This window comes from Vicugna pacos, chromosome 6 (assembly GCF_048564905.1).
Source record: "Vicugna pacos chromosome 6, VicPac4, whole genome shotgun sequence".
Lineage (NCBI taxonomy): Eukaryota > Metazoa > Chordata > Mammalia > Artiodactyla > Camelidae > Vicugna > Vicugna pacos.
The window spans coordinates 85,137,277-85,421,600 of NC_132992.1; the positions used below are offsets into that span (position 1 = coordinate 85,137,277).

The window sequence follows — 284,324 nt, forward strand, 5'->3', positions numbered from 1 at the left end:
TCATTGCATTTTCTAGTAACTTTTTATTGTACCGATGAAAGCATCTGTCCTCAATGAATCTAAAATTTTTAAATATTAAAAAAAAATCTTTCCCCCAGGTTCTTCTTTAGATAAGAAGTACTTTAGATGAGAGTTAGGAACCTCTTTTGTTTTAACTTTTTCATGTCTAAAACTCAATCTACGACATAGGAAGGACTTTGACTTCGTAATTCCAATCCAGTTAGCTTTGTGGGTCCTGCAGCCACATGCTCTTGGTTCCTAGCATCTCATTGTCCCTCAATCCATCTGGTGCTGCATGGCTTACAAAGTCAGTGGAACACAGGACAGAAACAGAAAAAGTCCCCATTTCATGGGTGGGGAAAATGATGTTCAGAGAGTATACACGCTGTGCGCTGTGAGGAGCGTCTCTTGGCTACAGCCCATGGGAGGCAGCCTTAACAGCCGCACCTCCTTCCATTGCCTGAGGCTGCTCGGACCAGAGGAAGGAGCAGGTGGCTGACTGAACCTGTCACCCCCTAGGAGCGTCTCTCCTGGTTAATTTCACATCTCAGTCTCTATCAGCTTGTTTTCAATGTTTTCTAAAGCTGGCTCTAGGCAATTCCAAGTCCACCACAGTCCTGGTGCAGGAGGTCTGATGGGCCACTGGTATGAGAAGCAGACTTTCTCCTGGGCTTCTGTCACCTGCCTTTGCTAGCTGGTGTCCCCCAGGCAGAGCCCAGGGGAGGAGGAGATTCTGACCTCTCTCCATCCCCACCAGTGAGCTCTCTTCTGAGGCTCAGTCTGCACTCTGTGCCTCTGAGTTCTCCCATCCCGTCTGCCTAGACTGTATCTTCACACCATGATACCCCCGGGGCTCTCATTGGCCTCAGTCATTCTACAGGCTTTAATACTGTGGATTCTGTCCTCCCTGGTAAACAAACTCACTCCTCTGCTTCTCCACTTCTTTGTTTCTTCATCTCTTCTCCTGGCTTTTCCTACACCTGCTCCTCGAATGAAAGCGTTTACCTACATTCCATCTTAGAGCCTTTCTTCTACCCAGTGGTTCTCAATCTTAACTGCCCACTGGAGTCATCTTGGGAGCTTTAAAACACACAGCCACCTGGGCCCCACCCTAGAGGTGATCATACTGGCCTCGGCCTCAGGGTTTAAAAGTTCCCAGATGATTCTAATGTGCATTCAAAGTTTCACTGATCCAGCTCAGCCCTCCCAGATAGAGCAATGATTAACACCGCCACTGCTGTCCCCCAAGATGGACGTTGCCAGCCACAAGGTTCTCAGTCTCCCCAGAGCCTCTTCTCACTTCTCACCTCCTGTTGGACTTTTCTGCCTCCTGAGTGCCTCAAAGTCAGTATGATCAAAAATAATCCAATTTTTTAAAGTGGGCAAACATTCACAGCAGTTTTTTTTTTCATAATACCCCAAAACTTGAAGCAACTCAACTATCCATCAATAGTTAGATGGAGTAAAGGTGAATAACTTACAGAAATGCTAAATAGTGGGGGAGAAGAGTCTTAAATGTTGAACTCCAGGTAATGATGGGAAGGCTCAAGGGTTTAGGGGTGAAGGAGTACTGAGGTTTGCAACTTTGCAATGCACTGAGAACATCAGAGGGATGGGTGGGTGATGGGCTGATGTGTGATGAAACAAGTTCAGTAGTGTTAATGGCAGGGTGTAGATGGTGGGCAGAGGGGTATTCACCGTACAGGGTTTTTTTCTGTATGTTTGAAATTTTTCACAATAAAATTTGGGGGGGAAAAAAACACCAAACTTTCCTCCCACCCCCAGTCTTCCTGCTTCTGCCCCCATCTCAGTAGTACCAGTATCTCACCAGTCATCAGCTACAAAATGTCAGCTCCTCCCACCACCTCTAGTGGCAGACGCAGTGATCTGTCTTCTCATTTTCTCCCTCGCAGTTGCTCTTGGAACCTCTTACTCCCTTTCTGGTCCGGCCACCACAGCCCCACTGTCAGTGCTCGCCTGGTCCAGGCCACAGGCTCCTGCCTCCACTCTCCCTCCCATCCCAATCCAGCCTCCACTCAGCAGCCAGAGGGATCTTTTAATGTAGAAATTGGATTTGTCCCTCTCCTGCTCAGGAGCATTTAATAATTCCCACTTGCCTCAATGGGTCATTTCAGACCTTCCACAAGCACAGAGGGATGATATTTCCCTCTTTATCTTGCGTGGCTCTGCCTATCCTCAGAGATGCAGTTTCCTCAGCTTGTGGTGGTTCCCCCACCCTTGTCCTGCAGAGGAGGGCCCACACTTCTTCTTTCAAGGTCTTCCTAGGCCTCGAGGCCAGAGTGAATCACCTGCTTCTCTTTTGTTTTGTTTTTTGTTATTGTTGCTTTTTAATGATCTTTTGCCTGTACGCTTGCTTCTATTATTCGACAATTATGCATTTGGAATTTTCTAGAAACATCTCAATTTGAAATATACTCACCCACGGCCCCCGCCAACCATTGAAGTTCACCAATTTTGGGGGTATCTAGACTACATCTTTCAGACCAGCCCCTGAAGCTAGAAAGAGCACAGAGCATTCTGTCACAGAGCACACTGATTCATTCAGTAAAAACGTATTAAGGCCTCCTCTGCACTGAGCATCAGGCCAGCTGCTGGTTGCCGAGATGAAAGGCTGACCTCCAATCACTTCAAGGAGCCCCCAAGTTCTGGGAGGGAGTGCGCTCAGGAGGCAGGACCCCAGAGAAGGAGCACCCAGTCAGCCTGGCCACCAGGGGAGACACCAACTCAAGCTGAGGCTTCATGGACAAGGAGAGTCGGGAGAGGTGAAGAGAAACAACACACACGGACGACGTGAGCCACGCAAAAGGGGACACGTTCAAATCACATCAAGTGTTTCATGATTTAAAAAGAGACAATGAATAACCTGGAAAAATATGACACAGAGATGTTCGAATATTTTGTGGACGAAAAGAACGTTGCCTGCCGTTTCGAACAACAACGACGGTTGCCTTCCATCAAGTCATCAAAGCGGCCAGAACCAGCCGCGAGGGTGCACCTGGAGGGGGGTGCAAGATGGGGAAAAGCAGGAATACTGGCCCTAGATGCTTGAGACGCGTTTCAAAGGAATCATTTCAGTGAGCCCAGACTCTTGCATCTTCCCTTATGTAGGAAAGTACTAAAATCATTAACTCGAGATTTTTGCGTGTGTGATTAGCAGTAATCTTTTGATGTTTAACCACATTTTTTTTCCCAGCAAAAGTTCCTATATATCCTAGCTCCTCCCTTACCTCTTTGAAACAGTTTCCCAGAGCTACCTGAGGGGCAAATTCCCAGGCTATAATTCTCAGCAAGGTTCTCAAATGAAACACAACTCCCAGCTTTTAGGTGGTTTTTTTTTTCAGTGGACAACTTCCAAGTAGCTCGAGCTGGAAGACTCACGGGACCTGTGGTAGGCAGCACGATGGCCCCCAAAGAGGTCCACAACCTAAGTCCCCAGAACCTGCGAATAGGGTGCCTTACACGGCAAAAGGGACTTCGTAGATGTGATTAAATTAAGGATCTTGAGATGGCAGGTAATGTAACCCAGCTGCCTGGCCCAATGCCTCCAATTTAGCAAACTCCTGGGAAAAGCTCTTATTGCAGGTGAAATGCAAACTCTGTATAACAACCAATAAGCCACTCCATCTACAGGTTTGACTCTTGTTCCCTCACAGCTTTCTCCCCGGGTGGTTTATCTCCCCAGGGCGTGGGAGGGCACGCACTTGACCTCTCAAACATTGAACCCAGGATTGGCAGCCAAGAGGATTTGGAGGGTTCAGTTCATCAAGAACCACACCTGTGGGGCAGGATGAAGGTTTCTCCCAGGCGGGGAGATGGCCTGCCTGCCTTCAGACTCAGCCCTGGGACCTGGGGGTGGGAGAGAGGGAGGGAGGGAGGTGGGGTGGGATGGCCTTGAGCTGCCTTTTGGGGGATTTCTGCCCTGGGAGGAAGAATATTTGAGATAAAAGCTGGGAGGAACAAGGGCCAAGGGCTTTTGTGACAAGGCCTCTCTTTGCCCAGACTTTAGTTTCTTCTCAACGAGGCACTGACTTTTGGGTTTCCATGCTTGTCTCTGCATTGTCCCATTTTACTTTGTTTTCCTAATTTATTTTTATTGAGGTAATGTTGGCTTATAACAATGTATAAGTTTCACGAGTACAATGTTATATTTCTACTTCTGTATACCCTACAGCATGCTGACCACCAAAAGTTTAGTTTCCATCCGTCACCATTAAGGTGACCCCCTTTACCCTTTTTGCCCTCCCTACCCCAGCCCCAGCCCTTCCCCCTCTGGTAACCACAACTCTGTTCTCTGTACCTATGTATTTGGTTTGGTTTGATTTGTTTCATTCATTAAAAAAACAAAATCCTATTTATAATCACAACAAAAAGAAAAAAATTCCTAAGAATAAATTTAACCAAGGAGGTGAAGGACCTGTACTCAGAAAACTGTGACACTGTTGAAAGAAACTGAAGACACAAATAAATGGAAAGATCTCCCGTGCTCATGGATTGGAAGAATTACCATTGTTAATGTCCGTGTTACTTAAAGCAATCTACAGATTCAATGTAGCAATCTACAGATTCAAAATCTCAACGATATTTTTCACAGAAATAGAACAAAAAATTCTAAAAGTTCTATGGAGCCCCAGAAGACTGCCAACGGCCAAAATAATCCTGAGAAAAAAGAATAAAGCTAGAGGTATCACACGCGCTGATTTCAAACTATATCACCAAACTATAGTAATCACAACAGTATGGTATTGGCAGCAAAAACAGACATACATGGACAATTAATTTATGACATAGGAGCAAAGAACATCTTCTTCAATAAATGTTCTTGGGAAAACACAGTCACATGCAAAAAAAAAAAAAGAAAGAAAGAAAGAAAGAAACTAGACCACTATGTCACACCATATACAGAAATCAGCTCAAAGTGGATTAAAGGCTTGAATGTAAGACCTGAACCCATAAAACCCCTAAAACAAAACAGGCAGTATGCTCTTTGGCATCTGTCTTAGCAATATCCTTCTAGACATGTATCCTCAGGCAAGGGAAACAAAAGCAAAAATAAACAAATGAGACTACATCAAGCTACAAATCTTCTGCACAGCAGAAGAAACCACCTTTTCATAAAATGAAAACATAGCCTTCCAAATGGGAGAAGATATTTGCAAATCGTGTATCCAATAAGGGGTTAATATCCAAAATACGTAAAGAAGTCATGCAACTCAACAACAAAAAACAACCCAATTTAAAGATGGGCAGAGTACCTGAATAGACATTTTTCCAAAGAAGATATATAGATGCCAACAGGCACATGAGAAAAGGATCAACATCACTGATTATTAGAGAAATGCAAAAGGCAAGAAAGGGAGGTGGATAGAGCCCAGTGGTAAAGTGTGTGCTTAGCATGCATGAGGTCCTGGGTTCAATGCCCAGTACCGCCATAAAAAAAAAAAAAAACTGACACAGAATGAAGAATTTAAATGGAAAAACAGCAACTTGGTGGGTGGTATAGCTTAGTGATAGAACACGTGCTTAGCACGCACAAGGTTCTGGGTTCAACCCCCAGTATCTTCTTTTAAATAAAGACAAGAAATAACAAGTGTCTGTGAAGATGTAGAGAAAAGTGAACCCCCATACACTATTGGTAGGAATGTAAATTGGTACAGTCACTGTGGAAAACAGTATGGAGATTCCTCAAAAAATCAAGAATAGAACTACCATGTAATCTAGCAATCCCACTTCTGGGTATTTATTCAAAGAATACAAAAACACTAATTCAAAAAGATATATGCACCTCTATGTTCATCACAGCATTATGTACAACAGCCAAGATATGGAGCTATGGGGATGTGTGTGTGTGTGTGTGTATAGAATATGTATATATATAATGAAATATATATATGGATATGTGTGTATATATATATATATATATATATATATATATATAAAATGGAATACTACTCAGGCATAAAAAAGATAGAATCTTATCATTTGTGACAACATAGATGGCTCTTGAGGGTATTATGCTCCATGAAATAAATCAAACAGGAAAAGACAAATACCATACAATTTCATTCATATATGGAATATTTTTTAAAAAAACCAACAGGCAGAATAAATGAACAAACCAAACCAAGCAACAACAAACACATAGATGCATTTTCTAATTTTAGCAAGAATCCCACTAAGTCAGTTTAGCCAGAATCCTCCATCCTCCACACTGATCACCCTCGATACCTGATCAGGTTCTTCATCCTTCACTGACCCCAAGTGATGTCTGATCACCCTGGCCTGCCTTCAGTAGGAATCCTGTTAGGTTGGTTTAGTCAGACCTACACTAACCCTTACCCTTACGTTTCTCCCTAGTAATTTTCCATCCACTGACCCTCACCCTGCTCCTTGGATATAAATTCCCACTTTTCTCTGTTATACTCAGCTTCAAGCTCAATCTCTTTTCCCAGCTGAGGGTCCACAGGGCCAGCGAGGCTCACTGTGAGGCTGAGCGGGCTAGAGGTGCTGTAACCAAGCTGGAGCCTTCCAGGTGTAGCGCTGAAAGTCCCATGTTCTGAGAAACCCTCAGCCCAAGCCAAACTAAGATGGTCGGTCACCCCAGGCCAGAGCCAGGTTTCTGGGCGTATGACCTGTGCATTTGCAGAGCCTACACTTAGAGGGTCTCACTTAGACGGGTCTTGTCCTTGGTTTAATGTTCTGCTGTCGCTGTCTTGAAATCTTCAATATTTTTCAGCAACAGGTCATACACTTCCATATGGCATTAGGTCCTGCAAATCATGAAGCTGGCCCTGCCCTAGACCAGGATCCCTGTGGGGATCACACACTGCAGTGCCAGCATCTGAGGCTTCTGGACCACAATCCTGAAAGGCAAGGGACAACACGCCTTCCTTTCTGGTCCTCGACATCACCTCGTCCATGGCAGCGTTAATTAATAGCAGCTGAACTGAGCCCAAACTTCCTTAAACACACCTCCTGGCATGCTTGTCAGAGGGAGAGCCCAGGGTGGAAGGCACTGCAGAGCCCACGGAGCTGGGCATCCATTCTGCACTTATAAAAATCAATAAAGGAAAAAAAAGTCAATGAAAGGAAACTGACACTTGTCACAAGGCTGCTACTCAACACACTGCTAGCCACCCCCATGTCATCTTCACAAGTAGCCATGAGGTAAGTATGCCTCCACCTATCTTCCAGAAAAAGAAACTTGGGCTCAGAGAGGCTAAGAAACTTGCACAAGGTCACACAGAGGGCAAGAGTGGAGCTGAGAGGGGAAGGGCACTGTGCGGTTCTGAAGCAGCCAGAGTGTCTGTGCCGCCAGCACCCAGCCCTCTGCACAGCAGCTCCTGAAGACAGGGAGTCCGCAGTGGGGAAGGTTCTTACCTGAGGTCCCAGGAGCCTCCTGCTGAGTGTACAACTGTCTGTGGTCGCTCACCCGGGATGACAGCAGAAGCCCAGGCTAGGACTGTGGCCAAGAAGACCAGTGTTGGGTCAGATTTCCTCTCAAACTGACCGGCTTGTTGCCACCCGATGATTTTTAATGAACCACTCTGGTTTTTCCCAGGAGGAAGAAACCTTGGGGACACCACACTTGATTTTCAGAGGAAGTAAATATCCTCAAAAGGGAGAAGTGAAATAGAGATAAATCACAGCCTCACTCCTACGTAGTGACAGAACATCTTTTTTGAAACTGAAAGTAAACTTACCCTATGACCCAGCAGTCCCACTCCTGGGCATATATCCAGAGGAAACTAATTCAGAAAGATACAAGTGCCCTAACGTTCATAGCAGCACCATCTACAATAGCCAAGACATGGAAGCAACCCTAAATGTCCATCGACAGGTGACTGGATAAAGAAGTTGTGGTGTATTTATACAGTGGAATACTACTAAGCCATAAAAGAATAAAATGATGCCATTTGCAGTGACAAGGATGGACCTGGAGATTATCATACTAAGTGAAGTAAGCCAGAAAGAGAAAGAAAAATACCGTATGATATCAGGAATCTGAAAAAAAATTGGCACAAATGAACTTACTTACAAAACAGAGACAGATTCACAGACATAGAAAACAAACTTACTTATTGTTACCAAGGCAGAAAGGGGTGCAGAGGGATAAGTTGAGAGTTTGGAATTTGTAGATATTATATGTAAAATAGATAAAACAACAAGATCCTACTGTATAGCACAGGGAACTGTACTGAGTATCTTATAATGGCCTATCATGAAAAAGAATATGAAAAGAAAAAATATATTTATGTAAGTGAATTATTATGCTGTACACCAGAAATTAATACATTATAAATCGACTAAACTTCAATTAAAAAAAACCATCTTTTTTGCAAAGCACGCTATACAGAGGAGTTAAGATACAGTCCTTGCCCTTGAGGCAAAAGACAAATGAGGAGGATTAGCTGCCATGAGCAACTACAGCACTGCTCAACGGTGGACACTTTCAGCTTTCCTAAGCAATAACTCGTTTTCCCCTCATCACTGTCTTGAGAGGTAAGTAGGGGTCTACCACTGGGCCTATCGCTGGGTGCTGACTCATGCCGCTATCTCCCCCTGCTAGGATGCCCTTCCCTTATTCCTACGTGTTGAAATCATCCTCCAGAAAACCTCCAAAGAACAGTAACTTAAACAGGGTAGGATTTGATTTCTCTCTCACACAGTAGAAGATGAAGGTGCTGAGTCCAGGCTGCTGTGGAACTCCACAGTGCCAGTGACCCAGCCTCTTTCTCTATTATGGCTTTGTCTTCCTCAGGATATAGCTTCTGCCTCATAACCCAAAATGGCTGCCTAGCTTCATCTTGACTGCAACCTCATGAGAGATCCTGATTCAGACTCAAACAGTTAAGCTGCTTCTGAATTCCTGACCCATGGAAACTATATATGATTTAAAAAAAAAAAGTTTATTGTTGTTTAAAGCTGTTAAATCTGGGGGTAATTTGTTATACATCAATGGATAACAAATATACCATACACACAGGTTTAGTCCATTTATTTAGCTGTCCTGAGCCCCCAGTCTGGACACACATGAATGAATCAGACATGGTTATTAAAGACTACCTATCAAAACATGAGGAGTTCCTGGGGGTGGAGCAGAAATCACATCATATTTGTCCTTGCCCTTGGAGCCCTTTCCCCACCTTGACACATAGTAGGGTTGCAGTACATGGCACACAGTAGGAGCTCTGCTTCCCAGAGAATAGCTTCCACCTCCTGGCTTGCCTTCTGGTAGATGAGCCAATTTAGAGATGATGAGCTGTTAATGCTCAATCATCTGGCTTCTCCTCAAACATGTGGATTTGTTTCTCCAAGGTCACTGTTTCAAAGCCTCTTTCCATTCCCTCACTCCACGGGCTGCCAAGAGGAAGGACATGCAAATCAGGCAAACGAGAGCTGTTCCTGAGCCAGCTGCCTCCCCCAGCCTGAGCCTGAGTCCTTCAAGGCCCACCAAGGACTGCCTCCTCCTTTAGTCCTTCCTGGTCCTCTTTTACTGAGGGGGAGGGAACGAAAATGATCTTCTTGAAAAATGACTCTTTCATGCCAAACTTTTGTGAACCATATTGTCAGAGCAACTTGAATTATACATATAACTCATGGCCTAGTTTTCTTAAATGATAAAATATGCAGTACTCTACTATAAATTCCAACTGATTCTCACAGAATGCTTTCACTGCTTTTTGTCAAACTCTTGTGTCTGTAACCAACCTATGGTTGCAACAGATGAATGACAAGAATATTGTAAATAACACAATTTTGTTTACACTCGTGGGTACAACCAAAGCAAAACCATAAAGATGTAAGTCAGAATTTCACTCATTCGTTGATGACATGAGTAACTTCTCTACAGAATCAGATAGTAATTTTTTGAAAACTGGAAGAATATTTGCTTAATTTTTTGTACTCTTCATAACATAACAACTAAAGATATGGCACATTTTTAGAATTACTTTTTTGAAGTATAATTGACACACAATAATTGTACGTGTTTAATGGGTGTATTTGATACCTCGATGTATGTAAATACGCATTAAGCCATCACCACAATCAAGATAATGAATATATCAATCAACCCCAAATGTTCACTCACTGGCCTTGTTTTCCTGGTCATTTCTATGCAGATGTCATTGACACTGCTGGTTATCTACCCAACATCCATTCTTTTCTTCCTTGCCAACAGAACCTTAATTCTGATCAGGTTTCAGCCTCTCTCCAGCATGATCTGGGGGAAGGTCACCTCCAAGCCCAGGACCAAGTGTGGACCTGAATTAACCTAGGCCAATTGGTATGTGATATTCTCCTGTAACTGGACCAGACATGTGACCTAAGTTGGCCAATCACACTACAAGGACTTCTGTTGCATGCTTAGGAGAAAGATTTTTCCCCCTCCCTTGCAGGATGCCCTTGCAAGGCATGATCTCAGTTGCCATTGGAAGCTGTCTTAGAACCATAGGAGAACCAGTTTAAGGTTGAAGTCAATGCTGAAAAGGTCCAAGCAGAAAGAGGGACCAAACCGGAGTGACTGATGGCAATGTTGGGTCCCTTTACTAGGCAGCATCTAACCTGGTGCCCAGTGAGCCCTGCCTCCTAGTTGTCATGCCTTTGCTTGATCCCCTCCCATTGAGTGTAGGGAGTACTTGTGACTTGTTTCTCACAGAATAGGACAATGTTGACGGGATGTCACTTCTGTGATTAGGTTATACAAGGCTGTAACTTCTGTCTTGCTAGCAGACTCTACTGCCTTCTCAGCTTGCACACTTTGATGAAATAAGTGGCCATGTTGGACATTTCCACATGGTAAGACATTGGAGATAGCCTCCAGCCAGCAAGAAACTGAGGCCCTTCAAGAAACTGAATCTGACCAACAACCATGTGAGTTTGGAAGCAGCACCTTCCCTAGCCGACCCTTCAGATGACACCCCAGCCCTGGCCAACAACTTGACTACAGGCTTGTGAGAGCCCTTGAAGCAGAGACAACCATCAAGGACTCCCAATTCAGAGAGATTGTGAGATAATAAATGTGCTGTGTTAAGCCAATAAATTAGGGGTAATTTGTTACAAAGCAATAGATAATTGATGCACTTCCCTATCTCTAGGCTTTGAGTTATATGGGACAATCCATTTCCTTTGTACTCAGTCCTCTTAAGGTCCTGGTTTTCCATCACTTAAACCCAAGAGCATCCTTTTATGGCATGTCTCATCCCACTAGCACAGAAACTCCTCAAGGACAGAACTTCCATGTCCCCCTAGAGCCTCACTGGTGTCATAACTCTGTAAACTGTATGGATCAAGGAATTCTTGGCCCTCATTTTAGCCCATCTTCTGACAGCACAACACAGGGACAATCCAAACAATGACACAAGACTCAGAAATAGATAAGACTTTCTCCTGGGTTACAAGTCATTTTTATTTAGCCAACAAGAGCTTATTAAGTGCCTGCTGTTTGCAGGCCCTCCACTGGATATTGGGGGGTTGGGGCGGAGAGAAAAAATTTTTTAAAGGGTGTAGTCCCTGCTCCTAGGGAGCCTGCAGTCATGCTAAGGATAGCAGAGGCATGAGAACATTAGAGTGTCTAGAAATATGTAACAAGTGCAGGTTAAGAGGGCACTTCAGTGGGAGCAGACAGGCTTCAGAGACAGATCTTGGAGTCAGATGAACAAATGCAGCTGACTGGGCAGCAGAGAGGTTCCCTGGGAAAGATTTTGGAAGGCTTCAGTTCTGCCACAGCGATGGATGGTGGGTGTGGGGGGTGGCGGGGGGAGCTGGCTGAGGGAAAACAGGACAACAGACAAGGAGCTGTGCAGTAATCCAGGTTGCGGGCTGCTTTAAAAGGTGTCTTTTTGGGGGTGTCTCCTCAGCTCACGAGCACCCCCTCTCTGAGATTGCCTACCCTTCACAGCCAAGGTGGGTCAATCAGATTCTCCCTCTCCAGAGAATGAGGAATTGCATTGCAGGATGCTGGTCAGTCTCTATACAGCTGTGAATGAGACATTGAAACCTGGGGGTTGTAGGTGGTCTGTCTGCAGAGAAGAGGGAAGAGAGACTGAGTCCTGCAGAGAGAGGACCATGCGGCAGCATCCCAGAGAAGGTGGCTAAAGATACCCTGCTGGGTTTTAGGAGAGAGACCCAGAGCCTGTCTGTCAGGGTCCCATCCCTTGGAGAACCCGGAGAATCCCTGCGCACCTCTGGGTTCCACCAGGCACACCTACGCCTGTGTCAGATTTATCTCCCTGCCACGTGGAGTCTCAGGGTGGATGCAGGTCTGGAGGGCCCAGGCAGGGCACAAGCCAGCACCCCAGCCAAGGTAACTGGGCCCTGAGAAATCCTTCTTTAGCTGGTATGTTTCAGAAATCTGAAACAGTCCTATAAAAAGCCAGATCCCCAGTTCCAGTTTTTTCTTTTTTCATTATAAGGCCTTGTATGCCCAGGTGCTCATTCCTGCTGGGCGTCTGATGGTGAGAACTGAGAAGAGGCTGCTGCTTTTCCAGAGCTTGGTTCCCAGGGCAGCCCGGCCCCTACCCAGTTGGTGCGACATTTCATTCCTGGCTGACCCTGAGGATACTGACTGATTTTGCAGTAGTTAAGCTCCACACCCCTCCCCCTACCCTTCCGAAAGATTTCTCCAAAGTAACAGGGATTGGAGATGTGGGAGCTTTGGGGGAGATCATAGAACGATAGCAAAGGCCACAGAAAGAGCTGTTTTCTGTAACTGTTGTTGCAAAACAAAATATCCCAAATAGCAACCATTTTATTATATTTCACAATTTTACCAGTCAGGAATTCAGGCAGGGCTTGTCCAGTGACTCTCCTGCTCCATGTGACATTGTGGTCACTGCATGATATTTAGCTAGCAGATGGGCTGGTCTGGAGGGCCCAAGACAGCTTCACTCACATGTCTGGTACCTGCGCTGACCTGCCCAAGATTCCCAGCCAAAAGCCCAGCAGGCTCGGAGTCTAGTTTGTCTGATTCCAGTTTTGCCCTCCTGCCCCTCGCCCACTCCAGCCCTCCTCTGCACCTCAGGAGGCTGACCCATAGGGACTCCACACCAGTGGGGACTGACCAGTAGGCTCCCAAACCTTCTAGCTTCCAGCTGGCTTTGGTAATTGGGGGGCCTATTGCCTGCTGGAGATCAGAGGGAGGGAGGAGATTCAGAGTATTTATTTTCCTGGCTGCGTCCCTGGACTGAGGGCCCTTGGTCCTCTCCCCTGGTGGGCTTGCTACAGACAGGACTCTCTGCTCCTGGGTCTGGTAACCACTCCCTGGCCTTAGCTTTGGGCTGAGGAAGGTATTAGGTCTGAGGGTTGCAGCACCCTCCCTTGTATTTCCCCACCACACATTTATTAAACATCTTTCAAATTATCCTACTTACAGGTGCCATTTATTTCCTGTGAGATCTGACTGATACATTTGCGCTTAGTCATAGCACAAATAATAGCTCATACTTACTGAGCCTTACTACATGCCAGGCCCTGTTCTAACTCCCCTACCTACATTAGCTCATGCAACATTCACAGAATCCTTATGAGGTAGTGCCTACTATTATTATCCCATCTCACAGATGAGGAAACCGAGGCACAGAGAGGTGCAGTAGCTTGCCTAAGGTTGCACAGCCACTAAGAGGCTGAGCTGGAAGCTGAACCCTGGCAGCCTGACACAAGTCCCTACTCTCACTGACTACTCTATATTGTAGGAAAAGTTCCTTTGAAAGAGCATCCTCTGTTTCCTCAAAGGCTCTCATCCAATTCAGAGCAAGGTTTGGGGGAGTTTTGAAAAACAAAACTATGCGATGAGATTTTTTTCTTCACTAATAGTCCCCAGAAACTCCGGCAAGGCTTGGAGTTGACCTCCTAAAGGTGACCCTCCCCTAAAAATGCCCATAATTCTCCCCCTCAGTCATCAGACTGAGTCTATTTGCTCTCCCCTGTGTGGAGGGAGGGGAAGGCTGAGAAGCATGGGGAGGTGAGAACCACTCAATGAGGCCCCCAGAGAGGCAAGCCAGACTGTACTATTTGGGGGCAATAGGTTGTCGGGTTTACCTCTTCATCCCTACAGCCCTGCCATAGCTGGCCATCCTCCAGACCTAGGGAAAAGTGGAAGACAGAGGGAGGGGCTGCAACCATGGACAGCCTGGACTCTTTGGATGAAAACTAGCAGAAACCTGACTCAGACTGTGCTTGAGCTTTTAAAAAAGGAAAAGAAAATACAAAGGACTGGATGTGTTCTTGTACCTAATGGTGCAGCTGGCTTTAAGTATATCAGAATCTAGGCCTCAAAGGATGTCACTAGGGCATAGTCTGTCTCTGCATTGCTTTCCTCCATCTTGGCTGTCTTCTTGAGTACATGGTGGCCCAGGTGGCTATTGGGCTGCCCCAAGTTTATACTCTCCCAGCTTAACGCTGGCTTGGGGTGGGGGCAAGACTGCTGGAATTCCCTGACATTGCCAACAAAATCTCAAGGAGGGACCTTATTGGCCCAACCTTGGTCACATGCTCATCACTGGGCCTGGTAAGGTGTAACTGGGAAAAGTGAGATTATCCACAGTTCAGATCGGCCTAGAAGGACCCGAAAGACTGTTTTAGGTGCCAGAGTTGGATAGATATTCTCCCTGAGGTCCAGAGAAGCCTGGGAGTAGCCTAATGACACTCTGGAGTGTCATCTCATTTATACTCATCACTTCTACAGATGAGCAAGCAGAGGTACAGAGGGCAAAGGGGCCTCCAGATGCTTTTACCAGAGCTCTGGACTTCAGTCTTCTCTGCACCTCAATCTGCTGCATGACTTTGGGCAAGTTACCTCTGCTCTTTAAGTTTCAGTTTCCTTATCTGGAAATAAAGGCGTTGGACAGGTGGGTCTCAACTGGGATGAGTTTGGCCCGCAGGGGCATTTGGCACTGTCTGGAGACATTTTTGGTTGTTACAAGGAGAGGGCATCTAGTGGATAGAGGCCATGGATGATGCTAAACATCCTACAAAGCACAGGACAGCTCCAACAGCAAACCATCATCTGGCCCCAAATACCAATAGTGCCAAGGCTGAGAAACCCTGCATTAGACAGAGGTCACCCTGTAGAGTCCTGTCCTGAGCAGTCACTGTGAAATGCTCTGAGGGCAGCCCTGGCTGAGGAGGCATTTTTGAGGGCCCGGGGATTTAGAAGAGAGGTCTTCAGACCCCACCAGAGTTGCTGTGGATGTGGTAATTTTGCAAGCTGACTGGCTTTCTCCCTTTGCTCTCATCTAGGTGTGGTACCCAGAATAGAGGAATTCGATGCCTAGCTTGTTGGATGAAAGACTTCCTTGCTAGATAGTGAGTTCACTGTCAGTGGCGGCATTCAAGAGGAGGCAGCGTACCCACCTAACAGAGATGTGGAGGAGGCGCCCTGCCTCTGGTCTGAGGTTGCAGCTGGGCTATTTTGAGGCTCTTTCAGGCAGGAGGTAAGGCGGGAAGAGTGCCCTGCATAGAGCTCTTGGCCTCCCCACCTGCCAGTCGGCAGGAGCAGGAGCTCCTTCCTTCCCACGCGACTCTTGGCCAAGTTGGAACTTAGCTAAGTTTTTCTCCCGGGTCTCCGGGAGCCGCCGGAGCGGCGGAGGCAGCACCCCTGCGCTGGGCGCCCGCTCCCGCAGCCTCGGCCCAACACCGCCTGCCGCCAAGCCCGGCCCCGGGGGCGCGGCCGCCGGGGCTTCCGTGTGCCCCAAAGGGGCTCCGGGCCTTAAGCCGCCGCTGAAAGGCTTTAGACAAAAAACTCTTGACCACCAAGGCCAGCCTCTTCCTGAAAGCCCCGCTCGCTCCGATACAGGAAGTAAGAGGGAGCGAGCGCCCCAGAGCGCGGCGGCGGGGGCGGCAGCGGCGGGGGCGGCGGCGGGGGCGGCGGCGGCGGCTTCCCGACTCGGCACGGGGCTGGCGGCAGTGCCCGCCCGGGCCCTTCCCCAGGGCAGCGCCAGGGGCATGCGGGCGCCTGGAGCCCGGCGGCCCGCGCCGCCCGGCGCCTGAGCCCCAGCGTTCACCGTCCCGGAGCTGCCGGCGGCATGATCCGACGGGCCGGGGCGCCCGCGCGCGCGGACCCCGCGGGGTAAGTCCGGGGCCGGCGCCCCTCCTCCCTCGGTGTCCCCGGGTCCCACTGGGCCCGCGTCCCTCCCGCTCCCTTGCCCCTCCCCGCCCCCGGGAGTGCTCGGAGCTCCCGGAGGAGCCCCAGACGCGGGACCTAGGGGTGTCGGGCTGAGACCGAACCCCTGGCCACGGCCAAGGCCAGTCCCCGGTTCTGCGCGGAAAGGAGCGGCCCTGATGCCTTTTCAGGACCTGGAGACTTGGCTAAACTTTTAAGCCCTGACGTCGCTCGCGGGAAAACCAGCCGGCACGTTTGCGGGCTAGGCGGGCGGGTGCCAGAACGGCGTCTCTACTGGTCAGAGCCCGCGCGGTGGGGTTGTGCGGACGCGCCCTCACCCCTCACCCGCCTCCCCTCCTCCCCAGGCCTCCCCGGTCCCCGGCTCCTGTCCCGCCTGAACTTTAGATGCAGTCACTCGCGGCCGGGACCCCGCCAGCCTCCCTCACCCGCTGCCCTGCCTGCGCCCTAGCGCGCGTCCTCGGGTCTGGGCTCTCCGCCGGGCATGGGGCGGGGGACCAGGGTCCCCGTATCTTTGGACACTTGCGGCCCAAAAGCTGACCAACCGACCTAGACCGAGGAAGCACAGGGTCCCCTCCCCCATCCTTCTAGTGGATCTAAGGACAGTGACCTTCGGACCGGCCTTTGCGAAGCCTGGGGCTTGGGGAGGGTCCAGAGCGCACGAGCTTCGCGTGGCCTTCGGGATCCCCCGGGAAGAAGGCGCAGCTTGGAATGCGTGAAGCCCGAACCGGTTTGGGAACTGGCTTTCGAGAGGGGTCTCTAGTGTCTGATTTTATGTCCCCCACCCCCACGTCGCAAACTCGGACTTCTGGACGTTGCTCAGAGCTGCGCTCCGCGGAGTAGATTCCCCCGCCCCGCCGAGTAGATTCCCCCGCCCCGCCCAGACCAGCCCAGCCCAGCCCAGCCGGCGTCCCGGGAAGATTCAGGGGGTTGAGGAGGCTTCAGTTCAGAGGCAGATTCCTGGGAAAGTCTCTTAGAACCTTTCTGGGTGCCAGTGTTGATGGGCGCCCCCGGGGAAGCCAGACCCGGCTTTTTGGTTTAAAAGTCCCGGGCTACTTCTGTGGTGGAAACCCAGCTGCTGTCTGGCCTAGCTCAGTGACCTCAGCTCCCAGGGCCTCAGTTCTCTGCTGTGTAAAACAGACGGTTGGGCTGATCTTGTGCAGTCCCAAATTGGGGGGCAGCTGGAGGTGACTGGCTCCCACTCTAGTGGGAGGGGTGGCCTAGTGGGACCTGTAAGCGCAACTGGATCTGAATGCCTCCTTCCTCCCCGCTCCCCGTTGCTGCCAGAGTTGGGAAGTTCTGCCTGGATGCTTTCCCTTGAAAATGGAAAGACAAATGCCATCCGCCTGGAGGAACTGGAAATTCTGTTGGGGAAGGGGCCCCCTCAGGGGCAAGTATCTACCACACCCAATATTGATGGGTGGAGCTAGAAGGAGTTTCCCAGGGAAGAAGGGGAGGTGAGGGGCCAGGGTCCTGATCTACTTTCCATATTTCCCCCAGGGATGACCTCACCTTACCCACTTCCTCTTGCCTTTCTTTGTTCATTACTGGGCCAGTTACTTAACCTCTCTGCACCTCAGTTTATCTATAAAATAAAGATAAGTAACTACCTCTTAGAGTTCTTTTGAAAATTAAATGAGATAATGCATAAAAATTTTTGCACATTATAGGGCAAACTTTTAATAGTTAGTAGTACTATTGTTATCATTTGTTGAGTGTAGCCCCTCTGCTTGTCAGCTGTTTAACCTTGGACAAGAGACCTGGCCTTTGCCTCATCTACAAATTGGGGTAATCATAACACCTACTTCATAGGATTGTTATGAGGATTGGATGACTTAATATTTAAGGTAATTATTTAAGTCAGTATCTAATATTAAGGGTTAATACACCAGTTCAAGCCTGCTTAAAACAGTGTCTGGCATATCCTTAGATGAATATTGGTTTGTTGCTAAAAAGATTGCTTTATTTAAGAGGACCTTTGGGGTTGGAAGATTTCCTAGATAATATCTCATGTAACCTTGCACCCAGTACAGGAGTCCCTTTAACAACATTCCTGAAAGGCACTTGTATCCCTCCAGTGATGGAGAGCTTGCCACCACTGTGGCAGTGTTTGTGACAAGCAGATACTTGAGAAAGGAATCCCTGAACCTGAGATGCCATCTTTCTCCCCCTAACTTCTACCATAAGAAACTGTTCAGAGGAGCCCAATCCTTCTCGACTCCTAAATACTAGAAGGCAGTTCTCAGACCCCTGCACCCTCTGTTCCCCAGGCTGCACATCTACTTGTGTTCCAGTGCGCGAAGGTAACGAGGAGCAATCATCTATGACCCGTCACCCCCAGACTGCCCTCAGAGGCCCCCCAGCCTGGGTCCTGAGTCCTCAGCTGAGCTCATCTCTCCACCTGGCTCCCAAAGCCCCCTCCTTCTTGCTGGCAAGAGATGGCTGTCCAGCCAGATGGGGAAATGTCTCCCACCCCACACTCAGGGGCTAGGATCGGATCACTTGGATGTCAGCCCCCTGGAATAGGAGTGTGAGGATCTTGGCAAGCAGGCTCTGTCTACCTGTTGAAAATCCCTGCTGGGGAGAAAGAAAATGCAGACTGCCCAGGGCTCTGGGCACAGACGCTTTCCCCCCTCCATTCATTCAAGGTTCGTTCAACAGACAGTACTTGCACTATTAGGTGGAGGTGGGGGCCCAGCCTTAAACCAAGCCCCTGCTGGCTTGCAGCTGACCTTCCTAGAAGAGGACGGAAAATCAAGGTTAGGGGTATTCTGGGGCTGTTCTGGAGCAGGTGGTCTGAGAAGGCCACTCCAAGAAGATGGTGTTTAGCTGAGGCCTGAAGGAAGTGGGGAGAGTGAGTCAAGTCCCTGGGGGCGGGGGGATGTGGTTGGTGAGGCCAGTGAGGCTGGAGCGGAGTGTGGGAGAAGAGGGCAGGAAAAGGCTAGTGGGGGCGGGGGGTAGACTTTGAAGCGTGCTCTGAGTTGGTAGGGGGGGCACAGGTGGGGTTTCCATGGAGCGATGGCCTGATTTAGATTTGGGCAGTAGTGAGGACAGACTGCAGGTGGAACAGAAGCAGAGAAACCTGCAGGGAGGCCCCTGTGGTGGCAGGGAAAGAGGACTGGGTCCAGGGTGGAGCGGGCAGTGGAGGCGGGAATAGTTGGAGCCACAGGATTAGCTGGTGGGTTGGAGGTGAGGTGGGGGACAGAGGCATCGAGATGACACTGGGGAATCTGTGACTGCCAAGTGGCTGGACACCGTACTGAGTGGCGGAGTTGCTGAGGACATGTGTTTGATAATTTGAGGGTCGGTTAATATTTTCCACTCTTGGAAAAAATGTGGCCATCACAGACCTCACCCAATCGCCTAATACGATGACAAGGAAACGGAGGCCCAGAAAGAGGAAGTGCCTTACCTAAGGCCACGGGAGCTGGGCCTGGAACTCGGGTCTCCAGAGCCTTGGGCCTGCAAGGGGCTGCCTGGGCCGGGCCCCAGGGTTGAGAAAGCCCTGGCTTTCTGCCTCCTGCCTGACATAATGATTACAGGGGTCCTGCTGAACCCCGTGAGGTGCCCCTCAAGCACTCCAGTCCCTAAGACAGGGGCTCTTCTGGGGTGGGTCCACCCAGAACAGGATCAGGTAATGAATTCAGGGTCCCGACCACTGCTCTGCTCACTGACCTGGGCTTTTTTGCCTTCAGGGACTAATGCTCCCAGGTGGTCCTGGCTGGAGCTCAGCTGGGATAGCCATCCCCTTCCAGACGTGAAAGAGATTCTGGCCCACAGGAGGCAAAAGACTGGGCATCAGCTTAAGCCTTCACTCCAGGCCCTGAGAAACCCCCATGTACCCCTGGGAAGCATGTAGGTAGGAGTGCAGGGAGCTGGGGTACGGGATCCTCTTGGGATCGGGGAGTCTCAGCACATTTGCCCATGGGCCCTCCTTCCCATCTCCCCTACTTGACAGGCCTGGGTCCCTATTTAGTGCTCTTTCCTGAGGCAGTAAGTGGTTAGATGTTTACAGTACAATGAGGAGACCTGCATTTTAATCCAGGAGGTCAGGAAATCAAAACAGAAACCAACCAGGAATGGGTGTGATATTTGAAGGGAGCACCCATCCCGGGCGCTTCGGTGCCCTCTCAGGCCTCCCGGGAGCTCCATTTCACAGACAGGAGCCTGAGCTGGCCTGCGGCGCCTCTCAGCCCCGGGCTGGAGCAGAGGGCAGGAAAGAATGAGTGACAGACAACCACAAACTCTGTCCTTCCAACCCCCTCACGGACTCCATCTGTCACGGCGAGGTTCTCTGTTGAGTGAGAGTCTCGACCACTAGCTTCTGTCATGCAGGCAGTGACAAATGAGCAGAACTGGGTGGGCAACAGTGAAGAGGGGAAGGCGAGGCCGGCTCGGAGTGGGGAAGTGTCTGGCAAAGGCTTAGAGGCCTTTACCAGCTCAGAGGTGTCTCCTTTTTTGAATACTCAAAAAACATTGCACAAACTACTTATTTGCCTAGTGATTGTAGAGAAGCCAAAAGCCCTTTGAAATATTATGTCACCTACTTAGATTATAAATTTCCAATTAAAAGGGATCAGAACCTTTAGTTCCATCTTTCTGTCCTGCACACAGTTGGCACCCACTAAGTGCTTGAAGACGGTGGTATACTGAACAGAATTCTAAAAATTGTCTGGCAGCTTTCTCTTTAGTGTCCTGAAGCACCTGAACTTGTGGAAGTGTTTGCAAGGCAGCCCAGACCTCCGGCATGGGGGTGGGGCCCAGAGCTGGCAGGTGAGGTGACCAACTCCTCTTCTACAGCAGGTGGTGAGCCCCAGGCCACCACATCCCATCCCCAGTCTGGACCAAGGAGCAGAGGATTTGAGCAGGGACCCCACTCTCTTCATTTTATCCTCCCCGGCTGTGTCCCTCACTTCTATGGGAAAGAGGCTGGAGAAGGTGAAGCTGGATCTGGATTACAAATAGATATGCATCCTCGGTCAAAAGAATGGGGTCAGCCACGTGGACAGGATCTGGGGGAAACCTGACTGGTCACAGGTCCCAAATGAAGGTCTGTGGTCCCCTGAGAAACTGGAACAATAAGGTGTTGTTATTGCGTGATGTGTGTGTGTGTGTTTGTGTGTGTGTGTGTGTGTGTGTGTGTGTGTGTGCCTATCAGCCAAGGTTGCCAAACTATCTTTTCTTGGGTAGAACTGTCCCTTATTCTGAGATTAGGTCTTTCTGATGTATTAAGCCTCCTTTCTTTTATAAAATGATTGGGCACGTTGATAGCGGTTGTTAACTTTTAATGTCTTTTTGGCAAAATTAAAAGTTGCTGAAGGAATGTCTGAGAAACCCTGCTCTTGCTGCTTCAGCAGAATTTATCCATTTTATGTCCCCTTCACCCCCTCTCCCGTCCCTGCCACACCTGGCAGTCAGAGTTGACCTAATTGTATTGTCCTTTGCCGATTCGGAAGATGCTTGGGGACTTGCATGCTGCAGGACATCAGTAGGGTTGGAGGAGATCTCTGGAGTCCCGTGCCTTCTGGTGATTTGGAGTTGTACTCCAGAGAGCAAGTGCCTTCCTCTCCCTGGGCCTCAGTTTCCCCATCTGAGAAATGAAGTCAATGATCTCTAAGGACCCCACTCAGTCTCACGCTCAGTGATTCCCCGAATTACTAGCCGACAGGCAGCAGAAGCTGGCATCCTGGAGCAATGTTGGAGTGCCGGGCGGAGATGAGGCAGCTCTTCTTCCCTCTGATAGAGCAGTCTAGAATGCACTTTCATAAGAAGCAAAGACCCAGAAAGAAGACTTCTGGGTCATCACCCTGACCGAGTGACTGGAAGAAAATGTTTTTTCATGCAGTGGGGTGATTTCTGAAAAACTAGTTTTGAAAAAAGTGCGTTGGTTTTGGGAGCCCACTTTGGGGAGGGGCTACTGGCTTCCTGGTAACACTTGCTCCCTGGACGGGGAATTGGGAAGGTGATGTTGCAGTGGCCTCTCTGAGTGTGACCGGATCCGTGAGTGGCACCTGCTCTGGCCGTTTGGTGTGGGAGCCGTGGAGATGCGGAGGAGGCAGCATGCAGCCTGGGGTTCTTGGCTGGGAAGGCTGCCCCTGGCAGAGTTTGAGAGGGACTAGGTCCAAGGGAAGTCCCAGTAAGGAAGGGATCAGGCAGGCCCCCGAGCTGCGGGGAGGGGCTCCCTGCCAGGCAGGCCAGGCCTCCCCACAGCACACCCAGTGCGGCCCCAGGACAGCCAGCCCATCCTTGTGCCGGGGGAGGGGGAGGGCAGATGACACAGTGTGTCTGCTCCCCTAGCCCCCAACCTGCCACACACACACACACACATACAAACACACAGTGTTATGCAGTGAAACCAGTCCCTTCCCTCTTGCCAGCATGGCCTTGAAGGAGAAGGGGTTGGGAGCCCTTCCCTGAGCCCTGGTGTCCACAGGGCAGTGGGAGGGCCCTACTGACTCCATGCTCGTGTGGCCCTCAGCCTCTGGCCTTTGATAGAAGAATCTGAAAGCCGCCACCATGGCCGCTGCCTGTCTCTCCCCACCTGCCCTGGAGGCCCCGCGCAGCCTCAGGCGCTCTCCTCTCCGGGGCTTGGGGCTCGGAGGAGGCTGCCCCCGTGGCTGGAACAGCTCTGGTGGCGGCAGAGCCCCTAGTCCCATCTCACCAGTAATCCCTGAGAGTACCCCTACCTGAATCTGTACATGTTTGAAAGAACCAACCAGCCTGCTAGGAAATATCAGTTCCCTTTTAGAAGAAACGGCCCAGGGAGCGAGCGGTTGTGGTCAAGGCCCGTCGCCGTCCTGTGTGCAGCAGCAGCAGTGCACACTCAGGCCACATCCTATGGGGTAATGGCACCAGCCCGAGGACAAGGCCCCCTGGTATCCTCTCTCCTGGGCCCAGTCACAGTGAGAGTTCCCCCAGATCCTGCGTCCACCTGCAAACCTGGTTTCCAGGGAGGTCGCGGTTTCAGGGGAAGGAGGCCAGGGCGGGGAGGGACTGCCCTGGAGGGGCTCTCTTAGGAGGCCCTTCCCCCCAAAACATGGCCCCCATTTCATCACTGACTCTGGGGTCTTTATCAAAGCCAAGAACTTCTTATTCCCTGGTTAGGAGTTGGTACTTCAAATGCCGCACAACATCTGACTCCTTGACTGACATTCAATACGAGGTGTCGGGGCTGATGAAAGAGCCTTTTTTCTGAAGACAGAAAGAGGAGAAGGGACCATGGAGGGGGACAGCCCAGGAGAAGGAGAGGAGATCGCAGAGGTAGCAAAGGTTTTCCCTGGGTTAGGTTATTCCCTGGATTATTAAATGTGCATCTTCACCCACTTCCAGGGACCAGAGAAATAAAGGACTATGCATCTAAAATTCACCACCTGACAATCTCTGGCTAATCCTCCGGCAAGCCCTCAAGAACGAAGACACTGGGGACCTTTTTCCCCAACCGCCATGGCCCCAGCCTCCTTAATCTCAATCAGTGTCAGAGATGGACACTGTACATTTCTCCAGGGATACTGCAGTACAAAGCAAGGACTTAACTTTCTACCAGTGGCACCTGGTGACAGCATTTATTATGCTTGCTTCCTTCCGTTCTTGACATTTTGACAGAGCATCTATCTAAAACATATTCAGGGGTTCTTTTCCCAGTGAATGTCTTCCTCATCCACCCTTACCTGTCCATCCATATACCTAGCTTTCCGTCTCTCCATCCATTTAGCCATCCATCAATCCTCCCATCCATGCACCCATCCATTTATCGAACATTTGTTGGACATCTAGGTGTCTCCAGTTTATCTACTGGGGAAATAAGAGAAATATGCACATAATTATAGTATAGAGGACTGTATTAAAAAGTCACGAGGCTCTAGTACACTTAGCTGTGGTGAGCAGGAAGGACTCCCTGGCAGAGGTGGCATCTGCATTGGGTCTTGAAGGATGAGTAGAATTTTAACAGCGGAAATCGGGCATATACAGGGAAGGATATCCTAGATAGGCAGAGCATGCAGTGGGGAAGTGGGAGAGGACAAGTTGTGTGTGGGAGCCTTGAAGAGCCTGGTCAGAGGACAGGGAAGAAGGGTTCTTTGTGTGATGGGCCTAGAGAGGGAATTGGGGCCCACTTGGATACTGGTGGGAGAGCTGGATTTTACTGTGGTGGTGAAGACCACGGGTCTGCTCTCCCACTTAGAGCTGGGCAACCCTGGATAAGTCTCTGCACCTATACTTGCCAGGATACCCTCCTCCTCGTCCTCTGCCTGGTGAGCAACCATCTCTGCCTCACAGGGTCGTTACATGAGAGGATGTTCTTAATTACTTGGGCCATGAGACCAGGTGGGGGCTGCTACCTCTGTGTGTGTGTGTGTGTGTGTGTGGTGTGTATATGCTACTGATTTTCAAAAAAAAATTTTATACATGAAAATGTTCACACAAAGACACATAAAAATAGTGAAATTTAAATCATCAAACACTTTCATCTCTTTAAGGCTACACCCAGTCCAAGCGCATGTTTGTTTATTTACATCTTTGGTGTACAGTTTTGATCTGTGTGTATATGTTAATTTGTGCTCCTCTTTTTTCACTGTTATTTCCTATACGTATTTCTACATGCCACACTGTGGTTGTATGTTGCCTATTTATCATCTTTGGTGGCCTTAATATTATGATCTTTTAAATGATTAGAGTTGGCATGGACTCGTGTCAAGTTTTTTCCAAGTCCCTTCTGTTTTAAATGAAGCTCCCGAAAACTTATATGGGTCTAGGGTTTGGGGACCATTTCCTTGAGCTCTATCACCATCTTGGAGTATTTGAGTTCAGGGGTGAAGCAAAACCTCTTGATTGGCCCCCTGAATTTTAGTTGGATGTAAATTTTAGCTAAACACTTCTCAGTTTCCTTGCAGCTAGACGTGGCCATGTGATCAAGTTCAGACAGTTAAATATGTGGGGAGTAAAATTTGCTTGGTGATTTCCTTAAAGAAAAGAGTCATACCTTTATTTTCCTCTTTCCTGTTGTCTGAAATATAGACATGATGGCTGGAGTTGAAGCAGCCGTCTTGGACTCTGAAGTAAACTTGAGAATGGAAGCTGAGTAGAGCAACAATATAATAAGGGTCTCAGACATATTGGTGCTTCATCTCAGCCCTGCACTACTTACCTAGACTTGTACACGGGAGAGGAATGCATATCAACCTTATTTAAATCACTGTTATTTTAGATTTTCTATCACAGACAAACTTAATCTTTACTAACACACAAAGAAATTTATCTCTTGTCACATAGCACCAGGTTATATTCCAGAAGTACGAAAGCTACTTTGCAGGGCGACCTGCAAGCCTTTATTTCTTAGTGGAGATGGGAAGGAGGAAGAAGAGGAGAAGGGAGAAGCAGTTTTGCATCGATTAAGCCTCTTATTTCAAGGATTACATTGCAAACAATTTTTTTTCATATTGAGTGTTTGTGAGTCTTAGATTTCACCGGACACTTCAGACTTGTTATTCTGGTTTAAGTTCTGACTCCCAAATTCTGTGCTTTGACAGGGCTAAGTGTTGCAGAGCAAGGCAGCCATGTCTCTTCCTTCAGCCTCAGTTTCCTCATCTGTGCTTTAGATGGAGAACTCTCCTAGGTTAACCCTCCCTGTGCTGACATTCTGAGATTTGTTCTCTCATCACACCAGCACAGGAAGGGCTGGGGCCTGCTCTAAACAGTGCCTGTATCCTTGCTGGCTGCCACCATTCATTCACTGACTCTTTATGGAGCATTTGCTGGGGGCCAGGCTAGGTTTGTGCTGACCACTGGCCACGAGGGCTCTTGAGTGTTCACCTGCTTGGCCTCAGGAAAGATTTGTCCTGAAATGGCCGGGCTGCCCTTCCCTTTTCCAGGGATAACAGAATCATTTGGAGCCTGCAAGACCCAGCTCTGAGCTGCCCTCCCACAGCCCAGAATCACCCCCAGGCAGGGGGAGGCCCTCAGGGCTTTGTCTGAGAGGCCCCATGTGTGACCTGGGATTGAGCTGGGTGGGCTGTCTTGAAAGGCTGGGTGAGTGCCTTTGAAGTGGTTTGAAAGACAGTCAGGGAGCTTCTTTCCACAGGCCAAAGCGGCCCCCATCCCTGGCTCTAGCGTCATCAGGCATCAGAACTCAATATTGCTCTGATGGCCCCCTAATGCAGACCCTGCTTATAGATGAGGCTCAGAGAGGGGACGTGATCACCCCAAAGCCACACAGCTGGACCCAGGCTCTTAACAAGGCTCTGTGCAGGCGCATAGGCTGCTCCTTTGTGTGAGGCCCTGGAGGTGGGGTGGGGGGGCAGGCACATCAGCCTTCCCTCCAGCGTGAGCTCTTTCCTCCCCCAGCGACTAAGCGCACATGCCCACCTCTACCTCCTGCGAAAAGCCTTCCAGGCTGACAAGCCTCCAGAACTGTTGCACACAGTCACTTACATTGTTCACTGCACAAAGGCACCTGCTGAGAGAGAAACAAAGAGGGACTAAAATTTCATTCCCTTGCCAAGCCCTGTGTGATGCTGGGTGTGTGTGCGGGGGTGGAGGGGGTTGCTCCTCCACGGGTCGCCCAGAGCATCTCTTCCTAATTTACACCGAGGCGGCACGTAGGTTTTCAGGGACCCGGGCCAGTGGAAGACCCATCAGCACCCTCAGAGCCTCGCTCCTCACGCCTGTCGAGGTGTATTCTCTGTCTGTGGCCCCGCTAGACTGTAAGCTCCCGAGGGCAGTGAGAGTGACTCCTCCAGGCAGGGTGTCACGGCCAGGTCAGTACTGTGTGGGCCACAGAGGGCTCGACTCAGCACTCGTCCTGAGCGAGAGTTGTAGGAGCTGGGGGGGACTGTCCCCAAGGCTTGGGAAATGTTTGTTGGATGAATATATGATGGGTTAATGCCAATGAGAGCAGTGAGGAGGGGCTGACCAGGGTAGAGGGCCTCTGGGAAATGGGAAGGGGCCCGCAGGGAGGCCTGCAACTTGTGGAAGGGGCTGTGGCCTGTGAAAGCCCCAGTGGCAGGGTGAGGGGGAGACTGGACAAGTCACTGCAGTCAACTCTGGGTGGGAGGCCCCGAGAGCAGAGGCCAGAGACACACCTGACCTCACCTCGGCTGCACTCTGCGGGGCCAGGGCCGGGTAGGGCACGGTGCGAGTAGTTGCCAAAGCCCCAGCTCCTCCCCAGCACACTGTCCTGGAGCCCCTCTCCAGCCTGCACAGTGCTGGTCCAGCAGCTCCCCGATGACTCATCCTTGCCCCAGGGATCCTCAGTCTTGTGGGGCCACAGGAGCCACAGGCAGTGCTGTGCCTGCAGGATGCGGGATGGCTCCCTGGAGTGCCGGGGTCCCCGGCTGGCTGAGGGGTGTCCTGCTCAGCCTAGGGTGCGTCTGGGAGAGCTTTGCTGGGGAGACGTGAGCCGAGCTGAGTGACGTCTGGGGGTTTCCCGGGTTCACGTGGTGTGTGGGGTGAACCAGCCTGGCCCTGTCGCAGGTGTTGCAGGCTCGATGTGTCTGGCGTTTGCACTCCGCGAGGATGGAGGGTGGCCTGTGCAGGAGAGGGGACCAGACAGCAGGGCCTCCTGGGCTGTATCCGTGGAGACTGAGGCAGGCTTGTTCCCCCACTTTTAAAGCTGGGCTGTGTGTTGGTTTCCTAGGGCTGCTTGACAAAACAACAAATCTGTTTTCGCAATTCTGGAGGCTAGCCGTCCGAAATCAAGGTAACAGCAGGGCTGGACTCCCTCTGAGACTCTGGGTGGAATCCTTCCTGCCTCTGTGCAGCTTCTGGTGCCCCGCTAACCCCCACGGTCCTTGGGGTCCCCTGGCCTGAAGCTGCATCACTCCAGTCTCTGCCTCCGTCGCCACAGGGCTGTCTCCTCCCTGGGGTCTGTCCCCTCATCTCTTCTTCTAAGGACACCAGTCACCTTGGATTAGCACCCCTGCTCCAGCGTGACCTCGTCTGAACTAATTCCATCGGCAACAACCCTATGTCCAAATAGGGTCACATTCTGAGGCGCTGAGGTCCTGGGGGTTAGGATTTTAACATATCTTTTAGGGGGACACAATTCAACCCATAACAATGTAAAATGTATACAGAGGAAGATCCACCCTTTTCAGTTTACTTTTCTACCCATTTTGGCAAATGGAGACGAGTCGGGCAACCGCCACTATGATCAGCATACAGACCAGTTCCGTCACCCTCCACGATCCCCTGTGCCCTTCTTTAGTCAGTCCTCCCCTCCCAAACCCTGCCATCACTCATCTCATCTCCATTCTTGAGTTCTGCTGTTTCCAGAACATCACGCGAACCCTGCCTTGTGAGTCTGGCTTCTTTCACTCGGCGGAAGGCATTGGAGACCCGTCTGTGTTGTGCATCTCAGTGTTGCGCTCCTTTTTATCGCTGAGACTGTTTCATTGCATGAATGTATCATGGTGTGTTTATTCATTCACCCCCTGTGGCACTTTTGGGCTGTTTCCAGTTTGGGGTGATTACAAATACAGCTGCTGCAAACATTTGCGTAGAAGGTGTGGGTTTTTGCGCGGAAATCACACGGGCCAGCTTGCATCAGGCTGCTGTGTGAAGAAGGGCATGGGGTTTGGGGAGGCAGCGCATGGGGAGACGGGAAGGAGGCTGCTATATGGGCCCAGCCCCACTACCCTCTACCTGCCCAGGGGAAGATGGCTGACCAGGCCCAGCGGGGCTGTCTGGACATGTGGACCTTGAGAGGTGAAACAGCACAACACAAGTAGTTAGAAGGGCAGGCCCTGGAGCAGTCAGTCAAGGTTCATGTTCCGCTCTCTGCCTCAGTTTCTTCTTCTGTAAAACAGGGGTACTAATAGTTCCACATTCATAGAGCTGTTGCTGTGTTACATGAGTTAACACGCAGAAGGAGCCTGAACAGAATCTGACACATAGTAGGTGTTCAAGAAATGGGAACCATGTTCTGTGGTCTTCGGAAGGGCCCCCGCTGCACACCGTCTTGTCCATTCCACTCGTCCCATGTCTGCCCTGACTTGCTGTAAGACCCTGAGCTGGCTCCTTGCCCTCTCTGACCACTGCTTCCTGCATTCACGTGGTTAAGGCGGCACCGAGCACCCCTGTGTGCCAGGCTCTGTACAGAGCAGCCTGCGGCAGCGTGCACACAGTAGGCGCTTCATTAAGACATGGCTGTGTGACCTGCTCATCACACTGTGGGGGGATGGGTGAGTGGCTCTCAGGACACAGGTTTTGGGGGCCGGCAGAGGCTCCCCTGCAGCTGCCACATGTATCATCTGCCCTGATACACTCTCTGTCTCCGACAGGAGCTAACCCAAGTGGCAGCCCCGCAGCCTCAGCAGCTACAGGGCGGTGTCAGGGACGCCTGGCCTGGGCTCCATGGCCAGAGGTGTGCTGGGTCCTAGTTCAGGTGCCACAGCAGCTCCTAGGGTCTGAAGGAACCCTCGCCATGACCAGCAGGTCCAGATTGGACTAACAAAGGGACATTTACAATGGTCAATCCTCACTATTCACAGGTTCTGTATTTGCAAATTAGCCTATTTGCTAAAATTTATTCGTAACCCCCAAATCATAGTGCTTTCGAAGTCATTTATGGACATGCATAGAGTGATGAAAAATCTGAATTTTCGAACACACACGTTCCCACCCGGGGCTGCATAAGATGTATCGGTCTTCTTGCGTCCGTTCTCATATTTTGAACAAGTGTCCTTGTCGTGGTCTCTTACTTGTTTTGAATTTTTACGCTATGTTTTGATGACTTCGCTGTTTAAAATGTCCCCCAAGCATAGTGCCGCAGTGCCGTCTGGTGTTCCCGATGGCAAGAAGGTCGTGATGAGGCTCACAGAGAAACGATGGGTGTTACAAAAGCTTTGCTCAGGCACACGTTACAGTGCTGTTGGCTGTGAGTTCAGTAGTGATGAATCAGTGACATTAAATAAGGGGTCTTTAAACAGAAAACAAGATATATCTTGATCAACTGATGAAAATGTTGTGACCAGTGGTGCAGAAAACCTACCCCTGTGTTTCCCGAGAAGCAATGGTTCCATTTCCGCTAAGTCTTCACGCAGCTTTGTAGAACATCACAACCACAGATACTGAGAACGGACTGTATCTACATCGTGTAGATAAATTGGCCCTGAATCTCTCCGCGGCACTGTCTGCACGTCCACTGTCAGCAGTTCATTCCTCCGGATTAAGAAGTACCTGACTTATGTAAAGTCTGTTTTTAAAATGCACAAGTCTTTGGGATAAGCCATCCCTTCTGTCCCTTGGTCCTCACTCCCTCCAGTGAAGTTCAAGACTTGGAAAGGACAGTTTCCAAGGAGGGGAGTGGTCAGTGGTACTATGTCACATTCTGTGATTCTCACAGAAGAGTCTTTGTAGGGAGCGGCATATCGATCAAGGCATAAAAATCAGGGATTCTTGGCCTTCATAGATTTGGTACTAATAATTGCAGTGATTATGGCTTGGGGTTTCCTTCAGGCCCCTTTGCTAAGAGCTGTTTCTCAGTGAATTGTCACAGCCCTGTGAGACTGGGTTGCAGTGCCCAATTTACAGGCCAGGAAACTGAGGCACAGCGGGTGACTCAGTGGAAGCTCTCAGCAAGTGGCAGAGCCCAGACCCGAATCCAAGTTTGCCCAAGTCCAGAACCTCTGTCCGTAGCCCCGGAACTCCCTGCCTCCCTGTGTTGCATCCCACGATTCCAGGACCCTGCTGCCTCCTCGAGATCCAGGTGTGCCTAGATCCCTGGGAGGATGCTACTGGAACGCCTGCAGCCTCCTGAGGCCCTACATGATGGAACAGGTGAAGAACCTCAGGGGTGCAGAAAGGGATGCCTGGCCCCACCATCCACATCCAGTCTCTCCCAGGTCATCCACTGACAAAGTCCCACCCCACAGCCCCTGTCCTTGGAGCGGCCCGGAGACACTTTCACTTGGGTGGGACGGAGTGTCCCCGTCCTGCCTCAGCACTGCTCCTTACTCTCTCCCCAACTTAGTGCCTCGCAGAGGCCCCTAAAGTTACTGAGCCAGTGGCCTTGGCCTCCTCCAGCCTCCCACTCTTGAAGACTCACCACCACTAACTTCCCTTATGCTGAGGTAGGAGGGACTGTGCGCCCTGTGAAGTCTGACGGGGGCAGGGGGGTGTGGATGGTCACAGGGAGCAAAACCCTAAACAAGGCTGCAGCCCTGAGGGTGGGATTTCAGGCAGGAGTCAGCACCCGCTTTGTCTGGTGAGGCAGGGGCTGCCAAGAAGCATCAGGACTGGTGAGCCTGGGTAGTACACATGACCCAGAAGAGGAAATGTGGTCACAACAACTGTGAGGTGGGTTACAGGGTGACTCAGTGTCGCCAGGGAGTGAAGGGATGTGGTGCTGCAGTAGTTTCCTGCAAGGTGCAGGCCGGAGTCCGGTGTCCACAGCCTGCGTCCTCGGGGAGCGGGCAGTGCCCATGGTGGGGGCAGCTTTCGGGGGTCAGCATCATCCCGGAGCCCTGGGCTGGCCCTGGGCCTGATTCCAGTTCTAGGTGAGACATGTCAAAGCACATGCCTCTTGCTCTGTGGTCATGTTTCACCCTTCTGGCAAGCCTGTGAAATAGTGGGAGGAGTACCCTTTTGCTTATTTCACTACTTAGAACAGAGGCTCAGAGAGGGAGGGAGGCTTGCCCAAGGACACACAGGAAGCCTGTAGCAGAGGTTGGAATAGACCTCGGCTCCCTTTGCAGGCCAAAGCATTTTCTGCACCGCTCAGAACTGTCCAGCATGAAGAGTGGCCACAGCGACCGCTGACTGAGCCGTTGTTAAGCTCCAGGTGCAGTTATCCATGTTGTCCTCACCACAGCCTTGTGGGGTCTGTGCAGTTCCCAGTCTCGTTTTACAGACCTTGAAAGGCCAGTCTCAGAGTGGAATTCAGTCAGGCCCCAGACGCTAAGGGCGAGGGAAAGAGAAATGCCAGCAGAGGTCCAGCAGGAGGGGCCTGAGCAAGGGTGTGGGGGGGCCCTCGTCTCCCCTTCTGGACTGAATCCTGTCCTCCATGGGGCTGCTGCCCCCTCCTCTCGCCTCCCCCTCCTCAGCTCCAGTGTCAGGCCGGGTTGGGGAGGGCTGTGATCTCCTTCCTGTTTCCCCCAGATGATGGGGAACCGCTGAGTAAGCAACAGGCAGGGCCAGAGGCCAGGGTCACAGTGGGACTCGTGGGCTGCCACGTGGTGTGGGCGCTCCTGGAAGGAGGGAGGCTGGCAGGGGCAAAGGAAGCACCTCCCCTGAGCCAGCTGGGCCTCCTGTTTCCCAGCCTGGTCCATCCTGGGAGGAGAAGGCAGCAGAAGGAAGGTGGACAAGGATTCTGGGAGCTCTGTAGGGGCCAGCCTGGGGAGGCCTGGGCTGGCATCCATGTGCAAAAGGGGCCTGAACCTGCTGTCAGCCTCATGGGGCAGCTCTGGAAAGAAGGGGGCCTTAAACACTGGAACAGATGACCAAGAGCACAACCTCCTTTCCCAAAGAATTTTCCAAATAGAGTAATGGCTAATGGTAATAACACTCAACATACATATAGTTTTCCTTTTTATCTTCTTTGTTTTTTTCTAATCAAAAGCGAATCCCATACCTAGGACATGAATTCACACACGCACTGAAATGGTGAAAATGATAGAAAAGTCTAGACCCACATTGTCCAATACAGTAGCCACAAGCCACATGTAGCATTTTTACAAATTAAATTAATTAAAATGAGGTCACGGTCACATCAGCCGCATTGGAAACATTCCATAGCCACAGGCAGCTAATGGTGACCATGCCGGGTTGTGCAGACGTAGGACATCTCCATCACAGCACGTAGTTCTTTTGGGCAGGTCTAAACTGCTAAACAAGCAGGTGTAAGCAAGCAGGAAACCCTGCTTGTTGAAAAATAAGTTTTGGAATCAGTTTGGTTCCTTTGGACCTGTTCTATGTGTTTACGCATGTCTGGGTATCCACCTTGCCCATACGCAATTCCATCTGATCTGCCCTGCTACTTGGCCGTATGAGTACAAGAATGATATTTCCCATTTTTTTCCAGAAGAGGAAACTGAGGCTCAGAGAAGGTAAATGGGCCACAAGTAACGGGAGGGCTGGAACAGATTTGTTCCCTAGGGACAGAGGCCCCTCCCTTGGTGTGTCCAGGGTGAATGGGGTGCAGCCAGCAGGGGCTGTGGTGATCATCTCAAATCCCTGCACATTCCACTCTACTGGATGTGAGGGAGAGACCCAGACAAGCAAACTGATCTTCCAGGAAGACTTCCTATTTCCCCTGAAATGTTTGCCCATTATTTTCTGATTTTCATAGTAATATACACTCAGTGTAAAATTTTGGAATGTGCAAAAAAAGTATAAAGAAGGAGAGAGAAATCACTTAATCTGAGGATTAACAACCACAACTGCACCAGTTTACACTCCTGCGGACAGAGCAGGAGCATTCCAGTTCCTCCACATCCCCAGTCATTGGTCACGTAGGTCTGCCGCATGATAACCATTCTCATGGGCCTTGTCGTTTTAATTCCAGATTCCCTGATTCCTCATGCTGTTGAGAATCTTTTCACATGCTTCTTGGCCACCGCCTCTGTGTGAAGTGCCAGCTGAAGCCTCTTGCCCATTTTTCTATTGGTTTTTGTTTGTCTTGTCTTTTCCTTATCAATGTGTAGAAGTTCAGTATATAATCTGGCTCTGAGCCCTTTGTTGGTTCTGTATGGTACAGATATCTTCTCCCACTCAGGGTTTAATTTTCACTCTCTTACTGGTGTCTTATTGAACACAAAGTCTTCATTTTAATGCAATCGAATGTAACAGTTTATCTAAGGTTGGCATGTGTGTGTGTATTGTTTAAGAAGTCTCTTCCAACAGATTATGAAGGTATTCTTTATTTTCTTCTAGAAGTTTTTTTGTTTTGTTTTTTACATGTAAGTCAGAACAGAGTCCTCCTGGAACTGATTTTTGTATAAGCTGTGGCCAAGGGATCATGTTTCTTTTTTTTTTTCCCACGTGAATACCCAGTTGTCTCAGCACATTTTGTTGCGAAGACTGTCCTTCCCTCAACGTTCTAGTGTGACCATACATACATCAAGTGACTGTGTGTGGGGTCTGTTTCTGGACTACTCTAGTCCATGACCTACATGTCTGTCCCTGCACCAGTACCATGCCTTCTTAATCACTGTAGCATCATCATAATTCTTGAGATCCAGCAGACCAAATCCTACCCACATCTTCACGTGTGTCTTGGATGTTCTTGTCCATTTGCATCACATATACCTTTTCACAGAACACCTTTGAGGTTCCAGTTAGGATTGTACTAGTTCTTTTTTGTTGTTGTTGTTGAAGTGTAGTCAGTTACAATGTGTCAATTTCTGGTGTACAGCACAGTGTCCCAGTCATGCATATATATACGTATGTTCACTTTTACATTCTTTTTCATTAAAGGTAATTACAAGGCATTGAATATAGTTCCCTGTGCTATACAGAAGAAATCTGTTTTTTTATCTATTTTTATATATAGTGGTTAACATTTGCAAATCTCAAACTCCCAAATTTATCCCTTCCCACCCCCTTTCCTCAGTAACCATAAGATTGTTTAGTATGCTTGTGAGTCTGTTTCTTCTGTAGGTGAGTTCATTGGTGTCCTCTTTTTTTCTTTTCTTTTTTTAAGAATTCCACATATGAGTGATATCGTATGGCATTTTTCTTTCTCTTTCTGGCCTCCTTCACTTAGAATGATGGTCTCCAGGTCCATCCATATTTCTTGCTGCAAATGGCATTATTTTATTCTTTTTTATCATTGAGTAGTATTCCATTGCATAAATACACCATAACTTCTTTATCCAGTCATCTGTTGATGGACATTTAGGTTGCTTCCATGTTTTGGCTATTGTATATAATGCTGCTATGAACATTGGGGAGGATTGCACTGATTCTTTCGTCAGTTTGTGCAGAATTTATACCTTGAGAGTATTAAGTCTTCCACATCATGGACAAGATCTACCCTCCATCTTTCTATATTGTATGTTTGTAATGCTAAATATTTAATTATACATGGTGTGTAGGAATCCATAGGATTTGGCAGAGTGGTTAAGAACATGGACCATAGACTCAGAGATGGCCAGGGTTCAAATCCCAGCCCTGCCACTTACTCATTCCATAGCCTTAGTGAATTGCTTAACTTCTCTGTGTCTAAGTTTCCCCCTCCATAAAATGGGAATGATGACCAGAGTTATCTTGTAGGGCTGTTTGAAAGGATTAACTTAGTTAATATATGCAAAGCAGTTAGAGCAATGCCTGGCACACAAAAGTCTCTGGAAACATTATTAACTTATTTTTGAGTAGGTTACACATTCACAGGATTCAAAGTAAAAATATATTTTAAAAAAAGACATACAGTGAAAAGATCTTCCCACCTTTGTCCTCAGTGTGCCCATTCCCATCCCTGCCTGATTACTTACTAGTTTCTTGTGTTTTCTTTCAGAGGACTTTATGCAAATACAAATAATTATTCTTTTTGTTTGTTTGTTTCAAACAAGCACAGTCTACATACTGTTCTGTTCTTTCCTTTTGTCACTTAACCACATACCCTGGAATCCTTTCCACGTCAGTACATAGAGATCTTCCTCACTCTTTTTTTTTTAACAGTTGCATAGTATTTACAGTTGCACAGTGTTCACTGATTTACCTGTCCATTTACCTGCCCCTTTATGATGGACATTTAGATTGTTCCCAGTCTTTTCTCTGTTACAGACAACGCCCCAGTGAATCCAATAAGTCTCTCTGTTCACACACTCATTAGAGTTAAGGGCAACTTAACTCTAGCTTTACAGGTATATTATCCCAGTGTTTCTATTAGGTTGAATATCTAAAATGTCTGTCTTTGTAGGTCAAAATTGGTTGAATGTTGCCAGTTTTATATAGTACTAATATTTCCTTAACCACTCAATCATTAAAAAAATTTTCATTGACCGAGAGAGGGTATAGCTCAGCGATAGAATGCGTGCCTAGAATGCACAGGGTCCTGGGTTCAATCCCCAGTACCTCCATTAAAAAATAAGTTAATTGATGAAACACCTAATTAACCCCCCAAATAATAAATTAATTAATTTTAAAAAATTTGTATTGAGCACCGTTTCCATGCTGGGCCTGGACACACCGTAGTAGATGTCACGGACACTGGAACAGAGCTTGGAGAGGGGAAGAGACGGGTCTGTGATAAGCAGGGTCGTTCACCATTGGATTGTTTCCAGTGTTTGATGACGTAAGTCACTTTGCAGTGAACATCTTTATCTGTTAGGTTTTATTTGCGTTTTTAAAATATCGCTTTGAGACAGATTCTAGGAGGGGCATGACCTACGCTCTGCAGTCGTCACCAAAACAAGAAAGCAGAGTTGAGTAGGTCTGCTTGTACAGAACTTAGCTCGGTTCCAAGTGGGAAATCCCCTCAAGGGGAACTTTTTTAAGTTACAAATTGTTTGATTTATTTTTCAAGCAGGTGGTGTAGTCACGTGGTTCAAATCTAAAAGCTACAAAAGGATGTGCAGTGAAGTGTCCACCTCCCATCCCTGTCTGTCAGTCCGCCAGCCCTCCCCCTCAGGGGACGTTGCTTTATCATCCTCCCCCGTCTCCTTGAGAGATGGCCTCAGCGCATCTCAACGTACGTGTATCGCAAAGGTGCATGGGCCTGCCCATTGCTCTTGGTGACCTGGGTTCTTGTGTCCCCGCAGCCTCCAGTTCAGTCTCAGCCAGGAAATTGGTCCCCCAAATCTTGTCTCCTCCAGTAACTATCTCCAGGTTCAGTGAAGTTTCCAAGGATTTTGGAGGATGGGGGAAGGGAGGGAATGTCTTTGCCCTTTCCCTGCAGATGACTATGAGTGTAAGTATTATGATGATAAGTCTAGAAAGGTACTGGTCCATTGTAGATGCTCTATAAGCACTTACTGGATGAATGAATGGATGAGAATAATGTCATTGAATGTTTCCCATATGCCGGGCACTATCCTGAATTCTCACAGTTCCATAAGGTAGTAATGCTTATATTTCCTATTTTAATTATGAGGAAATTGAGGCAAAGAGAGGTTTAGTCACTTGCTGAGGCCATCAAGCTGAGACTCTAGAGCAGGCTGTCTGGTTCCTGAGGCCTTGGTCAACAGATCACTCAAGGCCTAATTACACACAGTGCTGGGGACAGAGTGGGTACCATCTGCTATGAACTGGGTCTTGATGGGAGTGGACAGTTCTAGCCTAGGACTGGCCCTGGGGGAGGGGAGTCAGCAGGTTGAGCAGGCTGAGTCAGGTTAGGTTGGGTTCAAGGCACTGGATGGAATAGGGAAAGGGGCTGGGAGCTGGGAGCCAAAGAAGGTTATAGAGGGAGGGTGGAGGAACTCCATCCCAGTTCCCAGGAGGTCATGGTCATCCAAGGCTCTCGGGCACAGAGCGACCAAGGCTAGAGGCCAGGCAGAAGCAAGCCGTGAGCCAACAATCAGAGCATCTGACAAATGGGGTCTGGGAGCAGCCACTAGAAGGGCCTCAGTGCTGAAGCCGGGTGCCTCCTGTGTTCTTCACCTGGGTTCCAGCAGGTGGACAGTGGAGACCCAGCAGGCAGCCTGGAAGGCAGGGCTGGGAGCTGGGCAGTGCCTGATACACACCAAGCAGCAGAAAGCCTGCAGCGCACAGGTGTGGAAAGTTTGAAGGCCTTTGGCTAGACCCCTTGATGTGGGCTGTGATGTGCGAATTGAGACAGCCAGACCTGCTCTCAGCACTTCCGGGCTCCGGAAGACCTGCTTAAGCTGACTTCCCCTCTGGGAGGCTGTGGGCAGGGGCCCACCCAGCCCTGTCCCGGCTTCCCTGGGGCTGACCCACCGAGGGTCCGGTCTTAAGCGCACCCACCTCGTCTTGGAAGGCCTTTTGGTCTCTGGGTGAGGAGACACCCGGGAACTTTCTCACAACAGGATTCCAAGCACTGTCCTTGGAGCTGCAGGCGTCTGTGGGAACCTGCCAGGGCCTCATGCAGTTCCTTGGCCCGTGGAACTGGGCTGGAGGCACTTGCACATAATACATGTGAGAGATGCTGATTCTGAAACCGGCTGCTTCTCTTCTATCTCCACGTGACCTCTGTGGTCAGCTGGGAGCTGCATTTTTGGTCCTATGTCCACCAAAGGCTGGGCCAGAGGTGGAACCAGGCAGCAGCTGTAGCTCAGCTTCCACACGTCCAGGAAAAAGCATTTGGCGGAGAGGAAGCCCCAGAGAAGCTGGCCTGGCTGCTTGCCTTCTCTCAGGCTGTCTGCTGGGGCAGAGCCAGCCTGGCTTGGAAGAGAGCCTCCGTGTGGCACTGGGCCAAGGGTCAGCTGAGTCACGGAATCATGGAATGCATAGTGCTGAAAGGAACCTTAGTCCTAGGACTTGTCCATGCTCAGACAATGCATAGCCTATTACAGAGCCCGTGGCAGACATCACTAGAAGATCCCAGGCCTCTTTCTCTGCCCAGCCTTTAGCATAGCAGTCCAGGCAGCTGCTGCCCATCAACTAGGGTTCACAGGGAAGTCCAGCTGGCTTGCTATTCCAGATCTGGTCCCATCTTCTCATTTTACTTAGCTCAGTGCCATTTCCTTTATAGCATACCCATTGCCCTGATGAATACAGCCTTTGCATGTCCCTACTCATCTTATAAACTCATGTTATGTCACTTTGTGTCCACAATGCGATCCTGACCTCAGAATCCAAAAAAACTTCTCATAGTTCCCCAAGATTGTTGTATATGTAGCTGCAGAAAAGCTGATGCTGTCTTAGGTCGTGTTAATAGGAGTAGAGTATCTGGATTGTGGGAGGTGATGGTCATGCTCCTTTCTGAGTTGCTTAGGGCACACCTCGGGAATCCTTTCCCCACTTGAGACTCTGCATTTCAGAGGTACAAAGACAGAAGGATACTCAGCACACTCAGAAGAATACAAACAGTGTGATGAGGGAGCTCAAAACCACTCCATAACTTATGGTCAATTGATTTTCAACCAGGGGCAAAGAAAATTCAATGGGGAAAGAATAGTCTTTTCAACAAATGGTGCTGGAACATCAGGATATCCAAATGCAAAAAAAGGAGGGTGGACCTTAACCTACACCATACACAGAAATTAATTCAAAATGGAACAAAGACCTAAATGTAAAAGGTGAAACTATTAAACTCTAAGAAGAAAGTAAGGATAAATCTTCATCATCTTGAATTAGGAAATGGTTTCTTAGATATGACACCAAAAGTACAACCAACAAAAGAGGAAATAGATAAATTGGACTTCACCAAAGTTAAATACTTTTACGTTTCAGAGGACATCTTCACCTTTTCATCAAAAAAATTAAAAGACAATCCACACAATAGGAGAAAATATTTGCAAATCTTACACCTCATAAGGCACTTGTATCTAGAATATATAAACAACTTACGATTTAATAATAAAAAATCTAATTCTAAAACAGGCAAAGAATCTGAATAAACATTTTTCTAGAAAATAGATATGAGGTTAATAATTAAAAGATTCTCAACATAGATATATACTGGAGAAATGCAAATTGAAACCACAATGAGATATTCACTAAACTTATTGTGGTAATCATCTCATGATGTATGTAAGTCACATCATTATGCTGTACACCTTAAACCAGTATAGTGTTGTATATCAGTTATATCTCAAAAAAACTTGGGGAAAAAAACCCACTAGGATGGTGACAATTACAAGTATGGAGAATGTGGAAAAATTGGTACCTTCCTCCAGTGGGATTGCAAACTGACATAGCCATTTTGGAGAACAGCCTGGCAGTTCCTCACATGCTAAATATAGAGCGACAATACCACCCAATATTTCCATTCTTAGGTAAATAGAGAATTGAAATTTCAAGAGAATTGAGAACAATGTCTATACAAAAACTTGTACGTGAATATCAGCAACATTATTCATAATGACCAAAAAGTGGGAACAACCCAAATGTCCATCAACTGATGGACAAGTAAAATGTGGTGTATCCATCCTGGAAGATTACTTGGCAATAAAAAGAAGCGAAGCCCAGATGCAGTCTGTGAGCTGTGATAGCAGGGGTGTACCTTAAAAACAAGATGCCAAGTGAAAGAAACCAAACACAAAGGACCACATCTTGTGTGATTCCATATATATATAATACCCAGAAGTCAAGTCTATAAGGACATAAAGTAGATTAGTGGTGGCCATCGGCTGGGACATTGGGAGGAAATGGGTCGTGATGGCTAATGAGGACAGGGCTCCTTGTTGGGGTGGTGAAAATGCTCTAAAATTGATTGTAGTGATAGCTGCATAATTGTGATCATGCTAAAAACCACTGAATTGTAAGCCTTAAACTGTTATTAAAAAGCAAACCACTCTGTATGCAGATTCATAGAGACAATGTATGTATAATACTCAGCTCAGTGTCAGCCACAGGGAAATAGCTGGTAAATGTTACCTCTGGGTAGCCGTGTGGAAGAGTGGGGCTTCAAACTGGAGAAGAGGTGACCCTGTGCAGCAGTTAGGGAGTCAGGGTGGTGACGAGATGTGCCAGCTATAGTTGAAGGGCTGTGTTGGGGTGGGGTGTCCATATAAAGCTTAGATAAGGCAAGAAGAAGAAAAACTTCAGAAGAACAGATTTCATCTCAATAGAAATCGAAAATTGCTTCTCAGAATGGATTGCCCACTGAAGTAGTGAGCCCTTGGTCGTTAGAGGTCTTCAAACAGATACAACTAAGAATTGGGATAGTTCAGAGAGGACTCCAGTGTCTGGAACATCTGAGGTGGAGGACAGCCATAAAAGTCCAATGGTGTGCTGCAGCTGATAGGCTCATAAAGGCCTGTTGTCAAATATTCAGGAGTTTTAAGCTGGTTATTAAGCCATTCATAGCTTGTTATCAGCAATGGTGAGAGTGTTTACAATCATGGCAATCAGTCCTACAAATCAGGACTTTTTGTTTTGTCCTAGACAGGTGCTTTACTGGCACATCACTGATCCAAACCAACTGCTCCAACAGGTCTTTTGGTGTGCTTGTTACCCAGTGGAACTTGGATCTGCTTGCCTGTGTGCAGCAAAGCCAATCTACTGACACCAGGTTGTAGTGAAGGAAAGTACAGTGTTTATTGCAGGCATCAAGCAAAGAGAATGGGCAGCTTGTGCCCAAAAGACCCAAACTCCCCTGTTGCTTTCAGGGAAGGGTTTTTAAAGGCAACATTTCGGGTGAGGGTTGCAGCTCATGGACTTTCTTCTGATTGGTTGGGTGATGAGATAACATGGTGATGTTTTGGGAATCTTAATCATCAACCTTATGGTTCCTGCCAGTCTGGGGACTATAATGTGCTTGCGGTCAGCATGTAGTTATCATCCTTCACCTGGGTGGGGGAGTCCGTTTTTGCAGAACAACTCAAAAATATGCATCAGACAACATAATGTGTATGTGTAGTTGAACTGTAATAATTCTACCTAATAAAACTTAAAAAGAAAACAAAATGCATCAGATTGTTATATATATCCCTTGAGGAGGACCTGGGACTCTGTTTTGTCACGGAACTATTGTTTAAGCTACCTTTACTTTTCTTGCTTGAATGCTTCCCCATTGTTTCTGCATTCCTTTACTTCCTAATTAGTAACTGCTCTTTGGAACTCAGGGAAGGACTAGGAGACTAATGCATTTTTCTACAAACAAGAGATGGGGGACAAGGCAGGGCTTTTGTACCTGGGAAGGCCCCACAGTGTCCTACTCAGTTTCAATCCTCCCTTTTCTTTGATACACTTCAATCCTGAAGGAAACAGGGATGAAGCAAGAAAGGGAAACAAGTTTTGGATAGAGAGGTTAATCATAAACCAAGTTGGCTTTGAGGGGCTTGGTTTTGGGCTTCCCTACCCCCGAAGTTCCCAGGTCTTCCTCCCTCATTAGAGATAACTCCTTCCCTGCTCTGCCCCAGGGTCTAAAGAGTGGTGGCTTGCTCCATGAAGTGCCTTGAGCTCTCCATCTTGGAGTTACCACTTAATTGTCAGCTGTGGCTAGGTTCTTTCCTTATACTGTTCCATTTGATCCTCACATGACCTTTGAGGTAGGTGGTGTCAATAAAAAATTAATCAATAGTTGATCTAGAAAGAAATGGAAAATTTTATTTGAGCCGACCTAAGCGTTATAACCCAGGGACAGTCTTTCAGAAATCTCTAAAGGTCAAAGCATAGGTGTATAAGTTTTGGAGACAAAGGGCTATACTCCTATGATGTATTATTGACAGTTTACACAATCCAGATCTACACTACAAGGCGAGTCATGGATCACATGAGATTAAGAAGGAAGGTTATCTCCTAAGGAGTTGTGACCCTTGATGAGATTAAGAAGGAAGGTTATCTCCTAAGGTCTGGTTAATGCAAATGCACAACACACTCTTAAGGGAAGGGAGGGGGCCCAAACTGGCAAAGAAAATTTTTACATTTAAATTTTCTTGTCTTGCCACCAACTACGAATTCTCTTTCTTCGGTGGCATAGTCTCCCTGTTTAGAAGGAGGACACTGAGCCCAGGATGGGTGAGGGGCTCACCTTTGTTCATCACACCAGGGCCCCAGGAGGAGGAGTTCTCCCAGCCCAGATGCCTGCCGCCCCATCCCGCTGGCATCTTCATCTGCAGTCAGAACTCCAAGGTGTCACTCCCTCTGGCATCAGCTGCTGCTCCTTGGCCCAAGTCTTGTGGCTGCCACACTGGAGAGAAACAGCCCCAGTGACCTCTGGCTTCCGCTCTGATGACCTTGTGGCAGCTGTCAGAGGATTTTCCTAAAAGTCCCCTGGGGCCTGATTCTTTGGATGGACTCATCTTGATTACCTTTCAATGTGGGCCATCAGGCTCCAGAACTGACTTTTAAATGCCAAGAAAAAAAACAGCAGGGGCCACCCCAGGGGAAATTGCACTGGCAGAAGGAATAGGCTTAGGGTTCGGACACCCCTCCACTCTTTATCTCCTGGTCATGTCAGGTGCTCTGGGAACTTGGGAGAAGGTGTGTGCACGTGGGCTTTTTGTTTTGTTTTGTTTCTTAATTAAATATTTTAAGGGTAGAGAAATCTAGAGAAAAACCTAGCAGTGCCCTAGGTACCCCAAATTCAGCTTTGTTAAATCTTATCATTTTACCATATTTGCTTCAGATGTTTTAAAAATAAATAAATCCTGACAGAACTGGCTGAAGCCTCCTTCACACAGCTTCCTGATCCCAGTTGCTTCCAACCCTCGTAGAGGTCACCATTTTCCTGAATTTGGGGCGCATGGGTTTCCGCAGACAAGACACAGGGCTGTTGTGTACATTTGAACGCTTTATAGAAATGTTTTTTCATTACTTTCATAATTGGCTTATTTCACTCAACATTGGGTTTTTGGTTTGTTTGCTCTTAAAACTTGTTAACTTTTTCGTTTGTCGTGATTTCAGACTCCCAGAGGAGCTACAAGGCTGGTACAGTGAATTCCCAGTTTGGGGATTTGGCCGTGTAGCAGTTGGTTCCTACCTTTCGACAGCTGTGTGATCGTCCAGGGTGGACGAATCACAGCTTATTTATCATCGGTGGTTCCCACTTCCTCTCGCTGTAAATGCTTCTGCAGCGGCAGCTCTGTCAATTGTCTTCTTATACCTGTGCGTGTCCTGGGAGTGGGGCTGCTGGGGCCCCGGCTACAGCGCCCACTTCTCTTTTAGATTTTGACGATCGTTTTCAGAGCAGGTGCAACTGCTTTCATTCTCACGGGGCACTTTACCCCCTTGGTGATCCGGTGGCTTTTAGGGGGCTGTCACCTATCTCAGGCCATTTCTCGTGTTGCTGGTGTTCATAGGAGGAACAGGGCATGATCACGTGCGTGGTTACCCCGGCTGGAATAACGACCTGTCACATGCCAGATGCTGCTTGATGTACATCACATTTGGCAGGTATTCCCAGATCCATTGCACAGATGAGAAAACTGAGGCCCGTAGAGTTTAAATACCTTGCTCTGGGTCACACAGCAGCCAGGATGTGGCAGGGATTGGGACTGAGGCTGTATGAGTCCTAATTCTTCATCTTCGAGCTATGCAGAGTGTGCTAAATGACCGCCAAGTCTCTAATTGTGTTTGTAGTCAGAGGTGTCCCCTGAGAGACTGATGCCTCTCCCTGCAGCATCCCCGCTTCCTCCCACATGCCTGTCCCTGTTGTCTGGTCCTTCCCTCTCTGTGCAGAGGGAGTCATTTCATTGAGGAGCAGTCTTCATGGAGGAGAAGGGAAAGGATGGGATGTGGGGGCAGCAACGAGTGAGTGTCCCCCCTCACCCTGGAGGCTGGTTCTCGGGGCTTCCAGGGTCAGAGACAGGGAAAACTCCTCTCTGGGACTCTGGACAGTCCTGTCCCAGCTTGAGAAATAGGGGCCATTTCAAAAGAGAGGAAGGCTTTGGGCTTCCAGAAGCTCAGGGTGGGCACTGGAGGCCCACCAGCAATCCACTTACGGCTCTTAGAGGTTTACTCGTCTTGGGCACTCCAGAGATGATCATCACACACGGAGCGTCCTCTCTGTGCCTGCCAGCCTCATCTCATTTACTCCCGACACAAACCCTCTCAGCTGATTATACTTCCCATTTTACAGAAGAGGAACCTGGAGGTCAGCATGATAGGCATCTAAGCCCCTCAGCGAGTCAGTGCAGAGCTGGGATACCAGATGGGCTCAGGAGCTCCCCCCTGCATGCATTTAGGTAACAAGCAAATATGTTTTCACGTATTTATTTAAGATGATTTTTAATCATGTAAGTAATGCATAAGTAGCATAAAAATTTGAAACGCCTCCCTGCACTTCTCAGAAATAACCATCTTTAATGATGGCTAACGTAGCCTTCGGCAAGTCGTTTCCGTGTATATTTCTATTTATATGTCTTGATGTGTGTTTGTGCATATTCCAAATAGGATAACAAACATAATTAACCACTCTTTGCCAGGTACTGCAAGGATACATGTACAGGGGAAATTTTTAGAATTTCTCCAGGAACTACAATAGTGTAGAGGTTAGCAACACTGACTCTGGATCCAGATTGTTCAGGTTTGAATTCCAGCTCTGCCACTTCAGCTGTGTGACCCTGAGTGAGCTATTTAACCTCTCTGTGCCTCAGTGTCCTCATCTTTACATGGAACTATCAGGTACAGGGTAGGTGTATTCGTTTCCTAGGGCTGAACTTTGCAGCAATAGAAATGTATTTTCTCACAGTACTGGAGGCCAAAGGCTCAAGATCAAGGCATCAGCAGAGTTGGTTCCATCTGGAGGCTGAGAGACCATGTTCCAGGTCTCACTCCTAGCTTCCCATGGTGGTCATCAGTCCTTGGCGTCCTTGGCTTGGGGCATCATAACTTGACTCTCTTCCTCTGCCTTCACATGGCCTTCTTATGTCTCTCCATGTCTCCATAAGGACACCTCTCACTGAATTTACGGCCCACCCTAAATCCTGGATGATGTCATCCTTAACTTAATTACACCTACAAAGATCCTTTTTCCAAGTAAGGTCACAGTCACAGGTGCCAAGTGTTAGGATTTGGACATGTCTCTTTGGAGGACACGATGCAACCCACTAGAGTAGGTGTGAGGATGACTAAGTTAACGGAATGTGCCCACACAGTGGACACCGTGTGGTGCGGGCTACTTATGGATGAACAGACAAGTTGCTGCCCTGACTGGAGTTACCAGGGCCACTCCCACCCTGCCCCTCCATGTTGTCTGTGTCCTCATGCACCTTGTACACAGTGATGGGGCCATCTGTAACACTGCTGGGCACTGTGCCCGGAACCTGGCCTCTTTATCCCCATAGACTCCCTTAGTCTTGAAGCTAGGGGCCCCGCCTGCATGAGGTCAGGATCGTGGGTGGGACGGGGACGGCCTTTTCCTGGTCCTCTCCTTCCATCCCACACTCCCCCCGGGTTCCAGCCAAGTCTGCACAAGGGGGCCTCAGTTCTCTTTACAATGAGGCATCATTGGAACTTCTGAGCCTTTTCCCAGGGCCCACACAGCAGCCCAAAGCCAGTGCCCTTGTGAACTGGGAGTATTTGGTGCCTTCTTCCAAACAGGCAGCATCCAGCCAGGGCCCCACACCCAAGCGGACCCTACATCCAGTCACCCCCCTGGGGTGGCCTCTCCAGCCCAGAGCAGAGCTTTCCCCTCCTTCTCACACGGTTGACAGGCCGGTTACTGGGTGCAGGTACCACACCAGGGAGCGTGGCCACGCCACGCCACGTCACTCCTTCCTTTGGGGAACTGGTGAGAAAGTCCTCAGATAAGCCAGGATGCTGAGTCCAGGCCCAGGGTGCGGGTTTCCGGTGTCTGGCCACACTGCATCTGGGCAGCCTGGGTGTCCACGGACAGCTCGCCCTGAGAATCAGAAGGCCATTAGGACCACTGATTAGAGCTAATTGCTCTAGGCCCCATGAGCAAGCAGAAGGAAAACTAGTAATGAAATGATTGCTCTTTCCGGTGGAATTGCTTTAAAGTTCCTGAGCTCATTATTTTGCGCCAGTAGTGCCATTAATTACCTGGGGCCCCTGTGGCTGCCTTTGCAGGGACCTCGGCTGGAGCTTGGCTGGTGAGAGGGAGGACGTGGGTGTTGGGGTGACTGGCCGTGCTAGTGGATGACATATCTGAGGCTGTGTGGGCTTAGTGACAGTCCTGGCAGCTAGATCTGGTGTGGCCACGCTGCTTAGTAACAGTAATCACGGCAGTGAAACAGCCTGACATGGTGCCGCCTCAGGCCGTTTGCACCTCTGCCACCGTCCTTGAGCCCAGCAGTCCGGCCCAGAGCTCCAGCATTAGCACCAGCACGTAATAGTCGCAAGTGGGCACCCAGGGAGCACAGGTGACCCGAGGCCCAATGTCAGCAGGGACTCAGGGATTGGGGGACAACTGCCTGGCCCTATCCTCCTCTTTGGCCTGGTCAGAGCAAGTGCCCAGGTCACTGTCCCTTCAGGGCTCTGCTGCTCTGGTGACCTGATACAAGGCTCCAACCTGCCCCAGCCTCAGCTGCATCTTCTCTAACTTCTAGATCTTGCTGTGGCCTTTGACACTTATGGGTTCCTTTCCAAGCCTCAGATCCTGCCAAGTCACCACCTCGGGGGCCCTGAGCAAGCCCTTGTTACTTCCACACTGGCCCACTTGGAGGGAAAGGAGAACCCAGAAAGACTTGGACAATTCCTGGAAAGGAACATCTTGAGAGCCTTTGGCCTCCTGAGTGGTCTAGTCCGAGCAGCCAAGATAAGCCTCTGCAGGACTCACCTCCGGAAGGTTTCTGGAGTTGCCCCAGGTCTTGTGTGTCTTTCCACCATTATTAGCCGAGCTCAAGGTGGAAGAGGCATCCGCCAAGTTATCTGCTTCCTGCCCCCCCACAGAACGCCTTCTTTACTCACGCCATCCAGCCATGTGGTTCTCAGGCACTTGGACATGTGGGTAACCTCTGGGGCCTGATGTTGTCTTGGGTACAAGATGAGTGCAACATACAAATGTGTGCCCCAGTCTAAGCCCGTGTGCTGAGCCCTAAAATGAGGGCCGCAGAGCGGAAGAACGGTACTAGCTTCAACTAGCGGGGTGAAGAGACAGAAACGGTAGCTAACGTTTACTGAAGGACACGCACCGTGCCGAGTTCTTGACGGATGTCCCACTGAACTTTCACAATAACCCTGTGAGGTTGTTGTTTTTCTACAGGTGAATAAACTGAAGCCCAGGGAGGTAAAGTAACTGGCCAGAGATCACACAGCCAGGATTCAAACCTAGGGCTTGTGGTACATCAGGCAGGCCTCTTCTGAAAGGGCCTTAGAATAGAGAACTTTATCCCCAACACTTACCATAAAAAAATACTAAACATACAGAGGCGCTGAAAGAATTTTGCAGTATCTATATGCCAATGACTCACCCTTAATGTTTTTGTTTATTTGCTTTCCTACGCATCTATCTCTTCCTCTATCCGTCCATGAATCCGCCTTACTTTTTCTTACGCATTTCAAAGAAAGTTCTGGATAACCCCCAATGTGTTAGCATGCATATCATTAACTAGAGTTCGGTATTTATTTTTAGTTCTTTTTTATTGTTTTGGCGTAAAATTTACATATGATGAAACGTAAACACACATATCCAAGTGTACCATCTGTACGTCACATAAATAGCTTCATACAGTATGATTTTTTTTGCGTCTGCCTCCTTTTACTCAGCACAGTGTTTTTGAAGTCAATCCATGGGATTGCATGTATCAGTGGTTCCTCTTTATTGCTGACTGTTATTTCACTGTGTGATATACCACCGTCTGTTTGTCCTTCTCCTATCAATAGACGTCTGGACCAGTTTGGGGCTATTATGAATAGAGCTGATACGAGCATCTAAGTACAGGTCTTTTTGTGGATATACTCTTTCATTTCTCTTGGGTGCATACCTGGGAGTGGAATGGCTCAGACACAGGGTAGTTGTATATGCAGCTTTATAAAAAAAACTGCCTTTTTCCAAATGGTTGGACCAATTTACATTATCACCAGTAAAACCTGAGAGTTCTGGTTACTCCCCGTCCTTGCCAACATGAGATGTTATCAGTCTATTTAATTTTCCGTTCTGGTGGTTGTATCGTGGTATCTCATTGTGGTTTTAATTTGCATTTCCCTAATGACTAATGATGCTGAGCACTTTTCACCTGCTTCTTGACAGCCGTATGTCTTCTTCTTTGAGGCATCTTCAAATCTTTTGCCCCTTTTCAAAATGAATTTGGTTGTTCTCTGTTAGATGTATGCTTTGCAAATATTTTCTCCCAGCCTGTGATTTGAGTCTTTATTTTCTTCATGAGGTGTTTTCATGGACACAGGTTTAAATTTCAGTATGTCTACTTTATCCATCTTTTCTTTAACCGTTCTTGCTTTCTATGTCTGGTCCAATAGAATTTTGCCTACTCATTGGAGAGAAGGTTGGGAGGAAATAATGGAGAATATGAAGGAACTGTAGGGAGAGCAGCTGGAGCAGGCATGTCAGGTGGGCAAGCACGGGTTCTGCTAGGGTGATGGACCTCTGTAGGGGAGGCTGCGGGGGAAGGGTGTTCAGAAAGGGAATACAGTATTAGGGACTGACTGAATTCTTTAGGCAGTGGGAGCCATTGAAGGTTTTAGATTAGGGAAGGGACACGATCACAAGAGGAGAGATGGTACAGTTCCCGCGGTGCTGGAGCCTAGGGCAGTTTCTACTTGGTCACCCTGAAGGCAGCAGGATGAAGATGGGACTGCCAGGGGGCTGAGAGAGCAAAGTACGTTCATCTCTGTGGATCCTTAAAGACTCTTCGTGGGCCCAGTGGCCACACCCAGGCCCCACCAGGTCTTAATGGGCCTGTGTCTTCCTGCCGAGGAAACCCAGGGGCTGGTGTGGGCAAGCTGCCAGCTGGGAGCCCAGGGAAGGTGTTTATATACGAGGATTTAGAGCCAACTCTCCCAGTGGCTCCAGAAGCCTTACAGGGACTCCCACTGCACCTCCCTCTATCTCACCTCCCTCTATCTCACCTCCTCTTCCATCCCTGTCCTGGCTCCTGCCACCCCCAGGCTTCCTCGTGGTTCCTCCTGCATCAGGCGACTCAAGGCCTGCTGCTCCAGGCCTTTGCTGCCCTTGTGTCTGGAATCCCTTCCCTAGCTGTCTGTATCCAGATGTTTACTCAAAGTCATCTTTTCAATGAGGGCTTCTTTGGCCCCAGCCCTTTGCCTGCCTGGCCAGCACCCAGCACCACCTAACATCCCAGGACACACTTTCACCTTGTCTGTGGCCTGACTCCTCTCCCTGGAGATGAGGGGTTTTTTCTTTCTTTTTCTTTTTTTTTTTTTTTTTTTTTTACTGTTTTGTTCTCTGCTCTAAGCCAATGCCTAATGTAACATCTGGTGCTTGCAGGCCCTCAGAAAATATTCATAGTATGAGTGAATTCGAGGCAAACTTCCTCACTTCTTCCAAAGCCCATTTGATTGCAGTTGGCTCTAAGAGAGAAAATGGGGACCCTTGTCCCAAAAGCCTAGGTCCTACCTAGGTCACTCAGAAAATGAAGGAATCTCAGGTCACCCCTCCCCCGTTGTACAGATGCAGAAACTGAGACCCTAAGAGGGAACGGACTTGCCAACGGACTTAACTAAACTAACTGAGCCTAGTTAGTGGCAGAGAGGAAATAGGAGCCAATTGCTCACACTCCAGCTGCTGTTAGAGTCCCATTTGGCCCCTGGGGGAGGCCCTGGGCCAAGCGAGAAGGCTTAAGGATGGTTATAAAGGCTTTTGGTGCCAGAAGATATTTTTGTGTTTCCAAGTGGGGTTGGAGGAAACTAACAGGCCCAGAATGCTTCTCTTCTGGGTAATTCTTGCCTCTGCGGTTTTTACTGCTTCCCCAGAGGAGATGCTGGGCTGCACTTCAGGGCCTGGGAAGAGGTCACATCAGTATCAGCTGGGCCGCCCTGACTTTAAACTCCAAATGAGACCCAATTCCACAGCCTGTGTACGTCTGTGGTGCTGCCCTGCTGCCTCCCAGTCCCATGATGCCTGCAGTTCCACCTGGTGACCTGGAACACTCTTCTGTGTGGACCCAGAAGGGAAATTCTCAAGAACCCACAGCACATGCAGCATCCGGGAGAGGGAGGGCTTCTCGGAGGGCCTAGGAGTGGGGGCGTCAGAGGAGGGAACTTTTAGCAAAGTGATGTCGCCGTATCTCTCATCACCACACATGTTCCTAGTCTGGTTTCACTGCTGGACCTGTTTCATCCCACACTTCTCAGTCTCCCCACCACCCGGAGAACCTCCAGGACCACGCCTCTCCCCTTCAGGAAATGCTCCCTCATCAGGACTTCTGGGTCCTGCTGCCCTCTGACTCCAGCAAGTGGTTCCACTTTTCTGTGCCTTTAACGGAGCTCATCCTCCCCCAGGAGGCTCCTTACAGCAAACGCCAGCCTGATCTCTGGTGCCCCAGGGTGCAACATGGCAGGGACACAGGGCAAAAGAGAGGGACCAGCCACATCTTCCTGGCTTTATAACTACCTCTTCTGTCTCATTAAGGTTTTCACCCCTGAAGATACCCTGAGAGATACCATTCCTCAGGTGGAAGGCAGACAGACCACACAGCCCAGCAGAGTCAGGATGTGAGGCACCAAGATGCTGTTCCTCCTTTTCTGGAATCAAAACTCACCTGCCAGTGTGTGTAGGAGGTCAAGTAGAGTGAGCATGTTCGGGAGAGTCTGGACTCTCTTAAACTGGACCTCTACTTTGTCTTGTGATTCTCTGCTTTCCCCAGGGACCCTGACCTGTTACAGCGTCATCTTGGGGAACAGGGAGTGTAGACTGGGAGGGGCAGAAGGGAGCCTTCTGGAAATGTCTGCATCAGCACATCTAATAGAAATATAACGTAAGGCACATATATAGTTTTAAATTTTCTAGTAGCCACACTAGAAAAGTAAAAAGAAATAGGTGAAATTAATTTTAATAATGTTTTATTTATCTCAGTATATAAAAAAATTATCACTTCAATACACAGTGTAAATTATTATTAATGAACTACTTTATGGTCCTTTTCTTCATACCACGTCTTTGAAATCGTGTTTGTATTTTACACTTACAGCACGTCTCAGGTCAGACAACTCACTTTTAAGAACTCAGGTGGCTAGGGGCTATGGTATTGGACAGCTCTGCTCTCTATCTTGATCTGGGTGGTAGTTACACGGGTGTAGACATATGCAAAAATTTGTCTATCTGTATACTAAAGACTAGTGCGTTTCACTAGGTGTGAATTACACTTCAATTAAGAAAAATTATTTTAATCCTCTTTAGGGCTCTGCCCAAGTGCTGGCATTTTCCTGAGTCCACCCTGGGTTGGAATTAGCTACTTCCGTTGCAGTGTGCTCCTGTTACATTTATTGCAGTCTTGGGCTATAGCTGCTTGTTTCTGTGTATGTCTCACTCATTTTATTATAAGTGCCTTAAGGTGAAGATCATAGTTTGTTCATTTTTGAATTCCCCACAGGGCCACTGGCTACGTAGATGCTGAGTAAATAAGCATGGTTGAATTGAATCTCCGTTTGGTATAAACCCCTCTCCGGGCTGGTGGCAGGATAGCCTGATCATTTGATTCTGTTCTCAGTCCTATTCCAGATGTTGGCAAAGGAGAGGGACAGGAAGAGGAGGAGGAAGATGACATGGGGCCTCGTCTGCCAGTCACTCCAAAGAACTGCCTTCCTCGCCGGGGCATCAGCGTCCTGGAGAAGCTCGTCAAAACGTGCCCAGTGTGGCTGCAGCTGGGTCTGGGCCAGGCGGAGGCAGCCAGGATCCTGCACCGGGAGGCGGCCGGGGTGAGTCGGGGTCTCTCCACCTCGTGGCCAGGGGCGGGCAGCTCTGCAAGGAGCTACTCAACCTCCCTGGGAAGTAGCTGCCCTCTGGACAGCTGCCCATTTGCCCCTTTTTCTTATGTTTGCAGCTTTTCAACCAGGCTGTTTTTTCCAGAACTCCGGAGCCGGGGACCAGTGGGATGGCTGGTTTCTGCTTTGAGGAGCAGAGCTGGGAGTGTGTGGCTCGTGTGGGCTGTCCGAGCATTCGGGCACCTGAGAGGCAGGACTGAGCCTTGGAGAGCTCAGCCAGACATCTGGGGACTAGAGAGTATCAGAGCCAGAGGGACCTGAGAAATCATTTTACATCCCCTGATTTTACATGTGAAAATGAGGGGCTGTGTGATGGAATCAAAAGGTTTTTTGGAGTCAGGATCTGCGAGTTGGGAAATGGCTTAAATTTTCTGAACCTCACTTTTCTCATTAAAATGGGGCCATTGATAGTATTTTCCTCCCCGTAGTGTAAGCATTACCGAGGAAGCTAGATAGATAATGAAATATGAGTCAGAGCTCATCAAATGCCACCCACCAACCACCCATTTTCTCTTTTTTTTCCACCCATTTTCTCTCTTTTTTCCACCCATTTTCTCTTACATGCTACTTCCATTAAATTTTTAAAATTTTAATTTAAAAAGTGATACATATATGTATTTATTGTAAAAAAAATCAAGCTGGACAGAAGAGATAAAATAAGAAGTAAAGTGTCTGATAAAGGTCTTTCCCACCTCCTCTTTTTTTTTTAAATTTTATTTATTAACTAAAAAAATTTTTTTTGTTGTTTTTGGTGTAAGGTAATTAGTTTTATATTTTCATTTATTTCTTTGAATGGAGGTGCTGGGGATTGAACCCAGGACCTCATGCATGCTAAACATGTACTCTACCACTGAGCTCTACCCTCCCTCCTTGCCCACCAACTCTTTTTCACCTGATCTACTTACCAGAAGTCTTTTTTTGTGTTTTGTTTTAATTGAGATGAAATTCACATAACATAAAATTAGCTATTTTTAAGTGCACAATTTTGTACATTCACAAGATTATACAACCACCACCTCTGTCTAATTCCAAAACATTTCATCATTCCAAGATAAAACCCCACATCCGTTAACCAGTTACTCCCCATTTCTTCTTTTCCTGGCCACTGGCAAACAATCACCAGTCTGCTTCCAGAAGTCATTTCTGCTGGAAGTGTGTGGCATATCTGTTCATTATTTTTCCATGCAGACTTCCATGTCTGTAAGAGCTAGCATTCACCAAGAACTTACTGTGTTCCAGGCACTATCTAAGTTCTCCATGTGAATTAGCACAGTTTATCGTCACAGCAGCCCTCCAAGGTAGATGTTCCAATTATGCCCATTTTACAGAAGAGGTGACTGAGATACAAAGCTGACCTGCCAGGTGACACAGCAGACAAGTGCCCGAGCTAGCATTTGAACCGAGCTAGCATTTGAACCCAGGCAGTTGGGGAGCTTCCATGCTGTGTGGTACACGCACATTTTATGTGACACAAGTGGAATCACATCTTTTAGCAATTTTTGCTGTTCTCACCTTCAGTGTGGCGTGTCTTGCTACGCTGTGTCTGGGGAATAGTCCAAACTCCTAAACACAGGGGGCTCAAGTGGTTAGTGGACTCATCCACTTCGGACTAGATAAAATCCATCAAGTTGGCAATTGTACCTGAAAATTGGAATTACTAGAACTTATGGTGCCCCAGCAAAGTCCCACAGAGGCTCCTACCCCAGAGAGTAGGGACTGTAGAGGCCTGAAGGCCCAGGAGAACCCTGCTGAGGCTGAGGGAGACCTCCTCTGGGTACCGGGGCTGGAGTCCCGTGGGCCAGCCCAGCCCAACCTCAGCACCAGGATCAGCCTGGGAGAGGGTGCGAAGGAGGAAGCTAGGAGACCGTAGTCCTCAGGAGAGCAAGGCCTGTTGTTTCATTCCTCCCTACCTAAAGGCTTTCAGTTTTGTACTGATTGAGGGCTTCAGAGCAGATGATGAAACTACATAGAGAATAAAATCAGAGACTCACACCAGCAGGTGTTCCGGTCAGCAGTACCAGGCTGCAGCCCCAGCAGTCATCCACTCCCCTGTTAGGTTCTAGGGGACTCACTTCCCATCCTTCCCGGGAGGATGGAGCTGAAAAACAGGCCCAAGGGCAAGGCTGCGATGCAGACAGGTGGCCATTTTCCGGACCTTTCTTGGTCACCAGGAGAGGTGCGTCCAGACGTGCATGTAGAGGATGGTGGACCAGACAGCGAGGACCCATCCCGAGAGGGGGCAGGTGGGTGTCCAAGGCAGGCTGCGCCAGGTGTAAGTCGTGCCCACTTTGTCCAAGGGTTCAACCCTCTCTTCAAAAAGTTTAAGATAAGCCCAACTCAAAATAACAATCGTGGTTCCACGTGGCGAATGCTTCTTAATGCCAGGCCCTGTACCAAGTATTGTATGAATGTCATCTTGTTTAATCCTTAAAATAATCCTGTGAGGCAGACTGTCATTATCCTCATTTTACAGATGAAACAGGCTAAGAGGCGTGCCCTGGCTTGGGCTTCCCCAGAAGCAGACCCCTAGATGAGGATTTAAATTCAAGTGGTTTATTTGGGTGTTGACCCCAGGGGGCACTGGTAGGGGAAATAAGACAAGGAAGGGAGGGCAGCTAATAAAAGCTGTGTGTCCATGAAAATTGCTCCTGGGGGCACGTGGAGCTGACGCCCGCTGGGGCACTTTGGGAGCCGGTGTAGAACACCCATCTGAAGTCATCCCGCCCAGAGGGGTGAGGGAGTTGGTATCATCCACCAGCTCCTGACAGCCTTTGGTTCAAAGCTATGGGGGATGAGGATTCATGTTTCAGGACCTCCTCTCTGCCCTAAACAAGACAGGATCTGGCTCTGACCAGAACAGCCCATGGGCAAAGAGATGCCAAGCTGGCTGTTGGAAGCAGGACTGGAGTCCCCTCAAAAGATATGGCGGCAAGGCGAGTGGGCGGGGCACCAGCAGCACCTGCTGCTGGAGTGAGGTCACCTGCCCAGGGTCACACAGCTAGTGAGTTTACAGGGCTGGGATTTGATCCCAGCCCTAACTAAGCCAAAGCACACCCCGCTGTAAGTACTAAAGGTTAGTAGCAGGAGAGAAAAAGAAGTAATTTTTTGAGGTCAGCCGATACCAGACAGATTTAGGTATGAGGCATGTTTATAAAGAGGGGTGAACTATGATCTTACCACTGTCCTCTCAGAGGGTCTGGCGAGGGCCCCATGCACAGATGTGAATGGTAAGGCAGAGGGTAGGGTTTCTAAGTGCTGTGTGAAAGGCAGGACAGTGAGTAGCCTGGAGGAGGGAGGGGGCATGTCCAGGTGGGGTGATCCAGGCATACTTCTTAGAGGAGGCGGGTGGTGAGCTGGGCCATGCAGGATGGACAGGCAGGATTGGGATGAGGGAGCTAAGAGGGTCTTGGAGAGTCTGGGTGACGGAACAGCACAGGCTGAGCCCCAGGGGTGGGTGTGAGCTGGGCCGGGGGACATGAAGATGGAAGACAGCATGACTGGAGGCACGAGAGCAAACTGGAACCACGAGAGCAAACTGGAGTCACTGGAGGGCAGGACCACACTGCATTCATTGCCATGTGACACCGGCGTCTGGCTCAGGCCTGGGTTCAGAGCAAGTCTGGCTCTGCGTGTTCATGTGAACAAATGAATGAAGGACAGCAGGGAGGGTGGGGCTGGTTCTGGGGAGCTGGCCAAGCCGGGCCAGTTGCTCAGGGCCTCCCTGCAGTGAGAGGCAAAGGCCGCTAGGCTGTGTTTACTTTCCAGGTGAGCGCACGTCACACAAGGCTTTGAGCCTTAATCCCAGGCTCTGTGGCTGCAAGAGGCCCAGAAACCTCTTCAGAAGGTACAATCCAGGGGCAAAGTTTAAGAAACAGAAAGCTTCAGGCTGGGTCCTGAAGGGATACCCGTGTCCAGAGCCTTGAATCTGATCCTGGAAGTGAGACCATAGGCTACTGTTAAGACCGATGGACTGAAGGAGGTCAGCCAGGCCCTTCCCACTGTCACCCACTCACTGTCCCCTCCGGGCTGCAGGGGCTGGGGTAGCCCTGAGGACAGCAGAATTGGGGCAGATTCACCTTCTTCTCAGTTCTCTGCCCTCGTAGCCAGTATCCCACTCCTCTCCGTGAGCTTCTGTATTTTAAAGCAGAAGTAAAGCCCTAAAGCTCATGCTCTGATAAAAAAAGATTGGCTAACTTTTACCCAGAGCGCTCTTTGCATGATCTTACTGACTCTCACAGTGACTTCTGTCTGGCTGATGTTATCAGTGTCCCCATTTCCCCATAAGGAAAGGAAGGCACAGAGAAGTTAACTCACTTCCCTGAGGTCACACAGCTAATGAGCAGAGTCTGCATCGTGTGATCTTCAGGGATGCTGGGAAGGCCATTTGCCACATAGTATCACTCCCACAGTACTGGTGGTCTGAAATTCCACCAGTGCAATAGCTTTTAATAGTTTTTAAAGACATAGACACTGGGTAGCCCCCAGTCTGTGAGGGCTCAGAGGGTCTTCAGAGATCACCTGGACCTACCCCTCATGGCACCAAGGCAAAAGAGTGCTTCATGGTGTCTGGGGCATTGATCAGGAAACTGGAGATCCAGCCCCTTTGTCCCAAATATCTATATGACCTTGACCACATCCCACTCCGTCCACCACTCCCCGTCTCCTGCAACCTGCTTCTCTGATAAGGTGCTGGGAACATATTGGCCCCTTTTTGATGTGTGTATATCCAGAAGCAAGGTAATCAAAAGCCACCTTTATTCAATCTGTACCCAAACAGTGGGGTGTTGTTTTTTGCTTTTTTGTTCTTTAGTTTTATTTTAGACGTTTTCCATTTACAGAAAAGTTGCAAAGACAGTACAGAGAGTTCCCTCATATACTTCTCTCCCAGTTTCTCCGACTGTTAACATCTAACGTTTGTAGGGTACATTTGTCACAATCATGGACCAATATTGATACATTGGTAACAACTCACACCCACACGTACTCAGATTTCCTCAGCTTTTACCTAAATGTCTTTTTCTGTTCCAGGATCCCATCCAGGACACTGCGTCACATTTAGTCATCAGGCTTCTTAGGCTCCTCTTGGCTGCAAGTTTCTCAGACTTAATCTTTGTTTTTGACGACCTTGACAGTTTTGAGGAGTACTGGTCAGGTGTTTTGTAGAATGTCCCTCAATGGGGAATTGTCTGATGGTTAGGCAGGGGTTATAGGTTTTGGGGATCTTACTGGCAAAGTGCCATTCTCGTCACATCACTTCCAAGGCACATACCATCGACATGACTTACCACTGTGGACGTTGACTTTGATCATCTGTCAGGTTCCTCCCCTGTAAAAGTTACTCCTTCCCTCCTCCCCACTTCCACTCGGTCGTCTTTGGAAGGAAGTCACTGTGCACAGCCCACAATCAGGGAGTGGAGAGTCATGTTCTGCTCCTTAACGGTAGAGCACCTACGCAAATTATTTGAAATTCTTTGGCACAAGGGATTTGTCTCTTCTCCCCCATCAATTTATTTATTCAATCATTCACTTATATTGATATGGACTCATAGGTATTTATTTTATACTTTGAGTAAGAATCCAGTACTACTATTATTATTTTGTTGCTCATATTGTTCCAGCTCTGGCTGCCAGGAGCTCTTCCAGTTGGCTCCTGTGTCCCTTTGACATACACCCCCATCACTGTGTGTTTTGTTTGTTTCTTTGTTGGGGGGGGGCACTTCCTTACTTTCTTACACTACAAGATGCTCCAGATTGTCTTGTGTAGTTCTTGCCCCAGTCCTAGAATCAGACATTTCTCCAAGGAGCCCGTGTTCCTTTTATTGGAGAATAATATTAGAAACCAAGATCTGGGTGCTCTGTGTGTTCATTGCTACTGAAGTGCCATTGCTTCTAGGCCAAGAGGTGGTTTTTGGTGAAAGAAATCTCCTGTAAGATGGCTTTTTGTAGTGAAGGGTTAGCTCCAGAGTTGCAGTAACTTCAGTTGCGATGTGGACCAGCCATATCGGTGGTTCAAGGCATCTTCCCCTGGTGTGAGCCCAAGGAATACCAATTCTGTTCAATGTTAGTTTGGCAAAAACATTGGTGAAGCCACTTTCCTGCCCCTTCAGCATGCCAGGGCCAGGGAGGAAGATACAGTCAGCAGGTCTGCTGTGTGCCAAGTACCATCTCTCATCTTTCCAACAGCCCAGCAAAACAGGGCGCGGGCTCTATTTTATAAATGAGGAAACTCTGCCCTGATGTAAGGAGCCTGCCCTGAGAAATATGGCTACTAAGTGATGGAGCATGATTTGAACACACTAACTGCTTTCAAAGACTTAAAAAAAAAATGCTGTCTTTGCCTCATCCCCAGAAATGCTGATTTCTCTGGTTTAGAATGGGGCTCAGCTGTCAGCATATTTTCCAAGCTCCCTAGGTGTTTCTGATGTGCAGCCAGGTTCGAGAAACTCCACTCCATGCCGTGCTACAACCTCGTTAAAAGTAATGGAAAGGTGGACCACGTGTGTCCAGAGTGGGCTCCCGCCACCAGACCCCCGACCTCTGCGGGCACGGAAGCCCCTGCACTCGGGGTCTCTGGGAAGAACCCAGCCACTTCTGCTCCTGCCCTAAAGAGCGTGATTGGAAATTTTCCCCAGGCAACTGGAAAACAGTCCTAAAATAACAAAAGTGGAAAAGCAGACAGCTCTGGATTCTCCAGGCCAAAAAGGGAGAGCAAAAACAAAACCATTTATAGTGTATTTAGCTTTGGGTTTTTCTGTATTTATTTGGAGAGGCGGAGGGGAGTGCAGTGGCCGTATAATTCTCTCCCTAAGCACATTCTAGCCCAGCTGCGACTGAATTCAGTTGGTCTTTCCAAAACCCACACTGGCTGAAGGTGGACAGGGAGGGGCTCCTGTCCCGTTTGAACCTCCTGGATTGCAGTAAGTTATCCATGAAACTAACCCTTATGCAAGTCTCTTGGGGTCTGGGAAAGACCCCCAGCACGCTGATACTGGGAGAGAATCTTCTAGAAGAAAGGAATCCTGGACCCTTCAGCCCCCCTCCCTCACTAGACTGGAAAAGCCAGCTCAGAGAGGGGAAGTGACTTGTCAAAGGGCATAGCAAACGAGGGTCAGAACTGGGAGGGACGCCAAGTGTCCTGCCTCACAGCCCAGGGCTCTGACCCCTACTCCACTTTTGTTTCGGAAAATGGGGATGGGGGATCCTAGCTCTTCAAAGAAAACTGGACCCTCAGAGCAGACATGCCACCTGTCCGTTTGTACAACTGGTGAAGGAGGGTTCTTCTGCATTTGGTGAGTTCCTAGTCTAGTGTATTGGGGGAACTGACAAAAAGGGAAAAAATAAAGAGGGAACAGGAGCTGGCTGACTCAGCTGTCAGCTCAACAAGGCACTAGATGAGGCTTACTCCTTTAGGAGAGAGAGGTTGAGTGAGGATGCGGGGGTTCAGCAAGCTTTGTGGGTGGCCTGGTTAATCGGGAAAAGCTTTTGGGAGCAGTGGCTCATGGCAGGTCTCGCTGTGGGTATAAGTGTGAACTGCTCCATTCCTAATAACCCTAGGGAGCCCACAGGCAAGGGTCCCGGAGGTGGACAGAGGAGGGCCAGGACCTGGACTTGTCACCTCATGTTCTGTCACTGCTGACCTTGAGCGCATCCTTTCCCTCGGGGCTGAGCCTTGAAGTCTGGAGCTGCTCATGAGGATACCTTTCCATGCCCAGGGTGCCTGGTTCCGCACCATGTTGCCTTTCTGACTCCTGGGCCATCCCTGAACAGGGGGATAGGAATGCTGGCTCTGTAGAGCCGGGACTCCAAGGCGGGTAGGGGTGCTGGGGAAGGGAGGCACCATATATCCGGTGCTCGCTATATAGCAGGCACTCTCCTGGAGTCAGCTGGGCAATTCTTCCAGTAATCCTTTGAGGCGCTGGGTGGCCAGGAATGCTTGCAGCTTCAAGTGGTACCCAGCCTATGGTAGCTTGAGTCATAAGGTTACTGTTGTTTACCTAGTGAGAAATCCGAGGTCTGGGGTCCAGGGCTAATTTAGCAGTTCAGTGATGTCTTCAAGACCCAGATTCTTTCCTCCTTTCTGTTACCCGGTCTTTAAGGTGGCTTTTATCCTCAGGTTTGTCACCTCATGGTTACAAAATAATGGCTGCAGCTCCAACCATCTCATCCATTCAAAAGCAGGAGGTCATAGGCGAAAGGCTTTCTGCCCTTAGGTTCCGTCTTTTGATCAGGAAACAGATGTTTTTCCAGATACCTTGTTGGCCACCTCTGACTGTGAGGGAAGCTGGGGAGGGGGTGAGTGGCCAAAGGGAGCAGAATAGCCATGATGGGCTTTAACCGAACAGGATTCATCTCCTGAGGGAGGATGTGGCACCCAGGCCAGAACTGGGGTCGGTTAGCAAGGAGAGGGAGGGGACTGGTTCTCAGGGAGCTAGCTCTTATTGGCTGTCACAGGCAGGAACTATTGTGATCCCATTTTCCAGAGGAAGAAGCATCCCCAGAGAAGTCCTGCAGCTCAGCATGGCCAGCCAAGGACTGAATGTGAGTCTGGCTCCAGGGCCTGTGGGCTGAAGTCTTACACGGAAGGGCCCCGAGGCCAGTGGATCCAGACCTTCCCCTTTCCCTCTCTTTTTACCAGTCCTCTTCCCACACTGTTTTCTCGTCTGTGCAAGGGGTCAAATATTCTGCATCCCAGGGACAGAATTGCTGCAGGGTATCTAAAACCTCTAGCCAGGCACCTGGCATGGAACTCATATGTGCTCAGTTGGCACTCAGCAGGTTGACTGGGTTGGAGGACATGTACCATAGTGGTCACAACCCTGGCCTGAAGGTCATTGGCTCTGCATTCTTGTCCTGGATCTTCTTCCATCAACAAATGATGTGACCTCAGGATGTCTTTTTACATCTCTGGGTCTTGGTTTCTTTGGCTGTAGGGTGGCGAGCTGGGTGCATCACTGGCTTTCAGACTTCCCTACTAAGTTCTGCGGGCCCCGCAGCAGCACCTCACAGAAGGAGAGGGGTACCCAAAGGATGAAGCCCCACTTGTGTATACCCCATGGCTATATACCGTTAACCACTGTGGTGTAAGGAACCACTCCAAAATCCAGTGGCTTAAAACAGTCACCATTTGACTCTCATGATTCTGTGGGTCAGCAATGTAGGCTGGGTTCTGCTGAGTGGTTCTTCTGCCCGTCTCTCCTGGGGTCAGTCATGCAGCCGCAGTCATCTGGCAGCTTGAGTGGGACTAACTGGCCCCAGATGGCTCGCTTTCATTTCTGGCAGTTGGTGACAGCTAGCTGAGAGCTGGGTCTCACAACTCCTGCAGGCTTGCTCAGCCTTCTTCCTGTGACAGCTCTGGTCAGAAAAGGTGAGCGTGGAAACTGACATGCCTCTTAAAATCTAGGCTTGGGTCTCCACAGTGCCACTTCTGCTGCATTCTTTTGGTCAAAGCAAGTCCCAGTGCCACCCTCCCAGGTGCAGGAAAATAGATTGTACCTCTTGCTGGGTGGAGCTGCAAAGAATTTGTGGCCGTTTTTAATCTACCACATGAGCAAGTGGTCTTCGAGTCCATTTTCCTATCTCTTTGTTTGGCAAAAGATACATAATAAGGATCTTATTAAAAATTGTCATTTATTTTTCAAATGAGATTATGCATAGAAAGATCTTATCCTGTGGTTTAGTGCTCAGTAAATGGTAGCAGTCTATAATAATAATTAATATCATTAAGTGCATACTCTCTGCCAGACATTTTATATACATGATCACAATTTTCACAGCAACCCTGAAGAATAGATATTATTATTCTCAGGCTCAGGTGAGGAAATGGAGACCAGAGACATAAAAGTAACTTGCCCACAGACCCATGGCTGATAAAGAGTTGCTGGGGTCCCCCTGCAGCTCTAAAAAGCCAGCTGCAGGGGCTAGAAAGAGAAGTAAGTGGGCTTGGAGAATTTGCACATGGAATCCCCAGAGGTGCTGGAGGAGCTCTGGGTAGCACACGCAGCCCGTTAGCCCCCTGGGTACTCACCTGCAGCAACTGTCGTTGGCAGCATCTCCTTAGAGGATAAGCAGTGGACGTCTGGTGAAGGTGGGGACAAGGGGAGTAGGGCAGGTCACTCACATGTCCTTCTCCTGGCGCTGTCTTTGGGTGAACTCTGCCAGGTTTATGCACAGGAGACGTGCTGTAGTCTAGAATGCTTGGCGAGAGTCACCTCTCTGCATTTGTTCCTACAGTGAGCTGCACAGTGACAGTGTTTTTGAGGTGCTGCCTGTGGATGCTTCCTAAAATGCACTCTGTGACTAGCAGACAAGCTAAACCTCCCCAAAGGGAAACGCAAAACAGACCATCTTATTCCAGAAGACAGTGGCCAAGGCAGACCACTGACCAGGGTTCTGCCCACAGCGGACACCTCTCTGTGTCCCCTCCCCCTCTGCCATCGGAGCAGGAAGGGTCAGAGGACTCCGCTAGCTGCCCTCCCTGCCTCTCCCCCACTAACTCACCCCCACCCCCAGTGCCTTATCTTGAATTTTCTGGCAGGCGCCCCAGGGCTTGGCCACGGCAGAAGGAGGTGCTGCAGGAGGCTGTGTGGCCGTGTTGAAAGAGCGGACGTTAGGTGTTCAGAACTGGGGACCTGAGCCCAGCCTGGGGAACTTTCCACCCCCGTCTAAACCCCAGCCCCCAGTGAGTAGATAACACAACCATGATGGCAAGAGATAAGGAAAATGCTCTTGGTGACGCTCAGGTCTGCGTCTTGCTTCTGCACTTCCTGTTTGCATGGCCTTGGGTTTCTCTAACCTCTGTGCCCTGAGTCTGTATCCATCGTCCATCATCCACTTTGCCTCTTCTGTGACCTCTTTGAAAGACAACGCATTCCTGGGGTCAGGAGTTCAGGTCCAGGTGAACTCATCAGTTCAGTGATGCAGCAGCTCAGAGTAGGTGAGGCTGTGCTGGATCCCAGGCATTGTCCCTGAGCAGAGGGCGGAGAGCCATCTAGAGGTGAGTCCCCTAGGAGGGCGGCCTTCCAGGTGGAACATCAGAACCTCCCCACCCGCCGCTCACATTTCTGCCCCAGAAGCCTCTCTCCCACCTTCCTCTGTCCACTGGGTTCTCATGCTCTCTCCAGCCTTCCCTGCGGGAGGAGGCAGACTGGTGGACTCATACCTGAGTGCAGTTCGGTGACAGATGGATGCACTGTGTCACTACTCCCAAGGGGCGCACCCTCACATAGAGCAGAAGCTGAAGCTGAGAGACCGCCCTCTGTGGGCCGGGTACTGGGACAGCCCAGGGCTCAGGATCTTGAGTCGAAGGGCCTGAGCTCAGATCCCAGCTCCAGCACTTACTAGCCCTGTCGTTCCGGGCATTACCTGCATCTTCTTGGACTCAGTTTCCTCATCTATAAAACGGGGATAATACAGCAGCCCCTCTCCCAGCTTTAATATGAGAATTAAGTAAGATCATGGAATCTAATGAACTGCGGTTAAGACTTGGGCAGACCAGGGGAGCAATATGTGTTAGCTGCTACTAGTCAGTAGTAACAATATTATTATAATGTTTCATTAACAATTATAGTGACATTGTATTAATGGCTATAATAATACAGCAACATGATAATAATAATAGTAATCAATAACAGTGGCAGAGAATTTGTAGGACAGTGCGCCTTGAGGCGGAGGGGCAGGAACGCCATCTCTGTGCTCCACCAGAGCCTCCCACGCCTGGGGCCACGTCCTCAGGAGGCCCCGGTGGTCCTGCTCCCCAACCTTCTCTCAGCATCTTTGGTCAGACTTTTGGTCTTCCAAAGTCTAGCCCAGACCCTCTGAGCCTACATGGGAGTGGTTTAGACTCTGAGGTGGGGACAAGGGTGGAGGGAAGGGGAGACACTATGACTCAGTCCTTTTACAGGAAGTGAAAGTGTGACCCTTCCCCAGAGGAGGGTCCCCCCTCTCCCTCTTACCCAGGGGCAGCCATGCCCACAAGGCTGGGGAGATGCCAGAAGGTGTCCATCATTACCTGGAAGGAAGGATGAGCTTGGTGGAGCCAATGGAGACTAAGAAGAAGATTTTAAAACCACAGAGCTTGTGAAAGGAAGCAGGGGTCCCTCCCCATGATGGCTGTGGGGAGGGCACTGCCCCAGGGCTGCTGTGGGTCTGACAGTGGAGGAGTTACAGTCCCCTTAACTGAGCAGAACCATTGTCTGGAGCAGAAGTAAAAGTGAAGTGTCTATAAATACGCTGGCTCTGGTTTAAACTTCAAGTGATGCTTGGTTACTAGAGCAGAAATAGGCCCTTGGGGCCCGAAGCATCATTTCTGACTAGACTAAATCCACAGGAGAAAAAAGGGCAAGTCTCTCCCCGGGCAGGACTGTGGAAGAGAGAGGTCATGTGGCTTGGGGTCTCAAGCATGGACACCAGCACCCAGGGCTGACACCCAGCTCTGCTCCTCTCAGCTGTGAGGCCTGGGCCAGGCAGAGCCTCCAGGGTGAGCCCTGGGGGCCAAACCCGTACTGGTATTTACTCAGTCATCACACCAGCCCGAGGAGCCAGGTCCTGTCAAGGTCAGAGAGCCCTTCAGTTTCTTCATCTGTGAAGTGGGGATAACAGCAAATCTCACGTCACAGGGTTATTGAGACGACAAAGCAAGCCAATATATGCCAAGTATTCATAACCGTTCCTGTCCCAGGGAAAGCTGTACATTAGTTATTAGCTGTTTTTTATTTCTGTGGGTGGAAAAAATATCTATGATTATTTCTAACAGTCTTCCCCAGGGTATATGTGCTGGGCTGTGAGTTGAAATTCAACCCACGCATTTGTGGATCCCAGACCACAGCCTGTACCCGATTCAGCTGATTCTGGCCCCACTCCCCTCCCCCAGTGGACCAACATCTCAGGGGATGGGACACAGGAATCTGCGTTGATTTAGTTGACACTCCCTCAGTGGCAAATAAGAAACTGAGACTCAAGGAGCCGGGGGACATGGGCCAGGTGACACATGACTCTTGGGGCAGAACCCCTAGTTCTCCTGAGGGATGCTTGACCCCCATCCCACCTCTTTGTTTCTGGAACATTCCAGTGACTTCCATCTCACTGCTGTCTTTCTAACCCTCCGCCCCCACATCTTTGACTCATGGAGCTCCCCCTTCCTTGGTTGCAGACGTTCCTGATCCGCCGGGACAGCGGCCTGAAGCACCTGGTGCTCTGTGTCCACTTCCCTTCCCCGAATGAGAGCCCATCCGAAGTGCTTGAATACACCATCAAGGAAGAAAAATCGAGTAAGTACCACCTCCCCGTTCTGCCTCCGACCACACAGCAGCGGCAGATACTACGCTCTGTAACCACAGATACTCCTACCAGGCCAGCAGGGTTTAAAATTAGAAGAAGGGGGAAAGCCTTCATCCGCCGAAGGTATTTGGCCCGGGTTTGTTTTGAACTTGGTTTATCATTGAAAGTCAGTGTGAGTTTCCATTCACCCATGTCACAGCTCGTTTGCTTTGCTTCCCCAAGGCCGCTGTGGAGTTTCCTCTTGTTAGCTCATGCTGGAGAAAGGGAAGAAAAGGAGAGGAAATGTCTGGGCCCCTGGGTCCTAGTGACACCCCGGCACACACTCAAACCATGATCTTGGACAAGTAACCTAACCTCACCAAGCCTGTTTTCTCATCTGTCAAATGGATATAAGAGTTACTTCCTGTCTATCACAGGCCTTTGTGAGGGTCAAATGGGCAAGCATTTTGAAAGACCAAAATCGTGTGTGTACATAGGGCTGCCCGGAGCAGGCTTGGACCTCTGTGGAAAAATGTTTGGGGGCCCCCAGTCAAGGGTGGGTTTGTAGGCAATGAAAGGGTTTGGGCTTCCCCTTCCTCTCATGGGCTATGCCAGGTATTAAGAGCCAAAAAGTTTGCTAGACGAATCTGCAGAATATTCCAGGCCCCAGCTTAGGTCCTCTTACAAATGGATCCAGGGGTATGGGAAGCCTTTTACTCTTGGTGAGCAGGGGAGTGACAACAGTCAAAGAAGAGAAAACACTGAAGCATTTTATAAATATTATAAGTATATAATATCCGTACATAATATAATTATACATTTACACGATTAAATATTGTATAAATGTAATAAATATTTTAAAATAGCTATTAAATATTTTAGAGTGCTTGTTTCTCAAGAAACACTTGTGCCTGACACTGGGAAGTTGCAAAGATGAATAAGACAGAGTCCTGGCCTCAAGGGTCTCCCAGTCCAGTTGGAGGGTTGGGGACATGGTAGGTGGGAGGGGCACAGGCATCAGCCCTTGCTGTGCAGTGTGACAGGTGTGACTGCAAAGGGACCTCTGGCTAATGTGGACCATGGTGGGAAGGATTCCGGGAGGGTGTCAAAGAGGAGGGAACACAGGCTGAGTCCGGCAGGGTGAGAGTACTAGTTCAGTTAAAGGCTGATTTTTCAGCTCCAGAGGTGGAGGAAGAAGCAAGAGCAGGGGCAGCTTCTTGCCATAAGAAGGGCTTTCCAAAGAGACCCGGACTCACACTGAATGGGTGAAACAGAATTCACTTATTCGTGTCTTCAACAGATAGTTATTAAATGTCTGCTCCATGTCAGACGCTGTTCTACCACTGGGAACACAGCAGGGACCAAAGCACAGTCCCCGCCTCTGAGAGCTTCCGTTCTGGTGGAGGGAGGAGACAATAAACAAGTAAATAAGGTACCGTCCAATGGAGAGTCATGCTATGGAGAACATGTAAGCGGGCAGACTAGCCAGGCGGTGCAATAACAACAAAAAACATGAATGGCTTAAACCCGGAAGAGGCTAGTTTCCACCTTATGTACAAGATTCCTGGTCAGTGGGGAAGGCTCATTCAGGACCCTGCTGACGGAGGGTCTGCCACTGTGAGCACCCAGCCTCCAGTTTCCTGGGGTTGACACCATGCCAATAGGCGGGAAGGGAAAAGAGCGGAGGAGGGCTTGTGGGTGGGTTTTACCCCCAAGGCCTGGAAGTGGGTGTGTCCCTTGTGCTCACATCCCATTGGCTCTTAACTCAGTCACATGGCCACACTCAACTGCAAGGGAGATTGGGAAATGTGGTCCAGACGCATGTCCAGGCAGGTGCAGAGGGCCTGGATCTTGGGGAACTACTCGGAGTCTGCTCTCTGGGTAAGGAGTATGGAGTGTAGGGGATGGTCAATTTATATAGCAAACCTTAATGACGCCTGTCCTACAACAGCCAGCAGAGAAGAAAATGTAGGGAATCTCAGAGAAGAAGGAGCGTATTCTAGTTTCCCCAGGCCAAATAAATAGCACCCTCTGATGACCACAGAAAGGGTGAGGTGGTTTGGGGCACCTGGGGCTGCACAGATCCTGGGTGGGCTTTTGGCCTCCTGGAAGGAAGGCAGCCGTGGACCCGTGTAGTCCTGCTTCTTATTGAGAGTAACCAGGCTTTCAGGGACTTGGCTGCCCAGTCCCCAAAATCCTTCAGAAACCCAGAAGCCCCAGCTGTGCTCTTGAATTTCAACATCAACATGGGGAAGGCGGCTGAAAGCGGGGAGTAGTGTTGTGCTGAGCCTATTACATGGCAACACGTGCTCTGAAAGCAGAAGGAAGGAGCCTTGCTTCAAGGGCAGGCTGAGCAGCAAGGCTTCCTGGAGGAAAAGGGAGTCGAGCTGGACCGACAGAACGTCTGGAAGCTCTGCTCTTCTTTGCCCCTGTGCTGCTTTCCCCACCTCCCTGCCCCATCTCCTGGGTCATCACTTCTAGGTCTTCCCAACCCAGTGACACCTCCCGGCAGCCCCAGATTTTTGGAACTTGGTCAGGAAGCACACACCAGACCTGCCCCATGGAACCGGCATGTCATGTCTGGTTGCGTGTCTCATATCTGATCAGGAGGCCAAGGAACAAACCAAGGCACTCAGGGATGGAGGAAGCTTCCTTCCCTCGTTCATGTCTTCCTCCCACGGTGGTGTGGTAGAATCTTATTTTCCATTTTTAATGAAAATTCAGTACTCACTTTAGCTGAAAAGAGCATCAAAACCCAAACCAAACATCCTTCATGCGACATAACTCTTCCACGTCACGATTTGTGCCCATTCACTGGGACTACGCAGACGCCGTCTATAAATGGGTATGTGTTTCATTTTACTCTTTCTTTATTTTACTCCACTGCTCTCCCAACCTCAGACCCTCTGCCCCCAAGGAAACCCAGACAACAGCAAAAAAGCAGCAGGTAATTTGTTTCTTTGCTGTATTGATTTGTAGCTTCAGCCTGTTCGCTGTCTTCCTGTTTGGGACCTGCCTCCTTGACGTAGCGTGCCATGCACAGATCGTGGAAGCCACACTGCCTGTGTCGGCATCCTTCCTCGGCCTTTGCCTACCTGGGTGACCTTGGGCACCTTGCTGAACCTCTCCAGACCTCCAGGACGGGGGTGATAACGGTGCCTCCCTCCTAGGGTGCTGGAAGGAGGCGTTAGTGTGTCTTCAGTGCTTAGGGTAGTCGCCAGAGCACAACGGAGGGTTCTAACTGTGTTTGTTACTATTATTGTTGTTGTTAGGCGTCCTGCATGATTAAGCCAAAAGGAGAAGTGGGACCCTCCACATAGGGTTCTAAGGCTCTGGCTAAGTCCCAGCCCAGCATATGGGGCCTGCCTCCTAGTCCCTCAGGGGAGGAGGGAGCCACCAACCTCATGAATCCTCCTATGGCCGTGGTGGCTGCAGCACGGCTGGGGTGGGTGGCCTGAGGAGGAAGTGGACAAGGGAAAGGCCCCAGGCCTGGAACTGGGACCTTTTGTTGGGGGTCCCCCCAACAGGACTGAGGCAAAGGAAGAGGGCGAGGGGATCCCCCAGAGCAGCTGGTCAGCCTCATCTGTGGCCCCACTCTGTTTGCTTTGAACAAGAAATACCAACTTGGACAACCTCCGTGCTTCTGTGTGCTGGGGTCATTCCTTGTTAAGAGTTTCTTTGCAGAACCTGGAACCAGTCAGCTCGGGCTAGTTATGCTGCGGTGACAAGCAGCCCTACTCTGCAGAGGCTTGTTCACACACAGTACCTAGGCACACAGTAATGCGAGTATTTCTCACGTCATGAGTCAGCTGAGGCGCTTTTCAAAAACATTTCACTCTGGGCTGAAAGGGCAGTGCCCACCTGAGGGCAGAGCGGAGGGAGAGAGATGGCCAAATTCCATGATGGCTCTGAAGGGTTCACTCAGAGGTGGCAGGTGTGTCTCTTCCCCTCACATCTCATTGGCCAAAACAGGTCTGATGACCAGGCCAGACCCAGTGGAATGGGACATATGATCCTCCCACCAGCATGTGACTAGCGGGGAGGGATAGTGACTGTTTTGAACAACGTTACCATCTCCTGTATCCCCACTTCCCCTCTGTGCTGCACTAAGGTGACAAGAAGGCTTTGCAGTGTCTGGGGCACCACTTAGCGTCATCAGGGACCCTCAGAGGCCAGATATGTGTGTGGCGGGTGAGGGCAGAGGACCAGCAGAAGAGACATTGGTGCAAGGAGTGTTGGAGATGAAAGAACAAGACCTGGGGTGGATGGAGCTGGGCCAGCTTCCGAGCTCAGCCTTGCCCCTTTGTGGCTGAGATTAACCACCTGGCAGGTAGACACTGGCTACTTTTTTATTTATCTACTCCCTTGAAGATGGTGACAATGACACATTCATGTGATGGCATTTTTCTGCTGGCGGCTAACTAACAGAAAACCAGTTGGTCTGGTCTCTAGAAGAGGAACCCTGAGACAGTGGCGGATGGTGTAGTCTGGCCTGTACAGGAAGTGACTGCCTGGTACTCAGTCTGAGCCACTTGCCCCGAGTTTCAGGGGCAACTCCACTTCACTCCCTGCCTATTCCCTGTACCAGGCTGACCCCTGGCTTTAGAAGAGCTGGCCCATGGAACTCAGTAGGATTTCTTCTTGCCCTGAGCAAATATCCCTCTCTTGGGACAGAGGTTTTAGGTGAACAAAGTAGTTGAATCAGACAGATACACTTGCACTTGGGAACATCTCATGCACAGACGTGATGAATGTTGTGGCTGATTGGCGCTGATGGTTATCACCACTAGACTGGGGGTACCTTTGAAACCAAGAGAAGGAGAAATTCTAGATGAGTCGTCCTGGATAGTAGAGATCTGTATGTATGGGATGTCAGAGTGTCACCCAGATTGTCTTTGAGGTCCACATTGGAGATTTGCCTTGGTGCTCCAAATTTGCATTCCTTTCACCAACTGACCCATTATTCTAGAGATTCAACCGTGTTTAGACCAAAATGTATTAAACCCATAGAAAGGAAAGGAATGATGATTGTTAAAGGCAGGGTTGGTATGGAGAAGGCGAGCTTTTGATATTTTATCGGGGAGGAAATATTGCGTCACGGTGAGTCTTGCACTCTGGTCAGTGCAAACCTCTTTTGAGAGCATGAGCTTTGGAAGGGCTGACGGTTCTAGGTTTCTGTTCTGTCCCTGTTATCTTCTGACATTGGACAAGTTACTAAACTTCTTTGCTTCAGTTTCCTCTCTGCAAAATGGGAACATCTGCAGCACAGCTGCTGGAGGACTGACGAGTGAACACACGTGGGGATGTGGGTCGTGTTGCCTGGCACATAGGGAGCACTCAGCATCGAAGCTGTGGGACGGTGACTTACAATAAGAATATATACTTGGTTTTCATTCCCATTCCTGGCACGGAGCACCTAAAAGAAATCCCTTGGGATTTCTTAAGTGATAAGAGCCCTAACTGTATCTTGACATTGATTACAAGCCCTTTCAACCCCACATGAGTTTATGTCAATGAGGTGACTTTTGGAAAGTGCCTAAGGATGGGGGCTGGTTGCCAGGAAACCAGCCGTGTTATGGGAGTGTTTGAACTTTTTGTCCCACCCCTCAACCTCTAGGAAGGGGAGAGGCGCTAGGGGTTGAGCTAATCACTGATGGCCAATGATTGGAACAATCGTGCTATGTAATGAAGCCTCCATAAAAACCCAAAGAGACTAGGTTCAGAGAGCTTCCTGGTTTTGTGAATGTGTGGAGACTGGGGAGACTGGTGCGCTCAGAGAGCTTGGAAGCCCCACACCCCTTCCCACACAGCCTTTCCTTATGGATCTCTTCCATCTAGCTGTTCGTGAGTTATATCTTTTATATAAACCAGTGATCTAGGGGGTGGATATTTGGCTCCGTGGTAGAGTTCATGCTTAGCCTGCATGAGGTGCTGGGTTCCATCCCCAGTACCTCCATTAAAAAAAACGATAAAATAATCCAGTGATCTAATGGGTAAAGAGGTTACCTGAGTTCTCTGACCCACTCTAGCAAATTAATTGAACCCAAGTCATTGGAGCGTCTGCTCTATAGCTGATTAGTCACAAACACAGGTGACAACCTGGACTCGTGATTGGCGTTTGAAGTGGGGGTGGGGGTCAGTGAGGAGGAGTCTTGTAGGACTGAGCCCTTAACCTGTGGGGTCTGATGCTGTCTCCTGGTAGACAATGTCAGAAATGAGTTAAATTGTAGGACACCCGGCTGGTGTTGGAGATTGCTTGGTGGTGTGGAAAAACCCAGACATTGGGGTTGATGTTAGCATGGGAGTAACTCTCTAACATCCTAGTGCTGTCTTCTGGACAAAAGAAGACATTTATGGGGAAAAGCTATCACAGTGCCTGAGTGTAGTAAGCACTCAGTAAACACTCACAGTTATAATTAGCAGTGGGTGTTGAGTAACATGCAACTCAGACCTCAAAACCATCACTTCCTGCAGCGCTCTGCTCTGCAGAACTTCTCTAAGAAGTTAATTCATTCGTCTTATCTCACATTGGTATTACCCGTGGAGGTTTGGCAGAAAACTAACCGCAGCTTGTCTCTTTCTGTTTTCAGTAATTCCCTTTTCAGCCTCCAAAAGTGGTGCTGGCCCAGGAAAAAAATACATCATTGGGTAATTTATGTCCAACTTACTGTAAAACTTGAGTGAAATTTTTTCTGTTTTTTTTAATAGATTTTTAATCATAGCGGTGCATATTTTTTTAGCCTTTCTTTTTAACTTAAATATTTTGTTTCAAGCTTTCTCTGTGTTAGTAAACATTGCAAAGACTTTGTACCCAGTTAACTATGTGGTGAATGGCTCCTGAAAGAAGATACTTATGAAGGCTCTGTTAGACATGGCCCCTGACATTGGACCAGTGCGGGAGACAGACGCACACATGCTTAACCAAAAATGCAAGTCAGACAGTCCTAAGTGCTAGAGTATAAGTGTGCACTTTGGGGGCCCCAGGAGTTTGTTTTGCCCTAAAGAAATGGAATACAGGGGGAGGTTCTGACAGTGGTGGGTGAAAGATCCAGAACACGTGGCCTTGGAGGCAAGAGAAAAGGGAAGATGAGGGAAGTGTGTTTGGGGGTGGAGGGTGTCATATTGGCACCAGGCCCGAGTGGGTGTACAGTGACTGCCACCTTCAGGGATTTTGCAGCTTCAAAAAACGTGTCTAAGGAAAAACAGTCCAATGCAAAGCTGACTGCTACTGCTGAGTACTTCTGAAGCACCTCCCAGACTTGCTTGGCTCTGGGAACCCCTGGGTGGCTTCATCCCAGGAAGAGTGACAGCGCCAGTGCAAGCCTGTGCAGAGCCATAATGAGTGTCAATGAATCGGGTTCCAATCCGGCTCCCCCAGTAATTTTCTATGTGACCTTAAGCAAGTCACTCACTGTCTCTGGGCCTCCTGGGAGAATGGACTCCTGACCTCACCTGCAAAGAGATGGACTCAAAATGCCTTGGAAGGATAAAGCCCCACACAGAGAGAAGGTGCTGTTCTTGGTTTGCCTGGCCCCAGACATCCCAAGCACCGGGATTAAAAATTCTCACCATAGAGGAAAATATACATTGTCCAGTGTTTCAGGCAGCCCAGCTGGCCTCACGGGAAGCCACAGCGTTATGCCTATTCCACCAGCTTCTCCTTTCTGCCCAGACTATTTAAGGAAGCAGCCAGAGGTGAGACCTTCTGGAAAGTCCTGTAGAAATGGACTGGTGACTTCTGCGAGTTTTTTTGTGTCCATCTCCCCTGATCTGTTAAGAATTAATGAATAGTTTGCGCTGCTTTTATTGTCCTAAGCCTGCCACATACATTCTGCTGTGCTCGTGCTCGTCTCGGCCTTGGTTTTCCTGGTGGAAACTTTAAGGGAACTTGCCACAGCGGAACTTCCCGCCTTGGGATGTTCGTTTAATGCAGTCATTGTTCCCAGGCCAAGGCTGCCCTGGGCAGCCCCCAGGTGAGACTCAGTTCCTCAATACTGGGCCCTACCCTTGAAATCTATTGTAGCCTTTGGCCCTCGGTTACTGGGGAAGCTCCCTGTGTACCAGGCCCTGTACTGGGCTCCTGTGTGTCAGGCCCTGTGATTCCCATGAGGCCGAGGTCATGGACTCTGAGTCCTGGTGGACACTCTTGTCTTCCATTCAGTTCCATTCCAGCACTGATGTCGGGCACCCGCTGTGTGCTAGGTGCAGGCATCCACAGCGCTCTGGGCTCCAGCCAGTTGTCCCAGGAGCACAGACTGGTCCTATCTCCGGAGCCGGGTTTCTGACACTCAGTACTCTTGCCTTTTGGAGCTGGATCATCCTTTGCTGTGGGGGCTGTCCTGTGTGCTGTTGTCTCCTGGGTCTCTGCCCACTCAATGTCAGTAGTACCCTTCCATGCCCCCAGCAACCTAAGATGCCTCCCGGCACTGCCAGATGTGCCCTGGGGGACAGATGTGTTCCTGGTTGAGGCTGTGCCATCCAGTGCTGCAGCCATGAGCCACATGAGATTCCTGAACACTACAGATGTGGGGAGTCTGAACTGAGATGTCTGTAAGTGTAAAATACACACCAGATTTTGAACACTTCATGTGAAAAGAAGACTATATGTCTCAGTCCTCTTTTTATCTTTATGGTTTGTTGAGATGATACTATTTTGGATATATTGGGTTAAATAGAATACATTGATAAGATTCATTTTATTTGTTTCTGTTTACTATTTCTAACGGGACTATGAGAAAATTTTAAATTGCACATGTGACCCTGTTGTCCAGTAGACAACAGGGTCTGGAGAGCCAACAGCCTGGCGTGCTGGGTGGGAGCAGGGGCTGCAGAGTCAGGCTCGCCTAAGGCCCCATCCTGGTACCGCTGCCCAGCTCTGTGACCTTTGGTGAGCCACTTAACCTCTCTGGGTCTCACAGCTCTCACAAGTGGCAGCCACTTTCTTCTAGACTACAGATCAAAGTTCCCAAACTCTGGGGTGGGATGAACTTTGTGAGATCCCAAAGTTGAGGCTGGGTTGTTTTCTGGGCTAGGGGGGATGTTTCGTGATGCATCCTTGGGTGGCACTCGGATGTCTTGTCATCAGGGTGGTGCCCTGGGCCACCTCCCTTTCCTCCTGTCCCTTCTGCTCCCAGAGAGAGCAGTGTGTTTCCATGATGGGTATGTGCCAAGAGTCCTCCTCACCCCTACAGTCTTAGCAGAGCAGCAGGTGATTGCCTCCCAGACTGGCAGCTCATGCCCTGTGGGTAGTTGAAGTCTCCAGGACAGTGGGCCTCTGCTGGGCACCTCTCCTCCACCTCTCCCTGCTCCTTCTCCCCAAACACCTCCCCGTCTGCTGGTGCTTTATTAAGTCTTCCCTGACACTTGGCAATTTGCTCTTCTGTCCAATGTCGCCCCTTCTGTTTTGGCATCTGAACCTATAAATAGTTCCCAGGCAAAGTCCCATCTACATTGTGACATTTCGTTCTGTATTGCTTCTCCTAGACTGAAATCCTCATCCACAAGGTTGCTATATATGGAAGAGCATCATCCAAGAAAAGGAATCTTTTATTACAGCTTGAACAGGGTGGTGGCAGTTGCTGCAGCTGCGACTGCCAGTGTGGGATCAGAGGGGACGCCCTCAATAACAGCTAGCTCCGTTAAGCGTCTGGTGTGATCCAGGCAAGGTCCTGGGTCTGGGAAAGAAGGAAGATGTCCCCTGCTTTCCAGGGGCTTCATCCTGGGCCAGAGTCAGGCCTGCAAACACATCACGATGTGATGCAATCATGCACTAAAGTGGAGTGTGTGCGCAGTGCCGGGGCCCAAGGGAGGAGAGCATAGTTCTGCCCAAGAAGGCTTCTCTGAGAGTAACACGGAGGCTGCCTGGTGAACAGAGCAAGAAACGGTAGTCCCTGGGAAGGAATCTCTGCTAGCTGACTGGTGAAGCAGACACACTGAGTGCATTTTGGTGTGAAGCACTGGGATGCCTTCCTCCCGCCCATGCCAACTCTGCTGAAAAAAAGGTGCCTAATATACCAGGCTCCCAGGCTGCTGGCACCTGGTCATGACTGTGGCCGTGTCCTCGGGCCAGTTACTTACACTCTCTGAGCCTCAGTTTCCTTGCCTGTAAAGTGAAGATAATGGAGTTGTCATGATGGTTAGAAGTACGGAGGCTAGCACACAGTAGGCACTTGGTAAATGATAGATGATATTATTATTGTTGTTTTTGTTAAAACTTTGAAAATGATAGCCCTCAGTTGCTGCAGCAACTGCCACCACACTAATCAGGAGGCTCAAATCTGTACAAAGCCCACATTGGGAAGTTGGAAGAACAGGGCAGAACAACAGCAGTCCAGGATCAGAATCTAGATTCCAGAGAGCATGAGGATCAGAATCTGGAAAACACCTAGAATAAGTAAGCATCCTCTTTCATAGAATGATGATATGCCTTCTCTGGGCCTCAGTTTCCCCATCTGCACAATGAGGGAGGTTGGACCAGAGCTGTCTCTGAGGGCCCTTTCATTCTGGCTTTCAGTGGTTCCTCATCCACTGGAAGGGACACTTGGGTGTGCTTGAGTCTCTAGTCTGAGCAAACTCTGAGTGCAGTAGAGAACTCAGTAAAAAGGCGTTGCTGTGCCTTTTTCATCCTAAAATTCTTAAGATGAAATCAAGAGGAGATTGCTCCTTATGCCAAGAATAACCGGCAAAGATAGCCATGGCTCACACCCATGGCTGCCGTGGACAGTTGCACAGCTTGTGCACTGACTAGAGGTGCCTGGTAGGTGAGTTGAATGAGGGATGAAATTCAGCTGGTGTTCTGCTTGTCAGGTTGTGCAGTTCAGTACAGGGCTGCATCCACCTGAAGGAGGAGGCACCTCTCTGCTCCCTTGTCAAGCCCCATAACGGGGCATTGGGAGCATTTGGAAGCAGGTACCCACCTGGACCATTGGTAACAGCCAGGGAGAGAGACGAGGAACTGTTCCTGGCACATTATCAAATCAGCATCCTCTTCCAGGTCCCTGAGCCCTAACTCGCTCCCCTGCCCTCCACTCCCCATCCCAGACCTTCCAGACCTCTGTGTTATAATAGAGGGTGCTATTCCTCACTCAGGGCCTCTCTGTGGGTACCACTCAGCCTCTGGACAGTGAGCTGGAGTGCCCTGGAGAGCCTCGGTTACCCTTACCTTCCCTTGGCAGTTAGACAAAGCAAGTTGCAGAGAATTGAAGGCTTTGGTCTCTGGGCATGTGATTGGTGGAACCGGGAAACCGCACCTGGCCAGTACTGTCCAGGTTTGGGCTTTGTCTGGAATGGGAGCAAGAATTTGCCCCGCCTAGGTGCTCCAGTCCTTGTAAGGCTGAGCAGCAAGTCTGCTCCGAGGACGTAGGCGACCTGCTGCCCACATGGGACTGTTTGTTCTGACTTCTGGCAGCTCTAACTTCAGTTGGAACCAGCACCTCCAGAAGCCCTGGTCTAGCAGAGCCCTTCCTTCAGGCAGGGGGAGACCTGTTCTCCCATTTCCCAGGTGACACGGTCGCACTGCAACCTCATCTTGAAGCAAGTGGGCGCCAGAGCTGGGCCTGGGACCACGGGGTCCCCTGGACTCCAGAGAAATCACTGCTGTCCCCACTTCTACCTCTGGGAACAGGGGAAGTAGTTTTCATGTGTTGCAGAAAATTGGGCCTGTTGATAGTAGCAAACAGTCCTTTTTTTTTTTTTTAACTGAAGTATAGTTGGTTTACAGTATTGCGTTAGTTTCTGACGTACAGCATAGTGATTCAGTTATGCATACATATGTATATTCTTTTTCATTATAGCTGTAGTCTATTATGGGCTACTGAGTATAGTTCCCTGAGCTATACAGGAGGGCCTTGTTTATGTATTCTGTATAGTAGCTTGTATCTGCTAATCCTAAACTCCTAATTTATCTTTCCCCGCTCTTTTCCCTTTTGTAACTGTAAGTTTGCAAATAGTCCTTTTTCCACTTCAGCCACAAACTGCCCAGCTGGTGGTTCCCGCAGCAAGCATGGTGTTGCCAGGCAGCAGTAGGTCCCGCCAGCCAGAAGGCAGCTGTGACCTCCCAAATGGGGAAGGAGCCAGGGGTGCGGGTTTTGGGAGGGATGGAAGAGTGGGCCTGGCCCCACCTGTCCAGCCCTGCAGGTGACCCTCCGTCCTACTCCCCAGCTGTGAACCACTCCCCAGCCTCTTGTCACACTGGCTTTTTATCCTCAGGGTCTGCGCGCCTGGCCTCTCCTGTCGGGAACCCAGCTTGGCCATCTAGTGCTTCTTTTAGAAAGTGGGATCCAGATCCTTTAGGATCTGTCTGCCAGCCCACTCAGAGTGATAGGTTTTGGGAAAGGTTGGGTCAACAGTGTCACACAAGGCTTTTGGGTGGGGCCCCTTTCCAGGCCCACCAGGTTCCCCCCAGCCAGGTATGATGGCTTTTTCTCTCCAAAAGTGAGCCTACTGAGAGGTCCAGGAATCCACCTCTCCTGCCAGCACTGGTCCCTCCTGCTTCCCTCTGGGGACGCTTTCCTCCTGGGGCAGTTCTCATCCCTGTCTGGTGCTCATTCCATAAACGCACACGCTGAGGCCTTGCTAGCGCAGGGTGTTTCTTCCTTAGGTAACATCAGTGAACGCCTCTCCCACCCCCATCCAACCAAACTGTCAGTCATCAAAACAGAGTGGGCTGGTTGGTTTGAATCTCTCCCCCAAGAAGGAGTTTCAGGTAGGTCCTGTGGCCAATATTGGCAGATTCCCTGTCACCCTGCTGACTGTGAGGCTTCCTCTCAATTTCTAAATCTGTTGCCCCTGATTCCTACAGAGTACGAGCACAATAAATATTTGTCAGTGAGTGAACATATAATGTCCCAGCTAAAGAGTGACCCTGACCCTGCCCTTCAAATGAGGGTCACAACCAGAAATTTATTAACAACGCCTGTCATCCACCAAAACGTGTTTGAACAGAGATCTCAGGTTAATAAGGCCGTCTGCCAACACGGAAGGCAAGTTTGCGTTTCTTGAACGCCCCATACACTTCACAATTTTAATAGCCTCAGGCAAGATGTTTCTCTCGTCCGCGTCACCACGTGACCATCTTTTCCTCATCAAAGCCCAGGGTCAGGCTTAGGTGAACAAATGCTCATCTTTCATTTGTTAGCAAGGACAAATCAGACCCTAAAGAAGGTACATGCCAATGCCATTCTCTGCTTACAGTGAACATGACATAAACGGGTTCTCACTTGTCAAATTCACCTTAGTCACTAGGAACGTGTGGTAATTAAAGCCAGGCGAGGCTGGAGTTTACCTTTGAACTCTCTAAGAAGAAAATGTCTGCTCAGGGACGTAATAGTGTCAATAAGATTGCAGAGGGGACTTTGGTCGAGTGAGAACAGGAACTGGTTCAAGGCCCACTGTACTTTAAGTATAACAACAGATACTACCAAACGCAAAGAAGAGTTGACCATTAATTGAAGCAGATTGGAAATATCTCTATTGAGTCATTTATGTAACACCAGTCGAGTACTCACTATTTTGCAGACAAACTTGGACAGCATTTATTTTTTCATTCTTAAAATAAATATTTGAAAGACCCTGTTGGAGGATAAAAGGACAAGTTCCAGCTGGGAGAAAATATTTGCAATTCATGCATCTGACAAAGAAGCTTTATATGTAGAGCTTTAAAGAACTCCCAAGACTCAACCTTAAAAACAAGTAACCCAAATAAAAATGAGCAAAGGATCCAAATAGACATTTTTCCAAAGAATGTATACAAATGGCCAACAAGCGCATGAATATATACTTGACATCACTAATCCTGAGGGAAATGCAAATCAAAACCTCAGTGACATACCAGTTTGCACCCACTAGGATGGTTCTAATCAAAAAGACAGAGAAAGTACTGGCAAAGGTGTGGAGAAACTTGAACCCTCATACATTGCTAGTGGGAATGTGAAATGGTGTGGTTGCTTTGAACAACAGTCTGGCAGTTTCTTAAACGTATAGAGTTACCACTAGATCCAGGAATTTCACTTCTAGATAAACGCTTAAGACAAATGAAAACATATGTCCACATAAAAATGTGTACACAAATGTTTAAAGCAGTATTTATTATTTGTAGTAGCCAAAAAGTGGAAGCAACCCAAATTTCCATCAATGATGAATGGATAAACAAAATGAGGTCTAGCCATACAACAATTATTCAGCCATAAAGAGGAGTGAAGTGCTGACTCTGCTACAACATGGACATGGGGGAACACTGAAAACATGATGCTAAATGAAAGAAGCCAGACCCAAAGGACCACGTGTTATATGATTCCATGTATATGAAAAGTCCAGGATAGGGAAGTCCAGAGGGACAGAAAGTAGATGAGTGGTTTCCAGAAGCTAGGAGGATGGAGGACTGGCAAGTGACTGCTGATGGCTACAGGGTTTCTTTGGAGGATAATGAACATGTTCTAAAATGGACTGTGGTGATGGCTGCACAACTCTGTGAATACACTAAAATTGTTGAATTGTTCGCTTCAGGTTGGTGAATTGTATGGTGTGTAAATGATGGCTAAATAAAACTGTTTTTAAAAACTCTCAACATGAAAAAAAACTATCCAGTTAGAAAATGGGAAAAGTCATGAATAGACACCTCAGCAAAGAGGATGTACACATGAAAGGATGTTCAGTATCTTTTTGAAATGCAAATTAGACAATGCAAATTAAAACCACAAGGAGATACCACCCTGCACCTATCAGAATGGCCAAAATAAAGAATAGTGACAACAGCAAACTGGCGATCGTGGGGAGAAGCCAAATCACCCTGACATCGCTGGCTGGTATGTAAAATAGTATGGCTGGCCACCTGGGAGAGTAGTTTGTCCGTTCCTTTGAAAACAGAGGATGGACTTACCACGTAACCGAGCAGTTGCAGTCTTGGGCATGTATCCTGGAGAAAGGAAAACATATTTTCATGCAGAAACGTGAACACAAATGTCCCACAGCAGCTATGTGTGTGGTAACTAAAAACTGGAAACTCCCAGATGCCCTTCAGCGGGAGAATGATCAAGGAAACTATGGCACATCCAGACCATAGGTTACTACTCAGCACTAAAAAGGAACAGAGATATTGATTCACTCAACAGCTTGGATGACCCTTGAGGAAATTACGCTGCGTGGGAAAAAGCCAATCCCAAAGAATATGTACTGTGTGACTCCATTTATGGGACACTTACACAATAACGTAATCACAGAGATGGAGAACAGATTAGCAGTTGCCAGGGGTTGGGGTAGATGTGGCTATAAAGGGGGAGCACATGGAGCTTGTGCTGGTGGGACAGTGAAATATCTTGATTGAGGTGGTGATTACAGGCAGCTACACGTGGGATAAAATTACATAGAGCCGCACCAACACGCATATGCACGTAAAACTGATGGAATCTGAATGAGCTCTGTGCATTGCACCAAGCTCAGTTTCTTCGTTTTGATATTGCCCTCTATTTATGTACAACGGTCTTGCCATTGAGGGGGCCTGGGTGAAGGGTGCAGAGGACCTCTCTGTACATCTCTGCAACTTCCTGTGAACCTGTAAGTATTCCAAAAGAAAACATTTTCTAAATAAATAATTATATGAATATTCGAGAGCCAGCAATGTGCTCCACCTGACTGTGCACCGTGCTGGGCGCCATGCATGTGACCGGCAAAGTGAGACCTGGGGCTTCTACTCCTCTGGGGTCTCCCTCCCATACAGGCATCTAGAAAACATTTATTGATGTCCCAGACTGCATGCCGCACACCATGCTGGGTGCTGAGGGAGACTCAGCTGTGGGCACCGCCCAGGCCCTGTTGTGCAGATACCGCCCCCCCCAACTGGTGTGGCCTGGGTGTGATGGGATGCTTTTCCCTTTCTCAGGCCAGGGGAGGTGTGGGGCGGGGGCGGGGACCGGGGGCCGGGGCAGAAGAGGCCTGGTTACAAAGAAACAAACATGAGCCTTGGCCATCATTTGTGCTTTGACAAATTCACAGTTTTCACAGTAAAAAAAAAAAAAAAAGGTGGTTGGGCTACTCTGACTAGAACTATGCTTGGCCTCAGGCTACAAAAATGAATGAGCCCTGGTCCCAGCTCCCAATGAGCGGACCAGAGTGGGGAAGCTAAGTCTAAAGGAACTGTGGACTTTATAGAAGGTGCCAGGGGCACAGGAGAGGGAGGGACTGACCATCTTAAAGGTTTCATCTGTGTCTGCAAAGGTCAGACCATGTCCCAGTGGTGAAGGAAGCTGCTAATTGTTGAGCAGGCCCAGGGTAGGAGGCTAGGCTTTTTGCTGCATCATCACTAATCCCCCTTGGAGGATTCGTGAGAAAGGTCTTTACGTTCCCATTTTACAGATGGAGGGCTCTCTCTACCTCTCCCAGCTCCTGGAGGTCTTTTGGTCCCAGACTCCCTTGGCCCTTTGGGGCTACTTCCTGGGCGGGTGATGCACCAAGTGCTAGCACTAGGTGGCGCTGTGGGCTGCCCCACGGCTATTAACTCTCGGTGGAAATTCCACACGCTGCTGTTTCTTAGACCTCAGTCGTTTGCGGGCATCTTCCGAGTACCTCTGAATACTATAGTCTACTTAATATTTTTCTTTAAACTCCCTTTAAAATTTTTTACATCTATCCTAATGGGAAACCATTATCTCTTTGCCATAAATAGATGATGACTGTAATTTTTTAAAACATCATGTTAACTAGAGTATGTGGTATATGGAAAGAAGGAAAGTAGTGAAATAAAGCTATTAGAACAAAACAGGTTGGTTTGTATATCCCCTACGACCATCTCACAGGCCACCAATGCAGCAGAGTGCCGTCCTAAGCTTTGAAAGCAGGACAGGAGGCTGATGTTGCTTAGATGCATGAGTGTTTAGGGTTGGAAGGGCTCCTTCCCTTTTCAGGTGGAGGAACTGTGGTGCTGAGAGGGGGAGGGATGGACCCTGAGTCACAGTGTCGATCCCAGGGTCAGACCAGGCCTGGAACCCGGGTCCTGCCTCCCTCTCCACCACATGGACACTAGAAGAACCTCAGGAAGTTGGATTGAAGAGTGATGCACACGTGTTTCTCAGCCCCTCTGTTGCCTAAGAAAGTTCCCTGGGGGGTCCCAAGTGCAGGAAGCATCACCTGTGGGACATGTGGACCCCTGGGATGAGTGTCAGGAGGGGCCGAGTGGGTGGCTGTGAGACTCCTGAAGAGCAGCATGCTCAGCTTCTCTGGGTCCCTGGCCCCAGGCTCTGCAGCTGGAAAAGACGCAGTGCCACGCTTTCCTCTGGCCACTCCACCCCGGGTTCCGGCACTCACCGCCACATCCTGGCAAGGAGCCATGTCCACCCTGGGGTGGGCTCTTGGGCAAATGCTCCCATCCCTCTTCCTTGTCAGAGCTGGAAAGTATTGGGGTCACCCACACTCTCGGATTACTTGTGCAGCCAAATCAAGTGAGGTTCTAACAGGTCCTAGGGTTCTTGGGTGAAAGGTCCACACCCCTGGACCAGTGAACCTCCCAGAAGCCACGGCAGAACAGGGGAACTGTCTTCCTGCTGTCCCCGCACAGTCCTCAGAATTGGCAAGTGGAGATGACCCTGAATGTTTAATTTTAATGTTAATGTTTTTAAATTCTGCTCAGTTCTCTAGAATTAAGCTTTCTGTGAGCCTTCTGTGTTATTTTGCTCCAAATCATGAGTGTGTGTTAGTTAAGATAACATCAGCTGCTATAATAGGCCTCTGAAATCTCAGTGGATTAACCCCACGGAAGTTCGCTTTCATTTCCTTGTGGTTCAGTCGGCTGATGTGTATGTGGCTGCAGTGGGCTAGGCACTGTGGTGGGCGCAGGACCCACAGCGACCCGGGACCCTCCTCCCCTCTGACAGCAACACTCATCCAAGGCCTCTGTCATCTCTCCTCAGTATTGTACCTGGAAGGCTCGGTTCTTGTGTTTGAGGACATCTTCAGACTGATCGCATTCTACTGTGTCAGTAGGTAAGTGGAGCTGGCCTCACAGAAGGGCATCTGGTTGCAACAGATGGCCATGCAACCTTGGGTGGGGGTGGGGGTGTCACAGGGAAGCCCCCACAGGGAAGGGTGCAGCCCACAGGATGCAGAGAGAGGGGACGGCCTCCTGGCTTCGCCCTGGTAACCACTGGGGAGGTGTTGGTTCTACTGCTTTCTTAGACTGGTGGGTAAAGGCCCCTCCCACACCACCACCGGCCCCCGTGGCTCACTGCCCATCAGCCCTGCGTTCCGGCTTTCAGGACAGCTTGGAGTCCTGCGTAGACCTGACCCACTCCATTGGTGGGGTTATTGGAGGAACTTCTGCAGGGGCAGCAGGCAGGGCTGATACACCTCCGTGGGAAAGGGGTGTGATTATTAAGCAGCTACTGGGTAGAGTGGGTGTCTGCTAACCACCCTCTATTTATTCATATAAATATGAGCTGCTCTATTTATTCATAACTGGTTGCAGGTCAACAGGAATTTTAGAAATATATTTTGGTGCTTGAGGCGAGTGGCATAAGCTACAGGACTTGACAAGGGCTGGGCAGGATATCTTGGGGTCCAGGGCCCCAGGCCCGCTTCAGAGAGACCATTCATGCTGCCTCTGGTGAAAACCACACTCAACCCAGAACACTCCTCCCACCCACCAGGACCTCCCTGGGCCCCACGGGCAGAACAGGTAATGCTGATAAGAAGTTGCTAGCGGTTGCCGCCTGGCGAGGGCTCTCCGGGCACCCAGAGCTGTACTAAGGGTTTTTACATGCATTATCTTTTTCAGTCTTGCAAACAGTTCCACAAGGTAAGTGCTCTTGTTAGTCTCATTTTACAGATGAGGAAGCTGAGACCTAGAGAAGCAACTCACTCAAGGTCGTGCGCCTGGTAAATGGCAGCATGGAGGTTCAAGGTAGACAAAGCTCCACGGTCCATGATCTTCGCTGCAGCCACCCCACTGTGTGCATTCCATGTTAATTCTGATGACCTGGCACGTCCTTCTAGGACCACAAAGCCTGGGGCCTGGCGTGGAGACCTCGTATCTGGCTGTGTGACCTTGGGCAAGTCACTGGCCTCTCCTGGCCTCTGTTGCCTCATTTATCGAGGGGATGGGAGTCAAGATGGAACCCCCAAGGGCTAGAGCTCTGTGGTTCTATAATTCTAAGATCTGAATGAGGAGCCTCCTTCAGAACCAAACTCCCAGAGGCCGCAAGAGGTGAACCAGAGATGCGCATTTCAAGTGCCTTCATGTCACCTGCAGGGCCTTGCACAGATGAGCATTTTGATAAAGGCTAAACATCCAGGTGATAAACACCAGTCCTGGCTCTGAGACAGGGCCTGCTCCCTGTGGGCACTCCTGGCCCTTGTGTCCAGGGCTGGGTGCCTGCCCATCGAGCTCATCCCCGGCAGGAGCGTGGCCCAGCCCTGAGATGGCCCATGAGCAGCGTAATGAAGACATCACCGGAGCAAGAGGGCACTAGGGCACTAGGGGGCATGTGCTGTGCTTCTCTGGCAGCCTCTGCCCACCCCCAGACCCAGCACTGAGAACCCCTGGGCATGGATCTCGGAAGCTGCATCTTTAGCAGCTCCCCCACGGGATTCTGATCCAGACTTAACTCATACAAATGTATTAATGCCTACCCATAGGGGTGCTGTGATACAGTAATAGTAGTAGTAGGAGTAATAATAATATCAGGTGACGTAAGGCCTAAACCGGGTAACACCCAGCCCAGGACTTGGCACAGAGTAGATGCTCAGCGGACACCCCCATCCTCTGTGTGCTTCTCCTCGCTGGGAAGCCCCTGTGTCAAGTGCTGAACTGGAAGACGTTTAGGGGAGCAGACGCGGATGAAATCCTTGAACACTGGGTCGTGGAGAAGGAGGAGGTCCATGGTGCAGCCTTGAAGGATACATGGAATCCCAGTAGACACAGGTGGAGGAGACGAAGGGGGTGTTCCCTCTACGCAGAGCTCAGAGGTGGGAATGAGCAAGGCACGTTCACTGCCGGAAAATCGATGTGACCTTTTGGGAAGCAACGAGGAGACCCCAAGGGCAAGGGAAGGATCTGGGGGACAGGACTGGGGAGCAGGCTGGGGAGGCAGAGCAGGGCCAGGCTGGGGACGGCCCCGGATGCCTGCGTCCACAGCCACCACTGCAGCGTCTTGAGCAGCACACGGAGAGGATCGGGGAGAGGTGTTGGAGATTGTCCTGGTGGTGGGAGGGTGGGCACCAGACAAGCTGAGCAACCCTGCTGGCCCTCACAGTAGACACAGTGACCAAGGGACTTTGGGAAACCCCACTGGCAGGCCAGACAGCCAACCAACCAGGCAAACAGAAGCAACGCGAAGATGAATTCCGCCACCCTTCAAAATTAGAGATTGGAGTAGTGGTGACAGGGCAGGGCCTGAGGTGGTGATGGAGCACTGGTCCAGTCTGGGTCCAGGCCTGGCCTGCCTGGAGGGGCTGACGGGGGCTGACTAGAGGCCTCAGATTCTCAGAATCACACAACCACGACAATGAAGGAAGGTAAAAAGGTCAGCCGGCCAACCCCCACCCCATTGACAGTGGAGAAGCTGAAGGCCACGCCTCAGAAACTCAGAAAAAAAAGCCCAGAATCTTCTGCCACCTTCCCTTATGCTGCTGTTCCATAAACAGGGTGTTTTCCCCATGAAAGCACTTCCCACGAGGGGGTGGGGGCACCCCGAGAAGTGGCAAGGGCTGTGCTGATGAGCAGGGGTGGTCTGGGAGGCTCGCTGCCAGCCCATCCCGGCGCTCTCTGCCCTGCTCGCCCAAGCCAGGTCCCGAAGTTCAGGTGGGCCCACTCAGTAAGTACTCACTGAGCCTCTGTGGAGTGTGCTAAGCACGTGGGCACAGCGGAGGCCTGCAGAGCTGCCCGCTCCCTCCAGCAACAACAGGGTGCACATGCAGTTAACAGGGAGGAGACGAAGGGTGCATGTGGTACAGACAGTAAGATCATGAAGAGCCCTAGGGACACATGGGCATCACAGAAGGCTGTCAGTGCACATGGATGGGTGAGATTTCAATGACTGGAATCGGGGTTTGGGGGGAAGGTGATAGAGCTGGGAAAATGGCTGGAAGAGGGGGTCAGGGTCAGGCTAAGACATAGAATTGGGCACAGCCGTCCTGGGCCCCAGCAGTGCCACACTCCCCTCCTGGCCCAACGAAACAGCCCAGGGCTGAAAGTCAGGAGGCCCGGGGCTCAGCACACTCTGCCCTCGGCGCACTGTGTGGCCTGGACATCTTCCTTTCCCTCTCTGGGCCTCATCTGTACAGTAAAGAGGGAGGGCATCTAGGTCCCTTCTGGGCGATCTCTGGAAAGACCCCTGTTCTCCATTCAGACCAGCAGATCGGTCTGGCTGACTGTGTTGTCAGGGATACCTACATGGTCACCAGGGAAGCCTGACTGTGTGCTCACCGGGCATGTCTGACTGTGTGCTCACTGGGGTTGTCCGTGGGCTCTCTGGGGAAGCCTGACTGTGCTCTCTCTGCACATCTCAGTGTGGAGCAGTGAGGGTCAGAGGGCTAGAGGGGATGGGTCACCGGCTTTACCCAGAAGAACACCTTTAGAGGAAGCTTCCTGGGCTTCCCGGGGCCAGGAAAACTGGGGAAAGGTCACGACCCTGCCCACTGCCATCTCTGGGTCCAGTGCAGGCACAGGACCTGGATCTGACTGGCTGCCCACTCAGCCTCAGGGCTCCGCTCCTTGGCCGCAGGGACGTTTGCAGTCTGCATGGAGACTCCAGCAGCTGGGGGCCACCGGGTTCTCCCTGTATGGGTTGTGGGTTTAGGGGCAGTGAGGGCCGGGAATGGACACACAGATCCCGCCCCGGACATGACTTCCGACCCCTCATGTCTCCACAGAGATTTACTGCCCTTCACGCTGCGGCTGCCCCAGGCCATCCTTGAGGCTAGCAGCTCCACAGACCTCGAGACCATCTCCAGTCTGGGCCTGGGTAAGTTCCCGCCAGGGTCAGGGAAGGTGGCCGGGCTTTAGGAAATGGGACCCAAGAACTGTTCTCGCTGACCACCTGGGCAGAGGAATGGCCCCTCAGGCTGAGCCGAAGCTGGATCTGGAGTCCCAGCTCCCACGGGACCACCCGCACCCCAGGAAGCTCAGCCCTGGGAGCAGGGACACTCTTCCACTTTTCAAAGTGGCGCCTTTTACCAGATGCCCAGGAGGTCTGAGCCTCAGCCTGGCTGGGTCTGAGGGAGCTGGGGCTGACTGGGGCTCACGTGGGCTGACCTGGTGCCAGGGAGCGACTCGGGAGACGCTGAACCAAACACCAGGGTCCTTCTCAGTGGTGGCCAGAGACTTGAGTGCCAGCAGCCACCACAGCCCTGGCCCCCAGCCCCGCTCTCATCAGAAGGAAAAGCAGCATGAACGTGATAAACAAGAGGGTGCCTCCCGCCCACCCCTGTCCCGTTGGCCTGCCTCCCCCAACCACCTGCCTCTGAGCATGCCCCCCCACCCCTCTGACCTTTGGAGGGATGAGGGGGAGGAGATGAAAAGACAAGACGATTTCTGCTCTCAGTGCTTCCACGTAGTAGTAAGAGGAGCTCACACTTACCAGGCCCATTCATGTAATGGGCTTCACTGAGCCAGTGCTGACCTCTGACTCAGCCTCTCCATGCTGGCCCTCGAGGAGCCCAAGTTTACCAAGTCTGGTGCCCCCAGGAATCCAGACCAGCCGCCTCTGCTGGGCCCCCCATCCTGGGAAGAGGCCAGGCCGTGTGAGGAGCAAAGTACTTAATGAGTCTTTATCAAGACTAAACCACACAGGGAACAGAGCCAGTATTTTATAACTTTAAACGGAGTCTAATCTGTGAGAATTTTGAATCACTGCATTGTACACCTGGAACTACTGTAATATTGTAAATCAGCTATACCTCAGTACAAAAACAGTCTCAGCCATACCCAGAAACCCCTGCTACACACGGCTGAGCACAGTGCCTGGAACATAACAGGATGTTTTCACCAGTGCTGGTCCAGTGGAAGAAAGGGTGACCCTGAGCGCTCAGGGCAGGACCAGGGCGCAGAGGAAGTTAGAGGCAGACCTGGGATCAGAAAGATCCCCACCCCTGGTTCCCAGACCAGCCACTGCCCCCCACCCAGAGGGGCCTCTGGACAGCAGTGTAAGCAGTACCCCAAGGTGGCTCATGGTCAAAGACCAGGGAGTAGGAGGGGTCGGGCCCTTGGATGTCACTGCTGAATGAGCACTGACTGTGACCCAACTTCTGTACCTGCATTGACCCATCAGGTCTCCAAACAACCCTGTAAAGTAAGTGTTTATTACTGTGATCACACTTTATGGCAGAGGAAATCGAGGCATGAGAGACTGAATAACGTGTCTCAGGGTCCGTGGTGCGCTGGGCAGTTTGGCTCCGGCACCCACCCACTACCTCGTGCTGCCCCTGAACTCTTTATCCGGGCTCTCCTAGGTCGGCTTTACACCGTTTATAAACTTCAGGGCCAGTTTTCAGTTAATGTTGGGAATAAACACTGAACTTGGCCCCTAGAGATTTTTGTGGTTGGGCTCTTACCCTCCCAGCAGCTTGCATGTGGGCTGAGTGACAGTCTCTTAAGTCACGTAGTCCCAAAGACACCCCTCCTGAGGCCTAAAACGGCATGGGTGACACTCCTTGGCGCACACTTGGCAGTGTCTTATGTAATCCTCATTTTACGGATAGAAAATCAAATCTTAGCACAGCTGAGAAACTTGTTCAAGGTGCTCCAGGCAGGAAAGAATAAAGCTGGGATGTGCACCGAGGGCTTTCTGCTGCCCAGCAGGGGCACTCCGCTGCCTCTTGGCTATAACTCTGACCTTCTCTGTTTTTGCAAGAGTCAGTGGCCAGGTCTGAGTCCAATTTGAGAGATGCGTGAGCTCCTTCTGGGGAGGTTTGCCTCTGAGAAAAGGGTCAGTTTGCTGCAGCCCGTGCCTCACTGTGGGTGGGTTGAGTCAGGTGTCTCTGGGACCCGCTGCCCTGGGGCCGCAAAGGTTCTCACCTTGAGGAGGGGAGGGGGCTGCCCCTAAGCCCTAGGAACGTGCTGTATGTAAGACAAGCTGCTTCTCTTGGGAGAACCACATAGACAGACAAGCCTTTCTGTCCTGGGAGAGCTTGCCTCGGGCACGTTGAGGAAGTGGAGGAGTGAGACTGCCAGCTGGGATGCCAGTGACAGTGCAGATTGTCAGCAGTCACTTCCTTGAAAAGGGAATTTAAATGAAACCTGAGTACACTGCAGCTTAGGAACCAGAGGGTTCTGATCCTACCTGGTGTCCCCAAGCGCTGAAGTACGTCCAGTGAGGCACATCAGAAGAGTTTTTCCTTGGAGCCAAGGAAGGGTTTACTTTTCAGTCCATCCCCAGAATGGATGGAGACCCGGAGCTGGAAGGGCACGTCCTGCAGAGGCCAGAGGCCTTGGCTCTGAGATGGGCAGACCTCGCCGACCTTCACCTGCGGTCGTGATGATCAGTGTGCTAGGAGCCCAGCAGTTGCCAAGGATTCAGACATACCAAGCTTTGTGTCTAGCATGTCCCACATTGTTCTAGGCAAGGTGCTTTTGTGGCAAAGAAGTGAAACCCACCCAAATGAGCATAGGTAAAAGAGGATTTAGTGAAAGGACACTGGGGAGTCTCCATGATTTGGAGCAGAAGGTCAGCCAGGCTTTGCAGGCAGCAGAAGCGGCTCTCTGCACACAGCTCAGCCTCCTCGTTAAGCCCCGTTTCCGGGTCCCAACTCGTCCGCCAGCCAGGCGCTGACTCCTAACCCCGATCCCCACCTGATGATCTTGCAATTGAAGTAAGTTTCTGAGACATATGTGTTTCCTTTCACTTCTGTCAGCAATTTTCTTTTTCTGGCCTTCTACTCACTTTTTACAGAAAGACTAGAATATCATAAGTACCCAAGTCATTGCACAAGCCCTGCCGTTCAGCCGGGGTGATGTTGCTGAAATGGAGCCACTGACCTGCAGACTCAGCACCACGTGATGGCCCAGAACGTTTGCTTGTGAGCTGAGATAAGAAGGTCTGAATTTGGCCTTGGAAAAGCCAGCGTTCGAAAGGGCAGGCTACATAGGTATAATGTCGGGGCCACTAGGCCAACACAGAGCGGTTCAGCACGCAACTGGACGCAGTTGATCCCAAGTGCAAAAGGCATCTAGGAAAAGCGGTGAATAGGGGGTAGATTTGCAGGGGTTCTCAGACGTGTTTGCAGTGTATGTCTGTTCAATATTTTATAAATATGTTTAGAAAAAGCATATGTTCTATAGCTCCTCCAAGTTTGCATGTGATTTGCCTTTTCCTTCCTGTTGTAAATGAGAATTTTCCTAGTTATTGAAAAGTCCAGTTTGTGTGATTGTCCAATAGCCCGTCAGTGGGAATGCCACAAAACCATTCACTCACTGGTCTCCTCAGACTTTCTGGCTGTTTCCATGGTGTCTGGAACTCGGCTGCACTTACCCATCCTCTCTCTATCAGGCCACTAGCCCAGGGCTCCTCAAGTGTGAGACCTTGGTCGCCTTTGCTCTCAGTGTCTGCAGCCCAGCACCTGGGCCAGCCCAGGCCCTCTGAGGATTGTAGGAGTGGACACCTGGAAGGCGGAGGCCGCAGGGCCAGCACCACGTCTGCCTCAGTCCGAGAGCAGCGCAGGGCAGTGAAGGTGTGGGCCCCGCAGGGACCGCTGAGCTTGGCTTGGTGCCCTTGGGCACAGATGCCCACAGCCTTGCCAACCGCTAGGATTGCACGACAAGGTTCCGCTTCTCCTTGGCATTCTGTAGGCTGCAGAGAAAGTTACCTAGTTCCTTTTTTTTTTTTTTAAGCATAAAGACCTGCATCACTGCTGAGTTCCCTAATAGGCCCCCAGACCCCAGGGTACAGCTCCTCGAGTCCCAGCTTCCCCCACCCCTCAGAGCCGCATTTGCTCTGGGGTGTCTGCTCTGCTGGGTGCAGCCCCCAGGCCCGTCTTAGGGGCAGGGGAGCAGTTCCTGGTCACCCAGACCCCAGGTCCATTTCCCTGAACCACGCTGTCTGTTCCGCTCTTGTAGGAATCCCAGTCTGAGAGGTGGAAAACTGTGTTCTTTTCTGAGCATGATGGACCCACCCTGCTATCCTGAGGCGGGCTCTCTGGCTGGTGGCCTGTCCCTTGTGGAGCTCCTTGACCTCCTTGTGGCCTCCCTCCTCTCATTTTCTCCCTTCTTCACGTCTGGTCTTTAGACATCTCCCCGTGGTTCAGGCTGAAACCAGAGAAGTACATCCGCAGGGATGGTCTCTTCAGTCAGCGCGCACACCAGGGCCGGGGGGGCCCAGGGGAGAGTAGGTGAGGCCTGGATGGCGCGGGAAGGCTCCACCAGACTGGAGACGTTTGACCTGAGCCCTGAAGGATGAGTAGGAGTTTGCCAGGTGGAGAGGGTGGGAAAAGCATTCCAAGCAGAGGGAATGGCACTAGCTGAGGCCTGAGGGTGGAGCAGCCGGTGGCATGTTCAGGAAGAAGTGGGCAGTGGCGAGACTGGGGTGGAGAGTCAGTCAGTGATGCTGGAAAGGATGTACAGGGCCAAATCCCGCAGGCCTTGAATGCCAAGCTAAAGGGTTGGAAGTGGTTCTGAACACACAGCAATCAAGGGCCTACCATATGCCCCGCATGGTGGCAGGAGTAAAATTGGATTGGGGACACGGGGTAGGGGGTGGGCAGAGACAGGCTGTGGCCTTGATCTAGGTGAGCAATAATGGGAGTGTCCAGGCGTGGCTGGGCAGCTCTGTTGATCGTCTACCCTGTGACTTCCATCTTCACCCAAGGGAAGGGTCATATGGGAACTTGGAGGTGAGCCTCGGGGGCCTCAGCTCACCCACGGGCTGCTGCCCAGTCACCTTTAAGTCAAACTGACTGCCTGCTGCTCCTAGCTAGGAAAACATCCAAGGAGACCATTTTTGGGGGCGTGTGTAGACAGGACACCATGCTTCACACGCTCACTCCCTGGGGCCACAACTTCCATGTGCTCGGTACGAAGCACCAGGGAGAGTGGACTGGTCCTGGAGGAAAGCAAAGCACAGCGCCCAGGCAGCTGTGAAGAACAGCCCACTTGGAAGGTGGGAGAGCCTGGAGACGTACCACCCCATGCCAGGCACTCCGTGTCCTTGGGTGGTGGCTGGGCTGTGTACAGAGCCTCACAGATTGGAAAGAGTCACGGGAAAGTTTGTCATCCTTGTTACTGTGGAGACAGGTGGCCACAATCCTCAGGCTTCCAGACATGGGGTCTCTGCCCAGGACAAGGGTGAACCATGAGCCCCGTTCTCATCCCCTGTAGTGGCCCCACCTCGGAGGGGATGGACACACATGGCTCAATTCCAGTCAGTTTCTCAGCATCCCCACTGTCACTTTGCCACTTTGATCAGGTTTGTGATCCCCTGGCCAGCAAGGTGGCAAACACCCACACCCCTGTGCCCATCCCTTAGTGGGGTCCCGTAAATGCACACCCACATGCACACATACACATGCACACACTCAGGGCTCCCTCCTCCATCTTGCAATGTCTCCTTTCTTTCAATGTCAAGAGGCTGTTGTGTTCTTACCACATCCCCAGTTCTGGGGTGCTTGCCACCCCACCACTCACTCACCCCAGGAGAGCAACCCAGATGGGAAGTGTCGCAAGTTCCTATGAAGGAAAGTCACGTAACCCAGTGGCTGAGCACACGGGCGTTAGAACTAGTCTGACCTAGTTCAAATCCCAGCTCCTTCACTCGCTGACTCGGTGGCCTTGGGCCAGTTCTTTAATCTCTCTGGTCTCTTATCTTCATCTGTAACATGGGGACAGCATGAGGACTTACACCAAAGGCCTGTGGTCAGGGATCCGTGAGATGTCCATGCAGAGCGAGGCGCCCACACAGCCGGAGCTCCACGCATGTTTGTTCCTCTTATTGTCTGTGATGTTAGTTTTGGTAGTTTTCTTACTGATGACTCCCTCCTAGGAGTGAGGAGCTCTGGGTGAGAGGCTGGAGGCCGGGCCCCATCATTAACAAGGAATTCGTACTGTCAGTCTCTAAAATTAACAGGTTGAACAAGACCTGGGTCCTGTGCTCCTCTCCGGGAGATGCTGCTTGAGTGAGCTGAGTGGCCTGCCAGCCAACTGAAACTGTCCTCAAAATGTGCCCCTGTGCCCTTTGTGGGGTGTCCTGAGCTTCTGTCTCATTCTCTGTAGGGCTTGGTACCCAGAGGGCAAGAACTCCTGAGCTGGTCGACCGCCAGTGCCCTTTCAGCTTGGCCCTTCCGTGCCCCTTACCCAGGACAAGCCTGGCGCTGACCAGCAGTGCCTGGAGAGGGACAGGCCTGCTTTGGTGGTCACAGCCAGGGGCTGAGTCAAGAGACAGTTACGTGCTGGAACTTAGCTCAGCAGTGCCGGGCTGCACTCAGATTGCTGGGGGCGTGCGGCAGCTTCCTATTTTAACTCCCAGATTGGCCAGAGAATCACTGCAGTGGGAAAGCATTCCTCACTTAGATGGGCAGGTCTGAGCTCACTGGCCACAATCCATAGGCTTGTTCCTCCTGCTGTGACAACCATGGTGGCCAAAATAGGCCCAAAGCACCTTCCCTGTTGGGACCTCCATTCTAGATATGACTAGACTGAGGCCTAGAAAGGTCCAGTGACCTGCTCCAGGGCACCCAGCCGGTCAGCTGCGGGAACCTCAGGACCCCTCCGTGTCCACAGGTGCCTGCATCCCGGGTCGTTGGTGCCCTCCATGGTGGGTTGTCACACTCCAGGAGACAGAGCTGGAGCTGAGCCTGTCACCACCCCTGTCCTGGCTCCACCCTGGCACTGCTGGGGAGGATGGCACGGGGCTTCCCCTCTCGAGGCAGGAAGTGGTGGGAGAGGCTTAAAACAGTCCAAAAGGGAAAAACAACCCTCAGTGCAGTGAAGCAAACGCTGTGACAGCCCTCCCTCTGGCCTGCCCCCACCCAGCCCACAAATATCACCCCCGCCAGGCAGGGGGCCTGGCTTCAGGACTGACAGCCTCTCCCTCTCTCATCACAGGCTTCTGGGACTCCTCGCTGAACCCCCGGCGAGGAGGCGGGAGCCCAGCGGAGCACCCAAAAGACCCAGCGCCCGGAACACCCCCAGCCTCCAGCCTCAGGGCCGCGGCTCCATACGAGAAGAGCTCCTGTGAAATCGAGCTGTCCATAGGAAGCGGCCTCTGGTTTGTGAATCCAGTCTTCATCGAGGACTGTGGCAGCGCCCCGCCGCCCGACCAGCCACCCCCTGGAAGCTGTCCCTCGCTCCCGTCGCCCCCCACCTCTGACGCTACCTCACCCACCTCCAGGTGGGCCCCTCGCCGCCCAGCGCCCCCTCCCCCGGTGCTCCTTCTTCAGTCTCCTGGCTCCACCCAGCCTCCTCCACCCCCTGCTCCTGCTCTGGCCTGCCCTTTGCCCAGTTCTCCCCCAGTGGCTGCTCCCCCGCCTCTAGAGGCCCTTCCTCCTGCACCTCCAGCATCTGCCCCCGACTTTGCACCCCATGCCCCAGGCCCCCCGGACCATCCAAACCAGCCACCCATGACAGCCTGCGAGAGGCTCCCACGCCCCCTCGCAGGCCTGGGCCCCCTCAGGGAGGAAGAGAGCAAGGTGGGGGCAGCCCTCACCCCCTTGCAGGCCTCCACCCCTCCAGTGCCCACGAAGAAGAGCCTCCCCGCTGTTCCTCCCAGACGTCGCATCTCTGAGAAGGTGTCCCTGGAGGACCAGAGTGCAGGGAAGGTGGACAGGGGGTCGGCGGCAGAGGGGGACGCGCTGGGTCTTTCCAGGTCATCCCCGCTCAGCCTGCACCTGCAGGGGACCTCAGACAGCCCTGGCAACAGTCCTCAGAGGACCACAGAGCAAGGCCAGGAAGCAGTGGCCAAAGCCAGCGAACCGGGCAGCATGCCAGAGCCTCCAAGGAAGATCCGACAAGCCCCAGTCCCACCCCCCAGGAAGAAACGGATCTCCCGGCAGCTGGCCTCGGTCCTCCCAGCTCCCTTGGAGAGCGCCGAGGTTTCCGCGGAGGCGGTAGCCCCAGAGAACCCCACGCCTGGTCCACCCAGAAACAGCCAAGGCCCTGCCTCCCCTACCAGGACTCAGAGCCCACATGCCCGGGCAGGGGCCCGACCTCAGAGCACCCCAGAGTTCAAGGGCTCCCTGGCCTCCCTCTCGGACAGCTTGGGAGTGCCCGCCTCGGCCACAGACCAGGACTCCTACTCCACCAGCAGCACAGAGGAGGAGCTGGAGCAGTTCAGCAGCCCCGGTGTGAAGAAGAAACCCTCTATGATCCTGGACAAGGCGCGCCACCGCCTGAGCTTTGTGAGCTTCACCAGCGTCTTCAATGCCTTCCTCTCCAACAACCGCAAGCTGTACAAGAAGGTGGTGGAGCTGGCCCAGGACAAGGCCTCGTACTTCGGCAACCTGGTGCAGGACTACAAAGTGTACAGCCTGGAGATGATGGTGCACCAGACTTCCAGCACCGAGATGCTGCAGGAGATCCGCACCATGATGACCCAGCTCAAGAGCTACCTGCTGCAGAGCACCGAGCTCAAGGCCCTGGTGGACCCCGCCCTGCACTCTGAGGAGGAACTAGGTCGGTCCCCGTCCCCAGCAGGGCCTGGGAGTGGGCGGGAGCCCGGGATAATCCCAAACAATCCCCCCTTTCCAGGAACCAACCCCTCTGCTGTTCTGCCTCTCAGTTCCAAGTTTGGCCATGTGTGCAGTTAGATGGCAGAAGAACCTCAATCACCTAAGAGCTGGGCTGAACCCCACCCTCAGGATGCTTCTGGTTTTATTAGGGAGCCAAGTCACCAGGAGCAATTAGCAGCAGAAGAACTACTAACGCGTGGCTGCTGAGAGCCAGAGGCAGGCTCTGCGGGAGATCTGGTGGGGGCTTCAGAGGTGGAGGGACTCCAGAGGGCATGGACTCTCTTAACTTGTAGATGAAGTAAAAGGTCTTGGAAGGAGAAAGGACTTGGCCAAGGTCACATAGGAGCTAGTGGGTGTGGGGAAGCTGACTGCAGGTCCCTGCCTGCAGGTCACCAGGCCTCTAGCTGCAGAGGCTCTGAGAGCCTGGAAGGAAGGCAAAGAGTGGGGTGAGAGACAAGGGCACCATGTGTTCTCCTGTTGAAGAGGCTGGAGAAATAAACGGGAAGAGGGAGACGGCAGGATGAGGACCCTCAGATGAGGATCCAAACCTGCCAGGACCAGCCCCAAACCCAGACATGGGCCAGCCCTAGGACTGCGTGGCAGGGGAGGGTTATCCGGGCCTATGCTGAGGCTCAGCTATGGGACACTAGCCCCTCCCTCACCTCCCAGGGATAGGGCAGGTGTCTCCTTCCAGGGACAGGACTTGGGACCTCTTCTACTGGGCTAATAGCTAAGACCTTCCCCTGGGGATCAGGTAGAGCCAAAAGGACTTCCCAAGAATATTTCCCTACTGTCAACCAAAGCTGAACATTGCCTTGGTGTCAAGTTGACATGGGTTCAAATCCTTATTCAGCCCCTAGCTAGCTGTGTGACCCACAGCAGCAGAGCCTGAATGGGTCCATCTGTTGAGTAGGGATAATGGTGTGTTTGTTGCAGAGTTGCTTTGAGATCAAAGATGACTAACTCTTTGTTCTGCTAGCTGATCAGTGCATCTCTCGGATAAGATGACATTCAAACAGAAAGGAATAAGCCACGTGACTAGCCATATGAATTTCTCCAGGCAAAGGGAATAGCAGGTGCAAAGGCCCTGAGGCAGCAGCAAGCCTGGCAGGTTGGCAGAGCAGCAAGAAGGTCACTGTGGCTGGAGCAGCATAAGCACAATGAGCAAGCGAGGTGAAGAGTTAGAGAGGCCACAGGGACCAATCACAGACGGGGATTATAGGCCATGGGGAGAAGTTTGGCTTCTATTGTGCATTCAGTGTGAGCCATTACAGGGTTCTGAGCACAGGAAGGTGATGATCAGACATGGCATAACAGGATTATGCTGGCTGCTGTGTTGAGAATGGACTAAAAGAAGCCAGGGCAAGAGGCTACTAACATAACTCAGGCAAGAGATGATGACAGCCCAGGTCAAGGCAGTAGCGTAGAAGTGATGAGAAGTCAGGTATTAGCTATACTGTATTCTTGAGACTGCAGTCAGGTGGATTTGGGACGTGAAAGAGAGACATCAAGATTAACTCTTGCAAACATTTACTGAGCACCCATGCCCTCAAGGTAAAGCTGCACAGGTTTTGTACTGCACAACTCCCATGTAATTAGTGTCCTCTGAGGTTGTGTACTGGTAGGCGGCCCTGTGAGGGTGTAATCTGTGCCACACCCTGTGAAAAGCCTTAGGATACCATGTATGGGTCCCAGGGGCTTCTGTGCCCTTGGCGGTGTGGCTTTCTGCAGAATGTGCTATGGTGTCTCACGTGTTAGACTGTGGGGTGTATCTGCCAGGGCTGTATAGCCTTCCAGGGACCAGGGATGGGGGATAGCCATACTGTTGGGCAACAAGACCTGAGGGCAGGACCCCTGCAGCTGCTTCTTTCTTCACCCTCCTTTTCTCGCCCACCTGCAGAAGCCATTGTGGAGTCTGCCTTGTACAAGAGTGTCCTGAAGCCCCTGAAGGAAGCCATCAACTCGTGCCTGCATGAGATCCACAGCAAGGATGGCTCACTGCAGCAGCTCAAGGAGAACCAGCTGGTGATCCTGGCTACCACCACCACCGACCTGGGCGTGACCACCAGCGTGCCGGAGGTGCCCATCATGGAGAAGATCCTGCAGAAGTTCGCCAGCATGCACAAGGCCTACTCGCCCGAGAAGAAGATCTCCATCCTACTCAAGACCTGTAAGCTCATCTATGACTCCATGGCTCTCGGCAACCCAGGTAGGAGGGCAGCCGGGAGGGGCCTGGGCTGGGGGGTGGGGGCTCTCTCTATATGGGTCTGTGACCGCTTCCCCTCCAGAGCCCTGGGAAGGCACTAGAGAAGCCTCCCCAGATTCAGAGGCCTGCTGGGGCAGGAGTAGGCACAGTAGGGGTGGAACTCCTGGGCACCGTTTGGGGTTCCCTGAGGGCTGGGAGGAGGGCCAGGATTGGCTGTCGCACTGGAAGCAAGCAGGGAACCCAGCCCAGGCTCTGCCTTTGTATGAATCAGGAAAAGGAGCTATATTCATTCCCTAGGGCTGGCGTGGAAAGTTCCACAAACTGGTGACAAACAACAGAAATGTATTGTCTTGCAGTTCTGGAGGCTGGCAGTTTGAGATCAAGGTTTCGTCAGGGTCACAGTCCCTCTAAAGGCTGCAGGGAAGGATGTGTTCCCGGCCCCTCTTCTGGCTTCTGGTAGTCCCTTGCCTGTGACAACCTCACTCCAGCCTCCACATGGTGTGCTCTCTGTGTGCATGTCTGTCTCCAAATTGCTCCTTTTTGTAAGAACACCAATCATGTTGGATTAGGGGCCCACCCTACACCAGCATGACCTCATCTGAACTAAATGCATCTGCAATGACCCTATGTCCAAATAAGGTCACACTCTGAGGGCTAGGATTTCAACATGTGAATTTTGAAAGGACACAGTTCAACCCATAGTGGTCACGTAAGTCAGTTACAGAAGTCGCTGGGACAGTTTTGCTGATCTGGGCAGGCGTGCCTGAGCTTCGGTCCGGGGTCAGAGGAGGTTGTTGGGAAGCTGGCTGGGCTAGGATGGCCTTGCTCGTATGTGAGGTGATTGATTGGCTGTTGATTGGTCTGGAATTGGGGGGACTGGGCCAGGCGTTTCTCATCCTCCAGCAGGTTAGCCCGGGCTTGTGCCCACGGCAGTAGTTGGGGTCCAAGAGGGCAAGTGCAGCCTGCTAGGCTTCTTGGCCTGGGCTGGAACTGGCACAGTGCCACTCTGACATGTTTTACTGAGTTGTTTAGTCACAAGACTAGCCCAGATTTCAGAAGTGAGGAACTAGACTTCCCTTCTTGATGAGAAGAATTGCAAAGACACATGGCAAGGGCTTCAGATGTAGGGAGGGAATCATTAGGACCATTTATAATCAGTTTACCACTGTGCTCCTCCAGGCAGACAAGAACAGGCATCACCGTGCCATGGTACACACCTTAGTGAACAGAATACTGGCTGGATTTCATCCCCTTATTACCCCTTCAGCTGGATGCCCTTGTGCAATAAGCAACCTGTGTAACTGTACATGACAACCATGGTAATGGACAGTGGAAGGATGGTTGCCTCTGTGGCCATACAGACTTGGGTTCAATTTCCTAAACTGTCCTTTACTACCTGTGTGATCTTGAATGATTTACTTAACCCTTTAAGACCCAGTTTCTTCATCTGAGGAAGCTATTTCACAAAGAGGTGAAACTAAGACCCCTAATGGTTCAGGAGACACACATGGTCACTTGGGAATATTGGAAACAATGTATGTAAAATGTCAGCCTCAGGGCACAGTAGGCTCAACCAATGGTAGCTGTCTTAGGGGAGGGGTTCTCCATCTGCTTGGGAGAAGAGCAGGCCAGCTTGGCCAACGAAAAGCACTTATTCGTGTATGATTAGAGGATGGTACAAAGTCCCTTCACCCTAGAAAAGCTCCCTCACAGACCTGGCACAAGCCACAACTCCAGGTTGGAATCACCTTTTGGATTAAACTGACATGTGTCCAGCGGTCAATTATGGGAATGAATGTTTTTGCCTGTAAGCTGATACCATGCTGAGTTACAACTGCATATTAACCCTTTATCACAATATTGGAAATGTGCTTGGAAGAGAGAGGATAGTAGCAGAGATGGGATGTCGAAGTGGAGTTTTTTTTCATGGAGTGGAAGTTAGACTTCAGACGGGGTGTCCTGTGCAGTCTGGAGCCCAGAGAACAGACTGGCATGTGAGCCCCACAACTGAGCAACCTCCTCAAGCATCCCCAAGGAAGTAAGGCGGGGTCAGCGCACAGGCTGCACCACCCAGAGCTCTCAGAGTCGGACACACTCGCTCCCAGCGTGTGGAACCCTGGAAAGTGTCCACAAGCCCCCAGCAGGGACGTGGAGCTGAAGTGAAGTCCCCGTGGCGGCGTGGCAGCCCTCAGGGCAAGGCAGCCCCTGATCAGCAGCAGCCCTGGAGGAAGGCAGGCTCAGGGGTGTCCTGCATGGTGTGGAGCGGGAGCGGCAGTAAAGGGGAAAGAGCCAAAGCCCTGCAGGACCCTTTGCTGGGAGCAGCTTCAGGGAGAACAGACAGGTGGGCCTGGGACCTTGGAAGAATTTGGCAGAGAAAGATCCAGGTTTCCGTCCCAGCTGTAAGACTGTGTTCAGGTGACTTCAGTGCTCCGAGCCTGTTTCCCCTGTGTGAAATTGGCACCATACCCACCTTGCGGGGCCATTGTGACATTTAGATGAGTCTGCAGTTTGCATCCAACCACACTTAATAGGGACAGTTACCTTCCCTGTCTGAACTGCTGATGTGGGTAGCCACTCTCCCTGCCAGGCCAGGCTCGGGGCAGAGTCAGGGCCAAGGGCTCTACGCTATCAAGAAGGCAGCTTTGGGCCCAAAAAGGGTGACTGCATCCTCAGTGAGTCCCCGTTTACTCAGGAGCCTTGAGATTCCTGCAGTTCTTATAAACATCCAGTGTTTTGGCATTAACTTCAAACACCATGAGTTTTGATAACAGTGAATTTACTGGCTAAAATCTTACCAGAGAGCAGGAAATGGGGAAGGGAATGGCTAAATTGGAGGGAGAAGAAAGAGAGTTGCCAGGCGGGCCCAGCCCGGGGCACAGCCTGTGAAAGACGGAGCAGAACAAGGCTGCTCGTAGTTTCCTTGTCCTTGGCCCTTGGTGGGGAAGGGGTGGGGGGTGGGGGGAGGTGGGCATCTCTCTGCCGGTTCAGAAGCCAGCTCCTGGCAGGAAGGCTCTGAGCCCAGAAATTCAGGGCCAGGTCAGGGCTCCATGTGAAGATTCCTCACCAGGAACAAATGGGTTTCTCATCAAGAAAGAGACAGTGTGTTCCCTCCCACTGCTGAGTGAGCACTGACTGGTCTGTGAATCCAGTGGCTCCCAATCTCACCTCTGCCCTTAGCAGCTCAAGGCTGCCCCACTAGGAGCCTCAGCCTCTTCACCTGGGAGGAGGCAGTTTCTGCCCAGAAGAGGAGGGACTTGGGAGTTCATCCGGGGACCTGGGTTTGAGCCCCAGCTCCAGTGCGGCAGCCTTGGGCTTGAGTCTCATGGGGCCTCTGTTTGTGCGTAAAATGGGGAAGACAAGACATGCCTCTCAGGTCGCCATGCACGGTGTGGGAGAGCACGTAGGCCCCCAAGGAGGTACTAACCTTCCAGAGCCTCAGTTTTCTCACTTAAAAACGGGCTAGGATCGGGGCTGCTGCAAGGATCACATGGGGCCAAACGTGTGCCTGAGTGTCCAATAGACTTGAGGATGCAGGAACGGTTGCCTCCTCACCATGTTCCCAGAATCATGGAGGCTGAACCCAATCGGTGGTTTCCCAGCTGGGTTCCAGGAGGCACCCCAGGGGCCACCGGTGGGACCCTAGGCTGGACTTGACCCCGGACAACCCTGCTTGTCCCTCTTTTACACCCAGGGTTCCACCTGGGATTTTGTTTGAAAGAACCAGTTCTGCTGCTAAATTCTTGGGCTTTTTGTTTCCCCCAAACCTTACATTTGGAAATAATTTCAGAATTCAAAAACTTCAGGACTCAAAACAGTACATGAGAAGAGGTACGTCCACGTACCCTTTGTGGACTGTTAGTATCTTATCTCGTTTGCTTTATCATTTATATTCTGTCTCTATGCAAATGGAAGTTTTTCATGAATCATATGAGGCTGAGTTATATACATCTTGGCCCCTTACCCCAAATACTTCTAAGAGCAGGGACATTCCATCGCACAACCACAGTAAAGTCTGCTTCATAAATTTACATCGGTACCGTATTTTTCTCCATCCCACTGTCTGTATTGCAGGTTGTCTCTGATCTAACAAGGTTTTTTTTTTTTTTTAGCATTTCCTCCTCTAGTTCAGGATCCAGTCAAGGGTCAAGTATCGAATTTAGTTGTCTCCTTTAACCTGGAATATTGCAGCCTTTCTTTGCCTTTTATGATGTGGATATGGTAAGGAATACAGGTTGCCCTCCCCGCCCCCATCTTTTTCTTTATAATGAAAGTTCCTCATTGTGTGTTTGTCAGATGTTTCCTCATGGTTAGACTGAGGTTAAGCATTTTCAGCCAAATCCCAACCGACTCTTAAACTCTCTTCTGACTTTGACATTCAGTGATCCTAGAACCAGGTCCTCTACCTCAGGCCTTCAGCTCACCTCCCCTTGCCCGATGCTTCCAGCACTTTGCTACTCAAAGTGTGGTCCGCGGCCCTGCAGCCCCACGTGGGAGGCCTGGGAGCCACGAGCAACCCCCTGGAGGGCACAGCTGCAGCTTGGGCGCTGCCTACCTCTCTACCACTGAGCCCCTCTAAGCAGAGAACGGCCTTCCCCTCCCACCCCCACCTCCACCCACCCTGCTTCAGCCCCTCCTGTCCAGGGAGGAAGCTCCACCCTCCTGTCCCTCCCGCAGTGCGATCCTGGCAATAGTAACTGTGTCTTTGCAGCCTGGCTGCTGGCAGGACCTGCGGGGTTGAGAGGGTGAAGAGACCGTGGGAAAGGATGGAACTTGGAGACACAAGGCCTGAGTTAACTGGCCAGGCCCGCTTTTCCAGAAAGGTAGCTGTTGTTAATGCCCGTGATGCGAGTGGGCCGGGATTCAGAGCTAGAATTTCCTCACTCCAAAGCCTGTGCTTCCATCACTCTGCCAGGCCACCAGCCTGGAGACAGGTCCCAAGGGTCCCGAATCCCGATCACGTGCTTCCTCCACTGTGGCAGGTTTAGGGGCCTGTGTCAGGCGGAGTGGGTAGTTCACGGAGACAAATGGCTTTGGATGAACCTGGCCATCCATCCTGCAGCCAGGAGCAGACTGGGTTCCTCGTGAACTTCAGGAGACTTGGTGAGAGCAGTTACAGTCGTCTCTCCTATTATTACTCTGACAAACAAGTTATTCCCACCTCTTCAGTGTCTAAGACCAGACATTCAGGGCTGACCCTGCTGCTGGGGAGAAATAGCTTCAAGCTCAAGATCTCCTCCTTAAGATGGGCGGGGGAGACAGGAAGGAGGAATGCAGTGCATGCAAATGTGGGATTCTTCCTAAAAGAATACAAAGAACCTTCTTTTAACTTAGATAAAAAGCAGGCAACATCCGAGAGGGCCGTGGAGGCCAACAGGCTGCTTTTTTCTCTTCCTTCAATAGTCTGTGTAGCTGGTTCAAGCAGGGACAGAGGCTGGGGGTTGGATGGGAGGAGAGAGCTTGAGGGAGACCCCAGGGCCGTGGAACGACCCGTCTGCAACATTGACTGAGGGTAGACAGAACAGAGAGGGAGGTCAGACTGTTGGTTTTTTAAAATTTGTATAAAAAATCTGAACTGATTTCTAATGACAAAGGTCACTAATGTTTATTGTTGAGAAAGACGATTAGTATTGTGCTGGACTTCTGGCTGGTCTTTTGAAATAGATATAGACAGGTATGTAAATAGATAATTAGTTAAGGAAATACTTTCTGCTGTAACAGATAAACCCTGCAATCTCTAACTCAAGTACAAATTGATTTCTCATTCATGTAAGTCCAACAGAATGGAGGAGGGTTGGGGGGGTTAGCTGTGGCTCTGCTCCCTGTAGTCATGCAGGGATTCAGGCCGAGGGAGGCTTTCTGAGTCCCCTTGGGCATTGACGTATGGTGACAGAGAGAAAGACAGAGAGAACATATGGGCCAGGCCTAGCAGGAAGCGCCACCTTGTTTTTACGCCGCACAATAGAAACGGGGTTCGGGACCTCTGAGATGTGTTTGGAGGATTAGAAGACACGTTACCCTCTCGCCTTGTATAATAACTGCGTCTACCATTTCTCACATGCCAATAACCCAGCAGGCACCATGTTAATCGCTTTCTGTCTGTCTTCTCCCTGAAACATCACAACCACTCCATGAGACATGGACACTATGTTATCCCCATTTTATAGCCAAGGAAACTGAGGCTCTGCAAGGTTAAGCAGCACAGGCTTGAGGTCATATCTGAGCAGGTGAGTAGTGGTTCTGGGACTTGGATCCAGGTCATCCTGGACCGCTGTGCCCTCCTGCTTTTCCAGGATGCCCTGGGGTCAGAGATGACCTCAGAGAGGCCAGATCCAGTCACAATGACCTCATACCTTTTCCAGCCAGGCTGGGACTTTTGGCTTTGGGTCTCTGAGCCCACAGCCTGAGTGGCCAACGGGCTTGTGGGCTGAGCTCTCCAAAGGGGAACCCAGGGAGCTGGAGTGATTTCCTCAGGGATGCGGTGACGCTCAAAGCAGAACTGAGACTTAAGCAGCATCTGCAAAAAGCACAAACAACCAGAAAGGGCAGCTTTGGGAAGCTCAGGGGAGCGAGGCGGGCTTCACATCTCACGGCAGTCAACAGACTACAGGGAACCTCCCTCGGCGCCAGCTCTTGCGTCTGTGCTGCTGGGAATTCAGACTAGACATTAGTTTTCAAACTGGTTTCCGGGAACACTCAAGGGGCTGGGGACATCTTGCAGGGGGAAGAGAAGAGGAGGGGAAACAGCAGGCCAGCCCTGCTGTCCAACTCTGATCAACCAGAGAAGCCAAGTTCGTACAAAAGACCCCTTAACGAAAAGGCTTCCGCTGCAAAAGCACATGTAAAACCTCGCATTTTCAGTGGTGTCCGCTTCCTGCCATCCTGTGTTTTTAATCACAGAAATTCATTCACTCAGCAGTTCAGCATTTACTGACAATACGGATGTTAACAGGAAAGCCCAGTCCCTGTTTTTAGGATGGTCACAATTCAGGTGGAAGAGGAGAGCATTCAACAAGCGAGTCGTGCAGTGTGATAACTGACGTTCATACGTTCATGCAGCAAGTATACTTACCAAACACCTACCACAGGCCCCGCACTGCTGAGGTCTTGAATATAGACAGTGAGCAAAAGAAAGTCCTGCCCTCCTAAAGCTTTCACTGTAGTGGGGAGAGACAGACAATGAACAATTAAACAAATACAAAATACATCCTCAGACGCCGAAACCTGCCACTAGAATGAATGAAACAGCCTTAGGGGCCTGGAGAGTGCGAAGGAGTTTGCTGTTCTGGGTTGGAAGGTAGGGGAAGCCTCTCTGAGTTCATGTATATTTGTTTTTCCATTCTGCAGTGACAGGGCCAGAAAAACCCATTTTAAGGGCAATGAACTCAGTTGGTGGGGAGTGGGGGTCTTGGGGTAAGTCTTCCTGGAGGAAGGACGTGGTATCAAGTGGGAATCGTGGTGGAGGATAAGGACCCAATGGATCATGGTTGGAGCCTCAGCTGCCCCAGGACTGTTGCAATGGCCACCGCTTTCAGTCAGAGCCCAGGCAACAGGTTTGAAGGGGCAGTTATAAGATGATAGAGTCTTTCCTCTAGATCAGGGTCTGCAGGCCAACTCTGGCCCGACACCTGATTTTATAAATAATTTGTTTTGCAACAGCCATATCCGTTCATTTGCACAGTGTCTATGGCTGCTTTTGTACAGAAGCTGAATTGAATAGTTGAGACAGAGACCATGTGGCTGGCAGAACTAAAACATATTTACTATCTGGCCCTTTACAGAAAACAGTTTGCCAACCCCTCTTTTAGAAAATGCTTCCTGAAAGGCAGAACCTTATTTTTAATCCAGCCTCTCATTTGATGCTCACAACAGCCCCACATAACAGACTGAGTGAGTTTTATCATTATCTCCAGTTTGCAGATGGGAGCACTGAGGCTCCAAGTGAGTGTCTCAGATCACACAGCTAGGTAAGTGGTCAAGTCAGGGGCCTCCTGATCCAGTGTCCTCACAGCTTGGGGGACCCAGGTGTGCACATTTCAGCTTGTTTTTTATCAGAGCTCTTCTTCTCCAAATTTTCCCAGTTGGTGAAACATGCAAAATGCCCCCCAGCCACCCCTTTAAAATGTAATTGGCTCCCCCCAACATCTACAGATGGAAAACAGATGTGACTTTGGCAAAAATGAAAGCAGGAATCTCCAGGAAATGCAGACTGCAGCCCAGCAGGGCTCTCACAGGCAAAGCCTGATGGACATGATCTCTGATCCATGCAAGGCAGATGTTCCCATCACAGGCGAATTATTTTGCAGCTGTGCCCCGGCATCTCAACGGTGCTGCCTCAGGCCCCTGTGTGTGCGAGGCTGAGCCCTGAGCCCTGAGCCGTGGGCTCCAGCCTTCACAGGAAGGAGAATGCATCCCTCACCATCCCTGGGATATTGCTGGGAGCCGGCACATTTAAATGATGCTTAAGGTTTACATTTGTCCACAAATAGCTCTCAAGTCAGGGAGCCTGTGTGGGTCTTTCTCACCACATCAGGGAAGAAGGACCCAGATTCTAATCCCAGCTCCACTCCTGACCAGCCTTGAGACTTGGAGCAAATTTCTCCCATCAAGTGAGGTTGGGCTTGGTGAATCCAAGGCCGCTGGTGTGCTAAGTCAATGATGGTACTGGGAGCCCATTGTCTGCATCTCTTCCTCACTCCATGGTCATGTTGGTAGCTTGCAGTTGGCCACTATGGAAATATATATGCCATGGAAATTAGCAAATGCTACAAATCAGAGCTTTTTATGTTTTGGGGAGAGCCAGTTGCTAAGCATTCCCAGCACACCACTGTCTGAGGCCCACAGTGGATCCTAGTATTCTAGACCTCAGCCCCAACCCTGGGCAGGACAGAGTGGTGCCTGGTCGGGGCACATGTAGGTCAGCTCAGCTCAGCTCTCTGTCAGTGTCCTATATCCCAAGCCCTGTGCTGGATACTGGGAAGGCAGTGATGGGGCAGAGGCTCAGCGAGGTTAAGTGACTTACCCAAGCTCACCCAGCCTCCATCACTACCTTCATGGAGCTCACAGCCCGAGGAAAAGGGCAGGCTCTGAAACAGTCACAGGTAAGGGAGGTGGAGCTGGAACCACCCAATTGTGGTTGAAGATGTGGGAGGATGAGAAGTTAGTGAGGGAGAGGTAGAGAGGGCATCCCTGGCAGAGGGAACTGTGTGTGCGAAGGAGTGAAAGTGCCCGTGGATTCAGCCCTGATTCAGCACAGCAGGGCGTCACGTGGGAGTGTGATGGCGGCAGAATGTCGTTCTGAGTGGGAAGTGGTGATTCTGAGTTCTCTCTGATGGCAGAAGGACTCCTGGAGTCTCTGTAGAGGCGCATCTGAGGTCTTGCTGGGAGCTCAGCATTCACTCATTCATTCATTCATTCACCCAGCACCACCCCCTGCGCCCTCTGCAGTGCAGCGCTGTGTGTCCTGGGGAGACAGAGGGAAAGTGCTTGGAGGGACTGATGTGGGGTCTCGAGAGTCCCCTTCAGTGAGGTGGTTGAACACACGTGGTGGGAACCAAGGAGATGGGCCCCAGAGCCATCTGAGGGTTGCCAAGATTCTCCAGAAGAGCATGGGGGAAAGATGCAAAGGGCAAAGCACTTGCCATCCCCACCGGGCACAGAGCCACCGTCTGGAGGGCTTCTCTCCCCGCCCCCCTCTCAGTCCTCAGACCTAGGGCCACAGCTGGATGATCCTTCTGGCTGAAAGCCGCTGTCCCCTCAAGCAGGTTTTCCCCACTTGGCACTATAGACATTTGGGAACTGAGTAATTCATGTTTACAAAGGGCTGTGCTATGCACTGTCGGGTGTTTTAACAGCATCCCTGGCCTTGATGCCAGTAGCAAAAGTGACTTCAAACGGCCCCTGAAGGGCAAAATCACCCTGGTTGAGAACTACTGCTCAAAAGCAAATTAACTTGCCTGATTCTGTTCCTTGGTGAGTTATTGATACAATACCAAGAAAAAAATGATGGAATGCTTCTTGGAAGCAGAGTAAAAATTCAGTCAGCTCTAAGCCAAGGCATGAGTTATAGGTGAATTCCAAAAGGCACAGGACTGTTCCACATCCGTGCTGCCAGACACGCCTTGTTCCCTAATTCATAAATCAAATGAAAAATCTCCTGTGTGCTAGAATTCTAATAATTAAATTATCAACATGAAAAACAACTCCAAGCACAAAATAATATTTCCCTAGAAACTCTTTAGTCGTGCCTCAGGCTCATAAAGGTTTATGGAAGGCTCTCTCTAAAACTGACTAATTCTGTGCAGGGAAGGCACAGGAAACTTGAAACAAATCAGAGAACCTCAGAACACAGAGCTGGAATAAGAAAAAAGGATGTTCTTGCTTAGAGGGCATTTCTGTGGGGACAGTGTAGGAGCGCTCCATGTAAATCACTTCACAGAATTCTCAGCAGAACCCCGTAGGGTGTCAGGCTATATGTGTCAGTTTATATCTGACTAGAAATGCAGGCTCAGAGAGGTAAAGCAGTTAGCCCAAGGTCACACAGCTGGTAAGGGGTGCGCTAGGACTCATATGAGGGTCTGGCTCTGCTTTTCAGTGGTGTGTGTTACCAACCCCATCAGCCTATTCATTTTACGGGTGGAAAATGGAGGCTGCTTGAGAAAGCAGAACATAGATGCCAATAATAGCTCAATTTTCCACTGCGCTTTACCAGCACCAAATCACTTTCACATTCTTCTTCTCATTTCATCCTCTTAAATACCCTGAAAAACCATCAGGGCATCTCTAAGGCCCACCTCCAAGTCCCTCCTTCCCCAAGGAATCTATTTCTGTCAAGAGGCTCTGAGCCCCATGAACATCTCCCACAAAAGCAGCAGAGATAAGTTATCTCTTTGAGAGATATTTAACATTTAAAAAAAAAAAAACAACCCTTGGGAAAGGGCACTGCTTAGGGAAAAAGAATGCAGGTTGGAGAGGGGAGCTTCAGACCTTGTAGTATCTGACTGAGGGAGAGCTTCTGTTTGGCAGGGGGAGAGGGAGGTGTGGTTAAAAGGAAAGGGGAGACTCCGCAGAAGACATCAGTGGCAGACAGATAGCTGCTTCTGGGTGGGTCTGTGAATAAGTGTGCCGTGAGCATGACTGCCGAGTGGGCCACAAATGGCGTTGAAGGGGAAGAGCTGGGAAGGGGAAGGGGCTGGGCTTGCCTGCTCCGCAGAGGGCACCTTTCTCAGTTCCTTATTCCTAAACCCGAACTGCGTCTTAGGCCTCCCAACGAGGCTGATCCCAGGGTCGCCCCTGTCCTGGGAGGAAGCAGGAAGGTTCCTCTTCCAAGGGCAACCGTCCCCCACCCAGCGAACCATTGTCCCCTTGCCCTGAGCAGAGCCTCACTCTCACCTCCTTCTGCCTCCTTTCTCTCCCAGGGAAGCCCTATGGAGCAGACGACTTCCTGCCTGTGCTCATGTATGTGCTGGCCCGCAGCAACCTCACGGAGATGCTTCTCAATGTGGAGTACATGATGGAGCTCATGGATCCCGCCCTGCAGCTAGGGGAGGGTGAGTCACCCACCAGCCTATCTCCAGACTCCCGGGGCCCATCTCCCACCCCAACCCCACCATGCCAGGGCCACGCTGGGTGGCCCAATAAGCACCTTCTGGGTGCCAGACTCCATTGAGCCCTGGGACACGACACAGTGCCTTATACAGCTCCTGTCCTGAGGAACCTCACAGATAAGCAGGAGAGCTGGGCCAGTAAAGACACCATGTCACCGATGCTTGACAAGGGCTGGAATGGTGGGAGGCACAGAGGGTACAAGAACACATTAATCAGACTGTGCAATCAGAGAAGGCTTCCTGGAGGAGGTGATGCCTGAGCTGAGCATCAAACGATAAATAGGAGCCAGTCAGATAAAGAGGGAGAAAGGTGTTCTTTGAAGAGGGAACAGCAGTTGCTGACAATGTAAAAGATAAGGCTGAAGTGACGGGCAGTGCCCATGAGAAGGAGTCTGAGCAGGGAATAAGGGTCAGTTCTTAGACAAGGGTGGCCCTGGGGACTTTCAGCCCTCTGCTCATCCAGCCCTGGGCCAGGTACCCGTCAGTGGGAAGAGGTTAATGCTGTGGGCACAGGGCCATGCACTCCCCTGTAGGATGCTGGTGAGGGTGTAATTGGTCCCACCCTCACTTTCCCTTCCCTTTCCTCCTTCCCACCACTTCCTCCCACACGCTTAGCTTCAGCCACCCTCCGCCAAGGATCCCTAAGTTGCAGCCAGCCCAGATATCGTTCTGAGAGAGCCCTGAACTGCCCTCTGAGACATCATCCCCGAAAGATGGAGACAGAGAATCTCAGGCCCAGAGTGGCCCCTTTGGGTTTTGCGGTTCTTGAGATAAGCTGGCCCTCTTTGCATCTGTTGCATTTTTAGCCTATGTCCGTCTCTAGGGTGAGAAGATGACGTGGCTGGTTCTGTGAGTTCCTGGAAGCTCAGGGGAGCGTGTAAAGCCATGAAGGATTGACCTTGCCCCTCAGGTTGTTGTGGGGTCTTAGAAACAGTGTCTGTGAAAGCCCTTTGAGGGGTGGAAGGGTGAAGTGAGGCTGTGGGGCTCTGCAGATGCTCTGAGCTCTGGCTGGCTCTCCGGCAGTGGTCAGCCACACCCTGGCGGCCCTGACTCCTACTCCATCCGCAGCCTGAGTCCTTGCTGCAGACGGGGCTCCAGGCCAGGCACAGTGGCCGCAGGGAAAGGGCAGGGACATCCTTGGCCCAACTACCCTTTCCTTATGGACCTGAACCCCCCCACCCCAATCCTGCCATGACCTCCTGGTGTCTTTCTTCCTGTTCTCGAAGCCCACAGAGGGCTTAGGTGGGAAAGCTGAGGTTCTGCAGACAGGAGAGCTAGTCTGTTCTGGGCTACATGAAGTATTTTTTTATGCAGTATATATAATTGGCTTAAAATATTATGTTAGTTTCAGATATACAGCTAAGTGATTCAGTTATATATATATATTTTTCAGGTTCTTTTCCTTCATAGGTTATTACAGGATATTAAATATAGTTCCCTGTGCTATACAATGTCTTTGTTGCCTGTCTATTTTATGTATAGGGCTACCTTAAACAGTTTTGAGACAAGCCAAGTACAAATAAAACTACATGGGGATCTTAAGCAGTTCACAGTTTCTGACCCAAAGCTGCCTAAATACCCTGCAGCCTGCCTCTTTGAAAAGACTTAAGTAGTGGGAGATTCTGGCCCTCTGGGGAGATTTCTAAAGGAATCTAATAGGGTATTTGCTGGAAGTAAAGACGCCGGGCAGAGCCTCGCACATCGCCCTTCCCAGCAGCATCAGACCTTGCTGGCGGCAGCTCTGAGGGCCAGAGGATAAACTTTCTGCCAAACTACACACGCTAGGATGCAGGCTGGGTGGTGTGGGTGCCTCCTTGCCCCTCTCTCTGTTCCTACCCCGATAGCCAGAGTGAGAGGTCGCAGCATCCAGGACAGCCCAAACTCACAGGTGTTGGACTCTGGGAGTAAGATGACTTGGGGGTCTCCAGCATGGACAGTGGCTTCCACCCAAGTCTGCCAGTTGGGAGATCTCCAGCTAGAAGTATCTGGGCCCAAGATTAGGAGGACGGAGCGCAGGGGGCAGGAGAGGGAGCGGTTCCTGAATTTCCCCAGCTTCAGCCTCCTGTCTTCGCTGGGTGGTGGTGCACAGGGTGCTCTGTCACCTAAGCCTCTGAGGCACAGTGAAGAGAGGGGCTTGCCTGGAGGGGCACGGGATGGAGTGGCAGCGCCCCTGTGGCCAGTCCTTGCCCGTGGCGCTCTGCAGAGTCAGAGATGCCCGGGACAGGGGCAGGCCCTTAGGGAGTCCCCACTCTTGAGAACTTCAGTTGCTCCATCCTAAGAGGAGAACTAATGCAGGGTGTAGGAAAAAGAGTGGTTTGGAGGCTGGATTTCTGCCTCTGATTGTCTGGAGACCTTGGGCGAGTTACTTACCCTCTCTGGCTTGGAAAAGGGAAGGCATTGGGCTGGATTGGGTTTTTTTTGACCATCTGGGTGCTCTAGCCGTCTGCAGAGGCCGCAGGGGGCAGGATGAGAGATGGAGAAGGCCTCTGCCCTCTTGTGTTTCACAGTACATATGAACAAACAGATCCACATTCAACAGAAAGTTGCACTTTAGACCTTCACGTTTTTCGACTGGTTCCACGTGCTATCATTTGGCAAAGACCAGTGACTGGGTCCCACTTCTTTAGCAGCAGGTTTTTGGGGAGTGAGAGATCAGGGACTTTCTGTCAGAAGTAGAGAGGGCCTGACACTGGGCTGATGGGACCCTGGCCCTTTCCTAGCCTCTCTCCTCTTCCACCCCCCTGGGCAATTATGGGGCAGATGGGAGACCCTGGCAGCTGCTGGGCACCTGGCTGGAGCCAGCTCAAAATCCGAACCTCTCCCAGAAGCACCCTCATGTATTCCTTTACCCATGTCCCCTCTGCGCACTGGCTGACAGCTAGCCATGCTGGGCTAAGAATATCTTGTAGAGGTGATGAGTTTTCCCATCAGTGGACAGCACACTTTACCCAAAGAGAACTCGGGCTCCAAAACTCACGGTGGGAGGAGTCGCCTGCCACCTTGTGGTCATGGCAGGAATTACATGGCACCAAGTCGAAGGAAAGTCTGCTGGGAGGGCCTGCAGGCTGTGAAGAAGCAGGGCTTGAGCAGGCAGGAGGGATCTGGCAGGGCTTGGGGTTCCTCCCCTTTGCCCAAGGGAGTGAGAAACCTCCAGAACACCTCCCTTAGGTATCCTGACCACCATGCATTACTCACACGTTACTGAGCACTGCACTTCAGGTGTATTCATTGCATTTACTTTTCACAACATTATGGGATTTGCAGATGAGGAGATGGAAGCATGGAGGACACTAACTCACCCAAGAGCGCAGGGCTGTCTGCTGAAGGTGGAGACCCAGGGCCTGCACTCTGACTCCAAGACTGAACATTCCCAGTCTGTGCACTGCACTCAGCTCCTCCCTTACCAGCCAGTGGGCATGATCACAATGGGAAAGGGGACCATGGAGGAATGCCTAGTAGGGAACAGGGACTCTCGGCCAGCAAGGGCTGGAGGCACCAGGGAAGCACACACAGGCACACGTGGGCTTTGAGCTGGGCTGGAAAAGGAGACACATGAGTGGTCTACCGGCCCTTCTCTGATGAGAGACACCAAGTTCCATATTGGCCTTGACATACCTATTTCAAAAATGTATTCCTACACTGCTGTGAAAGGGTGAGTGATCCTGTAGCCATAAACCCCTTTATCATACCCCCACCCACCTGGCCAGGGTGTGAACTTTTCCCATGTTGGTTGTGGAATTTGTAGGAATATGTAGTCAGATTCATCCAATGTAGCAGTTAGGAATGCTTTGGGCTGCAAATACCTCATGTAATTAATCATGGTTTAAATCAGAGTGAGGGGCTGGTTTTCTCTTGCATCAAGAAGTCCTGGGGTAAGCAGCTGATAATGATGGCAATTTTTAGCCTTGTTATCAGGAAATCGTAGACCTAGCTCTTTCCATTTTTGTTTAGGATGTGAACCTTTGTCTTTGTGCCCATCGCCTCTGTTCACAAAACAGCTGCTGTGCCTCCAGGCTCACCTCTGTGTTCCAGACAGGAGGAAGGGGGACAAGCAAAACCCGAAAGGATGCACTAACTGAGTCTATCTCTTACAAAAGGCTTTCCTGGAAGCCCCACCCTGGGACTTCCACTTACATCTAAGATCCAGAACAGGGTCTCCTGCCCTCTACCCTGAGCTGCATGAGAGTCTGGGAAGTGAGAATTTTCAGTTGAGTGTTACTTCACCCCTCAGAAAAGTAGAGTTCAGTTAATTAGGAAGAAGGAGAAGATGGGATTTGGGTAGCTCACTAGCAGAATGGGCCTCATGTCAAAAATCATTGCCCTGGTCCCCAAAGAGCTGGGGAGAGGCCTGGTGAGTGGGGAGGCCCAGGGAAGTGCTCCAAGTCCCTGGCCAAGTCACCCCACTGTCTCTAAAGTGAGGGGCTCAACAAGGCTAGTCCTCAAAAATTTTAACTAAAGCCTCTAACAAGTCAAGTAGGGTAGACTTGTACGCATCTGTACAAACTCTTGCCTTTTCTCTTAAAACTTCATATAAATTGAAATATCTTGAAGCTTAAGTTACTTTAGTAAACATTAGGTATTAAGAATACATGTGAATTAACTTAAGAAGATAAAAGAAACGGAGAAATTGAACAATTCAAATTTTTTTACTTTCTTTAAATCTTTAAAAATTGTAATAGCATAATCATAATTACATTTTTTCTCCATATATTTTTAAGTTGTTTTTAAAATAGGATCTATATGACATATACAGTGAGAAGTCTCCCGCCCACCTGTGTCTCCAAGGCACCCTTTTCCACACCCTAAAGACATCCATGGTTATCGGTTTCTTCTGTATCTTTACATTTTAAAACTCAAAAGCATTTTAAAAATCGCTTTAAAAACAAGCAAGCGTTCCGTCTCAATGGGAGCCAGTGACAAACTTTGAGCAGGGCCATACAGCTTCGGGCTGGACTTAAGAAAGCTTGTGAGGCTGCGGTGGGCGCGGGGCTGAAGCTCTCATTGACCCGCTGCAGGTGCCTCCGGGCAGCGGGGCTGGGAGGGGCTTGGGGAAGTGGGCGGGGCGGGCCGAGCAGGGACCAGCTCCCTCTCTTTGGGGGTGGGCGGAGACATTTCTAGCTCCGCCTCCACACCCTTGTCCCCGCAGGTTCTTACTATCTGACCACCACCTACGGGGCCCTGGAGCACATTAAGAACTACGACAAGATCACGGTGACCCGGCAGCTGAGCGTGGAGGTGCAGGACTCCATCCACCGCTGGGAGCGCCGGCGCACACTCAACAAGGCCCGGGCCTCCCGCTCCTCCGTGCAGGTGATGCCTGGGACCGAGGGTGGGAGGAGGCCGGCGGGCTCTTACCCCTATTCCTTTCCTCCCGCCCGGCAGCTCAAGATCCAGACGCCAACTGGCCCCCAGGGGAGCTATGAGGCAGAGACAACAGCTCCCGCCTGCCAGTGTGTGTCCAGCCCAGTGCCCGGTCGCGGGTTAGGGGTGGAAGTTAAGGGGTGAAGACAAGAAAATTATCACCAGACATTGGGGTTTCAGTTGCACAGACATGACAGGGATAGGAGGAATGAGACTACTGTCCAAGATTCCTTAGCACCTATGATGTCTGGGTAGGCTGTTAGGGCTGGAGATGGGAACGGTACGTCGTCCCAGCTGAGAAGCACTTGAGCTAATCTACAGCCAGGCCCTTTGGTGCCTGGACAAATGCAGCAGCTGCCAAGGGTCCCCCTGCCCCTAGCCTGCCCCGCTCCAATCCAGCCACCCATTCTCCCCCACCTCCCTATATACAGACTAAATATTCCAGCCATTGGTGGCCAGACTCCTGCCTCCTCCCCTACTTCCATTATCCCACACACCTCGAGGCTGCATCACATCAGTACCATTAATTCCCTGAACATACTGGGCTCAACTTCCTCGTGCTTAGCCTCTGCCCATGCAGGTCCATCTCCTCTTCTTCACCGGCAGCCACTACCCATCCTCAGTTTCTCCAACGGCCCCTCCTCTGAGAAGCCTTCCCTGACATCCCCTGTCTGCCCCCTATTCCCTATGGCCTGGGTTAGGTGCCTTCCTCTGTGCTTCATGGAGGTACTTCACCCATCACAGCATATATCACACTATTGTAACCATCTACGTATGAAGCTATCGTCCTGAGAGAGCAGAGCCCACGGCTTGCATGTCTCAAGGGCCCTAAGCCCAGAGCCTGGGACAGAGTAGGACTGGGGTGTATGCAGAATGGAGGGAGTTAGGACAGTGAACCAGGCTGCAGTCCAGAGCTGTAAATAGCTCAGAAGACTCAACTTTCCCCAGCACCCAGAGTACACTGGACCTGAACCCCACTCCTGGCTTTCCAGATTACCCTTCTGTAACTGACAGAGCCCAGGCCTGGGAGGCCAGAGGCTCAGGGTATGAACCCAGCTCTGTACTAGCTTGCTATGTGACCCCAAGCAGTGTCTAACCCTCTCTGGGGCTCAGTTTCTCTATTAGCACAGGAAGACTGTGGACCGTTTGTGCTCTGTCTCCCCAGTACATATTCTAGGCTGCCAAGTTGATGTTCCCTCACCTCTAATCAATGGTGTCTTGACAATGTTTATTAACTGGTTCTCTGGGGAGGAAAAAAAAAGCCCCTGTCAGTTTCCATGGTGTAAATACATGGCCAACTTCAAGCTACTAACTTGGCATCACTGAACTTGGAGTTGGCAAGAGATGTACCCAGTTGGCTTTCTCAAACTGATATGAGCCAGCATGAGTGGTAAGAGCCAGCTAAAGCACACTGCTGCTCCTCACCGCCTCCTGGCACACCTGTCCCTCCACTGACTCTTGGAATATGGGCACTGTTGGTCCAAGCCTGATCCAAGCATTCCTTACTTCTTGCTTCCATCCCGGGGGTTCCCAGTTTGGAGCCAGGCAGAGCGTCAGTGCCTCCCACTGGGGAGGCAAAGCTCAGGAGGAGGCTTGGGATGAGGAGCCTTCTCAGCACTATCCCTGGGTCTGGGGAGGGCACCACCCTCTGCCCCCTCCGCACCCCACACCCTAAATGCCTCCCTTGGGAGTGAAAGCCCAGAGCCTGACGGTCCCTCGGTAGGTGTAAAGGGCACTTGGGAGGCCCAATAGGGGACAAGGAGAACACTCGTGGCCACCAAGACCCAAGGGAGTGGGCTATGCTTCCCCTCCTCCCGGAAGAAAGGAGTGATCCCAGTGAATCTTGACCCAGAGCCTGGCGCCTCATAGGTTCTCACCACTCTGTAGCTGTGATTATCACCACTCTGAAGTGTCATTCCTTTATCATGAGATGGCTGAACCGTCATCATTCTTCCACAAGGGGGCAGCCCTGTGCACACCACTTCTACCCAGCCACGGTGTAAGGGCTAGTGTTATCCCCAGTTTATAGTTGAAGAAATGGAGACTCAGAGAGGTCAAGGTTACACAGTGAGTGGGAGCAGATTCAAGTCTAGGCAGGGACTGAGACGGTGGAGGAAGCTGTGAGTGTTCCATCTCCAGCCTCGCAGGCATCACCTCACTCCTGTGCACCTAGTTCATGAGGTGCAACCTCTCCAACTGTCTAAAGCCTCCATCCTTCAGGCCCAGCTCCCCAGCCCCTTCTACCAAGGCTTCTCCCCTAGCTTCCCTGCCTGCCTGCTCCTCCTTGGAACACCATCCCTCCAGTTACCCCCAAGCTCTTCCAGCCCTAAGGGCTGAACTGTTCTGCCTGCCTTAGCTGCTCCAGCTGAACCATGGTATGGGGGGTGGGGTCTGCACCTCTGATTTTATTTATGCTGCCGTGCGCGCCGGGCATTGCTCCCGGGATGCAGGAGGACTCAGGGAAGAAGAGTTACAGATGAATAGATGACTGCGAGCCCATGGACTGGCCGCCAGGGGGCGCGCTCACTCATTGCTGAGACTCAAAGCCCACCGGCTCATCCAAAAGATCGGCCCCATTGATAGTGAGGCTCAGAGAGGGAAGGGCTTTGCCCGAGGTCGCACAGCGGGGTCAGCCGCGGGTGCCCCGACCGCCAGCCTCACAACCCCTCCTGCCATCCCCTCTCTATAGAGAGGAGCGTGGGTCCCAGAGAGGGCAAAGGATTTGCCCAAGGCCACTCAGCTCCTCACCCCTGTGCAAGCTTTCAGCGTTGGGGTAGAGGAGACAACAACGCTTGGCCCCGCCGGTGACCCACGCCTCCTCCGCCTCGCCCCGCAGGACTTCATCTGCGTATCGTACCTGGAGCCCGAGCAGCAGTCGCGGACGCTGGCGTCGCGGGCAGACACGCCGGCCGAGGCGCTGTGCGCTCAGTGCGCGGAGAAGTTCGAGGTGGTGCAGCCCCAGGACTACCGGCTCTTCGTGCTGGTCGACGGGCGCTGCTTCCAGCTGGCCGATGAGGCGCTGCCCCACCGCATCAAGGGCTACCTGCTGCGAAGCGAGCCCAAGCGCGACTTCCACTTCGTGTACCGGCCCCTGGACGGCGGCGGGGACAGCGGGGGCCCGCCCTGCCTCGTGGTTCGGGAGCCCAACTTTTTGTGAGGCCGGGGCCCCGCGGCCCCTCCAATGGCAGTAGTCATCCCGGTGGAGAAGCGGGCAGGCCGGGCTCACACCCTCACAGCCCTGCTCATGCTCAGCTGCACCCACTCATACATGTGGGAGCCCCACATCTGACCCCACCTAGACACATACACACTCCCAACAGGAATGCCCACACCACACGTGCTTGCAACCGACGGAGCACGTGGTGGCAGTACAATTATATAAACAACATGATCAGTGGCCCCCAGCATGCGTCCTGGAGGAGAGTCACAGCCCTGAGAGGCCAAGTTCCTCATTAGGCATGAAGGGAAACTGAGGCTCCGAGCAAGAAGGGACTTTCCAGCTAGCTACAGCAAACAGAACGCAAGCCTCGCCCCTGTCCCCACATACCACCCCCACCCGGATCCTGGGCCTTTCCCCCGAGAGGGCTTCTTTTCCCCAGAACTGCCCTCAGGAGCACTGGCCTGGCCACAGCTACTCCCATACCCCCCCCCAGGATGGAGTGGGGATGCTTTGGACCCACTCAGCATCTCAAGAGCATCTCAGGGTGTGTGAGGAGACAGGTCCCCCAACCCTGCACTGGAGCCTGCCTTCAGCTACCAGCACCAAGTCCCTCTGCCACAGCTCCCAAGCCCCTCGAGGAGCAGCCAGACGTACACTGGGACCTCCAGGCGAGGACGGCTCTTGGCTACATGGATGAGCCCAGCCTTGGCCACAGGGGACATGGACCAGGCCCTTTCCTTGGCGGGTGCACCCCAGCGCTGCAGCACTTGTGGCAGGAGGCACTGTGGGGAGCGGTTAATAAAAACCCTTTTGAAAACAGCATCTCCTTTTCTCAAGGCTGCATGCTCAGCCAGGCAGGCTGCCCGCTAACAGCCTAACCCTCTTCCCAGGTGGGGTACAGAAAACCACCTCCTTTCTACTAAGGGACCTATCTCTTGACAGAATCTGCAGCATCCTCTCAGCCCTCAGGTCCCTGGCCCCTGTCTCCCCCTCAGCCTAGTCATCTTCCTTCCCAACATCTGTGGTTCCCGTCATTTCTGCCTCTGTATATTCTAGGAAGAGCATTCCATATAGCATATGCCTGGTCAAACTCCTACTCATCCTTCAAAGCCCATCTCCTCTAGGAAGCCTTCTCTGATTCTTAGGCTGACCAAATAGGCCTTGTCCACGTCTCATGGCCTCCTGGGCTTCTCTCTCCCAAAAGAGATCTCATCAAATTGCATTTGTCGATACTTCTGCTTTCTCCACAAGATTTGGACCATTCGTGCCTGTGTCCTCAGCATTGATTAAAAATCTGTGTCTGCTGAGGGCCTGTTCAATACTCTTCTAGGCCATGAGAAACAGCAGAGAACAAAACAAAGTTTGCATCTAGCCCCGATATGAACAGCAGTGAGCAGTGCGCTCAGGGCTCATCTGCTGGACTTGCCTGAATTACCCTCCTGGGCAGCAACCAGCTCATTCAGCCAGTCAACAAACATCTATCGGACTCTGGCTCAGAGCCAGCCCTGTGTAGATGCAGGGATTGCTCCAGGATGCAGCCAACCAGCCAGCCCTGGAGGACTTTCCAGGCTGGGGATCGGTGTCACAGATATGAGAAAACAGGCGAATACTCGGAAGCTGAGGGTAGCCAGCCATGATCCCAGGTTGTCCTTTCCTCCTCCACCCCCCGATGCAGACACTCTCCCCTTCCTGAGCTTCCAGTGCTCCCTGCAGCCCTGAGCTGAGCTGACTAGGCAGCCTGGTGCCCCCACCTGCAAGGCAGGGTGCCCACTGCCTCCCACTGGGCCTGAGGCTGGCCAGGAAGGTCAGAGGGGGATCCGTTTACCCCAGCACCCTCTTGGGGTGGGGTTGGAATTCAAGGGGTGGATTGGGTATCTGTGGGTCCAGCTCCCAGCAAGGGGACAGAGCCAGCCAGTGAGCGGGACCAGGCGACCACTGTAAGAACACCACCATGTGTGTGTTTGTGCAAGTGTGTGTGTGCCAGGCTCACTGTCCTGGGGTCAATGCTTTGGTCCACCAAGCAAGAGAGGCTAGAAATGCTCTTTACCCATTTTACTGGAAAGTAAGCAGGGTTTTCAGGGCATTCCTGGACCTTGTTTGTGGAGGCTGGTCTTTAGCATCTGGAGACCATGCCCTTCCTCCGTGGACAGGAAGTGTCCTGGGATTTTGGTGTCCGTTTGTCTCCTGGAGGTGTTCATTGAGCTGACATTCTTCTGGTTTAAAAAAAGGAATCTGATCGATGCTCACTGAGGTGTTTTTGATTTAGCTGTGAGCTCCCCATCCCAGAAAGGAGCTCCCTGAAAACAGAAATTCTCTGTGTTAACTAGATTTATTGTGGTGAGCATTTTGCAATATATACAAACATTGAGTTATCATATTGCACACCTGAAACTGATGTAATGTTATAGGTCAATTATACTTCAATAATTTTTTTAAAAAGGAGAAAATTGGAAAAAAGAAAAAAAAGAGAGGCCAGAGAGCAGGAGGGGTGGGGCTACCTGGATCCCTGTCATCTGTACACCTCTGTCCCCAGGGAGGTTTGGGGGCCTGATCCAGGGTCCAGAAACAGGGTCTCCCGTGTGCCAAGCCCTCAGGGGTGCCTGGCGCTGGTTAGCGACTTCCCTGAGTGACTTTATTTAATCCACACGCCAGCCCCTGAGGGAGACATTTATGGATGAGAATGTAGAGACTCAAAGAAAGGGGGAGAATTACTCTGCTCAGGAGGCCTTAACAAAATACCATAAACAGACTGGGCTATTTAAATTTAAACAACAGAAATTTATTTTCTCACAGTCTGGAGCCTGGAAGTCCCAGATCAGAGCTGGTGTCTCCTGGCTGCCTTCCCGCCATGTCCTGGCGGCCATTTCCCTGGCACCGAGCACCCCTCCTGTTTTCTCCTCTTCTTATAAGGAGGCAGGTGCCATGGGGTTAGGACCCAGCCATGTGACCTCATTTTACCTTATTTAACTCGTTAAGGCCCTGTCTCCAAATATAGTCACATTCTGAGATACAGGGGGTTAGGGGCACCATTCAGCCCATAACTGGGAGTGACTTGCCCAGCTGGTTAGAGGCCAAAGTGAGATTTGAAGTCTGAACTCAGGGCTGACCTACCCCCAAATTCCAGGCTCTCTTTTTTACCCACATAGCATCCCTAGTGACCCGTTTGTAGAAAACCAAAGCCAGATAAGCCTTGCCTGGCAGGCCTACTCAGGTGAGGCAGCTGACCTGACCCAGAGCCCCACAGGCCCCAAGCAAGGGGTCAGTACATAACTGTGCGTGCAGGTGTGTGCATGGGCGTGCGTGCATGGGGGTATGTGTGCATGCATGCGCGCATGTTTGTATATGTGTGTGTCCAAGGGTGACAGGACCACAGACTGTGACATAGGACAGAGGCTCAACCCTGTCTCATCCCTGGCATCTGTCCCCTCTCCCCTGGACTGACTGACTGGCCCCCTGCCGAGGCCGGGGCTGGGGCCAGCAATGCTGGGAGAAGCCCTCTTCTGAAGAGAGACTGGGGCATGCGCAGGCCCTGCTGCTCCTCCATCCCCGCGGCCTACCAGTGACAGCTGGGTGCAAAGTCCCATCCATCGTGAGAAATCCCAAACCAGCCCTGCAGATGCCTGGCCCACGATGACCTCACCACACCTCAAAGTAATGTATCCAGTGAACCCAGGTCATGACCAAGTTTCTGCTGGGGGTCGGGGCCGGGCCAGCGGGGGAGGTGGGCAGAGATGAGCAGAGGCCTTGAGAGGGAGGAGGAACAGAGAGAGGAGGGGAGGGTCCCCCTGGTTCAGTGGAGATACCTCCCCTTTCCCCACTCGCAGACCAGCCTGGCGTCCCCACTGGGCACGAGGCTGTTTCTGGAAGGCCTGGCAGCTGGCATGGGTGTGCAGATGCGGTGGCTGTGTATGCACTCAGACTCCAGGAAACAGATGGCTCAGCAGGGTCATATGCGGTGGGGGAAGTGGGGAGCAGCCAGGGAAGGACCCAGGCCCTACCTTCGCAGGAAGGTCACGTGGAGCCGGGCTCTGGGGAGAAAAGTGCTGACTCACAGCTGTGGCTCTCCCTCCTCCCCAGCTGTCAAGCTATTTGCTGGAAGACATCCGTTTCCCAGGAATGCCCTCCAGGAATCATCTCTCTGCAGCTGCCACTGACGCAGATGCAGATGGAGTCCTCAGCCAAAAGGGAACTCCGAAGTCTGGCTTCAAAGTCAGAAAAGCTGCTCAGCAGGAGGGTGGGAGGAACTTCAGTTCCCCGTCAGGGGCTCCAGGCCAGCTGCGAACCCTCAGCAAGATGCCCAACATCTTGGTGCCTCGGGTTCCCCTTTCCTCACGCAAGAAGGCTTACGCCCTGGTTTCCCAGGCTTGTCTCAGGGATCACGGCAGCTCCTGGGTGGGGGTGGGCAGGCGAAGCTTCAGCTCTTTCGGAAAAGGGAAATTCAGGTCTGGCACATCAGGGCAGGGAGGTTGTTCACTGCCCAGGGTGCATGGCTGATGGGACAAATGGGGTTGACATTCAGTCTGGGCTCCACTTGTCAAGCCTGCAGCCTGGTACAGGGATGTGTCCACCCAGAGAAAGGGACACCTATTCCAAATCCACATGAAGGCATCAGATGGTCTCTAGGGTGTACAGGTGATCCCAGACCCCGGGGCTGTGAGCCAGACACAGATTTTCAGTTTAATGTGACCAGTGTGGTGACTGCAGTCAGAGCGGGACATCTGGGGGCCTGAGGGAGTGGAGGGCATGTAACCCACTTGGATGAAGCAGAGGGCTCCCTGCAGAGCTGGGTGTCGTAGGATAAGGAGCTGACCAGGAAAAGAAGCTTTCTGGAATTCTCCATGGGTCTCTTGCGTGTCTGGTGAAGAGTCACTGACAGCTTTTATTCCACACTGTCTTCTGAAGAGTATCTGAACAGCCTTGGAGGATAAAGACAGTTTCTCCCTCCTGGAAAGAGGGCAGCATTTTTCCTTAAGAGACTAAAATGATGGCTCTTACCTTGGGAGATAAGTGTCTCCCCCAGGGCAAAACCTGGACAGGTTTGCTCACAGCCTTCTTCTTCCTAAGCTCGAGGTTTCTCAGCCTGACCCAGACCCCACTGTGTGCACAGCATCCAGCAGGGCCCACCCCTGCGTCCCCCTCGGGGCACTCAGCAGGCAGAGGGAGTCAAAGCATGAAACTCAGGCACTGGGTACCGGAAGAAACGAAGTCTCTCATCTCCGTCCCAAGAGTCTCGTCTCTCCTGCCAGCACCCGTGAAACTGTGGCAGGTGACCTTGTTAACATGCAGGTGGGGTAAACTCTCTGACTCTTGACAGTTTTTGACAAGGAAGATGAAAGTGAAAAAAATCAAAGAAAAGTGAAATAGGAGTGTGCTGTAAGCAGGGCCAGTGGTCACTCTAGATGGCTGGAGCATGAAGCCCCGAGGCCAGGAACAGTGGGAGGTGAGGCCAAAGGGCAGCTGGGCCAGGCCCTGAGTGGTCCTGGCTGGCAGCACGGGGAGTCTGGAAATTCTCCACCACGTAGAGCAGACTTGGAGGAGGGCCAGACAGGAGGCAGCAGCCACGAGCTCTCTTAGCACTTAGATTGCTGTATTGAAATCCTATTTCTCATGAAAAGAAACCAGAGTTCCCTGGAGAAATTTGATCCCAGCTTTGGGACAGGAAATGTAGAGTGAAACATCTTGATAGACCAGATAGGAAGGAAGCTATGGAAGTTTCCTAAGGTCATGTCAAAAGGGCTTGGGAGTCCACCTGGAAGATTCCATCAGACAAAAATGAACCATTTGAGCTTCAATACAGAAGTGCAATGGCTTGAAACCCATTAGCCATGTGTAAATCCCCTGGATCTAGCTGCTGATCTATAAGAGAACTGGGTGCCAGAAAAACATAGTGAATGGCCGCTTGAGTACATGATCAGCAAAGTCCAGACTGAGAAGCTCCACAGAGCAACAGCCTGGGCTCTTCAGCAGAAATTGGAAAGGGGGGGGGGGGAAAGATGAGGAGGAAACTTACAGAATAAAGGAGATTGAAAAGACACCATTTTGTGTGTGTGTGTGCAAGACTAAATGTATCCAGGGATGTACACTTGTGCTAAAACCACAAAGAACACAAGCAGAGTGGTTACTTTTTTGGTGGAGGTACTGTGACTGAGATGGAGCACAAGCAGGGGCTTCTAGTGTGGCTGGTATGATGGCTAATTTTATGTGTCAGTTTGGCTGGGCCACAGTGCCCAGATATCTAGTCAAGTATATCTTCTGGATGTTGTTGTGAAGGATTGTTTTGGATGACATTAACATTTAAATGAGTATAGACTTTGAGCAAAGCAGACTGCCCTCCATACTGTGGGTGGGCCTTGTCCAATCAGTTGAAGGCCTTAAGAGAACAAAGACCCACCACCCCTGAGCAAGAAGGGATTCTGCCAGCAGGCAGCCTTTGGACTCTCCAACTCCTCCCTTGGTCTCCAACCTACAATTCTGGACTTACCAGACCTCCAAAATTGTGTGAACCAATTCCTTCAGATAATTATAATATTTATTCAGATAAATATTATGTATATATACATATACAGACAGAGACACACACATACACCCTGGGCTCGCTCTCTCTATACACAAACACACACACACACACACACACACCCTCTGGGCTCTGTTTCTCTAGAGGAATCTTGCCTAACACTGCTGGTAAAATTCTATTTCTTGACCTGGGTGGTAGTGACTGTATAATTCATTACACTTGCTTTGTATGGTCCTCTATGTTTTTATTTTATAACAAAAAGGTAAAAAAAGTGTAATTCGTATATATGTGTGTAACTATGTAGAAAGGGGATTCTTGATGAATATAAACTGACATTTGGGATTTCTCGGAAGGAAAGGGGTTGGCCATGTTTTCTTTGAAGGTTTCAGTTCTGCGTACCTCTGGTGCCAGAAAAACATGTTTGTACATTTTGGACAGAACTAGAAAAAAAAAATGCTGGTCCAAGGTGTGACACACATAGAAAGGTCACCCTTGTCAGAAATCTAATAGAAAATAGCTTAATGTGAGGGATGGAAAGTCATTTCTGCTGGAGGCCTTTGAACCAGATGAAGAGGAAAAAAGTCAAGGCAGTGTGACTTCTGAAACTGTCATTTATTTGAGAAATGAACAAGCTGCTTTCAACCTTTAGAACCATGAACATTCAAGTTTCTGTACTTGTTAAATAGTTAAGTGTACTTTTGCTCCACTGGGAGGACAAATAAAAAGAGGAGCAGGGTAACAAGGGCAGTTAACACTTCTAGAAAATAGAAGAACAGATTTTTTTACGATGTGAATCTTGAGAACTTTTAAGAGACTCCTTTTACAAATTCTACTTTTTAGTATTTCTTTGAACATCAGCTGGCCCTCAGGGCTGCCGCTCTTGAGCATTAGTGATAAACACACACACACAGGATGCTTCTTGTACTTGTTACTTAAAACCTTAAAGCCCCCTGCCAAATCTGTAGGACCGTAAGAGTTCTTTATCCTGGTCACAGGATTGGCTCTATTAGGACAACCTCACAGAGAAAGGATAATCTGATTAAAAATGGGCCCATTAGAAACAAAATATCACCCTTGAATTTGTAACAGATGTAATCCTATTAGCCAGTATCTCAACTTCCAGTTGGTACCTCCAAATTTTAAAGGCATCAGTCGTTGCTAAGTAAGACAGGTTTCACTCTATAGACAGGTGGTCGCAGTTTAGTTAGTCTTCCTTTTTATCTCTTTGCTTTATCTCTAGCTATCTAAACAGCCATCTAGCTATATGGCTTGTGTTTTTTAAAAATTTATTGAAATTTGAAATATTGATTAGCAAATATTGAAATATGATTAGCAAACCACATAATTCTATTTGATGTATACAATTCAATGGTTTTCAGTACATTCAGAGTCATACAACCATCATCACAATCAGTTTCAGAACATTTCATCACCCCAAAAGAACCCTCCTCCCCATTAGCAGTCACTGTTTCCCCACTTCCCTCTCTCCCCCATTCCTGGGACTACCCATTGACTTCCTGTTTCTATACATTTGCTGATTCTGGACATTAGATACAAATGGAATCATAGAAAATGTGGTCTTTGGGGACTGGCTCCTTTCCCTTGGCTGAATGCAGTAGCTGTATCAGTGTTTCATCCTTTTTATTACTGTATAATATTCCATTGCACAGACAGAGTTAGTGTTACTTTTAAACATCTTCCACAAACCCATGGGGAGCACCTCCCCATATGGGGCACAGGGCCAAGGAAAACAAAGTTAAGACAGGCAGCCTTTGCCCTCAGAGGGGCTCAGACAAGCTCCCACCCGTGCTGGGTGTAAGGGCAGACCCGACATGTACTGTGGGAGACCCAAAGAAAATGCAGGTGCCGACAGAGGAGAGGGGAGTTGGGGTGGGTGGGAGAGGAAGATGCTGCAGAAGAAAGGGCACTTTCTGGTACACCTTGAGATGTGTCAGATGGAGGAAAAGGCACTCCAGGGCAAGCAGCAAAGGCACAGGAGGCTGACAAGTCCAGGGAGGGCCAGGGAGCAGGGCCAGTGGCAGGAGGAGATCAAGGCGGGGAGGCTGGAAAAGCCAGACAGATAGGAGTGGGCCCCACCAGAGGGGCCAGGAGCATCAGCTACAAAGTCGGGGACCTAAAATTAATACTCATATTCAGTTATAAATCTTTATTTTTTAGACTTGTCCATTATTGCAAAATAAAATACAAAAGCAATCAAAAATTATACTATTTTCTAAAAAATAGTTTCCCATTTGAAGTTTATATTCCTCTTCAATAAAATCATTGTGAAGACTTCAGAGGTTCCGGCTTCAAATTCCTCAGAACAAAGACTTACTGGCTACAGAAGCTCCAGTGAACTTCCTGCTCCTTAAAAACCCTCTGAAAAAGCCAATATGCCTTTCTCAACACAGAGCTTTAGCCACCCAGATCTGTGGGTTTTTTTCAGAGGATCACACAGGATCAGTAGGAGCTGAGGACATAGGTAAAGGGGAGCAAGCCGTCTGGGGAGAGGCCTGCAGTGTGACCCCGGAGAGGTCTGACTGCAGCGCCGGGATGGCCCGCAGCACCAGGCCAGGTGAGTTTCCCTCTGGCTCCACCTCTTCAGTCTCTGATTAGAACACATTCTAAGGGACAGTGTTCATATTTGGAAAAGCGCCAAGTAGGCAGTGTTTCAGTAGTAACCAAGGCACACCTTGTTCATGGACAATTTTATTCTGTAAGAAACGGAAAGAAGAAGTGAGTGAACCCGAAGTTGTCAACTCTGAAGAAATGAAGACACAAAGAACCCAAGATGCAACAGGGAGTCACACGTGACAGACCCACCGGGTGATGATCCCTGGGGGGGGCATCTGTTCGGGACTCCGCCACAGTGGGAGGGAGCAGCCGGCAGAAGCAAAACTGCGGCCTTCTGCTTTTAGAGAGACACCGGCCCTTCAAACGCCAGGTGCTGACTCACCTGTCAATCGGATAAGGGTTTTCGCAAAGGTTGACCAGCACGTACAAATGTCTCAAAGCATACTCGTACTGGAGGAAAACAAACCAAAAAGACACGATCAAACACCATCATTTCATCACACAATCAATTCCTAACTTAGGACTGTCCTGCCTCTGTGGTCACAGACAGAGAGCATCTAGACCAGTGGTTCTCAGCCTTTATTGGGTCAGGATCCCCCCTCTCTCTCTGGATAATCCGGTGAGATTTCTGGACCATCTCCCAAGAAAAGTGGACCAGTGCAGGGAGGTTGCAGGCTTTCTACAGCACTCTCAGCCTCGGGCCTGGACTCCTGATTTAGAATCCCCAGGCCCAGCTCCTCTCTGTCAGCAAGGACCGCCCTTGGCAGCCTGGCTTTTGGTTCTGGGACACAGTGGTGAGGGAGACAGATGGTAAGTGAATGCGAAACCAGATGGCAACTGACAAGACCAAAATAACTGGGGATGTTTACCTTGAAAACACTTCAAAAGAATCTGAGAACTCTCATGAGGAAGAAAGGAGAGACTTACTTTCTGTGATTCCAGAGGGCAAAAACGTAACACCAGAGGATAAAGTATTAATTAAATAAATAGGAAATTTTAAATTATTAAAGAATATTTTGTTAAATAAGTGAAAAATAAAATTGAGAGCTTCTTAATAGTGGAGAGCTACCTCCCAGTGCCCAGCACTCCATCCCTGGAAGTATCTGAGTGTCACCCTAGAGTGCACATCACAGCCCAGAGACAACTGTCTGCAACGATGAAAGCATTCCATTCTTAATTCGGGAGCCACTAACCACAGGTGGCTACTGAATACTTGAAATGTGGCTACTGTGGCTAAGGAACAAAATTTTACATTTTGTTTTAATTAATTTAAATTCAAGTTTAAGTAGCCACATGAGGCTGATGACTACCATATCGGAGAGCAGAGGTCTAAAGCAGCCCTTGACAAACATTTTCTTTTAAGGACCAGAGAGTAAATCTTTTGGGTTTCAGGGGCTGTAGGAAATACTTAACTCTGCTGCAGCGTGAAAGCAGCCAGAGACAACGTGACTGAGTAGAGCATAAAACTTTATTTGTAAAAAACTGTGGGCAGGAATTGGCCTGCGGGCCAGTTTGCTAACCCGTTCCCCAGAAGGATCCAAGCATCACACACTACTGACCAGAAAGGAGGCTTTTAGGTACCTTCCAACCCTGTCATTCCACAATCTGTAAAAACCAGCATCACATACTACTGACCAGAACGAAGACTTTTTAGGTAACTTTCAACCCTGACATTCTACAATCTGCAGAAATTTGGGACTTTCTTCTCCATAGGCCAGGGCCTGATGTCAACAATAAACCTTTGGGAGGGACAGACCCAAAAGGGAGAAAACCTGTGTGGCTGGTGTGAGGGGTAGGGGTGCGGGAGGGGGTGTGGCAGGGACAGCACAATGTGAAGAGAAGGAACTCCCCTTCAAGTCCAGTAGAAGTGGGAGTTGAACCACCTATGACTGACTGGTAAGCTCTCGCATCCCCTGGGACAGTTAAGAGTATCTGGGACTGGACTTCGGGTCAGTGAATCAGGACAACCTTCCTCCTCTCACGTCCCCACCGAAGGCCAACGAACTGGCCTGTTATTTCCTTAGCCTGGATTAGCCTGGATGTAACCTTTCACAAGGCAATGCATTCCACTGTGATTCCCAGTGGATGATACTGATTCTGATTTGGGGTTAAAGACGCAGAGAAAGGCCAAGTTCATTGGCCCAGGGAAGGCAGGGTGCAGAGGCCGGCAGCCCCAGGGGTCTGTGCTTACCGTAGGAGAGTGCCAGTTGAAGCAGTGTGTGCGGAAGTGTGACACGGCCGCCTGGTAGCAGTCGTGCGCCATGAGCAGGGCTCTCTGGGACAGGAGCCTGTCCCCCTCGGCGTCTGACCCCGAGATCAAGGAGGCAATCTTTCGCACTGACTTCTCAATAACGTGCCTGGCCTGCAAAGAAACGCATCTTTTTGAAATGTATCTTCCTTACCGCAGTCTCTCTTGGAACCCTGGACGGGGTGGAAGCTTCTCTTCACACAGCCCCCACCAGAGAGGTTAAAACAGATGCCAACAGATGCGCACAAAAGGCTTCTGCTACAGCCGGAAACCTTCACAAGTACCTTGCTTTTTAGGGCTCTTCTGGCATGAAGGAAACGTTTAAATCTCAGTACCTGAAGAGCAGGTTGGCTCAGTCTGAGGAAGAGGGGGTGGTGTAGAAATTGTGCCCCAAAGCAGACAAGTAGACTGTTGTCTCGTAAGTGGTGTGTGTTCACAGGCACCTTTGCCCATCCCAGAAACCAAGTGCTCAGACAGAAGGACACAAAAGGGGGCATCATTTTCTTCCCAGATAATGAAAACCAGCATCATAAGGAGGAAAATTCTTCCACATCAACCAAAACCTACAATCGAATCCTCCCGCTCCCCAGCCAGGGTCTGTTTCGCTCGTGTCTGAATGCAGCAAAGCCTCCCTGCCCACTGTGTGTGAGACCAACGGTTCTCAACGCGTGGTCCAGGACGGTGGGGGTCCTCAATGCGGAGCCTCTCAGATCTTTCAAGGGCTCCATGATGTCCTTCCTTTCCTGACTATGTCTCTGTGCAAGGCTGCATTTTCTTCATATACTTCAGCCAGAAAAACAGAGCCCAAGAGAGTGAATACAGATGCAGGTACAAGGATCCAGCTGTCTCCTATTACGCTGGGCAGAAAAGAGATTTGCAAAAATGCAGTGATGCCACTCTTCTCACCCAAAGTGCTTTTATTTCAGAAAATGGTTATTTTTCATAAAAAGTACATTCACATAAAATGGGTTTATTATCATTTCTAGCACTTTTAAAATCTCACTGTTCATTTGATGCAGTAAATATTGATATAACTCACATAAACAAAAACTCTTTGGAAACAATCATTTTAAGAGTGTCAAGAGGTCCAAGAATAAAAAGTATGAGGACTGCTGTATTACACTGATACCAACAGCAAAAAAAGATTAATATACCACATATGGAGTACCATCAGGATTATTAGGTGTATGACTTCAAAACAGATCACATAGACATTTTTTCTTTCCTAGAAAAGTCAGGCTGTATCCAGGCACAGCAGTCCCCGTGCTGTGCTGATGAGGGGGACAGAAGCTGGCTCTGTTGGGAGGGACACTCAGTCTCTGCCCAGCATCCCGTGAGTACACGCTTGGTGGTTCTACCCACACAGCTAGAATTTGAAAAGAAATTCGGCCAGTTCCAAAGAAACTGCTAAGTGCAGAAAACAACCCAGTCATCATAAAAGATTCCTCAAGCATTTTAGGAAGAACTTGGGGCGGTAACTATATTTCTTTCCTAAGGCAGCAGAAATTTTTTGTGGACTGGATTAAAAAAAAAAACTCACCAAGCAGCAAAACAAAAATGTCTTCTAAATTGATACAACACTGTAAACTGACTATACCTCAATTAAAAAAAATTCTTACAAAAAATGTCTTCCAAGCAACTAGGTGTAAAAGAAGGAACACCCACATGCCGTGGCTCCTTGGCATGAGATGGGGAGGGACAGGCCTCCTTCCTTTGCTCCCTGCTTCCAAAGGGGTCAAGGCCAATTTACCAATGAAGAATGAAGCTGGCCACTTCCCTGCTCACTCACTTCCACTTTTCAGAGAGTACAAAGGCCAGTTTCCTTCCCCACATACTTCCGTGTGGCAGGAAGTGACCCCAAAGCTCTGTCACCAGGCTCCAACCAATGAGGAATAATGGTCAGGAGGCAAAGACAGGGCTCCAGCATGCTGCCCGTGAGACTGGGAGCCGGAGCCGGAGCCTGGCCGCCACTTACCTCCAGATGCCTGTCTATCTCCTCGACGAGACGCCTGGACTCCCGCAGATCGTTGGTGTTCATCAGTTTCCTTTTCATGATGGTGAGAGGCACCTCGGGGCTGGGCGTGAGGTCAAGGTGTTTGACTGGGGGCAGGGAGATGGGAGAACTAGCTTTGTGTTTCAGACCCTGAAACTGTATCAACTTCATGGTAGAGATGGACTGAGGAGGGAGAGAGAGAGAATGAGAGAGAGATGGTTAGCAGGAAGAGCAGATGTACTCTTGGAGTTCATAGTTCACCCTACGTGGTTTCGAGACCACTGAAGGGTCACAGCCGCAGCCTGAAAGCACATGCTCGGCCCTCAGCAACAGGCGAGGCACCACACTTGAGCACCTGAAATCCACCGGTGATGAACTTCCAAGAAGCCGGGCATCCTTAGCAGCAGAACCGCTTCTCAGTTCCCCTGAGCTTGGACCAGAGTCCTTTCAGCCAATGGTGACCGTGGGCTGTGCTCACCCCACCAAGCTCACCTGCCCGCCCCTACTAACTAGCAAAAGGAAGGTGCAGAGCATCTGTCCAGGTCAGAGCTGAGGTCTGGGTCCACTGAGACAGGCAGACCTAAAGCTGCGGAGAGGCTGGGCGGACACCCGGCATCAGGGCTTCACAAGCAGGCCTGGCTGCCTGGCTCTGTTTGCCCACAGGGGTCACTACAGGCTGATCCCGATGACCGGAAAAGAAATACTATGAGCAATCATGTTCCTAAACCAGGAACACTGATCTAAAAATAGCTCTAAAACAAAATACCCACAAGTATATTTAGAAGCATAACATTTAGAAAAGATCCTTCACACCTCAACCAAGACTGGAAATGGCTAATGCTGAGGACGTTTTAAGCAGAACAGAAGGCCCAGAGCAGAAGAGCTGTTGCTGGGTACCCCCTCCCTCTGCTCCCCCCACAAAGCCAGGGCAGTGCCACCTTTGACCCTGCCTCCTCCGAGGTACCTTCCTCAGCCTTTTCTCTGCTCTGTCCCTCCACTACCCGCTCTCAAAAGCCTGACCAGGTCCACAGTATCCTGGCCTCCCGAGCGCACTCGTGGCCTGTGACTGCCCCGCTGGCTCACAGGCCCTCCAGTCCACACTCTGGCGGTGAAGAGCTGCAGGTGACAGCTGGACTGGCTAGCTCACCAGTCTTCTAGAAGGCCAATGCTTGCATCAAAGGAACAGACCTCAGCGGGCAAGCTCTCAGATGGGGCAGGCCACCTCACTGTGGATGGTGTCTGGTCACATGGACAACTGGAAGCTGGCGTGCACCACCAATCACCTCCTCTGCATGTCACAAAGGTGAGCCCCAGGGGTGACACCTAAGGCCCAAGCCTTCAGCAGCCACCTGCTGTGACCTATGCCTGGACAGCCCTGATGGACTGACCTAGTGTACCTAGCTGGAGGGGATAAAGGTCTGTAATTCATAGCCAAAGGGTCAAGGTAACACCCTGTACCTGCAGGGATTCTGGACCCCAGAGGATCCAGGGTGCGGGGCTCTATGGGGCAAAGCCAGGAAACTCGCAGGAGCAGCTTTCAGTTCAGCAACCTCTCCCTGTGGGCCAGGCCCCCTGCAGTGGCGGTGGTGCACCACCGTCTTTAATCCTCCCGACTACCCTGCGCGCTTGGGCTTTGACCAAGGAGGAAACAGAGATTCTGAGCAGTCAAGTAGGTGGCCCAAAGTCTCACAACTTTGTGAGCTTGACCCTAGGAAATCTGATTCCAAAACCTGGGCAGAATCTCCAACATGAAGCGGCCGTGAGCGGCAGAGCCATCCCTGCCTCAGCCACTCCTCGCCCGGAGGGATCTCGTTTCTCTTCACCAGATCAGCGTTCCAGGCGAGTTGGCCTGGGACTCGAGGAATCTTCAGGAGTGTGAGGCACCCCTGCTCACCTTGTTTCCATACTGCATGACGTGGCTGGTGTTGGTGTGGGATTTTACCAGCTGGTACTGCTTGTGGAGGCTCTCTTTGTTCAGATCCTCCTGCAAAAATGGAAACATTCGAGTCCTTCGACGATCACAGCTGACAGCTAAGCCTTGACTGGACAGCCGGCCCCCCGAAAGCTCACCTCGTCCGAGTCTTCCATCCAGTTGACGCTGTACCAGTCCCCCAGGTACGTGGACCTCTCCTCGTCATAGTAACAGGCGTAGGACGACTCCTCCGGGTTGGCGGCAGTCGTTGCATAAACTACAATCAATCAAAGACACCTTTCTGTCATGTTTTCTTCTCGGCCGTTTGCAGGTTCACTTGGATTTTGAGTTTCTCCTCCTTTCCTAGTGTAATCAACTCAGACAGGGCAGGGAGACCTTACTGTATCCAGCCCTGTTGACTCAGTTACAATAACTCATCTAGAATTAAATGTGGAAGAAAGAAGCCAGCTGACACACACGTCCTGCAGCAATGAGCACGCACGCTTATTAGGACATCCAGCTGTTTTGGAACAATGCTGAAAGCTTTTAATAGCTCTGGAAACTTGAAGGGTAGGTGCCTAGTTTCATTTCCAGAGAAAGTCAACATTTATTAAAGAAACACTTAGGTTGACTGAACATATGAAATAGCCACCATTTACTACTGCGCTCCCATGGGCTCAGAACTGCGCTGGACAAATGTCATTGCTTAAAGCATAACTCCCCCAACAGACTTTATCTTTATCCCCATTTTACAGATGGGGATGACTGAGGGTTAAGAGGATAAGTCACCTGCCCTAGATCAGAGAGCCAACAAGCAACATATTGCAAAGGCCTGAGGTCCAAAGATTGTGATTTGGGACTTAAATAGCTTTACTGGAACCCAGAAGAGCACCGTGGAGCTCACACCAGAGCTCAACATCACTTCATTCCCTGACGTCTAATCCTCCAGGAGTAGAAGCCCAGAGCTGCCCACAGGCACCTCCCTACTTCCGGGCACCAGCTGCTCCAGGACCCGGTTTATGTAAGACACTTGGTTCTTCCCATCAGCAGAATCGGAGAATGTCTGACTGCACCACTTAGCAAGGTGCTCACTCAGGGGCCGGTGCCCCCACCACCTACCATTGATGTTGGGAGGCAGGTGTCTCATCATGGACCCAGACTCACAGGCTTCAATATAAAACACCATCTGGGAGGCAAACAAGACAGGTGAACTCACACCGGCCAGGCACAGACCTCTCACAAACGCCCCTTGGGCTCTGTCCACCCTCCTGACCCATTTCTTAAGAGTCTTTCACTTTTGCTTTTGGGAGACACCTCTGCTATAAGAAGCTGCTGTCTACAAACCAGACGGACTCGAATTTATGCATGCTTACAGAATAAAACGACCCATTAGCTGAAATAACGCAGAGAAAATGGAGCCACAGATGATGCTAAGGAAAACCGCCCTGCCATCCAATGCAGGGGGCAGTTTCCAACAGCAACACACATCACTGTCACGTACACACCCAAGCTCTGCAGATTCTCTACAGTGTGCTACCAGGGCAAGAGAGGGCCAACGTGAAAATAAGACTTTCCTCCCCAACTGCCCCAAATGGGTGGCAGCCCTGGAAACAGTGGTCCTCAGAGTGTGGCCCCAGACCAGCAGCATCTGCATCTCCTGGAAACTCAGAAAGGCAAGCCTTCCGGCCTCTCCCCAGAACTGCTGAGTCAAATTCGGGGGTGGGAGGCACACTGTGTTTTAACAAGCTGGCCAGTGGTTCTCATCTAACAGCTACAGCTGTAGAATCACAAAAAGTGAATCCTAGGAAACCGGAGGTCAAGACTGATTGAAAGGACACGCTTTCCAGAAAACACAGCCAATCCAGAGTTAGGAGGCCAGTCGAGGAACTGTGGGCCCTGCTTCCGCTGCCTTCCTCATGCTCCCCCGCCAAGGCCGCCCCAAGCACTGACGTTACCTTTTGGTACATTTTATGTTCATACATGTAATAGATGGTCTCATTCAGGTCCTTTACGTGGAGCTGCAAGGTAAGAATATGGACATTCAGACCAAACCCATCAACAGAAACCATTTGCTGGATAAGCCACTAACAAAGTCCCAGTGATGCTTCATACATTCTTATTTACCAGTCCTTAGAGATAATCATGGTGAACAGCGTTATCCCGGAACATCATCAGGGGGTTTATTCACATATTAAAAAGGGGAAGAGGATGTGCTTCCTCGTCACTCTGTCCAGAGCACTCAGGGACCGTGTTCTATGACTACGTCTCGTGCAGTGCACCCAAGTTCAGGGACAGCTACTGATGCTGTCACGTGAGGAGACATGCGGAGAAAACTTGCTGGAAGAGGTGCCTTTGGATAGATTTCAAGCTGCTAGATGTGTCCCCACACTCAAGAGCCACACACAGACCCGCCCTGGCAGGACGTGAGGAACACATGTCATGGGCGTACTGTCAACACAGAGGTTTTGTTTCCCATTCTCCCAGCTTGTCTTTAAAACAGTAAGAAAAACTCACATCATCGTTAGGAAAAACCAGTATTCCAGCAGCTCCGTGATCAGTGAAGTAAACGAACACGTGGTCCCGGGGGCCACTGCCAAGAGACACACAGATGGGAATGAGATTCGAAGTCAGCCATTCTCTATTTCTACTTCTGTTTCTCTGAAAAGTCACCCCAATCAAAAAACTAAGGAGAGGTCTGAGGATTACAGTCCCCCAACCAGGAACGAGGAGGAACACAATAGCTGGTTGTCCAGCCTGTTCCCTCTGCCCTCGCAGAGCGCTGTTCTGAACTACGGGGCAGATCCCAGAGCCTCCAAGCTCTGATTCATGGCTGGGAGGGCAGCTCAGCAGGCAGACAGGTGTGATTTGGAGAGCAGGTCCTTTGGCAATTGGGCCTCATCCCAGGCAGCCACACTCTCCAGCCAGGTCTCCCCCACATGAGGAAGGGAGCCAGGACACAACACTGACCATGGTCCTGCAGCTCAACCCCCTCCCCAGGGCCCTCGGCCTGCACACAGTCTGGGACGCCCCCCTGCACCCCCTCACCAGGGTTTACACTCAGAGGGCACTGCTTCAAGTTTGCAGGGATGAATAACTCACTTGGAGGTAATCTGATTCATCCCACACAGATGTCCGTCTCTGCTGTAACTCACGCGAGCTACTTGTGCCCAGGTCCCCCCTTAGGTGTGAGAGAAACAGCACCACCTGCCAAGCATCACTTGCTTCTGAGACTCTCTGAAGTCATTCTTCTAAAACCCCTGATGTAAAAATGCTACGTAAAGAGACGTTAAACAAGACATCTCCAACCCATAGTCAGGGGGGCAAACTCGGGGATCAGTTTTCCCCGATACAAAGGTTAGCGCTGAACTTATGAATGTGCTCCTCTCACTGGGCTGATCAGGGGTCGGAGCACGGGGTTCGTGGAGGCGGGGCTGGAGCCATTTAAGCAGACTGGCCACAGGGCTTCACGCCTGTCCCGCTGCATTCCACCAGTAGAGGTAAGGACCAGCACCAGGATTCACCACCAACAAAAAGAAATGGGTTTAAGTGATGGGGAACATTTCACAAAGAATAATGAGGGATCCTGGACCACAGGGTTAGTTCGTTACAGAAATGGTCTGCCAAAAGAAGCCACCAGCTCTGTGCAGCCTTCCAGGATGAGGCTCCCCATGCTGCCATCTCTCATGGGTTAACAGGCCAGAATCCAAGAGCAAGGCCTGTTTGAATTCTCCATTCTGGAGTACCAGGTCATTCAGAAAAGTGGGATGGCTATAAAACAGACATTACCTTTTCAAGACCTTTCCAGATCCTTTGCCCTTCACTGCTTCTGCATCACCTCTCAACACAGCAAGGAAATTTTGCGGGGTGACATCCTACAAAGAATTGGGGGTTGAAATAAGATGCAGCTGTCATTCCAAATGAGTGCGTTTCCTGAGTGTGTAGCAGACAGCCCAGGCCACCAGGACACACACCTCCAAAGCTTAAGGTTTAAGGACAAACATTTTGCAACCAAGACAGACCCAAAGCAAGGTCAGTGTTTCCGAGGCAGGTGCATGACCTCATCTCAAATATCGTCTTGTCTTTGGCTGATGGCAACTCAGCAAGTCTGCCATTCCTTCTTGACCATTATAAAGTCCATATGGAGAAACCCAAAAATGTCGGTAGGTAGGGACAGACAGCAGAGGAAGAGCACACAGCCTCAGAGAGACAGCAATGTGGGAGGCAGGAACGTTAGCGCCACCCTTTGCACCCAGCCTGCCTCCTAAGAGGCTGAATCCCAAGGACATTCGATGTCCTTTAAGGGGATTTTGTAAAACGGGTATCTGACTATTCAAAAAGCAATACAGAAAAGTACAAAGGAAAAATAAACATCATCAAAAATCCCAACACCTAAATTCCAGACATTTCCTTATATAACTACAAAGAAATAATTTCATAAAAAAGGATGATCTATAATTATATGTATGATGTGTCTGATTTAATTGTTTTTGAATTTAAAAGTTTGAAAGAATTACTAAACTTAGGATGTTTCTCTATCACAAGGAATATTAGGTCCTAAAAGAGTTCTCTGAAATTAAGAAAAAGAGACTATGAAATCCACGAGGCTGAAGTCATTATGGTGTTTTTTTTTTAAATGTGTTAATTTATATAGCCTCAATTGACTGGGAAGGATATAATATTCTGGAAGTTACATACCATAATAATAATTAACAACATCCCATCTTGGCAAAATCCAGAGGTATTTTGCACCAGGGCTGGCACTGAGAAAACTGATTTTCAGAAAAGAGTACAGATAATCTATAATCAGATGAATGGCAATATCTTAAGAAAATCAGGCACTACTGAAGGAAATCTATTATCAGGTGTAATGCGTAAGAAGACTAGAAACTAAAGATCGGTAGACTACAACTAACATTTTTTCTTTTTTTTTCCTCTACTTTCTTTCAAAATTCTCAGAAGTTACACTTCATGCACAAATCTTAATACAAACACGAAACACTGACCAGAAACCAGTCTAACGAGGTCCTGATTCTAGAAGTATAAGAAAGAGAAAAAAAATCATCACTGAAATGAAACAGGCCCTGCTGGCTCCAAGCCCACGTGCGCTCTGCCTCACCTCGCCGGTGTAGTCCTTTAGAACCCCCTCATACACATCTGAGCCATTGGGCCTGTTGATCACAATTCCTGGAGTTGGATTGCTGAAAACCAAAGGACACAACTGAAGCACACGATCTGATGTATCTCTGAAGTCTGTGTCTTCATCAGTATGCCTCCATTTTATGCATTTTATGCATAAAAATGTTAACCGACCAAGGTTGTCAAAGATATTTCTTATCACTGCCAAGGTCACCGACGTTAGTGACTTGAGCCCTTCAGTGGCCTCAGGTGTCCCATAACTCCTGAGCTCTTGGCAGGAGAAGTAAAGGGCTGAGCTCTGAAAGCTGAGGACAGGGACCCCAGCCCCAGATTGCACCTTGGGGGCAAGATCTCATCAAGAGATCTCTCAGAGCAAACTGTTTTCAGAAAAAGACAGGACCGAAGACAGGACTTTCATACAAGAGCTTAGTTAGGCGTGAAAGCCCAGAATGGATTACGAGCTTTATGGGATCACAGTAAAGAGTCACAGCTGGGTGACCAGGGAGCTGGGAACTAGGACAGCGTAGGTATAGTCCCCACACCTGCTGCTTCTGATCTCCTCAAGAAATCAGATAAGAGGGCTTGAGAGAACTATTTGTAAAATTAAATTCAACAGATTTTTAAAAAAGGAAATAAGTACAGAACAAAGGGTAGAAGGATCTAACCTACAAATAAGCCTTCTGTTTTCAGTCCCTGTGAGGTGGGAGTCCCGTTGGAGGTTGGGAATAAGCACTGGAGAACCCAGCGATGAGTCAGCTCTCCAAGCCGAGAGGTAACTTATGCTTTAAACTCTTCCAAAGCCCCAGCCCCAGCATCTTTCACCACCATTGCCTGTGTCCCTGCTATTGCTGCTGACCCTCCTGAGTTACAGTCAAAGCTTTACACAAAATAGCCCTGTGGGATTTCATTCCACTGATCTGAGGATTCCTGAGAGTCTGTCTGCATTTTTCACAATGCCCTGAAGCTCCCCACCACCAAGTTCAAAGCACCCCTACTTACTCCTGGGAGTTGGCGATGTCATCATACATCATCACAACGATCTGCTCATCGGGGACCCCGTTTCGGTGAACGATCTGGTAGGCGTGGCATGCATCTGCCTGGGAGCAGTGGTTTCATCAAGTGTTAGATTTTGCCCAGAAGGAGGCCAATTTTGGAGTTCTAATGAGCAATATTTCAAGTATTTTAAAACATACACATTTATCTTCTTTTCAACTCAATTTTTAAAAATCCACCCCCCCCCACAATGAAACTCTCAGTCATCAGGCAGTTAGTATATATCTGGACTACACACACACACACACACACAGAGAAATTGTTAAGTTGTTTAAATTCCCATTTTTGTAGAACAAGGATCCTTAAACACCAGTCTGGTAGGATGAATAATAGTTCCCCAAAGACCTCCAGATTCTAATCTCAGAGTCTGTGACTATGTTACATTTCATGACAAAGGGGAATTAAGACAGCTGATGGATATAAGATTGCTAATCAGCTGACCTTAAAAGAAGGAGGTTCTATGGTTACCAAAAGAGAAAAGGGTGAGGGGAGGGGTAAATTAGGAGTTTGGGATTAACATATACACACTACTATATATAAAACAGATGAATAACAAGGACCTACTGTATAGCACAGGGAATTGTAATAACCTATAATGGAAAAGAATCTAAAAACTGTGTGTGTATATATATATATATATATATATATATATATATATATATATATATATATCTCAATCACTTTGCAGAACAGCTGAAACTAACACAACATTGTAAATCAACTATATTTCATTTACAAAAAATAAGGAGGTTATCCTGGATTATTCTGCTGACTTTGACGATGGAGGAAGATGCCACAAGCCAAGGAATGTGAGCAGCCTTTAAAACTTGTAAAAGGAAATAAAATGGACCTCAAGAGTCACCAGAAGAAACAAAACCCTTAACAACACCTTGATTTAACCCAGTGAGACCCATTTCAGATTTCTCACATGTGAAGTTGTCACATGATACATTTTTGTTGTTTTAAGCCTAAATTTGTAGTAATTTGTCACGGCAACAATAGGAAACTAAAACACTGAAGGTGGAAGTATAGTGGAATTAGCATTGGGCTCGGGAAAACACCCTGACGTTGTCCAATCAGGTTGAGGCATGTACCCTCCAACCCGGCAATTCTGCTCCTGGCTCTACCCTAGAGAAACCCTAGCCCGTGTAAAACAGAAGAGTGCTCACGGCATGACTGTAACAGCAAAAATGAATAAATAACCTAAAGCATCATTAATAGTTGGAAAAGTAAACTGCCCTGTGTTTATAGAATGGAACACCATAAAGCTCACACAAATGGAATACCTAAAAATGAATGAAATACAACTCATGCTTCAAAATACATGAACCTCAGGAACATGAGAGACAGAACAAGTCATAGGAAAAAACAGTCACTATGATTACATTTATATAAATGTCAAAACAGGCTAAATATTATGTTGTTTACAGTTAAATACCCATATAGTAAAACTCTAAAGCAAAGCAATGACTAACAAAAAAACGCAGGAGCTTACCCTCTGGCAGGAAGGGACAGGGAGCTGATCGGACAGGGGACAAGGGACTGGTAATTCTCTTTTTCTTTAATCGGGTACAAGGTACACAGGCATTCCTTTTATTATTATGCTTTAAACTGCATGCATGTTATATAGATATTTGTTTTCTATTTCACAAGAAAAAAAAAATCAAACCAATAGTACACCCAGTTTAACCTTCCCTGTGATGAAACTGGAAGTGAGCAGGCACACCCACCCACTCACCTCAGTGGCAAATCATCAAAAGGCAGGTTCATCAAAAAACAAAAACAGGTTAGGAGTAAATTTAACGAAAGAAGTATAAGACTTGTACACTGAAAATTAAACATTGCTGATGGAAATTAAAGAAGATTTAAATAGACAGAGAGACATCTCATGTTCATGGGTCAGAAGACTTACTACCCTTAAAATTAAAAAAGTTTAAAAAAACTGATCAGCAGGGATTTCTGCAGAAATTGACAAGACGATCCTAAAAGTTGTACAGAATTGCGAAAGACATAGAATAGTCAAAAATTTTTTTGAAAAAGAAGAACAAAGTTGGAGGACTTTCACTTCCTGTTTTCAAAACTACATTCGGGAAAGAAGAGTCTTTTCAACAAACGGTGCTGGGACAATTTGGATATCCATATGCAAAAAGGTGTACTTAGGCCCTCACTTCACACTCCGTACAAAAATTAACTCAAAATGGATCACAGACGTGAATGGAAGAGCTAAAATAATAAAATTTTTAGGAGATAACAAAGGAGAAAATCTTCAGAACCTTGAGTTATAACTGCAAAGATGTCATAGATCTGACACCAAAAGCATGTCTATAAAAGAAAAAAAAATCGATAAACTGGACATCATCAAAATTAGAAACTTTAGTGCTTCAAAAACACCAGTAAGAAAATGAAAAGACTTCTCCAAGGAAGACATACAAATGATCAAAAAGCACATGAAAAAATGCTCAATATCATTAATTATCAGAGAAATGCAAATCAAAACTACAATGAGGTATCACCTCACACCAGTCAGAATGGCCGTCATTCAAAAATCCACAAATGACAAATGCTGGAGAGGCTGTGGAGAAAGGGGAACCCTCCTACACTGCTGGTGGGAATGCAGTTTGGTGCAGCCACTATGGAAAACAGTGTGGAGATTCCTCAAAAGACTAGGAATAGACTTACCATATGACCCAGGAATCCCACTCCTGGGCTTGTACCCAGAAGGAAATCTACTTCAGGATGACACCTGCACCCCAATGTTCATAGCAGCACTATTTACAATAGCCAAAACATGGAAACAGCCTAAATGTCCATCAACAGGTGACTGGATAAAGAAGATGTGGTGTATTTATACAATGGAATACTACTCAGCCATAAAAACTGACAACATAATGCCATTTGCAGCAACATGGATGCTCCTAGAGAATGTCATTCTAAGTGAAGTAAGCCAGAAAGAGAAAGAAAAATACCATATGAGATCGCTCATATGTGGAATCTAAAAAACAAAAACAAAAACAAACACAAACAAACAAACAAAAACAAAGCATAAATACAGGACAGAAATAGACTCATGGACAGAGAATACAGACTTGTGGTTACCAGGGGGGTGGAGGGTGGGAAGGGATAGACTGGGATTTCAAAATTGTAGAATAGATAAACAAGATTACACTGTATAGCACAGGGAAATATACACAAAATGTTATGATAAATCACAGAGAAAAAAATGTGAGAATGAGTGTGTATATGTCCATGAATGACTGAAAAATTGTGCTGAACACTGGAATTTGACACAACATTGTAAAATGATTATAAATCAATAAAAAATGTTAAAAAAAAGAAAATGAAAAGACAAGCAACAAAGAGGAAAATATTTGCAAACACATATCTGACAGAGGACTTGTATCCAGAGTATGCAAAGAACTAACTCTTGCACCTCAGTAAAACAATCAACCCAAACAAAAACAGATAAAAGACTTAAATAAACATTTCAGTTAACTAGATATACTAATAAGCACACAAAAAGATGCTTATGATCATTATTACGGGAAATGCAAATTAAAACCACAATAAAAAAAAATCCCACAACTGAGATACCACTTTATAGACAGACAATACCAAGTGTTAGTGAGGACGTGGAGAACCAGGAACCTTCATCACTCCTTGTGGGAAGTGAAATGATGCAGCCATTTTGGAAAACAGTTTAACACGATTTCTCAAAAAGTTACATACAAATTTACCATATGACCCAGCAATTCTACTCTTCAGTATCTGCCCAAGAGAAACAAAAACATTTAACCGTGTAAAGATCTATATACACAAATGTTCCTAGCAATATTATTCAAATAGGAAAAAAAAAGGAACAGACCCAAATAAATGTCCATCAACTGATAAACAAACAAAATGTGGTTTTTGCAATACAGTGGAACACTATTTGGCAATCAGAAGGGACGAAGTACTGATACATACTATGACATGGATAAACCTCAAAACCTTACGCTAAGAGAAACCACACATAAAAGACCACATTGCATGGCTCCATTTATATGAAATGTCCAGAAAAGGCAAATTTACAGAGGCAGAAAATATACTAGTGGTTGCCTAGGGCTAGGGGTGGGGACTAGAAATAGGCCCAAGCGATCTTACTGGGGAGATGAGGAAGTTCTAAAACTGACGTATGGTGATGTTCGCAACCTGGTATATTTGGTAAATTGGTAAATTATTGAGTAATACACTTGAAATGGGTGAATTATACATGATATGTAAAATATGCTTCAGTAAGCTTATATATTTTAGAAAGGGCAGGTTCAGCCTTTTTAAAGTCTCACCATCGCCTTCACAGGCAGGTGCTTTTATGCCCGTTTCACAGATTGGGCAAGCTCAGGAAGGGCTCAGGGCTTCCAGCCCAGGTCTCCTGCCCCCAACCATGCCATGCACCCTACCTGCACACACAGCGGTCTCAAAGTCAAGCCGTGATTCTCTCTTGGGTGTCTCAAGTTTCTTGGTTGTCTCTAACTTTGTTCATTCAAAAGGGTTTTTGGTCGGTTTTTCTGTTTGTTTATTTATTTATTTATTTTTTTGGTTGGAGTCAAGCATTGCCTGGCACCCAAAGAAATAAAAGTAGGGTTCAACCAAGTCAAATGACTTGGAGACAGTGTTAAAGGCTACTTGAATAACTTCCCTGGGACATATCTGACCTTTATGAATTTTTTTCCCCTTAAAAACAGAAATGCCGTACAAGGTACAATGTGAGAGGAGGGTACTGAGCAAGACATTATAGAAAAGGCAGAGCCCTCCGGACTGCTAACAGAGACTGCTGACCCAGGCTGTTTCACAGCTTACCTAAGGATTCTGACAAGCTTACTCATCATCCCATGATTTCCTGGTACAGGCCACTGTCCCCATGCTGATCGTGCTGCCAGTTGGCAGCTAAATAAGGACAACCAGCCTGGGGCAAAGGTTAAATACTCAGCAGGCTCCAGTCACTGCCAAGGGGTCCACCTCCAAGCCAGGGCGGGGCTGAGAAGGGGCTCGGCCCATCTGCTCACAGGGAGGAGTCTGTCTCTGACCACTTCCTGACACCTGCTCCGAGTGTGGCCAAAGCAAGGCCCTTGGCTGAAGCTCTATAGGGATGCCTAACTGAGCATACCATCACCTCGAATTTTCCAGAGGGGAATCAAAGGTTTAGAGTGAGATAACATAACTGGCTCAAACTCATGCAGCAGGTGAGCAGAGAACGGGAATGACACGGAGGTCTGTGCGCGTCCAGGGCCCCCGTTCCCCCACCAGCCCGTGCAGCCTCTGGCCTGCACTGCATCCCCACAACTCAGCCCCACTCGGCTCTGCTCTCCATCCTGAGTTTTGTTTGTTTTTTTTTTTTAATATAAAAGTGATACTTTGTAACATGATGGATTACCCTCAAAAAAAAAAAAAAACCATAATGTAGAGTGAAAGAAGCCAGACACCAAAAACTGCATATTGTATGATTCCATTTGTATGAAATTTCTAGAGAAGGCAAAACAAGAGAGACAGAAAGCAGAGCCTTGGTTGCATGGGTCTGAGACGGGCATGGGGGAACTTTCCAGAATGATGGAAGTGTCTTAAAACCAGACAGTGGTATAACCAAAACTCACTAAACTATTCGATACGTGAATTGTATGACATGTAGACTTACACCTTCTCAATAAACCTGTTCTAAAAAGTGGTCATTGCGCACATTTTAAAATATGTAAAATGGAAGGTGGTCTTCCAGAAATGCAGTGACTGCCCCCTGAACCTTCCATCAGCACACCTTCCCAACTTCCATCCTCCCAACTCCAACACGTTCCAGACTTCTCCCTCTCCCTCCCTGCCTCCTCCTGGCCCCAGGACACTGATACTCTTAAAGCCTTTCTGGGAGGAGGTGGCGCTGAGTTCCTCTCCACCACAGCCCCTACTCTGGCCCAGCCGAGGGGAAGGGGAATCTGCATTCTTGAAGCTCCTCACCTCGCCTGCTGCTCTCAAACACCCTGCCCTATTGCCAGCAGGCCCAACAACCTTCTCCTTCAGAGCCCCACTGCCCGGCGATAACCTCAAACCCCACCCAGGCCCCATTCTCCCAGCGACACCTGCTCACATCTACCTCTGCCCTAGCTCCCCAAGCCTCAACGTCCTCCTGATGGTCCTGCAATTGTGAACTTTCCCTTTGGTCTACTTCAGCACCACCCCCTCTGCCTGACCCAGGTCTTATAAGTCCTTCTCCACACGCTCAAATCTCTATCCTGAAAGAAACCTTTCTCCAGTCCTGCTCCTCTCCTGGTGACCTATGTACTTCTTTCTCCCCTCACAAGCCTGTCAGAAAAGCAGATGGTACAGCTGCCCCCAAGTATGGCACCACAGGGCCTCTCCCTCTGTCCTCCATGCACTGCAGTCTGTGTCCACCCTGCCACTGCAGGAACCTGCCCTCCCAAGGCCTCACCCACACCACACTCAGGCACAGCACATCCCAGCAGCAACCCCCCCAGACCAAGCCCCTCTCTGTCATCCATGAATCCCAGCCAAAAAAGGAAAACAAAGAAATCCAACTCTGTTTAACCAACGTGGTTTAAATAACCATCACAAAGCATGAAAAAACACTTTGGCAACGTCTTAGTTGTGCCTGGTGTATTAATCTTCCCCAAACAAAAGAAATTTGTGATAATGAGTGCTGTGTTAACCCAAGGGTAATGTAAACCTCTATAAAAATCTTAAGTTTAAAAGTCTGTGTAGGTTCTTCTTCCACGTGGAGAGTTCTTTCAAATGCTCTCTTACCGATGAGGCCCTGAAGTCAAGAAAGCAAATGTTGGCAGTTGGCTGAGAAGAGAACCCGGCCGGCAGGGATGCGGGCTGAGGCCAGCAATGGTCCGGCACCATGGTGTCCTCTCTGCACAGACTCAGTGCCAGCATCCTCTCTCATTGAGGGATGAAGATTTCAGTCTGTGGCCACTTTTTCTGCCTTCCTTCCCTTCATTCCATTTTGATACTGAGTATTTTACCCAGGAAAACCAGCAGCACTTTTAAGAATACGTATATGTTTTCTGGGAACAAAGGGTAACTGGATACCTAAACTTAAAAACGCATGTATTGGTTAAACATTATTAAATTGGTTGTATAAAATCAACCAACTGGCTGGTTGACTGGCTGATGAGACAGCCTGTCCGCTAACAGTGACCTGTATTTAATACCCCACCTTCCTAATGCGTGGTTAGAGAGAGAGGGGAAAACTGAGCCGAGTAGTTAGTACTAGGGTTGCTTCTCTTTAACTGGGGCAGGTGTGGGTTAAGTATTAAAAGGAAAAGGAATCATTTTGCCATGATATCATTTTAATCAAGCCAAATTTCCTATTCAGCTAACACACAAAAACTATTCAAGAAATAAGTCACTCAGTAATCATCAAATTTTAAAACTGGTAGGGAGTTCATCTCAACCAACCCTCTATTTAACAGATAGGAAAACCGACACCCTGGGAGGGAAACACACGAGAGGCAGCCCCGCCAAGCAGTCAGGAGCACAGACACTGGGCCCGCACTGCCCAGTACTGCAGCCGCTGGCCACACCATGACTGAGCACTTCAAACATGGCCAGTCCGAACCGAATGCACCACTCAGGTAAATGCACTCTGGAATTTGATGACTTGGTATTAAAAAAAAGAACGTAAAGTACCTCATCATTAACTTTTTATGCTGATTACAAGTGAAATAATAGTTTGGCTATCCTGGGATAAAGAAGAGACATGAAAGTTAATTTCACCTCTTTCTTCTTCCTTTTTATTTTTAAAGTGTGGCTACTAGAAAATTCACCACAACACATGCAGCTCTGCTGTTGGACAGCACTGCTCTGGAGCTAGTTGGCCTGGGTTTGAATCCTGGCTCAAACACTTACCATCTGTGCCACACTGGGTGAAGTACTAACCCTTCCGAGGCCTCAGTCTACTCATCCATAAAAAGGGAACAAGAACATAACCCCACAACAGGGGTCAAATGGGTTCATCTAGTAAAGGGCTCTGAGATGCAAGTCCAGCACATGCTGTGACAGTCTATCTATCTTGTCTCTGAGAATTGAAAGATTAAATGGCTTTTTTACTAACAACTTTATTAAGGTACAATTTACATAAAAATCAACCTTTCACAACATACAATTCAGTGGTTTCTAGTATATTCAGCAAGTCATGCAACCATCACCACTATCTAATTCCAGAACATTTTCATTACCCCAAACAGAGCCCCTGTACCCATTAGCAGGCATTCTCTGTTCTCCCCTCTGCCCAGACCTTGGCAACTACTAATCTACACTCTGTTTCTGCGCATTTCCCTATTCTGGACTTTCGTATATAAACAGAATCCTACACTATGTGGTCCTTTGTGACTGGCTTCTCACTCCATATGTTAAGGCTCCCCCATGCTGAAGCACGTGTCAGTACCTTGTTCTTTTTTATAATATCACCTTGTATGAACAGACCACATTTTGTTTGTCCATTCATCAGTTGATGGACATTAGGAAAGTTTCCACTTTTTGGCTAATATGAATAATATTGCTGTAATCATTTGAGTACAAGTCTTTTGGGGAACATACGTGTTCATTTTTTAAAAATATATACCTAGGAGTGGAACTGCTGGGTCATATGGTAACTCTATCTTTAACCTTTTGAGGAACTGCCAGACTGCTGTCCAAAGCGGCTGCACCATTTTACATTCCTACCAGGAGGCTGGACTTTTAATGTATTTGCAGATGCGGATTCTTTTCTATCTAATTTCTTCCAGGCTGATTTGGTGGGAAGGCCAGGAAAGATGAGGAGAAAGGGGTGTGGGCAGAGGCACGGAAGGCCAAGAGGCTTCATGATGCTTTGACCAGAATCCTGTCTACACCTCAACTTGCTGTGTGGCCTCGGGCAAGTCACTTCCTTTCTTCAAGTCAGTTTCCTTATTTATCAAATTTATATGTATTTATAAAATGAAGTGGATCTCAGCTGGGGACATTTGGCAAAGACTGGAGACAATTTCGGTTGTTACAGTGGGGTGGGTGATGCTCCTGGAACCTAGAGGGCAGAGGTCAGGGATGCTGCCAAACACCTCACAATGCACAGGACAGCTCCCCACCAGTAAGAATCACCTGTCCCAAATGTCAACAGTGCCAAGGCTGAGAAACCCTGCATTAGACTCAAATGACCTCATATGGGCCATTTTGAGGAACTGCCAAACTGATTTCAAAATTGGCTGTACCATCTTATAACCCCCTCAGCAATGTGGGAGGGTTCCCATTTCTCCACATCCTCCCCAACACACTTATTACTGCCAGCCTAACAGGAAAGTAAATGGCTTTTTAAAAAGTCTGTTCTATCAACAATGTCCAGGGTTGTTTACAGAATGCCACCGTCATAAAGGAAAAGACTAGTCATTTTCATACCTGGTGTCTGTAATTGTACCAGCCATTCGAGCCCGCGACAATCACCACCCAGTGCTTGCCTCCATCCTCAGGGTCGTCCAGGGGAGCAGCGCCGACTCCCAGGACCAAGCTGAGCAACACGGCTGCTTCCCAAATCATTCTGCACCTTGGAGTTCGACTGCAGAAGTCTGGGAAGAAAAAAGCAGAGTTAAGCAAAAAATAAATGACAAGAACAGAACATTACTTGCCCCTAAGAAAAGATCACAGTAAATGGGTCAAAAAGATAAGATCATTTAGCCCTCAGACGGAACATGCTGAGGATAAAAGTGACAACAGAGCAGGATTTTATTCTTAGCTCTGCTGCCCCTTCCCCGGGTAGGGAAGGGAGCTCCCATGGCTCCCAAACTTCACTGCAGGTGGAATTTATGAGTATAAACCCAAGAATATTCAGAAAGCTCTTTGGGTAACCTTTTAAAAGTTTTTGACACAACTTGGAATACAGCAGATAAAATTGTTCAATAAAATTTACCGTGTTGGAAAAAACATCTACCATATACTCTGAATCTGTAAGAAAAGAATATACATATAATGTGTGCAAATAAAACTGTGGGAGGCAGACAAAATTTAGCAGTAGCTATTGTTGGGTAATAGGTGAAATTAAGGATGATTTTTTTCCTTTATATTTGTTTCTTTTGACCATAATTAATGTATATTACTTATACAATAAAGTTTGTAAAAATTAAACATACGTTCAATATAAACACTGAGGGGCAATTTATGTTTGTAAATTATCTCGATAAGCTGTACAAACACTGGCAGCCCAAATTAATGTCTTTGTATTATGCTTACAACCTATTTATATTACTCTGTACAAGAGGCAGGGCAAATGTTTTAATGCCTGTTTTACAGGAAGGGGAGGTTGAAGCCAAGAGAGAAGTGACTTGCCCAGTATCCACAGTCAGATGGCTTTGGTGGGAGACCAGAACCCACGCCTTCTGAATTCTTGGTCCAGCCTCTCTGCTACACGGTTCTGCATCTGGTGACTTTATTCTTTAAGAAGCACATGCCCAATTTTATACTCCGTTGCCAAAACTTCAGTTTTAAAGCACAAAGCAAGACTAAGGCTGAGTCCTGGCCACTCTGCATTACTCAGATGAGACCCCGCCCTTTGTCCCAAGTATGTTATTTTTAAAAACAGTCTTCCTGTGATGTCTGTCATCTAGGCCTCTCCAGGCCTGTCACTCTGAGATAGGAGGAGAAAAGTCTCTGAGATGTAGGGAGTCAGTGTAGAACAAGGTCTACAAGGTTAATCTCTGCCACCGATGCCTTTGGCAAAAAAAGTGCTCATTCACTCATCTGCTTATTCATTCATTCATTCATTCACCCACTCAGCCAGAGTCTCCTGAACTCCAACCCTGCCAGACAACACGGTGGGTCCTAGGAACGCAGCAGGGACGGGACAAAGCCTCTGTCCCCAGGGACCACACAGCCAGCTGAGGCACGAACCACCCCTAAGCCTAAGAAACCATCCTCAGCATCTGTGCCTAACACTGTTCTAAAACTCAGAATGATGCCCCCCACCCCCTAGTGAAAAAACAGGAAGCCCTGAGTCTGGTAAAAGTGTAAAAAAGTCAAAGCACCTTGGGTCAGCGCTTCTCCACCTGGACTGTAAGTCCAGATCACCGGCGGGGGGGTGGGGGGGTGGGTCTTGTTAAATGCAGATTCTTATTCAGTAGGCCTGGGCAGGGCCTGAGACTCTGCATTTCTGACAAGCCCTGGGCAATGCCCAGGGCTACACGTGGATGGAGCAGACCTCTTCCTTAACTCTGGCAGGCTCTAGTCGACTCTGCCTAGAAGCCTGGCATCCCAGTCAGGAAACAACACTACTCTACCCCCCAGTCTCCTCCCAAGAACTCAGTTGTTAATTTGTAAGAATTAAGAATTGGAGTTGGTGCCAAATCCAGGTTTCTTCAGCTCCACCGCAAGGTCGTGGATGCGCGGGTAACTACAATAACATGCCCCAGATTTATTTTTATGATTATATTGAAACGGCCAAGGTGCGTAACAGAGGAGGGCAGTGGACTGCCCAGGCTGCCCCAACACTGGAACCTGCTGGTCTGTTAATATGTTATCAGCATGTATTGGAAGATGCTCTCCCAAGTCCGCTTGATCTGCTCAGGGCTCACCATGCGGCTGGCAGGTAACAATAAAAGGTGCAGTTATACAAATGTATGAAGAAGTAGCAGTGAGGTCAGGCAAGGGACAGCCAAGGAGCTCCTATCCCCAGAGCTGGACTCCAGGGGCTCCCACATGGGAGGGGAGGTGTGCAGTGACTCCTGAGGTAACCGAAGCAGCAGCTCTTACCGACTCTGAGTTCACCCAGCAGCCCCTGGCCGCAGTGAAGCCTCCCAGGAAGCCTTCCCTGGGGGAGGGGTCAGCAAACTTTCTCTGTAAAGGGCTGGAGAGTAAGGATTTTCAGCTTTGCAGGTCCTGCCATCTCCATCACAAATATCCACTCTCCCATCGTATCATGAAAGCAGCCAGAGACAATATGGAAACCAAAGGACATGGCTGTGTTCCAATAAAACTTACAAGGGACAGGCTCTGTGGCTTCCCCTAGGGAGCGAGAATGTGCCTCAGCCCACATGACAGGTACAGCCTGGCTGGTTTTATCATCCCTTAATGGCAGTCATGAAACCAGCTCTCTGGTTTGCACACCAGTCTCTTCTGAGTTTGGATCATGTGACTTAATCCTGAAGAGGCTCATTCCTGTGGTAGCACTGGCGTGTGACGTTCCCCCTCATGTTGAGACCCAAAAAGAATAAATACTAAAGCAGAATGGTTGGCCTGACTGTGAACAGTAGAACAGACACCACCAGTTGAACTGCCTAAATTAGCAAACAAAAATCACCACCAGGTTATTTTTATAAATTCAGGTTTATCTTTCATTCGTCTGCTAAAATACTAGCAAGTTACTATTCAGTGAGGAGAAGCACCTTATTCATACACAAGAGATATTTTCATAGTTAACATTTGGTGATGGTTCCTGTCTCCCTTTTTTTTTTTTCTTATAGACAGAGTTTGTGCTTCCTTGAACATGATGCCAAGTTAAAAGCCTCACAGTGTGACACTGATTGGAAAATGCCACTTAAAAACACACACATACTAATACAATTTTGGAGAACTTATTGGGACCTGGGCAAAGGAAAGATGTGAAAGTAATATAATCATCCCATTACCCTCAGCGATGAACACATCTCAGAGGAGCCGGCCTCGGACGGCAATTTCCTGATCAGCAGTATTCTTGACAAAGCATCAAAACAAAGTCACAAGTAACCTTGCAGCATACCTATTATTCTTGTTCTATTAGAATAAAAAGTTCATGAAGAACAAGGAAATGATCCCGCCAACGAGCTCTCTGTGTCTGCTATTTTTGCTCGTGGCCCTCCACGCCCCAGACACACAGGCGTCATGGTCTACCTCTCCCTCACCTTGCCCTCCAGTCTCCCCACCCACCCATCCAACAAACAGGGCCTGAGCACCCACCTGGCGCTCACAGGCACTGAGCTGGGCGCCAAACAGACAAAACCTTTCGCAGAGCTAACATTCCAGCAGGAAGAGAGACCATTCAAACACACAGGCTGTCAGGTGGTGACGAGTGTTAGGGAGACATATAAGACAGAAGAGGGAGTCCCAGTCAGACTGGGAGGTGTCATCTTCAAAAGGGGAAGATGTTAAGCAGGTGAGGAAGCCTGCCCATTTGTAACAGCAAAACCCTGGAAGCAAAAGAAATGGCCATTTACAGGGGACTGTCTCGTTAAATCAATTCTGATACATCTTTATGATGGGATACAGTGATGCTTTTAAAAGAATAAGGCAGATCTTAATGTGCCATGAGTGGAAAGACCCCTAAGGGGATGGTTAGGGGATATGTGTCTAGTCTGTTGACCATGTATGGAGAGAAAACATCCCAGACAGTTGTTGCTGTAACCAGGGGAGAGACAAAAGCCTCGTAAGAGTGACACATGTTGCTTTGCTGCAAGGTGTGGGAGGGTGGGATATTTGTGAGTATCTATGAGCCACACAGTGTGCAAGGCACTTCATAATCCTCACAACGCCCGTGGGCCAGTCTCACTACTCACTGCAGTTGAAAAAACAGACCCAGAGGGGGAGGGTACAGCTCAAGTGGTAGAGTGCACGCTTAGCATGCACGAGGTCCTGGGTTCAGTACCTCCTCTAAAAGAATAAATAAACCTAATTATCTGCCCTCTCTGCCAACAAAAACAAAGAAAGAAAGAAAGAAAGAAAGAAAGAAAGAAAGAAAGAAAGAAAGAAAGAAAGAAAGAAAGAAAGAAAGAAAGAAAGAAAGAAAGAAAGAAAGAAAGAAGGAAAGGAAGGAAAGGAAGGAAGGAAGGAAGGAAGGAAGGAAGGAAGGAAGGAAGAAAGAAAGAAAGAAAGAAAGAAAGAAAGAAAGAAAGAAAGAAAGAAAGGAAGGGAAGGAAGGAAAGGAAGGAAGGAAAGGAAGGAAGGAAGGAAGGAAGGAAGGAAGAAAGAAAGAAAGAAAGAGAGAAAGAGAGAAAGAAAGAAAGAAAGAAAAAACAGACCCAGAGAGGTGGAGAAACTTGGCAGAAAGTCGCACTGCTGGGACCGACACACAGATCTGATACCAAAGGCTGCTTTTTCCACCACACCACCACACTTGTCACAAAAAAGCGCTGCTTATGTGAACATCTGGGAGGCCCCATAACCACAGGTGGGAGCACTACACCCCACACTCTGGCGCCTCCAAGCTTCCCCCAGCAGGAGAATACCGCAGCGTTCTTCAGCACCCGACTATTTTAAGGCGCTTGTGGGTAACCGGTATAAAAAGCTCATAGAAGAAGTGCCCATCAAAGGAGAGCCTGAACCACCCAAAGTCAAAGTCAACGGACAAGCCTGTATGAATGAACTCGACCAGCCTCCAATGTCGGGTCCCCTCTGTTCCCACTTGGTCCTGAGACCCTCCCAGGCTGCAGGGCTACACAAGGTCAGTGACTCAATTAATACTCCACGTGACTTCAAGAAGTGTACCATCCAGTGGGCTTCAATCCATTTGGGAGCTTTCGGACAGAGTACCCATTCTAGATAAACTGTCACCAGCAACACAAGTAACAAGGCTACAGGACCATTTAAACAGCAGAATCAAGTTCAAATCCAGGTCTGACACTGAAGCCCACACTTTAACCACCATCGTGACCTCTCATATCAGCCCTCATTTTCTTCTTGCTCTGGGTTAGAAACAGCGAGCCTTATCAAAGCCAGGCAAAGCAGCTGTGTAGATAAAACATCTGTAAAGAGCCTTTCAAACCTGAAGGGTTTTGATCCTGCTCTCTGCTCTCCAGGGGCTTACAAAAAAAAAATCATCATGCAAGTTGTCCCTGGCTGACAACATGCAGGAGAAACAAAGACGGGTGACAAGGACCCCTCCTTCACCAAACTTGAGTCAAGAGCCTCTGAATCCTCTTCTCAACTAGATCTTGGCCTGCTGAGCCCAGGTTTAGCAAAAATCCTGCAAGAACCTTCCATCTCTGATATCTAATCGAGCTCCACTTAGTAATTTTTCATGCACTGACCCTCTCACTCTGTCTACTGGTGATAAATTTCAGCTCTCCTCGCTGTATTTGGAATTGAGCTCAGTTCTAGACTGAAGTCTCCCTCCTCTAATGCAACAGCTGGAATAAAAGCCACGTTGCTGTCTTTATCAAGTATCAGGTGCAATTTCTCACAGGACACATGGTGTCCTACCAGCTCTGGGAAGACCCTTTCCCCTTTGGGCCTTAACTGTCCACCTGGGAAATGAGAGGGTAGAATTAAATTATTAAGGACCCACTCAGTTCTCAAATCCTTTGATTTCCTGTTTAAAGAGTGGAATGAAAACAAAATCCAACTAGGTCTTATCTCAAATCTCAAGTGAAAAATGGATTTTGTTCAAGTTAGTTAATCAACTTTTTTCTTGCCCCCAAAGGGAAAATGTATGATTCAGTGGCAAACCAGATTCTAGATTAGAGCACGTCCTTCAAAGTTATCTAACTTTGATTCTACGGCATTTTTTTTTTACAACTCGATAAATTGTGGGTAAGAGCAATGCAAATACTGTTGATAATTCTTACCTAAAGACATGTAAATTAATTATATCAAGTGGAGGTTCAAGTGACTCCTCCATTGTACGAAGAAGCCAGTTTTGTCTCCCATCGCACATTACGACGCTTCTAATTTACAAGTGTACTTTGTACTTTGGAGTCTCATTTAAACTGGTTGTAACACCTCACTAAGTTTCCTCATTAATAAGCTAAATATAATCTTCAACACTTGTTCATTTTTACATCTGTTCAGAGTGATGACTTTACTTTTTAAAAATTAACTTTTAACATTACAAAAGGTACAAGCAACTAAATCATATTTCAAAACAGACATAATCAAGAAAGCATCTTTAAAATCTGTTAATGGTTAGAAGAATTTAGGAATCCAGCAAAGTAAAATTTGGCCAATGGTTAATGGTTTTTTTTCCCCATTTTTATTTTCACTGCTTATTTGGCATGTGAATTTCTTCTACTCAAATTACTATTTTTTGAAACCTGGTATTAATGTAGTTTGTAGCCTTTTCCCAAAATGACTGAACATGAGTTTTATAGCTAGATATTAATTCTTAAGTTTAACTTGCTATAATTTATATTTTAAGGATACACATTAAACTACAGAAATTTTTAAAGTATAACCTAAAATAATACCATCATCCAGATCATCACTGTTAATATTTTGTAAATCTGTTAAAAACCTCTTTCCCCATAAACAAATAAAACATTAACGATAAAATACTTTACAATGTCCTGTCCCACTCTTCCCATACCATAAGGTAAACACTATCTTATTTCTTTCCAATCAATTCAGTATACATTTAAAAATACATATTCACCTTATAAACATTTCCCTGCTAACAGACATTTAGGCTGTTTCAATTTTTTTACCCTTAAAAACAATGTTGCAAAAACATCATTTTACTCATCCCCTTGTATACAAATGTCTCTTTCTCGAGGGTACCTCAGAAGTAGAACCACTCCGTCTTTAAGATATACCTGTTTTGCTAGCATTTGTACTGTTCTAAGATATACTTCCAAATACTTATCATCTCTTGATAGCATCAAACTTTATAATTCCTAATATGATGGATAAAAAGTGATCTACTTATGGGTTTTATTTGCATCTCCTGGATTACAAGAAAATTCGAGTCATATGTTTAACCATTCAGATTTCAACATGCTCAACACATGTGACAATCTCCCCATCATAAACTAGGATTTGAATTTTGGTCTACAAGGCAATTTCTGCAGTTTAAGGGGAAATAAATGCTCATCATTTCCTTAAAAGATAATCATAGGTAGAAAACTCAAGAGACAGAATTCATTTCAATATATTTTTACTGAACGATACTGCGTAGGGTGTTCACCCCTTAATAGTTCACAACACTTTTCTCATTTCCTTTCCCTTCCCACTGCAACTGTCTTTAAAACACTCAACAGTTCTCCTGGGAATTACTGCAATGAGCTCCCTAGTGTGGCCTCTCCAACACCCTGTCACACCAGAGAGCATCTAAGACACACATCCACTAAATTCAGCTTCCAGGGCTTTCAGGATGAAATCAAAATCTCTTACAGCAGCACAGGAGGCCCTGTAATTCTGTTCTCCACTATCCAAATGAAACTCCTTGCTCCAGTCAGGCTCCTGGACTCCAGGTCCAAAATTGGTGCCTTTGTCCTGCCTTCATCATTCCGTTTTCCAGGCAAAACGCTCTTCTTCATTTCATTAGCTCCTGTCCAACTCTCAAACTCCATTCAATCACCCTCTTCTCTGCAAAGTTCTACCTCTTCCCACAAGTCAGGGTTAGATGCTGCCTCTGTAACACTAGCATGGTTCACTGTAGACTGCCTCTCTGTATGAAATAATCCTTGCTGAAAAAGCTTAGTAAGGCTCAATAAATGTTTGCTAACTAATGCAGCCTCGGAATAAAGAAAGCTGGGCTACTCTCCTACATACTGCAAGGCAAGTCTCAAACCTTGGGCATTTGTTTTCAACTCTCAAAGCACGTAAGTCAAAGTTCCTTCTCCCACCCCACAGATTCTGCAGTTCCTGGCACGGAATTACACACATGTAGGTATAACCTCAACTCTAATAGGTAGGGGCAGGGATACAGCTAACTTTGACTTCCACAGTTGATGTGAATCATCCTGTAACTCCAACAGCTCCAGTCTCTGAGAAGTACAGCTTTTCTGGCTTCTTGGAAGGGATGTTTTTATACGTTTGGGTATGTTTGTTGTGGTGGTTAACATAAGCCCTCTCTCAGGCTACTGAGAACTAACTGGAAACAGGTGCAATCTTCTACATTAAAAGCACCAACATCCTCAACTGTTTCTAGATTCTGAAGATCAGAACCAAGCCCCAGACCCCGCCTGGCACTCGCTGGCCATGGGACCTTAGCAAATGTCCTCTCCTCTAGTGCCCGTTTCTCCCAGCGCTCGGAGGAGACCGGGCTACCAGCCAGAGACCTCGCAACAAAAAGAGCCCCTCCCACACCATAACAACCCCACCAGATGTCAGGCTGAGAAGTCGCAGGGTTTCCCTTGGGCGTCATGGTTTGCCTAAATTCCCGTTCGCTGGATGAGAAATGGATTACTCAGAACGGGCCGGGGAAACTGAAAATCCCGGCCGTAAGGCCAAGAGCCACGGCAGATGGGCGACCCTGGACCCGGGCGTGGGGCCCGACCCCAAACCCCCGCCGAGGCTCGCGGTTACCTGCGGCCGGACCGTGGGAACTCCTGGCAGAGCGCAATCGCAAGAAGAGCCACCTCCAGACGTCAGCCCTGCAGTGATTGCGGCGCTGCGCCCTCGCTCCCCAGCTTTGAGGGCCTGCTGCGCCACGGTGACTGGCGGAGCCTCGGGGCGGGGCGTCTGCGAAAGCCAATGGGAGGCGGGGACGAGGCCGGAGAGCCGGAGGGACTACAATTCCCAGCGTGCACCGGCCCGGCCTTCTGGGCCCAGAGGCAGCAGGTACGCGGTGAGCTAGAGCAGCGAGTCCTGGCGTGCGTGGGAGCAGGGGGCGCAGTGATTCCAGAAGTGTCCGCCGAAGGCTCAGACTCAGCGTACGGAGTTTAAACGTCGGTTTCCAAACTTTTCCACACATTAGAAACACTTGGGAAAGCTTCAGAAACGGACACCTCCTTCTCACCCCAGAGATTGTGAGTCCATTGGTCTGCGCGTGGCTTGGGTTTTGGACTCTTTAAAGATCCCCAGATGTTTCCATGTGTAGAGCCATTTAATTCTGATAGCAGCCGCATGAGAGGTAGACACTGTTATTGTCATCCCAGCTTTACATGTAGGGCAACTATAGGAAGGTATGTCAGGGAGGTTAATTTTCTGAAGTTCACAGACCTCTGAAATGGCAGAGCCAGAACTTGGACCCAGGCAGTCCAGTTCTGGAATCCTGTGCCTTTAACCCTTATGCAATGCTACTTCTCAAACGTTTGGTATTATCTCACAGGGAGAGAAAAATGAAATACTATACATACAGGTGCCATGATTGTGTTTGGTTTTTATTGAAGTGTAGTTGATTTACAATGTTATATTAGTTTCTGGTGTACAGCATGGTGATTCAGTTATACATATAAATACATACATATTCTTTTTCATTACAGGTTACTACAAGCCATTGAATATAGTTCCCTGTCCTATACAGTAGGACCCTGTTTATTTATCCTGTACATAGTAGTTTGTATCTGCTAACCCCAAACTCCTAATGTCTCCCTCCCTCCACCCTTCCTCCCCGGTAACCATAAGTTTGTTTTCTATGTCTGTGAGTCTCTTTCTGTTTCATAAATAGTTCGTTTGTGTAGATGCCATGTTTTAGAGCACAGAATGTTGAATGGGATGGAATTAATGTGAGAGAATAAGTGCAATCTGCCCAACATCACGCTAGACCTATGACTACATTCAAGGGTTATCTCATTTGATCTTCCTTTACAATCTTTTTTTACAGTAAATCATGGATTGACATACTACTCTGGGCCTACTGCCTATTTTGTAAGTAAAGGTCTGTAAGGACACAGTCACCCCCATTGGTTTAGGTATTATCTCTGTCTGTTTTGGGGAACAAGGCAAAGTTGAGTAGTTAAAGGAGAGACTATATGGCCCATAAAGTCAAAAATATATACTGTCTGGCCATTTACAGAAAAAGTTTACCAACCCTAAGTTAAGTACTTGGCCCAAGATCACAGCTCACAAGTTACCATGGGATTCAAGCCCAGATCTGTCCAAGCCCAAGGCCAGTTCTCATGACCACCATGTTTTGAGTCTTCCTCCATGGGGAGCATTAGCATTATGTGCCAGGTGTAGCTGAACATGGAGAGAAATCGGATTCTGTTCCTTCCCCTTGAGAATTTACTGTCTAGTAAGAGAGGTAGAGTGTGTCCTTAACCGTTGCCTCAGTTCACCCAGAATAAATGGTTAAGCTTTGACAATTGAGATGGAATAAAAGTGATGGCCTGATGCTGGGCATATTTAGGCAAACAAAGGGCAGGGGTAGCCCCCTTGGTCTCCCTCAGCAGCAGTGTGGGCTGAGAGCTCAGAGGTGGGGCAAGAGAAGGTGGCTGAAGGTTGAGGGCCAATGGGGGGTTGCTGGGGATTGCCATGGTGATGGTCAGGTGAGCCTCAGAAGAGCCTGTAAGGTGGCTCACCTAGACCAGCCATAAAGAGTAGGCTGAGATGCCAGAGACCTAGAATGGGAACAGGTTGTACATGGTAGGCTCTGCCATCAAGCTACCTGGATCCAAATCCCCATTCTCCCACTTAGCTGTGTGACCTGACCAAGTTACTTAGCTTCTCAGTGCCTGGACTTTCTCAACTGTCAAATGGAAAAAACAGTACCTGCTTCATAAGGTCTCTCTGAGAGACCAAAATTAAATTTGTTAACATGTACTTAATACCAAGTAAGTGCCCTATTAATGTTAGCTACCCTTTGTGTTGATAGGATGCCTTTGGTTGCTGGGCTATAAATTAAGAATCCCAGTGAGGAGAAGAAGATGGGAATCTGACCTTGGGCACTGCCTGGGCTCCTGGTACCCACGCATGGATGGCAGCATGATGTGGGAAGTGCCAGAAGCAGAGAGGTAGGCACCAAAACAGTGCCCCAGTGGCAGGATGGCACAGGTGGCCGGAAGGTGACAGGCTCCCTGTGGATATATAGGCACAGGGACCTCCCTGTCAAATGCCCCCAGCAGAATTCTCACAAGGAAAGTCACAGTCTGGGACTCTTGCCACCATATCATGCAATCAGAGGTTAATGAGGCTCGGGTGGATGTGAATGTGACAGATGACTCTCACAAGAGATAAAAGCAATGAGGCACCATTTCAGATTCATTCTTTTTTTTATCTAATAGTGGGAGATAGAATGAGAGATTAAGATTACAAAGCAACAAGAGTTGGGGAGAGTGTGAAAGATGCTGGTTAGAGTTAACGCAGGGTTTCTCAACACTTCTCAGTGCTCTTGACGTTTGGGGTCCTAGTCGTTCTTTGAGGTCTGTGGGGAGGGAAGTGTCCTGTGCAGTATAGAATGTTTAACGGCATCTCTGGCCGCGACCCACCTCTCCCAAGTTTTGACAGCCAAAAATGTCTCCAGACTTTGCCAAAAGTCCACCGGGGTGGGTGGGGTGGGTACAAAATCCACAGCCCCCATGTTGAGAGAGAGAGAGCTGAAAATATCCTTCATTCATCCATTCATTCCCTTGGATGTGATGGTTACAGGGATGGAATGTGGATCCCGACTGCCTGGGTTTCAATTCCATCTCTCCCACTTCCTGGTTGCATGACCCTGGGTAATCACTTCACTTCTCTGTGCTTCATAGGGTTGTTGTAAAGATCGAATGAAGTTATACCTGTAATGGAAAAACTTAGTTCATGGTCCAGCCAAGTGTCAGCTATTCACAGAGTACATGATAAGTGTGGGGCATGAGCCTCAGCACTGAGGGTCCCTACAGTCTATTCCTCCCAATGCAGACAGACTGAACTTACTTTTAAACTTAAATATTTCCAATGAAGTATAACGTACATAGAGAAAAATGCACAAATTATAAATGTACAACTCAGTACATTTTCACAAAGCAGACATATTCAGGTGACCAGCACCCAGATGAAAAACAGCCTGGCCACACCCAGGAAGCCTCCCTTGGGCCTTTTTCAGATGATTTGTTTTTTGTTTGTTTGTTTGTTTTCTAAGGTTTCATACCCTCCGTTTCACCGGGCATTTAATTATACTGTTCCCTCTGGCTCCTGACTCCCTTTGTTTTTGTTCTGACCAAGTACCATTTATTCTTTTTATCTTTCTTTTTCTTTTTTTTTTTAAATTATAGTAAACCAGATAGAACATAAAATTTACCATTTTAACCATGTTTATATGTACAGTTCATTGGCATTAATTACATTCACATTACTGTGCAACCATCACCACTCTCTATTTCTAAAACTTTTCATCACCATTTCCAGCTCAAAAACCTTTCCAGAATAAAATCCTGCCCAGCTAACATCACCTTACTCCTGCCTATCCCTGTGACCTCATTTCCTGCTACATGACTCATTCCACTCCAGCCCGACAGCTTTCTTGCCTTTATGTATGCAGTTCCCTTTTCCTGCAATGCCCTTCCCCTTCCAGGCACATAGCTAGCTTCTGCCCAAATGGCACCTCCTCGTCAGAGAGGCTGTCCTGGGCCAGCTGACCTAAAATAGCACTCAAACCTCCACCATTCTCTAGCCTTTTACCTAGCTTTACTCTCTTACTTTATATATTTGTTAGTAAATTTCCTGGGGCTCCACTAGAATTGCTTGTGAGCAAAGCCCAATCTATCTTATTTATTTCTATATCTAGTGTCTAAGAGTGTAGCTGTCATATAGTAGGTGCTCGTTAAATATCAGTTGAATTAAATGGCATGATAAAGGTAAGTGCAGTTTGTGCTTTTGTACCCAGGGGAGGTACCATTTCTTCTTGGTTGTTTCTTAAAGATTTCCAGTCAATAGGTAAGTATTTATTTAATTCTGTGATAGGCAGTAGTCTAAAAATGGCCTTCATAACCCTCACTCATATATAATCTGTTCTTCGTTCAGTATCGGGGAAAACTGAATATGATGAGGTATCATTCCCATGGTTATGTTGTATGGCAAAAGGGAGATTATCTGGGCGGGGGATCCTACTCTAATTGCATGAGCCCTTTGAAAGCAGTGTTTTCTCTGGCGAGTGTTAGAGAGATTCGTTGCTGGTTTGAAGATGGAGGAGTCCCGGGCATGCAGGCAGCTTGAAGAGCTAAGAGAGGCCTCCAGCAGACTGCCAGCAAAGAAATGGGGATGTCAGTCCTACAACTGCAAGGAATGTAATTCTGCCAACCAGCTGAATAAGCTTGAAAGTGGATTATTCCCCAGAGCATCCAAGTAGGCACCCAGACTGGCCAGCACCTAGATTTCAGCCTGTGAGCCCGTCAGCAGAGAACCGAATTGAGTCCACTTCCTATGGCCACAAGGCTCCATGTGTCTACCCTGTCTCCAGATGCCATTGGGAAGAGACAAGAGGGAACAGAAAGTGTATTAGTTAGAATGCAGAGTCAGCTGCTATGACAAAGACCAAAGTGACAGTGACATAAACAAGGTAATTTTCTCTCTCATGAAGCACTTCAAGTGTTAGCAGTCCAGGGCTGATAGAGCTAAGTTCCCTGGTGTGGGGACCCAGGTTCCTTCTGTCTTGAGCTCTTCCAGTCCTAGATCGTTGGCTTCATTTGGTCCAGGATGGCTCCACACCATGACACATTCCAGGCAGCAGGGTGGAGAATGTGCATGTATATTACACCCTATTGGCCAGAACGGAGGCTTCAGGGAAGGCTGGGAAATGTAGTCTTTAGTTGGGGTGGCCATGGGCCTGGCTAAAACTCAGGAGTTGTATTATGAAAGGAAGTAAGAAAGAATGGATATTTGGGGACATCCAGCCATTTCTGCCACCAAGAAGACAGTCTGAAAGACTAATCCCTTTTCAAAAAAATCTGAAGGAAAGTAATTTAAACCAGAAGAATCTGAGAAGCCTCTAAGTGGCAACTTTAAGCCATCTCCCTTTTCCTACCTTACCCTACAAGATCTAGTTGAAGGACCTAGAGGAACACAGTATTTCCTGCACATCTGAGGGTACTGTGTAAATGTTTAACCCTACTACGAAAGAAAATAAGGTAAAGGTTGTATCCCACCACTGTTCCAGAACACCCAGACAGGCCTAAGATTCACCTACAGGAGACGGAGAAGGGAGTTCTGTTGCCAAAAAGCCCTGTCACCACAAAGCAGATCTAGCAAGAGGAACATGAGCCTTCTGCAGTCCCGTGAGTGCTCAGTAAATACCATGTGATGACAGAAGAGGAGGAGGTTGTAGGGTAATCGGAGGCCGGCCTGAAGTCAAGGACCTCAAGAGTCCAGTGTTAAAATATCTTTTTTTTCCCTTTAGTATTAAAGCTGTCAGGTTTTTTAATGCTTGCTTGGGACCTGTTAGCAGAGTATTATTTTATCATATAGTCGTCTATAGAAGATTAACTAATAAAATCAATGAAGTATTGGCTATTACTGTTCCCATTTTACAGATTAAAAAAAATGAAGGCTCAGTGAAAATAAATAAATGGCCCAAAGTCTATAAAGGAGTTAAGCCTGAAGATTAGGAGTCAAGAATCAAGCTGAGCTGGGGTTTTTCTCCCCCAAAGATATTATTAATGTTGTCTTCATTACCTTGTGGGGTATGCTTTCCAGAAGGACCAAGGTAGAAATTCTTTCTGGCCTTGATACAGTTGGGTCCTAAAGGGGAGACACTGAATTGTATAAATGAACACAGATGTGTGTGTGTGTGTAAACACAAGACTCATTGCAAAATCCATGGCCCACCCAAAGGAAACCCAGTTTTTCAGACTCACTTTCTGGCCACATTGTATGTCACCACAGTTCTTTCTTCTTTTACTTCCACTTCTTTTTTCTCCAAAATCACTCTTCTAATGTAAAAAGTTATGCCTGGGAGGCAGAGACTTGGTTTTGTGGAGTCAGACGCAGGTGCAGTGTTGTATGTCTCAGATTTTTACCACCAGTGCAGAAAAAGTATTTTGTTTGCTTTTGTCAAAGCAGCAGTGTGGACAGTGAATTATCCTAACCTTTTAAGATGACCTTTCATGTAATATTTTGCAAAACAAATCAGGTGTACTAGGAAGACAGGGACAGTCCACAGGAACTGTCATAAAGAAACTGTCAGGAGAAACCTAAAGGGCAGTGGCAGAAAGGGCAGGGCAAAGGAAGGAACTCTACAGAGATGTGGGTTCAGGAAGAAGTGGGCCTCATCCTGATCACATGAGGAGTTCTGAAACACACCCTGTACCACAGAGGCAAGAGGGCTGAGCACATTGGCTAGTCATTGGCCATGAAGAGGGGGTGTAACCCCAGTCATCTCCTGGCGGGGGACAGCTTCCCTTAGCCAAAGGCAGAGTGGGAACCAACCTGAGAAGGTGCAGGATGAGCTTTTAGCAGCCAACACCTACAGGCAGGAGGTAGTGTGTTGGCCCAGGGGAGGGATCCTGGGCTGGGCACCAAGAGCATCCACTACACTGGAACCATCACAACTTATGCGTAATACTAAAGTCAGGTATATGTGGTAGTTTCTTGGTGTGCTATTTGGTTTATTTATTTATTTTTGGCTATTTTCAGTAGGTTTTATTTTTTAGAGTAGTTTAGGTTCATAGCTAAATTGAGCAGAAAGTATAGAGAGTTCCATATACCTCCCTGTCCCCTACATGCACATAGCCTCCCCTCAAATCAACATCTTGCACCAAAGTAGTGCTTTTCTTACAATCAGTGAGCCTACATTGACACATTACTATCACCCAAAGTTTGCAATTTACATTAGGTTTCACTCTTGATGTTGTACAGTCCGTGGATTTTGACAAATGTATCATGATATTGATCTACCATTACAGTATTGTACAGAATAGTTTCACTGCCCTAAAAATCCTCTGTGCTCTGCCTGTTCATCCCTCCCCACCTCAAACCTCTGGCAACCACTGATCTTTTCACTGTCTCCATAGTTATGCCTTTGTCAAATGTCATATGATTGGAATCCTATAGTACATAGCCTTCTTGCACTGGTTTCTTTTGCTTAATAATGTGCATTTAAGTTTCTCCCATGTCTTTTTATGGCTTGAGACTTCATTTCTTTTTCATCACTGAGTAGTATTTCATTGTCTGGATTATCACAGTTTATTTATCCACTCATCTACTAAAGGACAACTTAGTTGCTTCCAATTTTTGGCAGTTATGAATAAAGCTGCTGTAAACATCCATGTGCAGATTTTGTGTGGACGTAAGTTTTCAAGTCACTTGAGTAAATACCAAGGAGCACAATTCCTGCATCATGTGAAAGGATGTTTAGTTTTATTAAAAACTGTCAAACTGTCTTACAAAGCGACTATACCTGAACCATTCTGCATTCTCCCCAGCAATGAATGAGAGTTCATATTCTACCTTCTCACTAGAATTCAGTGTCTTCGGTGTTTGGGATGTTGTCCATTCTAATAGGTACGTAATGTAGTGGTATCTCATTGTTGTTTTAATTTGTAATTTCCAAATGACATACAATGTTGAGCATCTTTTCATATGCTTATGTGCCATCTCTATATCTTCTTTGGTGTGTCTGTTCAGGTTTTTTCCCCATTTTTTAATTGGGCTGTTAATTTTCTTATTGTTGAGCTTTAAGGGTTCTTTTTATATTTTAGGTAATAGTCCTTTGTCAGATATGTCTTTTGCAAGTATTTTCTCCAGTCTAAGGCTTGTCTTCTCATTCTCTTGATTTATTTATACTTTTACTCAACATGGATGAACCTTGGAAACATTATAAGTGAAAGGAGTCAATTACAGAAGGCTGTATTTATATCATTCCATTTATATGAAATGTCTATCACACAAATCTACTGAGTCAGAAAGTAGATTAGTTGTTTCCAGGAACTGAGATAAAATGGTGAGTGACTGCTAACAGGTACAGATTTTTCTCTTTGGAGTGATGAAAATGTTCTAAAATTAGATGTTGGTGATGGGTGCACAACTGTGAATATACTAAAAACGATTGGATTGTACACTTTGAAGAATGAATTTTATGGTATGTAAATTATATTGCAATAAAGTTTTTAAATTTGTATTTTAGGACTGAAGTGTAAAATTTTTAATTGAATATTTTTACAGACATTTTTAATAAAAAGTTGGGTTTCAGGTCAGAACATGACTTCTATATTTCCATAACTTCAGCATCACTCTCCCTTTTTTTAACTTAAAAAAATTGAGGTATAGTTGATGTACAATATTATATAAGTTACAGGTGTACACTATGTGATTCATAATTTTTAAGTTTATACTCCATTTACAGTTATTATAAAATATTGGCTTTATTCCCTGTGTTGTACAGTATATCCTTATAGCTTATTTTATACATAATAGTTTATACCTCTCGATTCCCTATCCCTATCTTGCCCCTTCCCCCTCCCCTCTCCCAGCTGGTAACCACTAGTTTGTTCTCTATATATGTGAGTCTGTTTCTTTTTTGTTATATTTACTAGTTTGTTGGGTTTTTTTAGATTCTACATATAAGTGATATCATACAGTATTTGTCTTTCTCTAACTGACTTATTTCACTTAGCATAATACCCTCCAAGTCCATGTATGTTGTTGCAAATGACAAAGTTCATTCTTCTTTATGGCTGAGTAGTATTCCATTGTATACATATGCCATACCTTCTATAACCATTCATCTATTGATGGACACTTAGGTTATTTCCCTATCACCACTCTCTCTTTCAGTTTACATTCTTTATATTTTATGCATCCTTGAAAGCTGCCTTCAATCCTTTCTAGAATAAGACTAGATGTAAATAAATAAAGATGGAACACCTGATTCACCTGTGCATTCCCCAAATGCCTTGACCCTTGGGGAATCCAGACATTTTCACAGGTGCCTTTGCAGTATATTTTCAGCAGCAAAAATAAAACTGAGAATGTAGCGCTGAGATCTAACCCCAGGGGTTACAAGTCACATGTCTCACTCTGCTGAGTTTTGGGGAAGTACCTTTAGTTACCAACACAAATGGGCAACATCTCCTTTGGGCCAATAAGCCCTTCATAGTCATTTCTCAGTTGTACTTCACTGCCTTTGGATGTCATGTGGCAGTGTAACTTGGTCTGGGTCAGGTGACTTATCCAGATTAATTGAGCTCAGTGGAGCCAAGCATTTCCCCTAGAACTATGTCCTGGATGAATCCTTGTAACATTTTGACCTGCCTAGAATGTCATGCCTTAGTGTGAACTGATAGGCAGATAGATAAATTAGATTCCTGGAATCAGAAGGCACCTTGGAGGAAGTGATGAGAGCAGAAACAAAGTGAACTACCCAGAGGCTGACTAGGCAACCTCGGATGAATGGCTCCACCACCGTGGGCCTCCAACCCTTTCTCATCTTGGAAATGAAAGGGTTGAACTCGCTGATCCGTGAGACCTCTTTTAGCTCTACAGATCAGCTGGCGTAGGGCTTCCCAAACTCTTGGACTTCACATATCATTACAGTTCTCAGAGACTTTCCAAGAAAAGACAATAAAAAACGATTACTGCCATTTTCTATCACATAACTTCCAGAAAGAAAAGACATATTAACTTTAAAAAACAAAGGTGGGAAGGAAATAATCGCAGAATAAAAGACAGTCCTTGTTAAGGAAAAGGGTTGGCAACTTTTCTTCAACGTATGCACTGTGTACTCATTCTGTCTTTCTTATTTTAAAAAACAGCTTTTAACGAGGATTATCAACCAAGAGAGTGGTTTGTTAGTAGCATTTGTCAGCCTCCTCTGTGTGTCCCTAGATGCTGCTGCATGGGCCCTTCCTTTGTCTGGACATCTTTGCCCTCATAAAGGGCAGTACATGTCACTCTTCCAGTCCCCCACCAGTTCTCTTTCCATCCCGACCCTTCTGTGATTTATTTTTCCCTTCCATTTTCTATTCCATCTCTCCCATCCTCTCTGTCTATTTCTTGCCCCATGTCTTCTGTCTCCTGTCCTCCATTCCAGTTTCCTGTCTCTCTCTTGCTTTGGTCTTTATCCATCCCTGTCTGTCATCAACATGAAGACCAACCAGCATTACCAAACTGCCCCCCATCAGAGGCCTCTGAAACACTCTAAATCCATCTTCAGTGTGTTGCAATTTGACAGCATGACATTCTGAGTTACTAAAGTTTATCAGCCATTTTTATTCATAAAAATAGCTTTTTTGACATATCTACATGTCATACAGTTCACTTCAAGTGTGCAATTCAATAATTTGCAGTAAATATATAGACTTGTGCAACCATGACCACAATCTAATTTTAGAACATTTCCATCATCCCCAAAAGATCCGTTATGCCCATTTGCAGCACTCCCTCTTCCCACCACCAGGTCCCAGCAACCACAAATCTACTTTCTGTCTCTATAGATTGGCCTTTTCCAAACATTTCATAAAATGGTATTGTGCATTATGTGGCCTTTTGTCTCTGGCTTCTTTCATTTAGCATAATATTCTTAAAGTCCAACCATGTCATAGCATGTATCAGTATTTCATTACTTTTTATGGCCCAATAATATTTCATTGTAAGGATATACCACATTTTGTTTATCCATTCATCAGTTGATGGACATTTGGGTTGTTTCCACTTCTGCTATGAATCTGCTATGAACATTCATATACAAGTGTTTGTGTGGACATGTTTTCAGTGGACATGTTTTCAGTTCTCTTGGGGATACACCTACAAGTGGAATTACTGGGTGTGACAGGCAGAATAATAGCCCCCTAAAGATGTCTATGTCCTAACTCCTGGAACGTGTGAACATGTTTCCTTATGTGGCAGAAGTAACTTTGCAGAGGTGATTAAGGATCTTGAGATGGGGGAATTATCTTGGGTTATCAAAGTGGGCCCACTGTAATCACAAGGGTTATTATAAAGGAAAGAGGGAGGCAAAAGAGGCAAAGTGTCAGAGTGGTGCAGGGTGAAAAAGACTCATCTGGACATTACTGGCTTTGAAGATGGAAGAGGCCATGATCCAAGGAATGCAGGCAGCCTCTGAAAAATCAAGGAAATAAATTTCCCCTTAGGGCCTCCAGAAGGAACATAGCTCTGCCAACACCTTGATTTTAGCCCAGTGAGACCTTCTTTTGGATTTCTGACCACCAGGACTATAAGAGAATACATTTGTGTTGCTTTAAACCATAAAGTTAATGTTAATTTGTTACAGCAGCCACAGGAAACTAATACGCTAGGTCATAAGGTAATCCTAGCTCTATTTTTACGTCACAGATAGACCCATTTAAGGAGGCATCAGTGGTTGGAGTTAAGAGCACAATTTGCCAGGCGTATGGGTTCAAATTCCAGCCCTACTACTTACTGTATGTAATCTTGAGTAAGTTTCCTTAAATTTCTGTTCCTCAGTTTCCCTATCTGCAAAATGGGATTAATAATAATACCTCCCTTACAGTCTGTTATGAGGATTAAATGAATGGGTCTTAGTACTATACCTGGCAGGAAGCAGTATACAGAATCATGTACCATTATCATTATTCACATAGTCTTCCCAGAACAAAGGAACAGCTGTAGCCTGTCCCAGAGGTGAAACCAAAAATTTGCTTAAACCTTTCAAAAAATGTTTTCTTCATCCCATCAACCCTGTTGAAACCTCACAGTTCTTAAGACCAAGTTTCCCCTATAACTCAAGACAAAAGTTTTAAGGAAGTCCCCTCCCTGGAGAATTATTCTTGAGAAGAAAGTTTTGTCCAACCTCCTAGCTGAGAAAGACAGTGATGTTCTGCCAAAATGTTCTTGGCAGATCTGGTTCCCTCCACCACATCTTGCTCAGAAGTCACTGCTTAGTCCACGGAGAACTATCTGTTATGTGTTTTTATCCAGTCCCTCAAAACACTGTAATGTAAGCACTTTGCAAATGTTGGCTGAATACCAAATGAATACATGAAGGTTGACCAGAAGAGCACCGTGGTTTCAACTTCTGCTGACGTTCTTTCTAGGATAAATGAAGTCCCTTTCTGACTTTTGGGAGTGGAATAACTTTGGAGATGATATAGCCCAGGACCCTGATTTTGCAAACAAAGAAGTTGAGATTCTGAACAAAACATGAGGGCTAAGATCATATATAGCAAGTTAGCTACAAAGCAGGACTTGAACATAGCTGTTCTGGTTTCCGGCCCAGATGCCTTTCTCTTTAGATATTGCTACAGGTGAAAGAGTTTAAGACTTTGGGTTGAATCTGGGCTGACCTCAGGTCATGCCCTGAAAACCACTTGCTCAATCAAGTTCCTGGTATCACATTGTCTCATTTTCTTATACTTCCTTTTCCAAATAAAACTTCTTTTTCAGTTCTAGTGTTCAGGAAATCAAAGAAATACTATCAAAATTATCTCTTGTTACATCTTCTATCTACAGCCCCCAGTGAGCATGAGAAGACATTGGGAAAAGCCACTATTACCTTTGGCTGATATCCCAGCACCCATTAACCCAAACCAGGGACAAATAATTGCATAAATAGTGAGGCTGGCTTGTGACGTTCAGAAAAACACATAGATAGTAATTAACATGGTTTCAAAAGTAAAAATAGTTAACCAAAGTTGACGAAAGTTCCTCTTTTTATCCTTCTTTCTCTACAACAAAGCAGTTGTTTTAAAGTGAGGTTGCTGACTGAGGAAATTTTTAAAAATCAACACAAGAAGCAATAAATGGCTAACAAAGTCTTGTACTCAATAAAAGACTCCCAAACTAGTTCAGGCTTTCATAAATGAGTGGACAGATCCTGAATCAGTGAAAAGTTATGCACAGTGTATGAACAGATTCAATACTCATCCTCTTAGGGAGGCTTTATGCTAATAAATTCTGAGGGCCCCTTACTTTCCCTTGTATCATTCAGAGAAGGACCTCTGGTATCTTCATACTATTCCTACTGCTGAACCCCTGAAATGTTCTTTTGTTACCAAATAAAAATCCTTTATACAAGTCCCCCAAGAGATTTCTTTATTTCAAGCACTGTGGCAGTATTTGAATCTTTGCCAAATTTTAAAATGTTTTCTTTCTTTTTCTTATTTCATTACATTGGCTGGAACTTTTAGTACAATATTGAATTGCAGTGGGTATCCTGGTTTTTTCAAAAAATAATGTACTGTGTTATTTTGAAATATTTCAAACATAAGATAAGATTATACAATAACAAATGACCATGTACCCACATTCCAGCTTTATCGAATAATAACATCATATTTGTCCTGACCCTTAAAAAACTTATATCTGAAGATCTCTCTGTCCCTGTTTCCTCAGCCCAGAAGTACCTACTGTTACAAATTAATGTTCATTAGTCCTGTAAATTTTTATACTGTTAATATGCATGTATACATCCATGAGAAGAACACAGTGCTGTTAAAAGAACGGAGGAAACTTAAATGCATATTATTAAGTGAAAGAAGCCAAACTGAAAAGGCTGTGTACTGTATGATTCCAACTATATGACATTCTGGAAAAGACAAAAATATGGAGACAAGAAAAAGATCCGTGGTTACCAGCGATGGGGTGGAGGGAGATGAAAAGACAGAGCACAGAGGATTTTTAGGGCAGTGAAAATACTCTGTATGATGCTGTAATGATGGCTATATGTCACTATACTTTTGTCCAAGTGCATAGAATATACAGCACCAAAAGCGAACCTTATGGTAAACTATGGACTTTGATGTGTCAGTGTAGGTTCATCCTTGAAAAAACGTGTACTGTTCTGGTGAGTGATATTGATAATGGGGGAGGCTATGCATGCATGGGGGGCAGGGGGATATAGGAAACCTCTGTGCCTTCCTCTCAATTTTACTGTAAACCTACAACTGCTCCAAAAAGATAGAAGTCTCTTTTAAAAGTACATAGTATTATGTCACAGATTTAAATGTTTTAATAAATGTTATTATACCACATACCTATCATTCAGCAACTTTTTTATTCATATTTTAAAAATAAAAATAGGCAAGTCTGATCAACTAAGCAATTATGCATCAAACTTTCTATGAGGCATAGTGAAAAAGGTGAACTTGGGTTTGAGAACAGCGCAAACTCTTGCTCCACTATGGCTAAGCAGAATTTCCACCTTATATCGCCTTGTCTTTTTTTGTTTTAATTTTTTATTATAGACGATCTCAAACATTTACTAGAGTAGACAGCACAGTGAAATGGGCATCCATGTATCTACCAGTCAATTAGACTCAACACTGATCAAATGATGGTCACTCTTGTTTGATTTGTCTTGACTCCCACCAAATTCCCCCAATCCACATTATTTCATAGAAAATCTCAGACATTATTGTATTCTATCTATGGTAGTCAGCCCCCAAGATGGCCCCCAGTGACCCTCCCCTCCTGGTACTCACACCCTTGTATATTCCCCTCCCACAATGAATCAGGGGTGTCTGTGTAGACCATAAAATATGGTGGAAGTGTTGGTTTCTGATCTCCGAGGCTGAGTCATAAGATATTGCAGTTTCCTCACTGGTCTCTTGGATTGCTCACTGTGGGGGACACAGTTAGGTCTAGGATAAGGTAAGCAAGGCACCTAGGATGCAAAATTTAGGGAGGCGTTTACTCTCAGGTGCTGACCCTGCACTTGTACAACCCTGAGAATGAATGCTTCCATTTTTGCCCTCTGCGTGACTCACTTACCTCACTCTAGTCTTGGCCGTGGTGGGGGAAGCCGGCTGCCATTCCATGAAGACACTAAAGCATCTTTGTGGAGAGGTCTACATGAAGAGGAACAGAAGCCACCCATCAACAGACAGCACTGACTTGCCAATCAGGACAGAAGCAGATCCTTTAGCCCCCGTCAAGATTTCAGTGACTGGAACTCATGAGACACCATCATGAGAGAATCTGAGCCAGAACTGACCAGCCAGACTGCTCTCAAATCCCTGCCCGTGGAAATGTGGGAGATAATGTGTAAATGTAATGTTGCTTAAGCCACTGAGTTTTGGGATAATTTGTTATACAGCAGCAGATAACTAATACAGAGACTGGTACCTAGAAGTAGGGGCTGCCCTAACAAAAACCTAAAAATGTGGGATTGTCTTTGGGATTAGGCAAAGGGTGGAACCTGGGAGGAACTTGAGGTCCTGTTACTGAAAACCTAAAGGGCCTCAAAGAGGCAGTGAGAAGTAGCTTAATGGCCTTCAGGGAGGCTGACCATGAAAGGTTAAAGGAAAATGAAGAAAATATTATCAAATGGCTGTTTTAACTCATAAGTTTTCACTTAAAGAGTAACTGTACTTGGGGAACCTGGATGTGATTTAGATGGTGAGTTGCTGCTGTCATGGAATAGATTTTTTCAGGACCTTGGGAGGTGGTGAGTATATTTTTCATGTCAGAAGGATTGAATCACTGGGACCAAAGAGCAGACTGGTAGCTCGCCTCCCCACCCACAGAAACTGAGGAATATAATAAATATTTACTGTTGTTCTGAGCCATTACATTTTGATAGATTGTTATGCTCTAATAAAAAACTGATATATTATCCATAAATATTTCAATATATATCTCTAAAAGATAAGAGCACTTCTTAATTTTTTTATTTTAAAATATACACTCACAGGAAGTTGCAAAAGAAGTATAGTTCATGACCTCCAGCTTCAAGTGGGCCCTGGATGCTGCCCAGAATCACCCATTTTCTCTCTATTCAATTCACATTCCCACCTGTGCTAAGTGGCACTTTCACATTTTCTCACTCCTAAAACCCCATGACCTCCCCGATCCACATCTGCAGCCAGCAACCTCATTTCTTTACTTCATTAAGGAAAGTGAATCAATCAAAAGAGAACTTCTACAAGCTCTCCCCCACCCCAGCACATCCACCCACACCCCCACGCCTGCGTCTGTGTCTGTATAGTCTGCCTTGCTTCCTGTTAGGATGCACAAACAAAAGAAGAGCAAAGAGCATCTCACTCTCCATCCAAGTCTACAAAGATCAACCCGCTGCAGCTGCTGACCTACAGTGCACTTCATGCTTCAGACAAAAAGGTTATGGCAAAAACAGGATGAAGCATCCTGTGCTTCAGAAAGAGGAAATTAAAGATGATAACAGGATGCTCTGTGCTTTGGACAAACAGGTCCTTAGATACTTTGATGCATTTCAGGAAGAATTTTAATGAACCCTGCTTCTTTCATCTTCTACAGAGAAGTGCTACAATCATTAACTTGAGACATCTGTTCTTTGTGACTAGCAGTGATCTTTTACCAAGATGTTTGCTGACTACATGTATTCCCTAACAACAACAGAAATCACATATAAACTAGCCTCCCCCCTGCCTCTTTGGAGCAGGTTCCCAGAGCTATCTGAGAAGCTGTTTCCTGGGCTATAGTCCTTAATAAGACCTGAATAAAACTTAACTCACAGCTCTCACAGTATACATTTTTCTTTAAGTTGACAGATGAATGAACTGTCTGTGTTCCTAGCTAAGACCTTCCCCTGCACACATGCCCTGTACGCACCACCCCCTCTCGTCAACCCAAGGGCATTGCTTCGACTTCCATCTCTCACTTGCATTATCATTTTTCCTTCCTCCAAAGAGAGCTTTTCCATGCTGTTTTTTCTCCAATCTTATAAAAAGAAAAGCGGGGTTGGGGGGGGGACCAAATTTCTTCTGTATAGTACAGGGAACTAACTGTATTCAATATCTTGTAATAGCCTTTAATGAAAAAGAATATGAAACAAATATATGTATGTATATGCATGACTGGGACACTGTGGTATATACCAGAAATTGACACATTGTCTGACTATACTTTAATTAAAAAAAAAAAGGAAAAGCAGGGAAAGGAAAAAAACCCTCTCTTGACCCCACCATGTCCCCTCCAGAAACTGCCCTCTTATCTTCTTTTCCTGTACAGTAAAATTCCTTAGAAGAATGGTCAGACTCATTCTTTCCAGTTTCCCATCTCACTCCCCTCTCTCTCTTAATAGCACTCTCTCTTTCTCTCTCTCTCTCTCCCTCTCTCTCTCTATATATATATAATGAAAATTATATATATAATGAAAATTCCTCATGCAACAAAGTGGTTAAATCTCATACCTAATATTGACAAAATGAGCCAGACACAGAAGAAAACATATACAAGGACTCCATGTATGTAAAGTTCACAGACAGGTGAAATTAAACTAGGTATAGCTATGCAAAGTTAGGAGATACACCTTCTTTTTGTGTTCTAATTTCCAGTGATAACTGGAGGAAAAAACAAAAGTACAGCCTAAGAGCTGTGAGTTGAGTTTTATTCAGGGTCTTACTGAGACCTATACCCTGGGAAACAGGCTCTCAGATAAGTCTGAGGATCTGCTCCAAAGAGGTGGGGGAGGAGCCAGTATATACATGAATTTGGGGGGCTAGGAAAAACATGGGGTCAAGCATACATCTTGGTAAAAGATTACTGCTAGTCACAAAGAACTGATATCTAAAGTCATAATATTAGTGCTCTTTGATGTATGGATAGGTGCAAGAATCTGGGGTCACTGAAATTCTTCCTGAGATATGCACCTTAGCTGCCTATGGGCCTATTCTTAACTGTCTGGGGCCTGTTTATCCAAAGCACAGAATGCCTCACCTGTTTTTTCCATTTTTAATTCCCCTCAGGGTACACTGTAAGTGGGCAACTGCAGTGGGTTGTGATTTAATCCTTCATCTAACTGGAGGATGAGTGACACTCTTTGTTCCTTTTTTTTCCACACCAACTTGGGGGTGGGTGTTTCCCCCAACCAACAAACAATTCTCAGACACCAACTGGATATCCTAAAATGCAACTCAATTCTGACACTATCTGCCTGGAGATAGCTTCAGATTCCACAGGTTAAGTGTTCAGTCCTACAAGACTGCCCTTCATCCCCACTGCCTACTTCAGAGGCCAGCTACAAAGCCCAGGTTTTTATCTGTGCTTCTGACCCACTGGCTGTAAATCAGAGGTTCCCAAAATACCTTTGTCAGGTTCGATTAATTTGCTAGAACTGCTCACAGAACTCAGAGAAACATATGACTTACTAGAGCACTAGTTTATTGTGAAAGGATATAACTCAGGAAGAGCCAGATGTAGAGCTGCACAGGATGTTACTGAACTGAACTTGGGTCAGCTCATCCACCGTGTAGTAAAGCCAATCTACTGACACTGGGTTGTGGTGAAGGCAAGTACAGCATTTATTGCAGGGCCCAGCAAGGAGAATGGGCAGCTCATGCTCAAAAGCCCTGAACTCCCTCATGGCTTTCAGGCATGGCTTTAAAGGCAACATTTGGGGTGAGGGCTGCAGGGTGCATGACTTTCTTCTGGTTGGTTGGTGGAGGTAACAGGGTAGTGATTCAGGAATCTTGATCATCAACCTTCTGGTTCCAACCAGTCTGGGGTCCACATGCTTGTGGCCAGCATGTAGTCACCATCACTATAAGGATGGGGATGGGGAAGGGGGAGGGTCTTCTTTCTTCAGAACAACTCAAAGATATGTCAGATTGTTATGTATGTCCCTTGGAGAGGAACTAAGACTCTGTTTTATCACTGAACTATTGTTTCTTGACTGCTTTTCCTTTGTTTCTGCATTCCCTTACGTCCCTAATTAGTAACTGCCTGAGTCTGCTCTTTGGAACTCAGGGAAGACCTAGGAGACCAAAGCCTTTTTCTACAAACAAGAAACGGGACAGACTGAGGTATGTTCAAACAGCCAGACTTCTTTACTCAGCAATTTACCAGTGCACTCATTCCTCAGGCCTCCCTTGCAGGACTTACTACCTTGTTTATGACTGTCAGTTTCCTTATCTATCCTGACAGACTTCAGGCTCTTTGAAAGCAGACATTTCATCTGTCTCCTTAATGCCTAGCTGTGCCTGGCATAGACCAGATAACTCAGCAAAAATGGAATGAGTGAGTGAATGGAAGACAGGGTGGCCCATGTAAAAGGAGGCCAGTACATGGGAACTTCACAAGATTTGTCCTCAGAATAGTGGGGAGACCTGTCTGGATGGAGCAGAGGGTACCCATCAGGAAATAGCATTGGAAGGTAAAGCATGGCACTGAGTCTCTGCTAGGCTGCTGCAGTTCCCTGCTTACAGGAGAACAGGCCAGCCAGGAATGACACTAGTTAAAGCAAACATGCATTTATGTGGCTGCTTCCTAGGTGGGAGTCAGGCTTCACACAGCTACACCACTTCAGATGACAGATACCCAAATCATGATTAACAGTCAGTTTACAAAGGAACGATATCAGTGACCCAGCAGTGCCCCTTTCTGGGCCCCCAACACAAGACTTGGGCATCCTCCTCTCCTCCCTCTGCCCTCTGGGACCAGGGAGCACCCACTCACTATCTGTTGTGGGCACAATGGGGTGGCTGGTCAGTGAGCCAGTGATACATGAGTTGGTAAAAGAATTTAGCAGAGATAAAGTATGGGAACAGAAAGGAGTTTATTTGGTTACACTGCCATAGACAACAGCAGGCCACACAGACGAGGGGTGCCTGTGTGAGCACCAAGGGCCAGTTCTTGGGGTCTTTTGTAAGGTTGGGTCAAAGGTGCCTGATCAGCTTGTGCACAAGTCGCTCATTGGTTGTAGGTGAGTTAAGAAGTTTAGGGTCTGATGAGGTGGTGGGGTTTATGACTTTGATAAGGTGGGCTGAAACAAGCCAGCCTGAGCTGCTGTGAGATTAGGCATTGCCTAGGGATATTAGTTTGTTAGGGCAAACACACCTAGTAAAGAATGTACTTTATCTATTGAGGGATCACAGGCAGACATCTGAGAGCCCAGAAATGGGAGTTGTTGAACTTTGAAGGACGTCAGTTAGCCTAACACTATCCCTCCTTCCTGAGACCCTTACCCCCTTACCTCCTGGCTCCTGAGGAAAGGGAGCTGGTCTGATCCTGCCCTTGGCCACACCACCAAAGTCACACCTAACTGCAAAGATGATGTTGCCCCTCATGTCTGGCTGTTTGAACATACCTCAGTCTGTCCCCTCATGAAGACCCCTCCTCTCAGGCCTGGAGAACTCCACTAGGCTTTTTCATGCTTGCATGTTGGAATGCCTCCAGCATTTCAGCTGGATGTTCCACCTCTGTGTTCCTGGGATTTTTGAAAGCCAAGTAGGGAAGCTACTTGAGATGAGTTTTGGGAGGAAAGAGGTAATTGGCCCTGTGGCAGGCTGGATGGGAGAGGTCCAGGAGTTTCACGGCAAGGCCCATGCATTCATTTTGGATGGAACTGGGACTTTGGATGTAGACTTTAGATGGAGAAGGATCAGCAGAAAGGCATGTGGGGAAAAACTCAGAGGGACATAGAAAATCACACTTACCAGTTATTAAGCACCTTTTGTGTGCCAGGTATTGTGCTGGGTGCTTACACATGCAATAGATTCTTTCTGAGATACCTACCCATCTGATGGAACCAGCTCCTCTAAGCCACAGGGTGGGACCACTGTGTTCATTCATTTAACAAATACATAAGCATCTACCAAGTAGCACGCCCTGTCTTAGGTGCTTGGTACAATAGAAAGACAGATGTGATGTAGGCCTTCATGGAGGGGAGATGGACACTAAGTAAATAAACAAATTAAAATATATATACATTATACAAATTATTATAAATTTGCATAATTATACCAAAAAATTGTATTATTACAAATATTATAAAGGAAAAGAAAGAAGTACCATGGGGAGAAGGACAGGAGCTCGCTTACTCAGAGTGGCCAGGGAAGCCTCCAGAGGGGAAAACTTTTATACCAAGACCTGAAGGAGGGAAGGGACCAGTGTACGAAGTGGGGATGTGGGCAGTGGGGGAGTGGGGGATGTGTGGAGAGGAAATCTCCAGGCAGTGGGAACATCAAGGCCAATGTTCTTGAGGGTGAGATGACTGGACCGTGTGAGCATGATGGGGAGCAGTTCCAGATGGAGCTGGAGAGGGCAGCCTGGGCCTGTTCCTGCAGCGCCCTGTGAGCCAGAGTAGGGAAACTAGCTTTAATTTTACACACTGTTATTTGATGTGTTAATTTTTTAAAGTACATAGAGTACTGAATCACATGGTTTAAAAATATTTTTATAACTATATTTCAATATTTCCAATATAGCTTCCTTTATCATCTTGCGTGTATTATATTATGCTTTTAAAAACACAGTTCTGCCTTGCGGTTATAGTGGGGAGAGAAGGAGGAAGCAGGGAGTGGGGCATTTGAGGAGGGACTCATGGGAGGCTTCTGCTACCACCACCATGGTTGCTGCGGCCCCTATGCTCCCAGTGTGGGAAAGGAGTGAATTACGGGTGTGAGCCCAGGCCGCTGGGGCTGTGGGAGGGTTGGCAGTGGGAAGGCGATGGCAGGTAGAGATAAACTCCTCATGAACAGCATCATCCAATGGCTGCTGGAAGTGAGAGGCTCCAAGCCGCATAAGAATGTCCAGCTTCAAAATGAAATCAGAGTACTCTGCTTAAATTCCTGAGAGATCTTTCTCAGTCCACCAATCCTACAACAGCTTGAAACACCACTCAAATCATGTGATGATACCCACCAGCAATACTATGATTTGCTTAAACTTTTGGAGTACAGTGTGGTTTTCCACCAGAAAGCAAGTCCTTTTTTTTTGGAAACTATGTGGACAAGGAGAAACAGTCTTTGGAGACTATCTGCCTCTTATTGACTAAGAATAACAAATAGCCCAAGAATAGTTTTCATCTCAGATGAAACCACGAATGTGCCGGCATCAATAGAATGTATGAATTTTACGATGGATGTAAAAGAAGGTACAACATTACACTGTGGAAAACTTTCATGGAGTGCTTTAACTGTCTACTGATGGCAGCCATCATGAACGAGAAAATAGTATGCTGTCATGGAAGTTTATCACCAGATCTTGAATCTGTACAGCAGGTTCCAAAAACTATATGACCAACTGATGTACCAGATCAAGGTCTTTGTAATCTTTTGTGCTCTGACCCAGATAAAGATGTCTTAGGCTGGGGTGAAAATGACAGAGAGGTGTCCTGGTGTCCTTCACGTTTGGTGCAGAAGTGGTTGCAAAATTTCTCCATAAGCATGATTTGGATCATCAAGTGGTTGAAGAGGGATGTATATTTTTGCAAAGAGGCAGTTGGTCACTGTTTTTCTGCACCTGATTATTGTGGAGAGTTTGACACTGGAGGTGCCATGATGAATGTGGACAAAACACTAATGTGTTCTTCTCAGATTTTAAAGCCTACAGAGAAAAAGGAGACCTGGTAGCGCCTCCAAGGAATATGATCACAAAGCATGCAAAAAATGGGATTCATTTTGACACTGCCTTATTGGGACTTGTAACATATAGGATGTAACCTTCATTTTAAAAACTGTAACGTGTATTGGTCAGCCTGCTCAAGTAGCGTTTGTGGGCCTGCTCCTTCCATTTTTGACTTAATGAATAGTATTTGCTGGTTAGCAGCAAGTAAAAGACTCCCCATTCCCAAGAAAAAATGTCTTGTTTTTGTTTTTTTAATTTTCCATTCCTTTTGCAAACAACTTTAATGATGGTGTTAAAAACTGTCCTCTCTATTGAGTAAGTGTACAATTGATCTATTTTAAATTCAGTACAACCCATCAATAATGCCAATGCTCATTTTCTTTAGGATATAAGGAGAGTCCTAGGCTGCTCAATTTGTTACCATCATAAAATGCATACCATTGATACAAACCACTGTGAACATTCATTTTTAAAAAGTTTGTTTCAGAGGGTTTGCTTTTTTCTCTGTCTTGTCATATGCAAATTAGTTTTTATAACTGTCAACGTTAGGAGTAAATTTCAACCTTGCCAGCATCCCTGGTTTGGTGTATATTTAATTAAAGCACACTTTCCCCTACCAAATATTTTAAATGATGATTAAAGTCATTGTTATTATTTTAGGGTTTTTTTTGTTTTTTTAAAAGCCATTATTTTAAATGTTTGTAACTCTTTCCTAAAGCCAAAGTTTTTGTTGAAATATGTTTTGACACTCCCCTAAGTACAAGGTGGCATGGTTGTGTACACATACGGCTTTCCTGGGGATTCAAAACAGGTTTTTGAGTCTGAATAGCACTTAGTCACATAATTACTAGCTTATTAATAATTAAAGTTAATAACATTTTGAACAATTTCCACATAGCCTGTTCATTTAGTAATCTTTGTATAGCTACATCAGGTCTGAATCCGTCCACTCAGAAAGCTTCAAATTACAGAAACAATACTGTTCTGAACTGGTGACTGATAATGCTTTCTTTGGCCTACATTCTTTATTCTACAGTGAAGTTGAGGCTTATAAGTCAAAACAAAGGAATTAACTTACTATCCACCAGTTTATATAGAACTCACAGTATCTATGACTTTTTTAAAACTATGATCTGTTAAAAAGAAATGTTTCAACAGATGACTGTGTACAATACTTTGTGGTGAAAATGAACTGACTTATTAAATGATAAACTTGTTTAAAAAGACACACACACACATACAATTCTGCAAAGGGGCCCATAGCACAAAAAAGATAAAATGTATGTCCCTTCCCTGCACTCAAGCTGGGGTGTTCAAAGTCAAAAAAGGGTGTTCAAAGTCAAAAAAATTTTTAATGTTATTAACTTTTAAAAAATAATAGGTTCATATGGTATGTAGTTCAAAGGGTATACACAAAAGAGGATTTACTGAAGAATAAACTTCCCTCTCACTCCTATTTTAGAGCCAAGTTCTCCCAGGAGGCAGAGACAGTGTCCTTCAAGAGACAGACTCTATTCATAAAAGATATTTGTACATGATAGCATACTATAAACACCATTTTCTTATTTTTTTTTTAAAATCATATATTGTTAAGATCTTGGAGCATTCTTCATATCCCTACATGAGAGCTTCTGTCTTTTTTTTAAACAGATGCATAGTATTCCATTGGATGCATTTACCAAGATTTTTTAATCAGTGAACATTTAACTTGTTTCCAGCATTTGCTATTATAAGCAATGCTGTAATTAATAATTTTGTGTGTGAGTATATCTGTAGGATAATTTCCTAAAAGTAGAATTATCCTTTCAAACTGTATATATACTTTTTAATAGTTTTAATTGAGGTGTAACATACATGCAATAAGGTTAATAACTGTTAAGTATAGAGGTTAATAAATTTTACCTATATATCCACACCTATAATCATCACCAAAGTTAAGATACAGAACCCTATCAGCACCCTAAAAGCCTATATCTTGACCACTCCTAGTCAATATCTGGTTCCTCCGAAGGTAACTACTATTATAATTTATATAATCATAGATTAGCTTTGCCTGTTCTTGACCTTCATATTAATGGAATTATACAATATGTGATCTTTTGGAAATGGTTTCTTTTAACTCAGCACTGTTTTTTGTATGTCTCAAGTATGTCTTTTTCATTCATGTTGTTGCATGGATACTTTCTTGTTTTCCATTGTATGTGTCTTTTGATGGCCACTTGCCTCCATTTCTCTTGAGTGGAACTGCTAACATAGAGTAGGCCTATATTTAGCTTTAATGGATAGAACCTAAGTTTTCCAAAGTGGTTCTATGACTTACAGTTCTGTTAGAAATGCATGAGTTTTCTAGCAGCTCCACAAACTCATCAACAATTGGTATTTTCCATCTCTTTACATTTTAGCAATTTGGTAAAGGTATTTTATTGTGATTTTAATTTGTATTTATCTGATAACTAATAGTGTTGACCACTTTTTCCTGTGCATTGGCCAATTGGATATTTTCTCTTATGAAGTTCTTATTTAAGATAGTAGTCCATTTTTGTTGGGTTGATTGATCTTTTTATTGATTTGTTGGAGAGTTTTATATATTTTGGATTCAAGTCTTTTGTCAGATACATGTATTGTAAATATTTTCTACCGATCTTTGGGTTGGTTGCCTTTCACTCAGGTTTTTTTGGGAAGAAAATAAATTCTTAATTTTAACAAAATCCAAATTTTAATCTTTTCTTTTGTAGCTAGTATTTTTTTGTGTGTGTATATCTTGTACAAGGCAAAGTTGTAACCTCTTTCTGTTGGTTGTTTTGTTTCTCTGGCTAATCTAGCCTGGCCCTAATGTTTTTCACTCAGGTTTTTTTGGGAAGAAAATAAATTCTTTCACTCAGGTTTTTTTGGGAAGAAAATAAATTCTTAATTTTAACAAAATCCAAATTTTAATCTTTTCTTTTGTAGCTAGTATTTTTTTGTGTGTGTATATCTTGTACAAGGCAAAGTTGTAACCTCTTTCTGTTGGTTGTTTTGTTTCTCTGGCTAATCTAGCCTGGCCCTAATGACTTCTGGATGGTAGGTCTCTATATGCTGACTCTCTTAGGGAATTTATGTGGGAATTCTTGAAACATTCTTTGGAATGGTGGTGGGGTGGGGTCTGCCCACTGGCAATTTTCTTCATATGGGCTGCTTCACATCTGTTTCCTTCCAGGACCCAGACTGAGGGAGCGGCTCTACCTGGGACAGGCCATTCTTGCTGGAGAGGAAAAAGATCAAGAGCGCTTAATGGCTCTTAACACAACTCCTCAGATGTGGTGAAAGGCACTTCTGCTCACATTCTGTTGGCCAAAGCAAGTCATATGATCAAGCCTGTGATCAGTAAAGCTGGAAAGGACATTCTTCCCATAGGATGCATTGCAGTCACATGGCAATAGGTGATGATGTAAAATCCTTACTGACCTGAAACAAATAGACTGCCAGGTATTTCTCCAGCAAAGATGGGTTTATTTGGGATCAGCAGAGAATTGCAATCTGGGGTCTGCAACCATGGTGAGCCAAGTGCAAGTCTTCACATAGCAAGGGAAGGATGCTTTTATAGAGGGGAAAAGGAAGTTGGGAGGGCTATAGTAAACAGTGTCCACAGCTTTTCATCAGCTGAATTGTCGCCAGGAAAGAAGAGAGTTCTTTCTACTTCTTGTTGGGCTCTGCTCTGGTCCCATGGTGTGAGAGCTCCCCCTTCTGATCTCCTGAATCTATTTAATTTAGGTTGCTATTAACTAATCTTTTACAGCCTTAACAGGAATAGCCACGTATAGCTGGGAACAACAATGCCACCCATCACAGGCTAATAACAGTACCTTCCTTACGGTTGTTGTGAGAATTAAATGAGGTGAAGTACGTCCAAGGCTTAACACAATATACTGCACTTAATAAAGGCACAACAACTGTTAGAGGCTATTATTATTTTCTGGTGCTGCTGAAAGTTTTTCTGTTCACTAGACTGGGCTAAACCTGGCTTGAGAGGAAGAAAAGAAAGAGCTGTAATTATTCCCAATATTTAATTTAGAGACAGTAAAAGATTAGGTCTACGGGCACAGGCTTTGGAGTAATATGGACTCCTTATTAGAGTAGATAATCTTAGACAAATTTCTTAAACTCTGGAGTCCTTGGGACTATGCTGTAGGCTTGTCATTAGGGCCAAATTAGCCCAATACTGTGCGCATAGTAGGTGCTGAGTATGCTGAGTATTTGCTGAATTACTGAATGTAGATTTTAGACTTAATTCAAATATTCAGTGAACCACATGCATAACATAACTACAATAACTGCTGTATGGAAAGTCCTTTACTGGCCTTTTTCATCTTTTAGGTCTCAACTCAAATATCACCTCCTCAGAGAAACCTTCCTGACCACATCATTTAAAGTGCTTCTGCCACCTCTAGTCAAATCTCCCCATTATCTTGTCTTTACAGCGCTGATAACGCTCTGAAATTGTCTTGTTCTTTCACTGGTTTATTAAGTATGTCTCTGCCACTAGAAAGTAAGCTGAATGAAATCAGGGATCTTGCTTTTTGTATTTCCACCTCCTGCCATTGGCCTCAACATCCTCATTCGCAAAAGAGGGAAAGGTAAGTACTGGCAAGTCCACCTGGGTCTCAGGACTCAAATTCCTTCCAGACGGGGTATCTCCTCTGACACCCACGTGGGCCGCAGTGGGGCCCGCCCCCTAAAGGCGTGGCCTCCAATGTTGCGCGGGCCGCTTGGAGGCCGTCCTCTACGGAAGGCGAGCTACGTCACACGCACGCAGACCCTGCCCCACCCTTTCTCACCACAGGCGGAAAAGGGGCGTGGCCAGGCGCGAGGGCCCCGCAGCCGGCGGCGCTGCTGCCTGAGTCACCTCCAGGTAGCTGCTCTAGGCTCCCGGCCGCTCAGGCAGCTCTGTAGCCACTCTGTTTTGGGGTCCTCACCGCTCTTCCACGTCTCCCGGAAGAGTACTGGGCCGCGGGAGGTCGAGGACCAGGTTTGCTCAGCCTGGATCGTCTCCGGATCGGCTGCTGAGAGGGGCGGCCCCGGAGGGCGACGAGGCCGCGGTGCAGCCGCTCCAGCGTCCTCAGGTGAGGCGGCAGCGGTGGCACAATGGGCCGACTGGTCCCTTGGGGCGTTAACGGCCTTAGGGGCGGGGTGGCATCCTCTCAGCTGAGATTCTGATTTCTCGGTCCTGCTGGGGACTGAGGAAGAGGGCAGAAGAGCCCCCTTGAGCCTCCGCGGACGTTGCTTAATGCCCTCCCCTCTCCTCCCTCCGCCATCCCCAGCCTGGTTTGGCCTGTTTCCTCCACAAGAGGCTCAACGAGGTGGGAGGGGAGCGAAGTGAGGGTCTGTACTTGCCTATCTGGGAGCCACTGACAACGGACTCCTTGAGACCGGGTGGCTGACCCTCAGCCTCCCTTCCTGTGTGTTGACACCTGGCCTTCGTAGCAGGCCCTGCCACCGCCGCCGGCCGACCCATCCCCGTCCCACGTACCGTCCCTTCTTCACCACGGCAAGGACCGTTTCCTGGGGGGAATTTCTGATCATTTCTTGAGGGCTCTGTACCTCTGAAGTCTGCTAGAGATGTCCGTTTGTCCATGGGGCAAGCGCCCAGGGTCCATCCTAACATTTAATTGGGTAATCAATCTTAAGGCTCAGGCTTTTGTTTTAAAACCTTATTAACTTTAAAATGGGAAGCAAGGTATAAGGAATTAGTAAGTATGTTTTGATTGCTTTATTAGAAGGGATAATTTGTCTCAATTACCACCAATGTTTACTTGAGAATAATACATCTGTAGAGAGTTTTATGTGTTATAAGGCATGTCACTTCCATTTTCACTTGATTTCACATAAACTGTGAATAACCGTGGCATTTTGTAAGGCGCAAGTTTAGAGGGTGAATTTCTTCTTGAGATTTTTCAGATACTGGGAGGCTAGATGGGGAAGGCAGGGGTTAAAAAGTAGGTTTGGCTGACTTAGATTTGCCTATCTGAGCTGCTGTCTAATCTCTAGGATCTTTCTAAACCTTTTCCCTATTTGTGAAGAAAGAGTATTGCTGCTTACCGCATAATATGGTCGTGAAAATTATGTGTGCTAAAGATGAAGTCTGCAGGGCATCTAACATAAAAATTAATTCCATTCAGCAGTACTTATGGGTGCCTACTATGTACTGGGAATTCATTGGTAAGCAAAACAGACATGGCCTGTATCCACCGACTCCCCCACCTCCCTCCCCCAGTAGAGAGAGACAGGAAAAAAAAAACCAAAAAAAAAACCGCACCACATAAAACATGAAGGGCTGTGAGGGAGAATAGTGTGTGAACAGAGAATGATAGGACCTAAGTTAGATGGAAAGAAAGAGTTGTCTTTGTAGCAGATGATATTCAAATGAGGATCAGGATCAAAAAAGAGTTAACTGTGAAAGAGTGCTCCAAGCAGAAGGAACAATGTGCACATGCAAGAAATGGTGGCTGACTTTTTTCTACGCTACTCTATGTCATGAAAACTAATTATTTCATCACCATTAGTTTGACTTATTGTGGCACTGGATAAGTACTCAAATATATGTATCAAATGAGTGGCTATGTAATCATATTGTTTTATTCTGAACTTAGCTTAATGTGCATATAGTAAGTACTGAGAATTTAACTTAAGGTGTACTTTAGACAGATTACATATATGCATGCCTAAATTGTCCACGATAGTGTGCAGTTTAACATTAAGATAGCTTCTGTGTTAATCCGAAGTTTCTTCAAGTTTTAGCACCTTAAAACAAACTTTGGAGAATTGTTTATTATTTGGTTGTACTGGAATTTTGCCATATTGATTGTTTGATATTTGGATGCTTTTGCTACATTAAGATTTACCTTTTGTTGAAATAGGAATAACAATGATAGTAGTAGTTGTAATCACGGTAATAGCAAATAGTAAAATGAGTGTCTGCAATGGCATTTTTCAAAGTGTTTTTTAATGTATTATTTCATCTTAAAACTATCCTGTAATGTAAGTACACTTATTTTCCTCATTTTCTAGGTAAAGATTCTTAGTTTCGGTATGTAGTTTGCTTAAAGTTAGCAATAGGAGGCAGGGTTATACTTTCCAACCCAGGACTCCCTGACTCCAGAGCCTCGTCTTAACCTCTAAGCTATGCTCTTATGCCATACTGATCATTTTATGGCCTTTTTACAGGTTCACCAATAGGATTATTCTGCTACCATCATGTCCTGGTTTGCTGATCTTGCTGGAAAGGCAGAAGATCTTTTAAACAGAGTTGATCAAGGGGCTGCAACAGCTCTCAGTAGGAAAGAGAACACCAGCAACATTATTTATAGCAAAAATACTGACTATCCTGAGCTTCACCAGCAAAATACAGATTTGACCTACCAGACTGGACCTAAAGCTACTTACATTTCCTCAGCAGCTGATAATATTAGAAATCAAAAAGCCACCATCTTAGCTGGCACCGCAAGTGTAAAAGTAGGATCTAGGACATCAGGGGAGGCCTCCCATCCTGTTGAAAATGCATCTGTTCCTAGGCCTTCATCCCAGTTTGTTCGAAGAAAAAAGTCAGAACCTGATGATGAGCTGCTGTTTGATTTTCTTAATAGTTCACAGAAGGAACCTACCGGGAAAGTGGAAATCAAAAAAGAAAGGGGCAAGACACCTGTCTCTCAGAGTTCTCGGACAACAAGTGTCAGTTCTGTGAACACCAGTGCAACCACCGTCAAAACCATTGAAGAAAATCCTTCTGGGAGCCAAAGCCACGGTAGTTAATCAGTCGTCTGTTTCTTTGACAGTTAAGCAAATTGAATGTGCTGGTAGCATTTGTCATCCTCTGTTTGGTTACCTGTCCTGCTGGTCCAAGGGCAGGCTCTGAAATGTGTGGCGTAAACAAGGGAGACAGCGTGGAACCCTGTTAGCCAATGTACAGTTATAGTAGGGACTTTTGAATGTTGTCTGTCTGGTAACAGCCCAGCATCTTGAGAATTTATGTCCAAAATGATTCTCTTAAGATGTTTTAAGATACAAAAAAGAATATTTTGAAATCTGAAGGAAAATGTTTAGTTTAGGATTTGGGACTATCTCCATTCATTTCATTTTGTCATTGGTATTATAAAAATGACAGGAGGCTGTACTTCACATATGTTTTGGATTCTGAGGTTTCTGTGTGTGTTTTTTCCCCCTGCATTCCCCCAGAAGTGAAGCTGAGAAACTCAACTTTGATCCAAGTTGAAAAATTGAAGGCATTGACCTAGTAGTGAAGTAAGAGAATTCTGGTTTTCAGTTGTCTAATTTGCTATGAAGTTACTTCTACATTTACATCTTCTCACCTGCAAAAATGATATAAACATGATAATGTGGCTAATTTGAGTACTTACTAAGCATTTAAAAATAACAATAAACATGGTAGGTTCTTGCAGGGGTTCCTTATAGAATTGATGATTAATAGAAGCTTGTTGTGTTCTTAAATGTTATGGCTTCTTCCCTAGTCTTAGCTGTTAGTGAATAAAGTCTTTCTTGTATTTCAAGATAAAAAAGTGGTAGAGAGGTTTTGGACTTTCAAGACAGGTACATGCACTAGCAGTTGATCAATTAAGTACAAAAATCCTAAATTTCTTCTCGGCTATCTTTTGTTTAATTACACAAACATTTATTAAGAACCTGTTGGGTACCAGGATATAGAAGTGAATGAGTTATAGTTTCGTGGATAAGATACACATGTACACAGATAATTCATATAGTGTAGTAAATCCAGCAGTTGAGGTATGATCAGAGTGTTGTGGAAGCATTGTTTTTTTCCTTATTGATTCATACATATTTTTATATATTCTACATGGTAATTCTTTCACATCCTCCTATAGTTTTACCTTTTTTTTCCTTCTATGATACCTCAGTGAATAAAAATTCTCAATGTAATGAATTTATTAATTTTTTTCCTTTATGGTTGTTTTTTGTGTCTTAGAAAATGATCCCCTACCCTGAGATCATAAAGGTATTTTCCTCTATTATAGGAAAGGTTTTATACTTTTGCCTTTCATATTTAAATGATGTTTACCTAAAGTTGTTTTCTACGTATGGTGTGAGGTAGGCATCTAATTCCCTTTTTTCCTATGTGGAAATCAGTTATCCTAGCATCACTGAAAATATTTCCTTTCACTATTGATCTGCAATACTTCCTCTGTCATATATCAAATATCCATCCATATATTGGTATGTTTCTGACACTTAATTATTTCATTGGTTATTTGTCTGTCTTTGTGCCAGTGCCACATTATCTTAATTAATGTGGTTTTATAATATGTCTTTATATCTCAGCAAATTCTACCACCTTGTCCTTCTTTAAGAATGCCTTTGGCTATTGGGAATTTTATACTTCCATATGCATCTTAGAATTTTCTTGCCAAGTTCCACAAAAATTCTCTTGGTCTTTTTATTGGGTTCCTTCTATATAGATAGTAGATGAGAATCAGCATCTTTACAATATAGACTCTTCTAACTTATTAACATAGTATAATTATTTTTTAAATCTTTCATTAAGATTTTATTGTTTCTTCCATAAAAGTCTTGCATACTTTTTGTTAACTTATTCCTGGATAATTTATATTTTTTAAAGCTCTTATAAATGGTATCCTTTAAAATATTTTATCTTCTGTTTGTTGCTGTGTATTGGTTTTTGTAAATACACACACACACAGCAAGCTGGATAGCTGTTAAGCTTCATATTTTTCCGTACATTTATTTATATTTTCGACACAATAATATCATCTGTGGATAATGACTGTTTTCTTCTTAACCCTTTTACTTAAAAAAATTTTTTTTTTCTTGCCTTACTGCATTGGCTAATACCTGAAACCAATTTGGTGTCTTGTTCTTTGTCTTAAAGAGAATGCTTTGACTGTCTCAGTTTGTGTTAGGTTTTTCACAGGTACTTTTTATCAAGCTAAGGAAGTTGCCATGTATTTCTAGTTGGAGTTTTTATGTTGAATTTTAGCAGTTTTTTTTCCTGTGTGTATTGAAATATCATGATTTTCCTTTAATAGTGATATGGTATACAAATCAGTTGATTTATTTAAACTTAAAACCAAACTTAATTTCAGTAAATATTTGCTAGAACTCACTGGTAAAACCATCAGGGTCTAGAGTGTTCTTAGTGGCAGATTTAGCTATTGATTCAATTAGTTTTCCATTTCTGTTTAAATCTGTTTCTGTTAAGTTATATTTTTTTCTAAGAATTTGTTTCATATACTTTGGGGAGGATTATATTTATTTTACTTAATTTCAGGAAAATAATGTCACAGCTGAAATTTTTTGACAGACACTAATCATTTATACTAACTGCAGAAACCAAAGCTTGAACACAGATACTACCTGAAGAATACCAATATCTGGCACTGTGCTAGATGCCTGTTCTTTAAAATAGCATTAATGAAGTATAATTGACATACAATAAACTATGCATATTTAAAGCATACAATTTGATGGGTTCCAGCATCATGTTCATTTAAAAATTTATTGGCATAAGGTAGTTTATAATACCTCCCTCAGAGAACCATTTTTGGTTATGTTGATCCTCTCTAGTGTGTTTCTTTTCTATTTTGTTAATTTCTGGTCTTTATTATTAATTTCTGCTTTCTTTGGGTTTATTTTGCTGTTTTTGTAATCCTAAAAATGGATGTATAACCCATTAATCCCGTCCTTTCATTTTTAAATGAAATGTCCTTCTAAATACTACTTTAGATATATCCTACAAGTTTGGATATATACTTTATTTCTTTTTAGAATCTTATAAAATTAAAAATAATTTTTAAAAATTCTCTCAATTTTTATTCATTTAAAAAAAAACTTTATCTTGGAAATTTCAAATATACTGAAGTAGAGATTGATGGCTCCCTTCCACCCCCATATTACCTTTCATCCAGTGATGATAATCAACAGTTCATAACCATTCTTGCAAATTTATATCCTCTCATTTCCAATCCCTTTCTTTACCTGTATGCTCTACAGAATTATTTTGGAACAAATCATATATGTCATAGTATTTCTTCTATAAGTATTAACTCTAAAAAATACAAGTTTTAGAAACATTCACACCATTCTCACCATAAAAATTTAATAACTCCTTAGTATCATCTAATAACTAGTTAGTATTCAAATTTACCTGTTTGTCTCATCATTTTTTACTTATATTGAAACGCACAAATCTTAGCTGTACAGATAAATGGCTATACCTATGTAACCTACACCTTTATATGATAAAGAACATTTCCTTTGCCCCAGAGAGTACCCCTTGTCCTTTTCTAGTTAATCTATCCCCCAAGCACCCACTGTTCTGATTTTTTTCACCTTAGATTACTTTTTGTCTGTTCTGAAACTTCTTATGTTTGCCAGTAAATAGTGGGATCATATAGTATGAATATGTTTCTTACCTTTCTTACCTGTTGTCTTTTATTCAACATGTTAGTAAGAGTCACTCATGTTTGTTATTGGATAACTTAATAATTCTCTTTTATTATGTAGTATTTTATTATAGTGTGGATATACCACAATTTATCCACTCTTTTTTATGGGCTTTGGGGTTGTTTCCAGTTTTTGGTCATTGTGAATAAAGGTGCAAGGCCTACTTGTCTATTTGTGGGAAAATGTCTTCATTTTCTCTGGGGTAAATACCCAGGAGTGGAATTACTGGGTAAAATGATAGGTACATGTTTAATTTCATAAGAAATTGTGAAAACTTTTCCCACAGTGTTTACCATTTTATACTGCCATCAGCAATCTATAAGAGTTCCAGTTGTTCCATATCTTTGGCAACATTTGATGTTGTCTTTTTAATTTTACCCATCTAGCGGGTGTGTATTGGTTCTCATTGTGGTTTTAGTTTGCATTTCTTTGATCACTAAAAATGTTGAGAACTTTTGCATATAGTTCATTTTTTAGCCCATACTTAATTTTTTTGGAGTAAGTAAAAAGTGTATTTGCATCGTATTTAGTAACAAATTAAAAGCAAGATGAACCTGAATTAATGGGTATCTGAATTAATGAGTATCTCTTTGGGTAAGGGATTTTAGATTCCAGTTTGCTATGTAACAAATTGCTCTGACCTGTAATTACTCTTCTTACCTTGAAGCCCACAGCTGTTCTTTTATGCCTTTCCAATATTTCCAGTGTTGAAACTTCTCCCTGATTTTCAAAAATGATTCATGGACAAAAGGGAAACCAAAATCCTTTTACCTAAACCCAACCATGTAAATTATCTCTGATTTTCCTCTTCCCATTCTTGCATCTATTCTTTGACACCATTCATTCAGTGTATCCAGACTTCGCTTAGAGGTCTATAGGCTCTATGTGTGAGAATGAAATTTCATCAGAGGAAAGTCTATTAAGAATTTTTAAGGTATTCTAGCTATAGCAGTCAATTGAGCCAAAAGGCATTCTACCAAAGTAAGCTACTAATGTGTATGTTGTCTGTAGTGAGCATTTCAATGTAACAAAAATGTATTTTTTTCTATAGAAGCCTCTAATAATTCAGATTCTGGCCATGAACGCCAAGAGGTTTCTTCAAAGGAAAATGTATCATCAAATGCTGCCTGTGCTGATCACAACCCAACACCTAATGATGATGGCAAAACACATGAATTATCTAATCTTCGACTGGAGAATCAACTGCTGAGGAATGAAGTCCAGTCTTTAAATCAAGAAATGGCCTCATTACTTCAAAGATCCAAGGAAACTCAAGAAGGTAGAGCCTTATTTAGATATCCAGGGTTAGGAATTTATTTTAAAAATAAACTAAAAACTAGATTATATCTAAACTATTAGAAATATTTCAGATGAGAACTGTAAAATAGTGTTTTTAAAGAAATACAGGGCCCAGATTTGGAAATAGGACCCGTCTTCCTTCCACCCACCTGAAGCAGAAAACTGGCCTCTTTGGTCATTCTTTAGGAACCATGAATAGGAAGATAATTTAAGATTTGTTAGACTGACTTTCTTCACTTTACCCAGATGAGTTTTTCCACAGACCCTGGACAGTTTACTATATTTAAATATAAATGTTTAAAATATACAATAAAAATATGTATTTTTTGCTGGCAAACTGCAGTTACAGATGGTATTGGAATATAAGGATATGGAAATCTGCACTATATTGCTCTTTCTGCACCAGTTTTCTAGGTTAAAAGAACATCTTTTTCCCACAGTAATTGAAAGAAACAGATTCTTTCCAGTGTTTATCTTCAGGTTTTGTTTTTGTTTCTTTTGGTCTTCCTATACATTGTCTACCCTTGATTTGGATTTGCATTTTTTCCTGTCTCTAGCAGAACTCCAGAAATCCACTGACCATTTTAGTGTTGTGAACTCTGTTATCTACAGGTTTTGGCTCCCAAATTCTTTATATCTTCAGAAAAAAATTTGTAGAAAAGCCTCTAGCTTCATGCCCCTTTCCAACCAGTTAACTGTAATATAGCTATGAATGTTGGCCTTGAAAAATGGAGGTCTTCAAAAAAATCTGAAGATAATTGTAAGCTCCTAATTTTGGCAATAAGTACTAAAGGGACTCAAAAGAGAATTTCTTGTGTTTGTTTGCTGAGTGGGAGGTACTTTGGTTTCTTCATTGATTTCTGCTTGGAGGAGGTACTGGGGATTGAACCCGGGACCTCTTGCATGCTGAGCATGCGCTCTACCACTTGAGCCATACCCTTCCCCTTGAAAGAGAATTTCTGTGTGCTCTGAGAAAGATGTGTTTACTTGTATAGAGAAATCAGTCTTTCTCTCTCTCTTTCTTTCTTTTTAAAGAATTAAACAAAGCAAGAGCACGAGTGGAAAAGTGGAATGTTGACCATTCAAAGAGTGATCGAATAACTCGAGAACTCCGAGCCCAAGTAGATGATCTGACTGAAGCTGTGGCTGCAAAGGATTCCCAGCTGGCTGTACTGAAAGTGAGACTACAGGAAGCTGACCAGCTACTGCATACTCGCACAGAAGCATTGGAAACCTTACAGAGTGAAAAATCACGGTAGCTCATTCTGTTAATAATGAAAAAATGAGCTAGAGTGTTTGTCAAATAATGATAAACATGATAGTGTACTAACTTACGAAAATTTAGCTTTTGGAAATTTACAAGAGGGAAAATTGAGCTCTTGGTAATGCTGGAAGTGTGTGCAATTAAAAATGAATTTATTATTTGAATCTTGAGATGTGTTTTTAGCAAATTCTGAATTTAAAAATATTTGAAGAGCAGTGTCATTAGTCTTTTGATGTATAATGACGTGGACTGTGCTTGTATTTGATACCTAAAGGTATAGATGACAGCCCATTAAAAGGGAAAAAGATTTCTGTAAGAATGTTTTACTCAGACCATCTTTTTTGTCCTAATATGCTAATGCTCTAAAAATGATTCTACCTTTTCACTTGATATACTGTAGAAAAGAGTTATTTCAAGGGATGTGTTTTCTTTAAGAATACTGCAGGATCACAGCGAAGGCAGCAGCCTGCAGAATCAAGCTCTACAGACTCTTCAGGAGAGGCTACACGAAGCGGATGCCACCCTGAAGAGAGAGCAGGAGAGTTATAAACAAATGCAGGTCAGAATGGGACACAGCAGCATACTTTTATTATTTGGATGAGGTGGAGTGACTTTATGCCATTAATAACCCATTTACTCTAGTAAAATTCTGCAGTGCATTCCAGAAAATTCTGTTGCTGTGACAAAAACTAAGCATTTGAAAATTTAACTTGATAGTTGCTGAATTTATTTAATTTTGTATGTTGAAATACAATTAAAATATTTAATACTCATTAGATATGTTTTCATTTAATTTGTGCAGTGGATAGTACTATTATTTGATTAAAAGCTGATTTGGGGCATCTTGTTTATTCTCTTTATTTAAACTCTTTCTCTTTTTTTGTATATGTATTTTTTTATTGAAGTATAGTCAGTATGAGGCCAGACCTAGTATCCAAGTGACCAGGTTCACCTGGGAAACTTCTTAAAAAACAGATTTCCAAGCCCAGTCTTGGAAATTCCAATTTAGTAATCCTGAGGGATGTCTCGGGTGGCTATATATCTAACAGACTTCCTAACTGATTTTGATGCATCACCATGTTTGGGAGACAGACACAACCTCAGATTTCCTTCTCTTCAATTCCTAACAAATGAAGAATATTTTTTTACCTCCCTGTTATGTTGTTGGGCTGAGCTAATAAATCCCATAAGATATCTAAATGGATGGTTGTAAAATATATCTCAAAGCAAAATGATATAATAAGTATGATATAAAAATTTGTCTGTCACAGGGTGAGTTTGCTGCACGCCTTAATAAAATGGAAGTGGAGCGTCAGAATTTGGCAGAAGCAGTTACTCTGGCAGAAAGAAAATACTCAGATGAGAAGAAGAGAGTGGATGAGCTACAGCAGCAAGTCAAAATGCTGAAGTCCAGCGTGGAGTCCTCTAAGCAGGAGTTAATTGACTACAAGCAGAAAGCTACTAGAATACTCCAAGTAAGCATGCAGTGCGCCTGTGTGAATGTTGACTGAGCCAGCTGACTGAGAGACACTTGGAGACTTCAGATCTGTGAGATGGTTTGTTCCTGTTTGACTGGATTGACTTGCTTCAGGTGCCTTGCTCTACTTAGAAATATTATTTAAAAAAAAAAAGATGAATTGTCTCCTGTTCCTACCACCTTTTTTTTCTTTTTTTCTTTTAAATTTATTCTGCTACTACCTAGTTCAGGTCTTCAACCTGTCACCTTAGTCACCGTGATAACATCAGTGTTTGTTTTTTAACAGTTTTTATATTCGTCCTTGTTGAACCTGCTTTGAATTTTTCAGAGCAACTAGCCTAGGCCTTATCCAGTTCTCAGAATCTCCTCCCCCAGCTTTTTCCCCCTTTTCTTAGACCTAAGATGACCTTACCCTCTAGTTTACTAAAACAGGCTGCAGTCATCCAATGTAGTTTTCAACTTTTCTTTCCTTTGCCTCTCATATCAGAGGGAAAACGTGTCCTTTCACTTTTTTTCTAGGGTAATTTTTCTGCCTGTACATTGATTCCATCTCCTCCCACCTCATTTAAGCCCTTCCTGCATAAGTCTGTCCTTTTTCTTTCTCTGTATCTCTCAGCTGCCTTCTTCTGGCTCCGCTTGCTCAAGAGCACATTGTTACTTAGTGGAATAACAAAGACTAGATCTTGAAACACCTACCTGAGAAAAAAACATCGTTACTGGCTCTTTTGACCACTTTGATCCATTTTCCTGTCCTTCTCCTTTCTTTTAGCATCACATTTAGCAGAATTATTGTGATATCTGCTGTCTTCATTTTCGAACTGTTAACATTAACTCTTTCATATAATTTCTGTCCGCACTTCATTTCTGTAATTGTCTTCTCAAAAGTCTTTAATGACCTAAACAGTTACTTTCTGTCCTCTTATTAGTTTCCATCCACTTTGATTTTGGTAGAGCTTTTTGACCTGTGAACCCTCCTACCTTCTTGAAACTTGCCTTCTCATGCCACTTGTACTTCCTTAGGTCTCTGTCTTCTTTACTGCTATTTCTGTCTCCATTGGGTCCTCTTCTTAATCTCTAATGAGTAGCAGTTCTCTCAAATTCTGTCCTAAACCCTCTTTTGTTATTCTTTCTTACTTTGCTTTATCATATACTCTGATTCTGTCACTAGTTGCAACTTCACATGCCTCCAACTTGAACTTCCTACCAGGTTTCTGAATGCCTGCCATGCTTCTCTGCATGGGATATCCCAACCCCTAAAGCAGCCTCTCCTTCATTTTTCTGTTTTGGTAAATAACATTGCCATCTTCCTAGGCAATGAAGCTTAAAACAGCAGTGTCATTTTGACTCCACCTTTTTCCTTTAGCCCCTACCTCCTATTAGTTATGAACACCCTTTTCATTCTGCCTCCATGAAGTATCATATCCATCTCCTCCAAACTCTTGCTTCTAATTATTTTTTATATCACTATATTTTGTTAATTTGTCTAAGAGGTACTTAATTGAGTACCTAACCATTCCCTAGGCACAGTGACAGGTGCTGAAGATACAGTGCTCAAAAGATGTGTCCTCTAGAAAGGAAACATTCTGTTCAGTGAAAAGATACTGAGCAGTTGACACAGTGAAGCTATTGATGCAGTACAATGGCAGCTTGAAAGAAGAAGCCCTTAAAACCTGCCTGGAGATGTGAGGGATCACTGGAGATGCCATATAGAGAGGGACTTGAAGGATGAGTGGGACGACTCATGGTAGGGAGGAGATTTCAGATAGAACAGCCTGTGCCAGAGCAAAGGGGCCCAAGGGAACATGGTGTGTTTAGGAGACTGCAGCTAGTTCTCTGTTGTTAGAGCATCAAGTATTAGAGATTAAGAGATTGAAGATAAAACTTAATAACAGCAGAAGCCAGATCATGGAAGGCCTTGCATACCATGCAAAGGAGTTTTGATTTTATCCTATAGGTGATGGTAGGGGAGTGGGGAGGTGTTGGAGTGTTTGAGCAGCATGATGATCAGATTTAAGTGTAAGAACTGTGGCAGCTGTGAGTTAGGGGAGAGTTGGATCTCTGTCCTGTTTATTGTCGAATCCCCCAGCACAGTGCCTGGCCCTCAGTGGGGACTCAGTAAATTGTTGAGTACATTGAAGGAATGAGGAGTGGGATGGTGAGATGTAGATGATAAAGAGCCAGTTATCAAAAATAATGGTAATAATTAAGGTGGACCTGATCTAAGTTTGTGGCAGTGGCGATGGCAAACAAGGGATAGTTAGGAGAAATGTAGGAAGTGGGCATATGGGTATATAGATACAGATCTGATCATGTTTACTGTAGAAAATTTGAAAAATACAGAAAAGTTTGAAGACATCACCCATAATTCTACCACATAAAAAGGAGAAACTTTTTGATGGAGAAGAGTGACTTTCAAATATTTATATTTTAGGTGAAAGAACTAATGGTCCTTGTTATTGCTGGCCTAGGATTACAGCAGCTTTTTAAACTAGTCTTGCTACTCAAATCTCTTCTTCCAACTCATCCTTTACACTAGGGGCTGGCAAAGTTTTTCTGTAATATCATAGGCTTTGTGGGTTATATGTGCTCTCCATCATATAGTGTGCTTTTACTTTCTATGATCCTTTAAAAATGTGAAAAAACATTCTTAGCTTGCAGGCTATATGAAAAAAGGCCACTGGCCAGACCTGGCCCATCAACCATAGTTTGTGAACCTCTGCTTTATACCACTGCCAGTTTTACCCTCGTAAAGTGCATCTCTGGACACATAACTTCTTTTCTTTTTTTTTTTTTTTTTTTTGGCAGGGCAGTAATTAGGTTAATTTATTTATTTGTTTGTTTGTGTGTTTGTGTGATTGTTTGTTTGTTTGTTTGTTTATATATGGTGGTACTGGGGATTGAACCCAGGACCTTGTGCATGCTAACTGTGTGATCTACCACTGAGCTGAACCCTCCCCCCCGGATCATAGCACTTCTTGTCCACTTTCTGGTCATTTGTTTTAGACTGCCAAATAAAATTCAAACATTAGCCTGGTATCTGAAGCCCCACACATTGGTCCTAACATGCTATCTGAACACATCTCAGAATACTTTTGGGCCCTTGTCCTTTTGCATTTTCATGCTTTGTCCTCTGTTTCTCTACATCTTTAAAATCTTAGCCATGTTCTAGGACCAGCATAAATGCTGTCTTTTAAGTAAAGCCTTCTCTTCCCCAGAAGTGGTTTCTCCCCCTCAGAACTGTGCAAGTACTCTTACTGTGTCCTCTCAGCTTGTGTTTATTGCCTTCTGCTGGAATTTGTCACTTCCCTTTTCGTTTATAAGACAGAGAGTACTATCTGGAGTGAGAGACATTATCTTTATTACATAGGACACTTCGCATAGTGCCAAACCCACGGTAAGTGCTCCATAAATATTTGTTGAGTGGAATGTGATGGGTAAAAAAACATAAGAAGAGTGAGAAAAATCTTAACAAGTTTTTAACAATAACATGGTCCTGAGGACTAAAATCTAAGAACACTGAACAGCGAGGCTCTGTTGCATTTTCACCCCTGTGGATTCAACAGTCTGTGGACTTTCTTTGATGGAAAATATGATTGGAATATTTCCATAGTGGTTTAGTTGGTGAGTGGTAGGTGGTAGTCAGTGTACAAGCTAATCTCTGCTTTGTTTATTCTTTTTTTTATAATAGTCCAAAGAAAAACTGATCAGCAGCTTAAAGGAAGGATCTGGTTTTGAAGGCCTAGACAGCAGTACTGCTAACAGCATGGAACTAGAAGAGCTTCGACATGAGAAGGAGATGCAGAGGGAGGAAATACAGAAACTAATGGGTCAGGTACATCAGCTGAGGTCCGAATTACAGGTAAGAGTCATTACAGTTCAGCTTCACAGACAACCGTTTAGCCCCAGCTATTAGTAGGTTGAGAGATGTCGGACTCTATATTTTGGAGGAAGGGTATTAATGAAACAATGTGTGAAACTTAAGGAATGTTGGTTACTATATAGAAGTGAACCTAAAGCAGTAGGTTTCTTGTCCATTGATTGACTTAAGGTTATAGGAATAAGAAACATAGGTAACCAGATTCATTCATTCAACAGAAACTTACCAAGTATTTGTCGTGTGTCAGGGATCTTCGAGGCTGAGTTATAACAGGGAATCAGACAGAATCTTCATATTTACGGATCTTACATTCTAGAGGCTAAAAACAAATTAGACTTGTCTAATTGTCTGTAAAACTGGGATGTTTTCTAATATTAGAAAGGGCTTACAGATGATCTTTTATGTTTCATGCATAATCTTACAATCTATAGTTTATGTGTAGCAAATATATTTAAAGGTAAAATCGGGCAGCTTATTTGTCTTAAACATGGGGTCTTTGACATAGGAGGAGGCTCTGAGGATGAGAGGAGATAAAGTGTGGGGTAATGAGCCTTCTCTTCTTTAAAAAAAAAACCAGCATTTTGCAAAGAGTATCCATCCATGCATTAACTCAGGAAATAATTGATTTATAAGGTGTATGTGAAATACAGGGAGAAGTGTAAGTTGTGAGAACGTACCAGCTTGTATGGGGCATAGACACAACTATTAGATCAAGAAGCAAATCCTGTATCCCAACTTTGGCACTTCATAAATGTGTTATCTTGCACCAGATACTTCATCTCACTGAGCCTTAGTTTTGTCATCTGTAAACTGCAGGTAAGAACAAAGGTTCTCTTGAGAATAAGGGATAATATGTGTAAAGTGCCTGGCATTGTCCCTGACACATAATAGGCCCTCCGTAAGTAGTAACTGCTTTTATTTCTGGGGTTTTTTTTCCTTACTACCCTTTAAAGTAGGATCTTTTTTCTATAAATAATTTTGAATTCCAAATAATTCAGTCCTATGAGTTTAGAAGTTGAAAGAATGCTAAACTGATTCATACCTATTCCATGTCTTTTGGGTGAGATTATGAAAAATATGATATGTTTTATTTACTATCTCATCCCTACCCCAGCATCATTAATGGCATTGACACATTTTCTTACCCTTTCTCAAGTTTATGAAAGTATAATAAAGATTATAGTATTAGGTCTGGTAAAATGAAAGAATTGTTAATAATTATAGTAGCTGTCATTTACTGAGCACTTCATGTGCCAGGCACTGCACTAAGCACTCGACATACATCCTTTCATTTATTCCTTACTGTAACCCTGTGAGAGAGATGGTGTATGTTTTATTTAAAGAAATTTAGGTGTGGGAAAGAAAGTAACTTGCCATGACTAATAAAGTGGCAGAGCCAGGATTAGAACCCTAGTTGGTCTGATTCCAGAACATGTATCCTTGACCACTGTGCACGCTGCCCACTGCTCAAGAATTCGTCTGATATAGTTAACTTGATGGCAAAGAGCAATCTACCTTCTACTAACCCTGAAAATCGTAGGGGAGAATAATTGAACTTATTGCTGTTTTCCTGTAAGTCCACAAAGTTGTGTGAATTTAGAGTATTACACTGTGGTTATCTGGGAGTATCATTAATCTGTCAGTTCTTTTGAACAATATGTGAAGTGCCAGAGTTTGTGAAGATGAGTATATAACAGATGGTACCAAAAGGTAAAAAGCAAAATTAAGATGCTGGTTTTTGTCTCATGAAGAACCATGTGAATGAGCTTATGCTTACCCGTAGGGGAAAGTGTAGAAACCTAGAGCTATGTTCTTTGCCACTCGTGGATTTCACAGGACATCTAGACCATGGTTTTTGACTTTGAAAAAGAAGAGTAGTGACACCAAGTGAAGAAGTCACAGTGAGAAATATGGGAAGATGTGAAAACAGGTAATAGTAATAGAGGTAAAAAAATAAATAATATGCTAACCTCAGGTGATGTCAGAAAAGTGTATTTTTATGTATGTTGATTACTGATTCACACACGTGTACAAAAACTAATTATAACTTGCTATTTCAGAGGACCGAGACAGTGAAGTCCTTTTTGATGCTATATTTCTACTCCTGAAATTGTTAGCTTTTGAATAGAGACGTAAATCTCCCAGTGAGCTGCTGTCTACTACTCTTTAAACCAAATGGTTTTTACCCCAGCACCCTGTTCATTTCTCTCACCATTTGCCATATTATATAATGAAGTGTCAGTTAATGAGCTCCTCTTAGCTGTGACTGTGTCTCATTCATCTTTATCCCTCCAGGGCCTGCTGAGCGCCATTCACAGCACATAATGATACCTCAGTAAATACTGACCTGAACAGTTCACTATTGCTCTCACATGTAAGGTTCATCTTTTTAGGATATGGAGGCTCAGCAGGTTAGTGAAGCAGAATCAGCAAGAGAACAGTTACAGGATCTCCAAGACCAAATAGCTGGGCAGAAGGCATCTAAACAAGAGCTAGAGGCAGAATTGGACCGACAGAAGCAGGTAAGGATTTCAGATTGATAATTACCAAGGCAGACTGTCCACTGGGGTCATATGAGGAGACTTCTAGTAAAGCAGTTTACTGAGCTTTCTTAGAGGTTGAGTTCAGAGGTCCCGCCTACCTTTCCTACCCCAGCCTCCTCATTGTTTGTTTTAACAGATGAAAAATAGAGGCACAGAATGGCTTTGAGACTTGCCTAATATCGCACAACTAATTAGAGAATTGAATAGAGCCCAGGATTCCCATCCCAGAGCCCAGAATTCTTTATGCTGCTCTGTGTATATGTTATTACATCTCCTTGTCAGAGTATATATTTATAGAACACTCAAAAATATGAAAATATGATTTCCATATTTTATCACATTTGTACTCTTTAGACACAATAGTAAATATTATTTAGTAGAAATATAAATACATCAGTGCCATAATAGACTGCTCTTTCTGTTTGAGAAAGAAATGGCTTATAACAGACTGTTCTTACAAGTCCTGTGTAAAATTATATTCCATTCAATTAGCAGTTGTCTGCTCTCCAAGCCAAATTATTTTGCTTTAATATACATATATAATAGTTTCAAAATTACCACAGTTAAACATATTTACAGCCAAATTTTCAGAATAAGAATCTATATTTAATATTAGTAACATCTATAATTTACTAAGTAACAACATTATTTTAGATGCTTAATATATATTATTTTATCTTCATAGTATCTCTGTTCTCTTCATTTTACAGAAGAGAAGTTTGTATCTTTCACAGTGCATCACTTAAACATTTCCAGCTTTGCATATTTATATTCTTTAAAGATTTTTTTCCATCAGGATTTATCATTTCCAAAACTGGTTCTATTCTCAGAGATGTTTGTTTTTATTATGAAAGTGGTACTTGAGAAAAATTCACCGTGAAGCAGCCTGTGGTGTTCATCATAGGCTGTCTGAGATAATCTAGTTATAAGATTAGCTGTCCTTTCAGAAATTGCATTTTAATTTATTCAAGTAGCTATTATATATTAAAAGACGAAAATTTGATGTTCTTGCTAGTTAGATAACTTTCATTTTATTATGGCTGATGGTTTTACCACACCCATTTCCAGTGCCCTTTTCTAAAATGAAGGAGTTAAGTAGAGGAAAGTGTTGCTGAATGTAGCTTTAGGCTGTTTACTTAGTAATCAAATGTTCCGGATGGGAAGTACTTAATCTTGGGATTAAACAGTCCCTCAGGTAATTGAAGTAATTTCAGCCTTAAATTTTGTGCTAGTCTAGGGTTTAAAAGAAACCAGGCAAACCTTCCTGTAAATTGTGATTCCCCTACCTAATTACTTTCCTCATTTTCCCTTTTCTCACTTGTCTCAGTTTTTTCAGTCTGAAATGAGCACATTGAACTAAATGTCTCAGGTAGTCTCTAGCAGTTTGATTCCATACACGTTTACTTTTCATGCAGCTCCCTTTACTTACTCTGTCTGCACAGTTAAGTGTAATGCTTTTGTGGGTACTTAGTTAATGATTTACTCTTTCTTCCCTGGCATGTGCTTTACTGTTTAATTCTGACCTGACTCTGACTGATTATGTCCATTGTACAAACTAATTTGGCACAGTTGTTAAGAGATTTTGTAGGTATTTCTTTTTTTCCTTTCTCTCTTTCTTTTATCAATAATGGAACAAAACAGGTGCAAGATATTGCCTAATAAAAATAAGCCCGTGCGTGAAAACAAATACATGTGTGTATATGCATGACTGGAACACTGTGCTATACACCAGAAATTGACACATTGTAACTGATGGTACTTCAGTTAAAAAAAAAAAACTACTCAAAATCATCAGGGAAATGCAAAGGAAAAAAAAAGCCATAGTGAGATACCACTATATACCCACTCTAATAGCTACACTTACAGAGACTGACAGTACCAGATGTTGGAAAGGACATGGACGAACTGGAACTCTCTCACGTTGCTGTGAGAATGCAAAATGGTACAGGTATTTTGAAAACCATCCAGGAAACAGTTTGGCAGGTTTTCTTCCTTTAAGTTAGGCATACACTTATCATTTGATCCAGCAATTCTGTTCCTACGTATCTACCCAAGAAAAATGAAAACATATGATCAATAGACTTGTGCTTGGTACATTATGCTGACATACTGACTTTTCATCAGATCCGTCAAAGTCTGTTCATTTATCTGTTCAGTATCCATGTAGCACATATATTGCTTGAGTGCCCACTTTGTGTCAGGCACAGTTTCAGGTACTGGAGGTGAAATAGGGAGCACTGATTTAGTTTTTGTTTATCCATGCCTCACTTTGTAGGACTTCCACTACATGGAAGAAGATCTGTATCGAACAAAGAACACATTGCAAAGCAGAATTAAAGATCGAGAAGATGAAATTCAAAAACTCAGGAATCAGGTATGAAGCAGCATTCACAACTTGGGGAAAGACATCATTGTAAAATTGCATTTTTTTGAAAAGTTACAGTAAGACTCCCCCCGCCCCCATATTTTCACCTGAATTCTGTTACTGGAGTAATGAGATACGTTATTTTCAGCCTGATACAGAGTTCTCATCTAGTGCCATTTGAGTCTGCATTTGCTGTGTCTGCATAGATTGCTTCTTATACAAGTATTTTGTAGCCAGTCACCCGAGGAGATGTGAATTACTCCAGAATTTCATGCCTTCTGACGTCAGTGGTGGTTGTACTGATTGCGTTTTATAATCATGGTTTCCTAAGAAAAATCCAATGATGAGTCTTATTAATAGATCTTTCACTAGAGTCACTAAGACCTTTTTTTAACTGAAAATGTAAAACATAGAAAATAACACGTGCCTACCACTCAGATTTACCAGTCTTTATCATTAACTGACAAACTCATGCATTCACTTACCCTGTCATTGTGCATTGTCCTTTCTTCCCTTATAGTAACATGAGTGACTTAAATGTGATCATTTAAATAATTTACATAAAAATTGACTAATTCATTTCTCAGTTAGCTAATGACTTGGTTTGAACATGAAAAGTCCAGTAATTTTAAAGCTCTTAGACTTCTTAGTGGTCCATGATTTAAAATGTTTAAAAACTTTGATTTTTTTAATGAGGTGGGGACAGCTAATTGATTTGACTGTTCCTTTCTCCTTCCCTTTCCTCATTTGTGAAATGATTACAAATGATAAGATGACTTGCTATCAGGAAGTCAAAGAAAAGAAAGAAGCATAAACCGCCAATCACTTTAATCCTTAGATAAACATTCCAATATTTGTTAAATATTTATTGAGCACGTACTATGTCTAAGAAATTGTACTATTTTTGTTAATCAAGAATTAACCATAGCAGGCTATCTCTTAAAGATTTTTCACCTAAATGAGAACAGAGAAGAACCTTTGTCTCAGAAGGAAGTTGACTTGTACAATTTAAAAAGAGATCAGCATCTTAATACATTGCAAAAAAAAAAAACCCACTTAATCAGTGATTTAAAATTTATACTGAATGAACAATTAAAAATGTTGTGTCTGCTTGTCTTAACTACCTTTGAGCCTCCTAGGAGAAAAATACCTTGGTTAAAAAATTATGTTGCAGTTTGACTATTTTTTCATTCTTTAAAAGCTATTCTATGGGACTAGATAAAAACCTATGGAAAAAATGAACTTTGATCTTTATTCCCTAATTAGACTCATAAAGTTAACAAAAGTTGATTTGGAGTGGAGCTAAGCCTAAACTACAAAGCCTCTAGAAGAAAGTATAGACATTTCATTTGTTTCCCGTTTTGGCTATTTATGAACAAAGCTTTTGCAATTTCAGAGAAGACAGATTTCTTAGGACATAAAAAGCACTAACCATAGAAGAAAAAAGTGACAAAATTGGATTTCAACAACCTTAAAAATGTCTGCTTATCAAAAGACTATTACAAAAATGAAAAGAAGTTAGCCACAGACTGGGAGAAGATATTTACAGTACATATATCTGACAAAGGATTTGTAACCAAGATAAGAACTCTTACTGAAAATAAAGAGATGGACAACTAATATTTTTTTAACGTGGACAAAAGACTTGGACAGACAATTCACAAAAGGGATGTGTGAATAGCCAAATAAGCACATGAATAGGTGCTTAAAATCATCAGTCATCAGGGCAATGCAAATTAAAACCTCAGGGAGATGTAGCACTACACACCCACTAGCCTGGCTGAAATGAAAAAGATTGGAACTCTCATACACTGCTGGTATAGCAGCACAGGCACATTGGAAAACTGGCTGTTTCCGAGAAAGTTAGCAACATACATCTAACCTGTAACCCCAGGTATTTACTCTGTGAATGAAGATATAAATGAAGCCATATGTCTACAAGAAGACTTGTACAAGAACATTTGTAATAGCTTTGTTGATAAATAGCCAAAACGGGAAACAAATGAAATGTCCATCAACAAGTAAACAGACAAACACATTGCATACTACTCAACAGGGAAAGGAAACAAACTACTGATACAGCAACTCAGACAAATCTGTTTAAAAAGCCACACACAGAAGTGTTCATACTGTGTGATTCCATTTATAGGAAATTCAAGAAAAGGCAAAACTAATTCTGATAATAAAAATCAGAACAGTGTTGTCCATGAGTGATGGAAATATTGTATATTTTGATTTGGGTGTTGGTTGCACAGTTACATTTGTCAAAATTCATTGTATACTTAATATCTGGTTCTTTCACTGAATGTAAATTTTCCCTCACCTAAAACATGTTGAAGTCTGGAGTGAGTAGATTAGGGGGTCACAGTACAATCTCAAAGTCGAGCATTCCTTTTTAGTAGTAAGTGAACCTTAGTTTATATTCAGTGTAATTCCATTTCATAGTTACTCTTTATAGACCTAGCCCTGCACTTAATTTGTGGGAGCACTGTAAGGGTCTCAGAAGGAAGGAAGCTTGATGGATGATAACTAGACTTACTGTGGTGATCATTTCCCAGTGTATACAAATTTCAAATCATCCTTGTACCCTTGAAACTAATATGATGTTAAATGTCAGTTTTACTTGAATAAAATAAATAAATAAAATGTAAAATAAAATAAAAATACTTAAAGATGTTTCTAACAAGCAAAAAAACAAGGAAGGAAGCTAATTTTTATTAAGTGCTTACCATATTGCCGATTCTGCATTAGATGTTTATCACTTCATTTAGGCATCACATCCTGTGGGCAGAGAAACCGAGGCTCAGATTTGTAGTTTGCCCCAGGTTGTAGATAAGAAAAGGCTGAGCTGGGGTTTTAAACTTAAATAAGTCTATTAGCTTCTTTTCCAGACTGTGTTGCTGTAGACGGTGACTCTTGCCCTCGCAGAGCTGACTGGCAGTTTTATTAAGGAGACAAAATTGACTCCAATTAAACAGTGTTACCAGAGCGACTGGTAAATGCCAAGTCAGTCAGCAGGAGTCTAAAAGAAGGCTGAGATCAGCTTAGGCTGGTGTAGTTGGAAAGGGCTTCAAGGAAGAGGCTCTGAAGGCAGGTAGAGCCTAGGGAAGAGAAGGGGCTTGAGTTTGCCAAACAGGGAAAATGTGAACAGCAGAGCAAAGGCTGGATGGGAGTAGAGGAAAGTGACGACAAATGAGGACAAATAGAAGATGAAATGAAGGAAGTTATTAAGAAGTGACAGACCCTACTAGGAAAATAATTCTCCTTTCATACCCCTAAGTACCATGTGCAAAAGGCACTGTTACGCTCACTTACAGATGAGCAAACAGTTGTGGAGAGGTGTAGCAACTTATCCAAAGTCAGGTAGCTAGGAAATTGCAGAGCGGAGATGAAAACCTCAGGCTGTGGTCCTTGCACTGCACCACCACTGTTGAGTTACAGGGGGTTTTGAATCCAGGTTGAGAAGTTTGAGCTGTGTCCTGTGGACCAGTGCTTTCAGATGTGTTTGACCATGACAGCAGTGAAAAGTAAAGTCTACATCATCTCAGTGCTCACATGCACTTACACATATAAAACCAAAACGGAAGTTTCACAATGTAATACCGTCACATGCTATGTGCTATGCCCTCTGATAGGTCCTGTTCTGTTCTATTTTTTAAATGCCAACTGTGACCCACCAAGTTGATTTCATGACCCACTAACACAGTTTAAAAGTTGCTTCTTTAGAAGTAGGTAGTGAAAGAATCGTAGAGTTTTGAGAAATCACTTAATTCCACAGTTTCCCTGCAGAATATAGTGACGTGGTTTCTTGTTGCATGACTTTAGTTTTATGTAATAATCTTATGAACACTTTGCCTTTCAGCTTACCAATAAAACTTTAAGCAATAGCAGTCAGTCCGAGTTAGAAAATCGACTCCATCAGCTAACAGAGACTCTCATCCAGAAGCAGACCATGCTGGAGAGTCTCAGCACAGAGAAGAACTCCCTGGTCTTCCAGCTGGAGCGCCTCGAGCAGCAGATGAACTCCACCACTGGAAGCAGTAGTAATGGCTCTTCTATTAACATGTCTGGAGTTGACAGTGGCGAAGGTAAAACAAAAAAAAAAGTAGGGGAGGGGAATCCGAAAAGAGTATTTCATTGCCTTAATTTCCAATCTTGCTAATTCAAACATGAGTTTGAAAAGTTACAGAAAGACAATTTTTGTTTAAAAAGAAGCTTTATCCAACGAAGCACCCACTTTTCTCTTGATGTGAGGCCTGGGCTATTGCGTTGTTTGATATGATCATTATTGAACTGAACAGTGGGCTGGTTAACAGCCCTCACTGGTGTGGGGCCTGGAGAAGGGAGGCCAAAGGACTAAGAATCAGACTGAAATATGTAGGACACTTAACAAGGTGCTGAGGACAAGGCAGATAATTCAGCTGAGAGGGGCTTTCAGGAATCTTTAAGCAAGATTTGCTTTCATAACCTTCCAATCCATAATTTTATTTAATATTAAAATTAATATGTAGTTACATGAATATATCCATGCTTTGTAATTTTAATAGAGAAAGGTAGGTTCTCCGAATAATCAAAAAGAATGTTGAAGATTTTAGTATACGCTTCAACAGACTAGGTTTTTAATCTTAGAACTTCATAAGTCTACAAAAGTAGTCATTCAGTAAATCTTTCAGTTCTTTGGCTTTAAATTTTTAGAACTTTTTTCAAATAATATTTTACATGTATAATATATATAACTATATATTATATGTATAAATATATAATATGTGTATATTTTAAGACACAGGCTCACTATAAAAAGAAATGCCAAAAAAAAGAAATTAAAGTCACCTGATAATCTATTGCCCTCAGATAACATTTTGGAACATCTCCTTTGAACTTTTTTCCTATATATATTTGTAGTGCCTGTTTTGTTGATTTTTAATTTTTCTCATATAATTATATCTTCATAATATATTTTATACAATAAGTTATATATTGCTTCATAGAAATCTGTCACATGGAGATACCATAATTTGTTTAATCAGTTCCTTATGGTTGGAGATTTCGATTGTTGCCAATTTTGTCACTAATATAAGACATGTATCCTTGGTACATGTCTTTTATTTTTGTAGAATAGATTATTAGAAATGGAATTTCTGGGTCAATAGGTACACACATTTAAAGGCTTTTGATTTTTGTTGCCAGAATCAGCAAATAATTAAGTACCTACTCAGAATCAGATGATATTCTGAAGATACAGTGGTCAACAAAAGAGACGAAAATCTCTGACCTGTAGATCTTACATTCTGGTATTGTGGGGGAATACAGGTAGAGGAGACAGGCAATAAACAAAGTTTGGATATGGTAATGCGTGCTATGGAGAAAAGTAAGCTGAGAAGGATATACAGGGTGCCTGGTGTGGGGATGTGATTGCAATTTAAAGAGAGTGGTCAAGGGAGACCTCATTGAAAAGGTGGTGCTTTTAAAGTCCCAAAGGAGATAAGGTAGTAGACTATGAGGAGGTCTACAGAAAAAATGTTCTAGACAGCAAGAAGAGCATGTGCAAAGGCCCTGAGGTAGGAGTGTAGCTGGCATGTTGCAGGAGGCCAGTGAAGCTGGAGTAACTGAATGAAGGGGGAGAAAACTTAGAGGAGGCCTTTTAGGTCTGTGTTAGGACTTTAACTCTGAATGAAGTAGGAAGCCATAGAAGAGTCTTGAGAGGGGTGACTGAGCTGACTTGTATTTTAACAAGTTGCCCCTGGCTGCTGTGTCAAGAATGGACTGCAGAAAGTTACACATTGAGGCAGGGAGACCAGGGAGGGGCTGTTGTATTAACCCATGTGGGAAACATTGCTGATTCCAACCAGAGTGGGAATTGTGGGGTGAGTTCAGGATTTATTTTAAAGGTAAGCAGACAGAATTTGCTGGCAGATGTGGAGTTTGAAAGAAAGAAAGGAGTCAAAGGTTTTGGAAAGATGAAGTTGTGTACTGAGATGGGAAAATTGCAGGAAGAGAAGGTTGGCAGCAGGGCGGGAGATCAGGGTACCAGTTTGCAGCTTGCTGAGTTTGAAATGTCTTTTAGACATCCAGATGGAGATGAAATAGGCGATCAGATGAGTCTGGAGTTGGGGGTGGTCTGGAATAGAGATACAGATTTGGGAGTTACCAACTTCGATGAAAGGGTGCGCGGCCTCACTCTTGCTGGCGCAGGAAGAAAGTGCACATTAATGCTGCCTCTCACCAACACTTGGTATTTGTAAACTCTAATTTTTGCTGTTTTCGTGGGAAAGTAATTTTCTTAGTTTTTAAATTTTGATTTTTGTGGAATGTAAATTTAAGTATTAAAACTGTCTTTTCTTTATGGTTTCATCTTTGGTAGTATTGCTTTAAAGTTGGCTTTGAAAACTTCTTCCAAATGTAATGTGATGTGTATTCAACTGTAATTTTGTTAGAATTTTGATTTTGGTGTTGGTACATTAATGAATTATTTTCTTGTTTAAACAGGCACACGTCTGCGAAACGTTCCTGTTCTTTTTAATGACACAGAAACTAATCTGGCTGGAATGTATGGAAAAGTCCGCAAAGCTGCTAGTTCAATTGACCAGTTTAGGTAAGCAGTGTCAGGACTGATGAGTGTTGGACCACATTTTTACAGTGTTTTCTAGTATTTTCAGTCATAGTCTTGTCTGGCAGAGCTGATATTTAAAGTGACATTTACCTTATTCCGTTCCGTGTCATGAAATTGCTTTAAGAGGTCTGCCAGGGCCTGTATTTTATCGAAGGTGATTAGCCCTGACCATTTCTCTTCTTTCTATAATAAACTCTATTTAAAAATGCATTAAATTTCATTGAGAAAGCCTTTATTATATAAATGAATCCATTTGAATGTTTTATCACCTTTATCATATGTTTAGGATAAAAGATGCTACTATATATAAATGAATAGTGCTCATTTTAATATATATCTTATATATATTATATAAGTAACATAGTTTATATATGCTATGTATGTTTGTAAGTGAACTTTTTATACTAGCAGTCATCCATCTTATGAAGAAAATGTTTTGCCAATATGTGTATGTAGCCTTGATAAAGTTCATATCTAAATAACCTCCTGAATTCTTTTGCCTTTTAGTTTTTGTAATTAAACATAGTTTAAATAAATTGTTGTATAGTAGAGCAATCTTCCCTTACTGTTTTGTGTCATAATAGAGCTATGGCATTAAAAATAAGGAGGGTGATGTACTAAGATTCCTGAAGCCACGAGCCTTGGATGCCATAGTCACTGTCTCCAAAGTATCGAGCACATCTATTTCAACTATTTTTATTCAACATACATATTAATTTTTAGAGAACATATATGCAAGGCGTTGCGCTAGAGGTAATGAAAGAAGCCCTGGGGCAGAGAAGAAAGGTGTATCTGTACATGTATCCACGTTGGGGGAAAAAGTGTTGCAAAAAGGCAGGAGCAGTAAGACCTGGACATCATAATGCTTCCCACTCTTGAAGAAGTGTTTACTTGAGTGTCTGTGGTTTTGTGCCTTTTAGAAGTATGTGTCCATGCTGAAGCTTCTAGGTTAGCTATTTGCAGGTTTATTCCAACTAGACTCTTCTTTTTTTCTATTCGTATGTTCACACTTGCCTTTGGTTCTTAAAAGAAAAATGATTTATAGAGAGATCAAATTTGCCTTCTACAGTTATAGCTGAAGAATTAAGAGGATTAGCTTGTGTTAGTTTAGCAGCCGACCCCCAGATAATGATGAAAGTATTTATTCACTACCATGATGTGCTATATGATTATTTCAGGGAGTCATTTAACAATCTACCATAAAACAGAAACAGTCTTTTATGGTGGCCACATAAATAGTTTAAATGAGTAAAGTTTTAAAAAGCATCATTAGATATTACCATGGGAACATCTGTTTTTGTTTTTGTTTTTGTTTTTTAGTGGGGGGAGGTAATTAGGTTTATTTATTTTTAGAGGAGGGGGAACATCTGTTTTGAGTGTAACTCTCTTCTCTTCTCTCCACCCCCACCACCCCCACCACCACTTGCACAGCATCCGTCTGGGAATTTTTCTCCGAAGATACCCCATAGCGCGAGTTTTTGTAATTATATATATGGTAAGTAAGCTTGTTTGAAAAAAGTGCTGCATTTGATTTTTAACTAGTTTTTTTTTCAGCTGCTGATCTTTTTTGACTAAATGTTTAGCAGTCAATTTTGAAAGAGAATAGAACTTATTTTTGGTAATTGAGGTTTTTTTTCTTAATGTATGCAAGTGGACAACTCATTAGATCTAAAAAATAAATCGCTCGAAGCCTTTTTCTACAATAAAACTGTCATGCGGTTTAATGGTTACTTTTATTTCTAAGCCCCTCTGATGATAAAAATACAATATGAAACAGCTGATTTCATTTTTATCTGGATGTAAAGTTTCTTTAATTATTTCTGTGTGTTTTGCTTTATTTCCTAAAGCAATCTCAAGATTGATGTACTTTCTTTTAGATGTCTTAGCTCTAATAAAGTGGATGCCATAGCTTGGGATGTCATTTCATGTCTCCTGTGAGTCTAAAAAGTCCACTAATTCTTCTGAATGGGAATGTCTAAAAGTAGTTAAACTGAATTAAGACAGGCAGTTTTGAGAAGAAATAAAAACATACTTAGAAAGAAATTTCCTTGTGATCCACTAGAGGGAAGAGTTAGTCCTTTAAATAAAAAGTTTTTAAGAAGAGAGGAAGAGAGAGGTGGGGAGGGCAAACGAAAGCATTGAATGTCATCAGAAAGGATTCAGAATATGCTCACATCTGGGTTGATTTCCGAGGTGCTGGGATATTATGAGGAACACAGGCACCTTCTGTCAGCATGAGGCACGATGTTGCACAGCTCATGTGCAAGGCACTTAGTGATGGAACCTCATCATGTCAGCACCACCATGAGGAAGGGAGTGGAAATTCATCACTGCTGGTCCTGTGCTGAACCCTAAATCAGCCTCTGAAACCTAACACCTTAGTCCAGTCAGGAGTTTCTTCCCATCTCTTCTTCACCAAATCGTGGCTAACCCTTTTTCAAACCACCAACTGTAACTCTTATGAAAAGCCTTTCCAACCAACTTGATGTATATCTAGCAGTTTTAATCAGGCACTGATTCTGCGTTACAATCACCCGATTGGTTATACACGTGTACATGTACACGGTCTGAGTGAGTTCAGGACTTTGCTCCTCTCACCTGAGACGCTGTAGGTATCGCAGCTCTTTATTGCCCTCACTGCACTCAGCTCAGTTGACCGTACATTTGTTTCTTCATTGTTTATCCAGTGAACATGTTCGGAGCCCCTGCAGTGTTGCAGGCACGGTGCTAGCCCCAGGAATACAAGAACAAACAAGACGTGGCCCCTGCGCTCAGCGCACTGCACAGTGGGCCTTTGGGGAAGATTGATTTCTTGGCTAACCCATCATTTTTTTTTTCTTTCTTTAGGCTTTGCTTCATCTCTGGGTCATGATTGTTCTGTTGACCTACACGCCGGAAATGCACCATGACCAACCACATGGCAAATGACCTGAGCCTGGTTGTCTTTCTCCAGCCTTGGGGTCTGCAAAAGGGCCACTGCTTACAGTTCTGAGAAGGGTGCACATGGTCAGTTTATCACTACAGGCTTTTAACTTTTTAAGTTATTATGCAAGTACTCTGCTACCTAAACCTTCCTCTGATTTCCTTCAAATGGTAAGAGTTTCTAAAGCAAACCATAATTTAATGAGCTCGGCTTTGCTTTTTCTGAGGTCAGTGGTTCAGTGTATATATGTACACACACGGATTCTGGGCTTGTTCGCCTCTGTACAGACCGTCCTGTATTTTAGGTGACACTCATTATGGGTTATAATCAGGGAAACTAATTGTATTTAGTGATATAAATAAAATGTTTTCTTTTTGATAATTCAGTCTGCTTTGTATTTTCATATATTTAACTTGCAAATATAGATATACTTTTTACATGTTACAGGCCTGATTGATACAAATCTTTTTATAAATACTGAAAATTTACTGTGCATTTTTTTTTTTAAATAGTGGTTTTCATCCCCATTAAACAAGACCTTTCCCAATGGGCGTTCGTTAAGTAGAGCCAGAAATCAGAGCCAGCGTCACTTGCAATTGCTTTAGTGGTTTGTGCACTTCTTTCCTTTCCCTGCTCTTCTCCACGTCATGTGCTGTCTTCCTTTGATTCTTGCTCGTCATCCTTTGTCTTCCTCCACCTCTCTTCCTTTTCTCCAGCCTTTGCCTTCGGTTAGCTCGGGACATCCATAGACCCTGCTAGTAGCATTTAGGAATCAAATTTGGTTTTAACACCCTTTGTCCCTTTGCATTCTTAAAACACTCCAAGACAGAGATGATACAGAATTATTCTTTGAGAAGAGACATTTTCTTTGCTTTAAGTCCAGTATAATGTATGCTTTGGCTTTCCTTTTCATCTACCTATCTGAATTTTTATTTTGTCCGCCCTGGGTACTGGTGATCTCTCTTTGCGTATAATTAACATGTAGATCCTGGGCTGGGCGGGGGTGTAGACCTTCCTATCAGGAATGCCTTTGCGGTAGCCTGCTGGTGCCTAACCGAAAACCTGAGTTTTTTCTTTTCTCAGTGATATTTCTCCTGTGACTTTAAATTGTTCCAAAGTTTTGGTATACTAGATGTATATGTTTCTTATTTTTCATCAGAAAATGAAGATTTAAAGGTCATCTTAGGTGTGTTTGGGCTTTTTTTTTTTTCCAACTTAACATGAATAAAAAAGGCAGAAAGTTCCACACCATCTAACAGTGGGTGTGAGATTTTGGAAGATGGGGTAGAGACACATTACAGGGTATATGTCACAGTTCCTATTCAGGTGATAGCCAGTCAATGTCTGAGCTGTGAAGTCAGATCTCATCTCAACCAGAACAAAGAGTTTAATCTTGTTAATACTTTTTAAAAGAATTTTTTTTCCTCTTCTGATTTGGAAGCATTTCTGGAAAATGATTAAAACCAGGTTACATACTTAAAATGGAAAACAGCACATGCTGCATCATCATGTGTTGCCAGACTTCCCGTCTCTGCATGTCCTCCTGGCCTTTGTTGGGACAGCTCTAAATCTTTTGTTCAGCTTTTATACACATTCTTGGCTTTTGAAATAGTTTGACAAAGTGTTTCCGAGATTATTTTTCTGCAGTTACTTAAATCTTTAATTGAGTTTCATTTTCAGTGTTCTTGCCCACTAATACACTGAGGGATTTTAAAAGTCTCCCATTCACTTATCCTCAGATAACATGAAATCTTGACCTAATTAAAAGGATTGTGTGAGAGCTGAATTTTTTTCATTCTCAATGTACGGCTTTGTATTTATAGCTGTCAGTTGGAAAATAAGATTATTTTATTATTATAAGAAAAGTTCCCTTTCTCTAGACTTTATGCCTAACAAAAACTACCGTTTTTATTGCTATGGAACAAAACTTCAAAGGAAAAACATAGGTTTTGTTAAAATATGGGACTAGGTTTACCCTGGTAGTTTTCTAGACAATGTCTGGGGCTGGCAGTCTAGCCTAAATTTAGGGAGACTTACATACAAGTCACCCTGTAGAGGGAAAACCCAGCCTACTCAGATATGCTTCACTGGACTCCGGCTCCCTACTGTAAGAGGCCCGCTGTATTGGAAAAGGCCACTGTGGCATCTCGGTCTGGACGGAAGTAGGACAACTGATAAAGCCAAAGGGACCGATGGCTAAAGCACTTCAGGCTGTGATTGATCAGAAGAAAGAAATGATGGAAAAATATCTTAGTGGTTATTGTGAACACAGTGAGACTAGCTTTCCTAGTAACTCTTTCCTGAGTGAGAGGACTGTGGATTAAATGATTCTGAACCAGGGGAGGGGGTATAGCTCAGTGGTAGAGTATGTGCTTGGTGTGCACGAGGGCCTGGGTTCAATCCCCAGTGCCTCCACTAAGGGGGGGAAAAGAATAGATTCTGAACATCAGCAGTTCTGACGTGCGGTCTGCTCTTCAGACACAGACTCCAACACAAACACCTCAAAGTAAGTGACACTTCTGTGCAGACACTTGAGGTGTCAAGTATGTTACATACAGAAACCTTATTTGTAGAAGATGTCTCAAAGAAACAAAAGTGGTGGTCAAATATTTTTAAGCCATAACAAGACTCTTAAGATACTTCAAATCAAGGCCCCTGTGTGCTGGCCCCTTCTAGGGACTGGGGAGAGTGGTGAACAGAAGTCCCCGCCCTTGTGCAGCTTACGTTTAAGCGGGGAAGGCAGACTACAAACATGGATGTAACATATCACTAAGTGTTAAATGCTATGAATAAAAGTAAAATGAGGTAAAGGAACAGAGAGAGATGGGCGAGGAGGGAGGGAAGTCGTCCCTGCAGAGGTGGCACTGATACAGAGCCTGAATCAGGTGACGGGCCATGCAAACGTGGATGGGCAGCGCATTAAACAAGAGCAAAGCCCCTGGAGTGGGAGTGTGCTTGGGGTGTTCAAGGAACAGCACAGTACAGAGGCCAGCGTGGCTGGAACAGAGGGAGGAGGAGGGGCGCGGGGCGCGGGGCAGGGACCTGAGGCCAAGGTAAGTAAGGACTTTGAATTTGAAATCCCTCTTAGTTTCTCCTTAGTAACCCCTCTGTCCCTGAACCACCACCACCTTTAAGCAGGGAAAACCTTTAAAAATCTGTTTTAGAAATCTATAGAATACATTTGCTCCACATGCAAACTGTAGTTACAAAGACATTAGAAGCATAGTTACAAAGAGACCAAATCAGTGAATCTGTATTTTCCCCCATAACTTCTCTGTATCCACATTCATAGTTAACTCCTCATCTTTGTTCACAAGGACAAAGAGAAAAATGAAACCCAAGAGTAGAGCCCTTCATGTCTGAAGGCAAATGTCTCCCACCCTTTGACCAACCAGACTTTGCATGGCTCGCTGTCTGAGCTCATACATTCAAAATGACATTTCTGATCCCCTGAGGGCAAAGCATTACCTTTTTTATCTGCTCGTCTATCCTCAGTGCCTAGAACAGTGCATGACACGCAATTCGCCTTCAACGGTTGTGCATTGACCCTCACTGACTGAATCAGGCACAATACTATAAACCCGCGGCTGACTCCCAGCACTCCTCAGACCTTCACTCAGCATTCATGTGGCACATCCGGTTTCCAAGCTAAGAACAGAAACTAACTGGCCAGGCCCATTGCTGATAGTGAGGACTTAGCCTGGGTAGCTTGTCAGAGTTTTCCCCAAGAGGGAAAAGCCGTGGGAGTTTAAAATACAAAAGTGAAAGGTGGCTTGAGGATATTCATAGTGAAGACCTTTAATCACCAGGGAAAGTCCAGTTGCACTTAGTGACTCTCCCAAAAGACAGGCAAGGCTGCCTTACAGCGGCCACTTCTGGAAACAGTAAGATATTTGGATTCAATTTTTGGAAGTTCTGCAAAGCAACACCTAGACACAATCAGTTTCTTTCTTAACTTCAGATTCAGTGTCCTCTCTACTCCACTGGACCGCTCCTCTTTAGCCAGTTAGCTTCTTGCCCTGCGGTGCTGGCTAAATGGAGTTCACACAAAGTAATATGGCTTATGCACATAAACTTGCCAACTACTAGCTTTAACTCATAAATGTGGTTTAAGTCAGTTGAACTCAGCTAATTAAAGCCTTAAATGTAATGGTGAGAACATGCATTCTCAACACATGTTGATATCACCTCCAAGGGCGTGAAAACTGAGTTTCAGAAGGGGAAAAAAACCTGTTACACACTGTTTATTTTACCAGACAGGCTACCCTAAGCAAACTGAAATCATCCACAGTATACATGACTGATTATCATTCCTGCCCATGAATACAGGTAATAAGGGAATAGACTCAAGTCTTCTTTCTAACAGTTGTTATGACTTTATTAAGAAATAGGTGCTACTGAAAATGAATTACCATTTTTTCCTGTACACTCAATATTCTTTTTTACTACGAATGGACTTTTAGTTAGGTCCAAGCTATGCCTTTTACCTTCACTTAATTACTAACTACAAATTAAAGTCATTCCACCACCAAGAAAAAAAAAAAAAAGAAGAGGAAAAAAATATCTTACAGTTTTTATATATAAAGCCCAGATATGCATGCTGTACATAGCAGTATATCTGTGACGTTAAGATTTTATGGGGGTAGGGGGTAGTAATAACGAAAAAAAGGATGAGAAACACAGGAGGAAAGAGAAGAGAAGACCTAATTCCTTCCCTCATGAAGCCTACATTCTAACTAAGGAAATGTTTTGGCTTAAAAAAATTTTTTTGAAGTACAGTCAGTTACAGTGTGTCATTTTCTGGTGTACAGCACAATGTCCCAGTCATGCATATACATACATGTATTCGTTTTCATATTCGTTTTCATTAGAAGTTATTACAAGATATTGAACATAGTTCCTATGCTATACAGAAGAAACTTTTTAAAAATCTGTTTTTATAGATAGTGGCTAACATTTGCAAATCTCAAACTCCCAAATTTATCCCTTCCCACCCCCTTTCTCAGGTGACCATAAGATTGTTTACTATGTCTATGAGTCTGATTCTGTTTTGTAGATGAGTTCACAGAGTTCTTTTTTTTTCTTTTTCTTGTTAGATAGGAAACTGGTTTTTAAAGTCATGCCTGATCTGGCCCTCCCTACCTCGTGAGCTTCAAGCTCATCTTATTCCTCACTCCAGTCTCTTGTACTGTCCCAGTCTATCACTGTTCCAATTATTCACTGCCTCTTCAGCTTTAGACTGATGAGGAACAGTGACGAGTGACAAAGAAATATAAACCCAAGGCAGGCTGCTACTGCTTTCTGGCTTGCTTAACTGGCTGTCGTGATGGGCAAGTCACCGAACATCTCTGACCCTCAATTTCCTCATCTTTAAGAATGGAGAAGCTGGGAAGAATCTCAGAGAACTTCTCTTAGGTAAAAAGAGCATTTTGTAAGTTGAAAGTGTATCCAAATGTTTTATTTGTGGTACGTTTATTTTAAAGATGGATGGGACGGAGAAAGTGGAGAATGGCCCTGCTAACAACCAGTCAGTCATGTTCCCAGCAGAGCATGAATGATACTCAGAACAAGAGATGGACACAGCCAGTCTTGTGAGCCCAGAAGTTACTAACACCCCTCTCCTGACTATGAGGAGCACTCCTCCTTTCGGAGCAATTACTGCTGTTTCACCACCACCAACTCAAGCCCCATTTTAACTCTTCTCCTAGATGACAATCACTGAAGTACTTGGTCAACCAGTTGCCCCTGCTTCTTGACAATCTTCAACCCAGAACAGGCCCTCAATTCTTTAATGCCCCCCACAGTCATCCAACACAAACACAAACCCTAGAAGAAGCCCCTCCCATCTCCCCTGCGGGGATGCCCCGACAACATCTTCTCCTCGGCTGCAGCGAGCTGGGTAAACCTAACTTTGGGAGTATGTGTTTATTTGTTTTAACTATAGATGTGGTCTTTGGTCCAACAGAAGCTCCTCATATTTCACTCTAAATTCACAGTCAAACAAACAGGTTCAGAGACCCGTCAAGGTCCTCCAGTCAGCTATAAAATTGAGATCTAACATGTTCCTGTTTGTTTTCACATAGCCGTGGGTTTAGACTATTTGGTTACTAAACATGTCAGCTTACCAGATCTGTCTGGCACCGAGTCTCCCATCTTGGCTGGAAGCTTCTAGTAGCTTTTAGTTGCTGGAGAAAACCTGCCGTATTTTTTTCGAATACTGCTTAGTCCTGGGGCAAAGCCAGATACGTTCTGATGAGAGTTGATTGTTCTTTATCAGTGTGAGAGGAAGCAGGTGTGTGTTCCCTGCTGCCATCTGATTTATTTCTTTGAGCTCTAGAAGCAGACACTCCATCAGCCACCGAAGCAGGAAATTGCCTTTCTGCAGAAGGTAAACAAGAGGGTTTGCTCTATTTTTAGCTGTAATATTAGACCTAAAAAACATTTCAAATCACTTGTCTTTTAATCTGATTATTAGAGTAATATTCCTATTGTGAAAAATACAGAAGAGTATAAAGCAGAAAGTATCATTCCTCCATGGACCAACCACTCCAAATTAATAAGTCTTCACATTTTGGTCTGTTTCCCTCTAGTCTTTTTTCCCGTTGTGTATATGTACATAGGTAGGAAGGTCCAGAAGTGGAGAAAAAGCAGCTTCTAGTGGAAATTTTTTCTATTTTAATTGTATTTTTAAATTACATAATGCATATTCCTTGTAAACATTCCAAACAATACCATATACAGAGCAAAAAGTCCTAGTGCGCTTTTGGTACCACCCCATCCAGCCATTTCCCACTGATAACGCCTCTTAAATTCAGAAGAAATGAACTCTAGTGCCCAATCATAAACACTCGGTAAGTAAGAGTTTAGTGGTGGGAAGGGGTAGATGTTGAGTGGATTCTTCCCAGCCATTTTGTGGTAGATAGACCCTAAGTTGACTCCTAGTGATTTCCCACCTCCTGGCACCCATGCCTTTGTGTAATTCCCTCCTCGTGCGTGCACGTGGGACCCAGGACTTGCTTCTAACCAACAGAATATGGCAATGTCTAATAGGATGTCAATCTCTTGATTTGGTTACATTATAAGACAAAGGTGATAGGATGTCAGCCTCATGATTACATCTCATTATGTAAGATTCCATCCTAACAGACTGGACTCTCCTTGTTGGCTTGATGAAGGAGTGGCTGTGTTGAGGAAGCCCAGGTGTCAAAGGATTGTTGGTAACGTCTAGGACCCGATGGCAGCCTCCGGCTGACAGCCAGCCCAAAAAGCCAGACCCTGTACTTTGTAGTAATACAATTACAAAGAAATGAAGTCTGAGGACCACTTGCATGAACTTGGAAGAAGATTCTTCCCTAGTCGAGCCTCCAGGTGAGATCTGGCCAACATCTTGATGGTAGCCTCATAAGGCTCAGAACAGAGGACCTAGCTGCACTGTGCCCAGACTCCTGATGCATAGAAGTTTTGAGATAATAAATGGGTGTTGTTTGAAGGTGCTAGAATGTAGTAATTTGTTACACAGTGATAGGAAACAAATACACCTTTACTATGCATTTCCGTACTGTAGGGCTGGGACTAGGGTGCAAGAAAAAGGTACCAGCTCAAGCTGATATCAGCAAAAAGGAAAGCTATAGATTCACCTAACTTGAGGCATGTTTAAGTTCAGGTGCTCAAACATTTTAAAGTGGTATCTTTCTCTTTCTTAGCTCTCCTTCTGTGTCAGCTTAATTCACAGACAGCTACTCCCAAAACAAAGATGACCACACTGCTTCAGTTCACATCCTAGCAGCCTGACAACCTCAGTGGAAAAGAGTGGCACCTCCTCCCCACAGGTCCAGCAAGAGCCCTGGGGTTGATGTCCACTGGCTCCAGTTGGACTAACTGAAGACATAGGCCCACCAGTCCCTGGAGACAGATGGATGTGGTTCAGATCTCCACATCCAAACCCCATGAACCAAAAGAGGGAGAGTAAATGCCAAAAGGAAGGCGGGTTCTGCTAGTGGTAGAAGGTGGAATGGAAGTGGAATGATCAGACACAACAGTTGTCTACTATGGCTTCGTGCATATTCGTATACCCAAATGTATACACTGCTTCATAGCCTACTTTGATGACATAGCAGTATCTAACAATGTTGCAGTAAATACCTCCCATAGCATTTTTGCCAATGTTTTTAAAAAGAAACATGAAAAACTTTGTACTCACAGAAAAGTTGAAAAGATAACATAGTGAATATCCACATGCCCTTCACTTAGAGGCCCCCGTTGTTAACATTTTGCCCCATCTCTTTTCTTTTTTTCTCTCTGAGTGATTTAAATTGCAGGCCTCATGGCACTTCACCCCAGGATAGATCCCAGCTTGGATCTGAGAAGAGAGGCAGTCTCCTATATAACAACAGTGCCCTTAATACAGCCAATAAATTTAACACTGTGCAAGGATATTACCTAATATCCAGTCCATATACATATTTTTCTAATAGTCCAAAAAATGTTCTTTGTAAGCTGTTTTAATTTTTTTTTTCTGATCCAGGATCCAATCCAGGATCCAAACCAAGATTGCACTGGACTAGTCTATCTCCCCAGTCCCTTTAATCTAGAACAGCCCTCCTTACCCTTTTTCCTGGTTCTTCGTGCATTGATATTTTAAAGAGTGTGGGCCAATTATCTTTAGAAGGACCCACAACATGGGTGTCTGTTTCCTCAGATTTAGATTCAGGTTTAACCTTGGGGAAGAATTCTTACACAGGTGATGTCAGGTCAGAACATCAACGCAGGAGGCACATAGTGTCAGTGATGCTGAGTTTGATTACTTGGTTAAAATGGTTCTTACCAGATCTCTCCATCATGAAGGCATATTTTCCCTTTGCTTTGTAATAAGTGTTTTTTGGGGCAGTACCCCATGCAAGTATTCTATTTCCCAACAAACGTCAGTGGTTTTAGAATGTACTGGTGAATTTTGCCTGAATTATTATATTGGTGGTTATGAGTGTGGTACCAAAATGGTAATTTTTCTAAATCTATCATCATTTTTGCTACCATTGTTAGCTTGCCTTTTTCTTTCCCACCACTCTTTTTTTTTTACAAAAATACTATCACTGTGTACTTAAGAATTCTTTATTTTTTTAATTCAGTCTGTTAAAATCCAGTATTGCCATTATCCTTGTTGGTATTTAAATTGTCCTAGATTTGGCCAGTGGGAGCCCCTTCAAGCCAGCTCCTGCATCCTTTCCACTTGTTCCCCTTCATTTTGGAGCACGTCTTCGCTTTCTGGCACACCAAGATGTTCTGCTCTAATCTGGAAACTACCCTGCCCTGGACCTGAAATTAGCCATTTCTGCAAAAAAAAGTTTCTTTTCAGTGGAGAACAATAGAAACCAAAATCTCAACAATAGAACCTTCCATATAATTTTTAAAGTTGCTAACCATGTAATATTTCTAATACATGGTTGGACTACCACTTAAATATTCCATTAAGACAGAGTACTTTGGAGAAAGTATCCTTTACTATTCAAAATAACACCGTGATGAAATGCTGTGTGTGTGTAAACGTATTTTTTGAATTGAGTGTCTCAGGTTATATCTGGGAGTGGAATCACTGGGTTTAAGGTAGAGGCACTTTTCAGCCACTCTTTGCAAGTCACCCAACTGCCCTCCAGAGAGACAGTGCCAGTCTGTCACCCACCAGAAGTGGATCAAATTCTTAGTGTACCTCACCTACAGTATGTATCAGAATTAAAAAGAGCGTGGTTCTTTAAATCCAATAGAGCATGCTATCTCATTGGTTTAATAGTCATTTGATTACTGGTCAGATTGAATACAAGCAGGCAGAACATTTTTCATGTTTATTATTTGAATATGTTTTATAAAATCAGGTCATTTTAACAGGAAGTCTCAGTAAAAGAAGAACTAAGTAAATACCATCTGGGCTCTTGTAATTTATAGGTTCAGCATGATCAGTGAGTGGGAGGGGGACAGACAGCGCTGGAGTCAGCGGAGAATGAGGCTCAAAGGCCCGAGGCCCACAGCTCAGGTCAGTACCTGCTGCAGCAACCAGGGGGCCCCTGGGTGAACTATGCAGCCCCTCCCACGGCGAGCACAGCCAAGTGGGGGAAAGGCCACAGAGGAGCCCTGGGTTTGTGTTGAAAGTCCAGTGAGCGACAGGTGATGGCCCCCATCCCACCTGCCTCACGCCCGAGTACCCCACTCCAAGAGGCTGGGGCGGATGTCAGGGGGAAGCAGCCTGCCCCCGGAGGCTTGACTCACTTCCTTCAGGGTGCTGATCAACCATCAACAATAGGGAATTCTGGAAAGCAAGGTAGACGGCTAGGTGATCTATCAACGTGAGAGCAAGCAAAGCCACCATTTTGTGGCTGAACAATTATTAAGTATGTAGTCATCCAGGAATAGGCCAGCTGCTTCAAACCAAGCATCTACGGACAGACAGGTTTTGGTCACGTGCGATCTAGTGGGAGGCTTAAACCCACCATAGTTTCAAAGCAATGAATGAGTGTAAACAATAACTCAAGTTATGTGCAACAACTGTTATGTGATATCTAAATATCTGCGGCTTCCATTGGAAACAAATTCACAGGTATACAATTGTGGTTTATTGTCTATATTCATAGTTAAAGGAAAATGCTGAATTTAAGTTCAAGAATAAAGAAAATAATGATGTTGTTTTCCTCCTTAAAGTTCACAGGCCCCCTGAACTCTATCCACAGACCTCTCAAGGGTCCAGTAGTGGTTAACAACCTCTGCGTGGATGGAAGGACCCTGGATCCCTGGGCCCCTGCTCAGTACAGCGTTTCATTGTAGACACCTGATGACCACCCACTTGCTCCGAGGGAATGATAAATGAACTCTTTTTCTACCAGGCCACTGAGATTTGGAAGTTGTCTGTTACAGCAACTAGCATTACTTATTCTAACTAACACAGAAATCAAGCCTTCAATTCAAGAAGTCCAACAAACCTCAGAAGGAGATGCCAGGACTCTGGAACCAGGCAGTCTGATCCCAGAGCCAGTCTCTTACCCCCATCCCCACTCCACTGCCCTCCTGGCCATGACCCTGGGAGTACGAGGCCTGGGTGTATGGCTGGGTGAACATCACAATCTCTCTGGGCTTCAGATACTTTGGCCTTATGTTTTCTTAATAAACAAATATGAGACTAAGACAAAATAATACTTGGAAATGCTTTGGAGTAAGAAAAAACATAAGTTTAAGGTTAGAGTGAAAAATAATAATGTTAAGATCATTCCTCCAGCAACAAATAGTGGGGTTATAGGCCTGCAACTCACACAGACCTGGCTCTGCCCGTTGCTTGGCAAGTCACTGGGCCCCTCTGAGCCTCTGTTTCCTCATCTGTACAATGGAGACCCAGCCCTGTGATGACTGCAAAAAATTAGATGAGATGACGTATGCAATGGCGTCTGACTCTGCCTGGCATACGGCAGGTGCTGGGTAGATGCCACCTCCCTTCCCCCGTGTCCCCTGTTCACTGGGGAAACCCCGGGGGCTTGGAGTGAAGACGTGGAGCAGTTTTGCCAGACCACCTGATGAAAAGATGACATCTTTTCAAGCTCTGTTTCCTTGCTCAGCCTATGTGGACTGCTATTTCCTGCCAAGGCTTAATTAAATCCTGGAGCAGTGAGCACAGATAATTAACGGTGAGGCTCGTTAGGCGTGACTTTGGTTAATGTCTATGACTGTGGAAGATCCTAGTCACAGGCAATTAGTATTTATCATGTAATTAGGATGCTCAGTTGGCAGGAAGTGGGTGAGCAGCTTGCCTGTCTGGGGTGGCAGATGGAGGACTGTGCCTGGCCCGAGCACAGCAGGCCGGATGCGGGCAGGATAGGGGCAGAAGTCCTGGGAGGGGCTGTGGCCAAGCTGCCCTCTGTGAACCAGACATGTTCAGCTCAGGGAGTCAGCATCAGAAGCCTGGATGGGGCATATACAAACTCTGAGTTACAGTAAAATGGAAAAAGAAATCACTTAAAATTTCATATGGTATTTATTTACATTCTGAATAGGTAATATATTCACATAACATCAAAATGTACAATAAAACAAACCAGACATCTTCCCGCCCTGACCCACATCTGCTCAGTTCACATCCACACCCAAGGCTGAAACTAGTAACTACAATGTCAAGAACGATCCCCAGTGTAAACTGTAGACCTTGGATGACAGCGATGTGTCCATGTGGGTTCATCACGGTTACAAAGGTTCCACTCTGGGGGGTGTCGTTAGTTGGGGAGGCTGTGCTTGTCAGGACATGTGGTCCACGAGAACTGTCTGCCCCTTTGGCTCAACTTTACTGTGAACCTAAAACTGCTCTAAAAAAATAGTCTATTAAATTTTTCACTTCATTTTTAAAAACTAGTGGCACGGAATTTCACTGGAGAAATGTGTCTCCGTTTTTTTAACTGTTGCCTGCTAGTGGACATTAGGCCATTCCAGTCTTCTGCTCCAGCAAACACGTTGAATCACGCTGGAGGAGCAATGACTACTGTAGTCTTTTCTGTAGGGGTCTGTCCCTGCTACAAGGTCCCCGTGACAAAGGGGCCTTGGCTGGGAGGACAGGATGTTCCACCATCCCTTGGGCCACTGTCCTGTGCTCTGTTTGCAGGAAGGAGAGAGAGATACCCTGAGCAAACGAGTCCTTGAAACACCCGAGGGCAGAAGTCGTGTGTAGCTTACTTCCGCCCCCATTCTGCTGGGGAGGACGTGGTGACATGGCCCCAGCTGGCTGCTGGGAATTGGGTCCAGCTGGAAGCATGCCCGGGGAAGAAGGGGACACGGAACTGGGAAGATAGTTAGCAATCGGCCCCAAGGGAAATGGGGCTCCAGGCCCAGACCTGGACACGTTGGACCAAGGGGTAGAGACAGGAAAAAAACGAATTCTTGGTAAAAAGTGTTTGATAGACAAACATCTCTTGAAGCGTGAGCTCAAAAGAAAGTCATGCAATTTGGGAACCACTGACCAGATGAACCCTTCCAGCTCTTAAAAAAGAAATCTCAAAAAAAGCGCGCACCCAAACCCAGAAAATAGCAAGTGTTGGCAAGGATGTAGAGAAATTAGAACCCTTTGTGCAGTGTTGGTAGGATTGTAAAATGGTCTTACCGCTATAGATAAACATAGGGAGGTTCCTCAAAAAATTAAAAATAGATGATCACATGACCTAGCAATCCCCCTGCTAGGTATATATCCGAAAGAACTGAAATCAGGAACTCAAACAGATACTGTTCATGTGTTTATTGCCATGTGTTCATAGCAGCTTTACTCACAGTGGCTGAGAGGTAGAAGCGACCCAAACGTCCATCAATGCATGAATGGATAAATGCAACGAGGTATAAAAATACAAAGGAATATTATCCAGTCTTAAAAAGAAAGGAAATTCTGACACATGCCACAATATGGATGAATCGTGAGGACATTATGCTAAGTGAAATAAGCCAATCACAAAAAGATAAATACCGTATGATTCCTCTTACATGAGGTATCTTAAATAATCAAATTCTTAGAAAGTAGAATGGTAATTACCAGGGGCAGGGAAGAGGGGAGAGAGAGAGGAACAGGGAGTTATTGTTTGATGGATATAGAGTTAACATTTGTAAGATGAAAAAGCTCTGGAGATATACTTCATAAGAGTAAATATATTTAACACGACTGAAGCATACACTTAAAAACAGTTAAGACGGTAAAATTTACATTTTTTTTACCACAATAAAAAATGCATTAAAGTATACCTAAAACTAATACAACATTTTAAATCAACTAAACTTCAATAAAAAGTTGTTTGTTTTGAAAAAAAACTTTTTAACATTAAAAAAGAAAGAAATCTCTGAGATATCCTTAAAATGTTCATGCTCTCTGAGCCAGCTGCTCCACTTTTTAGCGAGTGGGGAAACCTATACAATTATTTAAATGTCAACAGTTCAAGGTAGACTTATTTTTATATTAGCATAAAAGTGAGAACCACCCACTGCCTAGAATAGAGGCATGGTTAACGGAATTGACATCCACAGTCAAGGAAAAATACTGCAGACATTTAAAATAATGCACAAGAAAAAAATGCTTATAGATAATGAAGGGAGCTAATTTGTAATTAATGAAAAAAGAGAAATCAAAATGTTATGCTATGTCATGCCAAAAAAGATGTCCGTACATACACATACACACATACACACACACACACACACACACACAGGAAATGACAGCAGAGTGCTAACAGCATAAATCTTCAAGCACATTACAGGAGATTGTTTTTCTTCCTTTTCACTTCGCTTTTTCTCAGTTTCTAAAAGTTAGCATACAATTTTTTTTAATCATGAAAATGTCCCCATTTGGGGATAAGCAAACTGTGGTACATCCACACAATGGAGTGTTACTCAGCGCTAAGAAGAAATGACCTACGATGCCCCCAAATGACATGGAGGATTCTTAAATGCATATGCTGAGCAAAAGAAACCAGGCTAAAGAGGCCACAGCTTTTTCAGTTGTATTATTCCAATTACATGACTTTCTGGAAAAGGCAAAACTATGGAGACATTAAAAAGATGAGTGGTTGCCAGGAGTTAGAAGGGAAGGGGGACTGAATAGATGGGGCCCAGGGGATGTGTGGGGCAGTGAAACTACTCTGTATGGTCCTGTAACAGTGGCTACATGTCTTTTTATATTTGCCCAAACCCATAGAATTTGCAGCACGAGTGAGCCGCATGAGGAGTTGCTGTTTAACATGTACAGAGTTTCTGTTTGGGAGACAGATAGTGGTGATGGTTGCACGAGAGTGTGACCCTAAGCTGAATGCTTAAAAAATGGTTAGAATGGTAAATTCTAGGTTATGTGCATTTTACCATAACTACAAAAAAAATGAACTCCCTAAACTCTGGACTTTAGGTAATAATAACATAACAATACTGACCCACTGGATTATAACAAAGGTGTCACACAAATGCCAGGGGTTTATAGGAGATACTGAGGGGCTGGGGGTGGGGGCAGGGGATACGGGAACTCTGCTTTCTGCTCAATTTTTCTGTAAACTTAAAATTGCTGTAAAAAAAAATAAAGCCTACTAATTTAAAAAATATCCTCACTTTGCTTTTCGTTAAAAGCAAAGACTGGATTTTATCGACAACCATCTCACAGGCTATGTGTCTTCCCGTTGGATCTGGACAGGCTCTCGTGCTGGGAGAGAGGTCGGCTGTGAATCATTCCTGGGGTCGGAGAGGTGACTAGCCCCAGCCTGGACTGAAAAGCAGCCATTAGTCATCCTGGTGGGACACTGCACAGGGACATTTATGGGACATGGGACTCTTGTGAGTGTCACCTCCCCTGGGGAGGTCAATTCTCAGACAGTGTCAGAGCAGGGCTGAGGGGAGGGGGTGTTCCTGGACATCAGGTGCAGGGTGGAGGGACAGAGACAATGAACCTTCCCTCTAACTGGGGTTCTAATTTCAACCTATGTGCCAGTTTCCTCATATGCAAATGGGACAATAACCTTTCTTTGCTCACCAGCCCTGCCAAGTCTCCCTGGGTCTGTGGAGCACTTGGAGGGGTGCTGACTGCACAGCCCTGTGTTGGATGCTGCATACATCCTCGCCCTGATCCACAGGGGAAAAGGCAGAGACCACTGAGAGGTCCAATGATTTGCTGCAGGTCACAGCTCCCATCCGCTTGGGTAGGACTGGGCTTGGGGAGTACTGGTGCACTCTGAGGATTGGCTGGAGTGATTTCCAGGGGTTTAAGGTAACCTTGAACCTTTTTCCAGAACCTTCCTGTACCCAAAGTCCCTGAGCTTAAGGCTGATTTTTTTCTGCTTTGTATTAATTATTTTTAAATAATTTACCATTGTTTTAAATAATTGCATTTATTGTTGTAAATAATTTACTGGAAAACCGATCAATATTCTGTGTGGAACATTTAGACCAGAAGAAAATTAAGATCACCTATATTCACACCACCCAGAAATACTGCTGTAGACATTGTGAAGGACACCCTTCTGGTCTTTATTTCTATGGCTCCTTACTCATCAAACAAGCTTTTATTACCAAGTACTGGTTGTCAGGCACACACACACTCACGCACACACACTCACACACTCTGGTATGGTTTTGACTGATACTCAACATAATGATTATTCAGAATATAATGTCTTGGGACCTATTTTTCCCCACTTAATGTATTATGAACACTTTCCCATGTGATTGTGTGTAGCCTCACAGGACCACCTAAATGGCTACATAGTGTTCCATTCTGTCAATGTACCATCACTTATTTAACCAATCTATTGTTGAACATTTAGTGCTTGGGTGAAAATCTTTGTAGCTCCATCTTTGTGTACTGCAATGGTTATTTCTTAAGGAAACTACCTAGAAGCGGGATTGCTGGGGCAAAAGTCATGTCGTTATGTATTGCCTAACTCTCCCCCAGAACACACAACCGGTTTCCTCTCCCTTTGGCATGGCCTCCCTGCCAGAACTGAGCATTGGAAAGCATTGCAAGCTTTTTTTTTTTTTTAACTTTTTGATATAATTTCAAATTTACAGAAAGATTGCTAAAAGAGCACAAAGAAGTTTCCCATAAATTTACCAAGTACTAGTATTTCCCCCATTTTCTCCTTCTCTTTTTTTTCTGAAAAATCTGAGAGTAAGTTGCAGGTAACCTGACCCTTTACCCCCAAATAGTTCTCTGTTTCCTAACAACCTCTTATGTAACCGCTGTACAATAAGAACCAGTAATTTAGCCTTGACACAATACTACTATTTTCTAACCCATAATCTATATTCAATATTTACCAATTATTTTAGTAATGTCCCTGCCAATTCTAGTAACGTCCAGGTTCCGAATGCAGGATTGATTACACACTGGGCCTAGTTGTCACGTCTCTTTGGCCACCTTTAACCTGAAGCATTATGCATTTTTAAAACCTCTGCCAACTTGACAGCCCTAAATGGTATCCTGTTATCTTCATTTCTCAGATTTCGGGTGAAGCTGCATGCGTCTTCTGGTGTGTGTGCACTTGTCCGTCTCCTTTCGTGCCCTGCCTGTTGGTGTACCCTGTGTCTTGTGCCCACCAGGTGTCCCCTTTCTCTCACGGATTTACACCAGCACTTTAGGAATCAGACATGATCTTTCACAAGCAGCCCCTGGCCTGGAAAAAGGACCGACCTGCCGCCCCTGGATTCTCCTGGGGCCCTGTCCCCGGAGCAGCCTTTGGCCAGAATTTTGAAATAGCGCAGTTGTCTGAGCCGACCGAGGACTCCTTACTCGTCCTTCCAAACTCCGGAGAGGACGAACGTGATTCCTGTTTGGGTTTGACATTTCCTGTGGGATCTGACCTTCGGCCAAACCGGGCTCTGTTTCCGAGAGAGGCCACCTGCTGCGTGTCAGCGGCCCCGAGGTTGCTACTGATCAATGGTTCTTGGCACCTGAGGCTGCTCTGCGTCCCGGGAGAAGGGACTGCTCAGTGAAAGCCCCCCAGGGTGCGTGGCAGGGGCGCATCCGGACCAGCCCTGGGCTGCACCTGCCTAACAGGACAAGCCCTTAACCCAGAGGAGCCCGTTTACTCTTCAGGGAAGATGGCAAACAGCGAGGCTCACGGGCTCTGAGACACTAGCAGAGAGTCAACTGCAGATGCCAGCATGACTCCGTGTTATCTCATCACGTATAAGGGTTACTGTGTATGTAGATTTTATTAAATCAGTTATCATTCTTTTGCGCAGTCATAAAAAGCAAACTATAAGAAGAAACCTCAATATTTACAATCTGACTCTTCTGAATCACATTTTTTTTCTTTCTTTCATGTCTTAATTTTTTCTAATAATGGAAATTTTAAGTACATAAAAGTTAGAGGAAATAATATAATGAATCTTCAGGTAATGGTCATCATATCTGGTCTCCTCCACACACTCCCTCCCAGATTAGTATAGAATAGACTTCAGGAAATCATATAATGTCCTCTGTGAACACTTCAGGTTTTGTCTGCCAAACGTTAAGATCCTTCTGTTTTTAACATCATCCTAATATCCTATCACACCTAAAAAATAACAGTATTTCTTAATACCATAACAATATGGAGTCAACGTTAAATATCTTTATTTTTCTATAGTTGGTTTATTCAAATCAGGATCCAAACAAAGCTGACACCTTCACGTCAGTCTCTATTTTGTTGATACATCTCTTAAGTCTCTGTTATCCCTTCCTCATTTTTTCCCCTTACAATTTGTTTGTGGAAGAAACTGGGTCATTTGTTCTGCAGAGATCTTGCATTTTGGATTTTACAGTGTCAGTTAGCATTCCTCGCTCCCCTGTATTTCCTGCAAACTGGTAGTTAGAGTTGTTTTGACAATTGAGAGACTGCATCCCAGTTGCCTCTCAGTCACTGTGAATGTCCCTTAAAGGGAATTTGGAAAAGCATTAGAAATGACTGAAAATATTGGGACGGTAGGGTTGGGACCCACTGGATAAGCAATTTGAGGTGGGACACATCCCCCTCTGGGTCTCATCTCAGCCAAGGACCCATGCGTGTGGCCTCAGTGCTCCTACCTGGTGCTGACTTTCAGGTAAGAAGGCCCCTTGGGTGCATCTCTGATTGGCAGCGATGAGCTTGGTCCCACCACCTCCAGCTGAGAACTGAAGGCAGCTGGCTTATCTGGTACAAGGAGACCCCAGCTCCCTGAGCAGCCACTGTCAGACCCTTGAACACGGTGTCCAGGAGTAGGGGCGGGGAAGCCTGCCTGTTTGCAGATTTCCCAGGGGTGTTTAGAGCCACCTGCCTCACATTACAGGAACATTTATTCCCCTGGTGAATGCTACTCCTTTCTTAAATAACTCCAGAGAGATCACCAGCAGTTTCCCTTGTGCATAAGTCACAGCTCCTAGAAACTGTTGCAAACGTTTCTTCCCTTCTGTTTTCTTTTCTCTTTCCTTTTCTGCCTTTCTTCTCTCCCCCCACCTCCTTCCTACTTTCTCTGGGGTTTTTTCCCCTCCTGTTTAACAGTCAATTCGGTCATTTTTCAGTGCACTAGGGGGAGCTGCTACGTAACAAACCCTGCGGCAAAGAGGGATTGTGTTACAGTCAAGTTACGGGAAGCAGGCCCCGCCTCCGTGGAGTTGGCCTTTGTACCCACAAAACACAGATGACGGGTCAGGAGGTCCAGCTTCAAGTCCTGTCCGCCCGCACCTCCTTTCCCTCTTCCTCCAACGGTCCTACATCCCGACCCTGTCACTTTGCCGCTGTGTGAGCTTAGGCAAGTTGCCTGACCTCTCCGAGCTTTCCTCATGACTAATATAAGGCAGATGGTCCCTAGGATTAAATCACAGGATTAAATAAGGTAACACCCTTAGCACAGAGCCCGGTGCATAGTAATCGCTCCATAGCATTATTATTTATAAAGATAAGACCAACCTCAGGAACCGCTGTCCCTCGCAGGTCCCAGAGTCTGGGAAACACTAGTCTATTAATGTCCACAACCTGCCAGCATCCATGGTTTGGGATGTAGTTTTATTGTGGATTGAAATTGTATTTTCCCTGATAATGTGACCTTCCCCTCCCCCAGGTGACGCAGACCTAACAGCCCTGCGACGTGGCTCTGACCTTCCGCAGGAGGCAGGGTGACCTCAGGGCCTGCTCCCTGCTGGGCTCCCCAGGCCACACTGGGTCCCCTGCCGTCCTCTCAGCAGGAGTGGAGGAAGTGCAGCCTAAGTGATGGTCCCCAAGTCAAGGCCCAACTCCAAACGCCTGAGGGAAACCGGGGAAGGGTTCCAGGCAGGCCTGGAGCGCTTGGATGTGGGGTCTTTGTGGGCTCCTGGGGGTGGGGGGTGAGGGCACGTACTAAGGGAACAGCAGCAGTGACAGCAAACAGGCCTGCGTGCCCAGCCTTGACCTGAGGAAACTGGGAGGAGCCAGTGTTTGTGGCAGGGCCTGTGCTTCATTTGGGGCACAGCTAATGGGTTCTGATGTTTTCATTAGTGTGAGAGGAACGGGGCTCAGGTGGCCTTTGTCACACCTCCAGAGGAACATTTCCCTCCGGTCTCTGTTGTGACTGGGACCTTATCAGCCCACTGCCTAGGAGAGGTTTGAGGCAGCTTGGAAGAAGAGGGTCTCACCTGCTGCTTCTGGAGTCTTCCCGTGAACCCAGAGCAGCCTGACAGCAGGATCCGGGCGTCTGAGGAACTGCTGGTGCATTGGGGCCTGGGCTTGGAGACCTCACCCTGCAGGAGGGGCGACGGGGAGGATGCTCATCTTCATACAACGGGAATATCTCCATCAGGAAAAGATGACAATATGGAAAAGTGCAAGAGGTGGAGAATATGAAGGAACGTTCAGAGGCTTGGGGAACAGAGTGAGGAGAGAACACAGGATGAGGGAGAGGTGATATTGGAAGAAGCAATTGCTGAGAATTTTACACCATAGAGGAAAGCTCTCAGTCCTTAAGTTGAAGATGCATGGGTAGTCTTGAGTAGGGTTAAAATAAATGATTCCACAACTGAACACACTGTAGAGAAATGTCAGGACCATAAAGGAGAAGAAAAGACCTTAGAAGCTCTGAGAGAAAAGACAAACTGCCTACAAAGGAACAGCAGACTGTCGACCACAGGAATGGAATCCAGAAGGTAATGGAATGATATTTCTATAATATTTTGAAGGGCTGGGAGACATATAATCATCAACTTAAGGACCAGGGAGATACAGAGACAGAGAGTTATCACCATCCCCTGTTGAAGGCTCCCAAAGGAAGAGGAAAATCCAGTCCCAGAGGAAGGAATGGATTTTAAGAAGGAATCTTGCTCAGGTCAGTTGGTAAACATGGATACATTTAAATAAATATTCACTGTAGGAAACAACAATAATAAAAATGACCAATTTGAGGAAGCTGAAAAATAAAACTACTGATCAATAATAACATTTAAGACAACATGTAGGGCAGAACTGGAGGCAAAACACTTGAAGGTCTTTTTATTACTGGGGGTGAAAAAGAAATTCTGATATTAGACTTTACTAAATCAAGTGGGTTAACAATTTAAGAGTAACCGCTAAAGAAGAAAAGTAGAATGTAGGACTTCATAACAGTAGAGGAGCAAAGGGAAAAAAGAAAACGTAATCAATCCAATAAAAGACACTAAAGAAGCGAAAAGATGACATAGGCAGGTAAATAGAAAACTGGAAATAAAGGGTTGTATATAAATCCAAACTATCACTATTCACAATAAAGGTGAATGGACTAAATTTGCCATTTGAAAGGTAAGGATTGTCAGATTGGATTTTGGGAAAATCCACTGCCTGATGGTAGTAAGAATTCAGATTCTTTTTAACTTCACAGACTCAGACCCTGACTCCAAAATGTTTAGTACTTGCCATGAGCATTTTTTCCTTTTCTAACATTTAAACTGTTTTTTGTCACCTTCTAACGATCAGCTATGATCATCCCATTTATACAAAGGAGGAAATCAAGGCTGTGATACATTGCGTAATATCCCATTTTCTTCAGCTAGTGTGTGGTAGGATTTTAATCCAGGTCAAGAGCACCCCAAGCTTAATGCTCTTTAAAGCCCTAAATCATCACTTTCTCCTTGCTTTCTCCTGTTCAAGCGTCTCCCTTGGATCCCTCATAGCTACAGATCATCTTCAGTAATGCCTGCTCAGGCCATTGACCTACTTATCCCCATGCACTGGTAAAGCGTTGTCTTAATTATTGCCCTTTTATGTTTTCATATTAGGTAAGGCTCCTTTCTCTTTTCAACTTTTTTAAACTGTATTTTTACATTTTCTTCCCCATGTTAAGTTTGAAATAATTATGCCAAAATTTGAAGACACAGAACTTTACTATTCAATTTGTTCAATATTCACATTTTCTTTTATTTCCCTCAGCCAGCATTCTTTAATGACATTTATTCCCCAGAGATTCTGCAATAACTTTGTAAAGGTTCCCACCCCCACGGAGATTCACTGAACTTGGGTTTTCTAGGTAATTAAATTATATCTTCTTTAGATAATGTTACTGTGTCTATTCCTATCTGGGAGTTATAACTCTTATTACTGTTTTAAGTCTTTTTATATTGGCCAGAACTTCCAAAACACTATCAAATAATAATGCTGGTTATAGCAGACCCCATGAGTTGCCAACCCTAACCTCCATTCTCCCTTTCCTATTTAATTACAGAACCCTAATTTTTAGCTGAGTATATTGCTACTCAGCATTCCTTAAAGCTACATGGGGCTGTATGTCTAAATTCTGACCAGTGAGGTATAAGTGGAAGTGTAATGTGGGACTACTGCAAAGTCTCTGTCTTCTGCTCCCTTCTACCTGCTGCTGACTGGAACTGCTGATGTGATGGCTGGGACTCTAGCTGCCATATTGAACCACTTGGTAAACAGAATAATGACACCCAAAGATGTCCATGCCCTAGTCCTTAAAACTTGTGAATTTGTTAGTTACATGGCAAGAAGAACTTGGCTGATGTGATTAAGTCAAAGATCTTGAGATGGGGAGATTATCTTGGTTTATCAAGATGGGCGCAATCATAATCATAAGGGTCTTTATAAGGAAAAGAGGAAGGCAAGAGAGTTGGGATGAGAAAAAGCAATGTGAAAAAGGCAAGTTGCAAAGATGTAGCCATGGTCCAAGAAATTTGGCAGCCTCTGGAAGCTGGAAGAGCTGGGAAATGGATTCTTCCCTGGAGCCTCCAGAGGGCACGCAGCCCTGCTGACAACTTGATTTGTGCCCAGTGAAACTCCTTAGGACCTCTGACCTCCAGAGCTATGAGACAATAAATTTGTGTTGATTTAGCCTCTATGTTTGTGGCAATTTGTTAAAGCAGCAATAGGAGACTCATGCATACCTAAGGATGGAAGACAAGCACTAGGATGATGAAAAATACAGAAGAGATTTTTTTCCCTGATGACAAAGTATTTGCCCTAGATTTCCTACCTCCATATTTCTTTTGCCTGAGAGAAAAAGTTTTGCTTTTGTGAGACATTATTTTTCAGGTCTTTTTAATTCATAAGCTTAATACTTGATACAGGGATAAAGACCACCTCATTTTAATCTTGATTTTAATGAGAATTACTCTATAATGTTCCATCGTAAAATGTGATCCAAGTTGAGATATTTATTCTTTATTGTATTAAGGCAATCTCCTTATACTTTTAATTTTTAGAGTTCCTAAAATAAAGATGAATTTTACTGAATGCTTTTGGAGTATCTACTGAGATAACTATACACGTTTTCTTGTATGAATTTAATACTGATACACTTTATTTGTAGATTTCCATTCTTGAGATAAATCCCACTTGGTTACGTCATGTTATTCTTTTCATATACAATTCAATCCTAACTACTGAGAAATGTAGACACTTATTCCAGACATCAATGAGCCCAGCTAGAAATGAGGATTCTGTTATTAAAGAAGGAGGGGGCAATGAATATAGTTTTCTCTGTATTCATGACCAGTCTGTAGGTTTTGCTCTGTCGACTTCAGGTTTCACCTAGGGTTATGTTGACTTTGTAAAATAAATTGGGTAGCTCTCTCTATTTTTCTATGTTTCCAGCAAGTGTACATATTCCTTGGGATTATTTATTCCTTGACGGTTTGAATGACTTCATCCATGAAAACATCTGAGATGGAAGCATTTTTTGTTTTTGATAATAACTTTGACGGTTTCTTTCTTGGCCATTTGTGTACTCAGGTATTCTATTTCTTGACTAGAAAGAGTTGGGCTTGGAGCTCTGAATTTGGGTGTGGGCTTTACCACTTACTTGCTGTGTCTGTCCATTCATTCATTCATTCATTTCATTACGGCCTGCTAACACTAAGGCCAAGTGCTGTGCTGAGTGCTGGAGATACAGCGGTGGACAGAACAGCCAGGGTCCCTGCCCTCAAGGCCCTCACAGTCTTCAGGAGGAGAGATCACAAACAGGCCAAGAAATAAGACAATAAATGCAAGTGGTAGAAAGACAGAAAGAAAAGGAGGGAAGGAAGGAAGGAAGGAGAAGAAAGAAACAAGAGGCTGAGATGATGAATAAGGGGGAAGCCTCTGTCTGGAGGGTAAGGTCGAGGATGAGCTCTCGGGCAGATGCTGAGGCCAGATGCCCTCAGATCCCGTCAGCTGGTTCTGCAGCCCACCCTCCTGTTTCGGCTCTGCTTCTCAGGGCTCATACTTGCTTTCTTTAGAGAACTGCCCTTGGGTTACTGGAGGGGGAAGTGCCTGGGGTTGAGGTCCCTCCCCCAGGGGACACATGGCCTGGAGTGACAGTGCAGGGGTACAAAGCCCAGATCCCTTGCCTGGAGTCAAGGGAAACTCCAAGCTACAGTTTACTGTCCAGGGCTCCCCATGGGGTCAAGCCTGAGATTGTAAAGGAAAAGCCCAGCTGGGCTAACAAGCTAAGTCACAAATCTAAGTGCAACAAGTGTCGGATTACTGATCTGAGTTCTGCTGGGCTAACTCATAAATCTGAAGTTTAGTGTCAGTCTATTGGGCTAACGAGCTCAGTCACAAATCTAAGTGTGATAAGTGTCGGTTTACTGATATAAGTTCTGCCGGGCTAACTTGTAAATCTAAAGTTTAGTGTCAGTTTACTGGGCTAACAAGTTAACTCGTAAATCCAAGCTCAACAAGTGTCAGTAACGTGATCTGTTCCAAATTGATAAGCTCCAGTGTACTGATTCCTTGCTTTTTGTTGTTTGAACCTTATTGGCTAATAGCCCCATACTTGTAATTAACCCTATAAAACCTCATGTGCCCGTCTTGGAGGTGCTCAGAGCTTCGGAGCAGAAGCCCCTCTGAGCCCGCCGGCGTAATAAATCTGAGTGCTCCAACCCTCCGAGTGGTGCTTGTTTCTTGGCTGGCCTGTCATTTCCATAACAAGATCACACACTGGCTCAGTGTCTCCCTTTTGCCTCTGCTGCATATCCGGTCCCCTTCAGTCTCCCTTCCTCACTCCAGCATTGCTCAGTCAGTCACTCACCCATGCCTCCCATATCACGGTGTGCTTTTTGTGAACCTAACCTATGACAACCTCTGTGAGGAGATGATCCTGAAGCCAAGGCATAAAGTGTGAGAAGTAGCCAGTTTGAGGAAGAGCCAGAGAGTCTCAGGATGTGAAGTCAGATTTGGGGGAAGAGAAAATAGCATGTGCAAAGGCCCTGGGGCATGAAGAGGCCTGCTAAATTTGAGGCTAGAAAGTGCATGTTTTGTTTGGGAAATGGTGAGTGCATTTGTTGAATGGGAGGGAAGACAGGGCAGTGTCCTACACTAATGTCCTTAGATTTTATCCTGCAGGCAGTGGGGGCCAAGGAAAGATTCTGAGCCAGGGAGAGGCAAGATGGGGGCTGTGTGCTACCTTGTGAATCTGGGAGCTGAGTAATGCAGCAGAACCGTAGAGGGCATCAAGATTGGGGACAGAGAAATCATAGGGGTGGGTGGGGGTGTCAATGAGTTTGGCACAGAGTTATGTGGGCCTGAACTTGATGGCTGTGGGGTGGGGAGGGGAGCAAACTGTGGAGAGAGATTAAGAGATAAAATGGAAGAGACTCAGCAGGCTGAGTAGTATAAGGAAAAAATTTCAATTACGAATGTAATATATGAAGTTATTAAAAAATGACTCCAATGAATAGGAAGCAAAGGCTTGGGAATAAAACATTCTTGGATTTGAACTCAGGAGAGGAAGTTCACCTCTCTGGGCAGCAATTTCAGCATCTGTGAGATGAAGGCCCCTAGGATCGTTGTGGGGTAGATGAGAAACACAGAATTCATCACGTTCCTGCTCTCTCGTCCCTTCAGGATGAAAGGGCTGAACCAGAAAGCTATTCCCAGAGCTGCCTTTCAGCTCTGACATTCCGTAGTTTTTATCATCCTGGAAACCAGGAGCTGAGAATACAAAAGCCGTGTATTTGAAGAAATGTGCTTGCTTTCCAGGTAAGCAGAGCACAATCACTGTCATAGGAGTTAAGTGGTTTCTGAATGGCTGCAGTGTGATTAAATTCACCACTTAACCAAATTGCTTTCTATTGCCTTGATCGGATGCAATTGCAAGGAGATGAAGGGGCTTAATGTGCAAAGCTTGGCTTGCCTGCATGACTAATGAATTAACTGTTCCTTCCCCCTGCAGCCTCCTGCCTGCTTGCCTGCCCCTAGCCTGTTCCAGGGGTAGAGGGCTCTGGTGTCACAGATCACCATGAGGATGGCCAACATGGTGTCCTTATTTTGTGAAGTCCTAGCCCTTGCATTCCCCCTCCCCCACCATTAGCATTTTTTCCCTACAGCTGACAATGGTCAGGATAGTCTTTCAGGAAATATTCAGCATGGTAGGGTAAGAATACTTACTCAAAGTTGAGATCCTGGGCCAGCTCCCTGACCTGCTAGTGTGGGACCTCCAACAAGTTACTTAACCCTAGATAGAGCTCTAGGTCCCGAGTACTTACATGCACCAAGAGTCTTGCCAGGTGCTCTCCCACACTATCCCTTTACACTTCTCCTGCCTCAAGGCTATCAGTGGCTCCAAGGGTGGATGTTTTGTTGATCTCTGTGTCCCCAGCTGCAAGTCCAGGGTCTGGTGCATAGCAGAGCCTAAGAAAATGATCTGTGTAAAATGATGAATGTAAGAAAAATGAATAATTGGGGAAATGATTGGATGAATAGATGGACGAATGAAGGAATGGAGGATAAGTAGATGAGTAGAAAGATGGATGGATTGACAGATGGAAAGAAGAAAGGATGAATGGATGGAGAGTGAAAGGATGGGTGGATAATGGATAGAAGGATGAGTGATGGTTGGTTGGAAAGATAGACAAATGGGAGAAAGAATAAAAGAATGGATGGGTGGTGGGTGGATGGATGGAAAAATGGAAGAATGAAAGGAAGAGTGGAAAGATGAAAGGATTGAAAGATGAATGAATGCCTTTCATACTCTTCATCACAGGGAGGTACCAGTATGAGAGGCCAGCCCCCAATTTTTTGTCAAAAGCCATTTAACACGTGCTTAGAAGTGATCCAGGAGTCTTAAAACTAAGTGTCTCTCATCCCTATCTGTAAAACAATGGTTTAGACTAGCTGATCTCTAAGGTTCTCATTTTAACTCCTGCCCTTGGGCCATTAATTTGTAAGAGAAGAGGGGAAATGATACTAGTCAACATTTATAGCTCTAAGGAACATCACAAACATCATCCCATGTGAGTCTAAAACAACCCGTAAGAATTGCAGGGCGGCTGTATTGTCACATTCCCTTCTTTACAGATGGAGACACTGAGGCTCAGAATGGTAGCACCTGGTATTTAGAAAGCACACGCAAGTCAGGCAGCTTAGATTCAAATCTAAGAGTGACCATTGATGACTTAATTAACCTCTGTGCTTCTGCTCTGTCATCCAAAAAAAGGGGGCATGGCAAGGATTAATAAAGTCATTCATACAGACTTGTGGTTGCCAGGGGGGCGGAGGGTGGGAAGGGATAGACTGGGATTTCAAAATTGTAGAACAGATAAACAAGATTACACTGTATAGCACAGGGAAATATACACAAAATGTTATGATAAATCACAGAGAAAAAAATGTGACAACGAGTGTGTATATGTCCATGTATGACTGAAAAATTGTACTGAACACTGGAATTTGACACAACACTGTAAAATGATTATGAATCAATAAAAATGTAAAAAATAAAATAAAATAAAACAACCCGTAAGAATTGCAGGGCGGCTGTATTGTCACATTCCCTTCTTTACAGATGGAGACACTGAGGCTCAGAATGGTAGCACCTGGTATTTAGAAAGCACACGCAAGTCAGGCAGCTTAGATTCAAATCTAAGAGTGACCATTGATGACTTAATTAACCTCTGTGCTTCTGCTCCGTCATCCAAAAAAAGGGGGCATGGCAAGGATTAATAAAGTCATTCATACAGACTTGTGGTTGCCAGGGGGGCGGAGGGTGGGAAGGGATAGACTGGGATTTCAAAATTGTAGAATAGATAAACAAGATTATACTGTATAGCACAGGGAATCACAGAGGAAAAAATGTGATAATGAGTATGTATATGTCCATGTATGACTGAAAAATTGTGCTGAACACTAGAATTTGGCACAATATTGTAAAATGATTATAAATCAATAAAAAATATTTTTAAAAAAACAAAGTCATTCACTCATTCAACACCTTTGTAAGGAGACTACCATGTGCTGTGCTCTGCTCTAAGGTGCAGCAGGGAACAAAAAATCCAGACCCACACCGTAATCAAGCTAATATTCCGATAGAGGGAGATGACAACATAGAAACAGGTGAGTGAGTTATGAAGTGTGGCAACTGTGGGAAATGATATGGCGAACAGTGGTTGGTGAAGGAGTGGGGGAGTGCTGTCAGTGGGGCTGGGCCTGTAATTAACTGGGTGACGAGGGAAGGCGTCACTAAGAAGATGGCATTTGGATCCAGACCTAAGGAGGTGAACACATGAACCAGGTGGGTATCTGGAAGCACTGTGTTCCAGGCAGAAGGAGCCATACGTGCAAATCCTGTGCTCAGGAGCAGACCTGGCATGCTGGGGGAGCAGCATGGAGGCAGCAAGGGAAGACTAGTTGGGATGAGGTCAGAAAACTAAGGGGGTGGGGAACAGATCACACAGGGCCTTGAGGCCACTGTGAAGACCTCAACCCCATAAAGAAGTCTTGCACAGAGAAGTGACATGATGTAATCAAGTTTTCAGTGGCTCACTCTGGCTATTGGGTTGAGAAGAGACATGAGGGGATTAAGGACAATAGTGGGAGGAACTGTTGGAGGACAAGGGCTGGATTGGGGGCTTGAGTCAGAGCAGAAGCTGTGAAAGAGGTGACAAGTGGCTGGATCCTGAATGCATGCTGAAGGCAGAGCAAACGGGATACTGACAAGTTGGAGGTGGGTGACAAGGGGTCAACATGGACGGACCTGGAGAATATCACATTTAGTGGAATAAGTCAGACAGAGAAAAACAAATACTGTATGACATCACTTATATGTGGAATCTAAAAAATAATACAAGTGAATATATATGCAAAACAGAACCAGAATCACAGGTATAGAAAACAAACTTGTGGTTACCAAAGAGGAGGGGGACAAATTCAGGGTATAAGATTAACAAATACAAACTACCATGTATAAAATAGATAAGCAATGAGAATATACACACATCACAGAGAATTATAGTCATTATCTTGTAATAACCTATAATGGAGTGTAATTTGCAAAAATACTGAATCACTGTGCTATATACCTAAGACTAACACACTATTGTAAATCAACTATACTTCAATTGAAAAAAAAAGATCTGTGGCCTGAAAGCCTGGGAGGATGTCGTTGCTGTTTCTTCAGGTGGGGAGGGTTGCAAGAGGATCACATTTGGTTGGAAAGTTTGCCACAAAACTAATGAGATCATCAAAGGAATTATACTAGGTGGAGAGAGGTCCAAGGTCTAAGATGGGGAAGAGAAAGCGGAGCCGGGAGTGGAGACTGAGAAGGAGCAGTCAGCGGAATACGAGGGAGACCAGAAGAGAAAGCTTCCTGGAAGCCAAGAGAAGAAAACATTTCAAAGAAAGGAGGTGTGTCAAATGTTGTGAAAGGTCAGTAAGCTGATGACTGAGAACTGACCAGCTAGATTGAGCAAATCGGAGGTCACAGACAACCGTGACTAACAGTTTCAGTAGAGCAATGAAAGCCTGATTGGAGTCAGTGCAATAGAGCACGGGGGGAGAAGAGACAGGGGCTGGTGTAGTGGACGACTCTTAAGGAACTTTGATATGAAAAGAAGGAGGGGTTTGGGATTGAGGGGGCTTTTCGTTTTAAGATGGGAGAAATTACATGTTCACATGTTGAAAGGAACAATCCCTCCACCCATCGTCCATCCACCCACCTAGCCAACCATCCACCCATCCATCCACCCTTCCACCCATACATCAACTCACCCATCCACCCACCCCTCCGCCCACCCATCCATCCACCCTTCCACCCACCCATCCATCCACCCCTCCACCCACCCATCCATCCATACATCCACTCACCCATCCATCCACCCTTCCACCCACACACCCATCCCTCCAGCACTTCCTGGGAGCCTTCAAGTGCCAGCCCTGAGCTGGGAGCTGGGCTAGATAAGCTGTCTGACCTCAAGAGCTCACAAGCTGAGAATAAGGCAGAGTCAAAATCAGTAACCATGGGGTATAACAAATGCTGTGACCAGGAATGTACAAAGGATTATGGGAGCAAAAAATATGGAGTGCCTGGAGTATTTAGCAGGCTTCACAGTGGAGGCTGATATTTGGGCTATATAAGGGAGTGGGTCATGTAGACAAAGGGAGGGTAGCTTTGTAGACACACACACACAGAGGAACCGTATGCATGGAAATGGGGAGGGCTTGGGTTGGAGCCAGGTTGAAAGGCTTTGCATCCTTTCTTTGCCGACAAAGGAAAGCCCCTGAATGATCTCAGGTGAGGGAGTGGCATGATGAAGCAAAGCTTTTAGGAAGAGGGAGCAGGCTGCAGGGTGGGCTCAGGTGTGGAGAGGAGGGCATGGTCCTGGTGCAAGAGGGGCTTGACGGGATGGGTGTGAATGAAGCCACCTGGAAAGGTGCAGAGTGTGACGCTAAGACAGACCTGAGGGGACACCAGCCTGGAGAGAGGGTGAGTCAAAGGAGGTGGGACCCTCTGCTGCCCTGATCTTAGTCTAGCTGGTCTTAGCCTGATGTTCTCGCCCTACTTCTCCCTTCCTCTCAGCGAGCTGGTTCAGTCTTCCCCACTTCCTGGAACCCAGGAAGCATCTGGCTCAGCCTCCATCACAGCAGGGAACCCCCCCCTCTGTATTCAGCTTCAGCCTGAACAACCCCAGAGACCAGAAAGGAGAACTCACTACCTGGGAGGGTCTCGTCGCCCTGAGGGGAGTATCAGTTTCCTTTCTCCTCCTGCTCCCCATCCCACCCCAGCCTGACCAAGGAGTCTCAGTCCTCTTGGGCCCTCGAGGGCCTCCCGGCCCCAGAGTTGGAATTCTCTGTTTGCAAAAAGAAATGAAATTCATTATTGTTTTTGCAGATTGAAAAAGTAGCAAATGCTTGTTTTATTTCTGTAAATCAGATAATCCAGAAAGATAGAAAGAAAATTTAAATTATCTGCAGTCCTATTTCCTGGAGGACATCATTGTTACCATTGTGCTGTGTACCCTTCTGGGATGTGTTCATTGGTAGGCCCACGTGGGCGCCCACACACACCTTTCTGTGAGATCATGACAACAGCGCACTGTACACACTGTTCTGTGCACTGCTTGTAATTTTTCACTTACATCATGAGACTGTTTCCCGGTCGGCACACCTAGATCTCCATCATGGTGTTTTCTTAGCTGAAGACTATTCTGTGGTGAGAAAGGACCTTGTTTGAATCCCATGCCTCTGAAAGACTTTTAGGGTCATCCCCTCCAAAACAATCTTCCTGTATAAATAATGCTCTGTGTACATCCTCGTTCTAAAGCTTTGAGCAATAAAATTGGACTGTTCAAACTTGGGGGTTAATATGGACCTCTGACTCACGTCATGAAGGAAATTGATTTTTATTTTCAAAGTCGATGGTGATTGACTGAACAATGGTTGCCAGGCAACCTGTGAGCGGGTCCTCCGAGTGGAGGCCAGAGCAAACAGCAGCCAGGACCCAGAGCCTCTCAGGCTCTGCTTCCAGGTAATGAGCATCTGCCCACCCCGAGCCCCACACGGCCCCGAGCCCCAAGCCCCAGCCACGGCCCTCATTCCACCTGTGCCCCTCACAGAGCCACCCTGGCCTCCTCCAGCCCGGCCTTCTGTCCCCACGGCCCAGAGAAATCTTCGACGTCCCAAGATTCCCTCCCAAAGCGACTCCAGTGGGTCAGCAAATGTTTGCTACTTGCGGGGCCGCGTGGGGTGGGGCTGCTGGGATGCGCATGAGTCTCCGTGTCCTGGTCTGAGGCGAACCTCACAGCCTCTCGAGAGGCTTAGGAATTGGGGCTGTTATCCTGGAGAGTCCACAGTGTCTACCAGCCATTTTCAAGGTGTTTTTTCTTTTTCCACCTCAGGTTACCTGGTGGGTAGGACCCACTCCCTCCAGTAGTAGGGTATCCAAAAGGCAGGTGTGTGTTGGGGGGGTGGGGGGGATAAGTGGAGTTTGGAAAGGCCCCTCTGCCACCCTCACAGCCTGGGGAGCTGGTGTAGCTTCCCCAGGGGAGGGGGCACGCTTTTGACCAGGAGGAAACTTTGAAGGATTCTGAGCAAGGGAGGAACAGGAAAAAAACTATCATGTCATTCCTCTCCCTCCTTGAAGTAGGATTGTTGGTGGGCCTGGAGCCCCAGCTTCCATCAGGAAGAGGAATCCTAGGGCCTGCCCGGGCTCTGGCACTGGTGTGGGAAAGAGCAGAGGGAGCCAGGAGGCTGCAGGCTGGAGTGGACAGCACCCAGGGAAGGGGGTGGGGCACGGAGGGCCAAGAGGAGGAACTCCCTGCAGCAGGGGTGGGGCGGGGGCCAAAGGACAGCGTGGGAGAGGGAAGGAAGCCGCTCAGCAGAGCCGAGTTCTGATCCTGTCTCCCTTCCTCCAACCCCCGCCCCCCTCATGTAGGACTCAAACTCCCTTCGCTTCCTCTCATGGACGTGAGCTTAACCATCATCAGTACAGGGACGTCACCTTCAGTGTCAGGTGTGTGCTGAGACTCTACCCGTGTTTTCTGATCCAGCACTCACGTCAGGCATTATTATTTCCTCCATTTTACAGATGCAAAAATTGAGGATCAGAACATTGGGTTGCCTTGGCCAAGGGAAAAGAGCCAGTATCAGAACCTGCCTGGTCCACAGCCCCAGCTCCCTCCTACACCACTTTCTTTAAATAAGATATTTTTTTAAACAGCCCTTGTCCCTGTTATCCCATATCTTGTCCCATATCTGCAGTTAGAAGGAGCTTTGTGTTAGAAAGAGTAGCTTTGGCCCACGTCCCAACCTCACCCCTCTGGTCTAACACCTGTCATGGCTCATGACACACTAGACAGAGAAGAAAGCCAGAGTAATACCCCTAAGATGGCATCACTGCGCCTTCTGCACTCAAGGGGGAAGAGGGAAGCAGATGAGCCCACTCGCGTGGTGTTAAGCTTGGGCCTGAGGCTGCTCTCAGGGTCCTGCTGGCTGTGGTTCTGGTGGCGGGTAGGCAGCCCCCTACAGGGCTGGGAGAGACGTGGCTACTTCCCTTCCGGATGAGACTGACTCATGCAGGGTTGGGGGAGGGTGCGGCAAGCCTATCTTTCTCTCATGCCGGAGAATGGCAGGGGCGCTAGGAAAGTGCCCTAGTCACAGCCACCACGTGGTCCGGTTCTGCGCCCCTCAAAACGTCCCCCCCAAATCCTAGCCTACCGGTGTTCACATCCACGTATACTGAATACAGCCAGCCTATGTGAACCATAGGACATTGCAGAAGGGACAGTGAATGGCTTCTGAGGCCAGGTCCTAACTGGATCATTCTCTCTGGGGGGAGCCAGCTACGTGTCATAAGGACACCCACGCAGTCCTATGAGACGCCCATGGAGTAAGGAACTGAAGCTTCTGCCTACAGCCAGCACCAATTTTCCATTCATGCAATTGAGCCACTTTAGAAGCAGATCCTCTGGTCCTAGTCAGGTCTTCAGATAAGGCTGCTGCCCTGCTCAACACCTTGTCTGCAACCTCACGAGAGACCCTGAGTCAGAACCACCTTGCTAAGCCGTTCCAGGCTTCTTAACCCTCAGACATCGTGAGACAATCAATGTTTATTGTTGTTTTAAGCCACTACATTTCAAGGTAATCAGTTACATAGTAATAGATAATACTTATAGAATACCTTAGGGAAACTGGTGTGGCCTGAGGACTGTGTTTTGGTGATTCTGGAAAAATCTTTAAAGTGAAGTTTTCACATCGGGACTCAAGAATGGCACCCAAGGGGCATTAGCTTTGGTAGATGTATCATGAGAATTCTTTCTGTTACAAAAGACAGAAACTTAATGCATGATCTTAAGCAAATAAAAAATGTAAAGGAGGACTTATCCTATAATTAGATCATGTGATTTGGAAGGATGGGTGGAATTAGGCATGGTGGGATTTGGGTTTACATAATTCCAGGCGCCCAGAAGTGCAAGAGTATGAGTTGGGGGTGGGCTGGGGAGAGGGTCTGAGGGTCAGGAGGACCAGAGTCTCCAGCATCGTCTGGGTGCTGACTAGGAAGGAACACTGGGGTCAGAGGAGCATCTCCAAGGTCAGGAGAGCAGAGGGTTCCCACATACCCACCTGTCCCTATATCTCAGTGTCCTCAGACTTCCGTTCTCCACCCTCCCCCTTCAGCATCAATACCTCTTGAGTCTAGTATCTCTGGACACCTCCATCCGGCTCAGGGCCAATGGCCCTTACCCTCACCAAAGCCAACACTGCCCCAGTTATTAAATAAACACTTATTTACCCCTAGGCCTTCTGGATTACAGTAGTGGGTCACACCATCCACCAGACCACCTGAGGCTGCATCCTTACTTCATCCTCCCCTCCTCCCTCTCCCTCCGTCCCTTTCCAACCACCTTCTAACAAGCCCCCATATCCGTCCACAGCTCTGTTCCACTGCCTCATTCTGCTCCAAGTCATCACCTGTTCTCCCCCGGATGACAGTGACCGTTTCCCAACTGGTCTCCCTGCCACCAGTCTTACCTCCCTGCCCCTCCCCTCTCCCTGCCCCCCCCCATTCTGCCACCTCCTACTTCTACCTCCATCACTTGACTGGGGCTATGCATCCCACCTAAAATTTCATTTCCCACTCTCATCTGCCAACTGAGCTCCCCTTTATTCTTTAGATCTTGGCTCTGGTGTCCCCTCCTCCCAGAAGGATGCTCCAGAGCTAATCACTGCTTCCTTGGTGCAGTGGCTGAACTTTCTACACGCTGGTTTGTAGAATGCTTATAAAGACAGTGTCCTGACTCAGAAATGGGATGTTAGCCCCGCCACTCACCAGCTGTAGGACAGCCTGGGCAGGGACAGAGTGGGCTCGGCAGCCAGGGAAAGCCTTGGCAATAAAAAAAAGATGGAGTTTCCCAGTTCAGGCAGTAGAGAGAGAGAGAAGTGCAGGCAGGCTGTGGGTGGAGGGGGTGGGAGGTGGGAACGGACACTGGTGGGGCAACTTCCTGTGCCAGGCACTGGCCTAGACTTCTTATGTTACCTCACTTAATCTTTGCAACAAGAGGTGAGTATTATTGCTCACATTTTCACACATTTAGAAAGTGACGCTCAGGAAGTTTGTGACTTGCTTGGCAACACTTAGCTATGAGGGATGGAGACAGAATCTGAACTCCAGGTCTGTCGGCCTCAAAGCCTTTCAGCTCTGACATGCTGAGTCTGTGTAGATCTAGCTGGAGGGTCCTGGGCTTCTCAAGAAGGGAGCAGAGTGGGCGCTTGGTCTGCCTGGCCCACAGTGGACTATCCCCTCCCTTGTGTTGGGTGATAGACTTCTAGTAATACAACTCAAGACAGCCCTGGCTTTAAGGTTTCCTCTTCCCAGTTGTGGAATCAGTCCAATCTCACTTACCTCTCAGTCAAAGCAAGACACCTCCCCCCACCCAGAGCCCACTCTCTGTGTTTTACCTTGAAATTATCTTGTAGTTGCAATAAGTCCTGATTCACCTCCCCTACGCCACCTCCGGCTGGTGCCAATGTAAGGATTGCCACAGCCAACAGCTCACAGCTCCTGGCGTTGGATGAAGGGTGTGGAATGGGATGGGGGTGCTCTTCCCTTTCTGGAGATAATTTCCTTTTGTTTCTCTACTGAGCTCAGCTCAGCAACCACCCACCTTCAGCCTCGCCAGCTAATTAATCCCGCACTTTCCATCAGCCCTGATTAGATTTATCTGAGCCACCACCCTGAGCAACAAGAAGTCTGACTCGGACTCCACCTGAGAGGAAGTGGCTGACTCAAGGAGACGGAGAGGATACAGGGCAGAGGACGGGGCATAAACAGAGATATTGGCAGCAAGGGAGGCAGAGAGAAATCAGTGGACTCCCTGGAACTTTCATTCCCTGAAAGCCGCATGGGACAAGTTTAATCATTTGATAAATATTTAGTGAGCACCTACTGTGGACCATCTGTATTCACGACATGGCAGTGAGCAAGACAGATGAGGTCCCCACCTGTCCTCAGGGGGCTGATATTCCAAATAAACAAAGAGAAAACATTGTTTGGTAGTGATAATTGCGGTGATGAAAACTAATGTCTGATTCAGCTCTTTATTAGAGTCTCACAGAGGTCTGAGGTCAGCTCTCGTCCCCCTGTGACCTGCCCCTGCAGGCAAAAACCCCCAACTCCTTCCCTCTTCCACTCCTCACCTGGCACATTATTATGGCCTGTCGCCTACTGAGCACAGCACTGGCCCATCTCTCTCGGCTGTTTGGTGTTATTCTTTTACAGAAAAGGAAACTGAGCCAGACAATGACAGAGCAATGGAGCAGGGCTTAGAGACCAATGTCCTCTTCAACTGTTCTCACTGGAGAGCAGAGGACGGCTGGGAGTCAGGGATGAGGGCCCTGGAATTTCACATTTGGACAGAGTTGGGTGGGAATAGACGAATTCAGGTGTCTGTAGATACAATGCCCTCATCTTGAAGTCACTGGATGCCACTGGCATGGGGAGCTGAGGCTCCGTCCCACCAGGGATCCTCTGAGGAACTGCCCTGTCAGATGCACCTCAGAACCGTCCCGAGTGAAGATAGGCTGGGGCTTGCAGCCCTGACCGCCGTCCACTGACGGAGGGAGGCTGGTCTCTGGGGACAGTGCTGCAGCTGACGTCCAGGGCTGGCTGTCGGGACCAGGAGCAGAACATCCACAGCATCCACTGTAGACACTGAAGGAAGAGCCAGGCCTGTCACAAAGCCATAAGGAAACTCAACACACACAGCCTTGCACTGGCCAAACAATGTGGGCGAGCACATCTCCAACCAGCTGCGAGATATTTTCTCCTAACCTCCTTTCCAGGTTTGGAAGGAGGTAACTCTTCCACGTGGAAACAACAAGGGGAAATGGCAGCACTGGAGGGCCAACTGGCACAGGCCCGGGATGGGATGGCGGTGCCCGGAGTGGGTAGGTTTCTTACTGGCCCAGACACAGCCTGTCCAGAAGTCAGGAAATTGTGAATGGGACACACCAGGACACAGAAACAGGTCTATCAGGGCACCTCTGGTGGTCAGCATGTCTGGGAGACAGAAGACAACACCCCAGTGTTTGGAGCCTCCAGCCTCTCAGAGAACCTTCCATGGCAAGAGGCAGCCTGGTGTAGCTGGAAAGGTACCAGTCTTGGAAGCTGATGCCCTGGGTTCAAGTCGTGACACCCACCACTAACTGCACACCGACCGAGGCTGATGGACAGATCAGAAGGTTGTATGTGAAGCACACAGTGGGAGCGGTCAGGGCACTTGTCACTTGTCCCCACGACCAGAGCGAAGCTCACTTCCCACTGTACAGAGGAGCACCTGAAATCAGAGGCAAGTCCCAGGTCTTGCCCCTCAAAGCATCAGACCCCAACGTGGAGCAGGCCCCTCTGAGTCCAAAGCTCCTCTGATCCCACTTTTGAGGAACAAACCCAGAGGCAGCTCCCCAGGTGGGGATACCCCAGGGAGACCTCTGCACTGGCGATAAGGCATAACCAGACCATGCTCCCGGAAAAATGCAGAAGGCTCGTAGGGTATCAGAAGGAGCCAGGGAGTGAAGGTCAGGGCCAGAAGTCACAAGGTGTGGCATGCTAAGGCCTCTGTCCTTGGGCTTGTCTTGGTTTTCTTATCCAGCTGGCTTTTAGAGCCCTTTTTGGAGTCAATGATCTTGTTGCCAACAGGGTCCGGGAGGTCGGTGAGGGCTGGGGAGTCAGGGGAGGTGGGGAGGGGAGCTGACCTTCGGGGGGGGGGACCGCTGCGAGGCGGGAAAGCAGCCCTGTCCCCAGAGCTCTGTGGGAACGGAGCCCAGCCCCATTTCAGCAGTGGAGATCCACCCACTCCTCCCTTTCACTCTCACTGCATCTGGACTGGAAGTGGGCTTTCATGGTACCCTGTCCTGCTCAAATCTCACAACCCCCTCATCCAGCTCAGCACCTACCTCCTGCATGACTGTATAGGAGGGAAGGGGCAGGGTGGGTGGTGGGACAAGTCTGGAAGGAAGAAGGAGTCACCGGTCCACCTGAATGTCTCTCAGAGACCTCCTCCTGTCCTGGAGCTGCTGGGTGGGGCCCATGAACCTCGATTCTGAGCGGTTAGTCCAGCCAGGCCTGTGTAGTGGAGCCAGGCCCTGGGCCCACGCTTGCTTTCAGAGCCTCATATAAAAGCCACAACAATGTGAACAGCTGACTCTGGACTCGGGGACCAGGGAGAGGAAGAGGTGACCTAGCCTGGGGAAGGGCCTCCACTCTCAGATCGAGTCCTGTACAGAGCAGCAGAGGCCTGACGATGATGGAGAGCTGCCTGATAACCACCTTTAGGGCACAAAATCCTCAGCCGCACAGGGAGAAGTAACAGTACCTTCCTCAAAGCGCCGCTGTGGGGTGAATGAATTAACACATGTGATTCTAAGCACATGTGCTCAGAGCAGAGCCCGGCACATAACAAGTTCTCAGTGACTGGTAGTTACTTTTTGGTGGTGGTTTCTATGATGACGACTATTAATGCGTTTTTTCAAGTCCAGAGCCTTATAGGCGTTCGGTTTGTGCTGAATGATTGACATACATGTAGGTGATAAAATGTTGGAAGCAGATGACATCAGAGATTGAAATAGACACTCAATTTGCACTTGATCTGGTCTAATTAGTTATTATGGTCTGGTATCCATGGAAACTGCTGGGTAGCAAGGCTCAGAATAGACGGTTTTCCTCTGTACTGAGTACATATGGGGCTTCTGCACTTTGCAACCCACAAAGGGGGCAGATTCCTCACCCACCTTGTTCATCTCTCTCCTTACCCGATGATAAACTCTTCCCGGGCAGGGCCTATGACTTACAGACACTCTGAAACCAAGGGTCAACATGGTTGCCGAGAGACAGCAAGTGTTCAGGCATTTTTGTTGAATGAATGAACGAATGAATGAATGTTGTCTAATTGTCTCAGAAAATGGCAGGACTAAACCTTTAATAAAGGATCTCAGAGCCTTGCCCTGGGAGGGGCTGGGGAAGGCAAGGGTTAATTATCGCTGCTGAATGGATTAGATTAGATGTTAGAATGATTAACACCATTCACTGAAATAGGATTAGGCCGTGTTCAAGTTCAATTCCAAAGTAGCGAAGAGCTTGGGCTTTGGGGTCCATCAAACCTGAGAGGAAATACTGTCTCAGCATGCCCCAGCCTTGTAGACTTGGGCAAGTTATTTAATTTCTCTGGGCCTCCGTTTCAGCATCTAGAATCTAGGCTTGACGGTGTTCACGTCTCAGGGAAGCTGTGCAGATAAAATGGTCCCATGTGTGGAAAGCCATTCACCCCCGAGAAGGGAACCATGTATATTTTTCCCCTTTAAAGTTGTTTTATTCAATGCAAATTATATCAGTAGTATAAATGGTTAAAAGAAACAAGTTTTGAGTGAATCGGTCAATTTGCCAAATTAGCTATTTGGCAAAACGTTTCTTAGCTAGTTGGTTTTTGGCATCAGCCCTGATATTCCGCCATCACCACCTCTGCAGGGGGCTTGGGTGGGTGACAATAAAACTTCATTATAGATTCTACGAAGTGAGGAGAACAGCAGCCCTCTTCTCCTTCAAGGGATTCGGACCCACTAATGGCAGAAGTGATAGAAGAGTTCCTTGAACTGTAGAGTGCTGTGCACACGTAAGGATCATGAGGATGGCTTGAGTAGCAGAAAGAACCTGCCCCTGGAGCCTGGCCAGAGCCAGCCTCCCAGCCGGGGGGACAGGACTCAGAAAGGGACAGACCCGGAAACCCAGTGGGAGTCTTCATCCACAAGGCCTGAACTTCTGAGTCAAACAGCCTGGGATCAAGGCCTACCTCTGCCTCTGCCTCTCTCTGCTGTCTGTGACCTTGGCCGGTGACTTAGTCTTGCAAGGCCTCAATGCCCTTGTTGGCAAAGTGGTGTGACAGTAAGTACTTTGCGGGGTTGGGACAAGTCTGTGAGGTGCGCAGGCCAGCTCCTGGGACACAGTAGCACTCAGAAGATGTGGCCGCCCCCCACTTTTCCACAACATCACTCTCCCACCCACCCTCAGAGGGCAGTGAGTCCTTCCTCAGCTGGTCCAGTGTTTGGTTTGGAGGAGAAAATCAGCCAGCAGGACAGCAAGGGGAGGGGAAGCAGGGTGACCCACCTTCCAGGGGAGGCCGTGAGGCAGGAGGCAGGGATCATTGTTACCCCCCATTTCACAGGTGTGGTCACTGAGGCCCTGCTCCACCCAGCTTCACATCCAGGTCTGTTCATGCTCAAAGCCTGTGCTAATTCAGCTGAACCAGGACCCCCTCCTCATCTCTGGCTCCAAACACTGTGTGGATCCCCAGGGCTGGAGGAGAACACACAGACAGAAACCAAGTGGGTGCTTGGTCCAGCCCAGCACCCCCATCCCCACCCTGGACTCCTACTCACCCCCTAACTATGACCTGTTTCTACCCGGGTGCTCTCCTGGGCTGGTGGACCTGTCAGCCCTTCCAGGACGCTGGGACAGGGACAGGAATCACCAACGTGGCCTGTGTCCTTCTCTGCACAGATAACAGCATCATCAGGTAATTGCATTGGCCCTTATCTCACTCTCACTCTTTATTACTTCCCTGGGGAGCTGCCGTAACCGTGGCCTCTCTGCAAATTAAGCTAGTGTCCTGGCTGCAAGTGCAAGCCAAGGGACCACTATCAAGGAGGAACATGATGTGGAGGGGAGATTACATCTTCAGGTGGCAGGAACACCCTGTCCCTAGGCTCAGGATGTGCCGACAGGCCCTGGATGTCTCCTGGGAGCATGGCCAGTGCTCTGTAGAAAATATGCTGGATCCAGAGGAGGAAGTATAGATCTTGCTGTGGGCTCTGCCCTAGGTTTGCTGTGTGACCTCAGGCCCAGCACTTAACCTCTTTGGGTTCCAGGTTCTTCATGGGTCAAATGGGGACAATAACTTCTACGATAAGCAAGCCAGTGCAGGACTGGAAAACATCGTCAGTTCCAAGTATTCTCAGTGTGTTCTGGATTCTTGTGGCAGTTTCTTTTTTTAAAACAGCTTTATTGACATACATTTACACATATTTAAAATGTACAATTTAGTAAGTTTTGACAGACATACACCCCCGTGAAGCCATCACCACAATCAAGATAGTGAACACATCCATTCCCTCCCCAAATTTCCTTTTGGCCCTTGGTGATCCCTCCTTCCCCTCCCCACCTCCACCTCCCAGGCAGTCAACCACTTATCTGCTTCCTGTCACTATAGATTCATTTGCATGCCCTAGAATTTTATATAAATGGAATTATACACTATGTACTCTTTTTGTCTGGCTTCTATTTTGAGATTCATCCATATTGTGTCTTTCAACAGTTCATTTCTTTCTGTTGCTAAGTCATAGCCCATTAATGGATAAGCTACAATGTTTTTTTAATCATTTATCTGTTGATAGATACTTGAGTTCTTTCCAGGTTTGGGCAATTACAAATAAAGCTGCTATGAATATTCATGTAAAGTGTTGAATGTTTTCATTTCTCTTGGGTAAATACCTAGGGAGAGGAATGGCTGGGTCATATGGTAGATGTATGTTTAATTTTTAAAGAAATAACAAATTGTTTCCCAAAGCAGTTGTGCCATTTTACATTCCCACCAGCAGTGTGAGTTCAAGTGTCTCCACATCTTCACAAACACTTGGCACAACCAGTCTTTTTAATTCTAGACGTTCCAATAGGTGTGTGGTGGTATCTCATCGCAGTGAGCTCTGCTCAGAGAAGCCCCTGGGTTCCCAGGCTCCTTGTCCAAGGCAAAGTTGTCTTTCTTAGTTAGGAGGTGAGGCAGGGCGTGATGACCCCTGGAGTTCTCTGTGTGTGTCTTTCATTCTTCCCTTCTGCTATCAGAAATGCTGTGGGGGACACAAGGTGACCTCCCAAGTACCTTTCCGGCCTTGTGATTCTGGCACAAATGCACTTGGGTCTCACCTTTGGTAAAAATTATTTAGCCTGTCAGTATCATTGCCCTGTGTCCACTTGTGCATTTACTACTTATTGGCATACAATACCTCAGGAATAAGCTCTCTCGCTGGGATCCCAGGAGGAGGTGGCTGAGTAGCCCAAACCACCAGGCCTGGAGCTGGGAGCCAGGAGGACTGGGCTTGGGTGGGGGCTGTGAATTCTTCAGAGAAAACCTCATCAGGGGTATGACTGCCAACTGAAGACCTCTGAGACCCTTCAAGCTGGGAGGTTCCCTGGTTCTGAGGCCAAGTCAGCAGGCTTTTGTCCCCCCAGACCTCTTGTCCAGGCACAGATCTTCTCCAGAAAAGCTGGCATGCATGGAGCAAAATTCATCATTTACATTTAGAACCAAATGCTCCTCCACCAGAGAAAGCTGAGATATTGTTAAATAATAACGGAAATAAGAGCAGAAGAATGAGTGTTTTGAATGTGCTTCTAAGACGGCAGTGGGAGTCACAGGCAGAGCCCTCCCATTATTCTTAGCAGTCGGAAGTGAGGCCACCCACAAGAAACTGACTTGAGTTTCATGTGGGAAATGTCCTAGATTTTCTTGTTGATTTTAAAGAGCCTGGGGAGGAAGGACTCATGGAGATGTGGGAGACACGGTGAGTGACTCAGGGGCCATCACTTCAGCAAAGAAAGGGATCACTCAGAAAATCAAGTCCAAATTCCTCCCTCCTTCATTTCAACCACTTCCTAAGGAAAATACTGAGGTGAACGGTGAATGGACCTGCCTAAGGTCATCCTGTCATTATGAGGTACAGCTGGGACAATGTCTCTAAAATAAGGCAAGACGTGGAGGTGCACTAGTTCCTGTGAAGTAAGGAGGGTCCTAAGTCACAAAAATATTATTGTGAGGGATTTGATGGCATATACACATGACTCCCCTACCATCCAACTTCTCAGAGGTGGAAAATGTCTAACTATCTGGAAATAAGTTAAGATTCCATGAAATAAACCAACAATGTCAACTGAGAAACAAAACCATGATTCTAGTCATTCTGTAATGACCTAAAAACTTCAAAAGTTTGAGGGGGGAGGATATAGCTCAGTGGTAGGGTGTATGCTTAGCGTGTATGCAGTCCTGGGTTCAATCCCCAGTACTTTCATTAAAAATAAATAAACAAACAAAAAGATCTAATTACCTCTTCCCCCCAAAATAAATAAAAATAAAACTTATCTCAAAAAAGAATACTAAGAAAAAAATTTAAACATAAATAAAAATTTCAAAAGTTTGAATAAGCTTGGGAAAAAATCCTTAAGAACTATGACCTCTGGTCCGACCCCTTTTGTTGGACAAAAGTCACTAACCAGTGTCCTGGGTTCCCTGGAGGAAGGTGATGGTTCAGGACCATAGACAGCGGCCCATGAAGCTGCCCTTGATCTCGTCACAGCTGTGCCTTTAAGAGGGCACTGCCTTCCATCCACAGCAGCAGAGATCTGGGTGGGCTGAGCTAATCAAAAACACCTCCTGGAGTGGAAGATGTTGAGAGAAGTTGATCTGAGCCTTAAAGATTGGAGAAGACAAGCAAAAGAGGGAGGCATTCTTGGCAGGGGGACACACAAAAAAGGTAGGAGGCAGGAGTGTGTGTGACAATGCATATGACATGGGGGTGGGTAGGCGTCAGGACAGTAATTAGAGCCATGTGGCTGAAGCAGCCACTGATGGAGGAGAGTGGAATAACAAGAGAGAAATCCAAAGAAATGGGGGGAGGCATTCTAGGGGTGTGAATTCCTCACTTTTTTGGAAAGTTAAAGTGTGGCAGACCCACATGCTCTTAGTTCCTCTTCCCCCTAAGTAATGCTTCCTCACCTCCCTCTGCTTAGTGCCCTGTCACCCCACCCCCATGGGGTCCCCCAGACTGTAGAGTAAATGATTGTGAAAGTTTAGCCTGTGGCACCCCCTTTTGGGGGTGCAGGTGAGGGGAGCAGAGCTTTGACTGCAGGGAAGAAGCACTGACAGTGGGTTTCAGTCAGCGAAGGAAAAGAAGACTTCTTGGGCAGGTAGACAAAACCGAGGACGCCAGGTTGGCACCTGGACTTGGCCTCGGTCAGAAGGAAGGTCCATGATTAAACCCCACGTGGTCCGGATTCTCTGCTGGCTCCTTCGGGGAGAGGGACACATGAGGAGAAGTGGTACCCCGAACTGCTCACAGTCCCTGAGCCCAGGCGCTTATGGGAGGCCTGAGAGAACAGCCTGTGCTTCAGGGGAGAAGGCCACTCAGCTAATTGGCTCTGAAATATCACTTGGCAGGAGATGAGAGGCTCGGGCTGCCTTGCAGACCCGGCCATCTAGGAGCTCCCTGTGCCTCCCTCCAGGCCAGCGCTCCCCGAAGTCCCTCTGCCTGCGCCCGGCCTCCAGCCGCCAGAGGCGGGCAGGGCCTCACGCTGGGGGATCCGCTCACCCCCTGCCCCTCTGTGGAGGGCAGAAACAGCGCCTCTCAGGTCTCCAGAGCACTCGCCCCCAACATCCCTTTTCCAGGCCTCGACTTCGCAGGAAACTAGATGCAGCTTGAATGTCAGAGATACTCAGTCACCCGAAGGAAAACCACATCCTAAAGTCACCATAATAACAGGTGGAGTGACCTGACCCCTCTGGAAGCCAAGCCCGGTGTCAAAACATCTGACACACAGGAAATCTGTGAGCTTCACAAGAGCCCTAGGAGGTAGGTACTGTCATCAATACCCCCATTTTACAGATGGAAAAACTAAGGCACTCCCAGACACTCAGCTGAAGCTCACTTAGTCAGTCAATTACAAGGTAGAAACAAATGAACCAAATGCTCCATCAGAGGACAGAGCCTGAGGGACGAAGGGAAGGGAGAGAGCTACGATAGCCGCCTGGGACACAGGAGGGACAGTCACTCATGCTGAGCTCCCAGGAACTGTGCTGGGGCTTTCCCTCTTGTTATCAGCACCCCTGAACCACCCCAGACATAGTCAGCCCTGACAAATATTGGCGACTGAATTCTCTCTGTTAAATTCATAGAAATCACACAAGAAATTATCTTGGCCATTTTGTAGAATAGAAAACCGAGGCTCAGAAACCTCAAGTGATTTTGCAAGGCACAGTAATAGTATGTAGAGTCAGGATTCAAACCCAGGCCAGACTCCTAAGCGCAAACCTTTCACCATCATAAGCAGCTTCTGCCAGCTGGCCAGGGGCTCTGGGGACCAGGATCGCCCTGAAATCACCTGAAGAGTCTTCTCTGAGAGGCCCAAGATGTCAGGCTTTTGGGGGCCTATAGAACTGAGAGTTTGGGGCCTGGTTGGGGGGTTCTCTTTCCCTCAGGATCCTGGCCACCTGGCTCCATTCTAGAAGCCCCCCCTGTTCCTTTGCAGGGGTGCTTCCCGCCTCCCTGCCTTGGCGAGCAGTCAGACCAGCTCTGCTGCTCCTCTGCCCTGAACCTCCCCTCCGCCGTCCTCTCTCCCTGAGACCCGATTTCCCGTGTCTGGTCCACTTGACCAGACTTTGGGGTTTGCGCAATTCTTCTGCAGCACCTTCTCTGTGCAGCTTCTGTAAACCCACCTCTCAGGTGATTTCCTCCTTGGATCCAGAAGTTTCTGACCCAGAGCTGTCTCCCTAGAAAACACATCCTGCTTCCGAGTGAGGTGTCGCTGTGGACCCCTCTGGGAATATGACTGCAGGAAGGAGGAAAGTTGGGGGACCACAAGGAAGACCTGTCATGTCTCAATTTAGCCCAGGCCAGGTCCTTCTTTCCAACCTGCTGAGCCTCGTGTCCCCAGCGAGCTAGCCTCCACGTCCAGGGCTTGGCACCCACGGTGCCCTCCCTCCGCCTCTCTCACCATCCTTCTGGGCTGGGGCCCACCGAAGCCCTTGTCCACCCACCGAGGCCTGTAAACGGTTTTATTAGATTAAAACAAACATCTGCCAAAGAAGAAAAGCAAAACCTTAATTGGAGGCCCCTGGGGATGTTTGTGGAGACAGATGGGAGAGGATCTAATGAAATCACCTCATACAGCCTCTGTGCAGACCTCGCAGATAAAACACCATTGCCCAGCAACGGAGCTTTGCTACCTGGAGGCCCGATAAGGGGCTTGGAGGAGCTGTGTGTTTGGAAAATATGATTTTGTAAGCGAGGCCCAGGGTGTGTTGACTCTGCCCAACACCCTGGGGACCCTCGTCAGATGAGCAGCTGCCACTTTCCCTGGGATACAGGCTGAAAGCTGCTCCTAAGGACCCCGTGGCAGGAACTCCCCAAGTGGAGGTGTCCTGACCCCAAGCCAGAGGAGCAGCTGGTCACTCACTGAGATCTGGTGCTCATCAATTAGGACATTTCTGGCTACCTGGGGCAGATGGTAGCAATGGATTTCTCTTCTCTTCCTGACTCCTGGTTCAGAAGCCTCTCTGCAGGCCCCCTGGAATGGAGTGGTGTATTAGTGCTGCTGGGAGCCAGCCAGGCCCAATAGGCACATCTCTACACGCCTTGTACCCTCTGGGTGCCTCCCACTTTCTGCTGCCCATCTTCTCCCAATGACTCTCATTTTCCTCAAAGTAAAAGCCAAAGTCCTCACCAAGGCCCATGAGGCCCTACATGATCTGGCCCAATATTGTCTCATCCTTGACTACTCTGCCTCCCTCTCTTCCAGCCACCTTGGCTTTCTTGAACTGCCTTAAATTTATCAGGTGTACTCCTGCCCCAGGGCCTTTGCACTGGCTGTTCATCCTGGACTGTTCTCCCAGATATCCATGTGGCTCTCTCCCTCGACTCCTTCAAGTCCTTATTCAAGTTACCGTCTCAATGGGACCTACCCTGACCACCTGTTGGCTGAGGCCACACCCTCCCTCCTGCTATTCCCACCTCCTTACCCTGCTCTGCTCCTTCTGCTTCTCCCCAGCATCATCACCGTCTAACCTACTGTACAATGTACTTATTTATTATGTTTTATTGTTTATTGCCTGTCTCGGCCTCCAGAAAGGCAGGGTTCTCCTTTTCTTCACTAGCATATTCCAAGCATTGACAACAGAGCCTGGAACACAGGAAGTGCTCAATAAATGTTTGTTGAATGAAGGAATGTCTTCCCTTTCCAGCCCCCTAACAGCTTTGGTAGAACTGATGGGAAAGAAGCTGAGTCCAGAAAGGCCAGAGTGTGAGCACCACCAGAATGCACCTCTCAAGGTCACTGCGCCCCTGGGAAAGGCCTGGGGCAGCCCTCCCCCCACAGCCTCACCACTGGCAACCTCCAGGCAAAGGCAGACTTGTCCAGGAAGGAAAACCCAAGGCTGGGTACCAGGAGCGCTTGGCTCCCTATGTGACTTGGGACAAGGCACTGCCCATCTCTGAGTTTCAACTTCCTCTTATGTCAGATGATATTAACCTTTACCCTCTTTATATAAAAAGCAGTAAACTTGCACATTATGGCTCTTCACACAACAGCCTGAGGTCAAATCCAGCCTCTGCCACTTACCAGGCTATGTGGTATTAGACAGGTTAGGCAAACGCTCTGAATCTCCACCTTCTGATATTAATGAAGATAATGACAGCACTTCGTCACAGTCACTACGAGCTAAAGGGTCAGCTGTCACTATTTAGATCTCATTTACACTCTGAGCACAGCTGTGTGCCCCGTGTCCTCAGGTTTCAGGTGGGGACACTGAGGCAGAGTAGGAAGCCAGCCAGGGTCACTTGGTGACCATCTGGCAGCTCCAGGGTAGACTCTACGTCCAGCTCCAGGGCTCTCTCCACCCCTCATTCTGGCGCTGCAGCTTGGCCAACACAAGGCTCCCCAACCCAGTGGATTCTGTCCTTGGTCAGAGGTCCTAAAGTGCCCTAGTGCTGACAAAGCACTTTCTAGTTAGGACAGGGGTCTAAAGACCCACCCTCCAAATTAATACAAAGAACAATCAAGGCCCAGAGCCAGGGATGGAGGGAAATCTTTTAAGGCCCAGAAGGGGTGGAGCTTTGGAGGCACTGAGCTGCACGTGGCTCAGGACAGACGGAGGGCCATCAAGGGATCGGACTCTTGTCAGACCACCCACACCCTAGACAGGGCACGGGGAGTGGGGGAGGGTGCAGTCAGCATCTTGACTTGGGTTTCTCAAGTCAAGGATTCAAGGAACCCTGGTGGAGGAATGGGAAGGAAGTGGGGGTGGAGGGTGGGGGGCAAGGAGAGGAAAGGAAATCAGTAGAGCGCACGAGCCATTGTGTGCAGCAGCGCCCCCGACCCCACTGTGAGGAACCAGCTGAAGTCCTCAGGGAGCCAGTGAGAAACAGCACCAAGAACCCCTCCTCAGAATAGCGTGCCCAGGGGCGAGGAAGCTGGGGTACTTCCTAAATGAACGTCTGGGATTAACTGGCCGAGGGCAAGTCCCTGAGCTTTCAGCTTCTGGCCAGTGCGAGTAGAGCAACTTCTGGGCTTCTGTGAAAAGTCTTTGGGCACCCAGGGGTAGATCCTGGCAGTGGGAGGTGGCCCAGGACCCTGAGAGGTCCAAGAGATACAGGCAGGGCTTGGACTGTGTCTGACACAGTTAGACTCACTGCTTGTGGGGAGCAGCTGGGGCTCTGGCCAGCTGTCCCTGCCACTCCCTATGGGCACAGATGGGCCACCTCTGGGGTTTCTCTTGGTGTCAGTTTTCTAGGGGGACTGCGTGTCTGAGTGAACCATCTCCGAAGTCCTAGGAGACCAGCTCTGGCTGGAGCTCTGGTGCCCCTCCCCAGTGGGCATCCTCAGCAGGACTCCTATTTCCCTGGCTTAGAGCCTGGAGGGCTCCCAGGTCTGCCAGCTGGGTGGCAGCTCTTGCCCCACAGAGAGACCAGGATGCTGATTCTGCACCCCCAACCCCTGCTCTTTACCCTTCAGACTAGCAGGCAGCCCCCTTCCTGCAGCCAGCATCCCCACACGTAGTGGACATAGAGAGTGCTCTTAAATTTTTTTATTAATGGTAATAACAAATTTACCATTTTAACCATTTTTAGATGTACACCCAGTGGCAATAAGTACACTCACATTGTTGCACAACTAACACCATCTATTCCCATAACCTTTTCATCTTCCCCAACAGAAATGCATTCCCATTAAGCAGAAACTCCCCATTCCTCCCTCCGCACCCCTCACCCCCTCTCCTGGCAATCTCCATTCTATTTTCTGTCTCTGAATTTGACTAAAGAATGAGTTTTTAAAAAGCATTTCAGTGTAGTTCTCACTGCCCAAATCTGCATTCTCTCCTCTCCCCCTCACCACCCCAGGTTGGCCCTTGGATTCTGGAGTCATGGGGCAGCATTTTGGCTGCCAGTTTCATACCTCTTTCATCCATTACTTCACTCTTTTCATTCACTGGAGCAGTGGAACAATTAGGATGAGGTTCAGGCAAACCAGTTCTGGCTCTTACAACTTGCTGTGTGTGACCTCAGGTAAGTGCCTTTCCATGTCTGAATTTCAGGAATGGGCCTGGAATCTTGGAAATAACAGTGTCATACACTAAGTTTCTTATAGGCCAGGAAACTGATCATTTTAAGGCATTAATTCAGACAATTGCCCATTAACCAGGAGATTTCTATCCCCATGATGAAATTCTGAATTGTCAGCTTCCTTTATAAAGCCTATGTGGTTTGAACAAATTTGAACAGTGTTGTCAAGGATATGGAAATAACCTAGTGCCTGGCATTGAGTAATCCTTTTCTTTTGGCATAGTGACAAGGGGTCTATAAATACACCCACCATCAGCGCCCAATTCACCTGGACATCCTCTACCCCAGTGTGGCTGTTTGTTGTCAGAACTGCTCACTGTCCTTACTGGCTATTTCCTTGTTACAGTTTGGGTTAAGCTGCAGAAAACAGGATATTAAATGGCTTATGGAATCACCGGTAGGACTGAAGAAGTTGACTATAGAATGTGTTTCCAAAAAGAGCTCACAAAGCCACACCCCAGAACTGAGCTGCCACAGGAATTGCTCCCATTCCAGGATCAGGAACTGCCTGTCAAGTCAGAACACTGCCATCACAGCCGCTGACTCCAGAGCCACCCACCTCTGCCATGTCCACACTAGCAACATGGTGGCTCTGCATCCTGTCTCTCTCTACACAGGACTCCAAACCCAATTCCTGAGCAAGTACTTCTGATGGGTGGAATCTAAATCACATAGAGGTCCTTAGCTGCAAGGGGTTCTGGGAAATGTAGTTTTTAGTTTTCTTGCTTCTGCCCACCTGGAGAGGGTTGGCATGGATGTTAAACAATCTAATCCACAGTGCCCTCATATACTCACAAGGTAAAGAGCTCCTGACTTTGCTTTGCCCCCTCACCTCCTCCTCTCAGTGAGCTTTGCTACAGCTCCCACCACTCAATGCTTCATCTAACACCCAAAACCAAGGCAGTATATATACTTAGCTATAATCATAACACATTTTGTGCGTGGATCAAGATTTGGCAGCAGATCTGGGAAACTGTCAGATGGGGAACAAGTGAACAGAGGGTAGGTTGAGAAATGCTGGTTCCCCCATGCTCTAACATGATTCTAAGATGGGCTACTAAGCCCAATTTCAGAGCATCCCTCTCTCCTCTCCAATTCCCTCTTACTGCATAATTGATGGAGAATTAATCACACCTTGGTTTTCTGTCCCAGGTCTTTGCATTTTGGTAGGAGTGATTCACAGAAAGAACGTTTGTCTGGGGGAAAAAATGAGGACCTGATCATGAGCACCAGATGAGAGGTACTCCTTTTAAGCAGAAACAGCTCCAGAATGTCAAGATAAGAGGAGCTTAGGGGCAGCGACTTGATTAGAAATGGGGCTCAAGAACTCGCTCACAGCTGCGTCTATAAAGCCAGGACATGGCTTTTTATGGAGATTGCATGCATAGACTTAAAGCAATAAAGAGCCTTTCTCCATGTTTCATCCATCTAACGCTAGAAAAACATCAACTGTCTTTCTCAAAGACGAGAAACCCCAGAAAGCATGAAGGTAGTAGTTCTTGGTAGGGGTTGCAGTTAAACATTAGGCTGGTAGAGGGCTCAGGACCTGGGAAAGGGAAGGTAGAGTTCCATCACTTCCTAGCTGTGTGACCTTGGAACAGTTACTCCATCTCTCTGAGCTTTGGCTCCTGCATATGAGAAGCAGAGATGTTGATAACTCAGCCACAGGTTTATTGTAAAGATGAAATCCAATAACTTGTATAAAGCCCTGTAGCAGATGTCAGTGTCCCACCCATGTCCCCTTGCACCACCTTGGAGGTTACCTGTAGACAGTTCCCATACATGCCAACGGCTTCCTGTGTCTCTCTGCCTGAGGGTATTCTCTGGCAGTGGGAGTCTGCTTGGCTCCTTCACAGAGCAGACAGGAAGTGCTGGGAAATCAGTGCCTCCAGGAGAGACCCTCAGTGAGGGAAAGGAATCAACAAGTAAGTACCCCAGCTTCCTATCCCCAGTGGAAAAATTCCGAGGTATGTTCTGCACAATCTCTCCACAAGTCCCAGGTAGACTGCATCTCCACTGCCCTCAGTGGTAACTCACTCATCAACACTCTCTTCACTGTTTTTTTTCTTTCCCTTGTCTCACTTTCCTACTCCCTTATTGATGGAATCACTTCCAAATGACTTTCTGCACTCCCAAATCCTTGCTTAGGGTCTGCTTCCGGGGAAATCCAAACAAAGACAAGCATCAAACCCAGTGCCTGGCTCCTTAAAAGGGACCCATCAACAGCACCGTACAGGGCTCCTCATCAGAACAACAGCACAGAAATTATTTAAGTGACTACTTTTCCAATTCTCCCAAAGATGGTGCATAATTAGTACCATTCTAGATGCGAGCAAGAGACATTAATTCACGATGGCTGCGTCAGGGTATTTGGGCTTAATTCCCATGTAGAACTCCATCTGTAAACAAGTAGAATAATGGTGCCTACCTCATAGGGCTGTAACGTAACTTTCAGAAGACCACCTGGTTCTTAGTAAGTTTTCCACAAGGGCTAGTTGTCGTCATCAACCCCAGGGGTCGTGTGGTAGAGGATGAGCATCGTCCTCCAGTAGCCCCTCTTCCTTTAGTAACCAGCACATCCCCCAGCAGCTGCCCAGCCTCCCTTACCACTAGGTATGTCCGTGTGCCTAAGTCCTAGACATGGGTTGTGAGAAAGGAAGCAGGCAAGTTCTGCGTCACAACATTAAGAAGAAGCTGCTTGGCCTCCATCTACCCTTCGCCCTCTTTGAGATGATGGAGAAATGGTGGCAGCTGGAATTGCTGCCTCAGTATCAATGATGGAAAACCTATGTTGAGGATGACAGAGCCACCTCACGAATCTGGACTGTTCACTTTGGGGCTGTTGTGTGAGACATAAATAATACCCCATCTCATTTCACTGTGTCTGAGGGTCTTCTGTTCCAGTGGCTTACCTTTACCTAACCAATCTAGCCCAAAGCCAACAAAGGGATCAATGGATGTGAGTTTTTTCCTTCTTTCAATTCTCCATTGTGCTGACCACGTGTCCAGAACTATGCTGGAAGCTGAAGTCGGAAGATGAGCAAGATGCAGATCAAATCCTGAGGAACTCAAGGGTAATGAGATAGAAGGATCTAGAGGCAAAAAAAAAAAACAAACCTCAACCTTCCATGATAAGTGCTCACACAAGTGGTGTGGAGGCAGAGGAGGGAGCAATGACCTCAGGTCCTAAAAATGAAGGACAAGTTTGCCAAGCTGTTGGGGGCGGGGAGTGGGATGATAATGAAAGATATTCCAGGGGCAAGAACAGCCTGGGTGAAATCAGGAGGGGGAGGGGAACATGGACATCTGACAAAACAAGCTCTAGGTCCAACTTTACCACTGCCTGGCCACATGGCACCTTGGAAGCTCACGTTAACATCCTGGGTCTCAGTTTCCAAATCCGCAAAGTAGAATAAAAAATCCTGCTCTCACTTGGGCCGTGGTAGCATAAAGGCTCTGATGGAACATTTAGAAGAGCTATTGAGCGTGGTGAAAATGCTAATTACTGGCATCATCACTTGGAAAATATAGTTCGGGACATTTTTTTGCTGGTTGGTTAGGCTCATCTTCGTGGGGCAAATAGGATTAGGCTCCTGGAGGACTGGTGCTCCTGGGAGGTGGGCAGGGGCTCTGAAACTTCCCAGGAGAAAAGCCCAGTCAGCTTGGAAAGGGGTTCAACTTTCTTCACAGCACCTGAGCAACGCAAAGCAAGCACCTTAAGGTTGCCCGTTTTCTTTGACTGAGGAGTTCACCTCTATAACATGAAATTACGTGAAATAATTGCAAACGCTACAGAGCTTTGTGGACAAGGTTGCATGTTGCAAACCTCTGCACCAGGTTCAGGATGACCCCACAGCAGAAGGGCCCGAGGCCCTTACTCTTTCAGCGCTCAGCTGACGTTTTTCACTGGGAACTGCCCTTTACTAGGGAGCCTCCTCCACAAAGACTATGGAACATACACTTTAAAATTCTCAGTGCTTCTCTCTGGGTAGTGTGAGTACAGGTGATGTTCTGTATTTCTGTGCATTTCCAGATGGACTCCGTGTAACTGTTCAGCCGTCCTCTCCAGGCCATTTTCCCTCCGTCTCCTTGCAATTCCTTTAACATGCCAGGCACATTCCTCTCTGGGCATTTGCACCTGCCGTCCCTCTACCTGGAACCCTCTACCCCTGGACTTCTCCCCTACCAACTTCAGATCTTTGCTGAAATGTCACTTCCTTGGTAAGGCCTCCTTAGATCTACTCTATTTAAAATATAACCCTCCCCCTCCCCCAGAACACCCAGCCCACTTCTCGGCTTCATTTTTGTCCATAGTACTTGTCCCCACCTGACATACTGGGCATACCTAGAACAGCTGAGTGCTGTTCTCGGGTGTTCTAAGCGCATAGTAAGCAATTAACAAATAGTTGTTGAATGGATGAATAAATGCATGAACAGGACCATTTTAGTTTCTTCTGAGGTTCTGCCAGGTTCTTTTTGGGGGGTGTGGAGCAGGCACAAGTGTTGGGTAGAAGGTAGGAAGTAACAGCAGCAGATGGAGGGGAGGATTACAGGAAGGAGGGGCTCTTGGCTGATGCCAAACTGTAGATACCAGGTTCACTATGACACTGGGGTCAGAGGGCAAAGGGTTTCCAATGTGTCCCCCAGGTTAAGAGCAGCAATGTGGCCAGAGCATGAGGGCCCCAGAAAGAAACAAACCAGGAAACCAGCCTTACATGCTAACCACCTAGGATTTGAGAACACCCAAGAGGAAGTGAGAGCTGTTCTCAAATACACAAATGGGTTACCAGCTGTAGGAGGGTGATCCTAAAGGACTGAACTAGGTCTAATGATTAGATGTTACAAGCACTTCTATTTTGGTTTGATATCAAGAACTGTCCCCTACTCCTCCCTACCCTCCATAGGAACTGTCCAACCATGGCCAGAGCCCAGGATTCACCCTTCTGTGGGTTGAACTTTCAACCAGTACATTCAACAGTTATCCATTAAGAGCATTTACTCCGTGTCAGGTGCCCTGCTCAGCACTGTGAAAGCAAGAAGGCTAAATGTTATTCAAATAAAACAACCACATATACAACTACAAATTGTAAAAGCACGAAACAAGGTTGCCAGAGAGAGAGGCCTTACTTAGACAAGTAGTCTGGAGGCCTCTCTCCGGCCTCCTACATATTTGAGGGAGCCCTGAATGGTGAGTATGCTTCCAGCCAGTGAGATGGGGATGCGCGCCCCCACAGAGGGACCCTCAGGAGCCAGGAGTGGCGCGCTAAGATTAGCAGAGACCTCAGCGCAGATCGGAGGAACATGAGGCCCAAAGACCGGGAGTGACTTGCTCGCAGACACACAGTAAGCGGTGGAGCCGTCAAGGGGTGGAGGATCAGCTGAGTCCCCCGTGTCACCTCCTGGAAGCCAGCTGCCTGCTTTGCTGCCTCACTCAAGAGCTGTGAGCGTCGGGGACCCTCGGCAACTGGGGTGAGGCTGTGGCTAGAGCGAGCTGAGGCCAGACCCCCGGAGGGATGGAAAAGGGGGTAGGGGCGGGTCTGATTACGTCATTTCCGGGGTCCGGGGTATATAAAGGGGGCGCGAGGGTGCTGTTGCCGCTGCTGCTGCTGCTGCAGTGCCTGATCCTGGTGCGGAGAGGCTGTGGGCGTATCAACAGGCGGACGCACATAAAGACACTGGGCGCCCCCATCCCCAGGCTGGTGTCGCGTCAGCCTGTCCCGAGCGGCCAGTCCAGCCACCCCTCGCCCGCGTGCACGCCGTGCCCGGCTCCGGACCGCTAGCTGCTCGGCGCCCCAGGTTCGCCATGCGCTCCGCCGCCGTCCTGGCGCTTCTGCTCTGCGCCGGGCAAGGTGAGCCAGCGCGGGGCCTCGGGGGAGAGGGTCCTGGGCGCCCCTGCCTGCCCTTGCCCTGCCCTGCCCCGAGGTCCAGGCACCGCGCAGCGCCGCGCGCCCCTCCAGACCTTCCCTCCGGCGCCGGCGCCGCGAGTTTTCAGCGCCGCCGCGGACAGCGCCTCCGCCTCCCACCTGACCCCGCGAAGTGGCCTCGGCTCAGAACCCGCAGACCTGACTCTTTGACCCTGTCTCCTGACCTCGCGGGGCAGGGTCCCCCCCTGACGCCCCCACCCCAGGTCTGGGCTCCGTGTCTCGGCTGCTTGAGGGCCAGCGCCGGCTCTGCGCTGTGCCTGGCCAAGGTCATTGGGGGAGATGGGAGAACTGCTGCTGGCTCCCCGCTCGCCTCTCTCCTCCTCCATTCCCCCGCTCCCCCCGACCCCGTCTGTCTGTTCTTGACTTCTACCTCTCCTATCACCTCTCACAAGCCTCCTCCGTCTCTTTCCCCCTCCTCACCCTCTTTTCCATCACCCCTGGTGTCTCTCTGCCTCTCATTTTCCCCCTACCCTAATCCCACTCAGCCGATGGCTTGTTTTCATAGGTCTTGCCTTCAGCTCCCCCTCTACCCCGCCAACCCCAAAGGGAAGGGTTGAGACTCTCAGAGCAGCCTCTGGGAGCCGCCCCCAAGAGGGCAGCAGCCAGGGAAGGGAAACGAAATCAGCCTAACATCCCATCTGGCTGGGGACAGTTTTGAGAGGGAGAACTGGGGTGAACAGGCCCCTGATGAACCCGGTTTAGAAGCACTGGGTTCTCCCCTCCAAGGAGAGGCGTAACACCAGCTCTCTCTTTTTCTTCCCAGTCATTGCCCTCCCTGTGAACAGCCCTATGAATAAAGGGGACACCGAGGTAAGAAAGGGTGTGGGGATGCCCCGGGATGGAGGGCAAGAGGCCCCAGTGTACACCGCACAGCCAGTTCTCGGGCAGCTGCAGGAGTGAGTTTGGCATAAAGCCAAGAGCCAGCACTGCGGCTGCTGAGCCTGGGGACAGCCTGCAAAAGAAGATATCAAAGTCTGCTAGATTTCCCTGCTCTCCTGCTGTGAGGACTTCCCTGGCTTCTTCTGACTTAGGTGTGCAGCCTGATGTGTCTTACCTGCTGGGCCAAGGAGCTAGGCCCACTGTCTTGAATGCTCTTAAATCTCGTAGGCCCACCATGGGCTGGTGGGCGTGACTTCTCTGAGATTGTGGTTGTCCGCAGACCTGCGAGAATGGTCTTCACCTGCCTGGCTCTGGGTTCCCTCTTTGCTCTTCCCCAAACTCTGCTGGCAACATTCCCGCTGCTGCCAGGCACTAAGGCCCTGGCTCTCCCAAAGTGTCACAATGAAAACACTCTCAATCATGGCTCCTGCACCCAGGGTCCCGGGCAGTCGAGGCTGAAGGTGGAGGTCACCCAGGAAAGGGCCTTAGGAGACACTGGTAGGGATTTCTGTGGCCAGCAAGAGACACTCTGTTTCATGTATACTCAGAATTGATTCATGCCTGAGTTGGGGCTGTTTTTCTAGTCTCTGATGTTCACAGATACCTCCCCGTGGGAGTCAGAGAAATTTCTACTCCCCACATTTTCAGGAGCTGTTTTCTTCTGTTCCAGAGAGGCTGTAGTTGAAACCAAAAGCATCAAAGAGATTTCAACCTGAACTTACTCATTTATATTTCCTATTCTTGAGTTGCAGACAGGCCTCAGTTTAAACTTCTACCACTCATTGTAGCTGTGTGATCATGGGAAAATTCCTTAACGTCTCTGAGTTTCCCCTTTTCACATCCATTATAATTTTTCTTTTGAGGGGAGTTGTAAGGAATAGGAATCATGTGAAGTGCCTGGTCCTCAGTAAATAAGCATTTTTGTTCCTAGAGCTTCCTTTCATGATCTCCCCATCACTCTTGGGACCCATCCCCAGTTCCTCTCTTCCAGAATCTTTCTGCATGGACCAGTGGTTATCTGATAACCCCAGTGCAAGGTCTGTGGTTGCAGCGAGATACAGGGTATGGGTATAAACTCCTTCTTGCCAGATCCCATATGGGAGACATTTTGGCCACCATATCCATATTGTGTTCAGCAGCCTGGGGTCAGGAGCACCAGAGCAGCTGGTTAAGACCTGAATGTTGTATTCTAGGATGCCATGACTACTGTAGAGCCTGTTTGCCAGTTTGCCATCCTGGATCCTAGGACAGGTTGCCTTGGCATCCCGTAGACACAGCCTCCACCCCCTCATTCCCCACCAGTGTTGCCTGATGTGTGTCTGACACCTCCTGCTCCTCCGCCAGGCTCTAGACAGCTGAAGCAGTTTGGAAGTTGTGAATCTCTCCCTGGTGTATGTGGCACTTCTTGCATTATAGAGTATTTTCCCATCTGTGCCTTATCACCCTGGGAGGGGAATTGGGAGGGTCATCTCACTCTCATTTCACAAATGAGGAAATAGAAGCTCAGAGAGGGCAAGTCACTTGCCCAAGATCACACAGCTAGAATACCACACTACAGTTGGCACCATCTTCAAATATCCATTTGTTAGCTGCCTGATTATCCACAGCACCTTGCTGGACACTAGATTAGGCTTTGAGAGATATGGCTGCTGTTGGCCTGGGATGGATAGCCGGATGTAGCAGATGTGTGCCCACATCCAGCCAGGGGATTCACCCAGTGGGTGAATATGGACCCAGACTGTGAGACTGTCACTCCCTGCATGTGACAACATTATGGATATTTAGAGACAGTGATCCAAGTCTTGTTTCCAGACAAGGGAGAGCCAGGACGGTCTTTGTTCTCCACTGGGTGGCCCAGAAAGGCTTCCTGCAGATAGCTGACCGTTTGGGCATCTGCAAGACTAAAGTACTTTTGCAAGACATACCTCTAAGCAGCTTCCTCATCTTTAGAGAAACACTTGGGATGAGAAGGTACAGGGTCCCCACCCCACCTTAGAGAGGCTCCCGCTGGCCAGGTGATTGGAGTGCTTGGCACACGGTAAGCACTGTATAAGGGTTTTCTATTATCATGGCTGTGCCCCTGAGCCAGGCATCCCTGGGCTCCTGTACACAAAGACAAATGTCCTTATGTCCTCCTTAGAAATTTGCCCTGGAGCTGCTGGGGGATGAGCCCCATGCCCAAACCAGCTCCAACCTGTCCCACTCTTTTCCCAGGTAATGAAGTGCATCGTTGAGGTCATCTCTGACACACTTTCCAAGCCCAGCCCCACGCCTGTCAGTCAGGAGTGTTTCGAGACGCTCCGAGGAGGTATGGGCTAGGCTGGGGGTGAGGGGCTGCCACCTGCTGGGCTGGGAGGCAAGGACATGGGTGTGTGGCTTTTGATAGAATTCAACAATTTAATAGAATAGTCAACAACCAAGAGCCTGCCTTACCCAGGCCTGTGTGGGGGTCTGAGTCATATAGACAGATGAAGGGCTCCTAGCCCCTGTGCGCCTGGGGCTTACAGACCAGCAGAGGGGACTGCTATGAACACAATTAACTAGAATGCTGGGCAGAATGAAACCAGGGCTGGAAGAGCAAGCCACCAGAATGTGAGCTCCTTGTGGGCAAAGATTTTGTGTGCTATAGCCCAGTGCCTATCCCACAGATGTGGGTTGACTAAAGGAACGCTGTGGGTGGGTGGGCCTGAGAAGGACAAAGCTTTTCCGAGCAGGCAGTCAGTGGTAAATAGATTGAACATTTGCATTGGGGTTGGGCTTTAAGAGAAAAGTTGGAAATCAGTAAGTAGCAAAATGAAAAAAGGGTGCTCCAGGTGGAGTGGACAGCGCAAGCAAGGCATGGAGAGGGGAAAATGTGTTTGGAGACACCCTGCATCACCTCGGGGGCTGCCGTCTCTTTGGCTGAGGTCTGGGTACAGGGACAGTGGCTGAACTTGCTGTTATAGTAGCAAACTGAGTGACACCATGGAAAGGAGATCATTTCAGAAATGTTATCTCAAGACCCAATCTTGCTGCTGCCACCCAGACTTTGAGTTTCCAGAATAAATTCCTTGTGCTCAGCTGAAAATATTGATGGCAATCTCCTCCTCAGCTGTTCGCTGGAAACCACCCATAACGACTCTCCTTCATTGCAGATGAACGGATCCTCTCAATCCTGCGACATCAGAATTTGCTGAAAGAGCTCCAAGATCTCGCTCTCCAAGGTATTTTCCAGCCACTGCACACAGATCTGGGGAAATTCCAGTAACTGAGAGTCAAAAATTATGGTGGAAGGTTGAGCAAGGTCTTATTTCTGATACTCAGCTGTTGCGTTTTAGTTACAGGGTGGTCAAGTGCAGTCCTCTGTGCCACCTTGTCCAGTCTGTCATTGATATAGTTAAAGAGATCAATGCCAAAGAGGTTGAGTGACTTGTCCAAGGTCACACAGTAAGTTAAGGGCATCCTAAGAACAGATGCAGCTTTCCTAATACCCCGTGGTCTCTGGAGCTTAGCCATTTTCGAGGGGGCACTTTTAAGACTGGGTTGCAGAGAGGATCCCTTTCCACTATTAACTGAAAAGAAAATTGGTCTCCAGGAGAGAGGAGGGGCGCCTTTGCCCTTGTGAGCTTCTGCTTACAGGGCAGATGGGAGAAGCAGGGTCTTGCTTGCCCCAGTGTGCTTCAGAGTGAGGCGTAGCTTTCCCCAAGAGGAGCTCCTTGTCACTGAGGATATCAAGCAAAGCCTGGATGGGATGCTGGGATGATGGGTTAGGCTGATGTCATCCCACAGAATTAGCTGCTCTGCCCAGCCCCAAGCACCTTCCTGGGTTCATGTGAGGCGCAGAGACTTCCCTGGCAAATTGGAAAATAGCGAGTTCTGGCCCTACAACTGCCCAAGACTGACTCCCTGGGTGAACTGACTGTTTATTCGGGGGCAGGCTCACAGGCACCCTTGTGCCTCTCCCTGAGGATGGGCCCTCAAGCAAGCATCTCGCATCTGCTTCCACAGAAAGTGAGAGCCATCTCCCGGGCTGGGCTTGTGCCGTGGGTGGGGCGGGGTAGAAGGCATGAAGGCTGTTCTTGCTCAGGGAAGGTCCCCACTCAGAGGCCTTTGGGGGCCATGTTTGAGAACGGAGAGAGCTCTGGGGAAATAACCACCGCAGGGGGGATCCCTGAGGCCCTCCCCAGGTTAACATGCCATTCTTAGTCTCACTCGCCCGTCCTCTTGGAAGGCAACATCCACCATGTATGGTTGCTAGGAGTACAATTTAACGCTAATTTAAAAATTAAATATTGAATGACTAACTTAATACACTACATAATTAAATATAATGTCAATGGAGAAACTGTGATGGGGGATGTGTCCTGAAACATCTGTTTACCTGCACATCTGTGTGTGTTTGTGTAGCCAGTATAAATAGTATCCAATGTACAGATACATTATTGTTTTCTATTAGAAGAGTATGGGACGTATCTATATGTCTGTCCATCCATCCATCCACTCCCTCTTCTGTACTCTCATAATGTCTTCTTCATACCTCTATCCTAGCATTTACCATGTAGCAACCCTGTTTTATAGTTGAGCAACCAAATCTGGGACAGCTCAAGTCACCCAGGGTCACAGAGCAAGGAATTAAGCAGGAGATGTGAAACCCGGTCTGCCTGGGGCCAGATCTGGGCATACTCCCTGCCCCACAGCCACCATGTCAGGCTCCTCTGGCCACTGCAGAAATTTCCATCATGGGAAACAATCACCACCAGCTGCAGAGGTGGCCTCGCTGGGCCATCATGAACAGTTAGGAGACAGCACAGCCTGGGCTGATGCAGGGAGAAGGGTCTCTGGATCACAGCAGCAGGTGCTGACTCTGGGCTTGGATGCAGACAACTGCTTGGCTGGCCTTACGGGGTCCAGGGGGAATAGGGATTACCTGAATCGAGAACCCCCATGAGGGGACAAGTGGCCATTATTACCTCCCGCTGCAGGGTCCCCTAGCCACCTGCCGGGCCCGGGGGGGCCCACGCTCTCTGTTCCTGAGATCTTCTGTTCCACCTGAACCTTTATTGCCCTGTGAGGCGGCAGGCAGGGCTTGTTCTTATTTCCTGGGTGAGAAACGGAGTCTGGAGAGATGCTGTGGCTGCCTATGAGACCCAGCCGCTGGGGTGCGGGGTGCAGCCAGCCCTCTCCATTCCCCAGCTAGCTCTTGCCCCGTCAGTCTCTCATCGGGCAGGCCCAGAACGTGACATGCCCAGTTTACAGATGAGGAAATGGAGGCCTTCACTCCTGCAGACAAATATGCGGGGCTCGGACCAGACGGGATTTTCTTCTCGTTTTCTCATACCAGGAGCCAAGGAGAGGGCACATCAAGAGAAGAAACACCGCGATTATGAGGAGGAACTCTCAGAGGTTCTTGAGAAGCAGAACGACCAGGCCGAGCTGAAGGGTCAGTTCCCGCCAGTCTGGGCGGAGACCGGGGAGGGAGGATGACAGTAACAGTAGTTACGACAGCCGGAGGGTTCCCAGGAGTCGGAAGCCCCTCCTGTAGGCCCTGTAAGGTAGCTGTTATTTCCTTCTCTTTACAAATGGGGAAACCGAGGCCCAGCGAGGTTAAAGTACCTTTCCACGGCGTAACTGGTGATGTGACTCTGGGTCTGTCTCGCTCCGAGGACCTTGATGGGTCCCATCCTCCCACCTTAGGCGCTGACACTCTCGGGCAGAAAGTCTCTGGCCTGGCAGGTGGGCAGCTTCGACTCCGCCCAGCAGCCAGTGTGGCCGGGCCCCCGCCCCCAGCGCCTGCCCTCCTGGGAATTAGTGGTGCATCAGCACAGCCTCGCGGCAGCGGATCCCAGAAGAGTGGTTTTGAAACACTAAATGAACCTGGATCACCTTTCCTGAGAGCAGAGAGCTTTTAAGGGTCGCAGAGGTCATGGCTTAAGTCAAGGTGATGCTGTCTTACCTTCCCTCCTGGAAGCAGCCACACACTTGCCCCCGCAGCCTTACTCTTTGCATGTGGAAGGTGAGTGAATAATGCTGATTCCTAGGGGTGGAATCTCAGTGATCTGCCATCCAGGACTGAGAGGGGAAGCTGAGGTGCCCTCACATTGGCCAGGGCTGTCGCCCTAGTGGCTGCTTGGGCACGGTGTGTACTCCCACATTCTGGCTCCTTGGAAACCAGTGTCTGGGTGACTACAGATGTCTACCATGGGCTGTAGGAGGAGGAATAGTGGAGCATTAATGAGGGAGACAGTCACATGTCAGTGCAAAAAGCGCCTTTAACTTGGAATTTGGAGGCTTAGGTTCGAGGCTTGGCTCTGTTGACTGTGAGCACAGACAGGTCACCTTCCCATTATGAGGATCCGTTTGACTTTCTGTAAAATGGGCTTGAGAGCACTTTCTCTTGGAGTCAAATGGTGGAATGTACTTGGTAGTGTTTTGTTCAACAATAATCTTTCTAGCAATAGAAGGGATTTTTACTAGTTAAAAAGCTGTCTTCAAAGCAGCTACAAGAAAATACCTTTTAACGAAACCTGACAAATATTGAGGAATTGAGCACTTTCACAGGATGCTCAAGACAGAGGACCCCTGCACAGAGGGGAAAATGAAATTGTAGTAATGGTGCTTCTTACACAGAGAGGTTAAGGGACTTGCCCAAGATCACACAGCAATTCAGCTGAATTTTAACTTTTAATTTTAAATTTAGGGCTCTATGTTCTGAGGTGATTTTCAAGGTTTTGTTTGTTTGTTTGTTTGTTTGTTTTGTTTTTTTAAATCACATTCTGCTTTGAGAGGTGGAATTACAAAGAAATACAACCCAGCTGTGCTCAGGTTAAACTTAGACATGGAGAAGGCAGGCCTGATTCTCTCATGGATGTTTTGGACTGGGCTTGCTGAAAGCCATGAGAGTCAGTGACTAAGATCTGAAATTGGGCTCTGGGGAGATCCCATATGCAGCCTGATCCTCAGGGCCTGACTCTGCTCTGTTGTTTCTGTAGCGGAGACAGAAGAGGCATCCTCCAAGGAAGCTGCAGAAAAAAGGGGAGATTCTGAAGAGAAGAAGAATGGTGAAGACACAGATGGAGCCAGACCTTACGCCTCGTCGGAGCTTAGGCAGGGGTCCGAGGTTGAGGAGGACAACCAGGCCCCAGAGAAGGAGGAGGCCACTGACAGCCACCCTCTAGCCAGCCTCCCCAACCAGAAACACCCAGGCCCACAGGCTGAGGAGGACAACGAGGGCCCCTCCCAGGGTCCAGTGGACAGAGAGAAGGACCTGAGTGCAGAGCAAGGACAGCAGGCAAAAAGAGAAGAGGAGGAGGAGGAGGCGGCGGCAGAGGCTGGAGAGAAAGCTGTGCCAGAGGAAGAAGGCCCCACCGCAGCATTTAACCCCCACCCGAGCCTCAGCTACAAGGAGATCCAGAGGGGTAAGAGTGTGTATGACGCCTGAGACTTCAACAGATGTGTTGAGGAGGGGGGCAGGTGTGGGGGGCTCACCCATAATCTCATTCCACCTTCACAACAACCCTAAGAGGTTGGTATTATCTGCATTTGCCTGATGGGAAACTGAGGCTCAGAGGTTAAGTAATTTGCCCATGGTTACATAGCTAATTTGTTGTAAAAACTGATTCCAACCCAGGTTTGTCTGACTCCAAAACCCTGCATCTCCCACTATGCCACATAGCGCCCCCCACCTCCAGGAGGGGAGAGGCCCTTTGCAGAGTGGGTGAGTGGGCTTTGGGAACAGAGAGACAGCATGATAGGTGAGAACAGGCTGGTCTAGGGACACTGTGAGCTTCAACCAGCATTTAGGAAAGACCCTGGCTCCTCCCTCCCCAGCTGGGTGACCCCTGGGTCAGGGCTTCTGGGGTAAGAGGGCTAAAGGAAGAGGCAGACTCTAGCCAACCCACCCCTCATAGCTTTAGATGGTCTTACAAAGCATGGTGTCAAGATGGCTTTTCCCTCCAAGTGGAATCTGTTGTGAGGGGTTGAACTGGACCCCCAATACGTGGTCTGTGGTCCTAACAGTGGCCACAGAGAGGCCCCAGGAAGTGGCAGGGACCAGGGAAAGTGGCGGTCTCTCCCTCATTCTTCTCTTGTTCACCACCTGCTCCAGGCTGGCCCGAGTCTCTGGCCGCAGATGGAGCCGCGAAGACTGGGGCTAAGGAGGCTCAGCCCCACGAGGGAAAGGGGGAGCAGGAGCACTCCCAGCAGGAGGAGGAGGAGGAGGAGGAGGAGATGGCAGGGGCCCCTCAAGGCCTCTTTCGGGGCGGGAAGAGCAGGGAGCCCGAGCAAGAGGAGGAGGAGGAGCGGCTCTCCAAGGAGTGGGAGGATGCCAAGCGATGGAGCAAGATGGACCAGCTGGCCAAGGAGCTTACGGCCGAGAAGCGGCTGGAGGGAGAAGAGGAGGAGGAAGACCCTGACCGCTCCATGAAGCTCTCCTTCCGGGCCCGGGCCTATGGCTTCAGGGGTCCTGGGCTGCAGCTGCGACGAGGCTGGAGGCCATCCTCCCGGGAGGACAGCATCGAGGCCGGCCTGCCCCTCCAGGTGCGCGGCTACCCGGAGGAGAAGAAAGAGGAAGAGGGCAGCGCCAACCGCAGGCCAGAGGTTGGTATGGGATGGGAGCCGGTTCTGGGTCAGGCCCCTGCACCACCGAGGGGACATTGTCCCCTTGGAATCTAAGACTGGAGAGGCTGTCAGGTTGGGGGCTTCTGGGGAGACTAGGAAGGGACAGGAGAAAGGGTGTATTAGGCTGGGAGGCAAGTGAACCCCAGCCCACAGGAAGCACCCAGTAGAGCTGGCAGACAGGCAGATGGGAGACGGAAGGGTTCAGATCAGTATGTAGAAGATGGAGAGTTGGTGAGTTAAGCCAATCCCTGGAGGTGATGGGAGGAAACTTTGTCCTGAAAGCAATTAGGAGCCTTTGCAGGTTTGGGAGCAGGACAAGGGAATGATGGGCAGAGCTTGGCACTTTGGATGGAGAGAGCTTGGAAAGTGAAGGACCTTGCAGGGACTGGCCTCGGGAGGTCTGCTGGCTGGGGATCCAGCCTCAGGGCACCATTGGCCCTGAGAGCTAGGAGGCCATGGCGGGAACAGAACTAAGAGACAGGTGGCATCCGGGGAAGACTCTACCGCTGGTCCAGCCATGTCCTCTCCTGGCCCCTGTGCAGCCCGACCGCGCCCTCCTCCCAAGTTCAGGCCCTGCCCCCCGCCTCGATGGCAGAGGGGGCAGGGGCAGGGCCAACTGGACCTCGGGGCCTGGTGGTGATGGGTGGGGCAGGCTTGGACCTGAGCCAGAAGACCTGGGTTCTGCCTCCTCCTAGCTGGGTGATCTTGAGTAAGTCACTCTCCTTCTCTGAGCCTCATTGTTTCCCCCATTTGTGAAATAAGGGTGAGAAGTCCTTTCTGCTCACCTTAATTATCATGATCAAAACACACGCGAGCTCTGAAAACCTGGCCAAGCTCAAGGCTGCTTGGAAAGCTCAGTGGGGTGCAGGGACGCAGCCCCGTAGGGGGGGTGTGGTGAGAGTTTGGGCAGGCTGGTGACACTGCCTTAGAGCTGGACGAGGCCTTGGGGGGCTTTGTGGCTCAGGCCTCAGCGCCCAGGTGGGACTCAGGGCCCAGTGTGGAGCAGGGACATGTCCAAGGTCCTGTCCCCAGTGCTCTTCTCCGCCCACAGAGGAGGATGTGGCCCCTTCCTCAGGTCCCCAGCCCTCTCTCTGGGCCTGGGACCAGAGTCTTGGCAGCTGAGAGGAAGAAGACTCCTCGGCAGCTGGAGCTGCCTGTATCCCCAGGGACTGAGGGGACAGGCCTACAGGAAGCGGCAGCTCGACCCCCACCCCTCCCCTTTGGACCCAAGGCTGGGCACCTCTGATCAGCGCCTTCCCCACCCACAGAAACTGAAGAGAGCGAGGTGCCCGGAGGTACCAGCCAGCTTCCCTCCTGCACAGGCAGAGGGAGCCCTGGGCTGCAGGGTGGAGAAACGGGGACTCTCGAGTCCTGTGGACGGGATGAGGCAGGCCCCTCCACCCACCAAGGGTCTTCTTAGAAACAGCCCCAGAATCACAGAACCCATGCCTGGGGGCTACTCCAAGACGGGAGTCTCTAGGTTCACTATTTCCATGGCAACCATTTGCCTATCCATCCTGACTGGGCCCCAGGGAGATGCCCTCTTCTTGAAATCAGGCTGGCGCCCCGGGAAGTTCACCCCTCTCATGTCACAGCTGAGGTGTGCCCCTCCTGCTCCGAGTCCTGGGCATGCTCTTGTGGGCGGCAGTCCCAGAGGCTGGGGTGCAGAGCAGGCCTCACAGAAGGGTCTCTGCTGCCCTGGACCACCCTGGCAGCCAGAGCTTGGGGACCCCGCGACTGGGACTGAGGATCGAGGCCCAGCCCTAGGCAGCTCTCACGTCTACCCGTGCCTCAGGCCCCAGGCCCCTCAGGTAGGGAGGCCTGCAGCAGACAGGAAACCCAGGCACGGCGTCACCCTGGGAGCCATCGGCACAGTCTAGGCCTTGGGATGAGGGGACCGGAAGGAGTTCTGAAGGGCACCAGAGTCTCTGTTTCCTACGTGCCTGCCCAGAGCTGCTCAGGAGGAGGCAGGCCTGGATAAGAGAAAGGGCGTAGGGTCCAGGCACATTCTTATGCATAATACCAGAGCAGCCCAGTGGGGCAGCATTACTGTCCCCATAGAACAGATGAGGCCCTTGAGGCTCAGAGAGGCAAAGCCACCTGTCTGAGGCCACACAGCAAACCTGGGGTACAACCAGTCTGGCTACAGAGCCATGCTGCTGGCACAGGCTCCCCGGGCCAGTCCCCGCGTAACCCTGGATGCTCTCTCCTAGGACCAGGAGCTGGAGAGCCTGTCAGCCATCGAGGCGGAGCTGGAGAAGGTGGCCCACCAGCTGCAGGAGCTGCGGCGGGGCTGAGGCGCCAGCCGGCCCCACCAGCCAGGGCTCCGAGGCAGCTGATGGTCCTGGCTCTCTTGTCCCCTTTGCAGATCCTGGCCAGACGGCCTGAGCGCTGCTTCCGGTAGGGAGGTGGCCCCCAGCCTGCTCAAGCCCAGGCCACCCTGTTGCCCCCATGCTCCCTTCCCCCTGCTCCTGCCCCCTGCCCCAGTGTGCCCCTCTGCAGGGCGGACCCTTGACTTTAAACGAATATCCTCTTTCTGAATATGGGCAGCTTTCTTGAAGTTTCCTTTCCACCATTAGAGCCAGTGGGCACAACTGCAATAACTTCTGACCTTTTGGTGAAAGCTGAGAACTCATGACTATAACATACTCTGTTCAAAATTTATCCAAGGAAAAATAAATCTGCTCTGGGCTCTTTCCTGTTTCTTTGAAAGTTTGCCCCTCTTGACTCCAGATGAGGTGGGATGAACGGGATCCAGGCAAAAGGACAAGGGGAATTTCAGTCCCCCTGCGGTGACTCTCTTCTGGGCCACTTTTGAGGCATGGGATCATGGGTGACTGACATTGCAGCTCTGAGCATCAGTTTCCTCATCTGTAAAACGGGGATGCTGACACCTGCCTCAAAGTGCATGTGGGATTAAATAACACTCTTCCCCTATCTCCCAGCCACATGTGAGCTGGGCCATGCAGGGGCGGGGCCAGTTTGGGAAACAGCCTCCGCTCTCTGCGGTGCTGGCTGAAGCCTTAGCCCCAGAATAGCCCACCACCGAGGCCACAGGTCGCAGACCAGCTTTGGACTTCCTAACCTGGGGCTTTAATCATAGCATAAATCTGTCATCACCTCTGACCTGGGACATGCATAGGATTCTGGGGCATCTGAAGTTCTTGTGCACTTAACAATTCACTATAGCAAGGTGGTCTGGGTCTCAGTTTTGAGAATGAGGAAACTGAGGTTCAGATGGTGACATGACTCCTCAGAGTCATAGGCAGGACCGGTGCCCAAAACATTTAACCAAGGGGGCTGCAGGAGTATGCAATCAGGACAGACAGGCTGATGCGCTGGATCAGTGTGGACCAGCTCAGTATCAGGGCCAATCATCCAGTCATTCATCAAAAACTTGTGAACAGCTACTTTGGGCCTGGCAGGCCTGGGCACACAGAAACGGCCGGGACAAGCCCTGGCTTCAAGGAGCGCACTGCCCAGAAAATATGCGTTTTGACATCAGGCTGGAATTAGAACCCCCAGCCTAGCTAGAGAGCTCGGCAAGCATTCCTGGCTCTCTGAGCCTCCGTTTCCCCTTCTATGAAATGGGGATAATACCTACTATCTCCTCACCAGATCACAGCAAGGATCTGAGGGGGTCTAGACAGCCTGGACCGGAAGACCATTACAGTGATGGCTGGAGGGGTCTTGGCAAGTCTGCGCCTCTCCTGGGGCTGGCGAGGGGGCTGCCTGCTGCTGCTGACGCTCGTCCTCCCAAGCAAAGAGGGACACCCTCTGGAGAGCTGGTGCCATAAGGTGTTTATTCACATGTTTCAAAGAGACAGGTTTGCACCCCACCCCCGACAGGTATAGAAATAACAAACACAGCACTGACTGTATTCCACAAATAAGTCAGACATCAGAACACCCACTACCGAGACTAGTCAGCAGATAAAGAGAACACAGGACACCTTGTCCCTGAAAAACCCCATCCCTGAGATGGGCCACCTGCGTTGTCATAAGCACACAGAGCAAATGTGCAAACACATCAAAAGAGCCAGTGGTTCTTAGTTTTTACAGAAGCTGTGGTTTTATATATAGTGTATATAAATTCATATAAACATTTTATATATGTATGTACACAAATTAAGTATAAGCCAGCTTGGGGTTCTGGCAAACGCGGCTCGTGAACAGGATTGAAGGAAACAGCATTTGTCACAGAGCACAGGTGTCAGCACTAAAACTGGAACGGCCAACATCTTGGTGAAATCACCAGGGGAGAAGTTGAGAGAGAGAGCGAGCGAGAGAGAGATAGCGAGAGAGAGCGAGAGAGAGCAAGAAGCTTCAGAGAAGTGGGATCCACACCCACCCTGGAAGACGCGGTTGCTCAGGCTGTGGGGAAGGGACCGTCCCTCCAAGCCGCCACATCATGGGTAACTCTGGAAGCAGAAGGGAAATGCAACCATTTCTGGGAAAGGACCCCCAGGTGGCTTGGGTGGGGCCTGGTGGTTTCATGCCAACAGGCAGCTCTCCTGGGAATGGCGTGGGGACAGGCTCACTCCAAGATCACACTGGCAATGCCGTGCAGAGAAGGGGCAGAGGCG

The 284,324-nt window shown here is 47.1% G+C and overlaps 4 protein-coding genes, 2 long non-coding RNA genes, 1 other non-coding gene and 1 pseudogene across 7 annotated transcripts; 7 read left to right on the forward strand and 1 right to left on the reverse strand.

Annotated features, from left to right (window-relative positions):
• The first annotated feature begins 15,891 nt into the window (after window positions 1–15,891).
• RIN3 (Ras and Rab interactor 3) lies at window positions 15,892–119,540 on the forward strand. The gene is made up of 10 exons (XM_072963624.1): window positions 15,892–16,087; window positions 52,225–52,432; window positions 65,646–65,763; window positions 83,650–83,722; window positions 87,608–87,699; window positions 94,767–96,332; window positions 98,289–98,597; window positions 110,009–110,140; window positions 115,344–115,507; window positions 118,395–119,540. The coding sequence occupies exons 1-10, from the start codon at window positions 16,044–16,046 to the stop codon at window positions 118,713–118,715; spliced, it is 3,027 nt and encodes a 1,008-aa protein (XP_072819725.1). The 5' UTR covers window positions 15,892–16,043; the 3' UTR covers window positions 118,716–119,540.
• A 7,844-nt stretch (window positions 119,541–127,384) lies between these two features.
• On the reverse strand, window positions 127,385–158,443 carry LGMN (legumain). The gene is made up of 14 exons (XM_006208217.4): window positions 158,368–158,443; window positions 149,563–149,729; window positions 140,095–140,192; window positions 139,076–139,157; window positions 137,746–137,831; window positions 136,474–136,549; window positions 135,915–135,977; window positions 135,079–135,145; window positions 134,118–134,236; window positions 133,942–134,031; window positions 132,030–132,230; window positions 129,998–130,168; window positions 128,189–128,256; window positions 127,385–127,946 (listed from the first exon to the last, which is right to left on the reverse strand). The coding sequence occupies exons 2-14, from the start codon at window positions 149,698–149,700 to the stop codon at window positions 127,904–127,906; spliced, it is 1,302 nt and encodes a 433-aa protein (XP_006208279.2). The 5' UTR covers window positions 149,701–149,729; window positions 158,368–158,443; the 3' UTR covers window positions 127,385–127,903.
• Window positions 158,444–158,665: 222 nt separating this feature from the next.
• LOC116281022 (uncharacterized) lies at window positions 158,666–173,557 on the forward strand. Its single transcript, XR_012074028.1, has 3 exons — window positions 158,666–158,810; window positions 160,598–160,736; window positions 173,393–173,557. It is a non-coding gene; the product is annotated as an uncharacterized lncRNA (long non-coding RNA).
• Window positions 173,558–180,036: 6,479 nt separating this feature from the next.
• Window positions 180,037–181,030, forward strand: LOC140697049 (serine/threonine-protein phosphatase PP1-gamma catalytic subunit pseudogene; annotated as a pseudogene).
• Window positions 181,031–185,789: 4,759 nt separating this feature from the next.
• GOLGA5 (golgin A5) lies at window positions 185,790–215,144 on the forward strand. Its single transcript, XM_006208218.4, has 13 exons — window positions 185,790–186,035; window positions 188,137–188,713; window positions 193,457–193,684; window positions 194,740–194,959; window positions 195,404–195,527; window positions 196,240–196,443; window positions 200,134–200,304; window positions 202,716–202,844; window positions 205,141–205,239; window positions 209,093–209,318; window positions 211,717–211,822; window positions 213,272–213,335; window positions 214,688–215,144. The coding sequence occupies exons 2-13, from the start codon at window positions 188,167–188,169 to the stop codon at window positions 214,766–214,768; spliced, it is 2,199 nt and encodes a 732-aa protein (XP_006208280.1). The 5' UTR covers window positions 185,790–186,035; window positions 188,137–188,166; the 3' UTR covers window positions 214,769–215,144.
• A 1,962-nt stretch (window positions 215,145–217,106) lies between these two features.
• On the forward strand, window positions 217,107–217,178 carry TRNAT-GGU (transfer RNA threonine (anticodon GGU)). Its single transcript has one exon. It is a non-coding gene; the product is annotated as a tRNA-Thr (tRNA).
• A 29,192-nt stretch (window positions 217,179–246,370) lies between these two features.
• Window positions 246,371–247,665, forward strand: LOC140697181 (uncharacterized). Its single transcript, XR_012074029.1, has 2 exons — window positions 246,371–246,440; window positions 247,500–247,665. It is a non-coding gene; the product is annotated as an uncharacterized lncRNA (long non-coding RNA).
• A 22,286-nt stretch (window positions 247,666–269,951) lies between these two features.
• CHGA (chromogranin A) lies at window positions 269,952–282,434 on the forward strand. Its single transcript, XM_072963981.1, has 8 exons — window positions 269,952–270,189; window positions 271,028–271,074; window positions 273,358–273,451; window positions 274,278–274,346; window positions 276,464–276,562; window positions 278,112–278,537; window positions 279,227–279,717; window positions 281,952–282,434. Exons 1-8 carry the CDS (start codon window positions 270,144–270,146, stop codon window positions 282,033–282,035), a joined length of 1,356 nt encoding a protein of 451 aa, XP_072820082.1. The 5' UTR covers window positions 269,952–270,143; the 3' UTR covers window positions 282,036–282,434.
• The last annotated feature ends 1,890 nt before the right edge of the window (window positions 282,435–284,324 follow it).

What these genes read in the sequence shown, in the direction of transcription:
- RIN3 (XM_072963624.1), top strand. Translation starts at nt 16,044, where the DNA reads ATGATCCGACGGGCCGGGGCGCCCGCGCGCGCGGACCCCGCGGG. An exon ending in GCGCGCGCGGACCCCGCGGG is followed by an intron (nt 16,088 to 52,224) that starts GTAAGTCCGGGG and finishes TTCTGTTCTCAG; the next exon opens with TCCTATTCCAGATGTTGGCA. An exon ending in CATCTCCAGTCTGGGCCTGG is followed by an intron (nt 87,700 to 94,766) that starts GTAAGTTCCCGC and finishes CTCTCATCACAG; the next exon opens with GCTTCTGGGACTCCTCGCTG.
- LGMN (XM_006208217.4), bottom strand. Translation starts at nt 149,700, where the DNA reads ATGATTTGGGAAGCAGCCGTGTTGCTCAGCTTGGTCCTGGGAGTCGGC. An exon ending in TCTGGAAAGGTCTTGAAAAG is followed by an intron (nt 136,550 to 137,745) that starts GTAATGTCTGTT and finishes GTCTCTTGGCAG; the next exon opens with TGGCCCCCGGGACCACGTGT. An exon ending in AACCCTTATCCGATTGACAG is followed by an intron (nt 127,947 to 128,188) that starts GTGAGTCAGCAC and finishes CGTTTCTTACAG; the next exon opens with AATAAAATTGTCCATGAACA.
- GOLGA5 (XM_006208218.4), top strand. Translation starts at nt 188,167, where the DNA reads ATGTCCTGGTTTGCTGATCTTGCTGGAAAGGCAGAAGATCTTTTAAAC. An exon ending in AATTGGACCGACAGAAGCAG is followed by an intron (nt 202,845 to 205,140) that starts GTAAGGATTTCA and finishes CTCACTTTGTAG; the next exon opens with GACTTCCACTACATGGAAGA. An exon ending in TTTTTGTAATTATATATATG is followed by an intron (nt 213,336 to 214,687) that starts GTAAGTAAGCTT and finishes TTCTTTCTTTAG; the next exon opens with GCTTTGCTTCATCTCTGGGT.
- CHGA (XM_072963981.1), top strand. Translation starts at nt 270,144, where the DNA reads ATGCGCTCCGCCGCCGTCCTGGCGCTTCTGCTCTGCGCCGGGCAAG. An exon ending in TGAATAAAGGGGACACCGAG is followed by an intron (nt 271,075 to 273,357) that starts GTAAGAAAGGGT and finishes CTCTTTTCCCAG; the next exon opens with GTAATGAAGTGCATCGTTGA. An exon ending in CCAAGATCTCGCTCTCCAAG is followed by an intron (nt 274,347 to 276,463) that starts GTATTTTCCAGC and finishes TTCTCATACCAG; the next exon opens with GAGCCAAGGAGAGGGCACAT.